The 288,358-nt window shown below is 39.3% G+C and overlaps 3 protein-coding genes, 1 non-coding gene and 1 pseudogene across 12 annotated transcripts; 2 read left to right on the forward strand and 3 right to left on the reverse strand.

Annotated features, from left to right (window-relative positions):
* Nucleotides 1–47,609: 47,609 nt before the first annotated feature.
* On the reverse strand, nucleotides 47,610–180,057 carry IL12RB2 (interleukin 12 receptor subunit beta 2). 5 transcript variants are annotated; one of them, XR_007454767.1, is made up of 18 exons: nucleotides 179,890–180,057; nucleotides 177,875–178,162; nucleotides 170,313–170,427; nucleotides 169,095–169,279; nucleotides 167,531–167,673; nucleotides 166,454–166,604; nucleotides 157,150–157,229; nucleotides 145,884–146,103; nucleotides 135,399–135,599; nucleotides 131,307–131,405; nucleotides 131,058–131,216; nucleotides 126,275–126,412; nucleotides 123,427–123,517; nucleotides 120,871–120,970; nucleotides 73,196–73,279; nucleotides 52,467–52,556; nucleotides 50,555–50,737; nucleotides 47,610–47,673 (listed from the first exon to the last, which is right to left on the reverse strand). XR_007454767.1 is itself a non-coding variant. In XM_049617036.1 (15 exons), exons 1-15 carry the CDS (start codon nucleotides 179,963–179,965, stop codon nucleotides 115,130–115,132), a joined length of 2,583 nt encoding a protein of 860 aa, XP_049472993.1. In that variant the 5' UTR covers nucleotides 179,966–180,057; the 3' UTR covers nucleotides 113,008–115,129. The 5 variants fall into 5 exon arrangements, 1 of the variants encoding a protein (XP_049472993.1); XR_007454768.1 differs by having other exon boundaries at nucleotides 73,161–73,279; XR_007454769.1 differs by lacking the exon at nucleotides 47,610–47,673 and adding an exon at nucleotides 49,557–49,852.
* Nucleotides 89,516–103,733, forward strand: SERBP1 (SERPINE1 mRNA binding protein 1). Of its 5 annotated transcripts, none has more exons than XM_049617037.1 (8): nucleotides 89,516–89,954; nucleotides 93,592–93,742; nucleotides 94,385–94,525; nucleotides 94,638–94,727; nucleotides 95,310–95,429; nucleotides 98,121–98,298; nucleotides 101,262–101,435; nucleotides 102,812–103,733. In XM_049617037.1, the coding sequence occupies exons 1-8, from the start codon at nucleotides 89,642–89,644 to the stop codon at nucleotides 102,866–102,868; spliced, it is 1,224 nt and encodes a 407-aa protein (XP_049472994.1). In that variant the 5' UTR covers nucleotides 89,516–89,641; the 3' UTR covers nucleotides 102,869–103,733. The 5 variants fall into 5 exon arrangements, with proteins under 5 accessions (XP_049472994.1, XP_049472995.1, XP_049472998.1 ...); XM_049617038.1 differs by having other exon boundaries at nucleotides 94,656–94,727; XM_049617041.1 differs by having other exon boundaries at nucleotides 94,656–94,727; nucleotides 95,355–95,429.
* Nucleotides 180,058–227,133: 47,076 nt separating the features above from the next.
* Nucleotides 227,134–285,995, reverse strand: IL23R (interleukin 23 receptor). Its single transcript, XM_049617043.1, has 10 exons — nucleotides 285,827–285,995; nucleotides 282,949–283,245; nucleotides 275,978–276,101; nucleotides 262,320–262,480; nucleotides 257,618–257,763; nucleotides 251,674–251,830; nucleotides 238,181–238,270; nucleotides 235,426–235,531; nucleotides 234,398–234,488; nucleotides 227,134–230,846 (listed from the first exon to the last, which is right to left on the reverse strand). The coding sequence occupies exons 1-10, from the start codon at nucleotides 285,894–285,896 to the stop codon at nucleotides 230,193–230,195; spliced, it is 1,896 nt and encodes a 631-aa protein (XP_049473000.1). The 5' UTR covers nucleotides 285,897–285,995; the 3' UTR covers nucleotides 227,134–230,192.
* Nucleotides 253,956–254,305, forward strand: LOC125913319 (60S ribosomal protein L36a-like; annotated as a pseudogene).
* On the reverse strand, nucleotides 266,229–266,335 carry LOC125913798 (U6 spliceosomal RNA). Its single transcript, XR_007455095.1, has one exon. It is a non-coding gene; the product is annotated as a U6 spliceosomal RNA (small nuclear RNA).
* Nucleotides 285,996–288,358: the final 2,363 nt, after the last annotated feature.

The raw sequence follows: 288,358 nt of genomic DNA on the forward strand, positions 1-288,358 counted from the left end.
GCACTAATTAATAATAAGAAAGCATGTAAAAATAAAATCTTACTGGAAAAGGTAAAAAATAATAAAGGTAGTGGATCAACCACTTATAAAGCAAGTATGAAGAGTAAAAGACAAAGTAGTAGAATTCATTAAAACTTTGTAATTAGTTAAGGGATACATAAAATAAGGGATACATCAAAAATATAAAATGTGTGTGTAAGGATACAAATATAAAGTTTTGGCACGTGTTCAAAGTTAAGTTACTGGTTAACTTAAAAAACACTATTATATATAAAAGATGTTGTATGTGAATCTCACAGTAATCACAAAGAAAAAATTTATAATAAATACACAAAAGAAAGGAATCTAAGTGTAACACTAAAGGCAACAAACTACAAGAGTGAAAAAAAAAAAGGAACTGAGAGGAACTACAAACACAGCCAGAAAATAGTTAAGAAAATAGAAATAAGTACACACTTATTGATAATTACTTTTAAATGTAAATGGACTACATGCTCCAATCAAAAGACATAGGGTAGCTGAATGGATTAAAACACTAAGACCCATCTATGTGCTGCTGATAGGAGTCACTTCAAACCTAAAGGTGTCTGCAGAATGAAAGTAAGAGTATGGAAAAAATGTATGCCATACAAAGGAAATAAAGATAAAGATGGAAGAGCAATGCTATATCAGACAAAATTGACTTTAAAACAGATGGCAACAAAAGACAAAGAAAAGCATCATATAACAGTAAAGGACTCAATCCAACAAGCAGACATAACATTTTCAAACATTTATTCACCCAACATAGAAGCACCTATATATAAAGCAAATATTAACAGGAATAAAGGGAGAAATAAACAGCAATACAACAATAGGGGACTTTATTGCCCCCTTACATCAATGAATAGATTATCCAGACATAAAATCAATAAGAAAACATTGGCTTTAAACAGCACATTAGCCCAAATGCGCTTAATAGATATGTACAGAACACTTCATCCAAAAACAGCAGAATATACCTTATTTTCAAGTGTGCATAAACATTATCCAGGATAGATTGCATGTTAGGACACAAAACTAACCTCAATGAGTTTAAAAAGATTGAAATCATATCAAGCATCTTTTCTGACCATAACAGTATAAAACTAGAAATCAATTATAAGAAGAAAACTGAGAAAAAACACAAATACATAGAGACTAAACAACATGCTATTAAACAACCAATAGGTCAATAAAGAAATCAAAGAGAAAAACAAAACTAGCTTGAGAAAAATTAAAATGGAAACAAAATCTTTGAGAAACAGTAAAAGCAGTTCTAAAGGGAAGTTAATAGAAATACAGGTCTATCTCCAGAAACAAGAAAAATCTCAAATAATATAACTTTACCTTTAAAGAAATTTGAAAAAGGAGAACAAAGATTTTGTTAGTAGATGGAAGAAAATAGAGATCAGAGCATAAATGAAATAGAGACCAAATAAATAAGCTCAATGGAACAGAGATCTGGTTCTTGGAAAAGATAAACAAAAATTGACAAATCTTTAGTTAGACCCATCCAGAACAAAAGAAAGAGCCCAAATAAAGTCAAAGAGGAGAAATTAGGATGGATACCACAGAAATACAAAGGATCATAAGAGAATACTATGAATAATTATACACCAACAAATTAGGTGACTTAGAAGAAATGGATAAATTCCCAGAAACTTGTAGTCTTTCAAGACTAAATCATGAAAAATAAAAAATGTGAAGAGACCCATTACTAATAATGAAAGTGAATAAGTAATCAAAAACTCCCAACAAACAAAAGTCTAGGTTCAGATGAGTTTACAGAAAAATTCTACCAAACATTTAAAGAGTTAATACCTGTACTTCTCAAATTATTCCAATAAATTGAAGAGGAAGTAACAATTCCAACTTCATTTTACACAGTCAGCATCATCCTGATACCAAAACCAGACAAAGACACTATAAGAAACCAGACACTATAAGAAAAGAAAATTGCAGGCCAATAGCCCTGATGAATGTAGGTGGAAAAATCCTCAGCGAAAGATTGGCAAACCGAATTCAATGATACACTGAAAGGATCATACACTATAACCAAATGGGATTCATTCCAGAGATGCAAGAATAGTTTAACATCTGTAAGTCAATCAACATTATAGACCACATTAATGAAATAAAGGATAAATATCATATGACAATCTCAATAAATACGGAAAAAGCATTTGACAAAACTTAACATCCATTTATAATCAAAAGTCTCAATAAGGTGGTGGTATAGAAGAAACATGTCTCAACCTATTAAAGGCCGTATGTGACAAACCACAATTGAGTATGATGTTAGCTGTGTGGAAGAACTGAAAGCTTTTCCTCTAAGACCAAGAACAAGACAAGAATACTCACTCTCCACTTTCATTCAACATAGTACTAAATGTTCTAACCACAGCAATCAGACAAGGAAAAAGAAATAAAAGTCATCCAAATTGGTAAGGAAAAAGTGAAACTGCCACTATTTGCTGATGACATGATACTATATATAGAAAACCTTAAAGACTCCACCAAAAAAACTATTAGAATAAATAAGTTCAGTAAAGTTGCAGGATATAACATTAACATACAGAAATTTGTTGCATTTCAATACATTAATGAACTATTAGAGAAATTAAAAATGTAGCTAGAGGGGTGCCTGGGTGGCTCAGTCAGTTAAGTGTCCAACTTCATTCAACTCAGTTCATGATCTTACAGTTTGAGCTCTGGGTCAGGCTCTGTGCTGACAGCTCAGAGCCTGGAGCCTGTTCAGATTCTGTGTCTACCTCTCTCTCTGCCCCTCCCCTTCTCTCTCTCTCTCTCTCTTTCAAAAATAAATGAACATTAAAAAAATGTTTAAAAAGGACGTAGCTAGAATGTATTATGCTAAGTGAAATAAATCAATCAGAGAAAGACAAATACCATATGATTTCACTCATATGTGGACGTTAAGAAACAAAACAGAGGAACATATGGGAAGAGGGGGAAAGAGAAGACAGGGAAACAAACCACAAGAGAATCTTAATGACAGAGAAGAAACTGAGGGTTGATGGAGGGAGGTGTAGGAGATAGGCTAGATGGGTGATGGGTATTAAGGAGGGCACTTGTGATGAGCACTGAGTGTTGTATGTAAGTGACGAATCACTGAATTCTACTCCTGAAACCAATATTGCACCGTATGTTAAATAAAATTTAAATTAAAAAAAGAAAACAGAAATTAACGATCCCATTTACAATTCCATCAAAAAGAATAAAATACCAGGGCACCTGGTTGGTTCAGTTGGTTAAGCATCTGACTCTTGATTTGGCCTCAGGTCATGATCTCATTGTTCATGGGTTTGAGCCCCCTGTCGGGGGGCATACTGCTGACAGTATGACACCTGCTTGGGATTCTTTCTCCCACTCTCTCTGCTCCTCCTTGACTAGTGAGCATGCTCTCTCTCCCTCATTCTCTTGCTCTCAAAATAAATAAATAAACTTAAAAGAAAAGAATAAAATACCTAAGAATTTAACCAAGGAGGTGAAAATCCTATACTTTGAAAATTTGAGACTTAATGAAAGAAACTGAAAATGACACAGATAACTGGAAAAATATTGTGTGATCATGGACTGGAAGAATTAATATTGTTAAAATGTCCATAATATCCAAAGCAAAACAAACTCAATGCAATCTCTATCAAAATACCAATAATATTTTTCATAGAACTAGAACAAATAATCCCAAAATTTTTATGGAACCACAAAAGACCCCAAATAGCCAAAGCAGTCTTGAGAAAGAAGAACAAAAGTGGGCATATCACACTCCTAGATTTCAAACTATACTACAAAGCTGTAGTGACCACAAAAATAGTATGGTACTGGCACAAAAATAGGCATAGAGATCAATGGAACATAATAGAGAACGCAAAAATAAACCTTTGCTTATGTGGTCAATTAATCTATGACAAAGGAGGCAAGGATATACAATAGGGAAAAGACAAAAGACAGCTCTTCGATACACAGTGTTGGGAAAACTGGATAGCTACATACAAAAGAATGAACTGGACCACCTCCTTACATCATATACAAAAATAAAGTGATTGAAGACCTTAATGTTACACCTAAAACAAAAAACATAAAAATCCTAAAAAAAGAACAACAACAACAACAACAACAACAAAACCCATAGGTAGTAAACTCTTGGACATTGGTCTTAGCAATATTTTTATGGATCTGTCTCCTCAGTCAAGGGCAACAAAAGCAAAAAATAAATAATTGGGACTATGTCAAACTAAAAAGCCTTGGACAGTGAAGGAAACCATCAACAAAATTAAAAGGCAACTTACTGAATGGGATAAAATATTTTCAAAGAATATATTTGATAAGAAGGTAATATGAAAAATATATTTAAAAACTTATACAACTCAACACCAAATAAAGCAATCTAATTAACAAATGGGCAGGTAACCTGGATATTTTTCCAAAGCAGACACACAGATGGCCAACAGGCACATGAAAAAATGCTCAATGTCACTAATCCTCAGGGAGGTATATATCAAAACCAAAATGAGAGATCAACTGACACCTGTCAGAATGGCTAAAATCAAAAAGACAAAAAAATAAGTGTTAGCAAGGATATGGAGAAGAGGGAACACTTGTGCACTGTTGGTGGGAATGCAACTTGGTGCAGCCACTGGAGAAAACAGTACAAAGTTTCCTCAAAAATTAAAAATAAAAATATCATACAATTCAGCAATTCCACTTCTGGATATTTATCTGAGGGAAAAAAACACTAAGTTGAAAATATGTATTGCACCCTTATATTCATTGAAACATTATTTACTATAGCTAAGATATGGAAACCACCTAAGTGTCTGTCAATGGATGGATGGATAAAGATAACCATAAAAAAATAATGGAATCTGGATATTTGCAACAAGGATAGACCTAGAGAGCAATATGCTAAGTGAAATAAGTCCTACATGAAAAAACAAATACCTTGTGACTTCACATATATGTAGAATTTTGGTAAAGAAAACAAATGAACAAAACAAACCAGGAACAGACTCATAAATACAGAGAACAGACCAGTGGTTGCAGGAGGGCAGGGGAGTGGGCAAAATGATTGAAGGGGATTAAGAGGTACAAACTTGCAGTTAATAGATAAACAAGTCCCAGAGATGTAAAGTACAACATAGGGAATATAGTCGTTAATATTGTAGTACTATGTATAGTGACAGATGGTAACTAGACTTACCATGGTGATCGTTTTGTGATGTATACAAATATTGAATTACTATGTTGTATACCTGAAACTAATATTGTATGTCAGCTATAACTCAATAAAAAATAATGAGTAGCAACCATAGAGAGGTACTTCCCATACATTGTTTTATCTGCCCAATGAGTGATGGATATAAAACTGTCTCACTTACTACTGAAACTCATCATTGAGTTTCAGAAAATTGATGAAACTTGCTTAGAATCATGGAGCTCCAGCAGTGCCAGATGCAAATCCAGCTCTGCCTGAATGTGGGCTTATTGCTCAACCTTTTGCCTGAAGACCTTGGCTCAGCCCTTGCTGAGAAGTTATAAACCTGGACACTGCAACTGCAAAGGGGCCTTGTGGTGGCCAGGGAGATGCTGCCAGGGCCAGCCAGGTATTTGACAAAGTGAATCTGAGCACCCATAGTTCTCTGCGGCTGTACCCTTGTGGGTGAACCTCAACCTCCTAACCTTACCTGGCCTGACTCCGGATTGCTCTCTTTGCAGAATGAGTCAACTCAACACTCCTGACCTTGGGCTGTACTCTGACTGTAATTAACCTGGCCACAGCCATAGTGGCTCAGCCAAGAGAACCTATAACCCTTTCTCTGGCGCCCTGCCTGTTCTTAGATGAATGATTTCACTGAATATAACAGGTGTAGGTGTTCTTGCTTCTGTGAAAATCCCCAAACCATTCATTGTGTCCTCCCATGGAAAATATAAACTTGAACTATCCCCTGCTAATTGGTAAACTCCTTCTGGGCAGGATCAAAGTCTAATTCAATTTTGATTCTGGGTACCCGGTGCATTATCTGGATACAGCAACTACTTAGGGTTCATTCAACGAAAGGTAAAACCAACCCACACACAAACAATGATTAAAGCTAGTTATTCAAAACTAGAAGGACACTAACAAAAATTACTAATGTGTTCCACTATATCAGAAAGATCTAGACTTAGAACATTTTTTATTCATTTACTAAATACTTAATTGAACACTTGCTAAATATCAAGCATTGTGGTAGGTGTTAGAAAGACATTTACTTGGGAAAAAAGAAGATACAATTCCGAACTTCATGAAGCTTACATACTAAAAAATTGACATTAAACAAATCATTGTTCAGATAACAGCCATTATGATCAGAAGCACAGAGAGGCGTTGTGCAAAGAAGCATAATCAGGAATTAATCTGGTCCCAGGGGCTATAGAAGATATTTAAACTGGAACCTAAAAGATGAATGGGAATTAGCCAAAGAGGAAAGAATAGAAGGATCTCTGTCCATCCATGACATCTAAGGACTTAGAGTAGGCTTGTGTGGCAAGAGCACCAAGAGGATAGAAAAAAGGAGATAGGGATAGTGAGTGACATTGATAAGGAGGGCGTGGCCAGGTCATGCATGGCACTGTGAGCTGTGGCAAAGGATTTGAATTTTTCAATAAAATAAATGGGAAACCACTGACAGTATTTAAATAGGGGAGTAATATAATTGGATTTTTTATTTTTTAGTTAAATTTTTTTTTAAGTTTTTAAACTTTATTTTGAGAGAGAGACAGTAAGAGTGGAAGAGGGGCAGGAGAGGGAGAAGAAGACTCCTAAGCAGGCTCCATGCTGCCAGCTCAGAGTTGGACACGGGGCTCAAACTCAGAAAACCAGGAGATCATGACCTGAGCTGAAATCAAGGGTCCAATGCTTAACCGACTGAGCCACCTAGGCATCCCGGTTAGGTTGTTGTTGTTGTTCTTGTTTTTTCTAAGTCTCCCTGGCTCCTATGTGGGAGCTAGATTAGACAATGCAAGGATGGATGTGGGGGAACTGGTTAGAAGTCTTTTGTAGTAGTCCAGGTAAGACACTCTGGTACCTGGGAGCAGGGAGCTGGCAGGAGAAATGCAGAGCCACGGAGAGAGTTGGGAACTCCTCAGGAGATTACAGGATTGTCAGGGCTTGATGATTATCCAATCATATAGTTGGGTGCAGGGAAAGTGAAGGGAGAGGTGGTGTCAATGAGGACACATCCCAGATTTCATCCTTGGGTATCTAGATGGGAGGTGGTGTCATCCTCTGGATAGGAAACCAAAGAGGAGGAATGAGTTTAGGGAACAGCTGGCAAATTCACTTTAAACCTGTATCGAGTCTGTGGCGCCAGGCAGATATGCAGATAGTGATGACAAATAGGTGGCTGGACACGTGGGACAGAGCTCAGAAGACAGATCTGAAAGGGCAAGTATAAATGTGGGAGTGGTCACTATACAGGTGGCATTAAAGACCATAGGAATGGATGAGATCACTCAGGGAGAGGCCAGAGTGAAAAGAGAAAGTTAAAACAGACAGGAGTCAGTCTGGAATAAAGTCCTCATGATACTTGCATCATCAACAGTAAAGACTTGGGCCAGAAGATGATAACGTGTGGCCAACACTGATTCTTTCGTGTAGGGCTTGGAGTTTATGGGATCAGCAATGAATGAAGGTCAGCCAAGCAATTCGGCAAGGCAGCCTTGGCTGGGAGGTGGGAGGGAAGGAAGTACACTCTTACAACCTGATAACCCTGAAAGAAGTCAGCCCCCGAGAGGGGTACTACTGAAACTCTAAACTTCTCTTGGTAAAGTCTCCATGTCAACCTCCTTCCTGTGCTCCTCCTTACTATTTCTACAGTATTGAAATGCTGGACTCCTACAGGGTTAATTCTAAAAGCTAAGGAAATTCAATTTCTCAGGGAGGCTGGCCCCTGAATGTCATTGCTTGCACAGAACAGGTAACTCAGGGAAGCTAGTTGGTGAAATATGAATTTACCCATAATCAGCATACCATCCTGCTGTCAAGTCTCACAGTGCCCAAACTGGGTTATGTAAGCTCAGTGGATTTATTAAGAGCTATTTGTCAATTTAATAGCATAAAACCAAGGAGGAGCCAGATTCTCAAATGAGGTGGTCAGGTTTATGCAGTGTATGACTCAGGTGTCTTTTCCCTGCAAGCTCCCTAATACAATGCCATGGTTGACTGAAACCTATAAATGCTGTAAGAAGATTAGCTTTTACCTTAGAAGTAGCAGCTTCCAAAAAATAAATTGCAAGAATCTTGATATGCACTGCATATATATATATATATATATATATAGGCACATACATGCCTACATATGAGTACATAATGCACACATGCATATCTGTTCTATGGACATACCTACGTGGATATGTAGTTGTATGCAAATACTTTATGGAAATGAGAAAAGCATTCGTGGGAGTGAAGTCCTAAGTCTGTCCTGTAACTAACCCTCTTTACCATCATGTATGTGTGTTTGTGTGTGCACACACATGCACATTCAAAGCAGCAAAGTATGCTTTCACAGTGACAAGGTGTGGTAAATGATATTTTTCCCCACAATGAGAAAAGCAGTTGGCTTAGTGCCGAGGACAATTGTTGGAGAGGAACAAGGCTTTCTGAAGGAGGTTAGCACCTGAGCTAGACCTAGAAGTTGACCTGAGGTTCCAGTAGCTGGGGGGTTTGTGTGGATGGTGTTCTAAGTGGAAGGGAACAGTTTGAGCAGGGATGGGAAAAGACAGGACCTTGGGAAACACCAAGCTAAAAGCTGAGGAAATTCAATTTCTCAGGGAATCTGGTCCCTGAATGCCATTGCTTGCACAGAACAGGTAACCCAGAAAAGCTGTGAACTCCAGCGTTCACTAGAGCATTAGGTCCATTTAGGAAAGAAATGGAAAATAAAAATGGGCAAGTAGCTTGGGGGTAGGGTCATGTCATGGAGGGTCTCCAATTTGGGGTGAAATAATTTAGATTGCATCTGTAGGAAATGAGGAGTGGGAAGCATTTGAAAGGGTTTCAACAGGAAAGTGACAGGACTAGGATGATGCTTCAGGAGGAATAATCTGCCCCCAGGGTGAGGGGAAGTCAGAAATGGAAAATTAGGGAGTTTGTAACACCAGGCCAGGCCAAAATTTAAAATAGTGATGTTGATGAATATCTACTGACACAGAAAGATGTTGAATATAAATTTCTAAGCTTAAGTCAGTTGCAAATTGATATTATGTAAAATCTCACTTTTTGGTAAATATAAATACACACACATATACCAGGTATATCTGCAGAGAAAAAAGTCTCTGCAAGAAATATGCCCAAATACAACACTGGTTATTTTCAGTAGGTGGGATTATGGAAGACTTTTATTTTTCATTTGACTTTGTGTATGTTATTTCTTACAATGAACAATATCACGTGTTTAAAAAAAGGGGCATCTATCAACCAAAAAGTCCATCAAAGTATTTTTCTAAACAATAGACTCATCTACCTTGGAGCTAGATTGTACCTCTCCCTTTATGTAATAGCCCCAAGTAAAGGTCTTTTTTTTTTTTTTTTCAACTTTTTTTTTTGTTTTTTTTTTTTTATTTTTGGGACAGAGAGAGACAGAGCATGAACGGGGGAGGGGCAGAGAGAGAGGGAGACACAGAATCGGAAACAGGCTCCAGGCTCCGAGCCATCAGCCCAGAGCCTGACGCGGGGCTCGAACTCACGGACCGCGAGATCGTGACCTGGCTGAAGTCGGACGCTTAACCGACTGCGCCATCCAGGCGCCCCCCAAGTAAAGGTCTTAATGACCTGAGCAAGGGAGGAAGCCACCAGAATGGGAAGGACAGAGATTTTCCTTCTGAGGTTTCTAAGCACTGGAGAGCCATACAATCTGGTTTAGGTGAGGAATGCCAACAGTCATGAATCTAGATTTGAAACTGGACAGGTCACAGTGCCACTCACTCGCTGAGAACACCTTATTACCACAAGAGCTCTTAAGATCACCAAGACCAACCCATACCACTGAATAGCAGTGAAAAATCGGGCTGCAAACGTTACAGCTCAAGAGCATTCTTGCAAACGCTAAAGCACTTTTTAGTGCAGGGCTCATTCACCCAGGTTGTGCTAGAATCACCACACGCAACCAACTCCACCCTCCTCACTGATGCCAATTCATCCACAGCAAATAATGTAGTAAACTCTTACCATGAGTCAGGCACTGGATATGTGGGGGAAGTGTAGCAATGATCAAAACAGATTCGGTGAGTCAGACCTTTTACATTTCATGTCCTTGAAGACGCCCACCATGCTTTTTCCTTCCTTGGTACTTTTTCCTCGGCTCGTTCTGGCTTCTTAAATGTGAGCGTTTCAATAGCTGGGGTTTTTATCGGTTTCCTGCCACATACCCAGGACCTAGAACACCAGCCTGGCCCATAGCAAAGTCTCAACGAACAATTGATGAGTGAATGGGCTTCATATGTGTTATGCGCTCCACAGGGATCATGCTTCCCCTAAATTTTTGCCTAGCTTATTCCTGTAATTCCCTCTTTGCTCAGCTCAAACACCACTCTCTTTGAGAAGCTTTCTGGAATTAGCCAGAGTCCTCTGTTAATTATTCTCTTGGTATCCTGTGTTTCTCCTTTTAGCACTTACCTTCATAGTAACTACATAATTACTTAATCTGTCTCTCCTGCTAGTATAGAAACTCCATGAAACCTGGGACCCAGCTGGTCTTGTTTACCACCATATCCCCAGTTCCTACCACAGAACCCAGTCTGTGGGAGTCACTCAGTGAATGGTTGTCCAGTGACTGACTGCCTGAAAGCATACACAATTTGATGACCACTGAAACCTAGTTGAAAATGGGATTATTGTTGTTGCTGTGGTTATTGATGATGACTGTGGACAGCTGGTGGCCAAGCAGATCACAGCAACCAGGCTAAGCCCCAGGGCATTTTCTGCCACCTGGTGCTGTTTCTGAAAGCCGATTCAGAAAAGTGGTGGATGCACTACAATCACTAATTCATTCAATAAATGTTTAGGTGAAGCTAAGTGGGGTACAAAGGTGACTAAAGAAGTCTCTGTTTTTAAGGGGCTTATAGCTTAATGGGGGTAATAAGTCCTAGAAAGATAAAGGCAGTGATATGTTGGATGGGTTTTGTAGGGGTATTCTAACAAAGTACCACAAACTGGCTTAGACATTTATTGTTTCACAGTTCTAGAGGCTAGAAGTCCAGGATCAAGGTGTCAACAGGGCCCTGCTCCCTCTAGAGGCACTAGAGGAGGATGTGTCCCAGGCCTCTCTCCTAGCGTCTGATGGTTTCTTCGCTCATGGCGGTGGAACTCCAGTCTTCACATGGTATTCTCTCTGTGTGCCCGTTTCTGTTTCCAAATTTCATTTTTTTTAAAGAATATCACTCATACTGGACTAGGCCCCACCATAATGACTTCATTTTAACTTGATTACCTCTGTAAAGACCCTATTTCCAAATAAGGTCACATTCTGAGGTACTGAGGGTTAGGACTTCAATATAACTTTTTTTGGGGGGGACACAATTTAGCCCAGATCAGAGGTGCTCTGAGAGAAGTCTGCACAGGATTCAGTAGGGCAGTGAAAGAAATAATCTACTCCAGTGGAGGTGGGGGTGGGGAAAGGGTACAGAAAAGGGTTCTCAGAGCAGGTAAACCTTGGACTGAGTCTTGACAGGTGAATGGGCATTTTTCCGAGGAATATGGGGTGCATGTGGGATGGGGTGGGGTATAGGATGCAGAGAGGGAATGATAAGATAGGCAGGAACCAGACCGTGAAAGACTTAGTGTAACCAAAGTGTTGGTCCTGAGTGACCCCCACGTCCACCAGCCTTCTAGAAACATCCTTTTGTTCAATATTCAAATAGAAATAGCCGAAGCAGCAATGCCATGAACAGTGGGAAGCCTGATATCTCCAAGTCTTCATGGGGTTCTGGTGAAGGTGAGACTTTCCTGGGCCACTTGGCACCTTGGCTGCCCACTCCCCTGTCACTGGGTACTCATCATGGCTCTAAGTCTCCACTGCCATAGTCCATCTTGTGCGTCCCCTTGATCCTTTCTGGGCACCAACTCATTTTCCACAACTGCAGGCATGGCAAACTTCTGCTACAGGCATGAGAGAGCAAAAGGAAACAGCTTCTTATTAAACACTAGCCACGGTGGCCCCGACTTGCCTTGACCACCTCCAGCAAAGGAATGTTCTTACCAGCCAACTTTACCTTCATAGGCTCCTGTGACCACCCCTTCTCTGTCCCAACACTTAGAAGTTTTTAAAAAGACCAATGCCCCAGGGGTGCCTGGGTGGCTCAGTCAGTTAAGTGTCTGACTCTTGATTTGGGCTCAGGTCATGATCTATCGGTTCATGAGTTGGAGCCCCACATAGAGGGCCCTGACAGTGTGGAGCCTGCTTGGGATTCTCTCTCTCCCTCTCTCATTCTCTCTCTCTCTCTCTCTCTCTCCCTCTCTTTGTCTCTGCCCCTCCCCCACTAACGCTCTGTGTGCTCTCTCTCTCTCAAAATAAATAAATAAGCATTAAAAAAAAAATACCAATGACCTGGACCACCTCAAACCATTTACATCAGAATCTTTGGGAGTGGGACTGGGCAGGTATATACCTTAAAGCTTACAGGTGAGTCTAGGGGGCCTCCAGTGCTGGGGATACTGCTCTGTATCTAGACCTTGCTCAGATCCTCCCTTCCCCCATTGTCCTAGTTAACTAAAGAAAGCTCTGGTTTCCATTACCTCATTATACAGAGCAATTCCTCTTGCTGTCTGTTTCTCCCTCTCTCTGACTCGCTCTCACTTATCCAGGCCTAGACCATCAGGGCAGCTCTTCTCAAAATAAACAAACAAATAAATGATGCTCCTACACAACAGAATCCTTTTCCTCTAAAATGAATTCTGTCTCTCCCTTTAGAGGGAAAAACAACTCCCAGATTTTGTTTTAAATACCATATTTCAGTGAAATGTTTTCCATATTTCAACCTCTCTGAAATTGGATGTGTCTTATCCCCAGTGAGGTATCACAGCTTATTTGGCGATTTTTTTTAGTACTTCAAATAATAATACACCTTACAATTATAAGAGGATTTCATTTGGTGAAATAGGGTGGTAATAACCTTTTTATTTCTTCTTCCACGAGGGCTAGTTTTGCCAAGGAGTTTGTACTTTATGCTGTAAGTGGTAGGGAAGGTTTTGACCGAAGGGGTAATACTGCAAAGTTTTGCTTCCCTGAACCACTTTGTCTCATGTCCATGAGAGTAAAGGCAGGGACACTCCTCAACTGAACTGGCATTACCAGGCCTACTTAGGGGTAAGGGGATCCAAACTCAGTTCCTTGAGGGCAGGAAGGAGTTCCCTGTATTAAGGCCCAGGTGTCACTGTGGTCCAGAAGCTATCCTCGGGAAAGGGCAGCTAGCTCTCTCCCATGAGACCCCAGGACATTGCATTCACTGCCTTGATGGATTCTCCCCCTAAAGAGTCTGCTCTCTTGCCAGCCTGGAGACCCGACTTTGTTGGCACTGCCCAGCCGGGGCCTTTTTACCCAGGCATCCAGTCACTAACCAAACACACTCAAGAAACTGATATCTAAACTACAGAATTCCCATTCGTTATTTTACAAAGAGAAATACAGCTGGCAGGCAGACAGCACACGCTAGTAGGGAGATCTGACCATTCCCTCCCCGAAGGCAAATTGCTGCAAAAGCTAAGTTACAATGAGAAAGCCAATGTATTTGCTTATAATGAGAAAATCAACTTTCAAGAGTACTGGAAGTTCACACTGGCCAGAATGGCTTGTTCTTTCCTGGTTGAAAAATGAATCCTGTAGATGCCAAATTATCCAGAAGACTGTGAGCAAGGAATCGGGGGCAGGGTGATGGTTGAGCATTAGACTTATATCTCTTAGATGAACTGCCTGTGGCACTCTCACCAACCTACAGGGGTGGCTGTGCCCAGTCAACCTCATTGCTCAGGTTGGCTTGCCAACCTTGCTTGGATGCAGAATGGACGGACACTGCCACCATTTGCCCTTGAGACTTGCCATTAAGCTTCCACGACTGGCTGGTCCCCATCTCTTACTATGTGGTCGTCCTGCCCCCTAAGTAACTGGGGCTTTATTGACTCCCTCTCAGTCACAACCAAATCCAGCCTCATCTGTTCAAAAACACATTTAAACGTAATCTCCTGAATTTTTCCCACAAATGGCTTATCTCAACTCTATATGTCTATTTCAGTGTTTAACCCTTTACAAATTTATTTACAAGTCCTTCAGGACTCCTGGCTGTCACTTCCTGGGGACTAGCACCAGGAGGAAATGGCCTTCTTTTTGATAAGGAACTTAATTCCCCCTTTTTCATCCTGGGCATGGAAGCCCTTCCTCCTCCTATGGTTGGAGTAGCCTGTAGGGTTTGTTTCTAGGACCTGTGAAGTAAGCTGGATTTTACATGAAAAGGAAAGGAAAATAAGAGCCAGTAGCCTAGGAAATTCTCATTAGTAGCCTCAGACCAGGGATGGGTTTTGTTGGGTCTTCATTGCAGGTGTCATCCTGTCATAGGATTACCAACACAGCCCCTGGAGCCACATAGAGCCAGCTTCCAATCCCAGCTTTGCCTTAGATATAGCGCTCTATCTCTTTCAGTCTTATCCTCAAATGGGATAATAACACTTATACCTCCTGGGTGCCTTGGTGGCTCAGTTGGTTAAGCATCTGACTCTTGATTTCAGCTCAAGTCATGATCTCACAGTTCATGGGCTTGAGCCCCACACTGGGCTCTGCGCTAACAGCGCAGAACCTGCTTGGGATTCTCTCTTTCCCTCTTTCTCTGCCCCTCCGCTGCTTGCACACATTCTCTCTCAAAAACAATTAAACATTTAATTTTAAAAAGCACAACTGTATCTCCTAGGGGGATGAATAAAATTATAATGCACAGTGCTTGGCACACAGTAAGCACTATGCCTTCCTCTTTCCCTTTCCAATTGTTTTCATTGTTGGAAATTGTCCCACAAAAGCCTTAGACTTTCACAAAATCTTCTCCTTCCTGCTGCCTACCCCTGCCCATCCAGGCATTTCTAAGACAGTGAGAGAGACCTAGAAGTTACATTTTTCTTGTTTCTTTACTTACAATGACTTATAGACACCCAAATATCCACCTCTATGTATTTATGTCTAAGATTTACTTTAATCTAATGAGATGAGAAAGTAGCCAAATGGAGAATATAGAGAACAGATTTTTGGCCATGAGTTGATAGTTGCTGAAGCTGGATAATGGGTACACGGGAAGTCATTCTACTGTTCTCCGTATTTCTGTATGTATTTAAAATTTTTAATGTTAAAAATATTTTAAAAGACAAAAAATCTTACTGATAAGTTTCTACATGCTAGACACTGGTCAAGGAGAAAGAGCTTAAAAGAAGAATAAGTTTAGTCCCTGTCCCTGAGGAATTCACAAGTTAGTGGAAGAGACAGATGTGTTAGTAGTCATTTTAAGCAGAGTGATGTGAGTACACAGTCCAAGTAAGGGCCCAGTGGGGCACCCTGCCCAGCCTGGGAGAAGGGGAGTGATTCCACAGCTTCTGTTATCCTCCAAGACCACATCACTGGCTTGTACAAATCCACGTGACAGACAGCAGGCTATGCAGAGAAGGACACGCCCAAATGTAAATCATTTCCATCACTGTAGGATTCAGGACTATGTATCATCTCCTTTGAGAGCCACTTCACTCTCTCTACCTTCCAAGCTGAGCTAGGTGACTTCCTCTGAGCTCTGTCTGTCTCCATTAGCCTTCATCACGCTGAATCGAGTGGTTCTATATTTGGTGGGCTGGAGGAGGAGGCAGAAGAGGTCCTTGACAACCTTGTATAATGCAAAACTCCCGTAATTCAGCACCAACCCTGACGGGATGGCACATGTGTCTATCTACCAGTAATGGTGGTGCCCCGTGTGGCAAAAGTGTGGACATCATCTGCAAATAACCAGGTTTGCCTGCATTAAATTTAAGCAACTCAACCAATTTATAATTTGAGAAGCTTCTCATTTCCTCAATATTGGCACATAAATTGGACTCAATTACTGTATTTCTACCACACTGCTTCAAATCTGCAGTGTAATTAAAAACTGCACACAACTTGACTTCTGAACTGTAATGATCTGTTTACTTCTCTCACAGGGTCCTCCTCTTCCTCGCCTCTTCTTTCCCAGAAGAGTAGGAGGAAGGAGGGAGAAAGGAAGGGAGGGTAAGATTAGACAGGAAGACTGTCTCCTCTTCCTTTTCTCCCTCTCCTACCCCCTCAATTCACAAGGTATGTTATATGAGAATTTGATGTTAACGGTCATCTTTTCTGTGTTGAGCAGTAACTGACACGTAAGTGATTTTAAACTCTGCTGTTAACTAGCTTCCCCACCTTGGGCTTGTCTTTTCACTTTCCAAAACGTTCATTCCGCGCCCACCTTCCCCCCCACCCCCATCTACACTACAGGAATAGGAATGTTAACCTGACCTCCCAAGGGTCATGAAAGGGTCATACTAGATAATGCAGGAGAAAGCCCTTTGAACACTATAAAACCCTAGACTCACGTTATGTGAGTAACACTAGGGGTGTTATGACCGGCTGACACAGGGCATCTACAGCCTGGCACTTCTGAGTGACTCACGGGCCTCTTATTATAAGTCCATCTAACTAGGAGGCCCTGTGGGTCACTGAGCTACTGTTAGCAAACCACTTAGAAGAGGAGAAGGGCTTTAAAACTAGATCACTTCCGGTTAGATGACCTACAAGGGTACAAAGAGCACGTATGAACTTTTCTCTTCCTTTTAATTTTCTTTTAAAAAAGGAGAGAACTCACTCCATCATTAATGCACATCACAGTGTTTGAATTAGCCAAGTGCAGAAGAGTTTTCTGGGGACAGGGTTATTAAAAACATTATTATTGTTCTTTATTAAAATGGGAAAATCAATGAGTGCTTGTTAAAAAAACATAAATGGTATGAAAGTATAGAAAATAAAAGGGAAAGCCCCATTTTCCCAAATACCACCTCCACCCATTCCCAGAGGTAGCCACTATTCAGATACTTGTATGGAGCTTTCTGTGAAGACTGTCCTGTAATTTTCTGTTTTCGCTTAAGCATAAACAGTTGTTTTTTTTTTAATGTGGAAAGTTGTATTATTTATTTATTTATTTTTAAATATTTTAATTTAGTTTTGAAAGAGTGCAAGTGGGGGAGGGGCAGAAAGAGAAGGAGGGGTACAGAAGATCCAAAGCAGGCTCTGTGCTGACAGGCTGACAGCAGCAAGCCCGATGTGGGGCTTGAACTCATGAACTACAAGATCATGACCTGAGCTGAAGTTGGATGCTCAACCCACTGAGCCACCAGGTGACCCAAAGGGTGGAACTTTTTAAAGCAATTAAGAAGGAAATATAAATATTCGATAGTCTGTTCATTCAAATGTGTTCTTAAGCCAAAATACAGAGTTGGGATGTTATCCTGGCATCTAGGAGAAAATCATGTCCTGTGCATGCCTTTGTCACATGTTTGTCCTCCCAAACTAGAATGTGAGCTTATCGCAGTGGCGTTTCCAGGCCGTAACACAATGCCTGGCACAAATAAATGTTTGCCAAGTGAGTAACTGAATGAGCAGATCGACCATGACCTGTGATTCCCGCAGAATTAATCCCTGCTGGGCCCCTGCTGGGCTGTGTAGCATGCTGCTTTCCCAGCACTTACACACATTAGGTCATTTTGTCCTCATAGCACCCTCTAATGTATATTGCCCTTTGTATTTCACTTTATTGTTATTTTTACAGATGCAGAAACTGAGTCCTGTTGAGGTCACAGAGCTGAACCTATAACCCCAATTTTTTTTGTTGCCCCCAATGCCAGTCTTGCTTACAATGTCAAAGACAAACAGAATCAGTTTAATCTCAACACAACCGAAAGCTCATTTTGAGGCAGTGAGGGTTAATTCCCTTTCAGCTTGTGACCACTTTAGGTCAGCCAGGCTTTGCTAGGGAGTAAACCTTATCCAAGTCCTCTCCTTTGCAAATCCATCTTCTGCCATCTGCTGGGTGAAAGCAGCATTTCCTCATGGCCACTCATCAGCCATTATTATAATTTCTATCGATTACAGTGCTATGCAATTTATATGCATCATTCCTTTTCCTCCCCCAAGCAACCCTATAAAGTAGGTCTGAGTCTTATCCCCATTTTCAGATGAGGTAACTGAGGTTAGGTAACTCACCTTATGTGAACTAGTTCCCTACGGTCACTGTGCCAAATGATCACAAACCTGGTGGCTTAAAACAATAGGAATTTATTCTTCCACAGTTATAAAGGACACAAATCCTAAATCAAGGTGTTGGCTGGACTGTATTCCTTCCAAAAGCTCTTGGGAAGAATTCTTCCTTGCCTCTTCCAGCTTCTGGTGGCTCCAGACATCCCCGGGTTCACAGCCACATCCCTCTAGTCTCTGACTCTGCCTTCATACAGCTTCATCCTTCTCCCTGTGGGTCCTCTGTGCTTCTTTTATAAGGATAGTATCATTGAATCTAGGGTCCACCAGGATAATCTAGGGCCATCTCACCCCAAGATCGTTAACTTAATTACATCTACAAAGACCCTTTTTCCAAATAAGCTCACACTCACAGGTTTCTGGGATTAGAAGGTAGACTTCTCTTTTTCAGGGGGAAAGGAGAAGGCACCATTCAACTCAATGTCCTATGTTCCACAGTTGATCAATTATAGAGCTTATGCTCTAAATCATTGCTGGGGTGTCAAGTTTGTTGTTAGTGACCCTCACCTCTGTGTTTCTTCTATCCCTCAATCCTTACCATTTTAGGCACAACAGGCACACACATACACACACACAAAAGCTTTGCACCCTGAGACTCCCAGTGATGCTCATTGCATAAGGTGACCACATGATTTATTACCCAAATGAGGATACATTTGAGAATAAAAGAGTAAAAGTGGGAGTTAACAATTACCCTGTGATAACAGGCAAACCAGAACTGTGCTGGGCACACCTAGATATAGGAGCCCCTGCCACTGCTTCCCCAGGGCTGGCCTCTCCTGCTGGCGCTCCCAGAAGTGCGCACCTTGTCTCCTCTGACACCTGACGTCAGCTCCCTCCCGCAGTACACCTTTGCCAGAAAGAGAGGTGATCTGGAGACCATGAGGCCCAGCAGATGCCCACTAAATGAGTGCTGAACTCATTTTTTAAATGTTTACATTTTAATTCTTTAAATGTTGCTCATGGACTTTGTGCTGTGAATCACTAACACTGAACCCCTACCCTCAAGGGGTCTACAGACTAGCAAGCAAGTGGGCAAATAGCCAGAAGTGCCAGAAGTGCAGTAAACCTGACCAGCCAGCCTCTGAGCTGCTACCTGAAGGAGGAAGTTGCACCTGACTGAGAGAAAGGGGAATGGAAACAGCATGACCTAGGGTGTTCGAGGTGTTCTACATATATTGTTTCATGCGGTCTTCACAATCCTATGATGAAGACATGGGTCCACAGTCCATTATCAAAACTCCCTGGGGCCAATGTGTTTTGGAATTCAGACATTTCTGGAATTTAGAGAAATAATGTGTTGCAAGAATTTATTATTTCTTCTGTTAAAATATATTTATTTGAGCCAATTGATAATACCATTTATCAACTCAGGAAATTATTTATTGGGCTCTACTCCAATGGTATTTATTGAAATTTAGTATATTTTTATCATCATAATAGACAGCATCAAGGTTTTTTTGGCTTTTTAAGTTTCTATTTTAATTCCAGTTGATTAACATTTAGTGTTATACTAGTTTCAGGTGTACAATACAGTGATTCAACAATTCCATACAATACCTGGTGCTCATCATGAGAAGTGCACCAAACATTTAATGTTATGTACCCAATGGTCTGGGGCTATACCCCATAACTAATACATTCATTATTCTGTAGCAAAACATGTATAGTCACATTAAGTAAAATAAACAGACTATAAAAAGGCTTATGTGAGTTCAGGGAAGGGTTTTATGGCCAAATTAATTCAGATCAATTAGATTTCACTGCCAAATGAGTTAAGAAAAGGATGCCAGTTGTTACAGCGCTTGGACTTGGGGATTGTAGATAAGACATTGTGGGGCTATATTATTTGCTGTGGTTTGCAGACAAAGAAACTGAGGCTCAGAAAACTTGCCCATGGGGTGCCTGGGTGGCTCAGTAAGTTAAGTGTCTGACTTCGGCTCACGTCATGATCTCACAGTTTGTGGGTTTGAGCCCCACATCGGGATCTGTGCTGACAGCTTGGAGCCTGGAGCCTGCTTTGGATTCTGCATCTCCCTTTCTCTCTCTGCCCCTCCCAAGATCAACCTCTGTCTGTCAAAAATAAATGAAAATGTTTTAAAAATAAAAGAAAGAAAGAAAGAAAGAAAGAAAGAAAGAAAAAGAAAGAAAGAGAAAGAAAGAAAGAAAACTTGCCCAGGACACACAGTAAGTGGTGCGGGTAGAATTGGAATGTTTGTCAATCTGCCTGACTCACCCTTAGCATCATTCTGTTTCAGTTTTGACTTCAGGTAAGCAACCTGAGTCCTACTAAGCCCCAAGCTATATCATGATTTCCAAAATAATATTGATGGCTCCAGTCCATTCATCTCTGTAGAGACACTTGAACCAAAGCTTTAAGTCATATGAACATGCATAATCTTTCTGTCTACTCATGTTTGTGACATGCCATTCTTGGGACATCTGGTAGTATGAATAATTCTGTGGTTTCAGGCAGGGGGTGAAGTTCTAACTTGTGAACTTGGAAGGGGCTTTAATTAAAAAGTCATGCTGATGACAATACAGGCAGAGTTGCTTAGACAGCAAAACCAGACAACTCCTTTTTGTTGACCTACTTCAAACACATATGATTACTTCAGTTTATAAAAATAAAGTAAGGTCCCCAGAAGAGCAATAATTATTACTAACAGCACCTTTAAAGAAATGGCCCAACTAACAGAAAAAATCCAGTCCAAGAATAATTTAAAATGCTTGCCTCCTCATTGATAAAGCAAGATCAGGTTCCCTGCCTTCTACTCCCAATGCACATGGACATACACACACACAGTCCACATGCATCATACCACACACTCACCACACACACATTCACCCCCACACCCATCTACACACAAACACCCCCCACACCCACATATCACACATACCACACATCTACACTCACATCCAAACCACATAACTCCCACACAACATACATGTACTAGACACATGCACACACGCATACACACACCACATATCAGGCACACATACCACACACCACACCCCCGCACGTACCACACTTGCATTACACAACTCACACACGCGCAACACACAATCTGCATCCTGTGGACGGTGAAACTTGGTCGAAATTGGTTCTTCCTTTCACCTCCTCCAGGCGGTGCAGGGCTGAAGTCCACCGCACAGGCCAGCCCCAGTTAGACTCAGCAGGCCAACAATTCAGTCTTTTCAGTTTAACTACATGGCTTAGCACCACTTTTTGGCTGTCTGGAGAGAGAATTCACCACAAGCCAACAAAGATGTCATGTTTCCTTCTACTGTTAAGTCTTGCAACTTCTCCTCCCAACTAGGTTTTCACCATTGTTTTGTCACTTGACATAACAGATGTCATGCTCAGAAAACCCCCCGAACAAATCAGTTTTATGTTCCTCACACTTAGCAACGAGTAATGAAATACCAGCTTACCTGAAATAATCCGGATTTTTCCACTCAAATCACACCAGGGACAATCACGATGATTGCTAACTTTATTCATTGAGAGGTTGCTGTGTGCCAGGCAACTCTTAGCATGTTGTGGGATGTATCTTGGGAGAATAAAAGGGATCAAATCACAGCTTTCAGAAGTATACTGTAGTGTATGCAAATAACAATAAATGCTTACATAGTATTTTCATGTGCCAGGCACTGTTCTCCGTGCAGAATATATAATCTTGTTTTTAACTCACACAACAACCCCAGAAGGTAGATACCTATGTTACACCATTTTACAGATGGGGAGTCTAAGATCTGGAAAGGCTAAGTTACTTGTCAAGGTCACACAGCTGGTAAGGAGTGTAGCTAGAATTATAACTGTGACAACCTTCAGGCTCTAAAGTCCACATTCTTTCCTGCCGCTGTGGAAATAGTCTCTCCAGGGATGAGGTCTATGTCTTATTCATCCCTGCATCTGAGCTCCCAGCACTGTACCTGGCAGAGATAGATGCTTCCTAGAAGTTCAAAGAGGAAAGAAGAGAGACATAAGAGAGAAAGGAGAGACACCAGTTTCAGGGACATATCTCCTGGAAATGAAGACCGGGGCCCATTTAGTCACCAGTTACATTTCTGAGGGAGAAAAGCTGATGGATGGATCTGTGGTGTTTGCTTTTGTGAGCTGTCAGACCTCCTGCTGTAATCCCACAAAGGGAGAACCCCTTACGACTTCACCAGCAGCCCAAGAACAGATCCTGTCAGAATCTACTCATGATTCCAATAGCAGGATAAAAAGGCCCTGCGCTGATCAGGGGTGCGATCTGGGGGCACAGGAGCGTAGTCATTGTGCTGGGTCCATTCTCCAATTGTACAGTATTTCCTAATATTTGTAAGGAAATAGTTAGACTTAAAGATTGTGAAGACGGTGCTGATGTGGTGCACAAGCCAGACCGTGAGGTGTGGAGAGGCGCTAAGGGAAACAACAGGGGGCCCACTACTTCCTCGGGGCTGCAGAAAATGTCAGACTTCATTAATGTAGGAATCATGTTTTCTAGGAGTTACTTGTTTGTGTCTAGATCTTCGGCCAGCCCAGGTGCTCCTGAGGTGCAAGGACCTCGTTACTCATCCTTAGGGTGGTATAAATGGTTAAACACATGGCCTGGGGAGTCAGATTATCTAAGATAGGATGAAGGCTTCATTGCTGTGTGATGTTTGGCTAGTTACTTCAACTCTCTGAGCCTCTGAGTCTCAGTGGAAATAATGATAATGTTTTCCCTAAGGGAGCTTCCCCAGCCATTGAGCAAAGACCTCTAGCTGCTGCCTCAAGGGGGAAGTTGTACTTGAGGAGAGGCTAACTCAGGAAAAGGAAAGGGAATGGCCTTGAAGTGGGGCTCTGCATGTACTGTTTCATAAACACCTGACGACTGAGAGGTTTATGTAAATTGTTTAGCACAGTCCCTGTCTCTCATTGCCTGTGACAAAGACTGCTGTTTCCTAGTGCCTACACTCCGCTTCTTTTCCTAGCAATAATGGCAACCAAAGTTTTAGTGGGGTGAATGCCTGGTTTTAGAAAGAAGGCTCTGGAGAACTGTTGAGAAATGGTGGGGTGCACGTGGCCAGGGGTAAGTGCCCACTTAGGCCGCTGTCGAGGTCATGATGAAGGAAATACTGAACATTCTGTGGGTGGTGCAGAGAATGGGGAGCACTAGGGTGTTTCTGGGGCGGAGTCAGCCAGATTTTACGAATGACAGGGTGACAGAAGGAGGCAGGTGGGAGGGAGGGGAAGAGGCTAGAGGATGCCCGGAGCCTCAGTATGGTGACTCAATAATGGTGACTTAGTAATTAACATTCACTGAAGGAGAGAACAGAGGAGAAGAAACAGCTTTGGGAGGCAGGAGATGAGTGTAGTTGAGGACCCACTGGGGCGGAGGGGCCTGGGGACGCCCCATACAGATGCCCAGCCGAGTTCTTTTTGTTCACTGCCTCTGTGGAATGGTTTCATCATCAATATGAGTCCTGAAAAAGGGTTTTTCAAAGAGCACGAGAATGTTCTGTGCCTGGAAGATCAAAACAACCCGCAGAGGCAGCAACTTTCACACATGCACAGCCCGCTGCCAGCCCTCGGGCGGCTCTCCCTGCCCTTCCGGTTTGCTTTCCAAGCCCACAGCTCAGCCTGGCCTCGCCCCACGCCAGGCTTCCTGGGCGGGAGACAAAAGGTGTGTATCCACAGCACAGAATGACCACATCCACCCTGTCAGCAGTGGTTTCTATGGAACGTTTGGTCACAGTGTGCAAGGCTTCTTTCTACTGAAAATCATTCAGTGAAAATAGCTAACGTGGTTATGTTGCATACACAGTTAATGATGGATTATTTCTTCACTGCAATTCTGCTCTCTGCAGACATTTCCCTATAATTCTGTTTTGCACCAACTCCGTGGGGGCTCTTCCAAGCCTTGTAAAGCTGAAAAGTGCCTAAAGCAAGTGTTCTATCCAACTCAAACTGCAAAAATGGGTGGTTTTCTATCTCTGCCGGGAGCTCACAACCCCTGGTGACCTAGCCCAGCACTTAATGCTTGCTAGTGCCTATTATTACACCAAATCCTTTCTGTGTATTATTTCATTTAATCCTTTGAAGTAAACAATAAGGCAGGTTAAATGAGGCTCAGAGAGGGTGAGGAACTTGCCTAATGTCACACAGCTAATGAAAAGTACCGATAGGATTCCAGTCAAACCTGTCTCACTGCAGTTCCCAATGCTTAACCAGTAGGCTGCACTGTGCCTCCACCATCAGTGCAGGATGTCACCTCCCTGCTGATCGGACCACAGTTAACATCACTGTCATCTATTTCCAGGTTCTCTAGCCTATTTTCCACCTGCTGGAAAAACAGCAAGAGCTATTTTACCAAAAGGGATCAGGCTCTCTGTTTTACCAAAAGGGATCAGGCTCTCTGTTTTACCAAAAGGGACGTGTGTGGTTTCATACCATCCACCCAGTATTAGAAAAGGAAAAGTCTTGGCCATGAAGAAACTCAGAAGTGGTGTCTCTGGCTCTACTTGCTCTCCTTAGCATGATCAGTGGGGTAGTCAGTAGCAACCAGTGTCAGGATGGCTCTCAGAAACTGGCCGCTTGGTGGAGTGGTTTGCGCAGGTGACCTTCACACCCGGCTGGTGGCACAATGGTCTTAAAAATGGAAAAGCTACCTATTTGGTTCTACATCAATGTATTATTTATAAAGCAAACCTCGGATATGAGTATACTGAGTTGCAAAGTGAAACAAAGGGAAAGGATGGGAATGTGTAGAAGAGATTTTGATAGTTCTGTTCTGTTTGTTTTTTTGTTTTTTTTTTTTTAATTTTTTTTAACGTTTATTTATTTTTGAGACAGAGAGAGACAGAGCATGAACGGGGGAGGGTCAGAGAGAGGGAGACACAGAATCTGAAACAGGCCCCAGGCTCTGAGCTGTCAGCACAGAGTCCGACGCGGGGCTTGAACTCACAGACCGCGAGATCATGACCTGAGCCGAAGTCGGCCGCTTAACCGACTGAGCCACCCAGGCGCCCCTGTTCTCAGTTTTAAGAGTCTCTTATGCTTTGGCTCTCTCCCTCTCTAACCTTTTTTTTCCTTCCCCTCCCTCATGGTCTTCTGTTAAGTTTCTCAGGATCCACATAAGAGTAAAAACATGGTATCTGTGTTTCTCTGTATGACTTATTTCACTTAGCATCGCACTCTCCAGTTCCATCCACGTTGCTACAAAGAGCCATATTTCATTCCTTCTCATTGCCACGTAGTACTCCACTGTGTATATAAACCACAATTTCTTTATCCATTCATCAGTTGATGGACATTTAGGCTCTTTCCATCATTTGGCTATTGTTGAGAGTGCTGCTATAAACATTGGGGTACAAGTGCCCCTATGCATCAGCACTCCTGTAGCCCTTGGGTCAATTCCTAGCAGTGCTATTGCTGGGTCATAGGGTAGATCTATTTTTAATTTTTTGAGGAACCTCCACACTGTTTTCCAGAGCGGCTACACCAGTTTGCATTCCCACCAACAGTGCAAGAGGGTTCCCGTTTCTCCACATCCTCGCCAGCATCTATAGTCTCCTGATTTGTTCATTTTGGCCACTCTCACTGGCGTGAGGTGATATCTGAGTGTGGTTTTGATTTGTATTTCCCTGATGAGGAGCAACATTGAGTGTCTTTTCATGTGCCTGTTGGCCATCCGGATGTCTTCTTTAGAGAAGTGTCTATTCACGTTTTCTGCCCATTTCTTCACTGGGTTATTTGTTTTTCGGGTGTGGAGTTTGGTGAGCTCTTTATAGATTTTGGATACTAACCCTTTGTCCGATATGTCATTTGCAAATATCTTTTCCCATTTCGTTGGTTGCCTTTTAGTTTTGTCGATTGTTTCCTTTGCTGTGCAGAAGCTTTTTGTCTTCATGAGGTCCCAATAGTTCATTTTTGCTATTAATTCCCTTGCCTTTGGGGATGTGTCAAGTAAGAAATTGCTGCAGCTGAGGTTGAGAGGTTTTCTCCTGCTTTCTCCTCTAGGGTTTTGATAGTTTCCTGTCTCACATTCAGGTCCTTTATCCATTTTGAGTTTGTTTTTGTGAATAGTGTAAGAAAGTGGTCTAGTTTCATCCTTCTGCATGTTGCTGTCCAGTTCTCCCAGCACCATTTGTTAAAGAGACTGTCTTTTTTCCATTGGATGTTCTTTCCTGTTTTGTCAAAGATTAGTTGGCCATACTTTTGTGGGTCTAGTTCTGGGGTTTCTATTCTATTCCATTGGTCTATGGGTCTGTTTTGTGCTGTCTTGATGATTACAGCTTTGTAGTAGAGGCTAAAGTCTGGGATTGTGATGCTGATTCCAATTTTAAACTGATCTTTGAATATGTAGGCAGTGAGCACACTGCTGTGAACAGGACAAAAACTTGGGAAGCAGTACCTCTTGGAGTCTTTTCTGAGGAATCAGAAGAAACTTCTGGCAACTGAGTGGCTGAAGAGACAGCTATGCTGAAGTAATTTGGCTAACAAAGAAAGATGAATGAGGGGATTAAAAAATATTATCATTTTGCAACCCCTAATGAATTAATAGATCTATTCAATGACCATCCCTGGCTGCTAACATCATAAAAAGAGAGACAAAGATAAATTGCATGCCCCACCATGGAAGTACCCAATTCAATTTATAAAGTAGCCTTGAAAAAGAGTGAAACTAATCATGGCTCTAGATCTAGCTACCATGTTGCAGGCAATACAGGGAAATGTTACAATCACAAAGACACAATCAGCAAAGTCCAATGTAAAGAAAACCCTATAGGGCAACACAATTTCTTATATTTTTTTCAGTCAAATAATAAATGGGAGAATTTAGGGATTAGAGAATAATCAGGACACATACGAATCAAGTTGTAAACTGACTTTGATCCCAGTTCATGCTAATTGTAGGGGGAAAAAGTTATAGAAAAATCAAGGAAACATGAACATTGAATACTTGATGATAAGGAATTACTTTTTCAGGTTGATACTGATATTGTGGTTATATTTTAAATGAGCAGTCTGTGTCTTTCAGAGATTCATAATGAAATAATTACAGACAGAATGATATGAGGGCTGGGATTTAGCTCAGCTGATATGGGGTCAGGGTTGGGAGAGCTGATGAGGGCCAAGAGGAAGCAAGCTTGGCTAGGAGTTGATCATTGTTGAGGCTGGGCAATGAGTATGTGTACATTCATTACGTTAGTCTCTCTACTCTGTTTATGTTTAAAATATTCCATAATAAGGTGTTTTTGAAGAGAGAAAGTGCATACGTGATTGACAGAGAGAAATTAAGGGAATAAAAATTGAATTATAACTTTGGGGTGTGGCTATTTTTGACTTTGAGCTTCACCATAAAGTGATCTGCCTCAGCCATTTGATAGGAACTCTGAATGTCCATATCTTTAGGTCTTTTAGCTGGGGCTCGTCATATTTCCCAGAATAGATGCTACCCATAACCTGACATAGATGGTAAAAGCCTGGTGGCCGGCTTTCAGGGAGCTGGGTGAAAAATGGCAGGTAAGGGCTTTGAAATTCCCTTCGATCCTCACCTGTGCCTCTCCCCTGCCAGAGACCCTGTGTTTTGCCTTCTCTAGAATAAAAACCTCTAACCTTCTATGTGGAGAAGGAAGTTGCAGTCATCCAGCAGTCCTGGGCACCAGAGGGAATCTAGGGGCCTAATTACGTCTTAAATAGCTGCCAAAAAATCCTCTTTATTTTAACACTTATTTAACAATATTTCTGGAGATTCCAGGTACCACAAGTTCCTGAAACTTTTCAAGATTTTGCAGTGAAAATAAAGTTGGTTCTTAGCTTTTTTCAAGACCAGTTTAGGCTTTTGTTTCACAGAGTCTGTTGAGCCATTCTTTACTCATTCATTTGTTTTCTCCTCTCCTGCTTTCCTGGCCTCAAGAGTCTACACAACACACACACACACACACACACACACACACACACACACACACCATTTTTAGCTGGGCTCTGGGAGAGAGCAAAAAATAAAATGGGTATGCTCTATATATCATCTTTACTGATCTAACCCCACTCCATCCTTTACACTTTAATTCTTTACACACATAACATAAATGCAGAAAAGTACATAAAATATATGTATGGGTTAATGAATAATTGTAAAACAAAGGTCCATGTGATTATTACCCAGGTCAAAAAAGAGAACACTGCCAGTACTCAAGGAACCTCAGTGAGCCCCACTAAAATCCTAATTCTGTAGAAATCCAGGGTAACTACCATCCTGGCTTTTGTGAAAATCCTTCACTTACCTCCCATTTATTTTTCACTTTTCTCTATAGCAGTCATCCCTTATACCATAGACTTTAGCTTTGCCTGTTTTTAAACATTTTGATTATTATATTCCCATGTATCTTGCCTTTTGCCTTCAACATTACATTTGTGAGATGTACCCATACTGTGTGTAACTGTGATGTCTTCATTTTCTTTGCTGTCTGGTCTTCCATTATGAATGCACAGCAATTTATTTTATTTTATTTTTGACATTGGATTGTTTACACTCCAACTGTTTGGGTCTATTATATGCACATTCCAATATTCACACATTGTTGGATTTTATCCTGGTGTACACATAAACAAATCTCTCTAGCCATATACTTAATAGTGAAACTGCTGTGTGATAAGGTATGTGAACCTTCAGTGTTGCTAAAAATTTCCTAGTAGTTCTCCAAAGGATGGCTTCTCATTGCAGAATTGGAGGGAGCATCATGACCCCTTGTGTTCTATACAAATGGTACCATCTCAAATGTAAGGTAAATTGGCAATCTGTGTCTCTGCCAATTTATTCTCCCAACAGCAGTTTTGAGAATTAATTCTATTTTTCCACATTTTGCCAACCCTTAGAACTTTCGGACTTTTTAATTTTTGTGAATCTGGTGGATATATAATTATGTTTGGTTGTGTTTTTCAACTGAATTTCCATGGTTACCACTGACATTGAGCACATCTTCACGTTTATTGGCCTTCTGGATTCTTGCTCCCCATCCCACCGTTTTAAACATTGTTTTGATAATATGCATAGGTTTCTATTACCTAAACTATGCAGGCAAGACCTTAAATGTGTTACCCTGTAAGGACTGGAGAAAAATTTACTGTTTCTATGTCAATATATGTTAAATTCTGAATAATGCCAACTCAACACAGTGAAGGTGGACTCTTTCCCCAAAGGTGACAACACATTAACACTAAATACTTTTATGTTTACCCATAAAAATGCAACCAAATCCATCCTTTAACCTGTAGAAATATTATTTCTTCACCAACGTACCCTTCAAAGTGCTTTCTATAATCAAATGGTCTCTGACCCTGCTCATCCTTCTTGACTGTACTATGATTTTTGACCCTTTATGCCTTACTCCTTCTTTAAATAAACTCTCTTCCCTCTCTTGATTTTCTTCTAACTTCCTGAAGACTTTCTCCTTCCCCATCTCCTCTCTCTGACATCCAATCAACGTTGGTGTCTTCCAGTGCTTTACGTTTAGACACTCATGTCTTTAGCAGATACCATCTGGGGTATCTTCCTAGCCCCACAAGCCATCTCTAGTCCCTCTTCCTGGGAATATTCCCCATTCACATCCTGCATCCACGAGGATAAGCCTTTAACAGATGTGTTTGCCCCACCTTTCTAGTCTTAGCTGATTGGCCCAGGGGCAGACAACAGACCAAAGACTGGCCAATCAGGTCTTGTCTCCCCCCCAATATCAGGAACTGAGATCCAAAGTCTTGATAAGCTCTTTGGCTAAAGCTGTGACATGAGAACTTGGGATCCAGAGGCAGCCTCATTTTAAAAAGTGGGCTAAGAAGTGAGGACAGCTGTCAGGGAAAGGACAGAAGAAAGCACAGAAGTGTAGAGAAGCAGAGACAGGTGGCAGTGAGAATTCCTGGCATGATGTTTTGGCTCCCAGGTTTCAGGCCCATTCTTATCCTTGGGTTCCATGAGACAATCACAGCTCTGTTCTTATTTCAAGTTCCTGTTGCATTCAGGCTCACTCACCATGGTCACTGCTCTTCACACTTTAAGTCCCAACTGACCTCTTCCACCTCTGTTCACTCACCCTGGATCAATCCATTTCCACTGGAACTTATCCTGGAACCCTACCCTACCCAGTTGAAAGGCACCATTGCTTTGTATTTCTGGAGGAGAGAATGTCATAGCTCAGGAGAAATCCTCACCAGTGGATCTGGCTTGTTCTTGCTTCATACCATCCTGGGGCTTGAGGCTTTTCTGCATGGCTTTTGAACAAGAAATCATCTGTTCCCTGTCTTTCCTTTGGACCCTGCCATCCTTCCCCAGCTTGGCAACCTCACTTTCGTGCCCCAGGCTGATTCCTCTTATCCAGAATTTCCTTTTCTCTAAGCCTGGCCAGTTTGCCTTAGCACCTGCCTTCTCTACCCAGGAATTGCTGTGCTCTTAGCCGTGGCCCCCACTGACCAGGGTATTCATATTGGCTTGGTGCCTATCAGCACCTGTTCTCAGGACCCAGTTCCTTCATTCTTCCTTAGCACCGAGCCCACTTCAGAAATAGCAAATACATGGCGCATGGGGTCAGTTCCCACTATTCCCACTACAGAGCTGTTTTCATTGATCATATTGCTCTTTCTTGCTCATGCTGGAGACAAAGCAACACCTCAGAATCTTTCTTGATACAGTTCTCTAACACCAACAAATTATCCATCAGAGCTTGGTTTTGGTGGTGTGAGGGAATGATGATAACATTGGCAAGGAAGGGACATGCAGAGAAGGAAATGTATTGAGTTGTATTGAATTTGCTTTTGGGGAAATGTACTGAATTCTGCTTTTAGCCCTTACATTTGGGAAAAAGGCACAATTTCTAAGTGTAGCAGTCTGATAAACAGATGGAAAGCCAGGGCCAGAGGAACACGGCCCAGGGAGGGATGTCTCCTTTCCCTCCTCGGGATCTCTGCAGGGCTGGGCTTGGCCCCCTTGGCTGTCTTCAACCCTGGTCAGTGGCCTCTGCATCTCTGTAGGAACTATTTTTTCTTTGGATAATGTAGTGGCTAAAAACTTTGGTACTAAAGCCAAGCTTCCTGGGTTTGGGTCCCAACTCTACCACTACCAAATGTGGGAGGCACTTTGGGCAATTTATTTAACCCCTCTGTCTCCATGCTTTTATTTCCTCGTCTGTAAAATGGGATACTAATCAGATCTATCTTACTGGATTGTTGTGAGGATTGAAGTTATATGTGTAAAGGCTTAGAACGGTGCTCAGTAAATGTCTGCAACTGTTACTACCTCACAAAGAGACTATAATAGAAGCTCCCCATAGACTCAGTCAGTCTTCCTCATCTTTCTCTGGCACATAAATAATTCTGAATAACAACAAAGAGCTCAGGCTTTGCAGTCTCAGAGATGAAATTCAGCTCTGGCCCTGGGCCACCTGAGAATAAGCACCCTCCTTGTAAAACTGAGATAACAAAAGCTACTTTACAGAATTGCTGTATTGGGGCACCTGGGTGGCTCAGTCAGTTGAGCATCTAACCCTTGATCTTTGCTCAGGTCTTGATCCCAGGGTCATGGGATCAAGCCCTGTATCAGGTTCTGTACTGACAGTGTGGAGCCTGCTTGGGATTCTCTCTCTCTCTCTCTCTCTCTCTCTCTCTCTCTCTCCCCCCCTCACCCTCTCCCACACTCTCTCTCTCCCTCTCAAAATAAATAAATAAACTTTAAAAAAACATAATTGCTGTATTAAATGAGATAACATACATAAAACTCCAAGGACATAACAAACCCTCAAAAAGATGCAAACTCTTATTATCAAGACTAGGTATAGTGTTGTGGCTGTGCCAGACTGCTTGGGTTTGAATTTTAGTTTTGCCCCACAGTTGTTTCATGATCTTGGCTAGTTACTTAAGCTCCCTGGGCCTCAGTTTTCCCCTCTGTAAAGTGGGAATAATGCTAGCACCTAGCTTATAGAGTTGTGGCATGAATCAAATGAGAAAATATACATATGGTCCTTGACCCACTGCCTGACACAATCAAGCAGCTTATTCTTCTTTGCCTAATAAATGGATCAACTGTAGGAAAGTTCTTAAAAAATAAGCTTGCTAAAGGAGAGAATGTGTGATCTCCACAATTACAAAGACTCATCCTAAAGTCCGATTCGGGTTGAGCTAAATCCATAAATGCAAGCAGAGCCCTGAGAGACTACAGCCCAGGACTCCAAGCCTTCTCCTTGATGTCTCTTCTCACAGCACGGACCATGGGGACAATTAGCACTTAGGATGTAGGCTGGTGGAGCTGGAAGTATCTTTATGGCTAGATGTGCAGACTACTTCCTCCTGAGTAATTGAAACCCAAAGAGGTCAAGTGCACCCCCCCCCCAACTTTGTGAACTCAGTCACTGCAACACACTACTTCTCGACTCCGCAGCCTCCTCACGTGAAAATGGAGTTCTGCTTGCTCCCCACCGCCTGTTCCAAGGCATCAGGGAGCCAGGAACTTCAAACTCCTTCTAGGGCCGAAGTTTGGCTGCCACAGTAGGAAGACAAAGCAAGAAGGGTGTAGATTCAACTTTCAGCCTCTAGAGGGAGCGCTGGGCACGGCTGGAAAGCATGAGCCTGGAGCGCACCCAGGCGCTTTGGGGGCTGGCTGCAGCTTGAGGGCGAGTCCTCCCCAGGCTTCCTCCCAGAAGGCCAACCCTTTCTCCAGCACGCGGAATAATGGGAAAAGCCCACTATCTGGGCTCAAATACATGGCGTTCAGTCCTTACTCCACTTATGCAAGTTGTGTGTGTTTGTGCGCATACCTTAATCCCGCGGAGCCTCCTCTAGCATTTGGGGAGAGCCACATCTGCCTTGCCTATTCCAGAATTTAACAGGCTGGGATCCCTCATCTAAGTCTAGAAATATATCCCAAATAAACAGAAACAAGCCCAAATATTTGTGTACAATAGCAGATTTCACACTTGGTCTCACGACCTTTTTATACTCCTAAAAATTTATTGAAGACCCCAAAGAACTATTGTTTACATGGCTTATGTCTATCAATATTTACCATATTATAAATTAATACTAAGGTGTCTAAATATATACTCATTTGGAAGTAACGAGTCATTAAAGATGCTGGCGAGGATGTGGAGAAACGGGAACCCTCTTGCACTGTTGGTGGGAATGCAAACTGGTGCAGCCACTCTGGAAAACAGTGTGGAGGTTCCTCAAAAAATTAAAAATAGATCTACCCTATGACCCAGCAATAGCACTGCTAGGAATTGACCCAAGGGATACAGGAGTACTGATGCATAGGGGCATTTGTACCTCAATGTTTATAGCAGCACTTTCAACAATAGCCAAATTATGGAAAGAGCCTAAATGTCCATCAACTGAGGAATGGATAAAGAAATTGTGGTTTATATACACAATGGAGTAATACGTGGCAATGAGAAAGAATGAAATGTGGCCTTTTGTAGCAACGTGGATGGAACTGGAGAGTGTTATGCTAAGTGAGATAAGTCATACAGAGAAAGATAAATACCATATGTTTTCACTCTTATGTGGATCCTGAGAAACTTAACAGAAGACCATGGGTGAGGGGAAGTGGGGAAAAGAAAGTTACAGAGAGGGAAGGAGGCAAACCATAAGAGACTCTTAAAAACGGAGAATAAACTGAGGGTTGATGGGGGGTGGGAGGGAGGGGAAAGTGGGTGATGGGCATTGAGGAGGGCATCTGTTGGGATGAGCACTGGGTGTTGTATGGAAACCAATCTGACAATAAATTTCATATTAAAAAATAAAATAAAATAAAATCTGTATACGGAATATCATGTTTATGGAGCATCACATATTTAGAATAAGCCATGGTAGCAAAAACTTTTATAAAGCTGAATTTATAACTTTAAAAATTTGTAGTGAGTTTATAATAAGTTAAAAATCCATTCCATTATAATTTGGATATCTGTTGATTGATATGTAAAAACTTTACTATAATTCCTACAATTATATGAAATTATACCAAATAGATAAAATACTAAAAAAAAAAAAAAAAAAAAGTAACCAGTCATTATTTGTTAGCTTAAAGGACATTTTTTTGAAATATTTTCTAAAACAAATAAAACATTTTTCAAGTCTTTTTCGTGTCTGGCTTAATAAAATAGGGATTAATTCTCTTTTTGCACTGAGTCTACAGTGATATTTCACAGCGTGACCTCTGAAAAACTCCACTATGCACTGTGAGAAAATGAGAGTGAAAAAGGAAATGAAGAAAACTTTAACCTTGAAATGAAAAAAAAAATTTTTAACCTTGAGGACTCCCTGAGAGGGTCTCAAGGGCACTGCAAAGGTCCTGGGGCCACACCTTGAGACATGCTGGTGTATAAGACCATGTTCTTTATGGCAGGGAGACTCCTCTCCCTCTTCTCCCTGCCAGCAGCCTGGTTCAGACTAGTATTATACAAGGCAGGTAACAGCAAGGCCTCAGGACTGGTTTCCTGCCCCTCTCCTTCACCATTCCCAGCAATGGAGGGAATTCTTCATAAAATGCGGCATGATTACCTCACGGCCCACTCAAAGTTCTCCCATGTGAGCTTCCTAGTCACGGCTCACACCAGGGTCTGGCTCCATGGTCCGACTGCAGCCAAAATTCCAACCTTAGGTCGCTCTCTGGCCCTCTGATATGCCTGGTGGTGTTGGCCAAACCCTCCCCCACACATGCCTTCTATGTCCCACCCTTGCCCTTATGCTTTTGTTTCTGCTGGTCCCTGCACTTAAAACACCCTCTTTCCCACTTCTTTCCATCCTCCTTTTGCTTTCAGACTCACTCCCCCAACTGCAGATTTTCTACAAGTTCCTAAAACACTCAGTTTGCCCTCTTTTGAGGGCTTTTGATTCAGCCATGTGAAGTAAGTACCCTCCGAAGCTGTTTTATTGGTTTCTTATTGCCACTGTAACAAATAACCACAAATTTGTTGCCTTAAAATGACACAAATTAATTACCTTATGGTTCCGGAGGTAAGAAGAGGAAAATGGTTCTCAGGGGCTAAAATCAATGTGTTAGCAGAGCTTTGTTCCTTTTGGAAGCTCTAAGGGAGAATCCATTTCCTTGCCTTTCCAGCTTCTAGAGCCCTTCCTTAGCTAGTGGTCCCTTCTTGCGTCTACAAAGCACATCACCTCAGCCTCTGCTTTCTCTCTCTGCTCCTCCCTCTCTCTGACTTTCCTGCCTCCCTCTTATGAGGCCCCTGTGATTACACTGAAGTCACCTGGATAGTCTGGGACACTCTCCCCATCACAAGCTTTTTAATGCAATCACATCTGCAAAGTCCCTTTTGCAATGTAAAGTAACATATTCACAGGTTCCAAGGATTAGGGCATGGGCATTTTTGGCTGGCCATTACCCAGTCTGATATAGTTGCTATTAGCAAAAGATGAAGTCCAAACCCAGCCTCAATGAGTTGCACAAATCTTGGAGTCAGACATATGTCCCTATGTGGAGGTAAAACTCATTCATCTGATTGCTTTGAAGATTAAATGAGATGATCTGCATGAAGCATGATGACAGCTGCATAATGATCACTTACCAAATGTCTGTGACTATTATTATTAGCCATTATTTGGCATTTTACCACCAGCTGACTTGGAGTCCCCTCACAGCACTAGTCTTATTTAATAACTTTATATGTATGTTGGGTGACTGTGTGGCATATGATGATTTTAACTGAGTTTTAATTATGTAAACACGACCTTAATACATTATCCTTGTAAAAAAAAAAGTTGGTCTCTCTCACATTAGATCATAAAAAAGCCCATATGGACAAGAATGATTTTACACATCATCAAATTCCCAGAATCTAGTCCAGTAGCAAATACGTATATAGTTAACACTCAATAAATAGGTATAGAATTAATGGATTCAATCTACCTTTTAAAATACCTGTCTGGTTTCCCATTGCCTTCAGAATGAAGATCAGGTTCTTAGCATGACAAACAAGTTTTAGCAAGATCCAGTCTGAACTTGCTTGAAAATTCACTTCCTATCCACACCTCTCAGCCTTGTCTCCTACCCTACGGCAATATTGAACTCACCCTGTCCTCTCAGGGGACAGGGCTCCATGCCCTTTCTTGTACTAACTGCAGCTTTCTTTGCCTGAAATGGCCTCTCCTCACCCTCAGCAACATAAACACACACATGACCCCCTCCTCGTCACCTGGATAATTCCTGCTCATACCTGGATAATTCACCCATACCAGCCTGAAGCACACCAGATTGCAACTTCCTATCCACCTGACATTTCCTTCCCACCATCCCACCCCAATAGCCTATAGCATCTTTAAGGGCAGGGAGCAGATCTTACTGTTACATCCCCAGAGGCTGGTAGGTGCAGGCACATCTGCCTCAGTCCATTGAATGTCAGTTTCTTGGGTTCAGGGACTGTTTCATTTATCTTTGGATCCTCAGACTCTAGAAAGGATCCTGACAGGAATATAGTGGGCAGTGAGCATTCCACAAATGTTTGTTGAATGGCCAAATCTTTCCACAAGATGCCCTGCCTACATTAACAATAAATAACAGGTTGTGTGCTAATCACCACTGCTACACTTTGGAAGGGAATAATAATAACAATAACAACAACAACAAAACACTGTTCTTCCCTCCAATGTTTATTGGAGCATATGGTGGGCAGTGGCCAACATAAGAGTCTATTGATGGCTTCTACAAATACATTTCAGTGCATCCCATTGGTTACACTTCTTGCCAAAAAGTATATCTCACAGCAATAAAGGCTAACAAATAATCGTATATTCCTACAATAGCCACTATGTCCCCTACTCTATCAGCAAGTCTCTAGCTTTGACTCTCCTCAATATGCCTACTCCACACCTGACCACACCCTTCCACGGAGAACACCAGGCTCCTACCACTCTTGACAAACCAACAGACCTACTATGTGTCCAGCATCATCCCTTCCTCCTCTTACTTTATTGGCACTTTGCCAAGCATCTCAGAGGGCTTCCCTTCCCTAACCCTCTCTTATCTCACTTGGCAGGTCCCCAGATGCCCAGCACACAACTCCTATCTCCTGAAGCAGAGCTGAGCCATGGCTCTGGTAGCAGAAGAAAGGACAGTTGGTGGCAGGAAAGAGGTGTGAGCAGAATAGTCTCCAGAGCACCCAGACACACACACAGAAATGGTAGATACTGCTTTATTTCCTGTATTATGGAGGGAACAAAAATTGTCAGCCTCCTAATAGAGAGCAAATGGCTGGTTGTGTAATTGCATCCTTTACAACCATTTTCCTCATTAGTTTCTTTCCAACCATTCTCATTATCATCAAGGATATTAAATATTACTATGAATTGAAAGGAATAGGAGGTAAAGAAGGAGACCACCATCTGGGAAGGGACGACTAAGTGCCAGGCAAGCACTGTGCTGGGCATCTTTGTATATGCAAGCTCTTTAAAATTCACCAAAAACAGCACACAAACAAAAAGGCCATGCTATAGTAGGTATTTTATCATCCACACTGCCCAGGGCTTCAGAAAGGTTTTTGTGGTCACACAGCTGGTAAGAAGTATTATCACAATTTGAACCCAGTTTCCAAAAGCCCATGCTTTTTATGCTACACAAAGTTCTCTGTTACTGAGCAGCTGTTGTGCGACAGGCACTTTGCAAATGACATTTCACGGAATCCTTCCCACTACATGATGAGAAGTGGCTTCACACAACCATTTCATAGGTGAGGAAGCCAGGGTCAGAAAGGTCATCTGCTTTGTCCTCATTTATAAATCAGGAGATTTCACACTGAAATTTTAAAGCACACATACATACACACACACACGACAAGAAAAAAATGTTCTAGCTATGTTAAGCAGGAAAACACTACAGGGTATAGGGTGCTTACAAAATTGATGGAGGAGCGGGCTGTAGTCCGGGTCCCCCGGAACAACACCCAGAACAACACCCAGATGGTATCTCAACTGCCCACTCCAGGCTCCTATCACCTTAGCCACAACTCAGGATGGGGGAACTGCCATTATTGGTATTGGCTCTGCATTGGCCAGACCTGCACCAGCGACACAGTGTAGTAACAAGGTGCCCTCACCTTCATCCCCATTTAATTCAGTCTGAGCCTCCTGTGAGCAAATCTAAATAGCAGATTCTAATCATACCCAGGACCTGTAGGGGAGGCTGAGAAAGGTGGATTTTATGTCTCCAGCCTCTGCAATTCAGGGAGGCATGAGGAGGAAGGAGGGACAGATGCAGAGCGAGTCATTCTGTTTATCTGTCATAGGCTTCGTTCCCACAGGGCAGCCATCTGCTGCGGCTGAGAAGCCCTCTTCAGAAGGAGCCAATGATCAAGTCCTCCTCCTGGCATTAGCACTACGTATGTTGCTAATCTACCGCTTCTATCTGCTACATGGTGCCCACTGTGTGAACCCACCACTTTTCACCTATCCCCTCTGCCAGTGATGGAAACCCAAGCTGCCTTTGGGGCCTCCTTGGGAATTCGCCCAAGACTTACGCTTGGACCCTTTTAATCTTCTATCACCTAATTTCAGTTTTATCCAGAGAGAGAGACAGAGAGACAGAGAGACAGAGAGAGACAGAGAGAGAGACAGAGACAGAGAGAGAAAGAGAAAAGAATATAGAATAAAAATAGGTATCACTTATGGAGCATTTACCATGAGTCAGACACTCTTCTAAATGCTGCAATGTACTGATTCATTTAAAAACAGTCCTCATAGTATCATCATGAGAATAAATTAAGCAACATGAGTATCTGGCACTTTATACCAGGGACATAGCGGTGCTCAATAAGTGACAGGTATTATCACCAAGTAGTTGGTCAGGGGCTGGACACCAAGGCCCAGGCTTGTCCAACACAGTCTTATATGCATTCCCAGACAAGGTGCCTCAGTTTGCCTCTGTGCCTCTGTGCACCCATAGGGCTTGTGCCACTTTGATTCTAGGCTCTTAACCACAAATGGCATGCCTTCACTTACCTCTCCAACTCCCCATGAGATAGGATGCCTTTGAGGCAGGGGATGGGTATTATTCTTTTCAATACTACAATCCTGACATCTAGCACAGTGACCGCCACACATAAGCATTCAATCCATGACTTTTGGATGAAGATACTCATGTGTAAGGGAGTTTATGACTAAGCCTGAACCTTGTAAGAGAAAGACACTGGTGGGCATCATTCCATTGGACTTACGAGGGGCATGGGCACATTGGCCTCCAGAGGTCAGAAAAGGATATTTTGTACTAGGCTATGGAATGTCATTCCCTTGAGGATGAACTATAGGGAGACACCAAAACCCATGGCTGTTCCCTTCACACCATGAGAAACCTAGTTAGGGATGGAGTAGCAAGAGGAGGACAGCACTTTCCACAATGCTAAGGCAGGCCTGCTGTTCTCAAAAATGAACATTTCTTCAAGGGCTTCTTCACAGATCAATTGGCCACTCTATACACAGCAAATCAGCATTCCCAGTGTCTTCCATCATGTTCCCAGAGACTGATGGATTCAAGGTCAATAACATAGTTCTGCCCAACTCGGATTTATTGTGCCTACCAAGTGGAAGAATCAAATGATCCTTCTGAGCTTCTGCTGCTTGCCAGGCACTGGTAGCCATCTCCATCTACAGCATTAACTTTAATCTCTTTAGCCATCCTGTGGGTGGGTACTGTCACTACCCACATTTTTAGATGAGGCAACCAAGGCTTCAAGAGTGTGAGAAACTTGCTCTCACCTGAGCAGCGAAGAACCAGGGTTTGAAACTAGGTCTGGCTGGCTGGAATTAATACCTTGTCTTTGTCCTTGTCCTTTAATAGGACATCTCACAGTTGTAAATCATCCATTGTGTCATTATTGGTTTATCATATGCCTGCCTGGCCAGACAATACACTCCAGGAGGGCTAGGCCAGACCTGTGTTCACTGCTGTGTCCTCAGCACCAGCACATAATGGGCCATAATGGAAATCCATTTATGGGCATTGAGGGGATATTTCATTGAATGAATGAAACTTACAAATGCAAATGACATAGGTTCTGCTTTCCAGCATGCGGCAATGGTCACATAGTCAGCTCCTTATTGGCTCTTGCCTGGACTATTACAATAATTCCCTTATTGTCTTCAGATTTTTGCACACTCCCTCATCTTTCATATGGGGATTGGCTTGATCTTCCTTATACACCAGAACACATCATGGTCCTGCTGAAAGTCATCACTGGTGCTCCATTTCCTGCAAGATAGAGTCCAAGCTCCTGGGAGTGGCCTACAAGATCATTATATCACTCCTATATTCCTCGGTAGCCTTAGTTGTTGCTGTGAGACCTAAGCCTTGCCCGTATCAGCCCCAAGTGCACTATAACAGCAGCCATTCTGAATCAGCTCACTGCTTTCCAAACTGTCATTCTTCACCTGAAATCTCCCCATCTCCAGTGCTTGCCACCCCATGCCCTGCTCAGTGTACCTGATAGATATCAACTCATCTTTTTTTTTTTCTTTTTGAGATGAAAATCACATAACATAAAATTTACCTTTTTAACCATTTTAAACTGTACAATTCAGTCACTCCCACTATATTCATGGTCTTCTGCCATCACTACAACCTAATTCCAGAATATTCTCATCATCGTCAGAAGAAATCCTGTGCCCATTAAACAGTCACACCCCAGTCCCCTCTTCCCCCAGCCCCTGGAAATCTGCTTTTTTGTCTCTGTGGATTTGCCTATTCTGAATATTTCATATAAATGGAATAATATGCAGCTTTTTGTGTAACTCACCTTTTAAGATGCCTCCACAAAGTCTCCCCTGACCTTTTCCAATGGCTATGATCCCCTTTGTGCCCAATTTCCAAATTCTCATGGATACCTCCGTGTTGCCCCCATTCTCCTTCTCTACTTCTGTCAAGGCACCTGTGACACTCATTCCTCCCACTGGACCATGTCCATCTCCTTCCATCAGCTTGTGAGTTCTTTGGGGGCAGAGAGCTTGCTGCTCTTCATCTTTACCTTTGCAACACCTCCTACAGTGCCTGGCACAGAGCAGTTTCTTTACAATGTATTCTGAGTACATATCTAAGGTGGTAATAATGTACCCAGGCTCTGGATCCTGACTACCTGGCATCCAGCTCTACTGCTTGCCAGCCATATGAAACTGGGCAAATGACTCAAACTTTTTGTGTCTCAGATTTCTCTGTGCATGATGGTAATGAGAGTAGGATGTGTCAAAAAAACGGTTGTGAAGGCAAGACACTCAGAAAAGTGCCTGGCACATAGTAGCGTTCCATAAGTATTAACTTGATTGATTGATGATAAAGAGTATTTTGTATTATGAATGTCATTCACAATAGGTGCTCGAAAGTAATGTACTGGTGGTATATGGAGCAGGAACACATAATGTTGGTGGAGGGGATTTAACAAGGCTTCTTGGAGGAGGTGCGAATTGACCTTGTCATTCAAAGTTGTATGAGCACTCAAAAAGCAGATGTGAGGAGGCACAGAGAGAACCAAGAAAGGACATTAGGGGCCCAGAGAATAAGAACTGAGCAAACACAAGTGGGAGAGGGAATGCGGGGCATATTCCAGAAGGGTATGGCAGAAACAAGTGTGTGGAGGCTTGTTCAACAGGACATTGGCCTAAAAAAAGAGCTTGGGACCAATTTGTAGCGGGCCCGTAGGCAGTGTGGAACTGTTAAATGTCTCTGAATATGAAAGTGAGATAATCAGATCATGGTTTAGGAAGATAAACCTAATGGTCATAGGAGGGTGGGTAAAAATGGGGAGAAACTAGGCACTAGGCTTGCAAACTCAGATGCTCACGGAGGGTAGGTGAGGAACTTACATGAGTGAGGAGGCCTGGAGGAAAGAAGCAACAGGGACTTGGCCAACTGAAACACAGACACCTAATCATCAGCAGACAGTGCTGCTCATTGTTGCCATGAGGCTGGTCCAGTGTTAGCAAGTTTTTCCATTTTTCGAAGAATGCCATGCAATATAGATTTTTATGTGATTCTAACATTTAAATATTAACTCGTAAGTTAAAATGGCCCTCAGACTTCACATGTGTGTTCTCTGAGAATAAGCTATTCCAATTATCCCGAGAGAAGAGATCAGTAGCAATGGGAAGTGGCATTAGGAACAGAAGATGGAAGCAGATAGCTCAGATAAGATGACTACCAGATGTAGATGATAAAGAGAAGATGTTGAAAAAGACACTGCTGCTTCCAGCCTAAATGACCTAGAGGAAGCTGATGCCATAGACAACTTCATGGAAATGGAAGAAGGATAGCTCTTGAATCAGAATGGGTTCAAACTCAGCCCCATTACTTACTAGCTGTGTGACCTTGAGCACATTACTTATCCTGTCTGACCCTCAGTTTCTTCATCTGTTATATGGAGGTAATAATAATACATATCTTACAGAGTTGTTTATAAAGATTAAATGAGATTTGTGTGTGTGGAGTGCTTTGCGTAGAGTCTGGCACATAATAAGAGCTCAAATGTTGTCTAATTCATTGGCAACATTCCTTTGTCCTATCTGCAGTAAGAGCCTCCAGTTTTTTGTTTGGTGGTCTGTACTCTCCCCAATCCCTTCCATCCAGGAGTGTCATGTGACCCAAGACTGGCCAATGAGAACACTGTAGCCCTCTGGTGATAGTGACTGGCTCAGGGAGCAATTAGTCTGAAATTGGAGTCAATAACAGAGTAAGCTGAATGTTGAGATGAAAGAGAGACCAAGTCCTTCTGGAGCATTTGATTTGCTACATCGCACCATACCTGAAATCAACACTACCTCTCGACTTTTCAATTAATTACCTTTCAGGTTATGCCATTTCAGATTGGATTTTCTGACACATGTCACTAAAAGAGTCCTAACAGATTCTATTACTATAATCGCTATTACTATAACTTTTGAACTTAGATTCCTAATGATGACATATCCTTCATAGAGTTTAAAGCTGACAGTCCTTGGAAAGGCTTTCTCCAGCCATAGTCCCCTGGGCAGGAGGTTTTGTTCTCCAATGGCTCTTAGGTGAGAATGTGAACATGAGGTGTATCTCAGATACCCTGAGAAGGCGTTTCAAAGTGGAAACCAAGCTTGTCACACCTCAGCAGCACCCACCTAGCTTGAAGTTCAGAATCCCACTTTGAGGGTGAGGCAACAGGCAGTGGGGTCATTGCTTCTCAACTTCTGGGGTTCTTCTATGGTTCCCAGAAGAGAATCTTAGGTTGGACACTAGCTAGGGAAGCAGAAGGCTGGTGAGATCTTCAGACTAGAGAGACCTCTGGATGGGTGGACAGAAGACCTTTCACCTTCATCCTCCAGGGATATGGTTTTTAGACCTTGCCAGCTCTGCTCTCACATCCCAGAGGATCATAAGAGGGGGTGTTGTGTGTATAGAGTTCTGGCTGACACTTAAGAGACATGGGTTTTAACCCTGTCTCTAAAACACACTAGCTGTCTGATCCAGGACATTCTACTCACCTTTCTGATTCTTATTTTCCTCATTGTAAAGCTGGGAAAATTTAATAGAATAATATGTCTAAGGCACTTAGCAGTGTCTGAAACATAGCATGCATGTTTTTAGCATTTTTTTTTCCTTTAAGAATCTCAAGTTACTCATCTATGGAGTGAAGGAGATGAGGGCAGACTCTAGTTACTGGATAATCCGTGAAGTTCCTTGAGGCTTGAAAATATTCCAAAACATTCTAGGTTTCCTCAGCTTATTTACTTACAGTGGTAAAAACCATAGTGCAAGCTTATCATGATACTACAGAAACATAACCCTTTATCCAAAACTCTCGGTGCCAGATGAAGTTCATAATTATTTAGTAATCTTTGCTGAATTCTTTTGTAGGATACTACTGGTCCATATCTTGCATATAACAGAACACCTCCAGGAAGATATGGGTAACACTTCTGTGGTGGTTTTAAAATAAGTCCACAAAAACTTTTACATTCTTTTCTTAACGAATAGTGTCATCGAAATCTCCTTTTATTGTGTGTGGGCTAAACTTGGTAACTTTTTTTTAAGAAACACAAAGCATGGGACACCTCGGTGGCTCAAACACAAAGCATGGGAAACCTGGGTGGCTCAGTCGGTTAAGCATCCGACTTTGGCTCAGGTCATGATCTCACGGTTCACAAGTTCAAGCCCCACATTGGGCTCTCTGCTGTCAGCACAGAGTCTGCTTCAGATCCTCTGTCCCCTTCTCCCTCTGCCCCTCCTCAGCTTGTGTGAGCCCCGCCCCAAATAAATAAATAAACTTAATAATAATAAAAAGCATTGTACTTTACCCTGCTAACAGCCATATGAGTGAGCCATCTTGCCAGGGACTCCCCCCTACCCCCAGCCCTGGGCAAGCCTTCAGATGATTGCAGCCATAGCAACATCTTGACTGTAACTGTATGAGAAACCCTGAGTCAAAACTACCCAGTTAAGCCTCTTCTGAATTTCTGACCCACAGAAACTGTGAGAAAATAAATGTTTGTTGTTGCAAGCCATTAAGTTTTGGGGTAATTTGTTATGCAACAATAGATCATTAATACAACCCCATAATCAAGCACGCTGATAACTTTGCAGTGCAATGTTTAAGTATTCACAGCAAGTGGTTTAAATAATATCTGCTGGGGCACCTGGGTGGCTCAGTCAGTTAAGCGTCTGACTTCGGCTCAGGTCATGATCTTGCAGTTTGTGAGTTCAAGCCCCACATCGGGCCCTGTGCTGACAGCCCGGAGCCTGGAGCCTGCTTCAGATTCTGTGTCTCCCTCTCTCTCTGCCCTTCCCCCACTCATGCTTTCTGTCTCTCTCAAAAATAAATAAACACTAAAAAAAAAAAATTAAATAATATCTGCAAATAAACTTACTTCAGTTCAGTCACATTTGACTCCAAAATGAGTTTCCCAAACTTAAGACTTTGGGTTTTCAGAACATTTTAATTTTATCTTCACTTGGAACTGTAGATGAGAAATTATGAACTGAGATTACATAATGCAAAAACACTCTGGGGACATTTTTCAGTCCCAGTGTGACTGTTGGACAGTAACCATAGCAGGCAACCAGTGCCATGAACTGAGTTAATTCTGTTACGATGAACATCAACAGCAGTAAACGGCCTTCCTCACTAAACTACATACTCAGCATGTATGGACTTACTCATCTTCACAGACTTTGCAGCCAAAGGTAGCCTTAAAGATCATCTAGAGGCACCTGGGTGGCTCAGTTAGTGTCTGAATTTGGCTCAGGTCATGATCTCGCCATCCATGCATTCAAACCCCACAGGGGGCTCTGTGCTGACAGCTCAGAGCCTGGAGCCTGCTTCAGATTCTGCTTCAGATTCTGTGTCTCCCTCTCTCTCTGCCCCTCCCTGACTCGCATTCTGTCTCTCTCTCAAAAATAAATGAATATTGGGGCGCCTGGGCAGCTCAGTCGATTAAGCATCTGACTTTGGCTCAGGTCATGATCTCGCAGTTTGTGAGTTTGAGCCCTGCCTCGGGCTCTGTGCTGACAGCTCAGAGCCCGGAGCCTGCTTCAGATTCTGTGTCTCCCTCTCTCTCTCTCTGCCCCTCCCCCACTCATGCTCTGTCTCTGTCTCTCTCGTAAACATTTTAAAAAACGTTTTATAAAAAAAATTTTTTTAATGAACATCAAAAAAATTTTGTTTTAAAAAGATCATCTACACCATGGTTTTCCAAAGTACAGTAAAGAGGTCACCCGCATCAGAACTGGGAAGGTTGGGGTAGGTATTTGTAATGCAGATCTCAATGATTTACCCAGGCCTACTGAGTCAGATCGCAGCAGTGGACCTAGGAACCACAGTAGCAGCTTTGTGGTGTTGGGTAAGTCGGGTAACCTCTTTAAACCTGAGTTCCTGCAACTGTAAAATAAGGGTAATACCTGCTTCTTACGACTGTTGGAAGGATCAAGGAAATGATGTAGCAAAGTGTCCAGTACAGTGCCTGGTATAAAAATGATCTGGATTGAATTATAGGAGAAGGCTACATACAGCTTGATTCCCGGGAGCCCAGCCTCTGGGGAATGCATCACACACCTTCACTGCCATTCCAGGTGGCAGAGGGGTACAAGAGCTGAAGTATGATAATGATAATAACATGATTGTCGAATGTTGATAAGCCAGGTACTGACCTAAGCACTTAGCCGGCCTGAACTAATTAAATCTACTAACCATTCTATGAGACAGATACATTTTTAAGACCTAGTTTACAGATAAGGGGGCTGAGGCACAGAGCAGTTAAGTAATACGTTATACTTAAAGCTTCCAAGTGGCAGAGCCAGGATTTGAGTCCAGAGGACCTAAGTAATTTGTAACACTAAGTTTTAGTAAGGTCTGTTTATCCTAAAATAGAGAGAAGGGAGCCCATGTCCCTAAGTGTCCCCCTTTTCTTGATGAAGCTGCTCTGGCTCAGAGCTATAGCTGAAGGCTGAGACCCCAGATGAATTGTAGATCCTGCAGAGGGGGTTCTCAGGCTATCACAGGAGCATGACTGGATGGAGCAAAGGGAAGCACTGAAGGCACTGGGCCTGGGGCAGGGGGAACTCCTAGAGAAAGCAGTGCAGGCTGGAAGTCTGGGGGCCCCCACCAAGAGCAGCTTAGCCATTTCAGTTTGCCTGAGCTGACCTCAGCTTCAAGACATTCGCACGCTCCGTTCCCTCTGCCTGGAATTCTCCCTTGGCTTCCTTATCCTTCATGTTCATTATCTTTCCCAAAGAAGCCTTCTCTGATTATTCCATTCAAAATAAATGGTCCTGTCCCATCCCCCCTCCCGATTATTCTCTGTAATAGCCCACTCTTCATTCCTACCATCACTTACCATAATTTGCAATTACTTTATTTAAGTGTTAGCTTCTTTCTGATCTTCCCCACTACTTCGGAAGGGCTGGAACCATATCTGTCTCATCTGCCACTGTAAATTCCAGGACCTGATTGTAAACAAGGTCTGGCACGTAGTCAATTCCATCAAGACTTGTGGAATGAGGGTGAATAGGCTGAAAACCGTGAGTGCACATACTGGCCTTTCCCTCTCCCACCTACTTTGACACCACTCCTCATCACTTCACTCTGCACACTTACCCTTGGAAGGGAATCGCTGAACTAAGGCTCTTGAGCAAGGGACATACCTGCTTTCAGCACCTGTCACTGTCCTGCGTTAAGCTTTCCCCCACTTCACCACCTCCAGTCTTTACCACAAAGCCCTCACATCTTTGTGCAGGAAGGTGGAACCAGGCACAAATGAGTGATCTGAACAGAGTAGACAAATGGCTCAGAATACCTATTTATGTATTTTTAAAGGGGACCAGCTCTGGAGTTTCAGTCTTCATTCCTAGAAAGGAAAACAGAATGCAGTTAAGTGATTCATACTACACGGGGAAATGGTTTTCTTTAAGCTAGAGCCCGCACCAGTAGCCACTGCATGCAGGATCTCTGAACCAGTTCGCTGAATGACACCCAAGGTTTGAACCAATTAATCCACAACTGAGATCACAGCTGGAGATAAGTGATGGCAGAGAGAAGGAACTGAAGCCCCATCTCACATCCCAGCTGTAGGCAATCCATAGTCCTACTGACTTTAGCAAGGAAAGAACTTGCTAGAGTTGGGCACTGTTGAATGCGTTCTTCCCCCACAGGGTCCTAGGAAAGTCAAACTAACAACTAGGGAGGACTTCAAAGTGGCAAATGGTGCAATTCAGTGAGGAAACCAGGCTTGCACAATCATTAAAACAGCAGAATCTCCCAGAAGGCAATTCCTAGAAATAAAATGCCAAGCATAGTGTAAGTCATCAGAAAGCCTCTGGAGCTGGAAATTCCAGCTTGACAGAAACCATCCACTTAGTGTTCTAAGAGGGAAGGACAGCATTATCCCAATTTCTCCAACTTAAGTTGTTTTTGAGATTTAGAATTGATTATTCAGCTAAATAATTGCTCCAAAATTCAGTTGACATTTTTTTTTAGCTCTGTGACCCTGGATAAGTTACTTGACCTCTCTTATTCTCTATATCCTGTACAAGGGAACATTGTAGTACTTGCTTCATGTTGTATAAAGATTAAGTAAATTGTAATGTATTTAAGTATTTAGTATGGTGTCCGACTATGGTGAAATGCTAGGGAAGGGTTGAAAAACAATTTCTTTTTGCAGATGTTTATATGGCTACAACAAATATGCTCACAATGAAGTTTGCACACACCTTTACCACATCATAGCCTAATGCCAGTTTGCTTTCCCACTCCCATCCTAGAGCAACCTGAGAGCAAGAACTCAGTCTTTTTCTCTGTGAATCCCGTGTAAGCAAATTATCTGACAAATAGTAAGCATCTGATAAGTATTTGTGATGAATAAATAAGTAAAGGTATATTTCTCTGAGGTTATAAAATGAATAATGCACAATCCTTGTCCTTGAAGAGCTTATAGTCCAGTGGGGGAGAAAGACACTAAACAATTCCTCATCATGTGATTGATTAGAGTTCTAAAAGAGATATGGAAACACTGCTGTTAGAATTCATTTGGCTTGGGGGAACAAGGGAAGGAGGTGATACATAAGCCAACCTCAAAGGAGAGGGATTTCACAAGTAAAGGTTGGATTCAAGAAGGTGGCATCTAAACTGAGCTTTGAAGGATAAGTAGGAGTTAGTCAGATGAAGAAAGTACAGAGGGCTTACCAGGCAGATGAAATAACATGTGTGTACTTCAGGATCTTGTTTGGAGTGGGTGTGTATATCTGTACGTGTGTGCGAAAGACATTTCACCATCATACTGCAAGTTCCTATAGAATAGGAGTTGGCAAGTTTTTTCTATAAAGGGCTAAATAGTAAATATTTTCAGCATTGTGAGCCATCCAGTGTATCACAACTACTCACTTCGGTCACTGTAGCAAAAAACCAGCCATAGACAATATGGAGACAAGCTATGTGGGCAGATTTGGCCTTTGGATGGCTGGATTTGACCCATGGGCCCTAGTTTGCCAATCCTCTGGCTTCCCAAGGACATGATGCATGAAGGTGCTCAACCAACAGGGCTTATGCTAGAGGGCCCTTCACATAATCAGACTTGCTCTTTGCATGGGTTATGAATTGATGTGTTATTAATTACCTTGAAATCATCAATATATATCACAGTTTCTTTCTTTTTTTTTTTTAAGTAGGCTCCATGCTGGAGCCCAACATGGAACTTGAACTCACAACCGTGAGATCAAGACTTGACCTGAGATCAAGAGCTGGACACTTAACCAACTGAGCCACCGAGGTCCCCCTCTCACAGTTTCTATAGGTAAGGAAGAGTTCGGGCAGTCTGGCTCAGGATCTCTTATGAGGTTGCGGTCAAGATATTAACTGGGGCTGCAGTTAGCCAAGGGCTCTACTGGGACTGGAAAATATGCTTTCAAGGTGGTTCACTCACTTGGCTGACAAGTGGGTGCTGGCTTTGGCAGAAGGCCTCAGTTCCTCCCCCTATAGGCTCTTCCACATGGCTGCTTCAGCGTCCTTCATAACATGGTGGCTGGCTTCTCCTAGAGCCGAGGTGGAAGCCATGACCTGGTCTAGAAAGCCACACACTGTCATTTTTGCCATATTTTATTGGTCATACAGACAAAAATGGATTCAATGCAGGGAGAGACACTATGCAAGATAAAAACACTAGAAGGCAAGGATTACTGGAGGCCATTTTGAGAATGGTTACCACACCCTTTCTTCATATCCACAGTGAGATGTATTTTACTCTTGTCCCTATCTTCTCTCCCCTATTTCAGCCAAATATTCTCATGGAAACTTCAAAGAATCTAAATGTCCCATATCCCTCACATTGACCATAAAGAACAATGAGAAGACCTGAAGAACATGGGAAACCTGAAAAACATGAGAGAAACTGGGTACAAACAGAGGAAGCTCATCTCTGAAACTTTTCTTCAAGGAAAAGGCTTATCAGAGCCATTAATTGCTCCCCATCAGTAAATTGACCCTAGCCTTCCACATCCCAGCTTTCTCTCTTGCCTAAAGATGAGCTACACTAGACAGTCAGTTCTTTCACCCTGTACCTTCCATAAATGAAGCAGAATCCAGAAACTGGTAAAAACTTTACTTAGAAACACAGCCTACTCTTTCCTAAACAAACCCAGTGGGGGCTATTTGAGGAAACAAGCTGAAGCAACTCCATTTCTAACAAACTATTTGGGACTTAGGATTCTAACATTTTTGAACTGATGAGACCTTACCATTCTTTCCAGCCTCCAGCTTCATCCAGCACACCCATTCCCCAGCACACCTGAGAATAGTCTTCCTGCTTCTGCTTTCAGATATCCCATGTCCTTTTTGACTGAGCAAGCACTGGGGAGAAACGAGGTGACATCTCTTCAGAGTTCTCTTCACCTACTACGTGGAGGCTCTGTGTTTTGTGGCTGGGGGGAAAGAGAGTTTTCGTTATTTTGGTTGTCCAAGTGATAGGAGACAGTCGAGAAAGAAGTAAAGGAGACAGAGAGGGACATGAGTTGTAGGACCCACCTCCAATCATTGGACTGTCTCTGAAACTCTATACCCAAGGAGATGAGGACCAGTATCTGAGAGGGACATATTGTTGTGAGAGACAGAGGACTCCAGCCAAAAGTATTGTTTCTTGGGGACTCAGATGACAAACTGCAGCACAGACGTGGGACCATTCTCCATACCTCTCAGAACCTAGCAACACACAAGCCTTGAGCCCTATGGACTAGGGTGCATTGTGGGGAAGCCCCCTTGAAACAGACATTAGTGGTCTCACAGTTAGTATAGTTGGTGACGCTGCATGAATAGTGTTGACAAGAGGGAAGCCATGGTGTATGACAGGTGCATGTACCTTATCCACTAAGTTGTTGGTATAGGTAGGCACTCTGCGGGGACTTCTGGAAACAATCTGAGCACCTCTGGATGAGAGAGACTAATCCTATATTTTGACATGTAGGAGCCTACGGTCATATCTTGGGGGTATTAATATAAATGTGACCTTAATATAGGAGTTAATGAATGGAGTACGGATGTTGGAACCATTCTACCTGAGTTTGAGTCACAGTGTGGCCCTGGGCAAGTTATTGAACCTCTTTCTGAGTCTTATTTTTCTTCACTTACAATTGGAGATAATAAAACACTTATTTTAGAAGGATGTTGTAAGTATTCCTAGAATTATGTGTATATATATATATATATATATATATATATATATATATATATATAAAGTATTTATATATATAAAGTATTATATATATAAAGTGCCTGGTACATAATAAGCACCACCACATAATTGTTGGAAAAACGTTTTACACTCTTAAGTTGATGGTGCCCAAAAGAAAGTTGTTGTATAGACTTCCTCCAATGAAAATCACCTCCTCAACTATGGAGCCTATTACATGTTGGAAAATTCTCATTATTAAAAACGTTCTTTCTGATATTAAGGCAATTTGCCTCATTGCAACTTCTCCACATTGGTTCCAATTTTTCTCTGAGATATTATTCCAAAATAAACTTTTAATAAGCTCATTGAGACAATTCTCAAGATCTCCCTGAGTTTTCTCTTTTCCAAGCTAAGCGGCCCCAGGTCCTTCAACCATTCCTCAGAGAACTGGTCCCCAGACCCCTCTGCAACCCAGGTGCATGCCCCTGAATGCACTGCAGATTGGCAGGGTTGGGGAGGTATATGGATTCCAAGTAGAGAGCCTGGAGACTGTCTCCAGGAGACCCTCCCCCCTCATATGAACACATGTTCCTCAGAGGAAAAATGTCAGATTAACCCAACCGTTTCAAATTAATTTTGTTTGGGAGAGCAAGGGGAAGGGGATTTCTAAACAGGGCCAAGGACTTTGTCAAAGCTGTTCCTCCAAGATAGAGATGGACAACTGGCTGGCCTGGAGAGGGGCCAGCTGGGAAGTGTAACTCTGTCCAGGGATGTGAGCCAGGACTGGCTCCTCCTCTTGGGAGGTAAGAAGGAAAAGCTGGTTTCCTCAGTAGAGATAAGCATACAGTGTGCGCTCAAGTCAAAAATAAAATTTCTCTTTGTACCTGGCACAGGCCCTAACTCATGCCCCCAGCTGGAGCACATGCCTCCCTCATTCCACTTTCACTGTGAGAAGCCCTGGATGGTGGCTGTCCGCTCCTCACCTCCAGGGCATGAGGCTGCCAGACACAAGTGTAGCACGTTTCCGGGTTTCACTTGCTCGGGACTTTCTGAATCATTTTTCTTTTATGGGCCTGTGGGGTAGAAGAACAGGAGGGAGGAGGGAACATGGAAAATGTCACTTTTGGTCTCAGTCAGACTTTGTTTTCTATAGAATAACGGCTGAAACACTTTTCAGATGCTTTCTGTTTAGCAGGGGGTAAGGATGAACAAGGATTGTGCCCAAGGACTGCTTGGGAAAAAAGGCCTCCTTATTTTTTTTATTAACAGAAGTTTTCCCTATTATCAGGGTAAGGCCTGATGATCAAAGGGGGAAAAACATCAACCATGGTTCACCATCCAAAGACAGCCTTCATTAACATGGTAGTAGATCTCTTGTCAGAATTTAGGTCAGAGGGTTTTTGTTTGTTTGGTGTTGGTTTTTGTTTTAATTTAAATTCAAGTTAGCTAACATACAGTGCAGTATTGATTTCAGTAGAACCCAGTGATTCATCACTTACATACAATATTCAGTGCTCATCCCAACAAGTGCCCTCCTTAATGCTCATTACCATTTAGCCCATCCCCCCACCAAACATCCTCCAGCAGCCCTCGGTTTGTTCTCTGTATTTAAGAGTCTCTTACGGTTTGCCTCCCTCTCTGTTTTGATCTTACTTTTTCTTCCCTTTCCCTATGTTCACATGTTTTGTTTCTTAGATTCCACATATGAGTGAAATCATACTATATTTGTATGTCAAAGCTTTGAATCTCCTTTCCAAATAATTATAACCATAATTTACAATACATGATTCTAAATCATTCACAAATATTATGAACATTTCTTCTTTTAGTATATACTTTACACAAATGTATTTTTAATAGCTTTATAAAGATACGATTCACATACCATATAATTTGCCCATTTAAAGTGTACAATGTAATGGGTTTTGGTATACACGTGTTGTTCAACTATCACTGTAATTGCTTTGAGAACATTTTCATTACCCCAGAAAGAAAGCTTGTGCCCATTAGTGATCACTCCCCATTCCCATCCCCGCTCTAGCCTCAGCCCAGGTAACCACTAATTTATTCTCTTGTCTCTATAGATTTACCATTTCTAGACATTTCATATAAATGACGTTATACAATACAGGTCTTTTGTGACTGCTTCTCTCATTTAGCATAATTTTTTCAAGGCTCACCCATGTTACAGCGTGTATCAATACTTCATTCTTTTTTTACTGCCAAATAATATTCTACTACATAGATATACCACATTTGACTTATCAGTTTATCAGTTGATGGACATTTGTGTTGGTTCTACTTTTTAACTATTATGAATAATGCCACCTTAAATATTTCTGCATAAGTATATATTTCTATTTCTGAGTGGAATTCTGAGTGGAATTGCTGGGTAACCTTTGTGTGGAACTGCTATACTGTCTTCCAAAATGGCTGCTCCATTTTACATTCCCACCAGCAGTGTATGATGGTTCTAATTTCTCTGCATTTTTTTCCAGCACTTGTTATTATCTGTCTTTTTTAGTACAACGGTCCTAGCAGGTATAAAATGACATCTCATCATGTTTTGATTTTCATTTCCCTAGTGGCTAATGATGTTAAGCATGTTTTCATATGCTTGTGGGCCATTCTTACACCTGCTTTGGTGAAGTGTCTATTCAGAACCTTTGCCTATGTTTTAATTAGGTTATTTGTCTTTTTTTTTTCTAGTTGTGATTTTTGGATATATATTCTGGATACAAGTCCCTAATCAGATAAATGGTTTGCAAATACTTTCTCTCATTCTTTCAGGTTGTTTTTTCACTGTTTTGATAGTGTTCTTGGAAGCACAAAAGTTTTTCATTTTGATAAAGTTCAGTTTGTCTATTTTTCTTTCTTTTGATGCTTGTGTTTTTGGTGTAATATCTAAGAAGGCTTTGCCTAACCCAAGGTCTATTACTCCTATATTTTCTTCTAAGAGGTTAATAGTTTTAGCTCTTAAACATTTCAGTCTATAATCCATTTTGAGTTAATTTCTGTGTATGGTGTTAGGAAGGAGTCCAACTTCATTCTTTTTCATGGGGATATAAATGTCTTTTTTAATGGTTGCAAAATATGCCATTTATTTGAAGATATTTTAATCTTTCTAATTTGGGCCTGCTATAATAAATTCTATGAAGACTCTATATCTAAAATTAATTTTTTTCAGGGGTGCCTAGCTGGCTCAGTCAGTTGAGCGTCCAACTTCTGCTCAGGTCATGATCTTGTCGTTCGTAAATTTGAGCCCTACTTCAGGAGCTGTGCTGACAGCTCAGAGCTTGGAGCCCGCTTTGGATTCTTTGTCTCCCTCTCTCTCTGCCCCTACCCCACTCATACTCTGTCTTTCTCTCTCTCAAAAATAAATAAACATTAAAAAATACTAAAATTAATTTTTTCAAATAAATCAATAAAACCTAGAAAAATCTACAAATGGGTAATAACAATCTAGAAATAGAATTATTGAGTCAAAGAGAATAATCATTTTAAAGGCACTTGATCTATGTCATCACATTGATTTCTCAAATGGTTTTATTGATTTATATTCCTTTCAGCAACATATAATCCTTTCAGCAATAAATCCTTTCAGCAATTTTTATTGCCTTAACTGCAAGGGGATTTGTATTATTTTTTTTAATCCTTGCTAATTTGATTGGCAAACATTTTTCTCACTAATTTGTTTTCTAGTTGCATTTCTTACTCTATGAATTTTCTGATTTCTTTACCACATTTATCTGTTTTTCTTACTTTTTTTTAAACTCCTTATAAGGCCTGTCTCTTTCTTTGGCTCCCCATCATCTATCACCCTGCAGCATACTGATCAAAACTTCTCACTGGATCACTTGAATCTTCTGTCTCTACAGTGAGAACTTGCAAAGACTTAAGTTAGATTTTTTAAAACATGTTTTAGTATCTTTTTACCAGCTGTTCCCACTCCTAGAAGTAAGTGTTCATCCTACAGAACTTCTCATGGTAGCACCATAACATTTTTGGCCCTCTGCTTTCCCCTAAAACCTTACCAGTGCTGTGTTCCACCCCTCAAAGCTCTTCTGATTGGCTCATTAATGAACTTAACTGTGAAAATAATATAGTTATGTCAGATAAAGCATTTTTTGCATGCAGTACCTCTCTTTAGCGCACATAAACACTGAAAGATAATTATCACTATCATCCCTGAGATGGGAAACCTGAGGCACAGATAGATTAAGTACCTTGCCCAAAGTCACACAGCTTATAAGCTGTTGAGCTGGACTTTGACCATAGGCATTCAGACTCCAGAGCCATTGGGGTGGCTAGCTAGTTCATCTGATCCATGAAATCACATTAAGGTAACAGGGGGTCAATAGGACCTAATGTTGCCACCCCAGGTTAAAATGTACACTTTAAAAGTCACCTCAGCCCAGAGTTATGAATAGTTCTGAGCATCATGACAAGACTGATACAAAAAAGCGTGCTGCTTTGCTCTATTGTACCAGAGCTAAATATGTTCAGGCCTGGCACAGAGTAAGTACTCAAGAAATGATGGTTTTCTCTCCCTATTTCCTTGGACCTCAGACAGATGCCCTATCATCATCGGTGCAGAACCTTGGTGATGGTCTATCAACTTGACTAATAGCATAATAATCAGAGCTACTTCTTGAGTGCAATCTACTGCAAACACTATGCAATTCACATACACTGCCTAATGAGCTCATGCCAATCATAACACATGCTTGAGAAGTCAATCTTTAGACACATAGTCAAATCACATGTTAAAACATCTGGAAAGCTGGTCCTTTTCCACATGGATCAGATCATGTTTTTACTTTTCTTCTCAACCCTCCCAGCAGCTTCCCGATGCATTTAGAGTAAAATCTAAAGGCTTTACATGTTCCAGTCATCTTGACCTTCTTATTCTGCCCCAAACATTCACTGAAAGCACACTTTCCTTATGATTGTCACATCTGATGTTCTCCCCACCTGGAATCTTCTTCTCTACACTTAGTTCACATTTCAGCTCAGATGTCACCTTTTCAGAGGAGCCTTCCTTGACTACCTCTTCTAAGTAGCTTCCCTCCATCCCTAATATCTGTTACTATGCTTTGCTCATTGTACTTGCCACCAGGCATTCATATTTATTTATTATCTGTTTCACTGAACTAAATTCTTACATACATGAAAAAGGGAACTCTGTCCTTGTTCGCTGCTATATTTATTCCCAGAGGCTTGAGTCACACACTGCAGGTGCTCAAAAAAGTATTTATTGAAGGAAAGATGGAAGGAAGGGAGGGAGAGAAGGAAGGAAGGAAGGACAAAGGAAGAAAGGAAGGAAGGAAGAAAGAAAGAATCCTTAATATCCCCATTTCATAGATGGGAAGTCAGAGAGGTTAAATAACTTGCTTAAGGTTGTACAGCTAATTAAGTGACAAAACACAGATCAAAGACTTTTAAAAAAAAAATTGTAAGTTTGTTTATTTATTTATTTATTTATTTAGAGACACTCGGGGAGTGGCAGAAAGAGAGGGAGAGAGAGAATCCCAAATAGGCTCCACGCTGTCATCACAGAGCACGATGCAGGGCCCGAACCCACAAACCATGAAATTATGACCTGAGCTGAAATCAAAAGTCGAACGTTTAACTGTCTGAGCAACCCAGACGCTCCCAGAGACTGAAGACTTTTGCTCTTAACCACTACATGTTTCTGTCACTAAATATCACCTCACATATACTTGAGCATTGGAGGGTTTATCTGCAATATTGCATGACTTTAAAAATAAAAGAGGCCTAAGTAATTATTTATAGATTATTTGTTTTTATTTTATGTTTTAATGTTTGTTTACTTTGAAGGGGGGAGGGGCAGAGAGAGAAGGAGAGAGAGAATCCCAAGCAGGCTCCAGGCTGTCAGCACAGAGCCCAACACGGGGCTTAGTCTCACGAACCTTGAGATCATGACCTGAGCCAAAATCAAGAGTCAGATGCTCAACTGACTGGGCCACCCAGGTGCTCCTAGATTACTTGTTTTTTTAAAAAAGGAGAAAGAAACACAAAAAGAACCAAAAAATGATGCACATATTCTGGATGAAAATACAAAGTTAGGAGTACTTGAATAACCATAGTGGGTTTTGGTTTAGTACCTTATTTTAATTCCCTCTCATGTATACTCTCAAAAGGCATGGAAAAATCCTTTTGTTTGTGACACAGGGAAGTCGTTGCAAATGCCTAGGCATGGGACTTATCTAGAAGGCCACAATCTAAGCATCTTCTCAGAATGCTAACCTATTCTTTTTATTTAGTTCAAAGTAACATAATCCTTTAGACATCCAATTTGTAGATCAGTTATAGCATGGTTGGGAAACTCGAGGCTGGATATTATCCTTTTTTACTCTTTTCAGTTTATAATAAACAAAAAGTGAAATACAATGTCCAAAAATACATAAACCAGAGAGCACAAGTGCTAGAAAGCCCTTTAGGGAGCATCTGGTTTACTCCCTCATTTTCCAGATGAGGAATGTAGATCCCTGGGAGGTGAATTTGTACATATATAATAATTATGCTTGACATTTGCTTTCAAATTTAGCATAGCAATATGCCAAATGAACCAAAAAACTGAGAATGTGTGGCCAAAAAATTCTATGTGTTTCCTCAGGAACTCATTGAATCATGACATCAGGGTTTTTTTCTCAAGTCTCTAAAATCTCTAACTAAAAATGACCTCACATCTCGTTAGGGGAATAAATCTATGGGCCTGTTAACCTCAAACCAGCCAATATTGGCACTATGTGTATCATGGGCCACATCTGATTCAACTCACCAATCTTCGTTCAACTCTGCTCAAGGGTATTGACCATGCACTACAGATATGAGGTGTGGTCTTTAGCCAGGTGAGGACTCAAGTCTAAGGATGGTCTATGTGAGATCCTCTGCACAGGGAACTTATCAGCATGGATGGTCAGAAACAAGTCTGAACAATTTTTTTCCCTTTCTTTTTCCCTGTTCTGTTGTTGTTTTATTTCCCACTATTCATCCCTTTTTCCCATCCTGATAGTAAAATAAATACATGCTTGATGCAAAAAAAAAAATTCTCCAGGGGCACCTGGGTTTCTCGGTCGGTTAGGCATCCGACTTCGGCTCAGATCATAATCTCATGGCTGGTGGGTTCGAGCCCCGCATCCTGCTCTGTGCTGACAGCTCAGAGCCTGGAGCCTGCTTCGGATTCTGTGTCTTCCTCTCTCTCTCTGCCCTTTCCCCACTCACACTCTGTCTCTCTGTCTCTTAAAAAATAAATAAATATTAAAAAAAATTTTTTTAATTCTCCAAAGAACAATTAAGTACCTACAACATTACATCTAAATTTACAAACATTGGTAACACTTTCATGTGTGGTGTTTAAAAATCATTAAGAAAATGAGGCTGTCTGGGAGAAATTTGGTACCTTATATTTGACATCATCAGTCAGAACCTTCTCCACATCTTCCCAGGGCCCATATTGAAAAAAGATATTAGAGTGGATAGTTAGTCCATGGTGAGAAATGTTTATTATTGAGGACATGAAAGTAAATTGTACCAAATGAGCACTTTCAGATTGAAATCATGGTGAGGGACAAACAAATGTTAAGGTTGTTGTAGGCATGTCATGGCTAAGCCCCTGGATGCTTTGGAGCTTGTTAGAATCCCATTTTGGCGGGCTGGTTGCTCAACCTCTCAGAGCCTTTTCCATAAAAATGGAGATCAAGATCCCTTCTATGTAAGAAGATTATGAGGATCTTGTGAGATGGGCCTATACAGATCTTAGCGCAGAGCCAGGCACATACTATGTCCTCCCTCAGCATGAGCCACTCTTGTAAAGTGACCTTCAGTGCAGTGTCCTAGCAACCAGAACTAAAGAAAGAGTCAGAAAAGGTGAGTTTCCTGCACTGAATTCATCCACCATTTCACAGGGGCTCTGCCAGCAACCTCATGGTAGGTGATCTATGGAATCCAGGCTGGGAGCAGGCACAGCCTGCCCACTGCTGCAGGCTTGGGAAGCCAGAGCAGCAGCCTCCAGGGGTGCAAAGACAATCTGGGGGCTTCCCTCACCCGGGTCACTCCCTCCTTCATCCCAGCATGTTGTCCAAGTGAAATCTGGTATAAATGAGGAGTCTGGACCACCAAAGCAGCAGGAGGAATGGAGGGCCCAGAGGGAGGATCTGAAGCCTGAGGAGGGGCAGTGTGGAGTCAGGAAAGTGACGCCCAGCTCCACTGCCCTAGTGACAGGAGCAGGAGAGGAAAACGAAGTCAGTCAGCTGGTTCCTATGACAGGAAAGGGAACTCTGCAAGCCAGAGCCCTCGGGAAATCAGTTTAGGAAATTAAGCAGGGTTTAACATGTTAAACCATTGGAAGGATAAAGATACAGGGAAAGGGATTCCGGGTACCTCGGGAGAGGGGACAGTGGGTGGCACATCCTCTGCAGGGAGAGATTCAAACAAATACATTTCTTCTTCTGTTGTCTGCTTTTCAGTGGAATGGAAAAACACACACTCTCCTCCATAATAAGTGGTTTGGTCTGTGCCTCTCTTGACTTCCTCACAAACAACCCCAGGGAGCAGACAGACTTCTCAGATTACTCTTGACCTTGGGAGTTGACCCTTAGAAATGCATTCGACTTCAAGAACTAAGAAAACAAAACCAAACCCAAAACAACAACCTCCTGTAAAGGATGGTTTATTTCTGCTGGGGATCCTGTTTCCCTTCTCTACTTCATTGTTGCTCCACAGTTAAGATAACTTTAACACACACACACACATACACACATACACACATACACACACACACACACACACACACACACACACATCAGATCATCCCTCTTCTAATCAAAACTCTTCACAGTTTCCCACTGTCCTTAGGTTAAAATCCAAATAGCAAACTGTGGACAATAAGGTCTCATGTGATCCAGCACTTGCCCGCCTCTTGGACCTCATTCCACACCACTCTCTGGCTGTTCGTCATGACCCAGCTACCCTGGCCTTGTTCTTCTTCTTCCAGGCTTATTCCCACTTAGCGCCTTTGTGCCAGCCGTTCTCCATGTTTGAAATGCTCTCCTCCCTGGATATTGCATGCCTTTCTTGCCTTTCACATCCCACTCAAATGTCACCTTTACAGGGAGACCTTCCTGAATCACCCAGTGCAAACCCAGATCTGTACCCACACCACAACTTTCCAGCACTTAGTCACTTTCTGGCATTGTGTGTGTGTGTGTGTGTGTGTGTGTGTGTGTACTTACTCCTTGATTATGTTGTTTGTCGCTCCTACAGGGACATGAGCTCCATGACATAAGGCCCTAGCTGTCCTGTTCATGATTGTATCCACAGAGTCTAAGCCTTGCCTGACACACAGCACAGCTCAGCTCAGTATCTATTTGTAAATGGGAAGAATGAAGCTCCTACCTTTCTACTCTCTCCCCCACTGCCATCTTTGGTGACTTTATCATCTACTTGGATTATACCTGATTCCTTCTCATCGCCCCTCACTACCACTCAGAAACCAGCAGAACCATATTCTGGCCTTCATCATCATGCCCAAGCATCTCCTACTTGGAACCACTCTGTACTCTTCAAAGCCTATATATACATCTTCCAAACCTCTTTTACCCACTTCCACTAAAGCAAATTCCCAAATCCCCAACCCCATGAGCTTCTCCATTTGACTGTCTGCATTTTGTGGCTAGGAAGATAGGGTTGTAGTTACACCAGTGACCTGAATTTGAGCATTTTTGTGAGGATGAAGTGAGCACAAAGCCTGGCACATTAAAAGTGCTCAATGGTAGCCTGTCTCATTTCTATCACTATTACAAAAAAAGTTTCTTCTTGGTCTCTGCCTCCCTCCTTTCTTCTCCTCCTCCCCTTTCACTCCTATTTGGTTAGTTTTACTCTCCTTGGTTCATTTATATGAGGTGAAGTTAGGACCTTGCCAGGTCTTCTTGGTGGTGATACAGAATTCTGACTGGACAGAACCAGCCTGGTGTGGGCTGAAGAAAAGCTGAGCACTTTCCAGGCTCCAAGGGAACCTTGCACACCAACCCATGGGCTTCAGGCTGTGACTGTCTGGGGTCCACAGGTGGGCCTCTAAAGCTGTTAGAGGCAGGGGATGAGGCCCCCAGGGCAGCATGGGCTGGAGTGATGTTCACCTGTGTTTTCACTTACACGATGCTTAAGAAACCAGTTTCTATCCTTTGGGATCATCAGTTCATGGTTTACTATAACCCTTTCAATTTTTTAGCCTTTCTTGTTCAAGTTCTCAGGAATCCAGAGAGGCAATCCTTGGAAACAATCATGAGTAATTCCTGGCCTGTTTCCCTGTATGGAAGAGGGATAGAGTGAGCACAGAGGAAGTTGCCTATGTCTCCCGGCTGTGGTTCTGTGACCTAGGCAATCTGAAATCGTGAGACTCTTTCCTAGCCTCTCCGCAGATAGGTCTCAGGCCCCAGATTGGGGAATTTTTCGTTTGCAGAAGTCCAATGTATTTCAGGATGACTAATGCCAATCACATACCAGATTGTCAAATATTTGCTAGAAGAATTTATAAGTGACTAAATAAAGGAACTCAGAAATGGATATGGCTGTTGACCCTCCTGCTATGAGGGATGGGCAAGTCTGTAATAAGTGGGGTGACTTTATAAAATGAACTAATTATTTCCACAAATGCTCTGGGCACATAGTATGTGCCAGATACTGTGCCAGATGCTGGGGATACAGGGTGAGAAAAAGCAGGTCCAGTCTCCACTCTCAGAGAGCTCAAAGTTGGAGTGTTCCAGTGAGAATGATACAGTGTGACAGGTGCTACTGCCAGAGGGAACGTACAGGGTGATCTATCTGGAAGCACATGGAAGACAACATGTCACTCAAAGCACCAGGCTTGGAGAGGGCTTCTTGGAGGACATCGCGATGCCCCAGGTGAGGCTTGAAGGATGAATGAGTCAGCCAGGTGGCAGGAAGGGAAGCAAGGTTGAAGGAAAGTTTCCACACAAAGCCAAGAGCACGTGCAAAGGATGAAGGATGAGCGAGGGCATGATGCTCTGCGGGAATGAGGTGCAGCCGAGTAGGGCTCCACTGCCAGAGGTTCTGACTTAATTGGTCTTGGATAGAGCCCAGCCTTGGGGATGATTTACAAGCTTGAGTATGTTTTAAAGAAGGTAGCTTTAATGTGCAGCCCGGGTTAAGAGCCACTGGAACAGAACATGGGATGAAAGGGAGGGTGTGGTAAGAGGTTAAGGCTGGAGATGTGAAGTGGGCCAGATCACACAGGGCCTGGAAGACTGTGTCAAGGAGCTTGAGTTTTCTTCTCTGAGCACTGGGAAGCTCTTTATACATTTAAGCAAGGGAACAGGTGGCATGATCAGACTTGCAGTCTTCAGAGCATCCCTGTTGTGGAATATGGATCAGAGCGGGGACAGGAATGGAAGTAAGAAAAACCAGTTGGGAGGCTCTTGCAATACATGACGCAAAAGATAATCACAGCCTGAATTAGGCGAGTGGCAGCAGGGATGAAGAGAAGGAGATGAATTCCAGAGATATTTAGGAAGTAGGACTGCTAAGGCTGATCAGAGATTGACTGTGAAAGGGAGAAGTCAGGGCCATCCTTTTGTTTGGACAGTTGGGTGGGCAAAGGGTCATTCCCTAGGATGGGGCTCATTGGAGGGGAAGCACCAGGACAGGAGAAGCTGGTTTGTGGATTCGTGGGTGAGGACATCAACCTGCAGCCTGTTGAGTGTGAGGTACAAGTGGGACATCCAAGTGACACGACCAGCCAATAGACGGTAGCTTAGTCCTCAGGTAAAATATCTCAGTTGAAGACAGAAGAAGTCATTGGAAAAGGATGAGAATTGGGTGAGATCACCCAGGGAAGAGACTGGAGTGGGAAGAGAAAAACATGTCCACAGAACCTTGCAAGTTACTCCCTTCCTCCAGGTAGACAGCTCTAAACCCATTAAGGGTAATTAGGCTAAGTGGTGACGTGACTTGTCCTAGCTAGTCCTCCTCACATCTGTGAGCAGGCTTACCCTAGCCAATGTGAGCCCCTGCTGCTGGCCTATATTCGGCCCATCACTGTCAGTGCAATTGGATCAGGTTGATCTGCAATGAGAAGCGGCTGACAGTTGTGTCTTGCACCTATGGAGCTTAGCTGCGGGAAGCAGTTCCAAATTCCACGGCTCTGCTTAGAGCTTTCTAAACCACAGTGGTGGTTATGTGTTAGACATCAGAGACATTTTAAAGAAAGTGAGCCTGAATCATCTGAGAATGAGAACATTTGACAACTAACTCAACACAAAGGTCCTGGGAAGAATTTGCTGTGGAGAAGGGAAGGATGGGTAGGCAGCTAGTAATGCTTTATTCTAGGCTCTGTGCAATTGTGATGCTATTTTTGGTTTACAGTCTGCCTGGATCTAAGTGCCCTGTTATGCCCTCAGATTCCAGAATCAACCTCTGTTGTATTGTAAACAATAACGACAAAGTGTTTTGACGTTAAGCAGTTTCTTTTATTCCTAACAATAGGCCTGTCAATAAGGCAGTAAATACGTAATTAAGGCAAGTAAATAAGGGGTTAGCCCCATTTTAAAGATGAAGAAACTGAGACCAGAGTTAATTCACTTGCCTAAACTGCAGAAAATATAATGGGGGCTGAGGAACTGATCCGGTTTCTCACTCTATATCCACTCCAACCTCCCATTCTGGCTTCTATCTCTTTAAAAAGGGCTTTTTGACCCACTCCAGAGATGAGCCGTAAGAGGGGATGGGAAGAAGATTTGAAAAGAAGCTTGGCAAGTAGTTCCTGTGATAGCTCTGTTTGAGAATTTTTCCTTTGCTCTTAATCTCACTCCGGCATAAATCACATATGCCCAATACCAAAAAGTTTGAAGACAGTTGTCTGGAGCGGGTGAAGGAGTCAGAGAACCCAATGAATTAGGTCTATAATTCAGGACTGGAAAGGATCAATGGGTCATCTACTTTAACACCTGAATGTTCAGATGGTAGAAAGTGAGGGGAAAACAACCTGTGTGTGCTCACTAGCCAACTATGGCAATCAGAAGACCCAAAGCCTAGCTTGCTGATGTGCCCCCAAAAAGCAGTGTGAAAATAACTTCAGACTTGGAGCACTGAAACAAAGAAACGGAACTAAAATCTCTGGGGGATTAGAGAGGTTACCTAAAAGAAACAGTACACACTCTGAGATGCATTCCCTTTTTCTTTTGGATATGTTTTTATAGGGCTCTGATTGAGAAAGTTAATTAGGGGAATTATTATGGTACTCTCTTTCTCTTGTCTTTGACTAAAGTCATGGGAGGAGGTAGGTAGGTGGAAATGCCTAGCAGGTAGAGTGGGTGGAATTGGGAAATTGCTCTGTAAGATTCAAGTTGGTGACAATGGGATTGTTGGTTCCACCACTTTATTATTTACTAGTCACTAGAATTAAATGTAATAATAGCTTACGTTTGTATAGTATATTTTAATTTACAAAGGGCTTTTATGACATTATCTCATTTGATCCCACTGACAACCCTGTAAGGTAGACAAGGCAGGTATAATTATCCCACTTTATGGATGACAGAACTGAGGCCCGGAGAAGTGAAATGACTTGACCCAGCACATTCAGTTATTAAACAGAGTCTGGACTAGAAACTAGGCATTCTTCCCCAAAGAGCTTCAACTCTGCAAAGGTCACACAGCTAAGTAAGTGGGACTTGAATCTCAGGGAGTCCGCCTCAGAGCCTGTGCTTTTGACTACCATGTTTTTCTAGTCATTCACCAGACATTTGTTGACTGTGTCTTGTTTTCTTAGTTTCCTGCTCACTGTACCTATAATTCATGTATTCTTACTGAGACAGGTGCTCATTAGTGAAGGCATGCTTGGTAAAGGCTTCCAGAACCCTCTCCATACCTCAGCAAACACAAGCCTGTGGCCTAATTCCAGAGTCCCCATAAGAACTAATTGCAGGGAAGATGAACCAAGAGAAGACTAACACACAGGCCCCCACCCCACCCCACCCCCCCACAGCCTTTAGGCTTTGGGCTCATGAGAAGCTGATGCACTACATGTCCAGCCTGGATCCAACCAGAAGTGAGGAAGCCAGAAGACCATTTTACCCAGGAGTCTCTCGTGTTGTCTTCTCCCTTGCTATGTTAGCCTTTCTTAGTAAAAATTAGTAGCAGCTGTTGGCTAGTCTTGGAAATTGTGTACCCTCAGGAGAACGTGTCACAGAGTACACAGGGCCTGCTTGGGGCTGGACCCCTGGGACAGGCAGCTCACTCCCGGGACAGGGAGCTCTATAAATAGCACCCATGATAGTGAAAGGGGAGGTAGGTCAGAAGAGCAAGCTGGCTCTCCTCAGGAATCATAAACCAGTGAGTCTAAGCAATAGTTCTCAGAAAACAAAACAAAACAAAACAAAAAACCCATTCCTATTACATGGGTCTAACACTGAGGAGTCCCTTTAAGAACTAATTTATATTATAAGCTGTTTAGGACTTTCTTTTCCTCATTCCTTCCCTCCCCTCTCTTTCTCTCAGTTCCTGACTAACATGCCTTTTCCATCTTGTCTGTCAGATGATATTGTATAAGAATCCAGACTGAGTGTTTCTGACTATTTATAGAAGATGGTTGCACTGCTTTAGCTACTACAGGAACTGGAGTTTGGTTCCGGGTTATGTTACATGAGAAAAACTTATAGAAATGTGTTTGTTCTCAAATGTTCCTATCCCACTCCTGTAACATCACATCTAAGAGGCCTCTCTGAGTACCATGTCACTTCCCTACATCCTTTTTTAATGAAAAAAAATTTTTTAGGATTGCAAAAGCAGTTTGTGCCAGTCAAGAGTGTCAAAAACTATATAAATGTATAACTAAGAACGTAAAAGTGCCTCTTGATCTCTAGCCCAGAGATAACAACTGTTAACAGTCGATGTCTCCTTTAGTTTGGAGGCTCTTGCAAGGATTCACAGGAAAGGTAAAGCATGCTAGGAGAAGGTATGAAGAGGCCGGGACAGATACAAAATGGCTCCAAAGCAAAATCAACAGGAGGGCAGGAAAAGACGAAGCTGAGGAAAATTAGCCCCTGTCTTTGAGCCAGGGTGAATAAAGTGAAGGTGTCTCATGGAATAACAGGGGAAGAGAACTGGGGAAGATGCTTAGTCTGTCAAGCCTTGGTGGTCATCTTGTGACAGTTATTATTCTAGGAGCTGCAGTTACAAATGCTCAAAGGCCTACACTTAGTCTCGCAGATGTGCTGTTGAGTATTCCAAATTCAGACTATCTCAGCATCTCAACAGGAATTAAAAGTTGGGGGGGGGGGAGAAAATTCAAATGTAGAAAACACTCGTCTATTTAAGGGACCTGAAGTTTTCAATCATCACCTCGAAGCAGCTGTTTGGAACATATTAGCTCCGGAATCCACATTTTCTATAAACTTACCCACAACCTTCTCAAGGTATAAACACTCTGCAATTAGTGCAAAATGAGCTTCGGCAAAATGTAACTTGAGCCAAATACACATCTTAAAGCTAAGGTGAGATGTAGACTGTTTCTAAGTTAGAAATGTGAACCCTGTTAGCCTACTTTGGGGATACGTTGTCTAATAATTACAGCAGACCAAGACTCAAGCTTTTGACTTCATCACTCGTGCCACTATTAATGTTGCTCATATTCATTGTTGTGTGTATAACCAGGAAAATTCCCATTTTAGGACCTTGACAAACAAGTCCCACCGGTCTTACCCTTCTTAGTTCAGTATCCTGACAGACTGCACATACTATTAAAAACCAGTCTTATGCACCTTGAATGAGGCCTTCGAGGACACAGACAGTCAGCCCTCAGCCCCGCTGGCTTTACAGTTGGAGGGTAACTGCTGCTGACTTACAGCTATACATCCTTGGAGGCTCCTAGGGATTTCCTGGGATTGCCCCTCTGGTGAGGTTTTCAATGGGGGTGATGACTGCTGTACTTCTCTTTCTTTTTAATTATCACAAGAGAAAAAAGAACATTGTTGGGGCGCCTGGGTGGCTCAGTCAGTTAGACCTCCGACTTCCGCTCAGGTCAAGATCTCATGGTTCGTGGGTTCAAGCCCCACGTTGGACTCTGGGCTAACAGCTCAGAGCCTGGAGCGTGCTTCGGATTCTGTGTCTCCCTCTCTCTCTGCCCCTCCCCCGCTCATGCTCTGTCTCTCTCTCCTTCAAAAAAAAAAAAAAACATTAAAAAAAGAAAAAGAAAAAGAAAAAAGAACATTGTTGCTACTATCTGGTTATTTTGTCTGATTTTACTTTGCCATTTTAGGTTTTTAACATTGGCTTAACTAAACCAACTTGAAGTTTCTCATCATAGCCCCAAGGGATACAACAAAGATCAAGGAGAAGAAAAGGAAAAGAAGACAAGTTCCAGCATTTCTAAAGGCACCAAGTAAAGTCCAAGAAAGCAACACATAAATACTGAGTCCCTTCTCTCTAGCAGAAGTCAAGTATAGGCAGTGTGATCTTTTGTTAGGGCCTTGTCATCTGAAAGGAAAGGCCTGGAGTAAAGTCAGATGTGACTTGGCCAAGCAAGCTAGTTGACCATCTAGAGAGTTTACTAGAATGGTGGCATTAATTAGTTAGAGTCACTAGATTTCCAGGAAGGATTCTCCCCTTTAAAGGCTCATAAATTGAATTACAAGTTCACCATGGTAAGATCAAATGCTGAGACTAGCTTACCAAACTCACAAGAGACATATATAAAAACTAGAATGCCATTTACTCTTTCCCATTGAGAAGTGTAACTACACAGCATATAGGATATGTCAACTAATTCACATTATCAATTGGGGGGGGGGATAAGATTTAAACACATCTACAGAATCCTGGAAATATATCATCAAGCCTGTGTATAATTAGGGATTTTATCATACTTTTAGTTCCTTAGGAATAGAACCAGCCTCATAACATGTAAGACCATTGAGTGATTTTAGCATACTCAAACTTTTGGAACATTTTCCCATCTTTTGACTTTAACTAGTTTTCCAGAATAAGTCTGCCTTTATGTGTTTAGTAGAAACACTTGTTTTGAAAGGGGAAGGTTCACAGACTCTCTCTTAGGTCATTTCCTCAATTACTGAGTTTACGCCTTACATTTGGATTCTCACTGATGTTCTTTTCAGAGAGTTGAGTTGAGTCAATTGTGAGAAAAACTGGCAGCTCACCCCTGTACTGACTACAGGATATTCAGTTATTGAAAGGAAAGCTGGACTAGATGACCTTTATGGTCCTTCTATTCACAGAGGCATGAAGGAAAAGGCAAGAAAAGTTGGATAGTTGAGGTAGAATGATAAGGAGAAGGCCAAATCTGATTTAATTAACTAAAGAAATTACTTCTACTGAGGGCAGAGATATGGAATTGGGTATGCTGAATTTTCTCTACTTTTGTTGTTCATAGGCAAATGCCACTTTTGGCAACTATAAATCCAAGGAGGCTCTCCTGGTAGACAAACTAGGCAGCTGCTCAGAACCGTGTCTGTGCAGCAGCTCCCACTGTGTAAGGCCCCACCTACCATGCATATACACTTTCTGATTGATCCCATGCAGAAATTGGTTTGGCCTCAATTCCATTCTGCTAAATAGCTTATTCTATCCAGTCATTCATTTGCTCAAGCAACTTTTACTGAGCACTAAGCCAGATTTTGGCATAAAAAATAAGATATTGTCCACTCAAATCTAAAGAAAAAGATATAGGAGGAATTTTTTTTTTGTTAAGCTTATTTATTTTGAGAGAGACAGAGAGAGTGCCAGCAGGGGAGGGGCTAAGAAAGAGGGAGACTCTCAAGCAGGCTCCATGCTGTCAGCACAGAGCCCATGCAGGGCTTGAACTCATGAAACTGTAAGAAACCTGAACTGAAACCAAGAGTCAAGACACCTAACTGACTGAGCCATCCAGGCACCCCTAGAAGGAATGGTTTTAAAACAGAAAGTTTTGTGTTTTGCTAAAGGAACATTCAGAGCATTCAAAGAACTGCTTTAGCTATGTCCCACAAATTCTGATATATTGCATTTTCATTTAGTTCAGTGCAATTTTTCATTTCTCTTGAGACTTCCTTTTTAACCTAGGGATAATCTGATAGGTTTTGTTTCCCCAGTGCTTGGAGATTTTTCTGTAGTCTTTCTGTTATTCTAAGTTGATTTCATTGTGGCTGGAGAACACACTCTGTATGATTTCAATTCTTTTAATTTTGTGGAGGTTTGTTTTATGGCAAGCATCATAGGATATAGTCTATTTTGGTAGGTGATCCACTGGCACTTAAGAAGCGTCTGTATTCTGCTGTCATGGTGTGGAATATTCTATACATGTTGATGAAATCCTATTTGCTGATGTTGCTGTGTTACTGAGTTTTTTGTCTAGGTATCCTATCAATTACCGAGAGAAGTATATTGAATCCTCCAACCTTAATTGTGAGTTTATTTCTCCTTTCAGTTTTTCAGGTTTGCTTCACATATTTTGTAGCTCTGTTGTTTGGTGCATACGTATTTAAAATTACTATGTCTTAAAAAATAAAATAAAATAAAATAGTTACGTCTTTTGGCTATAGTGTTCCTTTTATCATTATATATTGTCCCTCTCTGTCTTTGCTAGTTTTCTTCTTACTGGAGTCTACTTTTTCTGATATTAATATGACCAATCATGCTTTCCTTTGATTAATGTTTATATGACATATCTTTTCAACCCTTTTACTTTCAGCCTGCCTATATCATATCTGAAGTGAGTTTCTTACAGACAACATATTTGGATTACCTTTAAAAAAATTTTTTTTTTAACGTTTATTTATTTTTGAGAGACAGAGAGAGATAGAGCATGAGTGGCGGAGGGGCAGAGAGAGAGGGAGACAGAATCCAAAGTAGGCTCCAGGCCCTGAGCTGTCAGCACAGAGCCCGATGTGGGGCTCAACCTCAAGAACTGCGAGATAATGACCTGAGTGAAAGTTGTACGCCCAACCAACTGAGCCACCGAGGCGTCCCTGGATTACGTTTTTTAATCCACTCTGCCAATTTCTGTCATTTAAGTAATGTACTTAGACCATTTACGTTTAATTATTGATATGAAGGCTTAAGTTTGCCATTTTATTTTTATATCCTTTTTATTCTGTCTCATTTCTGTTTTCTTTTTAATGCCTTCGTATGAGTTACCTGAATGTTTTGAAGAATTTCACTTTTATTTATCTGTAGTGTTTTTGAGTATACTTCTTTGTATATCTTTTTTGATGGTTGCATAAGAGATTACATATACATAATTTATCTGCTTATGTCATCACTTTACCAGTATGAATGATTCAGATGATTAAATTATAAGTGAAATTCTTTCCCAAGTCAATAGCATATATCTACAAGATCTTGCCTCTGGCACCTGAGAAGGTCTTGATGTCACTGAAACCAAGATTTCATTCCTTCCTCATATCTCCAGAGGTGCTTGCCTGTGAACCAGACTATCTTTGACACAGGAAAAAGAAGTGCACTGAAATGTTTAGAAAACTACCAGTTGGTCTTGCTGATGAGCAAAGGAATGGACTAGATAATTAACATCCAGACAGAACTTTCAAAATTCCAAATTTAAGCTGCATATACCAACCTGCTAAACTTTTAAGAGGAATTTTTAAAAACAGCAAAATTGTACTGTTCAAATTTTACCTGCTGATTTTATTCTTTTGCTAGTATTTCATGTAAAGGGAGAAATGGGTCATAAATGACTCACACTGGATCATCAGACTGCAGGTAATTTGAGTGAGGCATTATGAATTGGCAGTCTGGCCTTATAGAAGATATCAAGACTTAGATGTCAGAGAGATGTGGGTTTGATCCCAGCTTTGTCATATATAAGCTATGTGACACTAGATAAATTATTTAACTTTTGGGATACTTTGTTTCCTAATTTGTAAATACGGTCAATTATTTTTCCTGCAAAATTTTGTTGTGAGGATTACATAACACATAACATATGTAAAAGGCCTACCCCAGAGAAGATGATCAACAAAAAATGAGAGCCCTTGTTATGTTCCTGTTGACTTTCACAGAGGAAAGCCAAATGTCAGTATTTACGTATATGGGTATTTCTAAACTAGGGCTTTCTCCATCAACCAAACTTTGAGAGGTATGCTAGATAGTTAATATTTTGGTAGCACTAAAGAAGCCCCTTCTTAAAGAGTTTAAAAAAAAAAACAAAACAACATTTACTGATCACTAACTATGTGATGAGCAAAGGGTGGGCACTTTGACATCCTGACATCATGGCTTCCTTCCATTGCACCCACCTTATGGTCTCTGACATCTAGAAAGATGAAGAGTCAAACAAAAAGGGACCTAACCTGAAAATTAAGTCTGGGATCTAGATCAGAGTTGTCTGGGTAATTATTTGACCTTGAAGAGGTGACTTAGCTTCTTTATAGTTCAGTTTCCTCATCTATTAAATGGGACTAGACCTGTCTTTGGGGAAGCTGTGAGGGTGAATTAGGTCACGTACATAAAACACTTGAGGTCTTTGAAAGAAGAGCTTTTGCAAACCTATAAATGGCATAATTAATGTCATCATTGCCATTATTGTTGTTGATGAGGTGAAATATGTGTGCACACCTGCAAACTTCAGAGTTGGGAATATTTGTTACAGAGAATATGAATCTGAAGACTACCCTATAGAGTGTCTCTTACCCCACTCTCTTTTCTGCTAGCTTAAAATATCCCACTCCTACAGAAATACTTTTGTTCACACAATTGGCATTTTATTGCCAGCAATAAAATGTGTGTGTATGAAGTCCTCTGAGCCATCACTCCTGTCTTTCATAATGGTTAAGGGTCCCTCAGGAGTGTGTTAGGGTGAACTAGAAAGGTTTTCAGCTACCTGTAGCCTTCACTGTAATGAAATACCTTCTTTAATAACATAAGCAACTAATATTGATATAGTGCCCAGTGTATTCCAGATAATATGCTAAGTTTATCAGCATTATCTCATTAAATCTCACAATGGCCTAGAACACACTTCATTTTCTCACTTTCTTTAGATTTTATTCAAAGGGTACTTTCTTACAGAGGCTTTTCAGACCACTCTATATAAAAGGGTAACCTGCTCCCTTACCTCCAGTCCTTTTATCTGGCTTTTTTTTTTCTTCATAGCCACCATCTGACTAGTCACCATCTGACGTATTTACGTTCTTGGTATATCCTCTGTGTCTCCCCTTAGAATCCAAAGTCTGTAAGAATGGGATTATTTTGTTAACTGTCTATCCTCAATATCTAATACAGTACCTAGCACATGATGAGTGCTCAGAAAAAAATACTTACAAGCAAATTAATGAACCTTTGAGTTAGGTAAGCTTATACCATTTTGCTGCTGATGAAATGGAGACTGAGATTTCCCCACGCCACACCAAAAAATGGCAAAGCTGAGACTGTAAAGAAGTCTATCTGATTCTAACCTGGTCACTAACCATTGACCTCATTCTCCCCACTGCTTTCAGGAAACACCACACAGATGATACTTTATTGCTATGGCATGTTTCTGTCAGAAGAGTCATGAAGAGAATAGCAATGAGACAGAGGCAAAGGATATGACTAAAGTATCAGATAAACTGGGGAAAATAATTAGATTCTAGTAAATTGTCCCTTTCTCCCCTTCCAACACGGTTCATATCTAAAAAAACATGTACCAGTCAACTTTCTCTTCAGCTCTTGCTAAGCAGACCTGAAATTCCAGGAGCCCATATCAACTTCCATCCTTTGTCTATCTTCTCTAACGTCTCCGTCAGTTTGCTGGGGCCACAAGTTCCTATAAGGAGAAAAAGGGAAATTGTATTTATTAAGCATTTAGTACACATCACCACTACATTAGGCGTGCTACATTCTTTACCTCTACCACATACCAATTTGCAGGCAGTAGGTATTTAAAGTCCACACTTTAAACAGGAAATACACTGAGGATCAAGGAGGCTAAATATCTACTCCAAGGTGTCTTAGTCTGACTTCAAAGCTCATGCTCTTTTTCCATGTAAATGGAAACACCAGAGTAAATTACAACACCAGAGTAAAATGACAAGATGGGTATCTCTGCACTTGGTTGAGGTATGTCCTCACTGTCCTATATGCTCTTCCATGTGGGAAGGATGCTCTGCCATGTGGGAAGGACCAAGGTCCAGGAGTAGGCATTCTCTACACTTCAGACTTTCCTCTCTCCAGGTAGCATGCTTATCCCTAGGGGGAAAAATCCCATTTAAAATAAATTATCCTAGAAGTGTGGTAGAGTCAGGCTGTGAGAAAATGGAGCTGATTCTAGAAGATAAAAGGGAAGAAGTATTGAGGGAAAGGCAGAACTAAGGAAAGGAAGGTGGTTAGGCTCCAGGGCAAGGACAGGAATTGGACTTGACACCTTCCTGCATCTTTCCCCATCACATCTCCTAATCCCCTTTTCTTCCATTCCCTGACCACCAAGCTATACACTTTCTGTACAACCTCCTCCACCCACCACCCACCCTCCCTTTCCCCACCCAGCATTCTAAAAGGACCCCCTCAGACAAAAACAGACTCTGCAGGGGAAGGGGGGAGTACAAAGGTCTAACAAACATAAGAAAACTGCCAACTTGTCAGGAAATCTGAGAAATAGAAATGGAAATTTACAACAAAGCTAACAAACCTTGGAAGACTTTTTAAACAGGGAGGGATAGGATCAAAACATTTTGTAAACATGTACCTTTGTCTGAATTGAGATTTTAATGCAGTGTATAATTCTTTAGATACATCTCAAAAAGCAAATGCTTCAATTTCAGATTTAAATATATATATACCAAGAAATTACTGATGTTTTGATATTTAAAAATAACGTGTTATCCGTATAAATGAAAAACTAGTTTTGTAATTGCAGTTACCTTCCTTCTTCCTTTTTTGAAGGATTTCTTTTACCCTGGGACTTTGTAAGGGAAAAAAAAAGATCAGTGATAAAAAAGCAAAGACAAGGCACATTCTACATGAACAATGTACAGTTTGGTAAATATTATTGAAACATACTTAGATATGCATAAATTCCATTTGCTATGAAGATATACCTTTAGGGTGGTACTGACTGCATAACTCAGAAATCTTTTGAAAAGTTCTAAAAGCTGAAAGTTGGTGTTTTGTTTTGTTTTGTTTTGTTTTGTTTTGTTTTGTTTGTTTTGTAACTCATTCCTGGCAGGACCTAACCTGACCTGAATTCATTTAGTGGCAAACCTGAACTGAGCTCACATGTTATATAGCTATTTATAGCCTTTATTTCCCACTTACTATGAATATTCATACATTTTACTGCAGAACTAATGTTTGATTATGATTACAGTTCTGCTGTATAACCCACTAGACTAACAATATACTTTCCATGCACATACTATCTTTCTTAAAACTGAAAAATTCTGAATTCTGAAAACTTCTGGCTCCAAATGTTTTGGATAGGATCACTTCTCGACTCAGATATTAATAGCTGCATTGAAATGTTAAATAAGGAAAATATATTAGAGATCATGAAGTTCAACATCTTTCTCTTTTTAAAGAGTAAAAACTAGTATTCACAGACAAAGCACCTTCAACAATACAAATGGTTACTCATAAAGCTAAGGCCAACATTGCAAGACAAATCTCTGATTCTACAGAAATTCAGCCAGGGAGTGGTGTCCATGCTATCCTGCCTGAATCATCTAGTTTCACACTCATGATTCTGAACCTGGTTTTCCTCTACCTTCTTGCAGAGACTGAAAGAAGCACAGGCCATGTATGGATTTTGAGAATCCTAGTATGTTTTTTAAAAAATGCTAAAATAAGGTTGTTAAAATTGTGATCACACTTACTTACATTACGTGGTTTTTAGTAACGCTTTTGTTAACATGATAAAAGCAATCTATTTTTGTCATGCACAAAATAATGATGAGATTGTCTTACTAAATTTATTGATATTATTAAAAGTATCAATTGACAACACATCATAGGGGGTGTGGTTTAGTAAGTTTAAAGTTGCATCATGAACATGACCTTCTTTCTATTCTGTAAGTGTATCTCCAGGACAACCAAATATATAACTGTATTTGGAGATAACATAAAAAGTCTGCACTGGAGAGCTTTGGACGTGAGGCCCAGTCCTTTTGTCAGGCCTCCTAGACTATCCCTGGATTGTTTGCTTTTCTCTTTTAATGCTGATCTGCACAGAGCCCTCACTCTGTCTCCGATACTGCTCTAAGTTGGGTCTTTCAAGCATGGTGTTTCCCTGAATTATGTATTTCTGTTGCTGATTTTATATTATCCTTATGTTTTGTTTCTGTACCTAATAGTTATAGAACAGACACACAAATACCAGGTGCCCTTCCCCCCACGTCAAAATCCTTGCAAAGGCTCTAGACTGTCAGTGACTCTTCTCAGACCTATGGTGAAGGACAGGCTGTTAGGGATCTCTGTATCTACAGTCTGTTGAAATAAAAGGGCAGTCTTCTGAGCCAAGTACTGCCCAGAAGACTTTCCTCTTACTCAAAAATCTTTTCCTCTTTGGTTGTTTCCCGCCTCACACTGTAATTGTCTCCTTGGCAGAGGAACCACCTGCCCTGGTTCTCTGGGGGTGGAACATAGCCAACTGACCCGAGTTTTCTGTTTAACTGCTTCATGCCTATCCCACATGGGTTATGACTCAGGCGAGGAGAGGGAGAATAAGAGAGGTTATGTAATTTGCCCAAGGTCTTACCACAAGCAAATGGCAGAGCAATGACATCAAAATCCATGCTTTAATTCCCCTACACTACACACGCCAGGTGGTCTATTTCTTCTGACTTTTATAAAGCATTTGTTATTGATTGTTGAGTCAGTTGTAATCTCCTAATGCCACTATCCTTTGGCCCACATTTCTCTTTTTTTCCATCAATGAATTCATGAAATGCGTTGCTACGTGTCTTGAATTCTTTACAAAATGTGTGATAACTTCATCAAAAAAGAAAGAAAATTAGTTCATAGAACAAGTATTTCTTGACTACCTACCGTGTGTCAAGCCCTGTGTCTACCATGATTTGTTCCTAATGAATTGGTATGGGATTTTAGTGATCAATTCTTCGTCTTTTAGTAATTCACAAAGTATTCCTTTAACATGTTATTCCAGAATCTAGCCCAGAATGAGGGAACTAAGCTATAGTTTGCAGAATCCAGCTTTTTAACTTTTTAAGAAAATAAAGTTAGTTATGCATCTCCAGGAAAACTTCTCATTCTCCCTGATACCTTAGAGATAACCAAAATGTTTTGGCTTCCTCGCTTTTAATTTTCTTCCATTTTTCCAATAAATCTAATAGCAGAGTATAATTTCATTCATATTTTGTGTGACTTTTATTTTTAATGGTAATGCCTCTTCTTTTAAGCTATTTGCCTGCCTTCTCCCAGGATCTGCCCAATGAGAAAAGTCTCTCTGACCCCAGAGAAGCCTTACTCCTGGATCTGAGATTTTTTTGTGTTTTAGTATGTAAAATCATCCTCCTGTATGTATTTGAGCAGAGGGTGCTTTGGTAGCCTTGCTGCCTTTAGCATTTTTTCTGGTAGGGCTACCTACAGGTGTTTTGTGGGAATGTTCTAATTTTCTTTTGCAGCATAACAAACCACCCAAGACACAGTGAATTAGAATAACAATGTCCCATTGTGTTTCAAAGCTATACGGGTTGACTAAGCTCAGTTGGGAAGTTCTCACTTGGGGCCTCTTAACTGGATGCAATCAGTGTCTACTACATGGCCAGGGCAGGCTTCATACAGCACGTGACCTGTGCAGTCACACAGGGCCCCATGTTTATTTTTTTTTAATTTTTTTTTTATTTTATTTTATTTTTTTTTTCCAACGTTTTTAATTTATTTTTGGGACAGAGAGAGACAGAGCATGAACGGGGGAGGGGCAGAGAGAGAGGGAGACACAGAATCGGAAACAGGCTCCAGGCTCCGAGCCATCAGCCCAGAGCCTGACGCGGGGCTCGAACTCACGGACCGCGAGATCGTGACCTGGCTGAAGTCGGACGCTTAACCGACTGCGCCACCCAGGCGCCCCATGGGCCCCATGTTTAGAAGGGCCTCACACTTGGTTCAATGCTGTTGCTGTCTTGAATCTCTTAATATTTTTTGAACAGGAAGCTCAGGATTGTCATTTTGCACTGAGTCCTACAAATTATGGAGCTGGTTCTGGCTGAGGCTGCAGTAATCTGTAGAGTTGACTAGGTGGGATATTCAAGACGCCTGACTCACAAGGCTGACAGCTGATGCTGGCTGTTAACTGGGAGCTCTGCTGGGGCTGTCACCTGGAGTCCCCACACAGGACTTACCTATATGGCCTGGGCTTCTCAGAGAGAGTATTTCAAGGGTGAGTGGTTCAAGAGACCCAAGCCAAAGCTGAGATGCTTCTAATGACACAACCTTGGAAGACCCAATATGTCTTGTCACTTGCAACACATTTGATCAGTCAAGCAAATCATTAAGACCAGCCCAGACTCAAGGGTAAGTGTGTTGAACTCCACCTCATATTGGGGTGTTGCAAGATAACATTGCAGAAGATCACGTGGGACGAGACATTGTTGTGTTCATCTTAAAAAAAATACATTCTGCCACAGGGCTATTCTATTTGAGGCACACCATTTCTACACTTGGGTGCTCTGTCTCTCAGCCTTCCCTGCAAGCTCTGTCCTGTTGGTAGGCATTCATTACCAAATGTAGATAGACAAACAGCTTCAGGGTATTGGCCCTGTCTTTTGGTATCTTTCTAAAATGATTAAAATGGGTCTTGCTCAGAATTTCTTCTAATCAAGCATGTGTCTATAAGAAGCATACCATTAAGGAAGATTCTGATCTTGAGGTGGGTAAGGGACTGCAGAGAGGAACTACTTTTTGATTTTTTGTCACACTTCAGTTGAGTAAAAATATTGAGCTTTTCTAGAATACATTGCTAAGTCTTGAAGCTTTCAGCTCCAAGACTTTATAGCAGAGATGAAAGAGAAGGTTTGGTATTTGATAATTCTGGGATAAATCCCAATTCTTCCACTGACTAGGTAGGTAAACCTCTGAGAGCTTCTGTGTCTTTATTTATGAATTCTAGTGATTCTCCCATAGAGGCTATTGTGATGATTAGGTAAAATAATGTATTAGGTGTTCAAATAGGTCCTGTTATTAAGAAGTCTATCACTTGTCTTTGATTCAAGTTACTCCCTTTTAGGTTTCCTTTGCCCTAGAAACTCAAGGTTGAGTTATTAGAACCACTCAAATCCTCGGGGATTACTTACTGGTGCAGACATAATGAAAACAACCTAAGAGTGGCATGGTCCTAGAAGCTATAGTATGAGGTATTGGTTTCCACCTGTCAATGTTGAGGGCTAGCAAAACTAGTAGTCGTGGTAATTAACATTTGCTGAGCAGGGTACTTAAAAGTGTTAGGACTTTTAATTTAATCCTCACTACAACCCTCTGAGGTGGATCTTGTATTATTCTTAATATTAAAAATTAAGACATACTAGTTGGGTGAGAATAAGCCATTTGTGCAAAATCACCAAGGTGACAAGTGGTGGGCCAGAATCCAAACCAAGGTCTTTCTGGCACCAGGGCCTGTGCTTCCCCAATGTGTTATACGGCTTCCCAGACAGATTAAAATATTCATATATCTAAACCCTTTGCATGTAACCTGAGATCCCAGGCTCTTGTTTAGTGATTTGAGAGCTTAAGCTTAATATTTTACTATCAGGTCCAGTTGTAGGACCTTATTAGGAGAAAGTTCCCAAGGCCGTCCAATTTTTAGGCTGTGGTATAAATTCCCCTGGAGGATAATCTTGTGGTGGGCCAATCCCTCGTGCTTGTGGCTGGGTCGCTTTCATCAAGGCCTCTGACATTTGGCATTTTTCCTGGCAGGCAGCCAAGGGGACTGAGTATTCCTCTGTTTTCTTCTACTTTCATTTTTAACCATTTCCTTTCAAAATAAACAAAAAAGAACTCAGGGAGCTCGCTAGTGGAAATGTATCTGAAAAAGCAGTTTGTGAGGGAAATTTGTAGCTGCAGAGGAAAGGAAGTAAAAAGGTGATTGAGGAAAAGGAGGAAACATAGCCATAAAAGGATTAACAGAATTCAGTATCCCCTTGAGCTAGAAAATTTCTGTCTAATTTTAATTTTTTTCATTAAAAAATTTTTTTTAACGTTGATTTTTTGCGAGACAGAGCACTAGCTGGGAAGGGGCGGGGGGGGGAGTGGGGGGAGAGAGAGAGAGGGAGAGAGAGACGGGCGGGGGGTGGGGGGAGTCACAGATTCCAAAGCAGGCTCCAGGTTCCAAGCTATCAGCATAGAGCCGAACATGGGGATCAAACTCATGAACTGCAAGATCATGACCTGAGCTGAAGTCAGACGCTTAACCAATTGAGCCACTCAAGAGCCCCCAAGCTCTGTCTAATTTTAAAAGCCACTTAAATTCCTCAAAAGAGAGGTATCTCTAAGTATAAAAAAAAAACGGTCAGGCATTTCTTGATGAGCTATGGAGAATCCCTAAGGTGATTATTTACTTGTGTTTTGTCCCCAACCTTTCCCTTTAAGCAAAAGTTTACAGTGGCCTTCTCTTTCCTAACATTTAATTCCCAAACTTGATGTAAAGTAGCAAAGAATTGGCTTAAGTCTGGATCCTTTCTCTCCCTCTTTCACTCATTTAGAAAAGGTGCTGGCAGCTATTCACAAACCACTGACGTGACCACTTGGCGTTACTGACCCTCCGTAAGCGTAAGCGGAAACACTTTTTCCTCCTCCTTTTTCTTTCTTCAAGTACTTAATTGCATGCTCTGCTCTAAGTGATTTACATATCTTAACTCACTGAGTCCCCACAATCCTAAAAGATCCTAACCATGATATCTCTGTTTAATAGATAAACCGAGGATAAAGAGCTTAAGAACTGAGCCACACACACGAGGCTATGAAGTGGGGTGATGGTTTGATAAGAGGGCCTTTAATCTCACAGCAGTCCACCATGGGAGTCAACTTTACAAAGCCTTAGGCACAAGGCTCTGCCAACAACTGGCATGATGGCTCTAACTCACTGTTTCTTATACTACCTCTAACATACCTGAAGTTCTCACAGTTATTTTGACCATTCGCAATGAAATCTATGAGAAATTAAGAACCTCTTTGTATAGGCTCCTTTATCCCTCCTTAAATAGGCTCAGGACTCTTGGGCTTTTGTTCCTGTAGAAACTGGAAAGGATTCTATTTATTCATCCCTCACTGGGCAGACACATATAGGCAACATGGCATAGCGTCAGAGTGCAGATATTGGAAACAGACTACAGTTGATCCTTGAACTCAGGGGTCAGAGGGACCAATCCCCACATAGTCAAAAATCTGCATATAATTTTTGACTCCCCCCAAACTTAACTATTGGTAGCCTGCTGTTGACAGGAAGTCTTACCAATAATATAACAATCCATTAACACATATTTTGCATACGTCTTTTATACTTCATTCTTACAATAATGTAAGCTAGAGAAAAGAAAAATGTTATTAAAATAATAAAGAAGAGAAAATACATTTATAATACTATACTGCACTTAATGAAGGGGCACTTGGGTGGCTCAGTCAGTTGAGTGTCAGACTTCGGCTCAGGTCACGATCTCACAGTTTGTGGGTTCGAGCCCCGCGTCAGACTCTGTGCTGACAGCTCAGAGCCTGGAGCCTGCTTCAGATTCTGTGTCTCCCTCTCTCCCTCTCTCCCTCTCCCCTGCTCTCTCTCTCTCTGTCTGTCTTTCAAAAATAAAATAAATGTTAAAAAATTTTTTTTAAAAAAGAAATCTTATACTGCATTTAATGAAAAAAAAAAAAAAAGCCCACATGCAAGTAGACCTGCACAGTTCAAATCTGTGTTGTTCAAGGATCAACTGTACTCTGTTTGAATGGTGGTTTTGCCATTTACTTGCTCAAGGTCACACTGCTTGTTATTGAACCTTTCTGTGTCTCAGGTTCCTTATGTAAAATGGGTTAATGATAACATTGACTTCACACAGTTATTAAGAGTTTTAAATGAGTTAATCCACATTAAATATTATTTAGATTATGCCAGGCACATAGTAAATGCTCAATAAGCATGAAGTATCATTGAACAGATATTTAGGAACTAGAAGTATGCTAGGCACTAGAAATAAAAGTTTATAATCTAGTGGGGGGAAAACGGGGCACATTCCTTCAATAGAGAGATTTATGTGCTAAGCACAGCACTGGGGGCATAACAGCTAAACAAAACAACCCCACAGCAGATATTTACAAACTTCTGGAAGAGGTAAATTGGACGATGATAATGCAGCATGGTGAGTAGTGCAAATGGGGGTAGAAATGGCTAATATTAGAGCACATGGTAGGACAAGGGAACATGATGTTTAAGGGTCAGGAGGCTTCTCACAGGAAGTGAACTCAAGGGGAGACCTGGTAGATAAGAGGGAATTTGCCACAAGAATTCTTGGAACAGGATGTGAAAGGATATGGAGTATGTGCATGTGCATGGGGTAGAGTGAGTTAGTCTTATAGGGTTTGAGGGTTAGGGTGCATGGGATGGGAGGCTGGAAAGAAGGTAGTACCAGATTATTAAGGGCCTTCAGTGCTTTGCTGAGGGTTTTGGACTTTATCTTGTATGTAATAGGGGAAGAACTGTCAAGTCTAGGAATGATATGATCTGTAATCCAGACCAGGATGAAATATGAAGTCAGGGTCATCCATTACAGTGATACTCGTAGATAGTCTGCACTGGAGTGCTGGCCATGGAGATGGAGAAGAGGAGATGTTTGCCGGATATAGGAAGAACTGCTGGAATGTAATGACTGATAAGAGGAGAATGGAAGAATGAGGACAATTCTACATTGCCCTCAAAAATGGTATCCTTCTAGGTATTATGGGTACTTAGTTGGAAAAATTTGAGAAGTACTGGTAGCATAATGGAAAGAACATGAGTTTTTGGAGCTGAGTGGAATTGAATTCAAATCCAGTTTTATCATTTGTTGGTCTCATATTTAGTATAGATAATAATCCTACCTCAAAGTTGATTATATGATAACAAAGTACATTTAAAGCACCTAGTACAGTGCTCTGTAGAGTTTTTACAAAGTTGGCACTAGAGGAAGGAAGAAACTCCCAGTGGTGGTGGTAGGCAGTAAGGGCTCATAGCCCTCACACCTGTATCTCTGCCTAACCTGTGATCTCTGCATATGCAAAATTTGCTCCAAAGTGTCTACACAAAATCTCCACCTGTGAACATTAACTGTGGAGGACAGAGGCTTCATCTCCCCATACCCTTATCACTTGTTTGCTTTGGGAGCAACAGAAACCTAAGAGACTCTGGCCAGCAATCAAGAGTAGTATCACTGAAGATCAGCCAAAGCTATTGAGATAATAGCTACCATTTATTAAGTGCTTATTATGGTTGAGCATTGTGCTTATAATTAATTATCTCTTCTGATTTTTCAGTTTTAGGGATAACACCTGGACATGTTCTGTCTCAGCCCTTCGGTAACTCCTGATAAATAATCTGATGTCACTATTGAAGAAAGCTTCTGCAACAATCTTTGGTGTCGTTTCCTCCAATCCACTTCACAGAAGCCAACAATAGTTGGAGTATGGGGAGGGGGGCTGGCTTTCTCTTAGTAAAAGAATAAAATGATGTTTGAGTTCCCACTGGATCAAGTAGGAATGCCTCCCAATGCCTCAGGTAGTGGGTCAGAATTTCAAGAATGTGTTGATTTGGCCTCTTTAGAATAAGAAATGCTAATTTTGATTACAGAATATTTTCCTCATCTAAATTTTAAATTTTATTACCATGTTAGCTGAGGATTCTTCTTTAAAAAGGAAACTGGGTGGGGGCGCGGTTGGTGCAGCTGGGTGGCTCAATCAGTTGAGCATCTGACTTCAGCTCAGGTCATGATCTCACGGTTTGTGAGTTCAAGCCCCACATCAGGCTCATTACTGTCATCCTGTCAGTGCAGAACCTGCTTCAGATCCTCTGTCCCCCTCTCTCTGCCCCTCGCCTGCCTGCACTCTCTCAAAAATAAAGAAATATTAAAATTAAAAAAAAAAGGAAACTGGAAGCATACACAGTCTTAATTATCCTTGTATTCACTTCAAGATCTGTCTTCCAGTCTGCCATCCCAATCTTGTGCTCTTTTGCCTACAGACACTCAGAGATATTTGGTTTTGCTCTTGTTTTTTTGTCTTGGAACCTACAAGCTCTTTCCTAACTCTTGGTCTCTTGCTTTCAGTCCCCTCTTCCTCCCTCCTCCCTCCTCCTCCTCCTCCTCCTCCTCCTCCTCCTCCTTTTTTTTACTAAATCATTGCAATGCTGGTGTCTTCTCATGATTCAGACCTCAGCACAGAAGGCTTTCTGACCATGCAATCCAAAAAAGTTGTCCCTCCCTCACATTACACTCTCACGTTACTTATCACTTTGCAAATAACCTTAGTGATGTATCTGTTTACATGTTTTCTCTTTGCTTCTTTCCTCCAGTGTGTAAACTCCATGAAAATGAAAGCCTTGCCTATTTTGTTCACCACATAATCCTCAGGGCTCAGAACAGTGCTTGACACACTAGTGGGTGTTTAATAAATAATTGTTGAATTAAATGTTTGTTATCAGAATGAATAGGTAGTATTAAGTGTGAACTATATTTTCAATTTCCAAAGGGGTTTTCACAGATGCATTTGGAGCTTCATTGGATGTATTAAACCTAAAAACTTGCTATTTATTATTTATTTTTTTTTTCAACGTTTTTTATTTATTTTTGGGACAGAGAGAGACAGAGCATGAACGGGGGAGGGGCAGAGAGAGAGAGGGAGACACAGAATCGGAAACAGGCTCCAGGCTCCGAGCCATCAGCCCAGAGCCTGACGCGGGGCTCGAACTCACGGACCGCGAGATCGTGACCTGGCTGAAGTCGGACGCTTAACCGACTGCGCCACCCAGGCGCCCCAAAACTTGCTATTTATTATAACGCCCAAAATAAAATGTTTTTTAAAAAAATAAGATGGGGTAACTGGGTGACTCAGTTGGTTAAGCATCTGACTTCGGCTCAGGTCATGATCTTGCGGTCGGTGGGTTTGACCCCTGTGTCTGGCTCTGTGCTGACAGCTCAGAGCCTACAGCCTGCTTTGGATTCTGTGTAGCCCTCTCTCCCTGCCCCTCCCCCACTCATTCTCTGTTTCTCTCTCTGTCTCTCTCAAAAGTAAATAAACATTAAAAATTTTTTAAAAAATAAGATGAATAATAACAGTATCTTTTTTTTCTCCTAAAGTTCTTCTTTTTGGTTTGACATATTCAAAATTAAATTAAAAGGAAAGGGTATATGTGAAACAAAAAATTATTTTAAAATGGATTATAGGCCTAAATGTAAAGCTAAAACTGTAAAAAATATCTAAAACTTTTAGAAGAAGGCATAGATGAAATCTTTGTGATCTTGAGTTAGACTAACCCATGTTAGATATGACAACAAAAGTATAAGTGACAAAAGAAAAACAGATACATTGAACTTCACAAAAGACCACATCAAATAAAAAGCTTTTATGCTGTAGAGGTTACCACCAGGAAAGTGAAAAGTCAGCCTACAAAATGGGGTAAAATATTTACAAATCATATAACTGATAAGGCACTCGAAATCTAGACTATATGAAGAATTCTTTCAATTCAATAATAAAAAGATAAATACACCAGTTAAGATGTAGATAGACATTCTCCAAAGAAGATACAAAAATGGCCAATCAGCATGTGAAAAGCACATCATTAGCCATTAGGGAAATATAAATCAAAGCTACAATGAGATATAGCTTCACTCTCACTCACTAGGATGGCCATTCTCAAAAAGACGAAACAAGCATTAGTGAGGATGTGGAGAAATTAGAACCTTCATAAGTGTTGGTGTGATTGTAACATGGTGTAGCCTCTTTGGAAAACAGCTTAACTCTTCAAAATATGAAACATAGAGTTACCATATAACCCAACAATTCCATTCATATATATATATATGTGTATGTATATATATATATGTATATATACACACATATATATACATATATATATATACATATATATATATATATATGGGAAATGGAAACATGTCCACACAAGCCCTGTAAACAAATATTCACAACAGCAAAACAGAGGAAAAAAACAGAAGTAGCTCAAATGTCCATCAGCTGGTAAATGGATAATTAAAATGTCATCTATCTATATAATAGAATATTATTCAGCCATAAAAGGAAATAAAATACTGACACATACTACAATATGAATGAACGTAGAAAACATTATGCTAAGTGAAAGATGCCAGTCGCAAAAGACCATCTCATTTATATGAGATATCCAGAATAGGTAAATCAATGAGACAGAAAGTAGATAAGTGGTTGCCTAGGACTGGGGGTGGAGGGAATGGGAAGTGAATGTTAATTGGTATTGGTTTCTTTTTGGAACGATAAAAATGTTCTAAAATTAGGTAGCAGCAATGGTTGCACAACTCTGTGGGGATACCAAAAAACTCTGAATAGTACCCTTTAGACAGGTGAATTATGTATGACCTGTGAATTATATCTCAATAAATCTTTTTGTTTTTAAGAGTACAATGCAGGGAAATAAAAGGAAGGGATGTTTAAAATTAAGAGGATCAAACTTCAAAGTGAGTTTGAGGTGGCAAAATAGAGAGTATAATATTTCTATTTTTAGCTTAGATATTCTAACTTTAGCAAGAGCGTAGACTTGCAATTTTATGCTTAGCATTGCATCCTCAGACACAGATTTGCCCTTTTCTTCACAAGTACCACCTTTACTGCTTTTGTTTTAAAAATGCATAATGTATTTAGAGTACACTAAAAATTAGTCTTTTATTTACATTTATGTGGTGCCTGTATCTAGTGTCCCCGAAGTGTTATAATAATAGTTTTATTATTAGATGATAGCACTATAAAGATGAAACACTTTGTTCCCTCTGCCATGGCCCTCACAAGTATAATAGTTGGGTGCCCAGGCTGTGCGATCAGACTGCCTGGACTGTTTCAGGCAATGTGAACTTGGGAGAGACACTTAACTTCAGTGTCCCTATCTGTAAAAGGGAGGCAGAGGTAGTGAAACTAATTACTACATAATGTTGTTCTGAGAATTAAAGGAAATAATGCATGTAGGGAATTTAGCACAAGATGTCAAGAGCATAGTCAATGCTCAAATTGTAGTAGTTGTTAGCAATTATTATTTTAATTTAGCAACAGTTAGTGATAGAGGATTGAGATTATTAAGAAATGAGTAAAAACAAGTTGCAATGTGGTTGAGAATTGAGTATTAGAATCCTAAAAGTGAGGACTGGAAGGATGTATAATATTCTTATTCTCAGTTTCATTAACATTAGGTAACTATATACGACATTTAATCAAGATATTTGGATAGTTTTCAGAATTTACTGCTAGAAAACTCTTTACAGAACTTGCTAAAGATAAAGCTGTGAAGTTGTATGAATATTTTTCAGAGAACAATATGTGACTCAAGCATTGCTACAGAGACCTGATATTTTAGGCTACATTTCTAATCAGTGGTATCTTACCACTTTTCACTTTACAACTTATGCCTGTAATTTGAGTAACAAATCTGCCAAGAAGTCTCCTTTCCTCCTCCTTTGCGGTTTATTCAGCCAATATTTTTTCTATGGAAAGTAGCAAGAACTTCTGACTATTTTTTAGGACTATTTTAACTTTTTAGGAGAAGGGAAACATTAGTGAAAATAACCACTTATAAAATAGTAACTGATTGTGGTAAAAGAATAGCCATTTTGAGCTTTATTTGTGTGCTTTAAAAATGGGCCTTAAAATTTTACCATATTAACCAAAAAATTCCAGGAAAGAAGAAAGGGAGAGAAGGAACTTAAAAGTACTTACAAGTTTCTCCCTTTTCCCCCCAAAGGTTTTTATTTTTGTTATATTAATAGGTAAAATTCTCTGAGGAGCATTAAGTGAACTTTAAAAACTCATAGCTACACAGTTCCCCTATGTGTAGCTTATCTATAAATATTCTTAATGTAATAATACTTGGTGGTCATAAGGATCTGTTTGAGGAAACCGGGGATCTGTACATAGGAAAAAATTACTAAGGATAGGCCTGCCCCACTTCCCAGACTGTGGTAAGAGTAGGTAAGTTAGTCTCTTTGTACTTCATTTTCCTCACCTTAAAGAGGGAATACATGAACTTACTCATAGAGTTGATGTGAGGATTAAATGAAATACCACATGTAAAGTGCACCAAGCACACAGTAAAATGCCAAGTTTTCGCTCTTATTGTTGTTGTAGTGGCCAGAAAGAGGTAAAAAGGAGCTGTAGCAGATGCCTCAAAGATGCAAATATTAACAGTCCTTGGTAGAGAAAGGGTGTGTTAAAAGCATGGAGATCTTCCAAACTGCACTTGAGCTATTTTCAAAGGGGCACAAAGCGTACAGTCAAAAGCTCCTTGCCTTTTGTCTTGGTAGGAACCACAAGAGCTTGTGGAAGCGGGTGGGGTGCAAGTGGCAGGAGCTGAGACGACAGAAAAATAAGTGACTTTGAGGAGTGAGGCTGGATTTAGAAACATGAAAATCACCAGGCTTGCTGCCACATGCTTGAAATACGACTCTTGTTTTCCCTGTTAAGGAATTGATTTAAAATTTGCTCAGAAATTGATAAGATTACATTCAGCCATGTTTACATACCCTGCCTGACATGCAACAGTATTTAAATCTTATTAAAGATTGGAAATTAACTAATAATGGACTGACCTCTATCAGAAGGCAGAGTTTGGATTTAAAAGTTGATGTCAACAGTCTCAGAGTGGAGTTACAAGACTAGGTTACCTCCTGGCATTAGCACTTAAAGAGGTGTGAATTTGGTAACTCATTTCACCTCTGAAATGGTTTCATCAGCTGTGAAAAGGGGAAACTACCTAACAAGCTGTTGTTGAGATTAAGGTTATTTGTAACACCTTGAACATAAGAGACACATTTTCTATTTTGTGTAAATGGGAAAAGGTTGAAAAGTTATGGTGATATATTTAAACACTCTTTAAGTGTTACCAAATATGCTTGAATATGCACTGACATCTATTGCCTTAATGGACCTTACTATTCTCAACTAATATCAACGCTTTTAATAACAGCAATTAATTTGCTGACACATTTCCCTCTCCTCGCTGCATTTCTCAGCACCCCACACACTCAGATGCTTTACATTATTATTTCTTGAACACATTTTACCAACCTTACCTTGCTGGACACTAATGGACAATTGGATCGAGTTCAGAAAGTGTTCCTACAAACAGTGCCTTTTTGAGGTTTGCCCCGTATCTAGCTAGTGCTGCACTGTTAAGAGTTAACAGCAATTAAAGCACCCATCGCAACATTCAGGAAAGGCGTGCAATGCTCCTGTGCGATAGTTCAAGTGGTCTTTTTCATTCTGCTAACCGAGTTCACGTCCCCGCGAGAGAAAGCGTATTCCTCCTTCATTTAAACACAAGAGTCTCGATTCATTATTGGCGGTGCAACAGGGCGACTCCAACACCTGAGCAGCTAAGAACTTGGAACAGATCGGGACATGCCTGCGCGAGGCAGCAACCTTCCAGCCCTGGAAGTTTGTGAGTCTCTAATTGTAAAATCTGGAGTCACCTTGACCCTCCCCGGGGAGGTGGGGAAAGTTAGCCCTGGGCCGGAGGCGGGTAAGTAAAACCAAAGACAGAGAACTTTCGCGAGCAAAATACGCCGTCTCGTTTTCCTGTTTTCAGAGTAGCCCGAGACCCAGAGAGTTTAAGGGTGGCAAGAGCAGGTGGCAGGACTCCGCCCACCACAACGCTTCCCCGCCCTCAGCTCGCACGCTCCACTCCCTTCGTGAGGTCCCTCCTCTTAGGCGCGCGCGAAGAGTTGCAGCGCCGTGCATTCTGGGATTTGTAGTCTTGGAGCCGAGAGCCGCCTCAGGAAAAGCGACTCTGGCCTACATACCCCGTGGTGCCGTGCGGCGCTGGCCGCTCCCGGATGTGTGCCTGGCGCCGGAAGAGAAGACGGCCCCCCTCTCTCGGCCCGGCCATCTTGTGGGAAGAGCTGAAGCAGGCGCTCTTGGCTCGGCGCGGCCCGCTGCAATCCGTGGAGGAACGCGCCGCCGAGCCACCATCATGCCTGGGCACTTACAGGAAGGCTTCGGCTGCGTGGTCACCAACCGATTCGACCAGTTATTTGACGACGAATCGGACCCCTTTGAGGTGTTGAAGGCAGCAGAGAACAAGAAAAAAGAAGCCGGCGGGGGCGGCGTTGGGGGCCCCGGGGCCAAGAGCGCAGCTCAGGCCGCAGCCCAGACCAACTCCAACGCGGCAGGCAAACAGCTGCGTAAAGAGTCCCAGAAAGACCGCAAGAACCCACTGCCCCCCAACGTCGGCGTGGTTGACAAGAAAGAGGAGACGCAGCCGCCCGTGGCGCTTAAGAAAGAAGGTAAAGCTGTGGTAGAAGGTGGGGGAGACCCGGGATGGAGGGAAGGAGCGAGGGGACTTTACGGCTACCACCTACTTCTGGAGTTCTGAGGGTCCGCGGGAGACTTTGCCGCCGATTTCCTCACGTTTCCTCCACACGACAAAAGCCAGGTCCCGCTAAGGTGCTGGGAGCGTGGTAGCCCCAAGTTCAAACCACCTGCAAGGATCCTGGAGCCATCCCCTTCCCGCTTCAGTTTCTGAGCGGAGGAGCGTGCTCTGGAGATAAGCTGCTCCTCGAGCGTGTTCGCGATCCTGGGAGGCTGTTGCCTTCCCGCCGGATTCCTTGGCGGGCGAGCGCGTGGACCGAGGTTCGGGGAAGCTAGCCGCTTGCTGAAGCTTTTGTAGTTACGGGGAAGTGTGGGGTCCACAGCTTCTTGCAGCACGGAGCTCTCCCGAGGCTGCTTTGAGGTGCGGTTGGCTTCTCTCCTGCCATCTTGTCCCACGATGGCGCGGAGTACCCCACTGAAAAGCTGGGGGGGGGGGTCGGAGTTTGCACCTGAGCTAGTTCTGTGTCCTACGCTATCATACTGTGGAGCAAGCTGCTGTTCCAGGTGCCACAGGTACTTTATTGCCCCCCCCCATCCCCTTAACTGTTAAAAACTATAAACTTGGAGTGAAGGAAGCTTTTGGGAAGAGACATTTTGTTACACTGTAGCAAGCAGAAGCGGGAATTCTGAACGAAGACCTGTTATTGCAGGAAATCCTGAGGTTCGTCCTCTGTCCCGTCACCCCTCCTCTCAGTATTTCAGTGGCCCCGCCTGGGCCTCGTGGTGAAACGAGTGCAGAGGCTGTCACAATGTTAGCCATGGCAGAGCTCCTTTGAGTCTGTAGCTTTTTCTCCACATGTGCATGAAGCATGGTCAGGACTCACTGGCCGGTCACAGTTGTCTTGGGGTTGATTTTTGCGTTCTCTTATTGCTGGTTTGTCTTCTGTGATGGATGAAAAAGCAAAAACAGTTGAGGATAAGAAAAAAGCATACTCGATCGGTAGCAGGTAGGTGTAGTACTTAAGTTCTGAATCTTTGGAGTTGCCTTTTTATGTTGAAAGTTGAAATTATTCTTCACTGCCACGTGCTCGTGAAAGTAGTAGTTTCTCATTTTAGTTGAATTGCATTCAACTAATTTTAAAAATCACAATTATGATTTATTATGATATTAGGTTTTGCTTTGGGATTTTTTTTTTTAATGCAGAACTTCTGTGATGCTTGGGATGAAGAACCTATGTGATGACTAAAACAAAACAATTCTTGTATTAAAATTACAGGGTGGGGAGAAGCACAATTTGGAGTGTTGGAAAGCATGTGTGCACATTGATTAGACCAAGTATCTATTTAATCTAAGTTTTAAAGCAACCTGTAGCACAGTGGAATAATTATTTAATTTCTGTGTTGAGTAACAGAGACCTGTGTATTTACTATTTTTTGCTCAAGTTCACCCCCCTTGATCACTAATCCAAAAAAAGTGAAAAAATTGAGTCAAATGTATAAATCAAAGTGTACCAGGTAAATGTGTTCACCCATTTTGAATGTTCAAAGTATGAAGATTGATTTAAACCCCTCAGTTGTTTTGATCATAAAGCCCACTTTTGAGGTAAGCTCTTAACCTCAAACCTAGTATTTTAGGTTACAAAGTTATGGAATTACTTCATAAATTTATAACCAGGACTGAGTTCACACTCTGTACACTTTCCTTAGGAAAACTTCCATATTAGCTGTCAACATTTTCTTCAGATCAGCAATACATTGCACTCACTTGTTAACCTTAAATTGCATAAAACACAAGCATATAAATATAGGAAAAGTGTTGAATGAAAAAGATTTCAGATCCCTCCTACCTGTCAGTTGATGTTGTGGGCATTGGAGAAGGATAGACCTGTAAACTGTCTCCCTGCCTCTTGCAGTGGGAAGAATTGCTACCTAATCATGTGTTCTTTGCCTTTGGATGATAAGTCCTGGCAAATGCTGGAAGTATCTTAGATATGTATTTCGTATTTTATGAGTTTCATAGCTTGTCCATTTGAAGAATTTGAGAGCTGACACAGAACATCGCTAAGAGTGTAGACTAAGGTGTTTTTTAGTTTAGTTTTTTTTTTTTTTTAATTGAAAGCCTGGAATCTACTGCAGATCAAATGAGTTTGCAAGTGCAGATAAGAGGGTAAGAAAAGTTTGAATTTTTAAAAATATCTGTCATTGGGTGAATTTATTTAGTAAATTTTTTAGGTTCTGTAAGCATAGTAATGAATATTGGGTGGGGAAGGAAGCCATTGTTCATTTGGGTGTGTTTGGCTTGTTGAATATCATTATTAAAGGACTGGTTCCATAGCTCCACCCCAATACACTATACCTGTGACAGCATTTGTTTAAGATGCCTTACAATCTAACATTTGTGGTTTACCCTGAGAGTTTATGTGGATTGGACCTTAAAATTTTATTTAAGAGTTTGATATTTACCATTTGAATTTAGTTACAAGCAACTGAATGATTGGGTGCATTCTGGTGGTGGTCACTTTCTTAGAAAGAATCAGTGAATCAACTTAAGATCCTGTTACAAAACCAATTCCTCAGCTGCTTTTTGACTCGGGCAGAAATTATGGTTTAGGAGTTTAGGCATACCTGAAATTTTACAGTCATGAATTTAATCTACTTGAGGCCACTGATAATGCATATTGGTTGCCTTTGTGGGCCACTGACACAGGAAAAAACTAATGGGGAAATCAGTAAATGTTTTAGCCATCACCTAGTGATGGTTTTTATTTCTTAAATACTGTTTTTAAAGGGATCTATGTGTGTGTGGTTTTTAAAGATTCTTCGGAAACAAAGATACTTGTAAGGGCAAACAAAGAAAGCTCTCCATTTATAATAATGAAATGATTGGACTATTTCCTGGTGGTTGCATAGCAGTATTTTTTTTTTCTCAGTGTGTGTCCCTGTGAATGGATATGGATGGATACATATGTGAATACATACAAAAATTAATAGAGGAAAATGATACTTTTTTTTCCTGGTTAATTAGGTGTTTGAAACAATGAAGATGTAGTCCTCTGTGCCATTTGTTTTCCTATCAGTTTTGTAATTTCATAGAAATTAGTTTTATTTCCTCCAGATTATGTAAAATAAAGTAGGTGGCCTTCACTGTTTTCTGAGGGTCCTTATCTGGTGTGTTGATTTGCTTCAGTGTTAACTAATGAGTGGCTACTGGTGTTAATCTTTGGTATCTTGAAAGCCACTATGTATCATATGCCTAAAATTTCTAAAAGTGGGAATTTTAAATTAAGGGATTGTGGCATCTTGAAAAGTGAGAGGAATAATGGCTACCCTGATGACTTAACAAGTCAGTTACAGGAATGCTTGGGGAGGGAGTGGGATATGATTTGGCAAACTAAATAGAAGTTTGAAACAAATTTATTGTCTTTAAATAGGAATTTCTCTGAAGTACTTTTATACTTTATAGAGATGCCCACTTGCCAGTTTCAGCAGCAAGTGCTGGATAGTGGATTGAAAGAATAGCAACTTTTTTTTTCTTTTTTTGTTTTTCGGTAGTCTGCCTAATTTTTTGTGTTGCAAAAACACTGTGCTTATGCAGGTTATTTATCATTTTAGGAATAAGACGTGTTGGAAGAAGACCTGATCAACAGCTGCAGGGTGAAGGGAAAATAATTGATAGGAGACCAGAAAGGCGACCACCTCGTGAACGGCGATTTGAAAAGCCACTTGAAGAAAAGGGTGAAGGAGGAGAATTTTCAGTTGATAGGCAAGATTTTTTAATTATATTTGTCAGTTTATAGAGTCATATATTAACACAAAGCTATAAATTGGGCATAATTTGCCAGGTGGCAGTGTGGCTGGTTACATTGATCAGTTTTTTAGAGAAATGTCTGAGTGTATGCATTGTTTTACTATGAACATTTTGGTGACAGTTTTTAGTGTTCAGTCTTGGACTTCTTGTAATGAAATACTTCTATCAAATCAGTGGATAATTTCTTTTCCTTACTGTCCCCAGATGTTGTTAGCAGGAAAGTCCTGTTGGGTAATTGTTTATAGGAAAACAGATGACTTGTGCACATTAGATGCATTTATTTTTATTTTGAAGTGTATTGGTGAGGTGTAGTGGTTTTACTGGATTATAATGCAAAATGAATAACCATGAAAAAGTATAGGCACTGGCAGTAGAGTTTTAGAGAAAGCAAAAATTTCTCGTCTGCGGGGAGCTTCCTAGTTCTGATTTCTGTGTTTGGAAGTAGATTGTTTTGAATTTTCTGAAACGTGTTTAACCACTGCATTATTAGCCAGTAAATATGTTTTTGCATTTGAGTCTTTGGATGAATTTTCCTTATTTTTTTTTTTTTTCTGGAAACCTTGGAGGAGGTATATAATATTTTTTTATTTGTTGTAGACCGATTATTGATCGGCCTATCCGAGGCCGTGGTGGTCTTGGAAGAGGTCGAGGAGGCCGTGGACGTGGAATGGGCCGAGGAGATGGATTTGATTCTCGTGGCAAACGTGAATTTGATAGGCATAGTGGAAGTGATAGATCGTAAGTCTTATATAGGTTTTGATTATATTTTTACATGTGAATTTGCTTCCTTAATTAGACAAAATTTGAATTTCTAGAATTAAAGAGTACTATGTTAACTCAGTTTTGTTAGTTCTTTTTCACATTACAGTGGCCTGAAGCACGAAGACAAACGTGGAGGTAGCGGCTCTCACAACTGGGGAACTGTCAAAGATGAATTAACGTTGGTATTCTGAATTTTTAAAATAATGCTTAAATAAGATTCTATACTTTATTAGAGTTTTATCTATACCTATTAAGTTTTACTTGTCCTAGGACAAGAACAGATGCTCTCATCTGAGAGCTACTTCCTTATACTATCTTGTTGGATGTATTTGAATACAATATGTCAAATGACCAATTTTTCTATATTTTAATATATGTGATGTTAATTTTTCTTTTCATATGGCAGTGTAGCTTTTCAAACCCTACATTTAAGTTATTTGGGTATGCTGATTTCCTGTATGTTTTTAATAGTTCCTTTTCTAGCTGTTGACCCGTGTGGTCATTAGAAAAGTTTGATAGGCTGTTGAAACTTTGTTTTTGAGCAAGCTACTCTGTCCTGCTACTTTTTGAATAAAGTACTTGAACTATAACTTGGAATTAGTATGCATTTTTAAGTTATTTTCTGTTAGGTCTACTGGGAAGTTTATTTAGTAAGAAAAGATTGTTAGGGAATGTGAAGACTTTAAAACATTTTTGTATAAAGAATTCTTCAGCTACATGTAAATGGACCTAGATGCTTTTCTTTTTCTTTTTTCCTTAGAGAGTCCCCAAAATACATTCAGAAACCAATATCTTATAATTGCAGTGACTTGGATCAATCAAATGTGACTGAGGAAACACCTGAAGGTGAAGAACATCCAGTTGCAGACACTGAAAATAAGTAAGTGGTTTTATGTGTACTGGTAATGCCCCAGCATTGCAATCAGTTTGGGTTTTTACCAAGAAAAGAGCATGCAGGTTTAATGCTACTATTTGATGGTTTTTAACCGGAGACTTTAGTGGTGCCCCAATCCCTCAAATAGTATCTATTTAGAGGACTGCTTTACACATTTTTATATTGGACTATAATGGTTTGAAAAATAGAAATGGATATTTCTATTTGAAATTACCATTGTTGTCTTTTAAAAGATAAGGAAAATGCATATTTTACAGTATGAACAGTAATACTTGTTCACCTTGAGAACAAAAATTAACTGTTTAACCTGAGAATGGAGAATAGGAAAAAGATGCCCTGCATTTTATTTAGCTATACTTTATGTGGTAGACAAGTTATAATGAATAATCCTAGTGATGATAGCTGTCTAGAGACATTGAATAGGTGGAAGCTAAAACTGGGGGTTTCTGAAAATTAGACCAAATGGTTGACATAAGAGAATTGTAGTATTTAGAATGCATAGGTGGTAGTACTTTGGAGTCTATATAAATTTTATTCCAAAATAGTTTAAAACTAGAAAATGTGACCATTTTAAAATTGGTTTCTCTGTCTCTGAAGGCTTCCCCCACTCCCCCCTATAGAATTTGGAACATAGCGTTATTGTCTTGTTTTTAAATGTATGAGGAGAGCAAGAGCCAGAATATGTTACTAATTTACTGGCTTTCTTAATCCTTTTCATTTTCTGAGTTTTTTAGATATAAGACTTGGTTTTGAAGTCTTCATTCAAGGGTGAAAGAATTGTAAAGGTTCAAGTTATGCTGGTGGAAATAATTTACTGCCTTCCTCTAGTTTCCATCAACCCAAGCAGAAGTTACATGCCAGTCATTTATTATATATAGTAATATGGCTTAAAGTCTGGAATTGCCAGTTATTTAGGGTTTTTGTTTATGTAGAGAGGGCTAGCCCACGAGTGGGGGAGGGGCAGAGGGTGAGGGAGAGCCAGAATCCCAAGCAGGCTCCACAGTCGGCAGAGCCTGACATGCGACCGTGAGATCATGACCTGAGCCAAAATCAAGAGTTGGATGCTTAACCCATTGAGCCACCCAGGCACCCTGGGTTTGTGTAATCTTAATCAGAGTATATTTAAATCAGTCAGGGGATGCTTTTCTTCTTTTTCTCCAAAAGTTGCGCCTACAGTGAACCATTATTGGTAATAGTATCATATTCCATGGGTTTGTTTGAAGAAAGAATAATAATTTACTATTAGAGTAGATAAACATACATGGTATTAAGTGATCTGTTACACTTGGGGTAATATAAATTTCACTTATATGAAATTATGAAATCATAATTTTGAGTGGTAAAACTGTTTATCGGAAGAAATTAATGTATTGATAGTGTATTGCAAGCAAATCTTTCGCTCAGGACCCAGGAATACAATTGAGGGTATTTGGGCTAAAGAAGATCAAGATTATGATATTAGAGCAGGGGAGAATCTGAGTATAGTATTCCATCTTATATGTGGAAGTATAAATTTAGGAAGCATAGCTTTGATTAAGAGTCACAGGCTGACTTTGATTAACTCCCTTATATTTAGTTCCCAGAGCCTTTATTTTATTTCATTTGATCGTTACAACAACCCTTGAAGGTAGAGGTCATGATCTCATGACGTGGTAAAGGTATGCTGAGTTCTATTCTTGGCTGTGTCATGACTTGGGAGTAACTAGGATCTTTTTTTGATCCTTAGTTTTCTCATTTGCAAAGTGACAAGAGTTGGATTTGATATTGCTAGCCAAGGTACCATTTATTAAGTGTAAACTTGGTACAGGAAGTTTTAAGATAGGATATGTCGAACAGTGAAAAGTAGCATGGAAGGGAGATATTTGAGCTCTCAGGCTAACTGAGTCACCTGCTATCTTTGGAAGGAAGCAAGGCTCCCAAAATAGCAAACAACTTGTTTGGTGACAATTACAAGTTGAGATTAGACTAAAATAATGGATTCCTAGGCCCATGCTTTGTTTTTGAAAAAAAGGGAAAGGATAGTATATAATAGTTCTAACTAATTTAGTATGAAGTTTTGAAATTGGTGTGTTTTGTGGAAGGTTCCAGTATTGGTGAAGCTGCAGTTTCCTGTCCATGTCAGGTTGATTTGAAAGTTTGGAGTATACAGGATTTTGGATTTATAGGTGTACTTGGCTTTTAAAATTGTTTTGCTATGAGCGTTAGTTGATAAAGGATAGAGGAATAGTTCTTTTATATTCTAGAATATGAGTCCTGGTTGTTCAGTCATCCTAGATGATTGCCTTTATTTTTGTTATAAGTTCTATATTGTGGGAAATTAGGAAAATTAAAAAGTGTTTTAGGAGAAGCTAAGCCTAATATTTTAATCACATAAGGGTATGTATGGTTTTAAAGAAGTTATGTTTTTAAGAAATGTGTATTTTAGGTAAAGATAATTCAAAATTGTATATTCCTCAGTTATCCATGCTTTCACTAATTCAACAAGTACTGAATTCTAGCCTCCACCAAGTTACATGTTAACCTTTGGATTACAAAGAGGACTGGGGTCTTCTTGTCCTTGAGTAGTCTCTTAAAGATTACCAACTAGTCAAGATTAGCTGCTTCCTTATAATTGTAAATTAGGATTTTACCAGCTTTAAAAGAACTACCAGCTATAAAACAAATATGTTTTCACAGGGAGAATGAAGTTGAAGAAGTAAAGGAAGAGGGTCCAAAAGAAATGACTTTGGATGAGTGGAAAGCTATTCAAAATAAGGACCGGGCAAAAGTAGAATTTAATATCCGAAAACCAAATGAAGGTGCTGATGGGCAGTGGAAGAAGGGATTTGTTCTTCATAAGTCAAAGAGTGAAGAGGTAAAATTAAGTTTTGTGGTGTTTGGGAATGTTCAGATGTGTATTGAATTGTATTTATACTTTTTAAAAATATGACATGGGTAATCTGTTTTTAGAAAACCTTTACCTAGGATCATTTGGGGTAGATAAACTTTCAAAAAGGAAATAAATTGCATTACCATATGTTTCAAGAAAAGTAGTCCTTCAATCAGTCCACAATGTATCTAATGTGGTTTTGTTTTTTTCCTAAAAAGCAGTTAGTTGTGTATCATAAAATTAGTGTCTTAGAAATAAGGTAGGTCTTTTCAGAGTTGTGCTAATATTTAAAACGTCTTGCCTAACTGGGAATCAGATGAAAGATTTGCATATTCATGTGGTTTAATCTAAAATAAATTAGTGGCTTCATTATTATTAAATTTTTCAAATTCTGCCTGTGCCATTTATAATGATCAAGACTCTTCAAAAAACGTTTTCCTTTACTGAGGATTGATGTCTTACAGGAACCAGCAAATTGGTTTACTAACAAAAATATTTGAGAAAGGCATGTTGGTGGTTTTTGATTTGGTAACAATCATAGGAGCGGGTTCTTAGAGGAATGGTCCATTGCCACATGATTTAGGGCTTGTACAAGTGTGACATTTTGATTATAAAGTTAAGTTGAAATGTTTTTGTTACTAAGGCAACTTGCAATAAAAAGATTCGGTAAGATACTGCATCTTAATTTTCTAAACAAATAGCTGTGAGACAAACTTGGAAACATTTTGAAATAAAGGTTGAAGAGACTTAAATATTCTGGGTTTAGAGATGATTTTCTTAGCATTGACTCCATAAAAATAAAATGGGGACTTAAGTGCCAAGTCCTGTAGGGAAAAAAAAAAAAACTTTTTGCTTCATTTGAATGCCTTTGGTTATTTTTTTTGTAATTTTTGCAGATAAAGTTGTGTATTAGGGTTAAGCAAATAGGATTCCTGATTTAAAAAACCATGAAAGTTCATCTTGGAGAGTTTGTTAATTTGTACTAATTATTAAACTGCTTACGTTAAAATGGGAAAGATTTACTTAGGCAACTTGACAAAATGATTTGTAACTTTTTTGGGGTCCCGATAGAACTTTTCTCTAGAACAAGACACACATACACAAAATACTGATCTATTTTACATGATTCATGAATACCCTGAAATCTCTCATGCATTTTACAGACCTTGGGTTAGGTATGGTAGTTTTAAGTACTATTTTACATTGAACTTTTCAAAAATAATTACACAAACTGATGTATATGATTAGAAATTTTTGAAAATTAAGTTGTGAAATTTGTTATGAATAACTTTGAAACCAGGACATGTTTGTTATCAAACTACTTTTATGTGTTTGGATCCTTTTTGTTCATGTTGCTTTTGTGATGTGGGAACCTGTTTAGATCTGGCCTTATTGACATATATGGTCTTGCAGTTTATGTATAGGTCTTCAAGATTGTTGTAGTACATTTTAAGTGCTCTTTCTCTTTTACATATCCTAATCCTCACAACAAACTAGTAGTTAGGAAAAACAAGAAACTTTAGAAATGGAAAACTGAATTAGGTTGTTAATTGACAGCTGAAGTCAGAGCTCTTAGTTCCTGATTATCCTTCATGGTTCTAGGAAAAAAACTGCAGATTTGTTCTAGCTGCTTTAAAGGGATGTACCCTGAACATCCAGACTTTGTCTTTATTAGTGTAGTACAACCTTTGAGGTGCTTCAGTAGGATATCAGTTAGGCTTTTTTGCTTCTGTGCTCTAGAAACTTATAAAACACTTCTAATTAATGAATTGATACTGTTGCTTTGCAGTAGCAAATGTTTAAAAATTAAGCAATTCGTATATATAATTGACTTTAATTTGCCAGTTGTTTTGTGGATTTACATTTAAACATTAACTTAAATGGATATTCTAAAAAGAACCTTCTACTGCCTTTTAGATTAGGTTGGCCTAGCACTGAGGAATGACAATTTGGATATTAGACAATTAGAGGGGTGAAAACATAGATATAACTACAAAATTTACTTCTACTTTAAAGGGTAGTTAACAGTTGTAGTGTTACAACATTTAGAAAGAACAAAATGTTCATTGTTCCTTCAGAAAAGGATTGTACCTGTATTTAGAAATACTAAAACATACTTTTCAAGTAGTATAAGAAAAGTTTCCAACTAGAAGATTAAAACCCATTCATCCCGGGGCGCCTGTGTGGCTCAGTCAGTTAAGCATCCAACTTCGGCTCTGGTCATGATCCCACGGCTTGTGAGTTCAAGCCCCGCATCCGGCTCTGTGTTGACAGCTCAGAGCCTGGAACCTGCTTCGGATTCTGTGTCTCCCTCTCTATCTCCCCCTCCCCTGCTTGCGCGCGCTCTCTCTCGCTCTCTCTCAAAAGTAAACATTAAAAAAATTAAAACACATTCATCCCAAACATATAAGAAGAAATTAAGAATTAAACAGTGTAAAATTCTCTGGCTTTTGTTTTGTTTTGCAGAGTGGGTGGTATACCTTATACATAAATACAGAGGAGGATCTGGATTCCACAAACATGTTGACTTTAAGGTTACCTGGCTATATTTAAGGCTTGGATTTATTTGTGCTTAGCTTTCAAGGTTCCCTGATGTAAAGTTGTGTTTCATTTGAATCTGTAGTTCTCCAGTTTATAGGGAAGAACATATAGTTGTACATGAACAGAAAAGCATTCTGAGAAGTTTATATGTGACTTCTTTTCCCAAGTCATACTTGGAAGAGTACAGAGCCAGAGTTCTCTTCATAACTTAAAAAGGGATTCAGTTATCACCAGTAGAAACCTTACATCTATCCAGAAGTCTTCATCTGAAGGACACATATCATTTTTGATATATTCACACAAAGTGCAGATTGGATTTTGGTCTTTTTAAAAGAAAGTTAATTATTTAGAAATTAGTGGTGTTGCTTTCCTATTAATCATCCCATGGCCCACTCTTAATTTTTTAGGCTCATGCTGAAGATTCGGTTATGGACCATCATTTCCGGAAGCCAGCAAATGATATAACGTCTCAGCTGGAGATCAATTTTGGAGACCTTGGCCGCCCAGGACGTGGTGGCAGGGGAGGGCGAGGTGGCCGTGGGCGTGGTGGACGTCCAAACCGTGGCAGCAGAACTGACAAGGTAATTTTAAGACTTCTTTAAGTAATTTGAAGACCTCTCTTTGGTAAATCAGTGCCCTATGTCCATTTTGGGGATATGAATAGAAGAAGAAAAAAGAAGTAGACAGACATACCTTCAAGAAACTACATTTTAGGCTATATTTTTGTTTAAAGTATTTAAAGTGATTGAATTGTGCTGCTAGTAAAATTATCACTTTGTTCAGTACTTATTAGGTGCTGGTCATGGTGCTGTGCTAGGCATTTTAGGTACTTAATTCTTGTTACCACACTGACATCCCTGTTTTACAGAAGGAGAAATTTAGATACAGGGAACCAGGTTAACTCTTGGCCTTTGCTAAGGTCTACTTGAAATGCCAGCCTCTTCCTTTGCCTTGACTCTTTGCTGCTTTTTTTAGGTCTCAGCTAAATGTTAACATTAATAACATTTGTGTCCATAATTGTGTGACACAAGATGATATTGTCACTTTTTTTTACTATAGTGTGAAAGCTGGAATTCATTTATGTCCTAGTTTTATAATCTAATGCCTTGCACAGTGTGTGTGACATGAAACAAGTTCTTAAGAAATATTTTGATAGAAGCCCTACTAACTGATGAATTTGAACTCTGATTTGTTTGATGCCAAAGTATCATGACTAGATATTATTAAACTAAAGTATTAGAGGTAATACTTGGGTTAAGTTAGTTCTTTGTCTCTAATGGTGTGGCTAGGAAACAACAATGATGCCTTCCTGAATTCTCAACACCTGATGTGCAAATTGGGGACCCATTTACTTGATTTAGTCTGTCAGTGTTTGATTATAGTGGTAGATTAGTATAATAGATTTTATGCTTGTCCATAATGAATGATAATTTCTTGTTTCTTCCTCTGACATCAGGTTTTTTTAAAAAGATCACTGTTGTGTATATGGGCTCTTTCAACACATTTCTGTTGTTATTTGTACTTTATAAATAGCAGTTGGGTCCCTTTCTAACACTGATGAATGTGCTGCTTAAATCATTTTATGTAACAAGTTTCTTAGCCTGCTTTCAAATTGATGCCATTCATATTGAGCAAGGGAGGAAAAAATTACTAAACAACAGAGTAAGAATTCCACACACATATTCCATGTGAGTCTACTTGTGTGATTTATTAGAAAACTAAACCCATGGTATTATTAAGCAAGTTTTATAGGTTTTGATAAAAACTTAGGACAAGGCTCATTGTAAATATTTATAGTTTTATTCTGATCCATAACTTTGACTTTTAAGTAAAGCTTTTGCCACATTTTACTTAGTATTTTATTTAACCTCATGATTTTTTAGAGTTGTGTGTCTGAATGTAGACACTGGCAATCCAAGATTCTAGAATTGTTCATTTTGGTTTCTTTCTTTTTCAGTCAAGTGCTTCTGCTCCTGATGTAGATGACCCTGAGGCATTCCCAGCTCTGGCTTAACTGGATGCCATAAGACAACCCTGGTTCCTTTGTGGACCCTCCCATCTGAGGTTTTGCATGCTTAAGGATCCCAAACGACTTAAGAATTTAAAAAAAAAAAAAAAAAAGACTGTCATTCATACCATTCACACCTAAAGACTGAATTTTATCTGTTTTGAAAATGAACTTCTCTCGCTACACAGAAGTAACAATATGGTAGTCAGTTTTGTATTTAGAAATGTATTGGTAGCAGGGATGTTTTCATAATTTTCAGAGATTATGCATTCTTCATGAATACTTTTGTATTGCTGCTTGCAAATATGCATTTCCAAACTTGAAATATAGGTGTGAACAGTGTGTACCAGTTTAAAGCTTTCACTTCATTTGTGTTTTTTAATTAAGGATTTAGATGTTCTCTCAATTACAAACTGGTTTTAAATATTGGACATAATATCAGTTTTAATACCTGCTTTGCATTTTCACACATGGTCAACTGGGTCATGTAAACTTTGATTTGTCAAATTTTATGCTGTGTGGAATACTAATACTACTTTATGTATTTTAACTTAGTTTTAATATTTTCATTTCTGGGGAAAATCTTTTTTCACTTCTCATGATAGCTGTTATATATGCTAAATCTTTATATACAGAACTATCAGTACTTGAACAAATTCAAAGCACATTGGTTTATTAACCCTTGCTCCTGCATGGTTCATTAGGTTCAAATTTATAATTGATTGACAATTTCACCTATATTTGCTTTTAAAATGTGTGACTGTCCCCCATTTTAAAAACCAAACTAGACACCTTGTTGGTGAAGGTTTAAGCTACTTGTTGGTACACATCCTATCAAGTGAAGTAGTTTTATGGGTGTTGGGTTTTTTCCTCTCCAAAGGGTGGGTGGAACAAGTTGATTTGGCTACTGCGTACTATTTAAACTGTTCTGTAAAATAAGTGTCTGGCCACTCAGTATGATTTGTGTGTGGAAGGTCCCAAATCAAAATTGTTCTTCCATAATCAACAGCCTTTTAACCCCTGCTTTTTTCTTAAGAAACCAAAGGGCACTGGTTTGTATGGTAAGATTGGGGGGGGGCGGGGTATGTTAATTTTTGGAATTTGGAGAGCAGACAGCTTTACTTTATAAGGTTGGAACAGCAGCACCGTCCTTGAAATATAAACCAAAAATCTTACTGTTTCTGAATTTCCTATATTGCTATTAATTTTGGTCTTAAGTTGATAGATGACTGTTCCACAGAAAGTGACAAGTAAGTATCTTTTACCTCTTCCTCAGAAAATTAGGTTAATGGGTTCCTTGAATGGGAGCATCACCACATACATGGAGAGAATTCTCAACAAACAGATCAGATATTCTAGGATTTTTTTTTTTTTTTTTGTGGTCACATTTATTGGTAAACAGGAAAGGAACTTAATGTACAGTTTTAAAGATCTTTTGTCACTCAGTATTTTCTACCTGTGTATGGTAATGTCCAATTTTAAAAATACTGAAGATCTTAAATCAGAATGTCTGCTATTTAGCTGATTAATTCTCCCATATACTTCTAAAAGAGAAATTGTACAGTACAAGAGTTATTCATTTGGATTAGATTTATAATCTAGTTACCTGTTAGTTTGACATCTTAGGAAGGAGGTAATTGGTTTTTAATGATGCATAAACTTTTGTGCTGGTGTTTTGGATCTTATGCTGAGCGTGTTCTGCACTGGTGCTAATGTCTAATATAATTTTATATTTACAAACATACCTGCTACCCAGAGGCAAGTATTAATTTAGTCCATATGGACTATTGACCCCTCTTGAGATTGCAACATACACGCTCCTAAATCATTGTGGTTAGACTTCCAAGTTCCTTAAACTTGTTTCTGGACGTGTAATGTTTGTAAACCTTGATTTTTAGCAACATATAGAAAACACCTCCTATTAAAAACACTTCACAAGTTCTACTTAGTGTCAGCCATTGCTGGCATTCTGTCACTGTAGAATACAGCAATATCTGGTATGTTGCAAGCTTTCAAGATAGCCTGAACTTTAAAAAGTTGGTCCATTAGTTGTATCTGATGGATGTAAATTTGCCTCCTAGTTCACTTTGTGTCAAGAGCTAAAACTGTGAACCTAACTTTCTCTTATTGGTGGGTAATAACTGAAAATAAAGATTTTATTTTCATGCTCACTTCTTAAAAGTCATGAAAACAAATAGGAGCCCATTTATCGTTATGTGTTTTCTGACCTGTGTGTGCACCCCCAAAATAATCATTCCCCCCCCCTTATATTTAGATTTTGTTTATGTGGGGTTTTTGTTAAACCAGGCTGTTGGATCACATTTGGAAGGGATACCTATTTCAATTAGAAAGTTGAGTTCTTAACTTGTAAAATGAATTTCAAGGATTAACAGGACAATTGGCATTTCTTTTAGCAAATCACATTTTGAGTGTGAAAGTTTATCATACTGAATACCACTTTTTTTTTTTTAAACAAATGATACAATACTAAAAATCCCTTAATACAGGTCTCTAAATAATAGTGGTCCCTGACTGAATGTTGTAGTAAACTTTTATCTTGGTGCTTTTACATGGGAATAATGCCAGAGTTGATATTTATTACTAAGACATTTTCAGCTTGCATTCACATAATTGGGATTTAGTTTATTTTTTAGTTTAATAGTCTTTTGAGACTTGTGTGGAATTAGGAAAGATTTTAAAATGTAGTAGGTACTACACATTCAGTTATTTAGTTTTATTTTAAACATGGAAGCAGGACACATCTCTAGGGTTGTAAATATATTTGGGGCTTATTTCTTGGTATAGGTTTGAAGGGAGACTATGAAGTACTCATTCTAATTGTATTATTTTTCCAATTGCTAGAGATCATTGCACTGAAATAGGAAAATTTTATTGTGCCATTAGGAAGTTTCATACAAAATCTAAATAATGTGTATTGGATATTTAAAACACATCTTTAAGAGCACTAGCATTACGTGGAAGGAACCAAAAATATTAAAAGGTTAAAACACAAGTGTGAAGCTCCTGGAACCTGAATGATTGTGACTTTAAGGTAAGATTATATCAGGTATATTAATGGATAGCTGTCCCAACTTTGAAGGAACTGGTATAGCAAATTCTAGGGCTTTCCAATACACATAAATTCTACTTTCTAAAGAAAGTAAATTAATACCTAAAAAGTAGATTATAACCCATATTTTTCTAATTCTGAAATTAACCTGTGTTTAGCAAGTCTAAACATAAGTCCCATTTCCAAATTAGCCGGAGAAGGCCCAAAATGTGATTACTAGTATGCTTTACAGAGTAATAACAACTTGTAAAATGATCTCTTACCAAAGTTTCAGACCTAGAAATTAGTGAAATAATTCATTAACATGATTTACAAAACTGTCAAAGTTTATCATTAAGATGTTTATTAAGTGGCAGATTTTAGAAATTTGGGTTCAGTTCCTTTTTGCTCAGCCTAGGTTTACCTTGGACATGTCCTCAGCTTAAATCCTATGTGATTTTTAAGTGAGGTAAATATGAAGGTTGTAGGAGGAGTGATTGAAGTAAGCCTGTTTCAGGCTGAGAGGAATTCACTAGATCAAAGAATATAGAGAAAAATTGTAACTAAAGGATGAGAAGTTTAATTTCATAAAATGGTTACGATATAAAGATACATTATTACTATCAAGATTTTGGCTTCAGGGAGATAGTTAACATTGGAAATGAGTGTTTAAGTTCTGTATCTAAGCTAGGAGTCCACAGACTTCAGCCTGTGGCCTGCTTTTGTACAGTTGAGCAAAGAATGACTTCTACATTTTTTAAGGGTTAAAAACTAATCCTATATGAAGATGTAGCCCACAAAGCTTGAAAGATATGTCCCTTCATGGAAAATCTTTGCTGACCCCTGATCTAAGCTATCACTCCCAGGTCAACATGTGAGAGTTCTAGGTACAAATTAAATCCTAACCCACTGGAAGTTGTGAAGTTACAAGTATTTTAAAGCAAGTTAACTTTTAACTTCTACAATCAGAATAAGGGCAAGGTATCTGGTAGCCTGTTTAAGTAAAGATGGTCTTGTTCACAAAAGATTATGTAGCTTGTAACTCAAATGTATTCTCCTGAAAGTTGTTTAGGAAAGTGTAAATTTGCTATAAGATTATGCTTAATGCCATGATTATAGTTTAATGTTTTATGTTTCAGCAGTTTTTGTCAATGCTCTTTCTGATGTGTAGTGATTTTTCAGTGAGCTGAGAGTTGTGAACATTTTATATAGGTGAGGAAACAAAAGTCTGTTTTAATTAACTTCATAGGTTGAGCTGGGGTATCAATTACTGGATTCTTGAGGACTGCATTTCTCAGAGCTTAGAATATTCATTTGGGCAGAATTTCGATTTTGTGCCATTGATTACCTTATAAATAACTAGGAGTCAATTGTTTACTTCTGAATGGAAGGAAAGAAAAGATGAAAAATGACTCATGCAAGTTAGGAAATAATTTACCTAATTATGTTTTTGTTTGATATGTTAGTTATGTAGGTACTTAAAGTGTTTTAAATCAGTAACTTTGTCCCTTTTCCTCTCCATTTGGCTGGGTGTGGCAGTTCCTAGTGTGCTTATGTATGCTAGGCTTTGTGCTTGGAAGACCTATGAAAGATACCTGGTTATACCTGACAATTCTAATTAATAACAGGTTTTTTAAAACCTGTTTGGATAACATACCGGGTGTTGAGAGAGAAGCTCTGAACTGATCTTGATACGGTTTTATTTCTTAAACAGCTGTATTCAGTGTTACTGGTATGGAAATGTGGAGAGCAAAGGGCTAGTTAATATTCAGGATTTTGATATTTGGTGAACTGAGTAGGGAAAATGGATGGTACTGATTACACTCTATTACCCTCAGTTACAGTTGTAGCTGATCATTTCTCTTAAAGAATTTAGGACTTAAAGAGCTCTCTTAGTTTGAAGAAATGGCACTGGTTTCCATCTACCTAGCATGAAGAGTTGTATGAAGTGGTCCAGCTCAATGTGGTTCTTGTTTGCCTGGTTTTGTTACATTGGACTAAAATTTTTTATTAGCTGATGAATAATGTCAGAAACTTTGTTTTGGGAACTTACTGAATTCCTTGTCTCACACCTAGGGTGTAATAATCCATAGCGAAATGTTGCTTTGTTTGGCAGCCACACTCTCAAAGTGCTCAGACTGCCAGAGGTAGTTGTGGAAATTGATGACTAAACACATTAAAGAAGATGCTGATTGTCACTACCACCTCATCAACTCTCAGTTTCATGGCTGAAAATGTATAAGCTTTCATAATTGGTGAATTGAACTAAACACAGTTACCGTTCTATTTATAGATAGATAGATGGTTTGTCTTTTCCCTGGAAATTCTGAATTTCCAGTGAAGCTTCCACACTTTTTTTTTTTTTCCAGTAGAGGAAGAACTTTTCCAAAAACTACAGATAATTTTGTTTCAACTTGATTCATGTACATAGTTACCAAGGTTTCATTTAAGTGTTAAAGTCTAAAGAGCTTCTGAAGGATGCATGAGAAGACTGGATTGGATAAAGCTACTTTTAAGATGTAAGTTTTACTGGTCACCGGGAAGGAAGTCAGCATCCATAGCAGGTATATTTTGTTAATGTATCCCTTGAAGATTGAGTGGCATTTAGTCACTGTGTTAACAAAATCTGGTAAATCAATGTTTTTAATAATTAGACTGACGCCCCCAAGCCCCAACACACTTCTTGAGTCTTGGTAGAGCTCTGGAAGTCATGTTGACAGAAGAAGAAGAGAAGGGCTTCGGATGCTGAATAATGCTAAGTGAAATAATCTGAGAAGATTTCCTCTTCAGGAGAAAACGAACAAAATTTATTAAGAGAAAATTGCCTATATATTGATTAAAGAATTGAAATTTAACAAGCATCCTCCAGTTACGGGAGGGTATGGATGTTCCTCTTATTTTCAGGATCATCAGTCTTGCTCCTTAGAGTTACTAGATTTTTAAAATAACTACAGATTTTTTGAGGAAAAATTTGAATTGATTTAAGATTGCATCTATAGCTGGAGAAATGGCTTACTGACTTAATTATCCTTGCAAGTTATTTTAGTCTATTGCAAGCAGGTCAAAGTGGGTGTTTTCTAAAAATTGTCTTTGCAGCTGCTCTGAAAATCTACCCTGCCATAGACCAGGAGGGGTAAACTAAAGGGAATGTATAGGAATGCAAAGGAATCTAGTCAAAGTTGTAATACAAGTATGAGGAGAAGAAACTTAGGAAAAGTATTTTCTACAGAGGGACAAATGATCTTTTACTCTCTATGTGGTGGAATAAAGTAAGATTTCTGTTTCTAAATGAAATCTATGATCCTCTATTTTCACCTTGAGAGAGGTTTTTTGGTTGGGGAGAGGTAGGGATGTGTGTCTCCAGGCTCCTTGGTTTTCGATGGCACAAGAAATGTGCCCTCAGCTTAACATAGGCATATCGTCCGCTAATGTTGGAAGATGTATATAATTGCCATTTTAGCAGCTGACTTGAGATTTTCTTTCATAAAGAACAAATGTCTTATGTTACTGGTTTTCACCCGGTTTATAAGGAATATTTTCAGTTTTTTGAACTAGTAAAAGTATCCTGCTATGGGGTGTTAGGGCCTTTTCAGTGACAATTCAGGGCTTTGAGAACAGTTTCTTCTCTGAGAAACTCCCTAATAGTTACTGTAGTATTCCCTTGGGGTCCTAGTAACCTCTAGGTAGGTAGTAAGATATCTAAAGTTGACAAGATATGTAACATTCTTTTACCTACATAAGGCCACGGTCTCGCAAGGAAGAATTCTTTAAACTTGTGGAAATTAAAAAAGGTATGAATTGACTTAAAGGTAAACTATGACAGCACATAAATATGTTTGTGTGTCTCAGAGATGTGATTGAAATCTCAGCAGAACCAACTTAAGAATGGTTTTGCTGCTGAAATAAATGACCCCTTGCAAAATGAGTCAGTTACTACAGAATGGAGGAGGACATTAATGTTTCAACAATTTACATAAGCAAAAATATTAAGTCAAATGCAGCCCTAAGAGAGCCTTTTACTTGGAAAAAATCAATAGGTAAGTTAAGTAGAGTAATTGCTATTTTAATTAAAGACAACATTGCTCTGGTTATTTTTCTATTGAAAAGGCATAATGTTTTTATATGTAGCTTTAAATACCCCATTTATCAATTTCCTTTAAATAATGGAGTTGACTGGGAGTGTTAGTTACTTCCTTTCTGTGGCCTACCTGTGTCTTATAGGACTTAGATTAGCTGGAGAGATAAATTAGCAAGTTCAGGAGTGCCAGGTTTTTTCTGGTCATTTAAGATTTACCAAGGTTTTATGTAGATTTCTCAAGAAAAATAACGATGTAGAACTTTAAAAGTATGGAAATGCCAGTTTTTTGTTACCTAGTAAAAATAGCATCAAAGATTCTTATGGAATTATAGTCAACTATAGTCAAAACCCCAGATGACATAAATTTGTAGAGCAGTCTTTTGCATAGGAAAGAATTATAAAGGTTATTCTCTGAAACAAGACTCTCCAGTATCAGGTATTAGTTATATGACTTAGAAGTTACTTAATTTGTATGTTTCCCCACCTGAGTAGTGGGTATTAATACCTTAACCAGTCAGAGTGAGCACTGCATTAATAACACCCTTCAAAAATGCATGTACTAAGGACTGTGTTTGATGTTACTGGTCATTATTCCGTTAGAATGGGGATTTGGGGGAAATTGGCTTATGATAAAAACTTTGTATTTCCAAGATCCACTGCTTTTAAGTTATTACCCTAAAATTTCTAACCCCCACCCTTACCAAGCATGTCACCTACTTTGCCTTTTTTACTTTTCTGCTATGCCCTCTGACAGGAGTACTAATGGTCAGTGAAAGTGCCAAACACGGTGGAGGATGAAAGCAGCATGGGCTTAAAGTGCTCAATAGGGTCTGTCTCTAGATCCACTGTTTCAAGTCTTCGGAAGGAAATTGGTAATAACTTCATATTTTATTGACTTTATCCTATTACAAGAGTAATGAGTTTTTGGTGAAAAGAATGTAATTTAAAAACCTATGACTAGAGATAGCTACTACAGCATCTTGGTGTATATTCTTCCAGGGTTTGTTTGTTTTGCATTGATTTATAAAAGTGAGATGATTCAGTTCAGCCTTTTGAAACTGACCATTTCCATGTCCAATATTATACTTGTAAAAAGCATGTATAGTATGCTTTTCATCAGTTCAAAGATCCATTCCAATTTCAGGCATGTTAAAATGGTGGGGCAGGGGGAACATCCATCATGGAAATTGATGGCATATTAGAGTTTAGCACTTTTTCCTACTCAGAGCATAAAGTAATGGTGTGTCCTAAAACTAGTGGAATCTTAGATTCCATAAAACTGTTGTATAGATTATAGTTTAACCAGGTACCTACTGAAGGGCATTTAGGCCCCCTCTCCATTTTAATGTATGGTGTGATCAGTCCTTTATCCTATTTGATGTTTATAGTGTTCTTTAGTCTGCATTGCTAGGTGTGGAGTTGGCTTATTCAAATTTTATTGAATATTATTGTCCAACTGCTTCCAGAAAGCCAACTACATTCCTGGTTGTGCGCACCAGTTTATTCTAATTTGATACGTGAAAAATGGCATTATCTTTCATTCCTTTGATTATAGGTGATTGTTTTATGCTTACCAGGCAGTTACATGTGTTGTGAGTTGGCTCTACTCAGTCCATTTTACTTTAAAGTGTTGGCTTTTTTCATATTGATCTGTAAGAGCACCTAATTTAGTTATTTGGGGGCATATATTGCAACTATTTTTTATCTAACTTGGTGTGTGTGTTTTGCAAAGTTTTAGTTTATTGGAGCTTTAGTATAGGCTGCGATGTAAAGATCTCACTTCTTTCCATTGACAGGCAATTGATTAAATTGCTTATCTTTTATTAGTGGAAAGGAAGAAATCTTTCTGATCTCTTAATTCTAGAGAAGTGATTTACTTGAGAGTTCACCTATCAGCCTTTCATAGGGTGGATACTATGAATGTCCAGGAGTCCTGCAGGTTAGGAAGAGAAAAACTGGGCTCCTTTGGAGGACTTGAGCTGAGATATTAGAACAGATCACAACTGTATCATGAAGGAAAAAGACAGCCTAATGGAGAAAAACCAAGAATCGAACATAGGGGATTGACAGGAATAGAATGTGCCTAGCTGGCATGTTTTTCACTGGCCTCAGGGCATTGGTGAGTTGCAGCTGTGGGCTATTAATGGAAGCTGAGAAATTAGGACAGAAGTGAAAAGTCAGTAAAGGGAAAGAACTAGATAACACTAGTTTGACTTTCTTACTGCCTAAAAGGAAGACAGAGACCCAGGAAGTAGAATCTCTAGCTTCTGGGAAAGAGGGTCCTTTCAAGGGGCAATGTCAGATAAGAATCTCTGCACAAGAATTAGTGGTGGAGATTCCCATGAATCCATTAAGAGTAAACTTGGACTCTATTTGTAGTATTTAGGTCTCAGAGAATTAAGGAGTTTGATGTGTTTCAGTAGAGCAGAGATTTCCGTGTTGGCTTTGGGATGTATGGAAGGCGTGAGGATTAAAATCATAGCTAATTTTCCTGTGTAATGAAAGTTGGGTGTATGAATATGTATGAATATTTATGAGTTCCACCTAGTCCTGGTTAAAGGAGGCAGCCCAATTTGGTATTTTGACTGCATCTGCAGGATGAGGGGATTGTAATCAAAAACTACTTGGCAAAGGCAGAACAGGGTTACCCATCCTCTGTCATTCATGGAAAGAGGATATTGTCATTCATGGAAAGAGGATATTTTATCTGGCAGAGTGAGCAGCCAAAGGCATGCTCAAATAGGTCTTTAAAATAAGAACCACTGCTACATGTATTATATAGCAATGCTGTCAGTGAACAGTAGGGTAGAATGTTGGGAATGAAGAACAAATACAAACTCAAGTGTCCCAATAAAAGGAAGCAGGCACAGCTAGATTGGCTTCTGGAACAGAAGGAACAAGGTGAAAACAGTGGTAGGTGATGGCTCCTTAATTTTACTGATAGCCTATTGTGAACCCAGGTATGGTGTGAGGGAAGCAGATCGTTCCTGCTTTCAAGTTATTTACAGTCCAGTAAATTCTTTATTTTTACTTTCTAGGAACACAAATAACTGCAGTATCACTTGGGAAAGGGAAAGGGTCTAGAGGGGTAATAGGGAGACTGGGAGTTGGGTGTTGGGCCGAGTGGGGAGGGGAAGAATGACTAAGATGGGTATCAGGCCAGCAAAAGAAAAATCAGAGCTAGGTAAAGCAGGTATTGCCACAAGAGAAGTTGGCTCCCATTGTCAAGAGGTGACAGGTTAGCCTGCTTCTGAGGAGGTGGCTTTGTCTGTTACGACACACTGTAAACAGTCAAACAAGGGGCACTGCATCTTGGGTATAGACAAACGCTGAAGCTGCTGAGATTCAAGAAACCATGTGTGGCGGTGCTGAGCAGCACCTAAATAGAGTAGAATAGGGATGTAAGGAAGGAACTTACTAAGCTTCTCAAAGAAAGCCTGAAAGAACTGTATTAAATCTGGAATGGCAGGAAGCATAAAGAATTAAACATGAACAAGCAGAGCAAATGTTCATCACTTGAGTTCCTAGAGCTCTGAGGGACATTTGGTAAACCAAAGCTGTCTCAGTGCCAGTGTTTGGTTTGGGATCAGGCTGGGGTGTAGGCCCTGAGCTTGACAGGGATTTAAGAAGGTTTCTTGGACTTTTCATCCTGTTACTTTGGAAAGGGTACTATTAGCATTTTGAAAAGACTTCCCTTACCAGCTTAGCAGAAGGGCTTACAGTGAAGGGATAGAAGCAGTGATGGGGTGGGGAAGGTGACAAGCCAGCGGCCACAGCTTTAAGTGAATACAACATGTATCATGTTCCAAGTTCATGCTGGGAAAAAGAATTACCTCCTAGGCTCAGTTCAGCATCAGTTCTGTCTTCCTGAGGAAGGAAAAGCAGGATGCCTTGGGGAGAAAGGGTTGACATAAGTGCAACCATTAGACCCTGAGATAGCCCTGATCCTGAAGGCAACAGCTGCTACAGCAGAAAGAAGAGGAAACAAGGTGTCAGAAAGCCTTTGGCCCACTCCTTTCCAAAACATTGGATTTCAGAGGGGGGAAGCTGTTTTCCCAAGGTCATATTGTGGGTTTACAGGAACTTTCCACCAGTAAGTTGTTCTTGATTCACTGAAAGAGGGTGAAGACAGAATAAAACAATAGGAAAACTAGGAAAAAGGTGTATTTGTACAGGCTTTCACAAATAAGAACAGTCATGACCATTTGGGAGCTCTTGTAATACTGATGTTCACCACGATCTTTTACATCCTCCTCTGTAAAACTGGGTTGATCTGTTTTGAAGACTCATTGTAATTCTTACTGGTGGATCCGTAATTTAGACCTGTACCCTCCTATATGTGACTAATTACAATCAAAATTCACTTCTCAGTCATACTAGACATTCCAAAGTGGTCAAGAGCCAATGTGGTTCATATCGACTGCAGCGAACAGTAAAGAAATGTAGAGAACATTTCTGCCTTAGGCCTATTGGATGCTTCTGATCTAGGTGTATGACTTGGTATGGAGTAGCAGCTTTATAAAGCTTGGATTCTTAGCCCTTGCTAGTAAGAGCCTTGGTTTCCATTCTCTCCTTTCCCTTTACTGGCCAACCTGGCAAAGAAAGTTGTGGGAACCCAGATTGGAGTCTCTAGGTACACACGGTGTACCATTGAATCTTGGATAACACAAGTTTGAACTGTGTGGGTCTACTTAGGTGGATTTTCTTCAATAAATACAGTACTATAAATCTTTTTCCTTACGATTTTCTTAACATTTTTTTTTCTCTAGCTTCAAGAATACAGTATATAAAATACATCTACAAAATAAGTGTTTATGTTACCAGTAAGAGTGGTCAAAAAGCGAACAATGGTTAACTTTCTGAGGAGTCACAAGTTTATGCAGATTTAAGCCTGTGCCCCTAACCCTCACACTGTTCAAGGGTTAACTATAGTCCTAAGGCTCTGGAGAAGGCAAGACAGGCATCTGGGTTACAGCCAATTCTCAGTTCCCAAGACAAACCCTGGGCTTTTTGTTTGCCCTCTATTTGGAAACAGACCTGATAGCAGCACCCCAGAGGTGATGACCACTGGAGCAGTGTGGGCTGGGGATGAGAGACACATTGGGGGCTGGGAGCACATGGACTTTCCAAGCTTCACCACTCACAGCATGAGGGAGCTGCACCCCATCTTTAACCGATCCAGAGTCAGTTTCTTATCACAGGAGAAGGTGAGTGGGTGAAGAGAACTTGAGGGGAAAATGGAAAGAGAGATGTGCTGAGGCTTTAGTTCTTCCAGAGGATCAGTTATAGGAGCTTCATGTGAAGGAAGATACTCTATGTTGGAGGGTAAGTATCCCTCATGGGTGGGAAGGTAGTCCACTGGGAGTACTGTCACAGGGCCAGCTAGGTGTCCTGGCTTTGAGTCAGGGCTCCTGCTCCCCAACATCTTGTACAGATCCACTAGTCCTGTCTCTGCTATGAGAGCTTTGGGAGGTGGTAGGCTTGAGGCACTATATCCTGTGTCTTCCTCAGAGGTATAGTGACCTTGGATTTCTTGTCCCTTGTCTGGCCAGTTGGGGTGATGAGGATGTCTGAAGACTGGGGTCACTTGATGCAGGACTTCACTGATGACCAGAGGCTCAGGTTCTTCAGGAGTGGGCCAGTCTGTCAGGAGCCTGTCCAAGGGTAGCTGCATCTTCTGAGAAAGGGGAGGAACAGGCTAATAATACAGCTCTGTTACAGAAGTATCCTTTGACAACTGACTTCAGGGTTCTGAAAGGCCTTGCAGCCTGCATCGCCTGATTGGTTCTAGGTGGGACATCGTGGGACCTTGACTTTGTGGCAGGAGTGAAACAGTTAACATCGTCGGGGAGCAGACAGGAGCCATGGACTTCTCAACCCCCTGCCAATGAGTGATTACCTACCAAACTTAACCTTCAACCAGACTACTTCTGAGAAGTCCAACTGTACTAGCTATTTCTTAGGATAGAGAGCATGGTGGGTGCGAAGGGAAGGCTGAGCTTGCCTCCGTCTGGGGGAGGAGGCAGGGAGGACTTTAAAAGTCACACTAGAGCTGAATCTTGAGAGAGACTTTCCAGGTAGGAAGGTGATGGGCAAGGAGGACTGGTCTATTCTGGAACATGCTAGTTCTCTCTTTTGACAGGTAAACAGAAGCTTTGGAAATACAAGGTCATATGATGAAGAGAATTTTAAGGGATGCTAATGAGTTTGAGCTTTGATACAACTAAATGGTCCAGGGTAATAATCTCCGTTCTCTTAAGAAAGACCTTCTGGAGTAACTTTTGGAAAAAATTTTCATCTTTTTTTCCCCTATAGCTAATTTTTTCTACTCTTATCTTGGTCAGCATCACTTCAGTTACCAGTTCTTCAATGTCCAGTCTCTCCTTTCTAAACTTACTACAGATTCCTGAGTCCTCCAGGTCCAACCACTCTGTTAACATTTCTCTTTCTGGGCTTCATTGGACTCTACTTATCCCCTCAAAACTATCTTTCACACTGCTTGATCTTTTTAAAGCAGAGTTCCAAAGCCTTTAACAGCTCAGACTTACATAGTGAAGCTTCCCAGCCTGTAGTTTGGCAGTCAGGTTCCTGCACCTTCCTCTACCTCCCCATATTTCCATTCAAAAACTTTCAGGCACACCGTCCTGGTCTTACTAAGCACATTACTAAGCCACCAACACACTTGGGCTTCCACTGCTAGCCTCCCACCCTCCTGTTTTCTGCACCTTTTCCTGCTTGATGCCTTCCTCTTTCATGAAGGCCTTCTTTGTACATGATGTTTTATACGGTCAAATTTTTTTTTGTTTTTTACATGTCCGTAAGCCATCTGCAAATAGAGATCTTTCATGCCTGAAGGGAAGAGTAGGATGACAGGGAAAACCCTGAGGATTACTCCCAACTCTGATATTCAATAGCCTGGGAAATCTCCATCAACCTCTCTGGCTTTTTGTTCCCTCATCTGTCAAATGCCAAGTTGTGCAAGAGTGGTTTTTGGTCTGGACTTGCTTCTGATGTCCCCTTCCTTTCCTTGAGCATGACAATCATCCAAAAGTGAATGATGGTGAGGTCTCAGGACAGACTTCCACAAAGGACACTGACAAGCTAGAGGGTAAGTGCGTGTGTGGGGTTTTTTGGGGGGTGGGCGTGGGGGGAAGTATTCTTTTCTGATGGTTACTCAAACTGGCCCTGGCACAACAGTCTGGCTTGGAAGATGGCCTTTAGCTCTGGGAAGCACAGCTGCCATTTTCTCTGCTTTGGCTGCCAAAGCACGGTTACCCCAGATGTGGGAGGGACTATACGGGGTCAGAAATGGCTTATTTTTTCCATAAGTGGGGCATTTGCTCTGCCTTCTTGAAGACTTTGGCCATATTGGTAGAGCCTGCTCCTCAGAGTGTGTACAAAGCAGGCTCTCTGGGTAACATGTCCTAGGGCAAGTCCTCAGGTATCTCAAGGGCATTGTTTAGCTTCTACAGGCTTAAAATGGAGAACATCCTAGTGGTTGCCTTTATGATTTGGCCTTTTCCTCCAGAGCTTAAAGACCTGTTTTTTAGCCACATCTTAAGAAGTAGTACAGGGATCTAAGGCCTGAGAATTTTGTTGGAGGTGAAAGACAGACTGTTGTGCTTCTGATGTCTGCCTCAGCCTCTAACGGGAGAGAAGGGTCTTTAGAAGCAGTCTGCCCACTTCAAGGGTCAAGTGACATGGGGTTCTGAGGCTGCCTCAAGGCCATCACCACAGATACCATGTTTAAGCTAAATTTTATTTTCTAATTTAGTGGGTTTTTTTTTTTGTTTTTTTGTTCTGCAAAAGACCTATATATGCACATCATTTTGTAATGAAAGACTCTGTAATGCAAATTAAGTGGCCCTCTTATCTCCAAGTCACTATCCAAAGCCAACCAACATTATCAGTTTCCTATGTAGGCTTCCGAGAAATATCCTATACATTGCTGGAGTTGAGTGTATATAAAATTTCTCTCTTTATACAAATGAAACCCACTTTAGACAGCTGTTACAAACTTTTTTTTTTTTTTACCTTTAGGTGTCTTAGGGACTTTTAGACACATTATAGATCTTTTTTTTTTTTTTTTTCAGTAGTTGCATAATATCCTGTTGTATGGATGTACCCACATGTTTAACCTGCTCCCCTGGTGGCAGGTTCCATTATGCCCAATTTTTTGGCTTCTATTTATAATGCTACAATGAACTTCGGGCCTATGTATGGCAATTTCTTCTATCTTTTTCCTTGTTACTGTCTCTAACCCTTTGTATGTCTTTCTCAGCATTTCTTCTAGGTTTTTATGGGCCCTTCATAGGCCTTGTCTGCCTCTGTATCCCCTCATGCTCAAACAGGCAAACAGAGACCATGACGCCAAAGCTACAAGTTTGGGAGCCAGGTGTCCGGGACTGACCCAGAGCTGCTTCCCACTGTGCTATTTCAGGCTCTTAGGACTTGGGACTGTGGAATGTCAGCATTGGAAGACAGGGATCTTAAAGCTCAGCTGACTCAGCTCCTGGTACTTGAATCCCCTCTGACACTAGCATTGGTGTCCTTATTGAGTGCATGACCGTAGATCATTGCAAGATTGCCACCAAGTGAGGGCCCAGTGTGTGAATACCTCTTCAGTTAGTCTGTTCAGCTCAGAGGTGTTGACTACTAGAAATACTCCGCTCACCCTATGCTTAAAGATCTTTTAGAGCCTATAATACAAAGGCAGATGGCACATTCTACTTGTATGTGAATCCAGGATCCACCATTTTAGCTGGCTAGCGTTAGGCAAGTTACTTAGTCCTCAGTGCCTCAGTTTTCTCATCTGAAAAATGGGCATAACAATAGTACAGCCTCATAAAGCTGTTGTATGGATTAGATTTTAATGCTTGAGAAAGGTTTTTTTGAGTGGCTGGCATATAAAAGATATATATATATATATATATGTATATGTATATATATATAATATATATTATAGATATAACTCATTGTGCTTGGCTTTATTGCACTTTGGATACTGTGTTTTGTTTTGTTTTTTTACAAAATGAAGTTTTGTGGCAATCCTGCTTCAAAAGTCTACTGGCATAATATTTCCAACAGCATTTGCTCACTTTGTGTTTCTGTCATATTTTGGTAATTCTTGCAACATTTCAAACTTCTTCATTATTTGTTTTGGTGATTTGTGTTGAGTGATTATGACTTGCTGAAAGCTCAGATGAGGATTAGCATTTTTTAGTAATAAAGTGTTTTTAAATTAAGGTATATACGTTATGTTTTTAGACAGTGCATTGCACACTTAATAGACCTACAGTATAGTAAAAACATAACTTTACTAGGAAACCCAAAAAGTCATTTACCTTTATTGCAGTATTTGCTTTATTGTGGTTTGAAACCAAATCTGCAATAAATCTGGCATGTGCCTGTATATATAAACATGAATATATTATTTTTTTGAGAGACAGAGTGCATGTGTGCAAGTGGGGGAAGGGCAGAGGGAGAGAGAGAATCTCAGGGAGGCTCCATGGCCAGTGTGAGTCTGATACAGGGCTCGATCTCATGAATTCGAGTCATGACCTGAGCTGAAATCAAGAGTCAGTTACTTAACTGACTGAGCCACCCAGGCGCCCCAGAATATATTATTTAATAATATAGTTATATACTATATTATATGTAATTATCCTGTATATAATATATATAAAATAAATACATAATCATATGTGCACATATATAAAAGCTACTATTATTATTATTGTTCTTGTTAATGTAACTTAACAGAGACAAAATCCCTCAACAGTGAAAGGAGATGTCAAGTGTGAGTCTTTCCGGAAATAAAGTGAAGGATCTTTGCCTTGTATGATGCATGTGCTTTACATGGCATCTTACTCAATCCTCACAAACAGTATACATGGGAGATATTATCAATTCCTGTTTTACAGAGGATGAAACTTGGGCTCAGATCATCAGGCAGGTTGCCCAAGGGCCATCCACATGGTGAGTGGCGAGGTGGGTCTGCACCCAAACTTTATTTCAAAGGCACTAATTGCAGTGACCTCAATTCCCACTGAGACAGACACGGCTGAAACCTGCTCTTTCCCTGAGCAGCGGCTGGTACCACTACCTTCTTGCCTGAGGAAGGGTGTGGATGAGAGAATTTACTGCATAACTGAGGAGAAGAATCCTGGAGGAGAATGTCTAGCAAGTGTGAGAAATAGAGTGTGGGGCTGCAAGGTCCTGGGCAACGGGAAGAATATTGGCATCCTGCCTTTGTCCCATTGGCTCCCCTTAAATGCACAGTGTTGCTCCATGTCCAGATGCCTCCAACTCCCAGACCCCTCACCCAAGATGACCAGCTTGCCCCCCGTGAGCTGTTCTCACCACCTCGGGCTGTGCGGCAATGCCCTTCCCATCCTTTACTCTCCATTCTCCCATCTGCCAGCAGAGCAACCTCTCCTTTAAAACCTTCTCCTTGCACAATGGAATGACTGGCTTCCTGCCAATGCCAAAATAGTCTGAGCTCTATTTATCTGTTCAATGCCCAGGACAGGAAATGTCACAGTAAAGCTTCAGTTCTCTTAAATTTGGATGAGTCAGGCTAGTGCTCAGCAAATGGCAAAAATACTTGCTTTTTTATGTCTTTTGAAGAATTGAGGTGAGGAGGTGAGGAGGGAACCTATGGCATAGAGAGGAATGAAAAGCTATGGGTCTTTTAGTCTTTTGGGCATAAGCTTCAGAAAATTCCTGTGTATGGGAGTGTTGACTCAGTTGGTAACCTAGCACTAGGGGCTTCAGCTTATCCATAGGGACTAATGAGCACCTAGGTCTCCTGATAACTCTAATGGGAAACTTAGATCACTGGAATTCTATCAATTCACCACTAAGGCATTATAACCTTACCTCTACAGTGGGGTATTTCTTGGCCCAAGTACTATTGGCTGGGTCTGGAATTTCTTTACTACACCACTGAGGTCTGAGGGCTGAAAGGAGAACAAATACCCTACAGATAAAGAAAACAATGACATCTGGTTAAGCATGCACACACACAATGTCATGGAAGCATCGGTTCTTAGTGTGGTGATTTCACGGTAGGAGTGTGCAAATGAATAAAATAAAAAACACTGAAGGAGAAAGATGATGCATCATCCAAGGCTAGACTAGTTTTCTCTGAAGTTCAGATAGATGATAGTCATAATGCAACCATTTGGGTTTGCTAAATAAATTATGGAACTTTTACTCAACAAATGTTTAGCTGTCACTGTCCAGCCATGCATTCATTCAACAAGCACCGACTGAACCCCTAATGTATGATGAGCACATGCCATATCCTGGGGATGAAAAAACAAACAAGAAGACATGGTTCCCACCTGTGGAGAACTTACTATTTAGTTTAAAATGTTTATAAAGAGTTTGTTATATGCTAACTAACTTGGATGTAAATCTAAAAAAAATTTTTTAAAGTTTGTAATAACAGGTAAAGTATTATGCTAAAAGGAAAAAAGGGAAAAAAAAACAAAAACAAAAACCACCACAACAAAGAACAAAACAGGAACAATAACAATGTTAAAAAATGCCTAGGAAAAAAATACCATATGGAAATATCCAAACTGTTAACAGTAGTTGTACTTGATCAGAAGAACTATGGGTCTTTTTTTCTTTATCCTCTGGTTTTTAAAAAATACCTTAAAATGTGTTTATATTACTTTTATGACATGAAAGGAAAAAAGTCCTAAAAATGTTTCTAATAAATGCATGTGAGTTAAATGTTTTATTTTTTAAAAATTCAAAGCGAATATGAAACATTTTTGAAGAATTGGCTTTAATAAGCTTTGATATTTAATAAGAATGGAAAGCTTTCGGGATGTTTAGCCCTTTGAAGCAAGTGATGTGTCTGTGTGACTGGTTTCTCTCCAAACAACTGTGAGCAGAGGTACCTGTGACCCAGTACAGATCATACAGATGAGGACAATGTCCAAGGGATGCTCAGCCACTAAAGCAGAAGACAACGGGGTCCCTAATGACTGTGTGGAGCATGGCTGCCAACCGACCTGGATGACTTACTTCAGGACTATTATGTGGGAGAGAAATAAACTATTTTTAAAGCCATATATCTGGGGGTGTTTGTTTTCTTTTAACAAAAAAAGCTTTCACCCTAACTGGTAATATTTCCCTGGAGAGGATGAATGTGATCCTACTTGATTCTATTTGAATTCAACTTTTTCAAAGTCTACCTAAAGAGAGCTCTGCTTTGAAGTATCTATCACATATGAGAGCTTCAATAAATGTAAAGCCTTTCAGATAAGTTCAATGGCTAGTAGAATGACTTTGAGCTAGTTTCATTTTGACCTCTTCTCTTACTTTACACAACATTTGAAGAAAACTCTTTATCGAATAACTCTAAAAAATTCTCTTTACAAAATAATGCCTAAAGAAATTGTAGAAAATAAATAGAACTAAAATCCCATTATTCTATATCCTGGTAAACTACCATTCATTAATATTTTGGTGCATATCCTTGGGGTAGAGAGCGTTAATCACTACCCAATACTCCCTCATCCTCTTCCTTAGGAAAAGGACCCTGATTTACTGGGGTGACAACAAGCCCAGCTGTAGGACCGCAATTTTAAATCTCCCTTGCTCCAGTTCTGGCCAATGTGTAACCAGAAGTATCATGTCTGACTTCTTCATGTAAAAGCTCCTGAAAAGGGAAATAATGGGTACCTTGCTTCTTTCTCCCTATAGTTGTAGAATGCAGGCATGATGGCTATAGTTCCTGCAGTCATTGGACCATGGAGTGAGCTTGTGGAAGCCAAGTCCAGATAATGGCACAAAAAGATCAAAAGAGCCTAGATGCCTGGTGACTATAGAGCTACCACACCAGCCCTTAACCTGAATTTACTTCCTTAACCTGGGCGAGAAAGTCCAGGGCTAGCTAGTTTAAGTCCTATTATTTGGCATATAGAACCAAATTTAATGCTAAATGGTCTGTCTTAGATATAGGTATGCACGTGTACATGTACTTTTTAAAGTACATACTGCTTTGCAACCTTTTTAAAATGTAATATTGCAGATATACCATTTTATTTTCTGTCTTTAATGGATATAATATGCTATACAGCATGAGATATATTGTGATGTAGTAAAACAACCCCATATCACTGGACATTTAGGTTATTTCATATTTTCCTTCAACGAACAATACTTCAGTGAACGTATTTGCCATTAAATATCTGTATATACTTAGACTAAATTTCCAGTTAGGAATTGATAGGTCATAGGTCTATTTTAAAACTTAAAAAAAAATTTTAACATAATACTGTTGTCCAAGAAAGTTGAATAAATTTAGTCTGCTACCAGCAATGTATGAGAACGTCCATTTCTTTGACGCATAATGGCTACAGCTAATGTCATTTTAAAACATCACATTGCTGAAATTGGAAAATATAATCAACTCACTTTTGCCGGAAGTAACGCGTTGAGAAAATGCCCACTATGACGACAGCAACGCAAATGCTTGGTGCCACAAACACACTCCAATTGGCTTTACCTGAAAAGTTAGCAAATCCTGTGACTGAGTTATCTTCAATGAACATCTTAAAATACTTGCATGAACCCTCTGGCACCTACCCACAGCTACTGGCTAGCTAGATGGGCTCAGGAAAAAGGCCAACTTGTTTTTGTTCTTTCAGCTAGGGAGAAGGGCCCTAAGGGATCCAGTTCTATGGTTCTAAGGAAGGGGCTCCTTCCTCTAACAGGGGCAGAAGGAAAGGGAGTGTGGTGTTCCAAGCACTGGCTGTGAACTGGGAGCCCTGAATTCTAATCCTGACTTTCCACTGACTGATATGTGATCAATGGACTTCAGATTCCTGATCTACAAAAGGTGAATGATGACATCTGCCCTGCAGGTGGTTGTGAAGATTAGAGATGGTGTATATAAAGCACATGGCAATGCATCTGAACATAGGAAGCCCTTGAGAAATGGTATTACTGATTTTAACAAACCACTGGATAAGCCTTCTAACTAGGGTCTTTGAAATTGTTTGGATTCCTTGCTATGAAGATGTATTTTGCTATGTGTTGGGATTCTTCATTAATTCATCCATTTATTATTAGTAGTATATTCTTTATTATTATAATTATAATTATTATTCATTCATTATTATTAACCATGTATCAGGACCTTTTAGGTGCTGGGATACAAAGATGAGGAGGACATGGGCTCTGTTGTCTTAAATCATTAATCTAGTCCAGGAGACAGATGCGTAAACATGTAAATAAATCATGATGCCATGGGATATGAATTTTTACAAAAGGCATGTACAAGGCAGTGTAGCAGGGAACAGCATGGGAAATAATCCCAAGGGCAGCCCAGGATGTTGTCCAAAAAGGCATGATGTCAAAAGTTCAGGTTTGGAGGGTGGAGCCAGCAAAGCAGTCAAGTTAGGGAAGCAGACTAGACAGAACTATACAAAGGCATGAAACCTTCAGGCAACTCCAGGTAGTCTCGTCACACTTTCAAGTACGAAAGATGAGCGTGTGGTAGAGGGCGAAGCTAGATGGGTGAATAGGAGCAGATCATGTGGGGCTTGGTGACGAAGCAGTTTGAATTCTAGCTTGAAGGTCCCTGGGGACCCACTGATGGGCTGCGATGGAGGTGGGATGTCAACATGGAGCAAGGTATCTTGCATAATGATTCTTCTGGTAGAGGGCAGGACAGGTTCAGGAGGAGCGTGAGCAGGGAGGGACTAGAGAGGCGTGTCACCAGGGCTGAACGGGGTGTTGATGCAGTTTTGTTACCACCCCACGCAATCAGCACAATCTGACATTTCTTTAGCATCTGTCTTCCTTCCTGGGCAGATGGGGCAAGTATGGAGTACCACAGGTAGAAAGATGCTGAGTTGTTAATTGATTAATTGCTCACAAGTTAACTTTGGTGCTAGCGTGCTAGAAGATGAGAAGAGGGTTTGTCAACTTTCCCAGTGGAGAAGTACCGGGCATAGAACAACAAAGTCCTAAATGATCAACCTGATACTCCATGTTGCAAAGCAAGAACAGCTTGTTTCATGCTTGGAGCAAGATGCAGGCACGTGCTGCCAGAGAGAACAGCACAATTTAGCCAGTGGAGAGAAGCCCATGTTCGCTAGGTCACTCAAATTTAACTCAAGTAACTAAATCTGAGTTTGATTTGTAGTTCTGCCACTTGACACTTCCATGACTTTAGGTAATCTTTCTGTACATTCTGGACCTTGTAAAAAGGCATCCTAATCCCTTGTTCCTTTATTCATTTTGAATTGAGTGCCTGATACTATGTGACCACGTACAACAGTGTAAAGCAGGCACCTTGCGTGGTTGAGGTCAGGATTCAATGAGTAAAAGTACGTGTTATGAAGGGTGAAATGTGTCCTTTTACCCCAAAAATCCATACACCGAAGTCCTAACCTCCAGGACCTCAGAAAGTGACCATATTATGAAACAGGATCATTGCAGATGTAATTAGTTAAGATGAGGTCAAACTGGTGTAAGTAGCCCTAATCCACCATGATCAGTGTCCTTAAAAATGAGGAAATTTGAACAAAGAGACACACACAAGGAAAACTCCATGTGAAGATGAAAGCAGAGATCTATAAGCCAAAGAACACCAAAGATTGCCACCAGACGAGAGAAGCAGGGAACTGATTCTCTTATAGTCCTCAGAAGAAAACAAGCCCGCTGATACCTTGAACTCAAGACTTCCAGCTTCCAGAACTGTGAGAAAATAAACTTCTGTTGTTAAAGCCACACAGTTTGTGGCACTTTGTTACAAGAGCCCCAGCAAACCAATACAGTGTGCAAAGCACTGAACACAACGACTGGTGCATAGTAACTACCTGATAGGCAATAGCTGCCATTGTTATTGTTGAGATTATTCTCATTGGTCACTGAACAGATATTTAGTGAACAAGTACTATGTCCCCGGCACCGAACCAGACCTTGAAGATAAACAGATCCCAGTTCCTGCCTACTGGATTCAGTGTTTTGAAGAGGGGTCAAATGTAGTGCATTATGGAGGAATTACGGAGGTGCACTTGGGAAGGCTTCCTGGAGGAGGAAACATTTTGGCTGAGTTTTGAAAAATAAGTAGATACTTTCTCTAAGCAGTGGTAGGGCAGTCCAGCTAAAGGAAACAGCGAGTGCAAAGATGGAGCAGCAAGAAAGTAATTAATGAATTAAAGAAAATCTGATAATCTCCATGCCAAACATAGTGGGAGTATACACCTAGGTAGGAATCCAGGGTGGCTGTGCCATCTTTAAAGTTGTTTCCTACCTTGCAGATGAAATTCCCTCTTGTTTCCTGGGGGGCTTTCACCAGCAGCTGTCAAAGCTGTTATCCACAGGACATATGTTACTCCGGGCTGCAGGCTGTCTATTGAATGTGAATTTGGGGATACCCTATAGGGAATTTCTGAAGGGAGGATAAAGATAAAAGAAGAAAGGCACATGTTACAGGAACTATTTGAATGTGGGCTTTTACTTATTTTTGTTGTTGTTAATGTTTTAATTTGAAAGAGAAAAGCACACTGCTGTTTTAAAACTAATTTTTTAAAACTACTAATTCATTAGTACTTAATATTTTACTAGGCCCTAGACACTGTCATTTACGGAGGTCTCACTCTACAACATACCAAAATAATTTTCTGTGGCAAAATCTTTTGAAAGAACTTTCATCATTCTGCTTTGAAATTACTCAGCTGTAGTAATTCCTTTTATTTCCTATGACTATACTGTTTACAACATTTATTAGATATATTTGAGAACTCTTGGGGAGGAAATTAAATACACCAATTGTTTTCAGTGGAATTTTTAAGAAAGCTAAGTTAGGCAATTAATGAAATAGACATTTAACATTAATTTTGATTTTCTGTTTTTTGGGGTAGGTTCTAGATACTGGTCTTAATGAGTTTAACACGATGATCTGCTTCAATCTGACATAAAATCTAAAATTGAGATCAGTGGCACGTACATTGGATTTATTTGGCAGTTTAACTAGGTTATCAGTCCCTTACACTCTCAACACCCCTGCAGAGTCTCAGCAGGGAAGATTTTGGGTTTTTTGAGCAACACGCTGATGTTTTTTCCCTCCTGTAGTACATAGGCAATCTTCTTTTCCAGTGATCTGCTGGGTGTAAGGTTTGGACTGACTTCTCAAAAGCTAGGGCTGCGAGGCAGGAAGACTAGAAGATCAAGGGCAGAACTTTGGCAGGAGTAACCTGCTGGCTCCCTCAGCTGACATGCACCTGTGTGGGTGATCAAAGTGGAAACTTGAACCCAGCACTTTTGAGCCTCAACTTCAGTTACCAGCTCAAAAACCCCAGGGCAGGTCAGACAATGCTCCTGTTTGCTAAATTTATTTCCACAGTCACAAATATTTATTGAGCTTGCGCTCTGGATAAGTCACCAAGTATACAAAGGCACAGAATCTGCCTCAAAGAGTTCACCAGCTAGTGGAGAAAACAGAGAGAGCCCTTATACTCCCCCCACCCCTGATTACTATGGGTGACCAGCAAGGAGTCCTGTAATATCCATCCAAAGGGGCCTAAGCATATCACTTAACAGCTGTGACTATCAGAGCAATTTCTATATTCAACATCCTTTTTTTTAATTTAATTTTTTAAATGTTTATTTATTGAGAGACAGCATGCGGGGGGCGGGGGGGGGTGGCAAAGAGAGGGAGACACAGAATCCAAAGCAGGCTCCAGGCTCTGAGCTATCAGCAGAGAGCCTGATGTGGGGCTCAAACCCACAAACTGTGAGATCATGACCTGAGTGGAAGTCAGACACTTCACTGAACCACCTAGGTACCCCTATATTCAACATCCTGTTGAGAAAAAGTACCATGTGGAAAATTTCCAAGCCTACTCTAACCTAATGAATTCGCACAGACTTAAACTATGTGATTAAACTAAAAAAACTCTGTCTTTATTCCTACGGCAGAGGATTAAAAAATTAATTTTGGAGAGACCTTCTCTCATCTTGTTGCAGCAAAGCATCAGTGAGCATCAGAGTCAACCATCCGACCGTGTGAAGGCACCCTTAACTCAGAGTGAAATGAGACCTCAGAACAGAAGGGAAGGGTCTTGAACGGTTTGCTGGGCCAAAAAAGTTTATACACAAACACACACACATATGTATACTTGGAGAATAAAAACAGAAACTCTATGGAGGGAGCAGTGAGGAGGGTGATGGCTCCCTCAGTTTGGCTAGCAAAACAGACCTGGTTGAGTAATGGGAGAAAGAAGTCATGCAGGAAATTCCGGTTCTGCTGCCTGGTCTGGGCTGTGATCACCAGCAGAGATAAAGGTGGGCATTCAATCCTTGGGGGGCTGAAACTTGAGGCTCAGGGTGGTTAAATGAGGTGGCACCAGTTGAGGAAGATGGGATAGTTGCCAATCATTTGAAAGGCTGCAGGTAAGAAAGTCAAGTGGTACCAGACAAAACAGCCGCATTGTTACTGGAAACTAGTTATTACCTAACAATCTACATTGGTGTAACAAAGAGTAGGGCAGTATTCACTCCTGTATGCCTGGTACGCGGAGACAATGGTGAGCAAATTGCCCTGGCCTCTGCCTTCATGATGCTCAGAGTCTGTTGACAAAAACAGCCAAGTAGTAACAAAACCCAACATGTGTGCCAGTAGAGAAATGTGCTATTGGTGCACATGGCAGCATCAACACATTTCCAGAGTGGCTGTGAACCGAAACCACCTGAGAGAGGCACTAAAATGTGGATGCTCCGCTCCAGGTGTAGCCCTCCCCTCTGCTCAGGAAGGGCAGAGTGCTCCAACTGCATTCTGCGTGTGGCCACAGTGCTGCTGCCCAGTGGACAGCTCCCAGACACATAGGACAGGGCCCCCTTCCTCGTTGGCTCTCCATCCTCCTCTTCGGTTTGTAATGCCTCTCTCTCTGGTGTCTTTCTCCCTCCTCCTCAACCTACTGCCCTCTACCACTCTCTGGAGACTGCACCTGTGGCTTTGCCAATGATTTCTAGTTGCCAAATACAATAGGTAGTTGTCAGTCCTTGATTACAACGGTTACATCACTCTGTGTGCTTTTCCACCTCCCTTGGTAGATTGAGCTCTCTGAAGACAGACAGGTCTAATTCATCAATGAATGCTTACTGAATAAAAGGAAAACTTAATTTAAACTGGTGTGAAATAGGACTTTGAATCTGCACCTCCTCTCCTTAAGAAAATTTTTTTTTTAATTTTTATTTATTTTGAGAGAGAGAGAGAGAGAGAGAGCACGAGTGCAAGTGGGGGTAGGGCAGAGAGAGAGAATCCAAATCAGGCTCCAGGCTGTCAATGCACCTCCTCTCCTTTTAATTTATTTTAAAATGCCCTTATATAAACTTCAGATTCATCAGATTTGTGGTAAAATAAGATACATAGTTTCTTCAACATGTACAAAAGCAGCTCTAAGAACCAACTGACCATGTTGATTGTAAACAGACATCTTGGTGTCAATTCTGCTAAAATGCAAAGTGGGGGGTGTCCAAATGGCCCAGGAAGCGGTCAATCAATTCGTCATGTTCTGGGGTGCATTTCAGAAATAACTGACCCTGACGGGCCCAAAGTGGTTCTGTTCAAAGATATGTGCTGTTCATCAGTGGTGGATTAACTGACAGATTGTGAGGCCTTATAATGGAATTCTATAGGGCTGTTAAAAAAGAATGAGGCAAATCCATATGGACTGATGCAGAAAGAGGTCCAGCCTGTATTATTGAGAGGTAAAAGCAAAGTGTAGATCAGAATGCAGATGATTACCCTAAATATATGCATTAATTTTTCTGTTTTGTTTTTTTTGTGGAAGAGCATGTAAAGAACTGCTAACAGCCTAAGTATGGAGGAAGGGATAATTTACATTTTTATATCTTTCTGAACTATTTAAGTGCTTTTACTATGTGCAAGTTGTATTTACATAATAAAAATTAACTAGCATTAAAAGTCATAACTTTCAGAAAAGCAATACTGAAGATTTTCTAAGGTCAAGAGAAAGGACCAACTTCTAAAGTTTTCTAGGTAAAAATCAATCTTGCAGGCAGCTCTCTGGCATCCACATCTCAGGTTACATTCTTCCTGGACCTAACAGCTCTCATGAAGGAATAAAAATATTGGTTCCTTATTTCTCTTTATTCTCAAGTTAGTTAAAAAATGTTGCTTCTTTATGATAAATGCTCCTGAAAGAAAGCCAGTTGCTTATGAAATAAAAAGAAGGTCAAGCCAGGAAAAAAACCCGTAACAACTCTGAATAAATCAAAGATTAGAACATCATATCTGGCAAGTGACTTGGAGCTGCTACATAATGAGAGATGAAATCATTTGAGATAATGTTCTAGCCAGAATTTAATTGCTTTAGATTTTTATAGTTATAGAATAATTATGGGTCATAAGAAGCTACCTAACTGTATTGTATTTTACCCATTTTAAGGAGAAAATAATATGCTATGATAGTGTTTGCAAATGTGGGGGATTCAGAAGTTCTAACTCATCCCTTACACACCTCAAGGGTCTATATAATAGTACTGATGGGCTGTTACTGCTTTTTCTTTTTAAAATTTTTTAACACTGATTCATTTTTGAGAGAGACAGAGCACGAGTGGGGGAGGAGCAGAGAGAGAGGGAGACACAGAATCTGAAGCTGGGTCCAGGCTCTGAGCTGTCAGCATAGAGCCCGACGTGGGGCTTGAACCCACAAACCATGAGATCATGACCTGAGCTGAAGTTGGACACTTAACAAACTGAGCCACCCAGACACCCCAGCTGTTACTGCTTTTTGAAATATCTCCCCATGTGAGTAGCTCCTTGAGAGCCTAGTCCATTACCTTCATTTCTTCAATTTGCTTGGCACATAACATATAGTAACTCTGTGTACGTGTGTGTTTAGATATCTTCCATTTTTTTTCACTCAATTAATTTCACAAATATTTACTGAGCACCTACTATGTGCCAGTCACAGTGTTAGCACCTGTGTGTATGTATGCACATGCACATACTTGTGTTTTCCCAACATCTAAATAAGGAAGGCCCCACTGCATTTGTGCCTCACACATACCACAAAGTTGAGGCTGGGAATTAGAGTCCTGTTCCTTCCAGTATATCCTGTAATGGAGGATGCAACCCATTTGCTCCTGGGCTGGAATTTCGTTCCATGAAATTACAATGTTCCCCTTTTCCTCTGAGATGGCATTAATGTGGGGGCCACTCAGTGGTGCTGCAAAGTAGAACACAGAAAGCTTTTGTCACCCTTTAACTCCAAACTATTGAACTAAAGTAAAATTCGGCAAAAGGTTCCAAGGCTCACCTTTGTGCTTAGAGTTACTCCGGATGGAGCTGCATCCTCTCTGGTCCCCCGACAGTGCACACACGCAGATTTCATAACAGCTGTAGGGTTTTATGTTCCCTGCAAGGAAAAGGGAGTTCTTACAACAGGTTTGGCATCACATGTGAGTCACTAAAGGGAGACATTTAAAAATTTCTGGACTGAGGGTGAAGGGATGACCTAAGTCACAAAATCTCAGCATCCTGTTTGCCAAGTTGCTGGCTTCTGGAAGCAACTGCTCCTACCTCTCAAGTTCACCTCAAGGTGAGCCAACAGGCAGACCTGAAGCTTCTTTCCGGGGTCAACATGATTAAGGAAACAAAAGCTATTCCATTTCCAACAAAGATTTGAATATAACCACAGAGACTGCTTTTGAAACAAAACTCACAAGGAAAAAACCAGAAAACAAAAAAATCCCCGCAAAACCCACTGACTTCTACAAGCAAATCATTTGCTATTTGCAGAGAAGTGCGACTGTTGTTTTGAACCTGAACCCTCTTCTAACTCCACAGACGCTTTTGGGGATCTGACAGGGCAGAGGGATGGCACATTCTAACCAGGGCACGCTCAGTGTAATCCAACCCCTTGTTCCTTCCCCTCCTCCCCCCGCCTCCCCCTCTATGCTCCAGTCACATTTCACTTGCTCGACAGCCTGGAGATGAGGAGGATACCTAGGAACTGCCCCTTCCTAGCTTTTAAAATGCCACACTTTGCAATTTTCTGTGAGTCATGAAGTTTGCTGGCGAGTTGCTCTTTCCCATCAAAATTCCTTATTTCCATGAATTTTAGATTCTACTTCCTGTAAAGAAAAGGCCCTTCTCATAGACACTGCCCAGGACATATCTTTAAATTCCCAATGGAAATTTAAAGGGAAAAGAGAGCGAATCCCTACTAGGCAATGATAGGATTATGTGGTCAGAGTAAGGGCTGTCTCCCATATTGTTTAATGCAGATCTGATCCCCTACACTGACAATTTTAACATTTTATTTTGGGGGAAGAGGAATTTTGTATCGCAGAATAATTTACTAAATAAGGTGTGTTTTATATGAAAATCCATTGTTCCTTAAACATTCCAGCAAGTGCCCTACAGAAACCTCAGATGTGTAACCAATACTGTTGGAAGAGACCACAAGGAGATCCGAACTCATGCCATGGTGAGTTCCCATTCATATTCATGAACCAGGTGATACAGAGAAAAGGCCACAGTGAGCTTAGTCCAGTCATCCAAAGCTTCTTCACAGTGGCATGCAGACCCAGGAGCCAAAAGGGCAACAAGGAATAAGGAATCATATTTCATCTGGGAGGGGCTAGGGCCTGGCTGCTGTCGCTGGTCCTGGAAGCATCCGGCCAACCACTGTGCCTGTGTATAGCTGTGGGAATTCTAGAAGAGCTCATTAGGCAAACAGTATCACTGCATTTTGCCGTGCAAAATGTGAGTTCAGGGCAGAGGCTTTGGGACTGCTGCATCAGAAGCTGTGGCTTGTTTTTGTGAATAGCCCACCCTTAGTGGAGGAGGGAAGAAAATGTGGATCCATAACTTAGTTGACTTTTCCCTTTGCATGCAGAGGAGAGCCCTAATAAGCTTGTTCCCTGGTTCTGACCTTAAGGACCCCTGTTTTATTGGCTAATTCTTACACAAACACACCCTAATCATTAGCTCCAAATTCCTTAGTTTTGCTGTCCAGTGCACAAAGTCCACATTCCTAAGTTTTTTTATTTCTTTCTATAGTCTGGCCCCAACTTCCAGGCCTATTTCCCACTACTCCCGTGCATACATATATACCTGGCACCCTTGGACAAAGGCTCCGTACCATGTTTTTAAACTATAGCTATGGTGGATTTTTTGCAGAAAGCTAATTTCACCTATTAAATTTGGGAGAAGACAAACATTAAATGATCAGTAATGAAGAATGATCATAGAGGAAGTCCAGTGGGAGCATGCAGAAGAGGGACCCAAATAGCCTAGGCCTCAGGGAAGGTATTTCTAGACATCTACAGATAGATATCTACATATTTATATAAGGAGTGGATCTATATGGTCAGAACCATTTCTACCCACACAAGACAGGGCTGATGGTCTCTAGCCTGGGCCCATAAACCTATAATCTAGGAGCCGGATGGTATTCTGACCTTCAGGATATATTCCAAAACACCCAACTCTGCCCTAGCCAGATGATGAGAAAAGGCTGGTAAGGATCCGAAGGCAATGAGTCACCTTACTGACTGGAGAGCGCCATATTGAATTCATAAGTATGAATTACTTAATTTGTTAAGTGTTTATTTCCAGAATGTAACATCAACACTACTAGCTAACCAAATATTTTCAAGCAGGGGAACAACTTTAATTAGTAAAATTATTTCACCCAATATCATACTGATTTCATTCAAATGAGTATTTATAAAGTGCTTAAAAATAATTTAATATCTTAAATATGAAAAACATTCTCTCCTGTCATCTCTTTTATGGTATTTGGGTAATATTATAGAATTTCTAAAAGGAAGAAACTGTAGGGACCACAGGGCTCAAAGTATCCCACAGAGGTAAATCCTAATATAGTTTATAGTAAGCGTTTACAATTTTGTAGCAGTTTAGAGTTACACTGTTACATTTGATTTGATGGGCATAACAGCCCTAAAGGGAAGTTGGTCCTATTTCAACAATTCTAGTGACAGGTAATGCACCACTCTGAGGGCCAATCAATTGTCTTATTAGAGACCATCATGTGTAAGGAAATTTCTTTCTCAAAATTGAGCTGACATCTGCCTTATAATTTCCACATAGAGGATTTAGTTGTGTTCTCCAGAGCAACAAAGGACACATACTCTTTCTCACGTATACATCAAAGCCAGCAACAGCCATCAAACCTCCCACCCCCATCTAGAATTCTCTTCTACAGGCTAAATGGTTCCCACATTAAAAGTTCCAGACCTCCAATGACTTGTTTTCATCTTCCTTTGATGTTCACTGGGTTATCTAGACAACATTGTCTTTAAGTGTAGTGATTAAAACTGAATGCAACCCACTAGAAATCTGAGCAGCTACAGTATAAAAGAGGCACACAGTTAATGACTAGCTCACGTGTTGTCACATGTTCTGCTCTGCTTATTTCATCTGTCTTGTCTCCGTAAGCAGGGCATGTACATCCTCCTGGACAGGTGTAATGATTGCCATGGTGTAACAAAAATATTATAGAATTTAGAGCTTGCAAGCCTGTAAGAATGTTAGCCCTGTCACATATAATAACACCAATGACAGCTAAATTATCAGGTACTTAAAATGTGTTAGGCACTATTCAAAATGTTTTCTCTACATCAATTCAGTTAGTCCTCACAATAGCCCAACGGGGTAGGTAATATTATTTTGCCCATTTTGCAGATAAGGAAACTGAGATAAAGAGAAGTTAAATAATTTGCCCTAGGTCACACAGCCTAGTGACAGAGCCAGGACTTAAACCCACAGAACCTGGACTTTCAGCTACTCTGCTGAACTTATTCCTAAAAGTGACATTGACTAAGTTCTGTCCAATCATTTTAATATATTTTTCAGATGCCTTCTATCACTTGATTGTAACTACTGACGGATTTGGATTTGGGGTCTAGAGATGCTAATTATCACATAGATAATTCTGGATTTATTATCACACAAATACTATGCAGCAGAATTGGTAATGAAAGATCTCCTGGTTTCCTCATCTGTACAATGACTACAGTAGTTGCTACATAAGATTGTTCTGAGAATTACCTAAACCCCTAAGTGAAAGGTGCCCATCACACTGACCGATTACTACTTAGCTCTCAGCCATGTTTGTTTGGTTCAATGATGCATTTGGCATATACGGCTCTGTGCGAGGCACGTGAATTTTCCATAAACACTAGAGATTTTAGTCAATCAGTTGGTATTCTATGCCTGCAGTGGTATACTCTGAGGTGCTGTCCTGAAGGACCCTAGGTCATTACTATTCCTCTTATGCAGCTGCCTGTAAACTGAAGAAGGTTCTGGGTTCCCACCTGTGACTTCCTCCAAAAAATGTGAGCTTAGTAACTCTCCAAAAGGAAGGTGAACAATTAAATACCTGAAATCAAAGCGGACACATTGTAGGGGGGACTCCGCAGCCAGTTTAGAGGGGGCTGCGTGTCACTCCCGGAATGGGGCTCCCTCCATTCCACCACATACTCCTGGACAGCAGGGGCGGCTTTCCCAGGGGGCTCCCAGGTCACCATCATGTTGTCCACGCCCTCTGAGTTTGCAGAGACCTGACGAGGAGCCAACAACTCTTAATGGGGAAAAGGGGGAAGGACAAAAACAAATTCACAGGTGGATAAAGATATAAAAAACAACTCATCCCAGCAAAGTTTTCCAAAAAAACAATTTCTTTTTAAGAACTTCAGATTTGGCGGCGGGGGGGTGCCTGGGTGGCTCAGTTGGGTAAGCATCCAACTCTTGATTTGGACTCATAATTACACAGTTCGTGGGTTTGAGCCCTGTGTCGGGCTCTGCACTGACAGTGAGGAGTCTGGTTGGGATTCTCTCCCCCTCTCTCTGCCTTCCCCCATTTCCCTTGCCTCAGAATAAATAAACAAAATGAACTTTATTTAAAAAAAAGGACTTCATATTTGTTTTCAACAAATCTGAATTGGCATCAGTGCAAGGACCCTGTGTAATTATTATTTTCCTCTTCATCTTCCATTCCCCAAAGGTACCTGCTGTAATGAATATAATATGCATCCTTCTAATCTACCTCCCATATGTTTATTTAGATATCTACGTATCCTTGAAAATTAGTGTTGCTTTGTGTTTGTGCTTTGTATTTTCATAAAATGTGCTGGGAGTAAATATAATGCTTTTTCTTACTTTTTCTTTCCCATTTAATATTATATTTCTGGGATATGTCCATCCTGCTGCTACATGTAAATCCAGCTTATTCCTTCTGACAGCTACCTCAAATCTTTTTCTGTCCAAGCGACAATCAGGCGGTTCCTTCCAGCTGTTTGCTAACACAAACAAGGATGCAATGAACATTTCTTCCATATTCTCATGTGTCCCTGTCCCAAGAGTGTCTCTGGATATATCTGCACAGAGCTGCTCAAGTATAAATACATGTATTATTTCATTAAACACAGCCAGAGTGATCTCTAAAATAGCCAATCAGTTGACACTCCAACAAGAAAAGCATAAGGAGGGGCGCCTGGGTGGCTCAGTCAGTTGAGCTTTGACTTGGGCTCAGGTCATGATCTTGCAGATTGTGGGTTCGAGCCCTGCGTCGGGCTCTGTGCTGACAGCTCAGAGCCTGGAGCCTGATTCAGATTCTGTGTCTCCCTTTCTCTCTCTGGGCGCCCACCCCCACCTCCGCCAATCATACTCTGTCTCTCTCTCCTTCAAAAATAAACATTAAAAAAATTTTTTTAAAAGAAAAGCAAAGCGTAAGGATTCTTATTTCCCCACCAATACTTGGTATCTCTGACTTTCTAATTTTTGCCAATCTGGTAGATGCAAAGCAGTTTTTAACTACGGTTTTGTTTTTGCTTTCTGATTTCTTATGATGCTGAGCTTTTCTTCATATGTTACTAGCATTCTGACTTCCCCCTCTGTGAACTCCCTGCTCATATACTTAACTCATTTTTTCCGTTGAGTTTCCTGTCTTTTCTCTGATTTACAGAAATAGGTTTTATATTCTAGATATCAATCATTTGTGAGCTTTCAACACTAGAAATATATTTCAGCTTTTTAAGTCTCTGATAACTTTATGATATGTTTGCACATAAATATTTACTTTGATTTAGGTAAATTTATCTATGGCTTGTGCAGTTTTTAAAAAAAGTGTTTATTTGTGAGAGAGAAAGAAAGAGGGAGAGAGTGTGCTCACGAATGGGGAAGGGGCAGAGAGATAGGGAGGGAGAATCCTGACATGGGGAGATCATGACCTGAGCCAAAATCAAGAGTTAGATGCTTAATCTATTGAGCAACCCAGGTGCCCCTGGCTTGTGCATTTTGAGTCTTGTTTATGAAATCCTTCCATCTTGGGATCATGAAGATACTCAATTACATTTTCTCCTCTTGGCTTCTGGTTTTTACCTGCCACATTTAAGTTTTTAATCCAAATATAGCTAAGGGAATACAATTATTAAGGGGAATAGATTTTATTATATTTTCCACACTTTGAGTCAATTTTTCCAAATGTGATACTATCCCTAAGTTCCATATATTTAATGGATACTATCCCTAAGTTCCATACACCAAGTTCCATATATTTAATGGGTCTATGTCTGGGGTCAGCTTCTTTGTGAGAACACAGTGCTCACACTACTAGGCTTTGTGATGTCTATTTGGTTGGTAAATTCTCCTCCTCATTTTGCCCTTCATTTTCCAAAGTGGTCCAGGATATTTATGACACTTTATTCTTCCATATAGCTTTTGAATCAGTTTATCAGAGTCCCCAGAAATTCCAGCTGTTATTTTTTATTGGAATTAAGTTAAATTTATAGTTTAATTCAAGGTGAAATGATGGTGTTCCAATGTTAATTTGTTCCATTCATAAATATGCTGTTTAATTGAAATTTTTCAGATCCTCTTTTATATCTTTGTAAAAAATTTTTTTTTAAGTTTATTTCTGATAGAGAGAGAGAGAGAGAGAGAGAGCGAGCATGAGTGGGGGAGGAGCAGAGAGAGGGAGACACAGAATCCAAAGCAGGTTCCAGGCTCTGAGCTGTCAGCACAGAGCCTGACATGGAGCTTGAACTCGCAAACTGCAAGATCATGACCTGAGCCGAAGTCAGACGCTTAACTGACTGAGCCACCTAAGTGCCCCAGATCCTCTTTTATATCTTTCAATGGAGTTTTAAAAATAGCTTCTTAAGGTTTTTATGCATTCCTTGTTACAGGCTAATTCCTAGACACTTTATACATGTGTTCTGCTATTTAAATAACATCTTATTTTCTAATGCTTTTTCTACCATTTGTGTGTGTCATTGTTATTTCTGGTAAACTGCTAAAGTTTCTAATTAGTTCTAATAATTTGTCTGCTGCCTTTGTTGAACTCTGCACTTAGTAATCTTATTAGCTGCACACTTAAGCATCCCCTCCTTCCGGGGCACCTGGATGGCTCATTTGGTTGAGCATCCGACTTTGGCTCAGGTCATGACCTCACGGTTCATGAGTTTGAGTCCTACACTGGGCTCTGCTCTGACAGCTCGGAGCCCGGAGCCTGCTTCAGATTCTGTCTCTCTCTCTTTCTCTCTCTCTACTCCTCACCCACTTGCACTCTATCAGAAATAAGCATAAAATTTTTTTTCCAAAAAAAAAAATCACCTCCTTTCAATCTTTAAATCTCTTATTTCCTTTTATGTTTTCATTGTTGCAAATTTTAAGGAGACTGTGCCTATATATCTTTATTAAGATGATATCTGCTGAAGGTTTTTGGTAGCAAGTCTTTAAAAACCTAAAACATTTTAGTTTCTTCATAGTTTCCAATTAGGTTTATTTTTGTAAAATATTATTTATTAAAAAATATTTTTCACCAAATACTTTTCTGTATCTGTTAAAAACATACCCCTTTCTCTCTCTTTTTTATTGTTGTGATGAATTACATTAATACATTTTTCTGATATTTATCCATCTTTACATTCTTGGGATCAATCTGTTGATCATTCTGCACTATTTTCTTTTTCTTTTTTTTTTTTTTTTTTGACCTCTCTATCCTCCACCTTCTACTAATTTTTTTTTCAGAGACTTTTGTAACACAGATTTGATTTTTTAGAGAAGCTTTAAGTTCACAGCAGCATAAGTGGAAGGTGCAGAGCTTTTCTGTGTACCCTGACCCCACATATGCATAGCCTGCCCCACTACTGACGTCCTGTACTAGAGCAGTACACACAGTAAGATTTTTTAATAAATATTTTCAAGTATTTTTTTTCCCTTCATTTAGTTTTTTCTCTGCCTGGGACTCCTTTTAAGTAGTTGTCATAATTTCTCTTCCTATTCTTTCCGTCTTTTAAGTTTTCTCATTTTTCAACTTCTTTCCTGGCTTTTGATGCCTTTTGGAAGTCTCTCACCCAAACTTCCACTCACTCGGTCTTGAGTCCTTTCTGCGATTCAACGCATTGGCTGTGTTATTTCAACAATTAAACTTTCCATACTGACTCTCTTCATTTGGGGCTTCTTCATAACCACCTGACTTGACTGATTCATGTTTCTACCAGCCTCTCTAATCTTTCTAAGGATATTTGTTATGCTTATTCTCAACTCTTGTTCTTTCTGTGGCATTAGTGAGATTTTCTATGGTACATGTTGTTGCCTTTCTTTCCCGGAATTTGTGCCCCTCAGATTTCTCCTAACTTTCTCCTTTGCGATGTCTTATTTTCTTGGGTTGCTGTTGCAGCCTTGGCCTTTATCTTTCTGTGGGGAGACAGTGAAAGCTTCACTGTAGTTTGTGCTTCTCCAAGTAAGTTCAGGTGGGGAGGAGGAGCTTTTCAGGGTGGAAAGTTCCAGGCCAGAGAGTCTACAGTGATTTAGCTTGTGTTCTACCTGTCCTCAGGTTCCCCTGAGGTATACTTAGTACCTCCAGAACCCAGTACTCATGTCTTAATGGCTGGCACTGCTCTGCATGGGGGATTGGGACTGTTACTCTCTTTTGTAGTTGCCAGGCCCATGGGGTAGATGGCAGGAGAAATCTCAAGGACCAGCCAGCTCAGAGGCAGTCTTTGCTCTAAGCTCCCTTCCACAGCCAGGTGCTGGGGCTTCTCTGAAGTTACCCTGTTCTGCTCTCTGGACTTCCCTGCTCCATAGTAGAAATGTCTAAGCAATGATCATATCAGGGCAACATGAGTGATAAGAAGGAGTGAAACCAGAAAGTGCTACTTCAGCACTCCCTTTCAACACTATTCCCCACTGCACTCAGCCATCTATCCTGTCCCTCAAATGGCATCCTCAGTACTGTGCTTGGTGGTGAAGGCCTATACCCTGAGTATTGGCCATCTTGTCAGGGACTGGAACTCCCCAGTAGGGGTTCCCTTATATTCATTTGCCTTGTTATCAATGTCCTGGCTATGCCACATGATTTTTTTTTTTTTTTTGAGAATGAAATGCATTCATTTGGTAAATATTTATTGAGCACCTATAGGTTCCAGTACCTTTGCCAGGTGATGGACTAAAATAGCCAGAGACCCTTTCTGACCACTGCTTTCTCTGGAATTTGCTAGGCAAATCAACTTGGCATTGCTCTGCCTGACTCATCATATTTACCAGGAACCAGCCTGAATTTCCTTCCCATGATGTTTGTCAGGGCATGTTCTCTCCTTTAGAACTCTGATAACAACTCACCTTCTTTCTATCACCTTTCAGAATTATTCCTTTAGCCTCAATCATTCAACTTCCCATCTCCTTTTTCCCTGAGAACTTCTGAACAGAGTTATAAGGTTCATAAGGTATTTGCAATAAGTACCCATCTAAGAGACAGGTGGCCTTGTTTTCCAGTCCAGTTCTGCCACTAATTGGATCTGTTGATCTTGGCTAGGTTATTTCACCTCCTGGGGCCTCAGTCTCTGACATCTGTATGGGTCTCTGTTTATGACTGTACTGGCTTCTGTCAAAAACTTTTTATTTATTTGTCTATTTATTTATTTAGAGAGCATATAAGAGCAGGGGAGGGGCAGAGGGAGTGGGAGAGAAAGAATTTTAGGCAGGCTCCACTTTCAGAACAGAATTCAATGTGGGACTCAAACTCACGAACTGTGAGATCATGACCTGAGCTGAAATCAAGAGTCAGACACTCAACTGACTGAGCCACTCAGGCGCCCCTGTACTGGCTTCTGACTTTTCCCATAGTTTTGAGAATACTTGAGTACAGGGACTGGTCTGAAATATTAAATATGTTTTCACTTGCTGACTTATGGGTTTAGCACACATTCGATTTTCATCGTAAACCAACAAAATCACTCTTGTGCTTCTTTATGGGCAATGCTGTGGCAGGTGTTTTTTTTTTTTTGTTTTTTTTTTTGTTTTTTTTTTTTTACAACAAAGCTCTCCCTACTTTCTCAAAATCAACATAATTCTGCCTGTGGGGGGTATTATTTTTCTTTTCCTAAAAGGAAAGCTCTGTATGTGAGGAGTATACATTAACATACACTGAAAGAAAGGGAGACAAAATCATAGTACGTTATCCCTACAGATCATTCAGAATATGTGTGAGACAAGAGCGCTCAAGGGTGGGACCATGTAATTTGCCAGTGTGTCCTCTATGTCACCTGGGACGTGCAGGGTATTGGGTGGTTCAGGTGTGGTCTTAGGAGAAGCATAGATCCTTGATACTCCAAGATTTCCAGGACCAGAACTCTCTTCGCTATTGCTCAGTTCAAGTACTGTCCTATCTTACCTCCCCTGCATGTTCATCTGTATGGAGCCTCATCCTTTTTTTAACACCTATCCAGTCTGAGAGGAGAGAAACAGGTGTTTTGTTTGTCACTGCTTTCCACCATCTTTCACCTCCCCAGGGACTTCATTCCATTAATTAGTCCCTCTCTCCCCTTAATCCTCACACTCTTCCCTACCCAAGTCTTTTTCTCAGCTTACAAGCTTTCTGAGATCTCACTTTAAAATAAACCCACACACCCACACACCTCCACTCCCACACCTGGCTCACAGAGCTCTCCATGCTCGGGTCACATGTTACCTCCTTCCCTGGCATTCTCTTCAAGCCCATGCTTCAGCTTTTCTCTGTTCCTAGAGCTCCCTGTGCATCCATCTAATCTCACATTTGTTACACTGTACCAGAGTTTATTTGTTTTTGTTTGCCCCCCCACCATGACTGAATATAACTGGAGGACCTCAACAGTATATTTTACCTATTGCTGGATTCTAGCTGCCTTATGTAGTATACACTCAATAAATGACTGCTGAATGAATAAAGTAGAGGCCAACTCTAACATAATGACTGTGTCATTTAGAGAAGTTGTTACCAAATGTAAATAAAGCATCTGTAGGAGTGCCTGGGTGACCCAGTCAGTTAAGCATCAGACTCTTGATTTTTTTGGCTCAGGTCATGATCTCAGCTTTGTGGTATCAAGCCCCACGTTGGGCTCTGCACTGACAGCACGGACAGCATGGAGCCTGTTTGGTATTCTCTCTCTTCCTCTCTCTCTCTCTCTGTCCCTCCTCTGAGTGTGTGCCCTCTCTCCCTCTCTCCCTCTCTTTAAATACACATTAAAAAAATAAATAAATAAAACACTTGGAACAGGCCCAGAAAATTCACCAGGATTGTATCCTCAAGACCCAACTGCAGTGGCATTTGAAGAAGGTATTCTGACATATTACATTTTAACAACAGCAGGATACTAAATAGTGGTATGAGTTCAATTACCCCCACAGGGTATATTAAAAATTATATATGCAGTATTTACTGAAGAAAAATTTTTTAAAAAATATAGAAAGCAAAAGTGGGGAGTCCCTGGGTGGCTCAGATGGTTAAGCATTCAACTTTTGGTTTCAGCTTAGTTCATGAATCGAGCCCCAGGTTGAGCTCTCTGTGCTGATAGCTCAGAGCCTGCTTGGGATTCTCCTCTCTCTCTCTGTCCTTCCCTGCTCACTCTCTCTCTTTCTTTCTTTCAAAATAAATAAACACACTTATAAAAAAAAGCAAAAGAGAAGGAAAATCACCTGTAATCCTATGATGCAGTCATGACCTCTGTTAACATTTTCATATACATTCTACTAGATTTTTTTTAAGATGCAAAAAATGTGTAGTCATGTAAATACATTTTTTTTCTTTCTTTTTTTTTTTTTTTTTTGAGAAAGGGTGGGGAAAGTGGGGGAGATGGAAAGAGAGAATTTGAAGCAGGCTCCATGCCCAGCAAGGAACCCAACTTGGGGCTCGATCTCACAATTGTGAGATCATGACCTGAGCCGAAACCAAGAGTTGGATGCTTAACCAACTGAGTCACCTAGGCACCCCGTTAATACATATTTTATTATTTTATTTTATTTTATTTCATTTCATTTATTTATTTAGAGAGACCGAGTGTGAGTGGGGCCTGGGAAGAGAGACAGGGAGAGACAATCTTAAGCAGGCTCCACATTGTTAGTAAAGGGCCTGATGTGGGAATCGAACTCATGAACCATGAGATCATGACCTGAGCTGAAATCAAGAGTCAGATGCTTAACTGACTGAGCCACCCAGGCACCCCAATACATATTTTAAATAGCATCATCCCATACTTACTACAAAAAGTCTACCTTTTTACTTATTACATGCATTTTTGCTTGTCAATAAAAGCACAATTAGAATATCACTTTAATGCTAGTGTGGGATTAGGCAGGTGAGAGTCATGATACATTAAGCCAGTCCATTCTCTATTATTTAACAGGTTGTTTGTGGTGTTTCACTATTTCAAAAATTTTTCCACAAACATCTTTGTGCCTACACTTCTAAGCACTTACCATTTGCTGAGGATTCATTTCTAATGGTAAAATTTTTTGGTCAAAGATATGTTAGTATTTGAAGTTTGTTACATACGGCCAAATGTTTTCAGAAAGTTGTACAAATTTACATACCCACCAGCAGGCTACAAGCGTATCTCTTCCCCACACACTCCCCACATGGGTTATACTAACTCTACTTACTCTTTCTCAGTGTGATTTGGTTTCTCATGTTTTTTCAAAATTTGCATGTCATTGATTGCTAGTTAGGTTGAACATATTTTCACATCTTTATTGCTACTTTTCTATTTAGAGTTGCCAGTTCATATCCCCTGGTCACTTATTTATTTGAAAAAATAGATAGATAGATAGATAATCTCCTTTTGCTGAAAATGTGATATAAACACTTCTTAAATTGCTATTTACATTTTTAAGACATTTCATTTATTTAAAAAAATTTTTAATGTTTATTTATTTATGAGAGAGAGAGAGAGCATGAGAAGGGGAGGGGCAGAGAAAGAGGGAGACACAGAATCTGAAGCAGGCTCCAGGCTCTGAGCTGTCAGCACAGAGCCCGACTCAGGGCTCAAACTCAGGAGCAGTGAGATCATGACCTGAGCCTAAATCAGACGTCTAACTGACTGAGCCACCCAGGTGCCCCAAATTGCTATCTACGTTTTTAAAGCTTTGTTTGTGGTGTTTAAAAAATTTTTATTTTACTATGCATACAGTTTGAGCTTTTTCTCCATACAGTTAATTCATCTTTTCCTTCAGGTTTCTGCCTTAGATACCTACCCACATTTGTCAGAGGTTATCAGTTACCAGTTATCATTCTCCCAAACACTCTCTCCTCATCATCTTTAGCAAGGGAACACTGCTGCCTGGAGTATATTTCTAAGTCTCCTTTGCACCTGTGACCAGATGACCAGGCAGAGTCAATGACTCCAAGTGTGTTGTGTGACCTGGAACAAAGCTCCTCAGGGTGAGGGCCCTCCTCTCTTCCTTCTTTTCCTAGAAGAAAGTAGCTAGAGCTCTGGCAGCCATCTTGGACCACTTCCATCTTGAGGATGGAAGCCAACTTGGCAGAGGGAACAGAAAGAAGGAGCCTGGAATAACCAAGCTGTCACATCAGCCCTGAGCTGTCTACCTCTGAACTTCTTATATGTGAGAGAATTAATAAAAGACACTCTAGTCAGACCTCTGGTAAGAGCAACCCCTTACTGCTAAGAGCAATTCCCAACTCATATACCAACCCAAAGTTACATCAATATTTATTTGTATTTTCTTCTAGTTATTTTTAGCTACTCTATTATCTCTATGTTTATGGCTGTATGACTGAAAAGATATATAACTAAGATTTAACAGTGTATATAAAATAATCATGTTTGAGAAGAAACTTCTTTCAAATGATGATTGCTAGACTCACATGTAGATAAGATTGTTCCACTGGATTTTAAGAAAGGATTTAATTATAGTTTTATTAGGCATTTTTGGAAAAGTTAGGCCAGTGATCTTGACATGGAATCTATTTATAATACAGATTTGAGAAACAGCATTTATATCCATTTTATTGACTAATCATAGGCTTTTATCTTGAGAAATTAGTTTTCAGAGCATGCAACTGTAAAATGTGTATAGCTAGTCGGGAGATTTTCAATATAGATAATTGGTACATATCTAAATTTGTGTAATAAAGAGCTATAGTACAGAAACATTTTACTATGATTTCATTACAGCCAGAATTTCAACACTATTGGTTTTAAAATATGCTTACGTGTAGAATATTGTTTTCTAGAACTTGACAACACATGCTATTCTTGCTCCTAGAAAAATTAGCCAAATATTAGTGTTCAATTTAATGTAACTAATATTTCCTAACATTTGTTAAGCACCTACTATATATTAGTCTTTATTTAATCTGACAATGAGCTGCAAGACAGATAATATAATCCCTACTTTGGAGAGGGGGGAAACTGAAGTTCAGACATGTTAATTCACTTGTCCAAGGCCGGGTGAAAAAGAGCCTCTGAAGGCTGTTAGCTCCAAACTCCTGTGTTACTCATGCCAGGCCCTGGGCTGAGCCGGTGGGAGATATGAGGTAAGTAAGATACAGTTTCCCACAGGCACTAATTGAAGGAAACTTGGTACTTACCTGCCTCACACAGGTCCGTTATGTTAATACGAGTAGGCAGGGAACTGCCTTTTGAGTTGGCTGCAGACACAGTTGCAGCCCACTTTCCAGTTCTGGGAATGATCCAGGTCCAGGAGGTGTGTTCTGTGATGTTCTGCATTGTGACTTTCCCCCCTGCCACCTCCTGCAAGGTCACTAGATAGTGGAGGATTTTCCCTCTTGCCTCAGATACACTCATATTCTGTAAAGAAACACATCCATTTACTGTGTAGTCTCAAACAAGGTTGCTGGATCTTTGTGCCTGGACCTTATGGCTCCTGTAGCAGCAGGTTACATCCGAATGACTTATTTATATCTTCTCATCTGCTGCACTGCATATTTTTGTGCCTCCACAAAAACCCACCATTTAGGGGAAAAATCAGTTAATATTTTTTAAAGCTAATTCTTTTTTTTTTTTTTTTTAATTTTTTTTTTCCAACGTTTTTTATTTATTTTTGGGACAGAGAGAGACAGAGCATGAACGGGGGAGGGGCAGAGAGAGAGGGAGACACAGAGTCGGAAACAGGCTCCAGGCTCCGAGCCATCAGCCCAGAGCCTGACGCGGGGCTCGAACTCACGGACCGCGAGATCGTGACCTGGCTGAAGTCGGACGCTTAACCGACTGCGCCACCCAGGCGCCCCTAAAGCTAATTCTTAAAGACACATTGATTTTCCTTTCTTGTTTCAAAATGAAACTTCCAGCAGTAGAAAACTCAATTACATCCAATGGAACAAGAGTGGAATCTGAACTCAGATGATCTAGGTTTCAGTTCCAGCCCCACCAATTACTAGCTGTGTGAGCCAGCGCAAGGCATTCAGCACCTCTGAATCTCCATTTTTAAATCTGTGAAGTACACACACACACACACACACACACACACACAAACTTTTTATGTAGAAAGTGTAATGCTGCTCATTAAATCAAAAGTGAGATTTTCAAGAGCTAAACTAGTAAAATCCACACTTCATGAACTGGATTAGCCATCTGTCCTAGGAAAGTAAGACACTGTTTATAAATGTGTGACTAATGAGTTTTGGAATTGCAAGAATTCCAATTGAGATCATTTGGGAGGGATCCCAGAAAGTAAGCAGAAAACTAATTATTTGTATTGTAACCCTGTTTGGATAAGGACCATGGGAAACAGAAGCAATGAAAATGGAGAGCTGCCAAGGCCAGCAATGGCAGTACCCGTCCATGCCTAGTACAGGGAGAAAAAGGTTTAACCCGTGAGACTTAAGCATTACCATTTTCTTGGCAAGGCTATTCCTTCATGGGTGCAGCTGCTAAAAGACACATTTTAGGACTGCCAAATGCCCCTTTCTCTGATTCCCTGCCCCTCAAGCCATCTTCTAATAATTTTGTTTCCTGTGAAGTTTATCTTTCAGGAGAGACTGGGATAACAGGAACATCTGGTTTACTTAAAATTTATGTTTTTCACTTTAAGTGAATAAATTGGCCTTCTGATTATAATTTGGCTTCTGAAATAATTAGCATGCTGAGAGAGAATGTTCCTATCTGCTGACTCAAGCCTCCTAGTTAGCCCAACAGCTGCATTCCTCACTATAAATTAATCCATGAACATCTAGCTTTTTATATTTCAGTCTCTGGGAACTTGATTAATGCAGGTCCTATCCTAGGTGCCCTTCTGGATCCACAAGGTCCAGGACTGGATCTTAAACCATGGTCAATGCACCAGATGAATGCCATGTTGCTGAGGGCTCTTTTGGGTGCACATTCAGTCTTTCCCTAGAAGACATTTTTGTGTTCTGGCAAGAACCAAGAAAGTTAATATTTTAATTGTATACCACAATCTTATATGCCTGTTGTTTGCATTAAAGTGAGTGCTTTTGAAATTGCGATATTCTGAACTGTTATTAATAAATATGCCCTTTGTACCCCAATGTTTATAGCAGCACTATCAACAATAGCCAAAGTATGGAAAGAGCCCAAATGTCCATCGATGGATGAATGGATAAAGAAGATGTGGTATATATATACAACGGAGTATTACTCAGCAATCAAAAAGAATGAAATCTTGCAATTTGCAGCTACATGGATGGAACTAGAGGGTATTATGCTAAGTGAAATTAGTCAGGGAAAGACAAATATCATATGACTCCACCCATATGAGGACTTTAAGAGACAAAACAGATGAACATAAGGGAAGGGAAGCAAAAATAATATACAATCAGGAAGGGTGACAAAACATAAGAGACTCTTAAATATGGAGAACAACAGGGGTTACTGGAAGGGTTGTAGGAGAGGGGATGGGCTAAATGGGTAAGGGGCATTAAGGAATCTACTCCTGAAATCATTGTTGCACTATATGCTAACTAACTTGGATGTAAATTAAAATAAAATAAAAAATCAAAAATAAAAAATAAACATGCCTTTTGTCACAGGAGAAAAAAAGGATAAGTTAAAGCAAAAGCTGACTGGAGAAGATAATTCCCTTAGCTATCACTCTATCCTTCCCTATCTCCTCTGTAGGTCCAGAGATAGGACTATTATTCCACCCTCACACCATATACCCCTTAGGGCACTCCTCAAGAGTTAACTGTGCTCACAAAGCTCCCCATTCTTGACAGGAACACAAGGGGCTTCAGTCTTACTCTGACAACTGAGAAAATAGAGCCCTAATTGAAAAAAACACCTTGCAACTCAACCCTCACTACCTTCCTCTCACTGTCCTTCATAGACACATCAGCCATCTCCTTCAATCCTATGGGAGAGTGCTGGAAGAAGGAGGAAATGCCAAATCATCTTGGATCCAATGAACTTCCTAGGGACTGCTGTGGAAATCTAGCTCATTTCCACACACCACACACTGCAGTGATCTAGTGAACAGAGATGTGGATCTGAAAGATGAGTGAAGGTTCCTAGAGGGTAGTGAAGGGCCTGGACCCAAACCCTTGCATTTTCCCCTCCACAACCCATATTTTGGAGTTGAAAATATCATTGAGAAGGTGAAGGTGGAGTTAAGGTAGTTAGAGAAATAAATATGGTATCCCATATTTATACATATGTGTATATGTATATATAAATATGTGTGTATATATATGTATATGTATACATATGTATACACATACACATATGCTTATACACATACACATACAAGTTATGCTTATATAAAATATTAAGCTCAAGTTTTAGGATAAAGGTTAACATCACTCAGGCAATTGGTCTCCTTCACCAATCTGAAAATGGGCACAATTTGTCCAACACGGTCCATAGAACAAAAAACTCAATGAGCCAAAAGGAAAACAGGTGTTTATCCAGCTGGGCACATAGTCTCCTGAAGCAACTGAAAACAGTGCAATTTGGCTTTTTAAAAAAATAATAACATAAAGTTTGCAAATAATGCATGTAATACATCACCTCCAGATTATACTTGGTCTTGATCTAATGGAATATCATCACAGAACTTCAGAACCAGGCAGGATTCTACAGTTTAACAGTTCATTCAACATTTCATTTTACCAATAGGGAAATTGAGTCTGGGACATGAAGTGACTTGCTTAAGGGCTCTCAAGGGATAGATGGAGGAGCTGAGGTTGGAATCCAAGGCTCTTGACTAGTGATCCCTCTACTCCTGCTCCTTCTGTTGGCAAGCCTGAGACAACTGGTCACCAGGGGGCACCATGTTTCATAGTTGGAATCCCCAGTCACTCTCTGGCCCAATGTTGGAAAGCAGCTTGTCTAATTGCAAGGTTGTGGTATATTCTGATGTGGAACATCAACAGCAGACATCAGGTCAACAATTTTGGGAGGGTGGAGATCCAGAATTCTTTTTTTCCAGAGCCAACAGGCCTTGCGTCACAAGGAGACAAGCTGTGAATCCCAAAGAACTGCCATCTGAGGAGCCAGCTGGGTCTTTCTAGATGAACTTCTTTTATTCTAATGTGTATGTATATATATATACAATATACATATATACACACACATATATATATACACTATATACACATGTATATATACAATATATACACACACACACACACATATATATACACTAATGTATTTATTTTTAATATTTATTCTAATATTTTATTCTAATGTATATTTGGGTGAGTGATAGGGAGAAACTATCATTTATTGGGCCATACCATGAGTCAGAAACTTTACATCTATTGTCACATTTAGTCCTCACATCTCCCCATCCTGAGGGAGCTGAAGCTTGGAGAGGTTAAGAGACTGATGCAAGTAGTCCCCACAGAAAAGTAAGTTTTTAGTGCGCCCCCTAGTGGGTGTAAGAGGGTGTACGGTGGGTGTAAGGCAATGTCCAAAATGTGTCCAATGTCTCTGGTACTTCTTGTACCTTTGTGGGCAGTGCTGAAAGCAGGTCTCAAGCCAGTGTTCCTACTGTCATTGTCAGCCTCTCCTATTGGTAAGAGTGTGCTAAGCAGGAAAAGCTGTCCCACGGTCTCCTTCAGTTTTCTTTCTGCTCCGTAAGAAATGATCTAAACTTAGTATGAGTTAGCTTTTCTGACAGGTTTGTCTACGAAGCAAAGAGTGAACAGCTCTCTCACAAACTATTGTGAGAGTTCTGTTGGGTGAAAAGGCTTTCACCATCAAAAATACCTTGGTAAATGTTATCTGTGATAGGACAAAATCTGGTACATGTCAGAATGCAAGACCTCTGTTGTTTTTTGTTTGCTTTGTTTTTAAAGATTTTATTTAAGTACTCTGTACACCCAACATGGGGCTCGAACTCACAACCCTGAGATCAAGAGTCACATGCTCCACCAACTGAGCCCTCCAAATGTCCCTATTTTGTTTTGAAGTATATAGGAAGAAGGGTGTTTCTGTGAATTGATAAATCATGTCTTCTTAGGACTTTAAAAAACCTACTGTACTTGTCATAAAATAATATTTTATTCTAACTTTCCCTGATGCAAACAAACAAAAATATGTCAAAGCTGCCAATATGTCAAAGAAGAGAGTCTGTAGTCAAGACATATTAGAAAGGTGGGGAACTTGAATATGTCACAGTTTTGTCTATGAAGACTTTTGGGGTGGCAAGGTTGGTTTTGGAAAGCTACTTAGTTTTTCCTACTCCACCACATAGCAGCTGTGTGACCTTGGCCAAATTATTTTACCTTTCTGAGGCTCAATTTACTTATCTGTAAAATGAGGTAATTCTGTGTATAGCATAGGCTTACTGGAGGATTCAATGGGCTGAAGGAGGCAAACAGTTTCAAAGAGTGCTGGATGCATGGCAAATGTTAAGACACTTTGTGAGGTAGTCAGTTATCCTAATATAAAAATCACCGTACCTGGCACTTTTCCATTATATTCATATTACTCTTCTACCAATCTATGGAAGGTCAAGCCATCTTGACTTGGATCCCACCACAGCTCTGTATGAAAATCTCACCAATGTCATACAGTTGATTACAAAGCATGTATAATTTAAGCCTGGGTATTGATTTCAGAACTCATGATGGCTTTCAGCAACCCAGCCCAAAGTGAAGGAGCACCTCAAAATATAACCCTCATCGGAAGGTTTAAAAATCACTGTATTGAAATGATCCATCTATGGATCTGTCCTCCCATGAGCCTGTCAGCTCACCTTTGTGTCCTCAGAGTCCTGCACAACGTTTGCTTCCTAATAATCTAGCAAATGCTTTTCGTGATTCTCTCATTAATCTTCTCAACAGCCTCATGTAGTACATACTATTACCATATGCATGTGTGAGGAAAGGAAGGCACAGAGAGGTTAAGCACCTTGCTTAAGAACACACAGCCAGTAGGTGGTGAGGCTGCACCCTGAACCCAGGCAGCTCAGTTCTGCCTAGAGGGTAAGCTCTTAACTGCTGTCGTGTTAGCACTTTCTAGATTCTCCCAGGTGTTTTGCTACCCTGAATTTATTTAATGGATACTAATAACTCATGACATCATGATTTCTAACTTGTTTTGTAGCAGAAAATCAGCAAAATAATGGAAACTTTGTTAGAGCAAAACTTGAACTTCCTTTCTGTCTCTGTTTTCTATCTTCTGTTAATTCTCTGCTACCCACTTTCTTATCTTTGTCATTGACCACCTTCTGTTATCCAACTAAGATTCTCTACATTACAGATACTATAATATGTGTGACTAGTAAGCAAGGGAAAACAACCCTTTCTTTCTGAAAATACCTTCAGAAATGCTGTGCCAGCCTGTGATAGGACCAGGGTTGGGAAAGGAAAGGAGACAGAGTTGAATATTGCAACAAAACTATCAAAATCTTCCCATCTGTTGCTTTTGTATTTAAATATTGATTCTGAGATTGGGATGCCTCCTCTAATTATATAAAGGCCTCAGGCTCCTGACAGCCAATCTTCCCTGTGGATTTATGACAGACCTTTGTTCTACATCAATATAAATCAGATTACAAGTAATATTTTCCTACATTTACTGGATTTCTTTCATATGAGGAGGCCAAAGGACACATCTCATCAGTGCAACGTGATATGGATTGTAATATTCTTCATAGGACACAGAGAAATACAGAGAGAAAGAGACGAAGAGAATGTACTAACTAAGCTCCCTCTGGTCACAGACCTTTCTGAGGCTCTGCTGTGAACTGGTGTATGGGGCTTGTTCTTTTCTCTTTCTTCTCGTCTTCTGTGATTTGAGGGTAGCTGTTTATCCGAATGAGTTACGTCATTTAACAAATGAACAAAACCCACCAAATCTTCCCCACTTTTGGAACTGAGTTTCTCTAACTCTCTTCTGTATTGCTTGTGAGGGCCCTAGAGGGGCGCTGTTTGCTACATGAGGGAGCCACTAGCTGCAGGCAGCCATAAAAATCTTGATGTGTGACTGACGTGTCTGCCCTCTGGAGGCAAGCTCTTAGCCGCTGGACCCGCTGGCACTTAGTAGACACACCAGTTTTCAAAGACTTAGTAGGGTAAGAAGAATGTAAAATAGCTGATCAATAATTTTAAAATATTGATTTACATGTTGAAAGGATAATATTCCATACATACTTGGGCTTAAATAAAATATATTATTAAAATTGATCCCACCTGTCTCTTTTTATTTTTTAAATGTGGCTACAAGAAAATTTTAAATTATACATATGACTCTCCTTTGTGGCTTGCTTTATATTTCTATGGGATGGGGCTTCACTACAGTGATCCTTTACATGCTGAATGCATAGTCCTTGGTTTCCTGCCAAATGTTCCCCCACCCTTGTCCCAGCTAACCTGTTCTTCTGGGGTCAGCTCTAGTATTACCTTGCAAGAGATCCTCTGTGACTCCTCACCCATTCCCTTGGTCTACTAGCTAACCTCGATAATCATCTCCCTAGCTGGATCTTGAACTCCTCCTTAACATCTGAGTGCTGTCATCATCCCCATGTCTGTCCTTCTCCTGGACTGTGCGTTCAAGCACCTGAGGACTGCATTTGTCTTGTTCACTTCCATATCTCTGGAATGCAGCACAGTGTCCAGTACTAATGAGAGCCTTCAATATATTTGCTAGTTTGAATGAATGAATGGAGTGAAGTTGGCTTCATTTATACACACTACTTCCAGATCCATGGCCTCAAACATAATTCCAGAAAGTTTATGACCTGCCATGATTAAGAAATTAACAGAGGAAATTGGAAAGGTTAATGAGGTTTGTCATATCTTTCCATACATTGTCTGTCTGTCTGTCTATCTATCTATCTATCTATCTGTAAGGTGATTTTCTTCCTAAAGGATACATGCTATGTTAAGTGAAAGAAATCTGTACTGGAATCATGGATTGAAATGCTTAATCAAAACAAAGGAAACACTATGAATCTTTGCGGAGAAGGAAGATACAGGGAATGTGAGGGAGTGGATGCTAGAAAGCCCCCTGTGAAGAGCTCTAACATGACACTGGCACTGTTTGTGACAGAGCAACATTTTCTACTTGTTATTGCATTTATTGTTTGAACAATACTGAGGTGTTTTATTTCACAGATTAAGTTGTACTTTTTTGGCTTCAACAAAGAAAGTATTTTTTCTCTTAAAAATAGCTATGGCAAAACATACTACCAGATATTTTTGAGGAAAGAGAACTTTAGAAGAAAGCTTTCAGGAGAAACCCAGAGTAAGTAGGTAAGAGCCAGAACAATAAAGCAAAAGTCTCCTTCCCCCTCAACACACCCCCACACTCACATTGATCCATACACACATTCACGAACACTCATACCCACACACACCCCGGCCACCATAATTGTGAGAAATTGATTTCTGTTTATAATCCGCCCAGTCTATGGTATTTTGTTATAGTACCCAAAGGGACTAAGACACTCACCTACATGCACCCACACTGACACACAGACTCATAGATACATACCCACACTCCCACTCACATCCCACACACATATAAAAAACTCATACCCAGTCACACACACATTCACGTTTACTCTCTGCACTCACACACATGCACACATCACTCACATAAATGCACAATCACACATACATACTCACACTCACCTATATTCACACTTCACTCCCTCACACACCCAGGCTGTACCCATTCAGCAACAAGTTGTTCTCTTCTGATGTAAACATCCTACAATAATGAAAGGTCATCTCACATTCCCCCAGCTGTCAGAGAAACATGCTCTCACTTTGTTCATAGACTAATGGGGTTTTACCTGGGGCTTCCTTTGGTGCCAAGACCTGAAATCCCCCTCTTTGCAGTGGCAGGGTGTCCCTCTCACTGGGGTTCCCAGTATTGATCAAAGTGAAAAAAAAAAAAAGCCAAAATCAACACACATACATCTTTGCTTCCTTTCCTTGGTGAGGTCTGATTTGGGCCCCACCACAAACCACCTGATCTGGCTGCAGTGTTTCTTCTAGTCTGACATTTAAACAGGTCCCTTATGTCATGGCACCACCCCATCAATTCCCAAGCCTGCCTGAGAGTGGCATAGGGAATCCCCAGGAGGACAAGTGGGACTGGAGTGGTTCCAGACAGGAGCAGTGACTTCTGCCTAGGAAGGCTCCCAGCTGCAAGCACCATAGTACCTGAAATCCTCTCTTTGGAATCACGTCATTTCCCTAGACCTGTTTCTGTTTGTGAAATGGGTGGTGGGCCTGCATGCTGCTTACATTCCCTCCGGCTCTGTGGCTCTGTGGTCAAAGCAGGCTGCTCATCTCAGTAACTCTTGTCAGTCTTTTACTGCCACTGCCAGGTGAGTGGCCTATTTGGGGCCACTGAAGAAGCCCAGGGTTTGGCAGAAAAGGACTTAGTCTTGTGATAGTCCTGAAAAACTGAGGACTAGATCCAACATTCCTTAAGGAGCCTCTCTCAAACAGGACAGTCACAGAAGGTCTTGAAGTTGCCCTGTCTTGATCACCATCTGGTGCCAGGAAGTTTCTAGTATTTACATTTTTGGTTTCTTAGTGACGCCAGTTCCAGTCCAATGCACCCACAACTCTGGCTCCACAAAAGGGAAAATTTTCTAACAGTAAGAGATGCCCACCAGAGCATGGACTGCTTACAAAGTGGAATTCTCCCTGTCCGAGATAGTCCAAGCAGGGGCATGTGTCAGTCCTGGCTGGAGTGGGAGCAGTGCTAATGATAGGAGAGTAGACTAGAAGAGAATTCAAGTTCTTTTAAATTCCAAGATCTCACTTTAGAGTTTAGGCTTTTCCGGGCTTAGGGGCAAGATTAAAATGAAAAGCAGAGAAGAATTTGCATATGCATGTTGGCTGAGCATTACCTGTGGCTAAAAAATGTTTATTGGAACTAAAACAGTCTATCTCTTCAGATCACTGCTGAGGACACTCAGGGGGAAGGATTCTCTATGGAAGGAGGAATTTTGGTTTTAACCAGTTGCTTACTTGTGAAAATGAAAACCAACACTCAAGAACTGAGCTGTGTTCTTCTATAATATTCACAAATTATGGCCACTCTAAATGTCTTGCTTTGAGAATTGTCTTGCTCTTAAACATGGCTTCATTTTAAAATAAATTTTAAGCTGTAGTTTTAGTTTCAAAGTGAAGAGCTTGATTATGACTCACCAAGCTATTTATAGTAGTCTCATACCAGACATTTTGTGCGTGTGTGAGACAGAAAGGAAAAGAGGGAGAAAGAGCTCAATTCTTGCCTGGCTCATTTCTTAAAACTGAAGAAAACTGCAGTTATCAACATCTATCATGCTAACCCCATCAGAGGACTTGATATTCATTTCTCTGACTCTTCTGCTTTCGTGCTCATCAGCTTCATGATTCCAAAACTGTTGATTTACCCTTAAATGGAAGAGGTGCAGTGAGAGGGACGCAGGAGTAGGGAAGTAAAGAGGAGTAGGGAAGTAAAGAGGAGTACAGCTCACCTGAAAACCTCTTATTAGCAGCATGCCAATCAGGAGCTCAATTCAAATAGTATTTTCTTTTCACAAAGATGAGTCATGACAGAGCAGAAAGAGCTCTGGATGGGGTTTCAGTCTCAATTCTGCACTTAGTAGCTGGGTAACTGTGGGAAGAACATCCTCTCTCTTACCCTCAGGTTTTCCATTTAAGTGGGGATACCTACGACCTACCTTACAGGGTTTTTAAAGGATTAAGTGAAGCAACCACACCAGAATCAGCACTGTGTGAAACTCTCACATCCTGTAATAACATTAGGTCTTACTGTTTTCTGGAAGGTTGTTTGAATCACTACTGTTTTACTACTATTCCTGAGGAGGAGTTGCTTTCCATTCCTCTTCACACGATTGTCTACAATTACTTGAGTTCCTGAGGTAGAACAGCCTTCTTTCCACCCTCTCCCTTTTCAGTGACTATAGCAAATATATTCCTAGATATCCACATCCACAGACTTCCCATCTTTAATTTCCCAAAAAGTGAATAAGGTGGTGTGGTCACTGGTGGGCATGTTATACGCAGGGGAGATTAAGAGTGGCTGGGAGGGTCAAGAGGCAGAAGAAACGGTGTAGTGGGACAGAGTGTGGACATGCCTGGAGATAGGAACGGATGCAAGCAGATGAGGAAAAGATGCAGTTGTGTGCAGGAGGGAACTCAGTGGGAACCTCACTCTTATCTGACAAAAGGAAATGACATTGGGTCAAGTGTCTTGAGGATATCGCTGAGGAAACGAGCTTCAACCAAGTCTCTGAAGCCTTGTATAAAGCCACTATGGAAATAAAACTTTTTTTTTTTTTTGGCCTTAAACATTGTTCAAATATATAATTCTTTCTATATGTTAATTATATCTCAATAAAAACAAAACAAAACAAAATATATACTTCTCTTGAATTTTACACTGACAATGAAAACTTACCTTCCAGAAAAGAGAAATCTGTTGTCTATTGTAGTCAATGGGTTGTTTCATGTACCAAACATCTAATGTCCCAGTAGGCTCTGTTTTGAAGGGAAAAAAACCCATATTTTCATGTATACACACATACATGTATACATCCATACATGCACAATATAAAACCTCTTAAAGTCAATTGCTTATTTAATAAACAATTCCAGGAGAGTAGGATTGTCAGGTAATTTCAATTTTCTTTGTGCCCCCATATTTCTTTCCTTTTGTTAAACAATGAACATATGTGTCGGCCATAGAAAACACAAATTTTACCTTAAAAACAAATTTAAAAAAATGATGATGAGGAAATTGGATTCCTAACTTACTCTTAAAATATGTAGTAATAAAATAACTCAAAGAAAGTATGTGTGATTATTTCTTTTTTATTGGAATACAGAAAGAATTAATTCTCAGCAGAAAAACCAAAATATGAATCATAAGGAACACAGTTTTGATCCTGTAAAAATAAAAAATACAAATGATTAACTCTGTGTTCACGTCCATTCCTGAACTTACCATGTTGTGGCATAATTATTTGGTTTTATGATCATTAGATCATTAGATCATGAGATCATGATCTACTTGAAAGGAAAGCCCATCTCATTCATCTTAATATCTCTCATACCTACATAGTGCTTAGAATGTAACAGACTCCTGACAACTCTTTGTCAGGTGACAAATGTACAAATGAACAATTCAGACAATGTTAGCTACTTGATGCTAAAACAGAGAATGAACTGATTGAAGGAAAAACCACCATCTTTAAGACAATGGTCAAATATGACCTAATTTAATTTGAGAAAGTCAATCAAACAGACTTGATAAGAAACTGAATAATCAACTCCTGTGTGCTACAGAGAAAGAGAGTGTGTGTGCACATGTGCATGTGTGAGTGGGTGAATAGTTTTATTTCTCCCATTATCAGATTTATTTTGATTTACAGCCAGGGGTGGAACTCACAGAAACAGCCCCTGAAAACAAGCTTCAACTGCACCAATGAAACTTGTTCATTGTGACACTTAGAATGTATTTGAGATGAGGCTTACATTGGGGTTCCTTCTGGGGTGACAAGTCCCATTTAACCAGACGAAGTTTCTGGAACATTAACTCCCACCAGGAAAAGAGAAGACAAGCAGCCAGGGAGAGGAGAAGAGAAAAATGGAAGGAGCACATGCACCCACACATACTATGGGCGGTCCTGTGGCCCACTTACACTTGCATCCCATATCCTCTTTACCCCATGACATATGCAGCTTTAGTACAGTGGTTAAAGTGTGAACTCCAGAGCTAGACCGTCTATGGGCAAATCCCAGCTCTGTGATCTTGAACAAATGTTAACCACATCCTGAATACATACTTTACATCCTGAAGCCAGTTTCCTCATCTGTTCAATGAGGATTGTAGTTCTATACGTCACATGGGGCTGTTGTGAGAATTGAATGAACAGAGCAGCCCTGACCTAAGGTAAGCACTCAGGAAATTTAGCTGTTGTTTCTTCATTTGGAAATGAGCTTGTTCAAGGTCCCAGAACTAGTAATCGGAGAAGCCAGGTTTTGAACATTGGTCTGTTTTATCACATAGCCAGCACTCTTCTCTCTGCACCCTGCAGTTACCTGGCTCTGAGGCTTGTGATTTCTCAACAGTACTTCCACGCCCAACAGGTGCTCTTCTGTGTTCTACCCTTTTCCTTTTTTATTTCCGTTTCCTGCCTCTCTCACCCTCTTCCTTTTGTTTTTTTCTAAACATTCACTTATTTTCTTCCCCTCTTTTCCCACCAGTGGTAGCTTCTACCCTTGCAGTGAGGACCTAAAGGTAAGAAATGCTTACCCAAGACATTGTGAAAATGCTCTCCATCCTTCAGGATTATGAAGAGTGACCCAGAAAACAAGCCTAGCACTTTTATCTGCTAGTCCAGATGCAAAAAGGAAAAAAGCACAGGCAACAGAAGGAAAGGGGACCTGACCATTATTAACCACCTACAACGTGTCAGGAAATATTTGGACATTTTATGTGCTGCACGTTATCTCATTTAATCCTCACACAATGCAGGGTGTGTGTGTGTGTGTGTGATTACATCTGTTTTAGAGCTGAGGCCAAGGAGGCTGACAAAGGTTAAATGATTTCCAGAACACATGGAGTTGGTAAATGGCAAAGCCAGCTGAGCCCAGGTTTCACTATTTCCAAAGACCCTGCTCTTCCATTACAGTTCACTACATTGAGCAGAGATCTGAGCAAACTAGATAACCCAGACATTGACTACATAATCAGGATGTGGAAACTTGGATGTGCTCCATGTTGAAGCCAGATGACTTATTAGTGCTAAATGTCTCCAGTTAATTACATATTAGTAACAAATAAAGGGAATACTCATTGTCTCATTAAAGATCTACAACTACCAGATTACTACAGAGCTAAGAATTGAATTCTAGAATCACAGTCTCTTCAAAGGAAAAATTGCAAGTGAAACTGAAATTTTAATGGTGCCCACCTGCAGTGTTAGCCTCTGTGGGAGAGAAATCATTAGCTGAATCTGTATGAGTTTCAAAGTGTAAACTTTCATGACCAGGGGTGTCAAACCACTGCTGCTTAAAGCAGCATAAGAGCTGATATTAAAGAGAATCTTTGACATTCAACTGACACAAAATCACTTGAAATTCTAACCTCAGTGTTATCTAACAAAGGCAGATAAAACTATTATAGGCAGGCCAGAAAAGGAAAGTCAAAGACCAAATGTCCAAGTGATTACAAAACAAATGGGTATAAATGACTAAAAATACAAATATTGGAAATGGAAGTCAGGTCACCTGAGATGAAACTGCCTCCTATATGATAAAGGAGAAAACTGTAGAGTTGAATAGAGTCACCAATATGAAAAAAAGTGAAGATCCTAAATTAAGCAGGAGATTGACCTAAATGACCCTGAAGGTGCTTTCAACTCTAAAATCCCAAGATTCTAGGATTCTATGAAACAATAGGTGTGGCAAACAAATCTGAGCCAATCCATGTGCTTCTGAGATGAGCATCCATATCTGAAGCCAAGGCTAACACAGGAACGTGGACAAGAGCAACTTAATTGCAGGTGGAAAGCAATCCCTCAACAGAGGTTTCCTCAAGGAGCATACAGATTTCCAAAAAGAGTGAAAATGGAGAATTTAACACAAAGCAAATGTGGAAAAGGCATATCTTGGGAGGTTTCAGGTAGTGGGCTCAATGAAACACACGAGGATTTTTTGGTCCAAGTCATGTTCCAAGCAGGGCAAGACAGAGATAAGTCACTCACTGCCTCGGTTCCTTGAAGTTCACTTTTTGGGGTTGACCCATTTATCTAAAATCTAGTTTTAAACAACTCAATTCAAACAGATATTACAAGTATCTACTTGATTAAACAAGTTTTATTTTCAGACGTTATCACCTGCTATGCCTCCACGGGAAGTCCTATATAGACTACCCCATTCCACTTCCTTCTTGATAAATGAAGTTTAACACTTGGTTCACTCTCTCTTTTCACCTCTTTCTGTCACCTCTTTTATTACTTGTGAAGGGCCACCATCCATAAGGTGTTCCTTCCCAGTAGCTGGTACTGTCAGTCCCTCCACCTGCCCACTTCTAAGGATCTGTTTCTGTCAACTGATGCTTTTGCTTCATACTTCACTGAGCAAAAGGAAGTAACAAGGCAGGATTCCCTCATCTTTCTACCATGAAAAGTTCACCATCAATTCTCTAACATAGTATCCCTACTTCCATCAAAGTTCAACCCAACCTGAGTTCTGGATCCCATCCTCCCTTGTTTTATCAAGGACTTCTCCCCTACTTCTCTTGCATTACTAATTTCTCCCTCTCTGCTGGAAGCTTACCATTACCTTGAAAATACACTACAATTTTTCACCAATCCTAAAAACAAAACCAGACAAAGCATTTCCTGATACCACATTCTGCTCCAACTACTGCCCCACATCTCTGCTCTCCTTCACAGAACTTCATGAAGAGTTGTGAATTGTTAGTCTTTATTCCCTCACTTCACACTCACTCTCAGCCCGTTGCACCTGAGATTTTCTCCTATCATTCTACAGATATTGCAACCATGGCAACAAGCAAAACTAGTAACTGTTTAGAGATACATACATTTCTGAAAGTTATGTGAAAAGTACTGATAAACATATAATTCATGATAGTGTCAATAGTATATTGGTAATTTCACAGCATTTAAGTTGAATGGTGGGTTCATAACTGTTCACTTTGCTGTTATCCTTTGTACGGAGAAAGTAGCTTAACCTAGCATAATCATAGTGGCAACAGAAGAAATGAACAGATTCTGAATATGTTTAGGAGAGTCAAGTGCTGGTATTGGGGAATAAGGAAAAAGAATTTCTTTTTATTTGGAAAAGGAGAATTTAAAGATAACTTCTTGATTTTTGACTTCAGTAACTAGGAAGATGGTGGTATCATTTACTAAAATAGAAAATATTGAAACAGAAGTATTTTGGAAACATTCTGTCTTGGAGAAAAACAAAGAGATATCTATCTATCTATCTATCTATCTATCTATCATCTGTCTGTCTAGTTTTCGAACTGTGGAACTGGATAAAGTCACCTGGGAAAAGAAGGGAGCCCAGGGAAAAGCCATAGGGATTGGTATTGAGAAGAGAAAACTGACCAGCAAGAAACCAAGAAGACCTGGTCAATGAAGAAGAATAAAATCCAGGAACATGAGATTTCACAGAATTCAAAAGAATCAAGTACTTCAGGGAGGAAATAGCTCCCTTCTCCTACTGCAATGACTTTGGAGGCCATATGTTCCAGATAAGGGAAGTCCATAAGTTGCATTGGAACTTTACATTTCTTCGTGGTGTTGTATCCTCCAGGAATCTTTACCTAATGTTCCAAAACAGATTAGAAGTCCTTGAGTCTGAGGATCTGACAAGTTATCACTGTGTCCCAGCACCTGGCATAGTTCCTGATACACACACACTTTTCTCACAGATCCATCTTGAGAAGCATTTTTCCCCCATTTGTTTCTGTTTGGAAGGCTTCACGGAAAGCATTTCTTCCTATTGGGGTGATCACCATCTTGTCAAATAATTGAGCTCAGACATTGATTTCTTCCAGGATAGATGTTGGGCTTAGAGGGGACCCAAAAAGAAAGGAAGGCAGGGACTGTCATTGGCTCTCAAACATAACATTTTCCTTCTAATAAAAACATTTGCATGTAAATCTCTTTAGAAGGCTAAGAACCTTTGATTCCCATATCCTCAAGCCTTAGGCACTCAGATAAATGAGCTAATTTAGGAGTCAGCAAACTATTGCCAGTGGGTCAAATCTGCTCCTTGTTTTAGTACAGCCTGTGGACTAACAATGGTTTTTACATTTTTAAATGGTTGAAAACAAACAGAAGAGTAATTTTCAGTGACATGTGAAAATTACATAAAATTAAAATTTCAGTATCCATAAATGAGGTTCAGTTGGAACATAGCTTTGTCTATGTATTTATACACTGTAAATAGCTGCTTGCACACTACAATAGCGAATTTTAGTACTGGTGACAGAGATATGGTCTGCAAAGCTGAAAATATTTACTGCCTGGGCCTTTACAGAAAATGTTTGCTGACTCCTAAGCTAGATCATTATTAAGAACTTGTTAACCAAAATGATAAAATAACCTCTAGTATTTAATTGGCCTTCTCAGAGTCAGGTAACTGTGGGGTGCAGAGCCAAGAGCTTGGGCTATGTGATAAAACAGACCAGTGTTCAAAACCTGGCTTCTCCAATTCTTAGTTCTGAGACTTTGAACAAGTTCTATTAGCTCTAACACTTAATTTTCCAAATGAAGAAAACAACAGCTAAATTTATTGAGTGCTGACCATGGGTCAGAGCTCTTCTATTCATTAAAATTAACCCATCTTAGCAATATTTCAGAATTACAAATGAATGAATGAATTGCCTAGCTTCTCAGTGTGAGAAGGGGTGGCTGCAACTGGTGACCCTGCATTTTCTCCCCTTTGGGAGTCTCTCACCAACCACCCATGCCACCACCTCTTATGGTGGTGGGGGGAGGAGGGCTACTCCTTCATTGCTCTGGTGTTAAGGTTGAGTATGTAGCACTTGCTTTATTTATTAATTGCCTATACAGAGTTTAACAAGACCAAAACATGTAAATTAGACTTTAAAAAGTGGTGAATGAGCAAACAGAAATACCTAATTTATACTATAGCTCTAAGGAATGGCTTGTTCATCTTTTTTATGGAGTCTCCTCCTGGGTGTTCTAGGTGGTGAGGGAATCACCTCCCCAACACCTTTCTTCTCCAGATGTGTCTGGAGAGCCTGCAGCTCAAACTCAAGAATATTCTCCCACTACAGGCCAAATGTGGTTGCTCAGTTCCCAGTATCAGACCTGCTTTTGATGGATAAAGATTGAGGGACTGTTCTCCTAAACAGAGGAAAGCAGTTTCTTTCCTTCTACTCCTTACTTAAAGGTCATTTAAAAAGTGTTTTCCATGGAGGACCATAACAGGAGTTGAATTTAATGACACAGGAAAGGGCCATATGGAGTAAATAAAGACCTCATTCTCTGCTGACATGATCTAAATAACTGTGCTCAATCCACCAGAAGATAACATTGCTCTCAGTTTTGGGCAGCAAAGGCTCCAAAGAACTCTATTATAAGGTCATTCAGAGTTTTAAAGAGTAACTAAAAAAAAAAAAAGCTTACTAGCAATTTTTTTTAATGCCAAGTTACATATGAGTACACATTCGAAGGCTGAAAAGGAAGAAGTGTTAAAAAAATTCACACCTTTTAAGTTTACATCAATTGGTGTTTCATAAAGAAACTGATGACAGAAATAGCGGTAAGGGGAGAAAACCAAGCTGCTCAGAGTAAGAGGGAAGAGGTCCTACATCAACCCACAGAAAGATGAAACATAGAAAAGGGAAATGCAGACACTGAAAGGAAGCCAACAGCTTCGTAAATGTGGTGCATCTCAGAGTATGGGTTTCCTCTCTTCATGAATGCCTGCAATTACTCTGAACAAGTCAGTTCCTTGATTTGATTCATAACTGTCCATGAGTTCACAACCATAACAAGTTGCTGCACTCACTCATTGTTATGATAGTGGTTTATTTAAGGGCTATGAGAAAGTTACTGTTGTTACTGTCCCACCTTGAACTGTTTTTAATTTAACAGATAAACCCTTTCAGAAAAAAAAAAAAAAACAAAAAAAAAACCCCAAACCTTTCCACACACCTCCAAACAGGTCATTATTAAATGTCAGTAAGAATGACGAGAATTCACAAGCCCAGAATACCCCTGGTTTATAGTTAAGCCGAATGTGACATAACTTAAAAACTACTCAGCCTATTTAGTACCTTGGCCGTGCACAGAAAATATGGCCCATTTTCAAGAATTTTATCTGTAGGACATATAAACAAAGTCTCATAGATAAGGCATTAAAAAATACATTACTTTGACTATGTTTAATAAAAGAATAAAAAACTCTGGATTATAAAAATGACAAATATTTAAACAGAGAGCAAGTGGCTCAACATCAATTTTAAGAGATTTTTATCATAAAATGAGAGGGAATAAATTACAATTTGTTAGATGGAGTTATTTTAAAATACAGAAATGCAATTAATATAAGAAGAAAGGAAAAATATACATTATTCTACAATTTATATATTAGGTGTTATATTTTAGTATATTTAAATATTTAACATTAAATATTTTATAATATTTATTAAATATTAAATATTTAAATATTTTATATTTTAGGCTCTTTGGGTCCTTGAAAGTCACTTGGGTATTGATAAGTGTCATCAGCTATCAAAGGCCATTAGCAGCTCACAGAAAAATGAATATAACATATCATGAAACTAATTTACAGTCACACATATCCATAAGTTTTACAAATAAGCGTTTAGATTTTCTCACGTTAATACTTCACAATCTCCAAATAAAGCAATGGATTATATGCCAATAATTTTTCTTCTGAGCCAAAGTTACACAGACTATGAAAAGTTGTATAGTAGGTCACTAAATGAGTGCTCTTAAAAACTAATTATTCAGATGGTTATTTCTTGTGTATCCAAAGATTTGTTAATATTGACATCAAGTTCATATAGCTATTATTTATTCATATGATCAATGTTTGATTGCACCTTAGTTTGATTATACTTAACACCTCAGTAAATTGTCATCCCTATAACTGCCAAAAAGAAAAGCCCATCAGACTAAGAAATATATTTGATATCCTTTCCATAGCTATGGGCAGGCTGGCAGCCCTCATTTGAGCAGTGTATATCAGAGGCATGATGAAGTGCAGTGCTGTAATATTTGGAGGAGAGAGGGCTGGTGGATGTTAAACTGTATTTTAAAATGTATGTCTCCAGAGTCTACCTTCTTTTTTTTTTTTTTTTTAATGTTTATTTATTTTTGAGACAGAGAGAGAGAGAGCATGAACAGGGAAGGAGCAGAGAGAGAGAGAGGGAGACACAGAATCCGAAGCAGGGTCCAGGCTCTGAGCTGTCAGCACAGAGCCCGACGCGGGGCTCGAATTCACGGACCGCGAGATCATGACCTGAGCCGAAGTCGGACGCTTAACCGACTGAGCCACCCAGGCGCCCCGAGTCTACCTTCTTTTAAGCTTTTAATTTTCATAGAATCCAAAAGGTAGAATGATCAAGTTTTACTCTAAAGGAATGAAATTACTGGTTATGGTTTTGTGGAATGAGAGAGTTACTGAGCTAGTAACATAAACAAGAAATAGAAATAAGGGGTGCCTGGGTGTCTCAGTCAGTTAGGCCTCCAACTTTTGATTTTTGCTCAGGTCATGATCTCATGGTCAGTGGGACTGAGCCCAGCGTTGGGCTTGCGCTGATAGCGTGGAGTCTGCTTTGGACTCTCTCTCCTCTCTTTCTACCCCTCCCCGCTGCTTGCACACACGTGCTCTCTCTCAAAATACACAAATAAACTTAAAAAAAAAAAATAGAAATAAGAGTTATAACCAAACATTACTGAAGCGTAAGCTTGTAACCAACATGAAAACATGGGGCAAACAGGGGTAGGACTTACTTAATGTTAAAATTTCCCTAACAATATAAACACATCTCCCTGGACAATTACAGTACTTAAGCTAAAGTCAAAATTAACTTGTTAATTAGTGTACTCATTTACTTGTTAATTAATGTGTTAAATTAACTTGTTGATTCAGTACCAGTACTTTACAGATCCCTCTCCCGTCTCTCCTCCTTCTCTTCCCACCCTCCTTTTTAGAACACATACCTTCTTCTGGTGTTTGTGTCCTGAATGGTTCACTCCAATCACTCCAACTACCTTTATATAGATGTAACTTAGAAGAAATCTGAAATTCATACTCTGTAAATGGTTTCAGATCCAGCAGATCCTGTCTTCCTTTGGCATTTGTAGCACTGACCTTGAATCAGACAAGATTTTTAAAGGTGTCAATTAAAATTAAAGAATTTTGACACACATAGGTAAGAAACTTGAGTAGATAACCCTTTCTCTTTTTTCAGATCTGTCATTCATTGAGAAAAAATACCAATGACAGGGCTACTGAATATACATGATGTTAATATGAAATAGCTTCTCATTAAAAACAAACTCTGGGGACTAAGAACCCACCTATAAGGGTCCCAAGGGGGATCCTGAAACAAGCTGAAAAGTAAGTAAAGGCTGAAAAATACCAATTTTCAGAAAAAACTTGGAGAATTTTCTAGAGATTATTTTTTATTTGGTCATAATTAGAATGTGATAAATGTTTTATCACAGACATAGAACAGACTTCAAAAAGAAAATTTTAATTATATTAAAAAAAGCAATTTCTCCTGAGTTTCAGTTATATGTGCAACTTATCCTTTGTTATTATTATAAGCCATTCTATTTTACAAATATACTAGGAGGAATTATAATCCTAAAATTTAATTTAAAAACATTAATGTCTAATATATCAAAGTGTGGGGCTTTATCTTTGCAATATTCAATTCCATATAAGCCTCTATGGACATTTCCTAATATTTCTCTTTCTAATATGTAAAAAGATTACTAAAAAATAAAACAGGGGTAGCATAACAAAGTACAATGAATCCTTTACTAATTGTGCAAAATTAATATTAGTTTACAGAAGCCTGCGGTTTAAAAAATTTCAGAATCAATAATCAAAATTCAAGATATTTCTTAATAAATAGAGGTGCATATGACTTTCTGATCTATCTCAAGTGTGTACTTTAGGGCTAAATATATGATTAAACCCCATATTTTGCTGGCATGAAAAGACAGAGATTTGTGCAGTGATATTAGGAGCCCCTCCCTGTTTTTCCCCTTTACTCTTAAAACCATTACCATAGTCCAGGACCTGCTGCTGTTGGGCCGATATCTGAGTCGATTAAGCAACACCAGCCCCTCATCTCTCCACTGAAGGATACATCTGCTCACAGAAGCATTTACACATTTGATTCTGATGTTCCATGGAGGAAGAGGCCTCACTAGTAATCAGGACAAACAAAAACGTGTGATTCAGGCTCCAAAATCAGAAATAACCTTTGTTTTGACATAAGCCAGAAAGAGGTGAACACAGCTCATTTCTAAGATGCATGACTACCAAAGCTGGTGAGATATATAAGAAAGAAATCCATGGCTTTTACAGAGAGAGAAAAAAAAAGTTTGATCCACTGCTAAATAATTAAAATAATTCTCCTTAATCTACCCTCATTTTTTACCAAATAAACTACCTTCAACATTAGTGATAGTATCGACTGCATTTAATCCAATGCATAAAGAAAACCAATGTACCAAACCCCAGAGTACCAATGGCTGACAAGCCAGAGATGGCTAGTGGTGATCACTTCTCAGAAGAAGAAATGGTGGTAGGGAAAGATCATACAGAATGGTCACAGGAACCAGAGAACAGAGGGAAAGAATAAGAGGAAAAGAAGCTGCCTTACAGAGAAATAGTCAATGTAAAGAAATGGAAGGTAGTAAGACGGGGAGAAGTATGATAGGTAATGTATAATAAATGCCTGTGTTGATACCCATAGCAATATATGCTGTGCAAAGAGGTGCTGTGGGAAGAGAGAAGAGAGACACATAATGTAAGGCTGGAAGTTAAGGCAGACCAGAAGCACAGTCCTACCTGGGGGATATTTGACACTGGCCTCTAACTCAACTGGGCCAATTTTATTTGCTCAGAAATGTGCTACAACTGGCTCACTCCAGGTCCCAAGGTGATGAGAATGGTAGTAGGTATTCTCAGAACAAGATACATTTGTGCCTTGATACACTTAAAAAAATGTTTATTTATTTTGAGAGACAGAGTGAGCAGGGGAGCTGCAGAGAGAGAGAGAATCCCAAGCAGGCTCTGCACTGTCAGCACAGAGCCCCATGCAAGGCTCAAACTCATGAACCATGAGATCATGGCCTGAGCTGAAACTGAGTTGGACGCCTCACTGACTGAGCCACCCAGGCACCCCTGTACCTTGGTACACTTTATTGATAGTTTGCACCTCTGCACTGGCCCAGCAAACCCACAGGTAGCCTATCTCAGAACAGTGGAGTAACCATGGGGGTAAAAAGATATCTCTGACAAGAAATGCCTACACTGAGTTTCATGAATAATCAATCTTGCAGAACCCTCTCCTCAGTCAAATGGTTATCACTGGCAGCTAGTGCCTCTGTGGGACTAAGTTCTTTTTTCTCCAACAGAGAGAATAATGTTGAACATTCCATTCTGTATGGCCATCTCCATAAGGCTCTGAGATCATGCACTCTTTTCCTTGCATCAAAGTAATATCTATTCTTTGTGCCATTGTCCCTTTTGAAACAATCACGTACAGAACATTCAAGTGATTTTAAGAATAATGTTCATTTACCAATGAATGATACCTACAAAACATGAAATAAAATGTACCTATGTCCAAGAATGTAAATGTGGATGGAATTGAAGAAGCATTTCCAAGACTATTTGTAGCAGTAACCTTGGCTGTGTAACTGGATTCAGGCAATTCAGGGGTTAGGTTAATTCCAAGGTCCAAATGGTCACAATAATGATCATTACATTGCCTCTGCCAAGTGAAATTTTTTGGTCCAGTTAGCCTGTAAATAAAAGACAATTGTGTTTAGCAAGATACTTTATGAGTACTTGTTCCTTTTAGTACAAAAGGGATATAATATTTGAATATTCAAAATTCTAGACATTTTGTTAAGGTCAGTTGGATACATTAAGGGAATATTTATATTCTATGGTAATAAATAGGACCATATTTTCTCCCCTTTTTTAGTAGGATTGAGACATTTTTTTTTTTTAAGTAGACTCCACACCCAGCATAGAGCCCAATGCAGGCCTTGAATTCCCAGTCCTGAGATCAAGACCTGAGCTGAGATCAAGAGTCAGAGGCTTAACCAACTGAGCCACCCAAGCACCCCAGATTGAGACTTTTTGATGTGCATATAGATAAGTAAGAAACCCTGGCTGACATCCTGGCTCCTCAGGGCAGACCCAACTGTTACCCAAAGATCCATGGCCCTAGGCATTTACTGTACAAAAAGAAGTGCCAGCTTCTAGTACAGCCTGGAACCCTGGGCTCCACTTTCTTTCCCCCATTTCCTGCTCAGTTAGGCATGTGCAAACTATCCTATCCTTTGGATGGATTATGGAATCAACTCCAGGGAACAGAATCTCCCAGACTCTTCTTTGTGTGGACTTCCAGGTCACACAAAGATGCTTTAAAAAGAAACTCCTCTGAAGCTAATGGAAAGCTACCACAAGGAGGAGTCTATTTATATATTATGACCCTAAGAGTCTACAACCACAAAAGAAGGGATACAATGTGGCCAGTTTAACCCTATTAGAGCAGGGAGGAACATCCATAACATAAACCTTGGATGCTCTGAAGAGAACTCTGAGTTAGATCGCAGACCCAAGACATCAGTTCTCACACTTTGGATGAATGAACCAGTTTTAACTGATGAACACTAGAATTTTTGTTAAAGTACCTATCTAGAGGTGTCTATTGCTTCTCTCTGGTAAATATAAAACTGTTATTTCTAAATGCATATCTAACTCAATTTCTAAGTGTAGTCTAAGACAATACCTACAAAGCAGCTGCAAAAATAGTCTTTCACTCACTGTAAAGTATATGCAGTATATAGGTGGGTGTCTCGTCCTCTGTCCCAGATGCAGGTTACGGTCCCATGTTCTCCCTTCTGTATACAAGATAAGTTTTGAGGCTGTTCCGGAACAACTTTAAAAAGAAAGTGCAAAGCCTCATATTTTAAACACCACACAGTTGATATCTCCGTCACATTGTTATTTGACAATAAGACAATGATACTTCCCCTATGTCTAGTTCCATCAAGTTCATATTTGCTTCCAAGGCATGAATGTCTTTTAATAACAATAGTGAAAATGGATCAAACACTACATGCTGAGTCTTATGCATTGTGCATGGTTTTTCTCAATTAGATATCATAGCAGCTACATCAAGTATTTATTGTTATCATCCTCATTGTACTGAAGAGGAAAACTAAAACTTAGAGGTTAAATATCTGGCCCCAAATTACAAAACTGTGTTGTGGCAGAATCAGGGCTCCAGCCCAGGTGTAGCTGACTGGAGTCTAAGCCTTTTACCACCATATTCAACCATTTCCCCTGACAGCTGAACATCCAGTGCTAGCTTCATTACCAATGGTGATGATGAGTTTACTGATTCAGAGTGAGGTCCATTCAAATATTAGAAACCTTTAAACTTAATTTTTTTAAACTTCATATTTTTAATGTTTATTATTTATTTAAAATATTTTTTAACATTTATTCATTTTTGAGAGACAGAGAGAGACAGAGCGTGAATAGGGCAAGGGCAGACAGAGAGGGAGACACAGAATCCGAAGCAGGATCCAGGCTCCGAGCTGTCAGCACAGAGTCCTACGTGGGGCTTGAACTCATGAACCGTGAAACCATGACCTGAGCTGAAGTCGGGCGCCCAACTGACCGAGCCACCCAGGCACTTCAATGTTTACTTATTTTTAAGAGAGAGAGAGATAGAGAGAGCATGAGCAGGGGAGGTACAGAGACAGAGGGGGACAGAGGAACCAAGCTGGCTCTGACCTGACAGCAGAGACAGCTCTGACCCAGACACAGGGCTCAAACTCATGAACCACAAGATCATGACCTGAGCCAAAGTTGGATGCTCAACCAACTGAGCCACCCAGGTGTCCCCCAATATTAGAAACCCTTAAAAACTAGGGGGTCTTTCTCTTCCTAGACCTGATATTTGCTGCCAAGACACTTCTACCCATTAGCCCTAGTCATGTCCTTCTGAGTTGTATCATCTAAATCTAATTCCTGCAGAATCACTTGAAACACTTTATAAACATTTATAAGCTAATTCTTTTTTTGAATACTTTTTTTCTTTTTTAATATATTTTTTTAATTTTATTTTTTTAAATTTACATCCAAATTAGTTATCATATATTTACGCTAATTCTTTATGTACGTGGACACTGAGTACCTTCCATGAGTTGGGCACAGTGCTAGCTATGGACATACAAAGGTGTACAAGGCAAGATACCTTCTACCATAAGGTGTGTATTTGTAAATTAAGCCATGTTATAGTCAAAGGCAAAACCCAAGCTAGGAGTTTCTCAGATTTAGTGGAAGTAAGAAAAGACACTGTTAATCATTCATCTCATTGTACTCTAATACTGAGACCCACATGTAATAGATGTTTCCCTTGGGTGAGATAAAACAAGTATACCACTAAATCCCTAGATATTCTCTGCACCAAAAAAAAAAAGCTGTAATTGATGGAATAAATCCCCCCCCCCAACTTTTTGTTTTGTTCTTAGCAAACACCACAGACATGATAATTGCCCACTATGTGATGGTGGACAAGTTAACTTCTCAGAGGTTCAATTTCTTCATCTATAAAATGGGTATAATAGTATGGAGCTCATATAGTTTTGTTTGATGGAATAATAAATTTTCTTTTTTCCTAAAAGAACAGACTCTTTCATATATATATGAAATACGTATACATTACATTGAAATATATATCATGTATGAAACACACGCATGCGCGCGCACACACACACTGTATATACTGTATACACTGTTACAGTTCCCTGAGAAAGGGCTCAGGGAAGGAAATATTGTGAACATGGTTAAATGTATAAATACACTCTATATATCTGTATACATAACTACTTATGACTAATCCACTTAGAACACTACATTAACTTCTCATTTTATGTACTACTTTTTATTGATCTTGGAGCCAGCAATAAATTGCCTTGTTTTTCCATTTGTTTATTTTTCTTATTATTAATTCCAAACTCTCAAGCCAATTATCTGAATCACTGCTTACCATATTAAAATGCTGTTTCATTTGCCTGAAGACCTCTTTCTTGGGTCCTTGCGAACTTTCCAATAAGATAGGTTTCCTTTGTGCCTGGTACAATAGCAGCTGTTATTCTGATATTACCAGTACTTAGTATCATGGAAATTCCTTCTTTTTCTGGTGTTTGATATCCTATTTCTTAAATCTAATTCTTTCCTCTCCTTTAATTATTTGTGTTGGTGGGGTACATCCTCCAGTAATTCCCTGGAAAAGGGCACAGGGAGGAACTACTTTGACCATGACTAAAAATGTATTTATTCTACCCTCACACTTGACTGATACTTTGGCTGAGTATTAAATTCTAAATTGAGAAGAATTTTCATCTAGGATTCTGGAGACAATACTCTACTGTCTTCCATATTCTAGGGTGCTGTTGAGAAGCTTGAAGCCATCTGATTCTTTAAAAAAATTGTTTTTTAATGTTTATTTATTTTTAAGAGACAGAGACAGAGCACGAGTGGGGGAGGAGCAGAGAGAGAGGGAGACACAGAATCTGAAGCTGGGTCCAGGCTCCAAGCTGTCAGCATAGAGCCCGATGTGGGGCTTGAACTCGTGAACCACAATATCATGACCCAAGCTGAAGTTGGACACTTAACCAACTGAGCCACCCAGGCGCCCCAGTCATTCTGATTCTTGAACCACTGTTTTTCATCTTCAGAAGATTGTAAAATCGTTTCTTTGTCCCCACTATTCTGATTTTTCACAAAGATGTGCTTAATGAGGGTCTACTTTCTTTTGGATTCTTGGAGTGTATACATTCTGGGAACTTTTGTCCTTCAGTTTGGGAAACAGTCTTGAATTATTTTTCTGTTGATTCTCTCTTCTCTATTTTTATCTTTCTAAAAATCTCTAGTTTTCATCGGTTGGATCTTCCTCTAATTTTATATATTACCCTCTATAGTTTTAAGCTCTTCATCTTTCTGCTCTACCATCAAGGAAAAACCTCCTCAGTGTATATATCTAGTCTCTTGTTAAGTTTTTCATTTGTTTATCATTGGGGGCCATGTTTTCTATTCTCTGAATATTTTCTTTCCACACAGCATCCTATCTTTGTTCTGTATGCAATAGTTTCTCTCAATTCTCTGAGGGTATCAAGGATAGTTTTTGTTTTTTAATATTTCCTCCCTGAATACATTCTACTTCTTCCACTTTGCTTATATGCTTTGTTCCCTATGTTTGTTCTGGTTTCTATCTTTCATAGCAGACATTTTCCCCAGATCCTTATATTTTTACTCATGTATAGAAGTGAGGCACTATTTAAATTATAGATTGGAATTCTGCATGTGTGTCAGCTGAGGTGCATTTGCTGATTCTGGGTTTCACCCAGGGTAATCTGGCCAGGTTTTCTGTATTGTCAATTATTTTATTAAAAATTTTTTAAAATATTTATTTATTTTTGAGAGAGACAGAGCATGAGTGGGGGAGGGGCAGAGAGAGAGGGAGACACAGAATAATCAGAAGCAGGCTCCAGGCTCCGGGCTGTCATCACAGAGCCCGACGTAGCGCTCAAACCCACTAATGGGGAGATCATGACCTGAGCTAAAGTCGTATGCTCAACCGAGTCACCCAGGTGCCACAGTATCGTCAATAATTTTAGATATTTCCTCTTGGCCTTGTCAGATTTCTTAGAAAAGGATATTCTAACTTTAGTGGGGGAGAGTACAGGGTTGAAGGGAGCTATTTGTAGGTGTTCCTTTAATCCCTCTGTTTTTCAGCATGGTATTACCAATCTCAACTGAAGTGGTCAGAGCTAGTTTAGTGACCCTCTGATGCCAAGCCTCCAGTCTTATGCCAGAGTAGTGGAGCAGTGAATGTCTAGCTACATGGAATTTGGAAAGAGATCTGAGAATCTGTTTTTCAAATATATTTTCAATGGAATCTCTCATTTCTTAGTCCTATTTTACCCTTCCTCCCAGAAAGACATGATATCACCAATTTCTGAGTCTTTCTGGGGTGGAATCTTCTGCATTCAATCATGTTGCATCATGACATTTCTCATCGCTAGCTGCTGGCTAAGCCAATTATTACTGGTCTACCTGCTTTCTAGCTTCCAGAAGTTTGTTGATATGTCTCCCCTCCCATCCTAACCCTTCATAGGGTCTTTTGATGACCAAATGACATATAAAGCACGTGGTACTTTTAAGTAATTAAAAAGTTAGTTCTCACTCGTATCTTTACTCCTAAAAGTTTTCAGAGACTCTTATTTTAAAGAGCACAGCTTTTACTCACAAATCAAGTCAACTTCCCTAGCATGAGGTCCCCACACCCCAGGACTTGGTTTTGACAGAGACTATCTGTTCCAGGGGAAACCAGGCCTCATTCTCTTCAATACAAGTGTATAATAGCTGACACCAAAAAAAGGACAGAAATCAAAGCCTCTGAAAATTAAGATAGCTTGCAATATAATAAATTGTTATGAGTACTACAGTTGTTATTGTTTTTAAAAGCCCTACTTACTATGGGAAATTAATAGTCTTGGAAAAATAGCTTTCAGAAATATCAACAGTCAAGTATATGCTGAAAACACCCAAGGGGCACCTGGGTGGCTCAGTCGGTTGAGTATCTGACTTTGGCTAAGTCATGATCTCTCAGTTCATGGGTCTGAATCCCAGGTCGGGTTCTCTGTGATGAGTACAGAGGCCATTTTGGACCCTCTGTTCCCCTCTATCTCTGCCCCTCCCTCTCCCTCTCTCTCTCTCTCCCTCATAAACAAACAAACAAACATTAAAAGGCCCACCCAAGCAAGAATCCATTGTCTTTCATTTATTGCCTTGATTTTCTAAATAGCTTGTGGATCGATCCTATGAGGTTAAGCTAGAGCACTGATTGCTTAGTTACTGCACAATTGGAATGAGGTCTTGGCAGCAGAGCAGCCTAAGCCCTGGAAGGGGCTGGGAAGAAAAGGCTAAATTACCCATTCCCAGTTCTTAGAAAACAGCCAACTTTATGACAGCATCCTCAGGATATACAAAGGTACTGTGGACACCACTTATCACAGAAAAAGGGCTCTTTACTCCCTCACTAGATAGGATTAAGCTTGCTATACTAGGCAAAACCAAAATTCATTGTGTCTTTTCTTGGAATGACTAGCTGTACTCAGAAAAAGGTGCTACTTTCAGTCAGTCCTTCCCCTCAAAGGTGCTAACCTTGCTTGAAGAGCAGCCATTTGGTGGTGCGGTTACAACTAGAGCACACCGTGCAAGCAACATTCCAGCAGCACCACCCAACTTTGCTACACCACGACAGATCCTTTTGACCATCTCCCTGGGTTTTCTGATGCTGCAACTGTCACAAATGCATCTGCATATTCTGGATGGAAAGTTTTGAAAATGAAAAGGGGTTGTAGCACTCTAACATACCTAAGAAAAGGTAGGAAATGGAATGGGATGGCTAAAGACATGTGCAAGGACACTGACTTTCAAGGCTACTGTTAGCCTAGTAAATATGAAGAAAACAGCAGCAGCACTGTGAACACCCACAACTGACATCTATGCCTGGGAATATCTAATACACATATGTAATGTTGGTCTACTAACAAGTTACCCCAGGGTAAAACATTCATGTGTTCTGAGGACAAGGAAGGTGAGGACCAATGGTGATTTTTAGAAAAGTTTTGATTTTGTCTATCACTTTTTTATACTGTTCTTTTAAGGGAAATGGGGTCGCCTACCCAACACACTGTGCACAGGAATAAAAGAGTCAAGCCACATAAAACTTCAACCCTAATGCTTATCACCTAGGTGCATTCCATGGGCCTGGTACTAGATTAAGCACTTTGCATACTGAGTGTCATCTATTCACTACAACCATTTTCTGAAGTACGTGTTAGTATCTTCATAACAGACAGAGAAACTGGGGCTCAGAGAATTGAAACTGCCTACTGCTAGTGACAGGGTTGGGCTTCAAAGCCCATGTTCCTTTTAGGACACCACAGGCAGTCAGAGCCAAGAGTACATGACCCATAAATGGTATGAATAGGAGGCCCTGAACTGGAAGAGGAGGACTGGCCTGGTTTATATCTTCTCAGCCTCCAGTGATTTGTTCAGCTGTTTGCTTGGTATTCTACTCACTGCTTCTGGTGACTCTCCAGCAAGATTGCTTGGCACCAACCATATCCTTGCAGGTCAAAGAATAGTGGTTTCCATCTTTAGGAAAGAGTCTCATTGAGCTCTGTAACACTGTCTTCATGTCAGGGGCCCTGTCCTTGCATCTTTGTCAGTCAGACTAATATACCAATTCCTCCTACTCTCCCATGCCTCTCACTGGCCACTCCAGAGCTTATCTGCAACCACGGAGGCACAGAATGAGATGGGATGACTCAGAGCCCATGCAATCTCACTGGATTGCCCGGCTGGACCTTCAAGGCTACAGGTTGTAGGCTGTAGGCTACAAGCTTTTGGCAGGTGTGCTGCCAGCTCACCCTAGGCATAGCAGCTGCCTGGAGGGACCAGCAGTGCAAGCTAAGTGGGGGAGTTGATACCCTGTGGGTGAACTTTGACCAATGACAGATAGTTAAATTCTCCTCGTTCTCTGTCATTGTATTTCCATACTTTTTTTTTTGGGAATGTCCCTAGTGACCAAGCAACCAGCTGTATTTTCTTTCGATGCTGTGGCCAGCTCAGTAACTTGACCTCCTTGTGTTTGCTTTGGTCCCTTCCTGGCTCACCCCCTCACTCTTGCTTCCCTGAGACTACTGAATTCCCCTCTCCCAATGAAGCATAAGCATGTCAGTTCTGCCTCAGGGAGCTTTCTAGAAAACCCAGGTAAAGATAGTGTGACAATAGTTTTCTTTTAACCTCTGATAAGTATAACCTGTGGTCAGGAGTAAGTGTGGATGTAAGGACCATTAAGTTAGGGAAAGGAGAACTGCTCAGCTTTGGGTGGTCAACCTGGACTTCATAAGTCAAAAAAGGTACCTCTTTCGTCTTTTTAGGAGGTTGTAGCTTTGAATTAAATTCTCATAAATCAAGAAGCCATGAAGAGTCAGCTGCAGAGATTCTCTTTCCTGCCACTGGAGTCCAAGGACAACAGGTAAATGGTCTTAATGGGTAAAACACTAGTGGGCAGGGGAGGGGATAGGGGGAGGGAGAAAAAGAGAGATAACACTACTAAATGAAACCCCAATTCTATTGATTTCTGGATTTCTGACATTGAGATGCTCATATTGCTATCAAGATGAAATATATCCATGTGGCATGAAAAGAAAGAACAGTCCTATATTTGGATTTCTGTATAACACATGACAAATATCGAAAGATGACTAGTTTTTAAGAATTCAGAATGGAATGCTCACCACCAACTGAGATCTCTGCCCCACATATTCGAAACTCCTTGTTTTTGCTACATGCCAATTTGCAGAGAAACAGGGTTGTACCCAGAGGAAGACCAGTGACTTGGGAACTGAGGGAGTAACCATGCAGAAAATGGATTTGTCTGTCAAACTTGTAGAGGATTAACCTGTTAACACTGGGGTATTGTGAGCAGCCTTGTTCAGGCTTCAAAGAGCATGAAATATTGACAGCTGATCCAAGTGAAATTACACGGGAAGGCTTCACGGTCACATCTCCTCTCTTGCATACATCTGCAATAAGACACAAGTCAGCACATAAGAAATCCATCTCAAAATGGTAGGTTTGTGTAATCCTCAAGAGCAAGGTAAAATTAATCCCATCAAATCATGGAAATATAAATAACCTACACTGCTCTGGCTGAATTGGTGATGCACAATGAGAACAGAAGGTAACCACATTAAAGTCTAATTGTATTTGAATTAAAATACGCATCCTTCTCAAAACAGTTATACTATAAGCAGAACCAAAAGTGCTGAGAAAATAGGGTTGGGAGAACATTCAGGAACATGGGACCAGGAAAAATCAACCTCTCTTATATGCAGATTATTCCTCAGGCTACTGAAAAGTACTTCCCAGAATAAATCACACTTGTTTCCATTCTCATTTATGATTTATAAGGCTTACTTCATTACTCAGACCAAAAAGAAAAATAATGGTGTAAGGGGCTATTAGAAACTCCAAGGGATAGATTTAGGAATAACACTTTCTCTTGCTGTATTAATGGTATAAAGTTTGTATAATCTAGAACATTATTTTATAACAAAAGAAAATATTCAGTGGCTCTGTTATGTTTGTGGTTGGCATCAAGGATGAAAATTAGGTCTTACCATGCCATATTTTGGTATTCCTTCAAGATGCAAGACCCTGGGCTAGATGAACCATAACCCAATACAGCTAATGTGACACTACATGAAAAGAGTTTGTTTATTGACAGATACTACATTAAACTCATTAAAAGAGAGGTCATTCTTACTCTCCAGAAGCTTTTGTGTAAATAAATATGACAACTATTCAGAAATGAACAGTTTTTGGTGGTACTGCCAGTGAAAGAACATCAGAATTATAGATTTGCCCTGAATTCTCAAATGTGATAGAAAGCCTCTACTGAAAGTCTCTTCTTTTTTTTTTTTTTTTTTTTTGTAATTGTAAGACTCCTTTGATTAACTATCCTAAACAGGAATTGGTAGAAAAAGTTATTTTTTTCAATGTTTATTTATTTTTGACAGAGAGAGAGAGAGAGAGAGACAGAGCATGAGTGGGTGAGGGGCAGAGAGCGAGGGAGACACAGAATTTGAAACAGGCTCCAGGCTCCGAGCTGTCAGCACAGAGCCCAATGCGGGGCTTGAACCCATGGACAGCGAGATCATGACCTGAGCCAAAGTCGGGCAGTCAACCAACTGAGCCACCCAGGTGCCCCAGAAGAAGTTATTTATATCAAATAAATGAAATACTAAAAATTCCCTATAAATGAAAAATTCTTTTTTATTTTTAGAACTGAAAAAGTCTCTCCCTTTCTCTTTCCTCACCCTATCCTACTTGTATATTTGTTCTCTGCATCTTTAATTTTCATTGATCTTAAGTAAAAAAGTAAGCTCCCAAAAAAGAAAAGGCAGGGAAAGCATCAGCCATTATTTTTTTAGCATAGTTGAATTTGCTCACAAACACCCTCTGTTAAAATGCACTACCGTTTTAGTAAAACATTCATTCATGAAGTCAGCTTTGTGGTTACCTACTCACTTAATGAGAAATGATATGATTGGACTCATGTTAATCAGTATAAATTAAATAAAATGCATATTAGTTACAGATATGGAACCAGATATACCCACTTAAAATGATAGAAGATTGACTACAAAAGACCAACTACCAGAACAATTGCCATGAATATATATTTCATCTGTAACTGAAAATTTAACCCATAAATCCTTCTACTGATTCAATTATAAAAATATCTTACCTATATTTGCTTTAGCCAACAACAACACAATGATAAAAATAAGTGCCAGTGAACACCCTCCATTTGTTTGTGCCATGAACAGTCAACTCTGGAACACACCTCTGTAATTTTCCTTGTAAAAGAAGACAAATTCATTCATGTTAAATACATTCAGAAAATACCAGGACCAACACCATTCAGAAAGGCTTAAAATGCCCCTTTAATTTCTCTGTATCATTAAGATTTGGGTGTTTTTCTTTTTAAATGAAGTATACCTTAAAACTTGTAAACTGAAAATCTTAACCACCTCTAACCCCATTCACTTATGCTTCTTGGAGTTGGCAAAGGGTGGGAGAAGAGGTATGGCCTGTGGAGTCCTTTAGAACTGGGTTTAAGAACTCTGAGACTGGGAGCAAGTTACTTAACCTTCCGAGCCTCAGGTGCACACAAAAATTGTTTTCTTCCAAACAGGGTTGCACCATCATAGTCAAACATAATGGTGTTAAATCCCAAGACTAATGAGAATTTCTGATCTATTCATGTGCTTCCAGAACAGAAGATTAAAAAGTGGCTTATAACCCTCTCCTAGAACTTAGTGAAAAATTGATCTCTTTGGTCATAAGAAAGGGAGTTGTTTGAGTCTTCTACAGAAGTTCAATTTTACTTGTTTGTTTGCTTGTTTATTTATTACTCATTTATTTTACTAAGTATTCCTATCTCGAATGGTTCAGAAAATGCAAGCTGGTGATTTCTGATTGTTTCCAAATTTAAACCTAAGGAATGGTTCTACTAATCATTAGGGAATTCTCTAAATTCTATTTTAAGGTGGGCCAAAAATCCATAACATATGCTGGAAAGTTCTGCGATGTTAGGCTATTGGGAACCAGCCAATGCAAATGTTCACGTCTTACTCCCATGCCTAGAGATGTGCCAGAACATACTAGACATTCTCAGAAAAATTCACTTATTCCTTTAACGGGCTACCTTTCATGTGCCAGGCACAATGTTAAGTGCTAGAGATATAACAGTACTGCGCTAGTGTTTTTCGTTTGTTTGTTTAGTTTTGTTTTGTTTTTTAGTTTTGAGAGAGAGAGAGAGAGAGAGAGAGAGAGCGAGCAGGCAAGCATATGTGAGTAAGTAGGAGAGAGGAGCAGAGCACCAGGGAGGGGGGTGGGGGGAGAGGAAGGGAGACAGAGAGAATCTTAGGCAGGAGCCCTACACAGGACTTGATCCCACAACCCTAGGATCCTGACCTGAACCTAAATCAAGAGTTGGACACTCAACCAACATAGCCACCCAGGTGCCCCGGCTCTAGTGGGTTTATAGAAATGTGCCCACTTGCCCCTTTAACTTTTCTACCTCTAGCCTAGTCATCACTCGTCTTTTCAATAGTCTTTGCTGGTTGCTCTTCCTTCTCCTCCTGACTTTCAACTCTTGGAGGACCTCAGCTCACTCAAGACATTATTTTCTATTTCTACTCCTGCCCCAGGATATCTCATCTAGTCACCCAGCTCCACATCTGGTCACCCGGTTCTAGAAATCATTTGTATGCTAATGCCTCTCAGATGCACATCTTCATCTCAGACTCCAGTGTTCCAGTCTGTCTCTTTGCATCACCTCTTGATCTCTAATAGTACTCAATATTAACACATTCAGTTGGTCTCCCTTCTCCAAATTGGTTCTTTCCCTAGCCCTTTTTATTTCAGTAAATAACATTCTTGCCCCCTAAGTTGCTCAAAAACCTAGAAGTGGACCTTGAGTCCACTCTCTTTCTCATTCCCTACAACCAGGTCATCACTAAGTCTCGTTAATTTTACCTCCAAAATATATTACAGATCAATCCACTTCTCTCCGTTTCTACTGTCCTCACCCTAGTCCAAAAGCCAGTCATCTCTCCCCTAGATGACTATAGTAGCTCCTTAATGTGTCTTTCCAATCCATCCTTACCCCTTTCTAGGTCATTTTCACATACTGACTACCTTTTAGAAATATAAATAAGATTACATTACATGTTTCATACTACCACCATTCACAGCCCTTCAATATGTCTATTGTTGTTAGAATAAAATCCAAAATCCTCACCGCAGATGCTCTCTTGGGCAATGTATGGCCTCACTTCTCCTGTGTTGCCACCATCATTTGCCATACTTTTCTGCCTTGCTCACTCTGCTCCATTCATACTGGCTTTCAGACTGTGCCCCTAAATAAGGCATGTCTTTTGCTGCCCAGAGATTCTGCACTTTCCATTTCGTCTGCTAGAATCCTCTTCCTCTGTTTCTTAGTGGCTGGCTGACTTATATCCTTCAGATCTTAGATCATGTGTTACTTCCTCAGAGAGCCCCTCCCTGATCCCCTAGCCAAAGTGGTCTTGCCCAGCTACTTTCTACTCATCACCCTATTTATTGCTTCATGGTACAATCTGTAACTACTGTGTTTATTTACTTGACTACTTGTTTGTCATCTATTTTTGTGTGAGAATTTAAGCTACCATAAGAGCAGGAACACTGGCTCGCTGCTCAATGCCAGCACCTAGCACTAGGAAAGAGTATTCAACAAATATTTATTAAAAGAAAGAAAAAGGGAGGAAGGGGAAAGAAATATGAGCTATTAAAAAACTCCTTATAAACATGCCTGTGGTAGGCAGAATAATGGCCCGCAAAAGATGTCCATGCCTTAATCCCTAGAACATGTGTATATATTACAATTCATGATAGAGGGACTTTGGAGGTGTGATTACTGCTAAGGATCTGAGATGGGGAGAATATCCTGTGTTATTCAAATGAGCCCAATCTAATCAGGTGAGTCTTTAAAAGTAGATGAGAGAGGCGAAAATGTCAGTCAGGGAGCTATAATATGACAAGGACTGATATGAGAATCTACAGTGGCAGATTCAGGAGGGTGCCATGAGCCAAAGATTGTGGTGGCCTCTAGAATCTGAGGGTGAGTCTCAGTTTACAGAAAATATGAAATGTGTTTCTTATCGCTCTTGGTTTAAAATGTTTGAAAAACATTGATCTAAATTAAAAGCTGATAGTTTCCCTTTCTCTAAACCATACAGTCCAAGGTCACAGCCTACAATGGCCTCTGTGAGCTAATTTCTGTCTATATTACCAACCACATCCATCTCTACTCTCTAGCTGCTTAGTTTTCCTGCAACATCCTGTTGATGTTATTCTCTTACTTTTCCACTGTTCTTAGAATGGCTAAATCTTTTTTTTTAATTAAAAAAATTTTTTTAAGTTTATTTACTTTGAGGGAGAGAGAGCGTACACACAAGTGGGGGAGGGGCAGAGAGAAGGAGAGACAGAATCCCAAGCCATCAGCGCAGAGCCCAATTCAAGGCTTGAACTCACAAACTGTGAGATCATGACCTGAGCTGAGATCGAGAGTCAGACGCTTAACCGATTGTACCACCCAGGTATCCCTAGAATGGCTAAGTCTTATGCATCCATTCCAACTCAGCTCAGACACTTTTTAGTCAGCCATTCAATCAACAAATATGTATCAAGCAGTTGTTGTGTGGCAGGGTCTAGGGATAGAGTGAAGAACAAGATAGTGAGGGTTTCTGCTCTCATGGAACCAACGTTCTGGAATAAGGAGACAGAAAACAAATAAATAACAAATTCAGACAATGATAAAAGAAAACCACAAAAGAAGCTAAGGGGAGAGAAAGACTGGGGAGGAGAGAAGCTGGTCAATGCAAGAGGTGAAGTTGGAGCCGAGACTGGCACAAGCCAAGTGAAGACTCAGGATGAAGCCCAGAGGCAGAGGAACAAGCTGGCTATGGGTGAGTCACAGGAAAAAAAAGGGCAGGGTGGCAGGGGAAGTGACTGTGGGGAGAATGGTAGGACATGAAATGGAGAAGAAGCCAGGAACCAGATCTACCATGGGTTTGTTTACCATGGAAGGGAGCCTGGATTTTACTCTCAAATCTATAGGAAACCAAATTCAACGTTTTTAAAAAAATTTATTTAACTGAGTTTTAATTGGGGATAAGTCAAGGTGTTACAAGATATGAATTACATTAAACAAACACATGCAAAGGCAAAAAGCAAACAAAAAAGTTAGTCTTGGCCTCGTGTATGGGGACCAGAGTAAAGCCAGCAGACCAGTAGTGTCTATTCATGTAGTGTCTATTTTATTTCTATTTTAATGTAACTACATTAAATCTGATTCTGCCACATCATGGCTGACATCATTAATAGTAAGTTTTTCTTTATTACCACTATCTTACTTACTTCATTAAAATTTGTAATATTCTAGCATAAAGAAAATTACAAACTGAATGAGAAGACAACTAGAAGATGATTGGATTATGAACAAACAGTTACATAGGGGATTAAATAAATTTCTGCTTCTTGACTATAAGGGGTATCTACAGGGTATCTTTCAATATGCTTTGCAATTTATGGAGCTATGACATTATCCAAATAAATAAAATAGTAATAGCAAAATATTTAATTAGTTATAAGAATGTTTTAAATGTATAAATATGAAATATGCATATATAAAACACATATTAAATATGTACATAAGAAATATATATGAAATATACATATATGAAATACACACACACACACCCCTATATATGAAATAGGCAAATTAGAGGATAGAGTTGAGTTTATATAGTACATTGAGTTTGCTCAAAACACGAGTTTGCTCATTTTCTTTGAATACCCAGTAAAATAGTTTCTCCTCTTATAAGAAACTCAGAACCCCAAAGACCTTCAAGTAAATGAGGTATCTTCTAATAAAATGAAACTTCCTATCAACTGTAAACATCTTTCAGACAGCCTGCCTGGAGGGTTGATATTAAAACTACAACTCTATCTTGAATCAGAAAATCAAAGAGAATGCTGCCTCACTGACTCGTCACTGACCCATCACTCAAGTTGTGACAGTTTCCACACAGTGAAAATACTATCTCAGTGAGGGGGACAAGGATGAGCCAGAAATGCTACAACTGGCAGGAAGGCAGAAGCAAGGATAACTCCCCGGTAAGTATCTTCCTCTGTTGCTCCAGGAAGAAGCACAAAATACACATTACTGCAAAACTGTGTTTTAGTAGGCTAGGAAAAACCCTTACCACAGGTGATAACTGCATGTAGGCAGGAGCACTTCCTACTTCCACATTACTTTACTTAACGTGGTAGCACTATGTTAAGTTCAAGGGGGCAGTGTAGTATTGTGGAAAAGAAAAAAGCTAGTGAACCTTAGTTCCACTGTGCGCTATTAAGTGTAAGAGTGCCATTTCCTCATTCTTACAGTGCATACAGTAATAGGAACCTGGACAAAGTTACTGGGAAGATTAATATGATAGTGTCATGGACCTATGAGATTACCTAGAACAAAGTAGGCACTCCACTGAGGCTAGCTCCCATTTTCCCTTCTGGGTCCTGCTTTTGCATCTCTCTCTCTCTCTCTCTCTCTCTCTCTCTCTCTCTCTCACACACACACACACACACACACACACACACACACACACACAAGCAGGGGAGGGGCAGAGAGAGGGACAGAATCCCAAGCAGGCTCCCCACCGTCAGCACAGAGCTCAACATGGAGCTTGAACTCATGAACTGTCATGAGATCATGACCTGAGCCCAAACCAAGAGTCAGACGCTTACCGACTGAGCCACCCAGGCACCCCAATGGATGTCTTTTCTAAATCACTTATGACTTTTACCACACTGGAACTATACGTTTTGTAAAACTAGGTTTAAAAAAAATCATATGCTAGGCTATCTTTCTTTTTTTTTAATGTTTATTTCTGAGAGAGAGAGAGAGAAAGAGAGAGAGAGAGAGCAGGGGAGGTGCAGAGAGAGAGAGGGAGACACAGAATCCAAAGCAGATTCAAGGCTCTGAGCTGTCAGCACAGAGCCCCACACGGCTCTAACTCACAGACTTCAAGATGATGACCTGAGCCAAAGTCAATGCTTAATTGACTGAGTCACCTGGGTGCCCTGAGGCTATCTTTATTCTTAACCTTAGTATCAAATACTTGAATAAGTCAGAGGAGGAAGGCACTTCAAAGGTTAGCTAGTCACTGCCATGATCCTGCTGCTCTTACCCTCCAACAGCTGACATTTCAGTCTGGGACACTGCAGAACAACCAAATGACGTTCTAGATGTCTATCAAGGTTGACTCTCTTACAAATGCATACTATTAATTACCCAGTTGACTCAATGAGGTGGAGTACAAAATCCTTCCCTTCTGCTGGCAAAGCTACTTATAGACATGTCTTAGTGGTGGCATCTCAGTACAAAGACCACACTTTGGAGGTTATCTATTTCACCTTCCCCATTTTACAGATAGATAAGTCAAGGTTTAGAGAAAAGAGGGGGACTTGCCAAATGTCATTAATAGCAGAATCGAGATCTGAACATAGATTTTCTGATTTCTAATCTAACATTACTTCAAGCATGTGAGACTGCTTCTGATTAGTAGCAACAATAGCAGCATAATAGTAAAAATAGTGCTAATGTTAATTCTACCATCAAAACTAATGCTTAGTTTATTGATTTCTTACTATATTCCAGGCACAATGCACATTACATGCATTCTTTATCATACCCACTAGTAAAGCAGTTATAATGCCTTATGCTTTAATCTTCACAAGTTTGAATCATTCTGATGCCCTTCCTCAAAAGAGAATGAGACAAACAAATACAAAAACAGTATAGAGACAATATGTAACCACCTCTAATGATCTATTCCACTAGGATGATGGAAAAGGAAAATCAAATCCACCAAGTAGCAAGCTTGCAACTTAGCCATTGGAGTCAACCTTCTTCTCCATGACTTTTCATGAGCTAAGTCATGAAAAAGAACAGTCTCCTGACTGAAGCATTATCTCCTTTTTCCTTCTGAGTCTGCCATTTGGTGAAAAAAATCTCACAAGCTCTAACATGGACAAATGCTGTGCTGTCTGACCCTGATCATCAAATCAGTCTCCTTATGATGTCATGTTAGGTGATGTGACTGGCAAGGAAAGTAACATCACCTTAAACCTCTCTGCTTTTTCTTCTTTCTACCCAATAGTCCCAACACACTTTACATCAACAAACTAGACAGACACTGTTTTCCTTTCTCGAGAGCAGCTGAGGCTCTCTAGAATTTCCTCCAGTCTCACTGGTAAGCATTTGTACTCCTAACTTTACCTATACGTAGGCACATTCTTTTCTTGCTTGAAAGCAGGAGACTTCTGAAGTGTTTCTGAAGTGTTGGTCCTTTTTTTTTTTTTTTTAATTCTGTTGGAGGGTTTTCTCCTTTCCCTCTTTATGACCTCTTCATCATTTTTCTTAACAAAAGTTCCTTTACACATTTCCCCCTTCTTTTATATTTTTCTGAAATGTTCTTCTGTTAATTCTATTTGCCTTTATTTCCATTTCAGATATATCACACTGGACATAATAAACAGACTCTTGAAATACTGCATATAAATAAATTAATTTAAAGGGCATAAGGGAATCTTATCTCAACCCTGGAATCATTTGTACTGTGAACTGTCTTATAAATTGAACAAGCACTTCATTTTGTAGAGATTTCATTTTGTAGAGAACTACAAAAAAGAAATAAAAGAAACAAGACATGGATGGAGTCCTGAAGAAATAAGGTACTCTCAAGTCAATTGGTGTTATTTGGTTTGTTTCCTGTTTTCTTTCTTTGATTAGCTCCACAAGCCAACAATTTTCATAGCACTTAAGTTTTTATTTTTTTTTTTGAGTTTTTAAATTTATTTTGAGAGAGACGGAGATGGCATGAGCAGGGGAGGGGGAGAGAGAGAGAAGGAAAGAGAGAATCCCAAGCAGGCTCCGTGCTGCCAGTGAGGAGCCCGATACAGGGCTTGAACTCACAAACTGTGAGGTTATGACCTGAGCCAAAACCAAGAATTGGTTGCATAACCGACTGAGCCACCCAGATGCCCTGCACTTGTTAAGTTTTAACAATCCAACCTTCTTGGGGCACCTGGGTGGCTCAGTTGGTCAAGTGTCTGACTTTTGATCTCGGGTTAGGTCATGAACTCATGGTTCATGAGTTCGAGCCCTGCATCAGGCTCTGTGGTGACAGCATGGGCCTGCTTGGGGTTCTCTCTCTCCCCTCTCTCTCTGTCCCTACCCCACTTGTGCTCTCTCTCCCTCTCTCAAAATAAATAAATAAACTTAAAAAAAAATCCAACCTTCTCTATTTTCACCCTCCGTATCCATCTAGAGCTATAAATAAAATAAGTCGTTGTCTTTCGGGAAGGATGATGTACTGGGAAGAGCATGGTGCCTGGGGCTTGAGGCCTGGGTGCCTGGTTCTTCCATTTCTACCTGTGTCACCATCCCAAGTAACTTCACATTTCAAAGCCTCTTTTCCTTGTTTGAAAAATGGCAACTGACATTTATTGAGAAAATTAAATCTCTTTTACTAACTTTTTTTCCTTAGTTTATTGGAAGGGTTTCTCCTTGGTCTTCCTCAATCTTGAAGTCTCTATTTATGGACAGTGGCAGAGGGTGGGGGGTTCATCTTAACATCTTGGGTATTATTATCTTTGGATTCTGGCAAGCTTTGCTTCACCTTGTAACCTCAACCATGGAGTCTTTTCATAAAGTGCTACGAGGCATCAAAAATATTAAAGCACATTGCAATTAGTCTGTTTAAAGAATTTTCTAGGAATTTCACAATTAAAGATAATTGGAGGCACACTGCCAGGGGGTGGGGTGAGCTGAGACTGGTGATCATCATTCCACAATGTTCCTAAAGGTTTCTTATATAAATGAAAAATTCAGTTGAAGTCTCTACACAAACAACTCCATGTCTCAACATCTCTGCCTGATGTTTTACTCAGTGTTTACCTTTTCCTCCGCATATCACTGTAAAAGAGATGTAAATTAAGATTCTAATCTTCATCATCTTTTACAGGCATTTACTTAGCAATTTATCACAATGCAGAGCATATATTTGAGTTGTTAATATTAGGTCATCTGCTATATAAACTATTGGTATCTCTATGCTACAGGTGGGAAATCCTCAAGTTGACCAAGTTAACACAGAAAAGCCAGAAGTGGGGCGCCTGAGTGGCTCAGTCAGTTAAGCATTTGACTCTTGATTTTAGCTCAGGTCATGATCTCGCGGTTCGGGAGTTGGAGCCTTGCATAGGTCTCTGTGCTGACAGCTCAGAGCCTGCTTGGGATTCTCTCTCTCCCTCACTTTCTGCCCCACCCCCACTTTCTCTCTCTGTCTCAAAACAAACTTAAAAAAAAAGGAAAACCCAGAAGTAAATTCAAAATTAGATAAATTAGAACTGCCTTCCATACTTGAGTTTCCTCATTTGTAAAATGAGAATAAAAATAGTACCGACGTCACAAGATTATTGTGGAGATTAAATGAGCAGCTCTTATTACAGTGCCTGGTATATAGCAAGAGTTCCATAAATATTATCTGCTTTTATTATTATAAGAAAAAAGGATAATATCACCTACTTTTCAAGGATATTATCAGAATTGTTGGACAGGCTTGCTTTTTGACCTTTCTCTTTGCCTATTCATCTGACTCATCACTGAAAGATTAATTTGATTAAAGCTAGATCCCATACCTTCCTTGTAATAGGTGACTTTATGCCACCTATCACCCATGACATACTAAGTGTTCTCCTAATTATTGTCTTCTCAAACAGTTTTCCTTTCTTGAGGACAGGAACTGGGTCTTACACTTCTTTATATTTAGTACAGTGACCAGCACAATGTCTTGAACATAATAGCTGTTCAATACATATTTGTATTAAAAAAAAATCATTGTTTCCATTAGCAAAGAGCACCACAAGATTCCAAGAACAAAAGGCATTGGACAAACCTTCTTTGGGATTTGGCTTTCTTTTTACATGGGTCTGCACAAATTTACATGTAGAAGTTGAGAGCAGTGCTGTGAGTGTAATTACAAAGATGACAGATAACTGGCCAGAGGACAAAGCAGGTATACTAATACAAAAATAAGTCCACACTTGAGAAATAATGTGCAAAATCTACTATACTGAGAGGATTCTTCTCCCATAAAAATCTTACATATGCTTTAGAATTTTTTTCACCCTGGAACTCATTCTAACACATGATTCAGAGCTTGCCAAAATTTGGAAACTGACCATCCTATGTAATCATCATGACATTCAAGAAACAAGACACATCAAAGAATGTTGCAGACTCTTATAGAGCGTTTCATGCCTAACAAAGTACTACTGGTAATGATTGAGGATTTTACTTTACAATGCGGAACAAGTGTCAGCTCTTAGCCACTAAGGTTATATGTTGGACAGAGAAACAGGGCACTGTACCATTTCCAGTTAATGGGCAATAAGAATATAATGTTTGTCCAAGTGGAAGTGGATATAATGTTATGAGCCGGCAAGAAGCACGAAGTTTGGAGCCAGGAACTTGAAACTCACCATCTCTGTGAAAGCAGGGAAGTTTCCGTATCTGTAAAGTGAGAACACTAATAGCCACTTCATCTACTTTTAAAAGAATTATAAAGGATCACAAAATACACTCAAAGGCCAGGTACATAGTATAGGCTCAGCAAAGACTTTTATCTACAGAGGATATACACATAAGGGATTATAACAATTATCCAGAGGTAAGGGATAAAGATTAATTTTGTCCTGTTCTCTGGACATACCTGGGTAAAGTCTTTTGTATGTTTCTGGGTTATGAAGTTTAAGATGTCCATCTAATCATGCAGATACTTAATCTCTTATAATGCTTATACTTGTGCCCCCTAACCAGCTGAGAAGAGCCTTCCCAAAGACATTCCTCAAATGAGGAAATTGAGTCTGGCCGGTGGCTAGCCAGTGGGCTGGGCTTGCCCTTCCACGAGCAGCTAATGCGCCAGGTAGGGACTCCAGGTGTGTTTATGGGAAAGTGCTGCCGATGATGGGACAGTACACCCACCACGCGAGACTTAAGACTGCAATGCCTTAGAAAAGGCCCATTTTCTAGCCCGAGTCACGCCAACACTGGACCCCGAGTCGTGCCTTCGGCCCTTTCCCCAGATGCCAGCCCTCCCTGCCCCACACACCCACCATTCTGCGTCCCGGGAGGCTCACTCAGTCTGAGCGCCCTCTCCCCTCTTCCTAGCCGAACCCCAACCTGGCACCCTCAAGTGCACATCAGCACCCAGAGAGCGAGGACCTTGACGAGGAGAACTCCCAGCCGCACCCAATGCCCCGGGAGAGGCGAGGCACGAAGTCCGGGCATTCAGACACCCAGCTAAGTCCGTGTCCCGGGGTCCCCGGCGCCCCCACCCCATTCGAGCCCCTGGTCACTCACCGCGCGTCGCCGGTATGAGGGCGGGGGCTGGGGCTGGCGAGGCCCCCGCGGCCCCGGCGCTCGCGCTCGTGGCGCACGTGTGGCTCTAGCCCTGGGCGTCCGGGCGCCAGCGCGCGCCCTACTGCCGCCGCCCCCGCCACGTGCGCCTGGTCGACCCCGGGGCGGGGGGCGCGCGCGCGCGCGCGCGACGGTGGAGGAGGGCGGGGCACGTGCAGCTGCCGGACCCTTGGCCCAGCGGGCGCCTGCGGTTTCCCCGCCGCGCTCCACGACCAGCCAGGACCTGGTCCTGCCCCCCGCCCCCGTGGGCTCCCAGTGTCGCCCGGAGCAAGGGGATTATCGCTGGGCACCTGCCTTCCCGACACAAAATGCGGACGCAAAGCCTTCGCTTCTAAGGTTGAGCGAGCCTTGACGGAGTTGGTGCGGTGAATTACGTGCGAGGTAGGACCAGCCCGACAAAACCATGTCCTCAGCTTGCACAGCCACAAGGAGTCACTTTGTTGACTCATGTTAGAGTGAGAACTTTCCTCAGAGATGTCCTTCCTCTACGCGCTCTGCGCTGCCCGCCTCTCTCCGCACGCTCGCGCAGGCTCTCCACGGTGGGCAGTGGGATGACAGATAACTAGCACTCTTAGATGGCATGACACCGACCCTAAGTGGTCCCGTGTTCGATATGTTGTAAGTGGGGTTCTGAGGGAAGGGGGAAAACTGCACACAAATGCAGAGGGGATGACAGCAGGACCCTTAACTTATGACAGTATTTCACTGGATCTAGGAATTCATTGACGATACTACTTACCGTGTTTTAGGTACCAGTAAGAAATAAGACTTGTCACATAAGCTATGACACATGCTTTCTTGTCACCTAATGTCTTTTGATTAAATTTTTATTTATTGAAATATCCCTTTTAGATTTATTTAGAAATATGTTTGTATTATCTAACACTCTTCTTCATTCACAAAAGGAGAAGGGAAATACAAGCAAAATCAATTGGTTAAGATATTCTTCAGATACATTCACATTGGGTCCAACGCTCCCCATCACCTTTTTTTTCACCCAGTATCATCCTCAGTGACAGAAGAGTTGTAATAAGGCAGCAGGTCTTAACAGTGTCCCACTGTTGTCTCTAGGGTATTCTTCCAGGCCACCAAAACCAACCTAAGTTAGCTGGGCATGCTCAGAACCAGCCCCCTCATCAAACTGGGCAGTAGGCCTAAAACTCCCCATTGTTGGAGACATTAAATATGAAAAATGAACATCTTAGAATCAACAACGTACCCTGGATTGTTTTTATGAGACAGTGACATATGGTGGTATTTACACACTTCAGCAATTTGTCTCCATAATTAATGGATAAAAACAAACATTTTAAATTGTAGAATCTTAACATTACTGTGTAATGAGATGGTGAATGGTTGTGGAAATCATTTGCAACAAAGTCAAAAGAGTTATTTTAAAACTGAGGGTTTTTTTATTTATTTTTTTCACCAAAAAAGGTAAATGTTCTAAATTTGCTGATATGTTCTGTAATGTTATGCATCTATCAGTAGCATGTTACCAAATAGGTTTTTCTTAAAAAAAAAAAATCACAGGCGTTTTTTTGTCCTTTCAAGGTAAAGATAATATTTTAACACTGAGTGAGAAAGTGCTATTAAGGGAACATTTGAAAACAAGAACAGTATTTCAAAATGTTGCCATAACTGTGTGGGGGTGGGGGTGGATTGGTAAAATTATGTTTGTCACCTACAAAAAAAGTACTTAAGAAGCCTTGGAAACAATTTGCTGTCTTGTTTCAATGTTTCAGTTGAGTAGTTCAGTAAATTTTAAACCATTTTTTTTTTTTAAAAATTGGAAAATGCAGCTTCTGCTTAGTTTGAAAGGACAACTAATCAATATAGAGATCATAAAAATACGGTAACCAAATGTTAATGAGCTTGTACAATTCATGGATTAGCTTATTTTTTCAGTGGTTTTTTTTTTTTTTCATGAAAAGAAAGGCTTTTATTTTGTTAATAAACTATTTCAAATTTTACTTTACTCTTTGTTTCATTTTAAAGTTTAATTTATATTTTTGTGTACATCTTAATATAGTAAATATATATTTGCAATGCGTATTTATGTGTATACAAAATTTGTAAGTAAGTGAAAAAACAACTAAACATATATTGACAATGTGTTTTCTAATCTCCTTTTTCCTTAAGGAGTGCACAATCTAAAATGTTCTAATCGCAGCGTGTTACAAAATTGCTAAATCAGATATGAGATGGTGTTCCAAATTCACCTGAGCCGTCTTCTTTAGGAGAATGGATGAAGGTATTGGAGAAAGGACTTGAATCCGATTGTTAAGCAAACAAAACAAATTATGAGAATACAAATAAGATGCAGGCAACAATAGCCTTCCTTTTTCTCTTCTTTTTCCTAGATGCAAATAAACAAGATGACCATTCTTACATAAATATTATTAGAGAAGGTATCATCTAAGTCCATCTCTGTCATTCAATTAGGGTTAAACATTGAGGGAAGACTTGTGCTAATAGTTTTTCATAACAGCAGTTCCCTCATCCTTCATGAATCCTCCCTGCATTGTAAACTCCATGAATGCAAGGACCACATGTGTCTTGCTTCTTCATTTATCGCCAGCACCTGGCACAATGAGTGGCACATGAGAGGTACTCACCAAATGTTTATTGCGCTGAATTGACTTGTTCTGGAAAGACCTCACTCTCTTTGGTCAACAAAATTTATAGGTGTTCAATCTTCAAAATTTTCAAGTTAAAAGAAAAGTAGTTGGAAAATTATATGTAGTTTTTCTTGGCAAGCCAGTGACTCTTCCATATGGAATCTGCTCCTCTATAGAGGCCTTTGTTTTTCTGTTTTAACTTATTTATTTGATAGACTGTAGAGGTTTTTGTATTTTCTTTCTTCCTTTCTTTTCCTCCTTCTTCTTTTAGTATCTTGGAGTTTCCCTAGTAGGTGCATGTCTGTTAGTAGCTGCCTGTCTAGTTAGAGGGAAAAAAGAATCTTGCTTCTTTGTTTCTGAGAATAAGCCCTAGATGGTGGAGAATGCCTAATGAAGCAAGAGCCTAACATAGAAACCAAAATATCAACCTATGACTGTTAATATGATTAAGTCTATGGGTGTGAAATGGCCTTCTGTAAGGCTGTAGCTAGATGAATGTACTTGCAAATCAAAAGCTCAATTAAGTGAATAACCACAGTGACAGTGACAAAGACTTTTCTAGGAAATACTAGTTTGGTTTCCATTTCTGGTACTTTTCCACTCATTTACATGTCTATCTTGTTTCATTGTTGATACCAAAAGTCCTAAAAATATTTAACACACACTGTGCTATGCTAACTGTGTGTCATTTGTCAAAGTATTAAGACAGTGATTTAGTGCATCAGATAGACGCTGGCACCAGTTAAGCTTGGTAAGAAAGTTTTGACAATATATTTTAATCTTTTACTTTAATAAGATCAGAATCTAAGATTAACTATTCATCCTTGCTGCTTCAACTTCACAAAAATTTCATTTCTAAAAGTTTTCATTTGTTAATTTCATTCATCTGTACGAAGTAGTACACTTATAGGACACCGATATAACTCCTACCTATACCTGTAGTGTCATATGTTTTTTATTTTTAATGTCTATTCATTTTTGAGAGAGAGAGAGAGAGAGAGAGAGAGAGAGAGAGAGATGGACTCTGAGTGGGGGAGGTGCAGAAAGAGTGGGAGACACAGAATCTGAAGCAGGCTCCAGACTCTGAGCTGTCAGAACAGAGCCCAACGTGGGACTCGAACTCATGAACCATGAGGTCATGACCTGAGCCAAAGTTGGACGTTTAACTGACTGAGCCACCCAGGTGCCCCTGTAATGTCATATGTTGAAAGGCTTATATAAAATACCATAGTATAAGATTCTTAGATTATTAGTAATCCCTAAAGATTCTTGAAATGCAGAGTTGTAACTTTTCCACAACTGACATTTAGCAAGCACAGATGTTGTTTACAGATGAATAAACCACATGGAAAATGCCATGTCTTGGATAAGAGCAGTGCAATTTCAAGAGGTTTCTAGGTTGCCCATAGGCCCTATTAAATGAAAGGAAAGGTTAAAGAGTACATGAGACAGGAGGCAAATTTAAAACACTAACAGCTACAGGGTCCCACACAATATAAATTTGATTCATATTCTGGCTCTGCTATTCTCAACAGCTAAATCTAAGAGACATATGAGTTATAGGATTCACAGATTCCATAATATAATGGCTCGTAACCATGTCATCAGGGGCAGAACTTTGGTGGCCCAAAAGAAAGTGTTTTCTAGATTCTTATAAAGAGAAGAATGGTTCACATAAAAGGCAAATTTCTCACAACTATTTCTACATAAAACCACACATATGTTCCTTTAGTTAGTTAGTTATAGAATTCTTCAATAAAAGCCTAATGAAGAACACTCTGGAACATGGATAATTGGTGAGCATTAGCAGTCTGTTCTGTATTTCATTATTTGAGGCTCCAAATATACCTTTGCTCCATGCTTCCCATATATAGAAGATAATCTCTGATTTCTCAAGCGAGACAGCCCAAATCTTGTCCTGTCACTGCATCCAGCTCAGAGCCAAGCCCTCTGGGTAGTGAGCAGCAGTGGCTACCTAGTGGGTTATAACTCCTCTGCCTGTAATCCCAAAACACGTGTTACCTGTACCCCACACCCCACCCACAATGTAAACTTGTGTAACAGGAACAGAGAATGCTCCCCTTTGGCAAGGAGAAACATGTGAGATGCCAGAAGACACCAGTCTGAAGCGCTGGTGTCTACTGGGTGATGTGTTAGAATTTTTGATTTTGGCCTATAGGCTCTCTGCTAAAATGGGGACAGAAAGAATCCCAATTAAGTGTCCTTTCCTGCAAGTCAAACACAACTGAGTAATATCAGATTTTAATAATTTGTCCTCTTCCCTCCAATCTCTTTCCCCAGTAATAGTTTTGTGAGAATCTTTCCACATTTTTCTTCATGCTTTCACAGATGTGTAAAAACATGACAGACTTTTTTCCCCTCTATGTGGAAATTAAAATTGAGTCATGCTATTCATCCATCTATCCATCTATCTTTGGTTTGTTCTTCTTTACCATATGGCATAAACATTCCATAACACATCATTGATCTAATTATGTTTTCAATAGCTACAATTTTCCATACTGTGTATGTACTAAGATTTGGTTAATGATTCTCTTATTTACAGATCTTCATGGTTTATTTTTTCACTTTCCCCCCAAACAAAAATATAAGATATTCACCAAAATAAGTGAATATATGCAAATATTTTTGCATATGTACAGATATACAGAAATTTTACTTGTGTGTAATAGAATCTCACATGTGGTTTGTTGAATCAGAGTATGAGCTTTTCCACTTTAATGGATTATGCCAGATTTTTATCCTAACTGTAGTAATTCACACTCCTACAGCATTCGACATTATCAGTAACAGTGAATGCTGTCTATATTCTGTAATGTTTATCAATCAATAGATGAGAAATGGAATCTCATTTTAAGCTGTACATACTTCACTACAAACATCTTTTCATATGTCTGATAGTTTTTACAAATATGTATAATTAATTTATCTCAGTGTATCTTCAAATAGCATATGATGTAAGAAATTTACAATATACTTCTGTCTTCACATCTTCTGTGCTCTTTCACTGTCCATTTTACTTTCAGATATAATATAAACCCACAATACGTTGTTACTACTTCTGTTTTAACTATTTATCTTTTAAAAAGAAATTTAAAAATAGAAAACAAAAGTTTTCTACATTTTCCCACATAGCTGTGTTTACCAGAACCCTTCATTCCTTTGTATAGATCAAAGTTTCCACAAGGTATCTTTTCATTTTTGTCTAAAGAAATTCCTTTAACATTTCCTGTAGTACAGATATGTTAGTGACAAATTTTCTCAGCTTTTGTTTGTCTAAAAATGTTTTTATTTCACCTTCATTTATGAAGAAATTTTTTTACTGTGTATGAAATGACAGCTTTCTTTTCCCTACACATTAATGATATTATTCCGCAGTCCTCTGGCTTGCATTGTTTCTGATGAGAAGTCAGTGGAACTCTCACCTTATTCTCTTGTATGTAATGTCTTTCTTTCTCTCAACACCTTCAAAATCTTATCACTGATTTTCAGTATTATATTTTGATGTGCTGTCATGTGGTTTCCTTGGTATTTATTCTGCTTACTGTTTGTTAAATTTGTCAGATCCATGGTGTTTTTCTTTTCTTTCTTTCTTTTTTAGTTTTTGCTGACTTTGGAAAACTTTTCAGGTATTATTTCTTCAAATGTTTCTAATGTCCCCACTTGTAGATTCCAATTACACAATTTTATAGTGCTTTATATTGTTCACTGAGGCTCTGCTCCTTCCCCCCCCTCCCCCCAGCTTTTTTCCTCTCTTTGCTTTAGTTTGGATAGTTTCTATTGCTGTGTCTTCAAGTTTATTGTTCTTAAAAAATATTTTTTTTTGAGAGAGAGAAAGAGAGAGAGCACGAGCAGGGAGAGGGGCAGAGAGAGAGGAGAGAGAGAATCCCAAGTAGGCTCTGTGCTGACACAGGGCTTGCTCTCACAAGCCGTGAGATTATGACCTGAGCTGAAATCAAGAGTCAGATGCTTAACTGACTAAGCCATCCAGGTTCCCCAAGTTTATTTATTGCTCTTGTATCTTCAGTGTCAAATCTGTTAAATGCATTCAGTTAGTTTCATACAAGATGTTAAAATATTTATCAGTTCTACAAGTTCCATTTGGTTATTTTTTATGTTTCCAAATCTCTTATCAGTTTTTCCTTTAAATCCTTGATTACATTTGTAATAGTAGTAAAGTCTTTGTCTTCTATTTCTATTATCTCTGCTGTTTCTAGGTTTATCTCTATTGTCCAATTTTTCTCCTTATGAGTCACATTAAGTGTGACCCTTTGCCCATTTAGTGGGCTTATTTGCTCATTTAGTAATTTCTTTTACTGAACCCTAGAAATGGTAAATGTTATGTGACCTACAAAGGCTAAAATATTTTCTATCTAGTCCTTTACAGAAAATGTTTGCTGACTCTGCCCTAGATGCATAGAATTGTGTTGAGTATAATTGTTAGTACATGGAATACATAGCATACAATTGTCTTTTAAAGTCCTGTCCCTTCCCTTTTTTATAATTAATACATCACTATAACTTTTTATTTTTATTAGTTGAGAGTCAAGAATACAAAAGTGTGGAAAACAATACGAACAATCTCTCTTCCCCAGCTCTATCACAAACTCAACAATTGTCAACATTTGGCTTAGGGAGATTTAGATTCTCTCATAATCTCCATCAGTTCTTCTACACCATACTTTGAGAGTGACACTTTCTATTTTTTCAATTTATGCAAAGTTTTAAGCAAACACAACTTTGACCTGGGTCTACTGTTAAACAATTTCTAATCTCTACACCCACTTTCTATTCATTGTATTAACAAACATACACCTTGATTTGTGTGAGTGTATTTGGGACTATAGGATGTGCATTCATTGTTCCTTTATTTGAATTATTATGCATCTTGGAGTTTTTTCCACGTTAGAGTGTATAAGTCTACCTCATACTTTTCTTAAACAACTTCATCACATATATAGTACAAATAGGCCACAGTTCATGAACTATTTCCATTTTAATGGATATTTTATTTGTAATTTTCTATTATTCCACATGATATTGCAAGAAACATTGTTTACATAGTTTATATATTTAAGAACATGTGTGACTATTTCATGGGATACACTTTTGGAAATACACTTTCAGCATAAAGGAAAGTTCATGTTTGTAATTTTTTATTGAGATATAATTGACACATTACATATTAGTTTTGGATGTGCAAGATAATGCTTAAATATATGTAAATATTGCAAAATGATCCCAATAAGTCTAGTTAATATCCATCACTACATATAGTTACAAATTTGTTTCTCTTGTGATGAGAAATTTTAAGATTTACTAAGCAACTTACAAATATACAATAAGTATTATTAACTATAGTCACCATGCTGTATATTATATCCCCAGCATGTATTTATTTTATAACTGGAAGTTTGTACTTTAGACCCCCCTTCACCCATTTCCCCACCACCTGCTCCCTGCCCCTGGCAACCATTAATCTGTTCTCTGTATCTATGAGTTCAGCGTTGGTTTGTTTTTTAGATTTCACGTGTATGTGAGATCATATAATATGTCTTTCTGTCTGACTTATTTCACTTAGCATAATGCCCTCAAGGTCCATTCATGTTGTTGCAAGTGACTTAATAATTTCCTGGGATGTGTGTGTGTACCCAAACTTCTTTATCCATTTATCCATCAATAGACATTTAGGTGCTTCCATATCTTGGCCATTGTAAATAATCCTGCAGTGAACATGGGGTGCAGATATCTTCTTGAGTTAGTGTCTTTGTTTCCTTCAGATAAATACTCAGAAATAAAACTACTGGATCATATGTTAGTTCTACTTTTAATTTTTTGAAGAAATCCACACTATTTTCCATAGTATGGGAATTTATATCCCTACCAATAATGCGCATGTGTTCCCTTTTCTCCAGTCCTCACCAACACTTGTTATTTCTTTTTTTTTTTTTTTTACAATAGCCATTATAACATATGTGAAGTGATATCTCACCATGCTTTTGATTTGAATGTCCTTGATAATTAGTGATGTTGAATACATTTTCATGTGCCTGTTGGACATCTCTGTCTTCTTTGGAAAAATGTCTATTCAGCAACTCTGCCAATTTTTTTTTTTTTTTATCAGACTTTGGGTTTTGTTGTTGTTGATGTTGTGTTTTGTTTGTTTTTTGCTACTGAGTTGTATAAGTTCTTTATATATTTTGATATTAACCCCTTTTAAGATATGTGACTTGCAAATATTTTCTCCTATTCAGTAGGTTGCCTTTTCATTATTTTGATGGTTTCCTTTGCTGTGCAGGAACTTTTTAGTTTGATATGGTCCCACTTATTTATTTTTGCTTTTATTGCCTTTGTTTTGGGTATCAAATACAAAAAATCATTGCCAAGATCAATATAAGGAACTTACTGCCTATGTTTTCTTCTAGGAATTTTATGGTCTCAGGTCTTATATTTTTCTTTAATCCATTTTGAGTTAATTTTTGTTTATGGTATAAGATAGTGGTCTTGTTTTATTCTTTTGGATGTGGCTGTCCATTTATGTTTGATTACTATAACTTTGTAATATAGTTTGAAATCAGGAAGTGTGATATCTCCAGCTTTGTTCTTCTTTCTCAAGATTGCTTTGCTATTTGGAGTCTTTTGTGGTTCCATATAAATTTAAAATTTTTAAGATTATTTGTTCCATTTCTATGAAAAATGCCATTGGAACTTTGATAGAGATTGCATTGAATCCGTAGATTACTTTGGTTAGGACGGACATTTTAATAATATTAATTCTTCCAATCCATGTGCACAGAATATCTTTCCACTTATTTGTGTCTTTTTGAATTTTTTTCACCAATGTTATAATTTTCAATGTATAGGTCTTGGTTAAATTTATTCGTAGGTATTTTATTCTTTTAGATGCAGTTGTAAATGGGACTGTTTTCTTTCTGATAGTGTATAGAGACCTAACTGAATTTTGTATATTGATTTTGTATCTTGCAAATTTACTAAATTAATTAATTAGTTCTAACAGCTTTGTGGTGGAGACTTTAGGGTGTTATATATAATATTAGGTCATCTGCGAGTAGAGACAATTTTACTTCTTCCTTTCCAATTTGTATGTCTTTTGTGTCTTTTTCTTGTGTAATTGCTCTGGCTAGGACTTCCAGTACTGTGTTGAATAAAAGTGGTGATAGTGGGCATTCTTGTGTTTTTTATCTTAAAAGATAGCTTCCAGCTTTACACCACTGAGTATGATGTTAGCTGTGGGCTTGTCATTTATGACCTTTATTTTGCTGAGGTTTGCTCCTTTTATACCCACTTTGTTGAGAGTTTTTTTTTTTTTTAATCATGAATGGGTCTTGAATTTTGTCAAATGTTTTTCCTGAATCTATTAAGATATGATCATATGATTTTTATCCTTCATTTTGTTAATGTGGTGTATCATATTCATTGATTTGTAGATGTTGAACCCTCCATGTATCCCTGAAATAAATCTAACTTGATTATGCCTGCGATCCTTTTAATGTATTGTTGAATTTGGTTTCCTAGTATTTTGAGAAGTTTTTACATCTATATTCATCAGGGATATTGGCCTATAATTTTCTTTTAGTAGCCTTGTCCCATTTTGGTATCAGGGTAAGGCTAGCCTCATAAAATGAATTTGACTGTGTTCCTTCCTCTTCTATTTTTCAGAAGAATTTTAAGATTGGCATTCTTTAAGTATTTGTTACAATTCACCAGTGAAGCCATCTGGTCCTGGACTTTTCTTTATTGGGAGGGTTTTGATTACTGATTCAATCTCCTTACTAGTAATTAGTCATTCAGATTTTCTATTTGTTCATGATTGAGTGTTGGTAGGTTGTATGTTTCTAAGGAATTTATCCATTTCTTTTAAGTTGTCTAATTTTTGGCATATAATTATTCATAGTAGTCTCTTATGATCCTTTGTATTTCTTTGTTATCAGTTATAACATCTACCCTTTTATTTCTGATTTTAGGCTCTTTCTTTTTTTGGTGAGACTAGTCAATATGCCCTGTTAACTTCTGTTTTGTCTCCCCCCTCATTGTGCCCCCCGCACCTGTCCTCCATGTCCTGTTCTATTTTCCTTCCCATTCCATTGATGCTCTCATTTACATGTTTTTCCAATCCATATTCCTTGTGTTTATTTATATACATAAGAATCTGTGATAAGTATCTAATATTTCCGTGTTTTAAAATGTTATTTTATAAATTTGTACTGTTTTAAATTTTCTCCTAAAACACCTTTAAAGAGAATTTTAATCCTCTTTAAACATGTTTTAAAGAGGTGTGTCTGTGTGGCTCAGTTGCTAAGCATCCAACTCTTGCTATCTGCTTAGTCATGATCTCATGGTTTGGGAGTTTGAGGCCTGCATCGGGCTCCATGTTGACAGTGTGGAGCCTGGGATTCTCTCTCTGCCCCTCCCTGCTTGCGCTCTCTCTCTCTCTCTCTCTCTCTCTCTCAAAATAAATAAATAAACTTAAATTTTTTTTAAATAAAAAATAAACAAACATGTTTTAAAGAGAAATAAAATTATGATCAATCCATATTGTTACAAGTAGCTTTGGTTCATTGTTTCAGCTTGCTGCATGGTATTCCATCAAACGTATAACCCACATTTCCACATCTGTACTTGTATTGATGGTCTTCTAGGTTGCCTCCAACTCCTTGCTACCAAAAATAATAACACCCTGATGAATGAACATCCTTGTATATTTTTCGTGTGCATGTATGTGGATGTTTCTGTGTGTACCCAGAAATAGAAGTGTTGGGTCATAGTGATGTACACGCTTCAACAGCACTTAGTACAAGATTGCTCTCCAAAATTGGCTGTACCAGTTGCCACTCACATGAGGGACACTTGAGGATATCTGTTTCTCCTCATTCTTTTCAGGATTTATATTATTCAATTGTATTGCTTTCCTGTTGCTTTGCAACAAATTACTACAAACTTGGTGACTTAAACAACACACATTTTTATAGCTCTGGAGATCAAAAGTCCAAAATGGGTTTTATTGAGCTAAAACCAATATGTTGACAGGGCTGCATTCTTCTCTGGAGACTCCAAGGGAGAATCCATTTTCTTGCCTTTCCCAGCTTCTATAGTCTACTTGTTTTTCTTGGCTCATGGCTCCCTTCCCTCTTTAAATATGGCAATGCCAGTGAAGTGTTTTTCACATTATATCACTCTGAAACTCCCTCTTCTGCCTGTCTCTTTCACATTTAAAGATGCTTGTGATTACATTGGGCCTGCCTAGATAACCTCCCTCTCTCGAGGTCAACTCATTAACAACTTTAATTCCACCTGCCGCCTTAATTCTCTTTTTCCACGTAACCTAATCTATTCACAGGTTCTGAGGATTAGAATGTAGATGGAGGGAGGGTAGCATTTTTCTGCCTACCATACCGACTTTCTAATTTTTGCTAATTTGTAAAGCATCTCCATGTAGCTAAAGTGTACAAAGAACTATAAATTGGTAAGGAAAAAAAAAATAGAAAACTAGTAATGGATATAAAAGACAATTCACCGAAGAAAATATCTGAAAAGCAAATAAATAAATTCACACTTAGTAATAGCAATGCAAAGTAAAACGACACTGAGACCATTTTTTATAACAACATGAGATATATTGAGATACAGTTCATGTACCATATAATTTAGTCATTTAAAGTGTATAATTCTGTGGTTTTAGTATATTTACAGAGTTGTGCAACCATCATCACAATCAACTTTAGACTGTTTTCTTTACCCCCCACAAAGAAACACTGTAACCTTTGGCCATCCCCTCCAACCTCTCTATCCCTCCTGACCCTGGGCAACTATCTTCTGTCTGTATCCATAGATTTGCCAATTCTAGACATTTTATATAAATAGAATCAAATGTGGTCTTTTGTGATTGGCCTCTTTCACTTAGCACAATGTCTTCAAAGTTTATCTGTGTTGTAGCATGTGTTATTACTTTACTCCTTTTTATGGCTAATACTATTCTATTGTATTGATATACTTACTGCATTTTGTTTATCCATTCATCAGCTGGTGGACATTCTGGTGGTTTTTATCTTTTGGTGGAATGATGCAGCTGTCAGCATTTGTGTACCAATTTTTGTGTGGATATGTTTTCACTTCTCTTGGGTATATTCCTAGGGGTAAAATTGCTGGGTCAAATAGTAACTATGTTTAAATTTGTGAGAAACTGCCAAACCATTTTCTAAGGTGACTGCATCATTTAAAATGTCTTCCATTAGCACCGTATGAGGGTTCTTCGTCAAAACTTATCTGTCCGCTTGATTATAGCCACCCTAGTGTGTGTGTGAAGCAGTATCCCTTTGTGGTTGCCATTTGCATGAGACCCATTTTTATCTGTTATACTGGCAAACATAAAAATTTTTTTTTTAACACTGAGGTAAAGAATATATTGGGAGAAAATAGGCACTGGCCTACGTTGCTGGTGGGAATGTGAATTAGTGCAACTTTTATGGAGGACTGTTTGGCTTATCGATCAAAATTTTAAATGCGCATACCCTTTGATTTAACAATTCCCCTTCTAGCAGTTTTAACTTGAGATATTCTTGCACATGAAACTATGGGAAATGATTTAGGTACAGAGATTTTTCACAACAGCATTGTTTGTACCAATTTCCATTTATGTAGGATTGATTATGTAAATGGAATACAATGCTCCACTTCAAAAGAGTGAGGCAATTTCATATGTCTGGATGTGAAGTTTTCCCCAGATGTATTGATAAGTGAAGAAAGGTGGGGTGCCAAGTATTCTATGCTGTTATTTTGTAAAAATGAGGAAAAAAATATATTTGCCTGTGTATGCCTAGGATACCTCTGGAGAAGGGAATTGAATGGTTGGGGAAAGGTAGGAGGGAATTTTTAAATAATATTTCATTCTCTCTGTATTTTAAAATTTCAAATTCTATGCTATATTTATTTTATAGATAATTTTTACTTAAAATCTTCTACAGAAAGGTCTAGTGTTACTTATATTGATTCCAACTTACTTTATTGTTTCTTGCTATTATAAATGAAGTCTTTTGCCTATATTTTCTAATTAGGTATTGCTGGGACTAAGGGACATTAATGGCTTCACAGTACTGATTTTGTTTTGATAAATTATTATAATAACTTTTTATCATAGTTTTATTATAATAACTTACTGGCTATCATAGTTTATCTTTTTTTTTTATAGTTTATCGCCAAAAAATAATGAAACCTTTGTCTCTTCATTTCTAAGTCTTCTATTTCTCACTTGTTTTTATTGTCTTAATCTATTGGTTTCGTAGAGTTTTCCTTGCCCCATTTTCACTAACAGGACAGCCTTATGTCATTCATAGGATTATTCAAGCTTTCCATTAAGCATGAGTATTAGGCTATCTGCTTATTCTCCTGAGAGATAGTAAATCTCTAATCCTAAAGGGTGTAAGTATCTTCTTTAACCTATGAGCTGTTAAGTTTTACCTCTTACCCTGATGATGCTTTTACTTTTGGCCTAACTTCATTTCTGGCCAGTGGGATTGTGCTTTCCTGCTTTGGGCTTGGCTCTGTATTTTAAACAATTAAAAAAATATATTCAGAATTTCTGTATTTTTGGAGTTAGAGATAGCTTCCTGTGCCAGCTGCTATATTATTATCTGGAAGTCTCCACTTGCTATGAACAGAATGTTTGTGTTTTTCTACCCCAGATTCATATGTTGAAGCTTTAATCCCCAATGTGATGGTATTTGGAGATGGAGCCTTTGGGAAGTAATTAGGTTTGCATGAGGTCATGGAGTGGAGTCCCCAGGATGGGATTGGTATCCTTATAAAGGGTTGAAGAGACCAAACTTTCTCACATTATGTTGAAACCAAGAAGAGGACTCTTACCAGCATCTGACCATGCTGGAATCCTAATATCAAACTTATGGCCTCCAAAATAGTGAGAAATAAGTATTGTTTAAGCCACCCAGTCTTCAATATTCTTGTTATAGCAGCCCGAACTAAGATACCACCTGGCAGCCACCCCCTTTTAATACCGATTATTGTTTCATTTCTTTTCCCTGTCACTTTTTGGTTCTCTCTGTAGTCTTCTTCCCTTGGTGTATTAGTATTCTACCATTGTATCACAAATTGCCACTAGTGTAACAGTTTAAAACAATAGATGTTACTGCCTCACAGTTTTGGTGAGTTAGTAGTCTAGGTACAATTCAACTGGGTTCTCTGTGCAAGGGCTCACAGGCTGCAGTCAAGGTGTTGACCAGGGCTGTGATGTAATCTGAGTCTTGGGGTCCTCTTCCGAGCTTACAGAGTTGTTGGCTGAATTCATTTCCATGCAGCTATAGAACTCAGGATGGCTAGCAGGAGAGAATCTCTTTGAACTCAGGGAGGGCCTCAGTCCCTCTTTGATTAGATTTAGTCCCTCTTTAATTAGATCAGGTCAATCCAAGATAATTTTCCTTGTTTAAAAAAAAAAATTAATTATTTTTGAGAGAGAGAGGGGCGGGGGACAGAAAGGGAGACAGAGAATCCCAAGCAGGGTCTGCGCTAATAGTGCAGAAATCAAGAGTTGGGTGTTGAACCAACTGAGCCACCCAGACACCCCCAAGGTAATCTCCCTTTTAGTTAACTCAAAGTTACCTGATGAGGGACCTTAACTGCAAAATACTTTCACATTTGCCATATAAGGTAACATAATTATAGGAGTGATAACCTCTTATCTCTACCATGTTCTATTGGTTGTAAATAGGTCACAGTCTCCACCCACACTCAAGGGAAGATGAGTACACAAAGGTGTGACTACAAGGGAGCAGGAACCAGGGGCCATTGTCGAATTCCACCTGCCACCTACCACACTTGGTAATCTCATACTTCGTATGTGAAATTCATTCCTCAGCAGGAATGACTCTCAAATCAGTATCTAAATTTCAGGGTTTTTTTCCCAGTAATTACTTCAACCATCTAATGAGCATCCTTGGCTCTGTGGCTCATTAGCATTTCAAACACAACACAGTAAACCTTGATATACAAGATGAAGGAATGTATCTACTAATTCTCTCCTTAGAAAATGCTTGTTTAGATTCATAATTTAAATTTAGCCTTTGGGGCACCTGGGTTGCTCAGTTGGTTAAGCGTCTGACTCTTGATTACAGCTCAGACCATGAGATCAAGCCCCACGTTAGGCTCTGTGCTGACAGTGCAGAACCAGCTTGAGATTCTCTCTCTTCCCCTCTCTGTGCCTCCCCACTTGTGCTCTCTCTCTTTCTCTCTCTCAAAATAAATAAATACACATTAAGGAATTTAATTTGGCCTTTAAATTAGTCATGATTTTCTTTTGAATGTATCCATTCCACAAGCTGATCTTTTTCATTTTGTTAGGGAAGGTGTATAAAGAAGTTGTATTTGCTAGGTGCTCAGCGGGGCTAACTTCTGAGAGATTTGCTATTATATAGAAGCACCTCGGGATTCAAATATGCTTCAGCATTCTTAGAAATTATGCATGTTATGCCCCCCAAGGGTCTCCCCAAGGATGTCAAAACCATGCATACTCTAAGGTTTTCTGTATTCTCAAAACCCAAATTCCTTCCACTCCTTTAAAGCAGCTATCTCTCATTATTTATAGGTTGGTTAATTGTGTTACCATCCTCCAAACCATCCAATCTTACAACCTTAAAGTAGTAGTGTGTGAACTTGAGGTGGGGATGTTTAGTAAGGGAATCTCCTGATTTAATGTGCAAAAAGGTTTGTGACTGAGCACATGTACATTTTTTTAAAGAATGAATGCCCTTAGCTTTCTTCAGATTTTCAAAAGGTGTATAACTGAATAAAATTGACTTACAATTAACTTTTTTTCTTTCTCTTTCTTAACTTTTGCTTGGTTGTCAAATCCTTTCAACCTTGCCACCATGATATTCTTAGTATTTCTATCAGTACTACCAGTGTCCTAGTTCACTGTCTAGTCTTCATTGTAGCCTAGGTCTTCATTGTCTTTGTATTACATTCCTAATTACTCTTTTGCCAATTTAATCTTATTCAATCCTAAAGTCCATATTTGAGCATTTGTTTAGCCATTCAACCGTTCATTTGGTTTATAGTGTCAGTTGCTGGAAACACCAAGATATGAAGATATTTCATGTCCTCCATCTTTTCTCATTTTGGTGAAGAAAACAAATATAAAATATTTATTTATATATATATATATATATACACACACACACATATATATGTATATATTTTAATAAAACCCACAGCGTATGTGCAAGAGTAAACTTTAGAATATATGCATTGTTATGGGAATCAGAAGAATAACTCATTCCGAAGGGATAAAAAAAGAGTTGCACATGATGTAACACCTGAGCTGGGTCTGGAAGGATGAATAGGAACTTGGCAGTTTCAAAGAGTGTGGAGAGACCATCTATGGAGATGGAATAGTGTGGTTAGAATAAGGAGTCAAAGTACAGGTTGAGCTTGGGAAGTTTCGAGTAATTTCTGTGAAACAAGATTCATGGGGTAGAGTGCTGGGACATGAGCTGAAATGTAGGGTGAATCAGATTGAGAAGATACTCATTTGTATTTTATGAGGACCCATGAAAGATTCAGCCATCCGTTCCACTAATAACAATTTGTTAAATCTCTGGTATAGGTTGGAACATTATGGTAAACCCCACAGGAAAGAGATAAGAGACATGTATTGAAATTTGCTTGAAGAGTAAACTTAAATGTCCTCACATACACACAAAGGTAAATATGTGAGGTGATATATGCATTAATTAACTTGATGGTGGGAGGGATTCTTTCACAATGTATACTTAAATCAGCATGTTGAACACTTTAAATATCTCACAATTTTATTTTTCAATTATACTTCAGTAAAGCTGAGGAAAAAATGAGACATACAAGTAAGTAATCACAATAGAGACTGATAAATTCTATGAAAGTAGCTATCTTGTGAAATGGGAAGACAGATCAGGGAAGCTTTTTGAAGGAGGATACAAGAGCCCAGTGTTTTGCACATGGAAAGTACTCATCAAAGTTAATTGAATGATTACATGGACAGGAGACTGGCAGCCTGATAAAATGGGAAGGGTCTTCCAGGGAGAGTATAAAGGAAGGGCATGTTATGTTTAGGGAAGGGTAATTATCCTGAAGTATATAGAGGGATATTGAGGGACTAAAAACATTGACCTAATCCTCTTTTTAAGTGACTAAGTTTTAAGATAAATAGAGAGGAGAGTGACTTGGAGGAAGGAGAGAATGAGTACATTACAAGTGGAGCAGAGAGATGCAGAGGAGAAGAAATAACTAGGAACACACTCTAAACCTTGACCAGGAGATTGCAGAATGTCACAGAGAAGAATGAGTCTAGGATGGCTTGGGAGATTAAGAAAACTAAGGGGCCAGGTACCTGGGTGGCTCACTTGGTTAAGCATCTGTCTCTTTATCAGCTCAGGTTTTGATCTCAGGGTCATGAGTTCAAGCCCTACATTGGGTTCCATGCCAGGCATGAATCCTACTTAAAAAAAAAAAAGGAAGGAAGGAAGAAAGAGAGAGAGAGAGAAAGGAAGGAAGAAAGAAAGAAACTTGAGGAGCACAAGGTCTGGAAAGAAGATAATGAGTTCAGCCTTGGATATGATGAGTTTGAGACAGTTTTGGGGGTGTGATGGGGGATGCCTAGTAGGCAGCTTGCTATTATAGGAATGAAACTTTGAAGCGAGATCTAGCCAAGGCTTAAGATATTAAAGTCATCAACATGAAGGTGGTAATTGAAAACATGAAAGTATATGAAATTATCCGGGGAGATTTTATAAAGTTCTTGGGACCCTTAGGAATACTAGTCTTTAAAGGATGTGAAAATATGAGTTAGACAAGAAGCAGTAAGAGGTAGGGGCAGAAAATGAGGCTATGGAAACTAAGGGGTAGGGGGGCACTAGCTTAAGAAGGGAAGGAACAGTCCAAAATGCTAAGTTCTGCTCTGAAGGAATACCTTTAGTCATTTAACTCATTTGTAAAAGGTTAATTGGAAACTTAGTGTGTGTTAGGTTCTAAACATTAAGAATGGAAGCAGTTCTAAAAATTGGGTAGAAACTCAGAGTTTGGAAGCTTACATTCTAATAGAGGGAGTATATACATAAGCAAATATGTGTGATGAAATATTTCACGTGCCTGATAAAAATTTCTGTAAGGTACAGAAAGAGCACCAATGAAAAACCAATTCTACCTGTGGAAGGCAGGGGGAAAGGAAAGGATTCACACAGAAGGTGATATAAATGAGATTATTAATTGAATTTGGCATTAAGGAAGTCCACATAAGAGGAAGTTTTTAGATTTTAGGTAAGGGAAAAGTCAAATTATAGTTGGTGAGGAAATGAGAAATAAACAAAAAATGTAAGTTATTCTTTCAATGAATTTGGTTGTGAAAAAAAAAGAAATGTCAGATTCTGTCTCCTTTTCTCTCAACTTCTCTATACTGCTTCTGCTTTTGGGGACTTTGTCTGTATTAATCATGCTTTTCATTTTCTGTATTTTATGATGCTTTGACATTTGGGGCCTTGAGGACCCAGGGAGAGACTGCCCTTCTCAGAGTAACTGATTCCTGAGGTAGTAAACAACTTGCCTAAAAACACTCCTTTCACTTAGAAACCAACTGTCTTAGTCTGCTCAGGCTGCTATAACAAAATACCACAGGGCTAGATGGCTTAAAAAACAGACATTTAGTTCTCAGAGTTCTGGAGGTTTGGAAATTTAATATCAAGGTGCCAGCAGATTTGGGTCCTGGTGAGAGCTCTCTTCGTGGCTTGTTTATGGCTGTCATCTCTGTGTGCTGACATGGCCTTTCCTCAGTACATGTGTGTGGAGAGAAATCTCTCTTCCTCTTCTGGTGAGAGCACTCATTCCATCATGAAAGTCCCACCTTAATCTAAATCTAATTACTTTCCAAAGCCCCCACCTGCAGACACCATCACACTGAGGATTAGGGCTTCAACATATGGATTGGGGTGGGAGGTGGCAGAGACAAACATTTAGTCCATAACACCAATTAATCCAAAGCCCGTATCTCCAAACATACACTTTTATCTCATTCCCACTCATCAAGTCAGAATTTCTCTTGCCTTAAACCATCCCATATCCAGGTATCAGACAACTAAAGACTACCCCTGTAGCCCAGAGCCCCCTGAAATTATTCCAGCTATCCCAGTTCTAAACTTGTTTCTATGTGCATACACACACACACACACACACACACACACACACACACCACAAAAATGTCTCTAGGCCATGCTATACCCTTATTCCTTCTGCCTCCTGACCAGTCCTGAATCTTTCCTATGTGGTCCCAAGTGGGCTGATAGGCCCCTTCTCTTGGGAACTGTGAGTTATAAAGCTTCTCTCAATGGCATTAACCTCTTCATGTCATCACTCAATCGCCTCTATAAATTAAATCCTGAGCACACCATCAAAACAATGTCTCAGATTTAATACTAATGAGAGAACTTATGATTAAATTTGTTAGTCGCTGTGCCAGTTCCTTAGGGCTGCTGTCACAAATTGCCGCAAACTCAGTGATTTAAACAACGGAAATTTATCCTCTCACAGTTCTGGAGGCTGGAAGTCTGAAATCAAGGTGGGCCTCTAAAGACCGCAGCCTGTAGGAAAGAACTGTTCTTTGCTCTTCCCCAGCTTTTGGTGGCTCCCAGCGGTCCTCAGCACTCCATGGCTGTGGCAGCATCCAATCTCTGTCTCTGTCTTCATGTGACCTTTTTGACACCAGTTATTAGATTTAGGGCCCACCCTAACCCATTATGACTTTATCTTAACTAATTACATCTGTAAAGACCCTTTTCCCCAGTAAGGTCATATTCTGAGATTCTGGGCTGATGTGAATTTTGGGGACACTATTCAACCTAGTACAGTCACTCTCCAAACTGCTATTAGGCAGAGTTGTCACATTGGGCTGCTCACACAGAGTGCTCATGTTGCTGGCTATGCTTACATCCAAAACCTAGCTTCAAGATGAAGTTTATTATGTACTTTAAAACATATACAGGGGTGTCTGGGTGACTCAGTTAAATGTCCAGTTCTTGATTTCGGCTCAGGTCATGATCTCACAGTTCGTGGAATCAAGCCCCATGTTGGGCTATGTGCTGACAGTGCAGAGCCTTCTTGGGATTCCCTCCCTCTCTCTCTGCCCCTCCCCTGCTTGCTCTCTCTCTCTCAAATAAACTTAAAAACATATATAGATTTGGCTGAGGTGTCATGGAAAATGAATGTCTTCAAAGCAGTAATTCTATAGGGAACATTTTTTTAAGTTTATTTATTTTGAGAGAGAGACAGAGCATGAGCAGGAAAGGGGCAGAGAGAGAGAGAGAGAGAGAGAGAGAGAGAGAATCCCAAGCAGGCTCCACACTGTTAGTGAAGAGACTGGCGTGGAGCTTGAACCCATGACCTGAGCCAAAATCAAGAGTTGGACACTTAACCAACTGAGCCACCCAGGAACCCCTGGAGAACATATTTTTTAAGGCTTACTTGTCCCTAGGTGTGTGTACTCCAGCCAGCTAGAGAAAGCCAAAATTGGGGCTCCTTGTTCTTAAGGCAATAGCAGTGGTTCCATGAGACACCTGAGTACAGCTCAGCAGACCAGTCAGTATGTCCTGACAGTGGAACATGTTGAGAAAGTCAGCTTCCAAAAAGCTGATTCTGTTTACTTCTTTTCCCATCCAAACCCATCCGGCAAGAGACCAGGGAAGACAGTGAGAAGGTGCAGGACCAAGACTAGGAAGAAAAAGAACTCAGTAGAAATGGGAGTTTGGCATTTCAACTCTCTTTCCTATTTTAGAGATGTCTGACAAAAGTGGTGACTGAGAAGCTCCATGAGGAGTGGGACAAAGAAGGGGGGGACAGAAAGATTGAGCTCAGCAGAGGTTACCTGGCAAATACTCCATACATTCACTTGAGATTCTGAAGGGCTTCATCCTAGGAGTAAATGTGAATGGGAACTAGGCTCCATAAGAACCACAGCCTGGCTTTGCATTATTTTAATCTCAGATTGCATTAAGATGAGCCACCTTTGGTCAAACTTCTTACCAGAAGTAAAAGTCAACCCAGAGCCTCAAATTGCCTTTGTAATTCTTCATGTACAATGTCTAAAACTCAATAAAAAATAATGAAGCCTATGAAAATAATAATTGACCCAAACCAGAAAGACAATAGAAACACAGCCACAGGAGATACAAATATTGGAGTTTTTACTTTTTTAAAATTAATTAATTAATTAATTATATTTATTTTTCAGAGAGAGAGGGTGCAAGTGAGTGAGGGTCAGAGAGAGAGAGAGAGAGAGAGAATACTACGAGGGGCAGAGAGTGAGGGAGAGAGAGAGAGAGGCAGGGTTTACCTGGGGCTTGTGTTTTACTTGAAGCAAGGCTCATGCTCACCTGATGTGGGACTCAAACTCTTGAACTGTGAGATCATGACCTGAGCTGAATTCATGACCCAGGTGCCCCCAAATATTGAAGTTCTTAGACATGATTTTAAAATAACTAGGAGAATATGTTTAAGTAATTAAATGACAAGATGGAGAATTTTGGCTGAGAACTGAGAGCTATAAAAATCAAACGAAAGTTCTAGAACTGAAAAATACAAAGTAAGAACTGAATGGGTTGATTTAATATTAGACTAGATGCAGCTACAGAGAAAATTTGTAAATTGGAATGCAAGTCAGAATAAAATATCCAGACTAAAGCAGGGAGAGACAAAAGATATAAAGGACATATAGAACAGAATAAAAGGGTCTAACATACATCTAGCTGGAATCCATAGAGAGAAAAGAGGTTTAATAGGACAGAATTCAGGATAGGAAAATAGCTCCCAGCAGCAGACGACTCAAAAGAAAAATGGGCAAAAGACTTGAAAGACATTTCTACAAAAGAGGATGTTATGGGGTGAATTGTGCTCTACCATTGATATCTAGAATTCTTAACCTCTGTTACCACAGAATATGGTTGTATTTGGAGATAAAGTCTTTAATGAACTAATCAAGTTAAAATGAAGCCATTAGGATGGGCCCATAATCCATTATGACTGGTGTCCTAATAAGAAGAGGAGATTAGAACATAGACACACAGTGGGAAGACTGTGTAAAAACAGGGGGAACCAGACATCTACAAATCAAAGAGAGAGGCCTCAGAAGAAAACAACCCTATTGACATCTTGATCTTGAACTTCTAGCCTCCAAAATTGTGGGAAAATAAATTTCCATTGTTTAAGCCACCCAGTATGTGGTACTTTGTAATGGCAGCCCCAGGCGACTAATACAGAAGGTATTCATAAGGCCAAGAAATATATGAAAAGTTGTTCTACCTCATTAGACATCAGATAAAAGGAAATTAAAACCACAAAGGGATACCACCACTCACCCATCTAATAGTGCTAAACATCTAATAGTGTTAAAGTATTGACCCAGTTAAGATATTTATAAAACATTATCCCAGGCACTGTACTAGAGAAAGGAGTCACAAAGATAAAGAAGAAAAACACTAAACCTACCCTCCTTGAACTTATAGTTCAAGAGGGAAGATAGATAACTAAACTAGTTGACAGAAATAATATGTGCTAAGTGCTGTGATTATGAAAGTGTAAGATGCGTTCGGGACACACAGCAAGAATACTAGCCTAACATGGGAGTAAGCTCAGTGGCAACTGAGGAGGTGTGTAAACATTTCAGGGCTCTTCTAATGAGAGGTGGACTGAGATATGTGGGTTTGACAAGCAGGCTAATATGGTTTCAGGAACATGGTTTTCAGGGTAATTTCAGTTATCTGAAATTTGTGCTGAGATGAAGCTGCATCTGTTTGGGAGAAGAGCAGAGAAGATCACAAGGTCTGCCTCAGCCTTTCCCCTACTATTCACAGCAATCTTGCTCTAGCCTCAAACTCATGGAAAAAGAAGTCTGCAATTTAAGGCTGGCTTCATGGATGTGTGACCCGTGCAGTTACACAGGCTCCACACTGAGAAAATCCCTGTGCTAATTTAATGCTCTGCTGTTGTCTTCTTGAAATTCTTTTCTTTTCTCATTTTTTTAATGCTTATTTACTTTTGAGAGAGAGAGAGAGAGAGAGAGAGAGAGTGCAAGGGAGGGGCAGAGAAAGAGAGGGAGACCGAGGATCAGAAGCAGGCTCTGCACTGACAGCAGAGAGCCTGATACAGGCCTCAAACTCAAAAACCGTGAGATCATGGCCTGAGCTGAAGTCAAATGCTTAACCAACTGAGCCATCCAGGCACCCCTGTCTTCTTGAAATTCTTAATAATTTTTGAATAAGGAGCCCTACATTTTCATTTTGCACAGACCCCTTAGTTTATGTAGCTGGTCCAGCCTGCAACTAACTATAGTTACAATCCTAAAATAGCCATTTAGCATGCTCTTTGGGAGTTTCCTGTGGCTGGGATTGTTATAGATGCAGACTCTCTGGGGCTTCTCTAGACCTACTGAATTGAAATCTGTATTTTAAAAGTTCCCCTGGCAACTTAATGCACATTAAGGTATGAGAAGCGTTCCCTGAGAACACCTCATCCCCTATATGTGCTGAGAGTGAAGCTAATCTTCCCCCCCTATCCTGCAACTTCTCTGGTGGACATGTGACTTAGCCTGGTCAGCAAGAACATTGCATTCCAGGGCAACAGTGGTTGATTTGTTTAGAGATAAGCATGTGATGCATGTTATGCCCAGCACACTATTGGAATTTATGTAGGAACCACTCAGCTGAGACCATCTCTTTTTCCCTGGGACTGCTAGCAGTAGAGTGACCTGAGTTTGGAGTTCTTGTGGCCACCACATGAAGCCTGAAAACAAAACTAACATTGTAGAAAGGCAAGCTAAGAGATAGGGAGAGTCTTGATGTCGTTGCCTTAGCACTTGGGTCAAAGTGTACTTGAAGTTAAATCTATCCCTGAACTTTTTAGTTACTTGATCCAATGAATTCCCATTTTCATGTAAGTTCATTTGAGTCAGGTTTTCTGCTCTTTAGTACCAAAAGAGACTGATGGATAACTCCTGTTCATGTCTACATAAGGTCACGAAAGTTGACTTTCAGAGGTGGAGAGATATGTTTTGCTGTAATTGTGTGTACACACCAATAGATGTACTTTTTTTGCATGAACTATCCTATTTGGTGTATCAAGTTGCAGAGATTCAGTGGATAGTTACCAAATTTCCCCTTCATTTTACTTTAAGTGATATCAGTCCTGGATCAGAAATATTTTTTCTTTGCTTATGTTTTCTGCTATTTCAGAACATTGTAGCTATTAATGAAAGACCAATTTCAATGTGTAATAACATGTTTTCCTTCTGGGCTGTAACTTCCTTGGGCAGTTCACTGAGCCAACAATGCTGAGAATGAAAAGCTCCTGTTTTTACATCAGGAATACGTGGCTAAAAGCATTTTTCCAACCAAACCTGCCCTACCCCTGCACCCCCACCCCCATTCATTTTCTCCTTTAGTTATAGCTTATGTTCCATTATCTCAAGGAAATGATTAACCAACATTTCATACAATGTCAGAGTCCTTTTTCCTTCAAAGAATTCCAAACCAAGTTTTATTTATCTCTCACTACCTGGTAGGTAGCTTAATGCCTTGAATGAAGTATTTTCTCAATATGTGCCCATTGAATTATGTTAAGTCTGCATACACTCATAAGGAGACTAAAGTTTATAATGTTTGTTAAGGTAACAAATCTAACTTGAATATAGATCATTAGAGTTGGAAGGGACTGAGAAGTTCTTTAGCTGAATCCTTTTATTACACTCTGTCTCCCTCTATCTCTCTCTTTCTCTTTGTCCCTCCTTCCTTTCCTCTCCCCCCTCTCTCCCTCTCTCTCCTCTTTCTCTCTCTGTCTCTGAGAAATAAAATATTATAGACACAACTAAATCCCCATTACTTTCACTTCCTTTGTCCTCCCCTCTAGGTAAGCTGTCTGAAGTTGGCATATATCAACCCAGTGTATGTTTGTATATTTTTATGATATATTTTAAAGTCTGAACATTTTTATAAATGCAATCATATTAATGGATCCTTTTGCAGTGTGCTTTTTTTTTCACTCAGTCTTATACTCTTGAGTTTATCCCAGTTGATACATGTGGATTAACTCTAGGATAAGCTTGTACCTGAGCCCAAAGAACCATGTATATGCAGCTGCAGCACTGTTAGTAATAGTGAAAAAGTCAGAACTACCCAGTGTAAGGGAGTGGCTAAGCTGTTTCCTATAATGGGATGACAATTCACATTTAAAACAGAACTTTTGTGTTTTACATGGTCCAGAGAGGTGTTGTGAAAGGACAGATGTCACTCACACGGGTAATGGGAAACCTGAGCCTGTGCCCAGAACTCTAGGTCTAAAGCTAGTGTTCCTTTTTAATTAACCTTATTATTTTGATATAATTTCAAACTTACAGAAAAATCATGAAAGCAATACATATGAAGAATTCCTATATAACTTTTACCAGATTATTTTAAAACATTTTGTCACTTTTTCTCCCTTTCTCCTTCCCCTCTGCTTTTTCTCTTGATACAATTTCTCTCTTCCAAAAAAAAAATTATCTGAATATAGTTGACCCAGAATGTTACATTAGTTTCAGGAATACAATATAATAATTCAACTTCTCTGTACATTGTGCTGTGCTCACCACAAGTGTAGCTACATGTATCACCATACAACGCTATCACAACATCATTGACTACTATGCTGTACCTTTTATTCCCACGATTTGTTCATTCCATAACCAGAAGCTTGTTGGATATAATTATTTTACTAAGCCATCTAAGAGAGGTTGCTTACATATATTATGGACCTTTTAGTTATACTCCAAAGTGCTTTTTGTATAGATAAAGATACATTTTTAAGTATTCACATTACAGGTATCAAATGCAGGAAATTTAACATTGATACAGCAATCTAAAAATAATCTACACTCATATTAAGATTTTGTTGAATGTTCTAATAATAATCTTGATATCAGATCTCTCCTCTTACTTGCCCTTGGTGTAAGATTCAATTCAGGATCATGTGATACATTTGGTGGTCCGACCTAGATTTCATTTTTTAATTAATTAATTTGGGTTTTATTTTTAAGTAATCTCTATATCCAACATGAAGCTTGAACTTGGAACCCCAAGATCAAGAGTCATATGCTTCACCAACTGAGACAGTTTCGTGCCCCAAGTCTAGATTTTAAATAATTATTATGACTTAGATCTGAAAATATTTTACAGGTGTGCATTTTGTAATTTTTCTATTACACATACCTGCTGCTTTAATATATTCTTGGTATAACTGCTGTATTTTTGGTGCTTTACACATTATTATTACCAAGAAGAAGATTCCAGCCTTGCATGGGAAATATTAAAGAAGCAATTTAAACAGCAACTCCCTTACCTTGAATTCAGAGTAGGGCACACAGTGCTAAATGAGGCACCTGGTGGGAATGAAGTGACCCATGTTCAGAAGCTAGGTAAGAGATGCAGCATCTCTGTGACTCAGTCTCCTCAGCTGTAAAGTTATTGGGAAGTGAAATAATATATGGGAAGAGCCCGGTATGAATTTGTGGAACTCATTCATAGCAGATGCTTTTTTTTTTTTTTTTTTTTTCAATTTGTGCACTGAGATTTAGTTTGTCAAGTTTATGTGTTTAATGGTTATGGCAGCTAATAGCCCTTAAGTCTGTTCACACCAGGAGATGTGGGAGGTGACACTTAAGTCATTTCTCCCCCAGTTTATGACAAAGTTACCTGATTCCCGTGCAAACACAGATAAAGTGCTTTCTCTTTTACATGTTATACCACATAAAACATGGTTCCGTGCAAAAGATTTTTGTTTATGTAGGCACAGAAAAGGAAACTTGCATCTGTTCACTTGAACATTTTGGTTAGCCACACTTTACTCACATTCTGAAACTCAGTCATGTAATTTAAAGCGATTTTCTTCTTCTCAGAGAATGTGCAATATCTTTATCCAAGCATAATTGTTGAGGTGGAAAGAATACAATTATAAACATTTATAAAAATAAAAACATTAGAACTTGATTTCAACTTTAGTCTTTCAAATAGAATCTGCAATGAGTTGGTAATGCAGTCAGTAGACCTTCATAGGCTTTTTAAGTCTATATTTTCTTTAAGTTGAATTACATTTATCACCAATTCTTCTGTCTGTGATTGCAAAGAAATTGATTTAGGGAGACACAGTGAGGATGGCTTGAGATTTAACTCCAGGAACAATTTACTGGAAATAACATTAATTATATCTTTGTGAGGTAGTTTCTATTCAATATCAGGTAAATTAGTATACAGGATAAAACAAACACCATCATTACTAATCATTATTGAAAGAAAATGATATAGATTCTAGGAGCAAAATACAAAGCTTTTTTATTTTTCTTTTTAATTCTAGAGGATCATAATAGGATTCTCAATCGTAAATAATGGGAATACAACTCTAAAAAGCTTAAGCAAAAAAAAGACTATGATAAAAGTTTCTCATATACTGTATAAGTCATGAAGGTGATTGAACCTTACTAACAATTTAAACCAGGGAATCATGGGACACCTGGGTGGCTCAGTTGGTTAGGTGTCTGACTCTTGATTTCAGCTCAGGTCATAATCTCAAGGTTCGTGAGATCAAGCCCTTCTTTGGGCTCTGCGCTGACAGTGTGGAGCCTACTTGGGATTCTCTCTCTGCCTTTCTCTCTCCCTCTCTCGCAAAATAAATAAATAGACATTAAAAAAAAAAACAGGGATTCAGATGCATTTAGGTTCTCATTCCATCTCTCCTCTTTGCCCTTTTCTGTTCATTGGTTTATTCTTCTTGCTCTATGTCTGTGGACCATACTTCTTTTATTCTGGCCACATGGTGGAGAACATGACTGACAACAGCTTCTGAACTTTGCATCTAAAATTCTGTCACTGGAGAGTCTCTGTTTTTCCAAAACTCCTAAGGAGAGCCTTTAATGGGTCCAGCTTAGGTCAGGTGTGCACCTCCATCCCAATTGTTATGACCAGAGACAAGTCCTGGAACAGACCTTTGGCCCACCTTGGATGAGGATACCTCACACCCATCAACTGCAGCCAGCTGAGCAGGATGACACTGAAGGAACACGTGGAGGGGTGTTCCCAGAAAAGGGGAACTTGGGAGACAATATGATCACCATAGAGGCGTACTCCACCCATTCTTTGAAAAAATAACTTGTGATTGCCTATTTCATCCATTATGATTAATTCAGATGCAGATGGCAGGATCACCAATAATAATGATTTAAAAGCATTAGTCTCATCGAAAAGTAGAGATAAGTGCTCTAGGATAGCTCCTCAAGATCATCCGGGACACGGCCTTCTTCCATCTTTCTGCTCCACTATCCTCAGCACATGGCTTTCATCTCCAGGAAACCTTATGGTTCTAGATGGCTGCTAGAGCTCTAGCTATCATGTCTGTTTTCCAGTCAGGAAGGAAAAAGAAGGAGGGTGAGGGGAAAAGATTTGTTTATTTGTCTGCCTCTCCTTTTAAAAAGCTTCCTGGAAACCCTTCTAACAGCTTCTATTTGTATTTTGTTGAACAGAACTGAGTCACATGGCCACACCTAGTAGCAAAGGAGACTAGAAAATGTGTCTTTTAGTGGGATGCATTGTTGCTTCACCAATAGAGAGGTTCTGTTAGTAAGAATGTGAGAATGGATAATGAATAGACTTTTAGAAGTCTCTACCACGTTTACTATGACACAGAAACTGGTAAATGGGAACAAGATGAATATGATATATAAACAGATAACTACAGCCAGTCCCTAAAGAGGCACAAGATGAGGGGAAGAGTCCAGTGCCAGGTAGAGAGATTAGCCTGATAGAGAAAGGTGTACCTCTTTTGTTTTATGGAACTAAGGAGAGGATGGGGAAAGCACTTTCGTAGATGCGGTGTAGTGAGGTGCACATCTATTGTCTCTGAGAAGAAGAGGTGGAGGGAGAATTGCTGCTATATGGTAATGGACAAAGGCAAAAAGTTTCTTTGTATACGGAGGAACAATTAGGTGGATAGTTCTCAACCCTGGAAGTGCATAAAATACCCCTGATGAACCTTTTAAAAAAAGTATCAATGTGGCTGGCAGTGGTGATCAGGCTTTGGCAGTTTGGGTTTTTTTTTTTTTTTAAGTTCTCCAGATGATTCTAATATTTAGGTAAGTGAGAACCACTGGTCCATTTCTAAACAGCCAATTTGGTGTAGGTTGTGAAAGGACCCTGGACTAGGAGTCAGGAGAGTATGAATTGCCCCTGCCCAAATCACCAAGCCAAACCACAGCTTAATTTAGAAGATGAAGGTTTTCTAGATTGAAGCAAAATTAGATGGCATTTGCAACAACAAATAATGAATAAGTACATACTATGCATTATTTCTACTCGACTATTTCAGGTAGAATTTAGTGATATTTCCTTAAGCCAAAGTTCCTACCAACTAGGAGAATGCCCAGTCTTTCAGAATTTAGCTGTTTTTTTTTTTTTATTAGTAAGCTATTTAATTAATGTTTTGTAAGGTGAATACTCCTGTTTGTTCATTTTCTTCAATACATCACACAATTTATCTGGCCTAGATTATCAGCCAGAGAGCTATCTAATTAGTGTGGTGGCGAGAAATATTTCCTCCTGAAGAAATGAAAGATCTTGTTTGCACACTGAGGTGTTGTTAACTCTGCCCCATGCATCTCTTTGAAATAAAAGTTTTGGTCAAAAGTAAAAAAGGTGGTTGAAAAAACTGTCATGTTGAAATGATCTAAAGAATAAAAGAAAACTGCACAGTCAAAAAGAAAAATGCTTATGTTACCTTGTGTTATTGCCTTCTCATCAATGACACAGTGGCAGTTTAGAGAGAAGCAACAATGATGGTGATAATATAGTAGAATTATGGAAGAGCCTCAGAAAACACATTGAGGTCTGAGAGTTCTTGGATGCCTTCACATAGTTTTGATTTCCTTCTCATGTGAAGCAGATGAAATTAATAGATTGGGCTATTGTTTATTATTCATTCTTTCTTTTAACAAACATTTGTTGAGCACCTACTATGTGGCAGGCACTGTTCTAAGCATTACAGATTTATGGGGAAAGGGGAGCTTTGGTGGATCAGTTCGTTGAGTGTTCCACTCTTGATTTCAGCTCAAGTCATGATCCCAGAGTCATGGGATTGAGCCCCACATCAAGCTCCATGGTAAGCATGGAGGCTGCTTAAGATTTTCTGTCTTTCTGTCTCTGTCTCTCTCTCTCTACCCACCCCCCCCACCCTTCTCCCCTGCTCAAACTCATGCTCTCTCTCTAAAACAAACAAACAAACAAACAAACAAACAACACCCCACAAGATTTATGGGGAAAGAAAACAGATGAAATTCCTGCCCTCCTGGATCTTACATTGTAGGAAGTGACAGTGAAGAGATTAATGTATGAAATATGTGGCATACTTGATTTTAGATGGTGGTGAGTGCTATAATGAAGGAAAAGTAGATGAGGAGAGTAGGAATTATGAGGGAGGAGAGAGGGGTTGCCATTTTAGATGGAGTGACCAGGGAAGGCTTAAAGGTAGTGTGTTAGTAAGCAATGCACTAGCCTTGGGGACGAGCATTCCAGGAAGAAGGAATAGCAACAGCAAAGGCCCTGAAGTACTTACTAGGTGGTCAGTGGGACAGACAGAGATAAACCAGATAGGGCCTCATAGGTCACCATAGTGACTTAGACTCCTGTTGTTTGTGGGATGGAAAGCTGTTGGCAGGTTTTGAACAGACGAGTGTTGTTTTTGCAGGAACATCTAGTTACATAAAGTTGTGCTTTCGAAGATGGGCCTTAGGAGACTTTTATAATAACCCAGGCAAGGGATAATGGTGGTTTGAACTAGGGTGATCAAGTTGAGTTGGTAAGAAGTGATTTAATTTCTGGATACATTTTGAAGGTAGGGTGAATAGGATTTCCTGATTAAGTGCACATGAAGTGTGAGAACAAAAACAAAGTCAAGAATAACACCTAGACTTGTGAGCATTGGAAAAATGGCAATGCTGTTTACTGAGATGGGGATGTCTGTGAGAACAGAAGACTTGGGAGGTCATCTCTTACGAGAATAACAGGCCATGAGGACATGCAAATGGGTGTATCAGATAGACATTTGAATGAGTCTGGAGTTTCATGTTTTCATGGAGTTTCATGGAGTCCGTGTTTTCATGACCTGTAGATAGTAATTAAAGCTGCAAGAATTGATGAGATCACAAAAGGAGAAACTAAGGCCTGAGCTGTCCAACATTTATGTGACAGAGACATTAGGGGAAACCAGGAGAGGAGGCTGACAGTGAATGGTCAGAGAAAGAGGTCGTGGGCTTGTGGTGTTCTTGGAGGAAAGAAAGTGTTGCAGGAAGCAGAGAGGGTCAACTCATCAAGTCTTTTTTAGCAAGGTACACCAAGGTCAGTATCTCTGTCCTAGAAAATAGGAGGGGAGAGAACACCTAAAACTCCAGTGATTGCCCAAGGTCACACAGTTGGCATGTGATAGATTTGAAATTCAAAAACCCTGATTGTTTGACCTTAACCCGAGCTCTTAAAGGGAAGATAAGAGAGCTCAGTCCACCTATTTGCAACAGCAGTTATATTTGTTGTTCTCTGTGCTTTTTTTGCAATTTTTTTGCTAACTGAAGATTTCCACTACTTAGTAAAACAAAACAAAACAAAACAAAAACCAGCATGGAAAAAAAAACCCGCAAGAGTTTTAAAGAGGGCTTTAAAAAACGAACATTTCATTGAAGTGATGAAGATAGGTTGAATCTATCATATAATGTGTTTCCAAAGCACTTCTTGGTTTGTCTTTTTTTTTTTTTTGGATTACAATTGCTTCTGTGCATTGCTGTGGGCTTTACCCTCCTGTCCCTCACAGGGTTTTGCATAGGCTGCCTCTATTCAATCAAATGCAATCTCCAAAGTAGCACATTGAATGGAATGTGCAATGAATACTAAAATAGGAAAAATGAACCTGCAAATACATGGCAGCTGGCAGCTTCTTAAAATCCTAATCTCCTCATTTAATGAAATACAAGTGATTTTCAGTTTCGGCAACCAAGACAAAATAAACCTTCTACATTGAATACCAAAGTAAAATGAGTGCCGAACTTCATTTAAGAAGACGTTTAGGATAAATATCACATCATTCAGTATCCAGTGAATATCAAATTTTGCATGTTTACTAGGAAGTCCTGAACATTGAAACAAAAGTAGAAGCAGGATAGGAATTCAGGGTCGGTGCTGCTTGCTAGGTGGACAAGACTGGTCCTGCACTACCTAGCAATGCACGCTTTGCAGCTTCTCTAGTGTTGTTTCCTTACCACCTTGTTACTCCACACACCTACCGACATTCCCTGCTCTTTCTCCTCTGGTGTATCTCAAATTCCCATTCTTGCTGCGTCCATTTAGGTGTCTGTATATCTATCCCTCCCCACAAATTCTCATGTGTGTGTAAAGATCTACACAAAAAGATGTATTACATGAATGGGTTTAATAGTAAAAACAAAACAAAACAAAAAACTGGAAACAATATAAATCTCCATTAGCAGAATAGGAAAATATATTAAAACACACTTATTCTATGGAATACTATTCAACTGCTGAAAAGAATAAGATAAAGCTATATATAACACCCCATGAAGATTTCCAACATACATTACTGAGTGAAAATAGCAAGTCAAAGAGCAATACCATATGTTAACCATTTAGGTTAAAAAAAATGGGAAAGAAAAACATTAACTTATTGAGAGTTACTACTTTAGATGAAGGGGTTGGGTCACGGGAAGCAGGGGTGTGAAGAGATACTGTCACTTTTCATTGCGTTTACATTGGTATTAGATTTTTTAACGTGTATTTTCATGAGTTACTGTGTAGCTTAAAAATTAACTTTAAAAATGTCACTGTTGTATTCTTTCTCTCTCACTTGTAATAATGTTCTCAAGCAGGATATGAACAGAAAGAAAGCAGTCAGGTTCATTGACTTCCGTATCTCACACTTGGGCTCCAGTGTTTGACTATGATTTCCTTCCTGTCCTCTGACAGAGTCACTAATTTTAGGTATGCCTTTATAGTTAGAAACAGCATTTTATTTTGCTTGAATTTTTAACCAATGATCACAGGAAAGAACTATGTTTCTAATATTTGTGTAGTATAGTTTTTTTTTTTCTTTTCATGAAGCTAGGCTAGAATCCTTTTATCACCCCAAACAAAAATAGACCACTTAAGAATAAGTTCTTAATTTGTTGCTAAATGCTACTTATGAGAATTTGATAATAAGTTGTTTTCCTGCACATAAGCATAAGGGAAATGTGTCTTTACAAAATTGATGGAAATTCTGGATATAATGTAGAGAATTTATCCTAAATTAAGTTGAAAAGTGAAATTAGCAAAATGCCTAAGGAGTTTTAACATGAAACATTAATTGGGATTTAGTGGTGCTAATTTTAGCAGTGGGAAAGAGACATAATACCATTCTATCAAACCTTTGTTGGAGTTTCTTGTAATATTGCTTTATCTGTATCTTCTAAGAACGTGGTACACAATCAGAATCCAATTATTTTATATTGGTTTCATGCTTTTACCCAAGAGAAATTCATAAATTGTTTTTAATCACTTCTTTTATTTTAAATCAATAGTGTCTACCAAGTGGATAACATTACACATTAAAACATCACCTCCTGTCGTTGGTGTAATTACTTTGTAAAGAGGTAAACCACAACACAATTTGACAATCTTTGGGTTTATAAAATCTCATTATGTCACAACACAATATTTTATTCTTAGTGATCACAAAAAAAAGCATACACTTGAACAAAACCCAAACATTTATGATGAAGTAATTGGAAAGAACCAAGTTAATATTACATATGGTACTGCCTCTATTAGAATCTCTGAGAGAGAGCTCCTTTTTACTGCAGCTGTTGAGGAAGTAGGGAGGTTTGAGGGAGTTCTGGTTCCCTTCACCAGGGTTGGCAGTCATGTGGCCGGAGTTGGAGGGTTTGGCACAACCCCAAGATACAAGCTTCTCAAGGAGGGCTAGGACCCGGTCGCCAGGTCTGGAAGAGACAATGTCGCCTCAGATTTTCATCCCACATGCATAGGCAGCTGCAGAAGAGAGTCGGGGGCAGGGGGTGCAGGAATGATCTTCATCTTCTGTTTTAGCAGATTTGCTTTCACCTATTTTATATTTTGGGCTTCTGTAACAGATTTCATCTGGAGAAAGGGGATCAGTTGCTAAAATGTATTTTTGAAAACCTCTGCTCTATGCCAAAGTCATGTGCTGCCTCTGTGTCAAAGGGAGGATGGCTTGAAATATAAGAAAAGAAAAAAAGGTGGGAAAACCCTCTGATGGAACCAGGAGGGCAAACAGCAACCCACACTATATGAGAATCACATGCTAAAACTCATAAGCCTTTTTATATCATCAATTTTATATCTAACTCTGGTAAAGACAAATTCCTAATTTAAAAAAAATGATAAAACACACATAAACCAAGAAAACACCCCCAAATTGTACTTCATCTGTACCCCCTCCCCCCCGCCTTTATTGTTTCTGTATAAGAAAAGGGAGGTAGGTAGGACACCTGGGTGGTTCAATCAGTTAAGTGTCCAGTTTCACCTCAGGTCATGCTCTTACAGCTCGTGGATTTGAGCCCCGAGTTAGGCTCTGTGCTGACAGCTTGGAGCCTGGAGCCTGCTTTAGATTCAGTGTCTCCCTCTCTTGCTCTGCCTCTCCCCTGGTCATTCTCATTCTCTCTCTCTCTCTCTCTCTCTCTCTCTCTCTCTCTCCCTCTCTCTCAAATATAAATAAATATTAAAAGAAATAGAAAAGAAAAGGGAGGTAGGGTGTGAGGAGGATACTAGAGCAGGGGAAATTGGATGTCCCTTAATCAGCTTTAGTATTGACTGGAACTGGTGTTCCATCTTGCTTCAGCATCACTGAGGATTAATCTGCTTTATTTTGTATTTCTCTCCCCTTCTTCCCTTCCAATGGTATCTTGAGGGACTTTTTTCTGCCTCTTTCTCTCTTCTTCCTCCTCCTTCACCCATACTAATAAGCATGGCGTCTCCATTTAGGAAGCAACAAATTAACAAACATTGTAGACTCAGAGAAAGAAAGTTGATAATAAGCCCAAGGGCTAGATGGAAAGATAAAAAGATACACTTGCCCCCAAAAATCTACAGAAGATTCTGGCTAAGAAAGGGGAGGTGGTGGGGCTTTGGGTTAGGGGCAACTTGTACAAGAGACCAAGACTCCAGCCCTACTGTTATCCTCTTCCCAAAAAATGTAAGATCCTCAAAGGGCATATATTGTCTGGTTTTTTCCCCCTAGACTATAAGTCCCAAGGATGCAGGGACTTGGCTTGTTTTGTTAACGTCTGTATTGGTCAAAGTGCCCTGCACATTGTAGGGGCATTCGATACTTTAGTAAACACTTGTTGAATAAAAGCACCATTGGAAGAAAACCCTTGCTCACTTACCAAGGTTGCATTATGATAAAACCATTAAAATTTTCCTTGAGTTGGGGCAGTGGCAGGCACATTGCCTCCATCATAGGTATAGCCTCAGTTTTTAGTCTGTTGGGACCAACAATGACTAAAGGCAAAGATGGAACAAGAAGTATCTTCTCTGTGCTGAATAGTGATGTGGGTGTGGAAAAGATACCCTGGAAAGAGAAAACAGCCTCCTTCACACTCCAGGGGACAAGAAGTTCTAAAGGAGACACTCACTGAAATGGAAGCATACACAGATCAAATAGTGCTGCAATCCTTTCAGCTTGACAAAAGATTTTTTGATGTGTGACCAATTACAATTATACTGAAATACACTATGAAAATACTCATCATATGTTAATAGATGTCTTTATCATATCGATAAACATCAGGGATTTGTCTCAGTCTTTTGTTATCTCTATCCCAAATACTACCTGCCTTTTTTCTTCATTATATTCTCCCTTCAAAGAAGAATAAAGGAAAGGCATATGGTCAGTTACAAGTCAAGAAATTTAATATTAGCATTTCATTAGTGGTTTAAAACACGCTCCTTTCAGAATATGTAAAGTACAACAAATATATACATACTTTAGGATAAACAGAAAAATTCATAGCAAGGGATAGGTTTTTTACAGTGTGAATAGTAATGTTCCATTTTGGAGCAAAATGGCTTTAATAAATGATACTAAATAAAATAAGAAAGATTGTCAATACAAAAAAAGAAGTGAATCGTGACAAATTGCTTATATGCTGGATATTAAATAGTTTTCATAGATAGAATGGCCATATGATTTATCATCCAAATGGGATGCTTCTAAGAGTGAAAGGGTACACTGGTCATAATTAGCACTGGGGCAGCAGACCATAAATCAGAATAAACCAGGGTATGTGGTCATCTTCCTCATGGGGACGCATAACAACAATAAAACTGCTTTTAGGTTTGTTTGTTTGTTTTTTATTTTGAAAAGAAAAAAAGCTAAAAGAAAATGAAATAGGTTGTCCATGTGCTAAACACACAGTAGGTCCTTTTTTCATTAACTGCTCAATTTGTTGTAATAAACTAATCTGAATAATAAATTATTACTGTTGAAACTGATTAGAAAAGAGAAATTCAGTGGGTAATCTACCCTATTTTCAAAGTATTCTGCTCATTAGAAAATTTTTTCCCTGGACCATAAAAATTAATCAGAATAGAGAAGTCTGCTGAGTACCATCTCTCAGCTAAAACACACATCTCATATTTTAAGATCACCTGTCTTTCAGTATTGACCTGGTTGTCAGATAAAGTTCATCTCTAGTCCCATACCTTATTGAGTGTAGCCATCAGAAGCACTGTGTTGAGAGGATTCTGAGGTCACCTTAGGGCTTAGCAGAAAGGTGTGTGGTGCTCAGTTAGGATGTCTACAGGAGATATGGATATGGGACGATGGCATGTTTGGCAAATATTGCCATCCCAGATTTGGACAAATATCTGTTTTAACAATATTTTTCTGACATATATCTAATTATGTGGGGAACAAAGGCAAAGAAAATAGTTAAGTTTTCTTAAAACTTACAGCCCATTGACAAGTCCTTGAGATAGGCAGAGTGACCTTCCTCTAGGAACTCAACAGCCTAGATGTTAATATTTTGCTAAGGCCAAAAGGCAATCTTAGCTTAACATTATCCCGACTTCCAGGATCCTATGAGTTTACTTCAAACATACAGAAATTCCTTTGGAAACTTCCTTTATGTCCACCCCCCCTAGATATACGTTAGCAGTCATCCTCCAGGCATATGGCCCACTAATATACATCTGAAGGGTCTCATGACCGAGATTTTACTAGACAGTAATAAATGACCTTTTCCCAACAAGAGCTAGCTCCCTCAAGGTCCTGGAAACCTTGCTTCCAAAATTCCTTAGAGGCTTACCCTATCCCTAACCCCCTCCCAACTTGAAGGTATACAATCAGTCATCCGTCACAACTGCAGTGCAGCTCTTTCTGCCCATGGGTCCTGTCCCTGTGCTTTAATAAAACCACATTTTTGCACCAAAGATGTTTCAGAATTCTTTCTTGACCGTTTTCTCTGAATCCCCAAATTTCAACATCATCTAATGCATAGTTGATCAGAAAAGAAATAATTACACCTTGCTGATATTGCATCTGCTATTTCAGTTGTATCAGAGTGTAATTAATATACCAACTACACCACAGGACAATAATGCATCACTCTTAACTTGAATGAAGACAGCAGTTTCATGATGTCCTCACTTCATTGTTTTATAACCTGATTAGTCCAAAATCAAAATAAGGAAAGATCAAATCCCTACTACCTGAATGGAAAGTAGTAGAAACAATACAACAAACATGCTAATTAATTTCTTCTCTGTTTCTATTCTTGTTTCTATCTTGTTGTTGGGGACTATGTTTTTGTCTACTCAAGAAAATTTTAAGCCATAAAATGAAAATTAAACTTTCTTCTCCCTTGCAAACAAACATTGACATCTCAATTTTTAAGAAGTATTTTCAACATTTATTTCACTGCCACATATCTTCTACTATTTAACTTTCTTGTAATGGAGAGATCCGTTCTGTGCCTTGCAATGAGGAAAATAAAAAGGATTTAGTTGATACTTTTTGAAGGTGTACCTAATATTGGTGCTCCTTTTGTGAGTATGAAGTATGTTCCATCTTTGGATCTTAATTCTCTAACTTTGAAAAATAGGGCAGAATTAAATTTATATTGAGGAGGAGATCCAACTTTAGATTGCAAGACAGCTTTCCCATATTAACTTTGACTATGCAGCTCTACTTTTCCAAGAGTGAAATTGTATTGAAGTGGTTTTCCAAAATATTTTGTGGAAAATAAGAGTTAATGGATGGCAACTCCTCATTCATGATCCCCAAACAGGAGACGAATTCATCAGGCAACAGAGTCTGTTCTGGAAGAGTTTCATTGGGTGAAACATTTTCCAAAAGCATGGTAGTTTCTCCCTCTACTGAGTTTTGCGTGTCCAGAGGACTGCATTCTCCTTGATTCAGAATAAGGCTTAATTCTTCAAGAAATAGTGTGTTGCTTAGCGAATTCATACTTGAGACAGGGAAAGCAAAATCAGGATATTTTTTAAACATGGCATTTTTCCCCAGGTCTATGGAATCAGCTGGTGGTTTGAGAGTTGAGGAAGCTGTTTCATCATTTTTGCTGAGATGGTTTCCCCCAGTGAGAAAAGTTGAAATCTGGGGTTTATACCCAGGGCTGAGGCCAGGAATATATACAACTGTAGTGTTGGTGAGTAGTGACTTTTGCAGGCCGTCTCTGGTCTCTAGGGATTCTGTATTCTTTTCCATCTTATAGTCTGTGGGTTTGTGTTCTTCTGGGAGAAAGATTTCTATCTCTGTAACCACTGGATCAACATATAGGACCTGTTCGCTGGAATTATTATCTGTAAATTCACTTTTTTCCTAGGAAGAAAGATTTTTTTGTTTAATTTTACAAAAGACATTTAAAGGGGCTAACTGGGTAATTAAAGAAGAACTGGAATTCTGCTTTCCCTTGGCTTTGCTTTTCCCCTCCCTCTTCTGATATTGTTTCTCTTCCCATACAATTTCCTCCTTTTGTTATCCTGCTCAATTCCAGATCTTTATTAAATTCTCCGATGAGGAGACTGAAGGAAAGGAATAATAGAGATAAGCTGTTTTAAGCACATGTCTTGGCTTAAAATTTTTAAAGAGAATGATGTGTCTTGCATATTAACTTGCATATTATTTCAGTGCCTTTTAAAGTTTGGAAGTTTAATGTGTTGGAATATTTCTTAATATCATGGAGCCTTACTACAAGAAAATATCTCATTGCTTAAATAAAAGGAAGGTAGAAGAATCCTGTTTTGTTTCTGATTTTTGAATAAAGTAGTAATAAATATTTTGTGCTGGGGTTATAAAGGGGTATAATTGTATAAAGCTATACAATTCAGACATGAACAGGTGGATCAGTGAAGAAGGTTTTTATTGATATAAAAGCCTAATGACTCTTCTGGGTAAGAAAATGACTTGAGGCCTTGCAGCTGATGGCTGACTTCCCAAGGCAAATAACTCCCATCCAACAAATTATAGCCAGTTATAAAATTATAAAATTATAGCCAGTTGCTATGGGCTGAAATGTTTGTGTCCCTCCAAAATTCATATGTTGAAGCCCTAATCTCCAGTGTGATGATATTAAGAGGTGAGACCTTTGGCGGGTAATTAGGTCATGAGGGTGGAACTCTTGTGAATATAATTAGTGCCCTTATAAGAAGATACATGAGACTGTGATCTCTCCTTCTGCCATGAGAGGATACAGCAAGATGCTGGCCATCTGTAAGGGAGATCTCACCAGGAATTCAACCTGCTAGTATCCTAATCTTGGACTTAACCAGCCTCCAGGACTGCAAGAAATAAATGTTTGTTGTTTAAGTCACCCAGTCTATTCTGTTATAGTAGTTATTCTGTTATAGTAGTCTGAGCTGACCAAAATACCACCTTTTAGTCTGTTGGCAGAAAACAAAACTTCATCTGAAGGTTTGCTTCTAATACCAGGAGCCCAGAATGGGCAGGAAGTTTAGCAAAAAGGAAGACCTTGAACAAAGCAGCATGAAGTGTCATTCAAATTTCCTTCAGGCTCAACCTCCTTAGGGAGCTTACCAGTTTTGGGTTGGAAAGGGCAAACACGTAGTCAAAAGTCAGATGAAGTCAAAGAAACTAGACATGCTGTAAGAAATGAAGAATACAAGGTAGCTGTGTTCCAAAGAAGGAGGCATTTTCTGCACTTCAGGCTGGCAACTGAGTGAAATGGGTGGGAGTCAGACCACAGTAAAGGACACAGAGGAGCAACAATGTGGAAGACCATTCCAGAGTGAGGACGATAAAGGAAGAAGAGGATCTGACCACAACAAGGTCAAGGACAGTTCTCTGGGTCACAGAAAATCCCTAATTCCCTAGGATAATAATTAGTGGGGGAACAAGATAGAACTACCAGGTGGAAAGAATATTAAGATTATAGTGTTTATTGTCTGTAGTTTGGTGGATATATGCTTGTCCTTCAGTGACTTGTTACCTATGTACTTCATTATATGTGTGGGTTTAGTCGTTCTAGATCACCCCTTCACTATTAGCAGGTAACACTATAGTCTTCAAACTCAGCCACATGCAAACCCTTTCTCTCCTTCAAGTATACAGAGACAGGAATCCCTCCTTCAGCCCAAAGTGAACCTTTTCACCTCATCCCTTTAGAACATCCCCTCCCCTCTTCTTTATAGTCTTGTTGGATCAATATTCCCTCTTTCTCTGTAGTAGTCCCTCTTAAGCCTAACTAATTTAGTATAAACACACTTCTGATTCATGCCCCTCTGAAGCTACTGTTGTTCATTCATTGTACTAGATGTGAGAGCTGACCTTATGTCAGCATAGCCCCTTTCTCTACTTCCCTTTAGAAGAATGTCTTCATTCTCAGCCTCCACTTCCTCACTTACTAATCACTTCTCAACTCACCAGTGACTTCCCTCTCATCAAATTCCATGGACTCATTTCACTTTTTATGTTATATATCCTCTAAAAAGTAGTCAGCCCCATGGTTCCTTGCTTCTTGACACTTTGCTCACACCACATGATGCTTTTTCTCTGACCCTCCTCTGCCTCTCTCCTAGGACCTTGTCTATTCCAATGGAAAAGCTCTTAGTGACTCCTCATTGTCTTTAGCAGTTTTCAATCCCTAACAGTGTTCTCAACCTCAGATGCATAGTGGAATCACTGTGGAAGCTTTCAACAATACTGATGCCTGGGTCTCCCCATGCCCTCCCACCCCAAGAGATCTTGGAATGTGGCCCAGACATCAAGATTCCAATATGCCACCAAGGCTGAGAACTACTATCTTAGGGACATCTCTGGGGTTGGCTAAGGAGTTGATTAATGGGCTCATCAGAGCTCCAAACAAAGCCACTTTTATTTGTTTTATAAATTCTTGTTTTCCTCACATCTTTTGAACAAAAGGTTTCTAAGCTAAAATTAAATTTTTTAAACAAGTTTGAACATCCTTGTCAACAGAATGAAGTCTGAGTTCTATGATCTGATCCTACTCACCATTCCTGCAGTACACCACCCACTCCTCACATCAAGCCTTTCAATAAAGCAACACTTCATTGAAACATGTGCTTCTCACCTCTGTGCTTTTGCTCATGCTGCCCTCTCTATTTTGAATGTTTTCTGTTTCTCCTAAGTGACTCCTTCTCATCTTTCGTATGCTTCCTCTATACCCCTGTCATGTTTAGTTTCATTTCTGTCACTGTACTATATCACTGCAAGGCCGTGCTTGGATGATGTGTCTGTCCCATTTACTGGGTTTGGAGCCCCTTAATGATGAAACTGGGATGCCAAAAAATAGAAGGAGCACATATAGCAGAACCTTTCCCCTTCTCCAGAATCAGCAGTTCCTCCATAATTAGCATAGTCCCCTATTACCTCAGGGTCTTCCCAGCACACCCTTCTATTCTTTTTGAGATAGAAACTTGGCCTCACCCCTGGGAGACCATCATATTTATTTTCCTCTCACATTTATTTTCTCAAATCCATTGAGCTTCAGCAGTAAAGCAGATCTCACCTGCTTCTCCAGGCTCATGTAAAACAGAAGCCCCTTTGTGTCTTTAAGCCTCATTTTATTGAGATTTTCTGCACTCCTCCTGTCGCTGAAGTCAGCCATCAGCTTTTGGCCATCACGTGACTGACACTTGGCCCACAAGCTTCCTCTTTACTTTTCTCTTTTGAATAGCATTGTTTCTTTCTTCCTTCTCTCTTTCCTTCCCTTAACTTTATTCCCTTATCTCTTAAGTATAATTTGAAATATGTATAATTCTGTTTTGACATGTGTTTATACAATTATGCTAAAATGTACACACATTTATTTATTTGAACAGAAATTCTACTCTAATTGTTGGATTGCTCTTTTGGTCTTAGCTGCCACTTTTTATTTGATGGTGTTTGGTTACCTGTAGCATTTTTACGATACTACTGTTTTCTATATTAGGAATATCTTCATGAAGCCACTTTGGTATTAGCAATAAGATTCTTCTTTTAATTCTAGGAAACAAATATCACACATTAGAAGAAGCATTTTACTTTAGGATTGATTCAGGCAATCACATAGGAGATGAGGAAATCAACTGGAATGGGAGGGAAATGCATAATAAAGATTAAACTTCCTGATGCAGATTTCCATCTCTTACTTTAGAAAGTTAAGTGGGAAGTTGCTTCAATGTCTTTTCAGATTTTCCTCCTCTCTCTATTGCTCTGCTTTTCTCTAATGAGGCAGAACATTTTGAAACACTCACACTAGATTCAAGGTAAGTGGGAGAGGCACCATGGAAGTAAAACTGTACGCACGTTAAATATGGCAAAGCAGGGGTGCCTAGGTGGCTCAGCCAGTTGAGTGTCTGACTCTTGGTTAAGTCTCAGGTCATGGTCTCACGGTGCCTGGGATTGAACCCTGTGTTGGGCTCTGCACTGGCAGGGCAGGGCGTGCTGGGGACTCTCTCTCTCCCTCTCTCTCTGCTCCTCCCCCACTCATGCTCTCCCTCTCTCTCTCTCCTTCTCTCTCTCTCCCTCTCTCTCTTTCTCTCAAAATAAACATTTGAAAAAAAAAAAAAAAAGAAAGAAAGAAAGAATCCAGGCACTGTAGATAAACTTGGGGGCACTGTGAGCAGGCTGTGTAGTGAAGGAGAAAACATGACTTGTGATATCAGCCGGTTCTGGGCTCCTGGGTTAGTGCTCAGTGACCTTGGGCTGACCACGTAACCTCTGGAAGCCTAAAGGAAATGATCTGGTTTCCAGCAGGGTCATTGTGAGGATTAAACCAATGACATGTGTAAAGAGTTTGGCATGGGTCGGTAATCATCAAACACTGCTCATTTTATTTTTGTCTTTCTCTGATTAAAAATGTTGATGGGTTTTCCTAGTAAATAACTGAATTGACTAGGTTTGGTATAAATTAGAAAACAGAAATTCTACGAAAACATACCCAGTTCGGAGAGATCTGTTAAATATCCCAATCAAAGAAAGAATCGACAACATGACAGCAAAGAAGATCATTCCCAATAAAAATCCAATGTCTTGTTGCCTGTTGTCTGAAAGGAGAGAAAAATAATTTTAGCTAAGCATTAGTGTCCATGGGATGTCTGAATCATTGTTCTCTCTGTGCCAAGCAAAAGTCATTGATCTCAAAGGAAAAAAAGGAAGGGGAGAACAAAATTAACCTTTCCCTTAGGCTGTGTGTACAGTGACAGCCCTTCCAAACTGCACAATATCTTTTATTTGAGAAAATTGGGCTGCATGTATCTGGTACCAGTGGGTTTCTAGAAGTGCATCTCTGGCAATTGTGGTCAGCATTAGACACTTTTCTGAGCTTGTGCATGCATATTTTATATAAAAGGGTTTAATGATGAATCTCATTTGTTTTGTCTGACACAAGTAAGAATTCCCAGTTGCTGGTAACAGAGTCTAAAGGTAGCCACAATCACAGCTGAGGTTTTTTGGGTTTTCTTTTTAAAATTTTGAGCAAGAAAGAAGTTAATGTACAACTTGTCACCATTCTTCAAAATTTATTGTTCATGAGTTTTTTCTGCTGAGAAACAGAAACAACCTAAAACAATATATAAGAAATGCAAATTGATATATATCTTGCACTCATATTTTATTTTAAAAGCAATGCTTTCCTTACATTTTGAAGCTTAATTAATCACCCCAAATCCTTAAATAATTATGATATATTCAACACATGTTACCTACTAGGCTCGTCACATTTTCTCCCTAGTACATGAAAAAAAATCCTATTTTCAATTTTCAAATACAGACTATAATTGAGGCTTGTCTGCCACAGTGGAGTTTGTTCTGAGTGATGATGGGTTTTTGGCCTCCTTTCCACTCTCCTTCCCCACTTCCTCACTCCATTTGGCAAATATTTATCAGATACTTACCATGTGGCAGACACTTCACTGGCCCTGCCCTCGTTATTTTCCAGCTGCACCTGCCATACACTTAGGGGTCTCCAGGCTATCTGGCCCCTGTCCTTAAACCAACTGGTGTTCAGGGGTTGGGCCAGTGTAGCTTAGCTTGCTCCAAAGTTCTAGGGGGATACGGAATTAATGTTTTCCTAGGACTAGAATTCTATTGCTGAAGATTTCACACAACTAATGGGAGGTAGTGGGTGCCACATACCCTTGGGGGTTAGTGCCTGGGAAAGACTAGAGAATCCCCTAATAACATGGGGCCAGGCAGCCAGGCATAGGGGTCTAAGGATAGAGCAGAGTGATCAAGAGACAACTGGAGATACCTGGGTTCAAATTGGGCTCTGCCCTTACCAGCCCTGTAACCTCAGGGCATAATTATGAGCCTGCTGAAACTCAAATTTCTTCTTCTGGAAAATAGAGACTATAACACCTATCTTAATAGGGCTGCCATGAGCTCCTGACCTCCCCAGTTCCCACAGAAATATCAAGGGGCAGGCCTGGGGAGGCATCTGTAATTAAGGATATGTACTGAGCCAAAACACTTGGCTCATTGATTTGCATGTTTAAATTCAGAGTGGCCTCACCTTGCTTCATGTTTCTTTATAATACTTAACTGCCACCTGACTCTTTTCTTGTTGTTTTCCTCTTTGTTTTTCTCCTCAACTGTCTAAAATGGAAGCTCCATGAAGACAGGGGCTTTGTTCATTTTTTTCACTGCTGATTTCCCATCCAGTACAGTGCCTGGCACACAGTAGTTACTTAATGAATATTTGTGAAACAAATGAATGGAAGTCCAAAGACTGTCAATGTAACCTGCAAAAATTCTGGTACTATACCTGCCAGATTTCGTTTTTTTTTAATTTTTAAAAAATATTTATTCATTTGTTGAGAGACAGAGTGAGCAGGGGAGGGGCAGAAAGGAAGGGAGACACAGAATCCAAAACAGGCTCCAGGGTCTGAGCTGTCAGCACAGAGTCCGACACAGGGCTCAAACTCACAAACTATGAGATCATGACCTGAGCCAAAGTCAGAGGCTTAACTGACTGAGCCACCCAGGTGCCCTTATTCCTGCCAGATTTCTATGCAGGGAGATAAGTGGTCTACCAGTGGTCAGTGATGAAATAGTTATGCCTAAAGTTTTTTAATTTGAAATTTCTATTTAGAGTTATATTTGTCCATTACACATACCTGATGTCATAATTTTTTAACGCCTAAAACATTTAGGTAAGCTCATCAATGGAAAATATTGAATCACACTAACAAAACAGGAGCTAGTTTGTACAAAAGAAAGAGTACAGGCTTCAGGATTTGAAAAACAGGATTTGAATTTTGATCTGTCACTTAGTGTGAACCTGGACAAGTTCCTCAGCCTCTCTGAGCTCCAGTTTTCCCATCTATAAAATAGATACATAACACTTATCTTACCTGGTTGTTTTGAAAACTGAACAAATGTATACAACCAACTACCACATGGTAGACATTCAAATTACGTTGTTGTTGTTTTTTTTTTAGGAGTTTTGGGGTCTTGAGCCGCAGCACCTATTGAAATGAAAATGTATCCAACCCATAGCAGAAGCTGGCAAATTCCACCTAAACCGTTGCTTAAATTCAGTTTTACCTGGATCTTTATTGATAATTTCCATACAGAAAGCTCATGGCATATCTTATTCTCAAGAAATTTATGCCTGGCACATGATTTTTCAGTTGAAGGGTTCAAATGAATGATTGGTAAAGACTACTCAAAAAACCTAAGTAGTATTTTCTTACCAGTGGTAATGTGTCCTTTAAAGATGGAAGCAATTAGAAGCCCAGAATTCTGAGTATCATGTTGGAATGATTTCAGTGTGACCTGGGGGACTTAAACAAAAAGAAAACAGAGTGAACTTCTTACATTTGCATTCAGGTTATTCAGTTCCTGAATTACCCATTTTCACTTGTTTGGAGATGATTAAAGTAAACTTTAATAGGCTTGTAAGTGGAATAAAAACAAAGGCTTTTCAGTATGTGTGTCTTTTTCCCTCCTTTTAATTTAATTGGTCAAATCCTAAACACTGAAAGGACAATGAAAACTAACTTGAGTTTATAAAACCTCAAGGTATATCCTCTAATTTTGTGAGGCTTCTAGGCAAAAAATACCAAGGAGCTTTATTTAATTCACTGACAAAAACAAAAAACAAAAAACACAATAACTGGTCTCTCCTTGATTCCTTCCAAAGATGATGCAATAAATTTTAAGTTTCCTTAAGAGCCTCCAAGATGTGTCACTCTTGCCTTTGCACAATCTTTGAGATGCTGTTGGTGAACACTATCTTGGCTCCATATAAGAAGCTCATTTTTGATTAGCAGACACTTTGAGGTTATAACACAGGGGTGGAATGCTATTAATGACTTCCCTCTGCTCCTTTCCCACTGGCAAAGATCCTGGCCAGCCCTGTCTAGTCATAAAGACTGTCAGGTCACGGCTAATGAGAGTTTCTGACCAGGGTGTGGTGAACAGCCTTGGCAGCTAACCTGCTTTCAGTCTGGACTCAAAGCAGTCCTGGAGCTTTCTTACCCGGCTCCTTTCTCCTGACAATTAAAAGCTGCCAGAGGTGACTTCAAGGACACTATTCTGCTAACTGACAGAAGACATTCCTGAAAATGGTTCTAAGCCCTGGATTCCCAAGGGTGCCTCAAGCCCTATGTATTCAATTATTCTGACTTCAGTGTTCAAATTCTTCCTTTTGAGGAATTACTTGTGGGGCCTGGGAGAAATCACAACTTGAGGCAGGCTTAACTGCCACCGTGATATCACAGGCTTGTATAACAAGCTATGTGGCCCAGACAACTCTCTTTGAGAAAAAATATCATGGAGTTTCAATAAAAAGGTTCCTATGGTCTTTGGAAATTTTTGAAAAAGGTCAATCTGGGTGCAGGTACAGGCTCAGTAGTTTTCTAAGAACAATGGGTAGTGAATTCTAGAAGGTGAAAACATCAGAAGAGCCAAAAGTACTTTTCTGTGTTTTTATTCTGTCTTCTCTATAGCAAGAGGAAAATGTTGCAACAGTGAATTGTAACAAATCAGAAATTCTTTCTGGTTTCTCAGTGCTTCACTAAGTCTCTTTTGTTCCCAAGTATGTGGTTCCATCAGACTCCGAGGGAGAAAGGTTATGCCCCAGTGGTCACCAGCCAGATTTATTCATCAAAATTAGTATTTTGTAGGCTATGTTCATTCCCAGGGAGCCCAAGTAGGACTCTGCATCTACATTATTTTGAAATTTTAAGACTAAAAATATTACATTAAAATGTAACACAATTTTCAATTTGGCAAGATCACGGGTTTGTAGCATATGTTGCTAGATTATTTTTGTTTTCACTTACGTTATTTTAAAAGTAGCATTTTTATTTAAAAGTAATATGTGCTGCTGTTGGTTTTTAATGCAGGTTAATTTAATTCTGCTGTATAAACTACAGGTAGTTATTTAGCAATGAAACTTCAGTTATTAATTTGTATCACATAAAAATAATGTTTATATCTAACTAGGGCTTTATTAGCCCTAATAAAATAAACACAATCATCCTTTAGGGCCTTTTTGTTATCAGAGTTGCAAATCAACCAGATGCATTCATTTAAATTAGATTAAAGTCATTTAAAATGACATTTAAAATAATTATCAGAGGGTAATTTCACAAGGAATCAAATATCTGAAGTGAGACAATTTATAAATAAGATTGTCAGAGAAGAAATCAAGCCAATGACAAAATGTTTAAGCACAGGACTGAAATGAAGCCATCCATACTGGACTATATTCTTCATGGTATACTGACACCAAGTGGCTGGGTCATTTCTTTTTAAATTGTACTTAATATTAATCAGTATGAGAGCAGTAACCTTAATAGAGAAAAAAAAATTAAGAGGAAGAATAAAAGAGAGAGAAAAATAACCATCCCTAATCCTATCCCCTTGATCCTTTTGCCAGCAGTATTTCAAGTATTTCAAATAATTTCCAAGTATTTAACACAGAAAAGGGTTCACAAACAGAATGATGTACACACACACAGAACCTTTATAACTGAAAAACATTGTTTCTATCAGCTCTAATCATCAGAGCATTACCAAATGTGCTAGAAAAATCTCATGATATTTTCATTATTAATTTAATATCTGTGGTGCTAGGTCCATAATGAGACAATTCTGTCTCTGCTTGTTTTTCTCACCACACATACCTGGGTATACTCAGAAACTCACTTTATCTCTAATTTGGTAAGAGTTTTTATATAACTTATACACACTGGTATTGGACTTTAGAATTAGTCTTGCTGAAGACAGTGTGTTTAAATGAAAATTAGAAGGAGTTTAGAGTAGTTTTAAACAAAAAAAATGTAGTTTCCTATTCTTGGAAAAGAACTTGAAGCACATAACATAACTACATTCTGTGGCCCATCAGATGCTAGACTATTTGTATCAAATCTCAAAAGTGCTTGGTTTTAGTAATAATGTATTTTATCTGTTTCTGAGGGATGATACCAAATCTGACTCCTCAGTCTTTTCCCTCTATGTCTGCCTAGTGTGTTTTATTATTCTTTTTAAGTGACCACTCATTGAGTACTGATTATGCTCAAGGTAATGTACTAGATTTTACATGTTTTCTGTCATTTAATCCTTACAACAACCAAAACAGTTAGAAAATACTGTTGTCCTCGTTTCATGGATGAGGACACAGAGGCGTAGTAAAAAGGATAGATGACTTGCCCAAAGTCACCTAGGTAGAGGTCAAAGAGTGAAAATTCCCATCCAGTCCTGACATGTGGTCTGTGCTGGTCACTGGCTCTGTTAATTAAGAACCTCACTTCTGCAGCAGGATGGCTCTGGGTGGGGCAGGTGAGTTGGTCCTGCAAACAGCTTCTCCCATGCTGAGACCTAGCCACTGCTCCTCCAGGGGCTGGCCACAGTGTATGAGAACTGCCTGGCCTTGTAGGACTCCATCCCATACCACAATGGGCTGTGGTTGGCCTGACCCACTTAGCACTGACCCTAGAATCTTCCATCCTATGGTAACTTCCATGTGAAAGCCAGCTATTTTCTTTGATTATACAAGCAAGGCACGCTAATTGTAGGGTGCTTGAAAAGTATAAAAGAGTATGGAGAAGAAAGTGCAATTTTATACTTGTTCACAAACTAGAAGCAATCACTTTTTTAATGTATTTGTTAACAGTCTTTTGTGTATATCTGTACCCTAGTGGATATCATTCTCTTTATGATCTAAATATCGTGTCTTGTTTTTTCTTTTCTTTCAATATTGTGTCATGAACATTTCCTCTTTTTATTAAAAATTGTTCAAAACTGTCATAGCAATTTAATATTTCATCATGTTTGTACGGTATTCAATCGTCCCCCTATTGAGAAACTGTATAGCTTGGTGGTTTCAAACACCGTCTTTGGATTCAGACAAAATTCAAATCCTGGCTCCAGGAGTTGCATGGCTCTGGGTAAGTTGCTGAACCCCTCTCTGACCAGTTTCTTCATTTGTAAAACTGGATAATAACATAGTACTTCACCCCTGAGGTCTAATGGGATAGTTCATATCAAGTACTTGGTACTATGCTTTACACTAATTAAAACCTTAATAAGCATTAGCTATTGCTGTTATTGGGCTTTGAGATTGTCTCAAAATTCTTACTATTATAATTAGTTTTTGGATAAATATCATTATACATAAATCTTTTTTCCATATCTCTGCTTATTTACTAAGTCTAGATTTCTATTAGTGGAATTACTAATAGATTAATAGTAATCAATTAATAAGTATGGACATTTATAAGTGTTCTTTATTTACTTTTGCCTTTGCCAATCATGGTGTCAAAGCCACACTACCCAACGCCTACATCTTAAAGGTTTTGACCAGAGCTGACACAGGGACGTTTATAGACTTTTTTTTTTTTTTCAGTAGGCTCTAGATACAAGAGGAGACCTATTAAAAGAGACCAAGGGTATGTTTTTCAAATGGTTTTTCTTAACATAAACATCTCCTTTTGTGTTCTTTCTAATCTCCTTCTTCTAACAATCTTAGCTGTTCAATGGTGTTTATGTGCTGTCTTCCCAGGCCAGTTTAGTTCTAGGGTTGGAATTCAACATTATTGGGCTAAAAGTAAAGATTTGACACTATTCCCAGTCAGTCGTCAAAGCAGAAGATGATGGCCAGACCTATTGAATAGGCACCAGAAGCCCAGGGCAGGGAAAGTGATATGTCAGAACAAACTCATTACCACATCTGGAAAAACAAGTCAAATGATGAATCATTTTATGAGTTACAATGTCATCCTTGTGTAGTAAGAATAGGAAGGTGTGCCTAGACGTATCCACAGGATTATCTTCATGCTTATATTCCTAAACTCTAAGTACTTGGTATGTAGAGGGAGGAGAAAGTGAGAAATATATGTATGGTGATCATATGGTTAAAGAAAAAGATGAAGAAGAGGAAAAAGTGAAAAGCAGCAGCCAACTCAGGGAATTTTCCTAAGTCACATAGAATACACAGAGCCGTGGATCTGATGTCAAAGTGTAACAAAACCTTATGTGTAGGAATGGGCAGCTTCTGAGTCTTACTCAGTAGTTTAAGATTTTTCAAAAGTACCACTTTGCTCCCAAGCATAGCATGTGCCTATTCCTGAGTCTAAATAGTCTAGTAGACATTTGCTACTTTTTATTTGCTCAGCACCAGGACATATTTCCTTGTGGGCATCCTAGAACAGGTAAGAAGCAGGAAAGGCTTCCCACTGTGGAAGCCTCAATGGAACAAAGATTCCCTCTCCCCATTGCCAGCAAGTAGCTATAAGCAGATAACCTAAACCTACCTGAACAGATGATTTTCTCTCTCCACTGGCACACTACTCAGTTCCAGGAAATTATTTATAGCAGCAGCTATATGCAAGGTCTGGTAACAGTAGCACCACGGGGAGTCCAGGCAGGGCAAAAGACAGGCAGTGTTAGTGACCACAGTGCCAGCTATGGGGTCCTCACCAGAGTCTTCCAGACTACAATTTTGGCTGTGGTTCTGGCTTCTGCTCTCCTTTGTATCCTACTTGTGACTGTTTGCCTACTGATTTCTAGCTATCTTTCTAATATTTCTGCTTGAGAGGATTTATTTGATTGCTTTTTCTGGCACCAAATCACAATGACTAGTAAAAATTGCAATAATAGGTGGTGGGGTAGCTAGGTGAGGAAATGTGGTAGGACAAATAGTGACCTCCCTACCCCCCAAAAGTGTACATGTCCCAATCCCTGGAAACTTTGAATAGATTAATTTATATAGCAAAAGGGATTTGAGATGGGGAAATTATCCTAGATTATAGCAATGGGTACAATGAAATCACAGGAGTCCTTACAAAAAGGCAGTAGGGTCAGAGTCAAAGAGAAAGAGATTGGAAGATGCTATGCTTCTGGCTTTGAAGATGAAAGGTGGGGCCACAAGCCAACAAACGTAGGTGGCCTCTAAAGTCTGGAAAAGGCAATGAAACTAATTCTCTCCTAGAGCCTCCAGAAAGAATATAGCCTTGCTGATATCTTGACATTAGCCCCAGTGATACTGATTTTGGATTTCTCACCTCCAGAATTAAAAAATAATAAATGTGTATTGTTTTAAGCCACATAGTATTTGGCTAAAGTTTGTAATAACTTGTTTAAAGAGCAATAGGAAACTAATACTGGAGGTTATTACTTTCTCATAGAAAAGCATAATCTGTATTCTTTATTAGTGGATATTGTGAACCTCAGAGATTATAAAGCTCTTATACATTTTTTTTATTCTACAGAACTCTGGTTCTTTATTAGGGATAGGACATGAAGAAGATTAAATAAATCCATATTAAGAGTCTAAACTGATTAGTATTTCAGGGAACACTGTCTGTTTAAACCCGTTTAGTAACCATGAATGTACACATTTATAATCCATCTCAGTATGAATGAATCAGAAACCCCTAAATACAAATAATGGAATTTTTGAAAAGTACAATTCTGTGTAGTAGGCTTCTAATCTGTGTTCTATTTAATATCACTTATATTTAGTTCCACTGATGTAACATTTGTTTTCTTTTTTTCTCTTGTGGTCCCTAAAAATTCTGAAAAGTTAACGAGAATTTTTAAGGAGTCATTGGTAATGGAACAACCAATGCTGTTTTGTGAGAACAAAACACAATGTGATTTAATATCTTGCTCATACTTGCCTTCCTCTGGAGAATTGTCAAAAAAAAAGAATATGATTTCTCTGGGAAACCTTCCTACTTCAGGTAGCAATTCAAGCAAGTTAATTAATCATTATGAAATGTGACTGCCCTTCCCTCAGGCCTCTGACTTGTCATTAAAGGGATTATAGAGCCTATGCCTTTCCTTCATTGCAAAGAGATAGGTTTGCAGCAGAGTGGAACAACACTCTGGCTTAGCAGTCATCTTTTCACCTTTTTGTATATCAGTAGTATGGAATTTAGGGAACTGACTTTCACATTTTTGGTGTTGGTTTTCTACACTCACAAATTATCTTTTCTCCTTTGGGGCTCTTTCTGTACTGCTTAAAAACCCCAGGAATTTTTACAGTGACTTTGCAGGTTGGTGGTCTAGAAGCTTCAACTTCAGCAGCCCTCAGTGGTTCTCAGAGCCTCAGCTGAAGCCTCATATCCAGAGGCAGGGCAGGGGCTAGGCAGAGGCACAACGATTCTACATCCTGTGCTTCTGGGGATCCTAGGCTGCCAAGGTGGGGCTAGGGTGCTAAGCAACTCATGAAGCAAAGCGGTGGTCAGGAAGAAGAAGCAGAGATGTCCAGATAGTACTGTAGATAATGTCCTGAAATTCTCATGTACCCACCCTTTTCTGACCCCCTCAAACCCCTATTACTAAGGCAATGGCTTGGGCAATTTGGTCTCCCCCTTCCTGTCCACATTTCCTGCCCACACCCTATGCCATTTTTCATGACACTTCTCCCTCTTAAAGGGTGTGTCTAACCTCTAGAGCAGTGGTTCTTACACTTTACTGCAGAAGTTTCACTTGGCTAGAGGCTCAGCAATTTGCATTTTAAACTAGTACCCAAGCATTTCTAATGCAGATGGTCCACAGACTCCACTCAAGAAGCACTGTTTTCCAGACACTTTACTGGACCAGGCAGGACCAGCTGGAAAAACACATTATGAACTGCCCTGTAGTGGTCCTGTCTTTAACAGAGATACCTTTTCACCTATACTTTGTCTTCATCTCAGACTGCCCCATCCTATTCTTTATTCTCTTGGTTCCTGGAGTCTTATAGTTACATTTTCATTACCGTAACCCAAACCTGCTTCCACATCTTGTATTCAGGCCAGTATACAATTAGCTGATAGCATCCGTGGGTCCCTCCTTTCTCATGTATTTGCATTTTCATAACAAACATTACATTAAAAGTGAACTTTTGCTGGCATCCTTTTATTATTAGCTAATGTGTAGAGGAGGGTTTGGTTAGGTGGCTGAGGGGAGGCTGACACAAGGCCCTCTTAGGTGTCTTAGGAAGGAGACCGGTAGAGTTACAGTGCTAGAAACTTACAGTATGTGTTCTGCCCTGGCTTTACTGTTCCCAGCTTTATAACATTTAACAAAACTGCTTAATCTCCCTGGGCCTCATTTCCTTCTTCTGTACGATTGGAATAATAATTTTATAGGGCTTTAGTGATAAGTAAAGGACAATTCATATGTAAAATGCTTACTACATACCCAACACATCCAATAAATGTTAGCTATTATTTATTCATATTATTTATATTTATATATTTTATATATAACTTATGTATAACATATTTTATAATGTATAATATAAATTATACTATATTATATATAATTTATATTATATATTAGTATTTCATATTATTTGTATACATTATGTATACCAGGTAGAAAAATATGAGTTTCTAATCTAGAGAAACTTCTCCTGTGTGTTTGGTAAAGTCTAATATTATATTCTGAGGTTGATTTTTTTTTTTTTTTTTTAGTATAAGACTTTTTTTCTATTAAAGTCCAAATACTCTAAGGAAGGAGAAGAGAATAAGTCTAATAAATAATTTAACTCTTACATTAAATGGGTATGTTTGGGGTTTTTTGGACTAGGTTTTTAAAGACCAAGAAAAGTGATACAGGAGGATGCTGGGGTCTGAAGGATAAGCCATATCCACTGCATGATCTGCAGTACTATCTAGGCATAATTTTGAAAACACATTGCTTTGAGATAAATCAATTCAGTGATATACACATGAGGAATTTAGAGAGTAAAACAGCAAATTTCTGCATGGAGGGATCATTATTGGCTGGGCTGTCTTTCTTCATAAATAAGTAAACCTTTAATTACTGGGAAAAATTGGCTGGCCAAAAAGCCTCATTATCAAACAAGTTGGTTAACTAAAGTATTATAGAAACTGTATCTTTTAATATTTTCGATTGTGAAGCAATTCAAACTTCAGTTGTGAGGTTTGATTCTTACAAGCAGATAAGATATTTATAGTGCTATGTAATTTATATTTTTATCATTGTTTTTATTGACTGTCTTTTCTAAAATTCAGAGATCTTTGTCTCCTTTCTTTACTGAGATTCTACTAGTACATAGCAAGTGCCTGGTGCACGGTAGAGGCTAATTGAATATTTCATGAATCACTAAGTGAATGTCCTTTCTTAGATATCTTTTTAAAAAACAATTAATATTAAAGATTTATTGAAAAGCAATTTGGCAACTTGCATCATGCATCTTAAAATGTACTTAAGCTTAGATCCAATAAAATGTAAATACATAAGGAGAGTTTATATAAAAAGCTATTCTAAGGGGGCGCCTGGGTGGCGCAGTCGGTTAAGCGTCCGACTTCAGCCAGGTCACGATCTCGCGGTCCGTGAGTGCGAGCCCCGCGTCGGGCTCTGGGCTGATGGCTCGGAGCCTGGAGCCTGTTTCCGATTCTGTGTCTCCCTCTCTCTCTGCCCCTCCCCCGTTCATGCTCTGTCTCTCTCTCTGTCCCAAAAATAAATAAAAAACGTTGAAAAAAATTAAAAAAAAAAAAAAGCTATTCTAAGAAGTTTATTGACAATGGAAAAAATAAATAACCTAGAGATTGTTGCAATAGGGAAATGATTAAATGTATTATAGTGCATCCATACATTGTGTGGCCATTAAATAGTTTCTTTTAACTCAACAAGGTAAACTAAGAAAATCACGATATGAAACAATATACCACAACACCAATTATTAAGAAAAATGACATAGAAGGACAGATATCATATGCTTTCACTTATATAGAATATAAAAAAGAAAACAAATAAACAAACAAACAAAGCCTCTTAAATACAAAGAACTGGTGATTGCCAGAGGGGAGGTGGGTGGATGAAAGAGATAAAGGAATTAAGAGGTACAAACTTCCAGTTATAAAATAAATAAGTCATGGAGATGAAAAGTATAGCATAGGAATATAGTATATAATATTGTAATAACATTGTGTGATGACAGATGGTAACTATACTTATTGTGGTGAACACTGAATCCTGTACAGAATTATTGAATCAATGCTGCACTCCTAAAACTAATATATCATTGTATGTTAATTATACTTCAGTAATAAAACATATGTGCATAAGAAAAAACTGGTGTTAAATTCATTAAAATATAAACAGCAGTTATTCCTAGGTTGTATATTGCAATAAATTTGCATTGCTTTTACAAACAAAAAAAAAAAAGATAAATTTTCCAAAACATTTAATATTAGCACTTTCCTAACTCATATTCACTGTTTGTCATTTAATGTGTCTTGGAAGAAATTTGTACTAGAAGAAAAATTTATGGTTCCTCTGCTAACATATTAAATTGGATAGATGCAAGTTTTCAAGGATATTTAATTCTAAAAAGCAGTTTTGCCTTTTAAGTGCCCCCCCCCCCCCCACTGCCCACTTAGGAAACCAAGACTTTACATTTATACTTATTGTAGGGTTGCTGTGGTTTCTATTTTCTTCCATCTGATGTTTAAGACCCTTGCCTTTAAAGGAGAACATTTGTGGTCCTATACTTGTAGAATACTTTAGTAAGCTGCTCCTCCACTTTGATATAACTGGTTAAAGGAAGAAATCGATGAACTTCTGTTCTAGTTTAGGTGCTACCAGCCACTAGCAATGTGCTATTTAGCAAGTCATGCCTCAGTATTCTCATTTGTAAAATGGTGCCAATAGACTACTAAATATGGCTGATGTAAAGATCAAACAAGCTTATACATAGTAGTACTTTGCAAATGGTAAGTAAATGTTAGTTATCAGTTTGAATAATCTTGCTAGACATTTCTAAATTTCATTAAAAAAATTGAGCTATCAACTAAATTCTGACTATTATAAGATGCCACCTAAAGTACTAAGAACTTTTAACAATATAAACGTAAGAAAGAAAATATTAAATTAATAGCCAACTTTTTAAAAAGAACGGATACTCAAATTATCCCCTTGCATTGCAAATTATTCCCTTGGTAATGCATTTCTAAGATTTGGGCATTAGGGGGCGCCAAAAGAACTGTTTAGCTAGTCTGCCATTTCTCTCCCTCTGCTTATTTGGCAGCAATCAACATTTATAATGTCTGCCAAAGTGCTTTGAAAACATAAAACTCAGTTCCAACTCCTCTATTATAATAAAGATGGTATTAACAATCCTGTGATTATAATTAAGTGCTCTGAAAAGAAAAAATTCAGTCTGGGTATAAGCTACCTACAATAGGGAGACATCTTGAGGTTAATGGTGGTCATTATGGAGTATTAAGATAATTGTAATAGATTCACTTTGCTTACTATTGAAGCCTATTTGGCCAAGATTTTATTGAATGACATGTAATGGATAGAAAATTAAACTAATAATATTAAGAGCAGGAATATATCTAAAGATAAACAATAGGTCAGCTAGATCATGCTGAGAATTAAATAATCCCATGTTTAAGTATTTTAACTTTATGATTGCTTTGCGTACAGTAGGTAATCAATATTTATTGATATGATTTGATTTGTGTCTCTCTTTCATCAGAGTGGCCTAAAGAGTTTAATGTAACTCTTTTTTTTTTTTTTAAGTGTAGTTACCTTTTTTTTTTTTCTAAATGTTTATTTATTTTGGAGACAGAGCAAGAGACAGAGTGCAAGCCGGGGAGGGGCACACAGAGGGTGACAGAATCTAAAGCAGGCTCCAGGCTCCGAGCTGTCAGCACAGAGCAAGACCTGGGGCTGGAACCCACGAACCGTGAGATCACAACCTGAGCCCAAGTTGGACCCGTAACCAACTGAGCCACTCAGGTGCCCCAAGTGCAGTTGCCTTTTTAATTGGAAGTTTGTGTCTCTTAATTTCCTTTACATATTTCACCGGCCCCTCTGGCAACCACCGATTTGCTTTTTGTATTTATGAGTATGTCTCTTTTTTTGTTGTTGATTTATTAGGTTCCACATATAGGTAAAATCATATGGTATTTCTTTTTCTCTGACTTACTTAATACTCCCTAAGTACATTCATGTTGTAGTAAATGGTAAGATTTTGTGCTTTTTTTATAGCTAATATTCTATTTTTCCTGAATAGGCAGATCCAAAAAAATATAGTGAAAGCTGATGTCCAAGAGCTTTCTGCCAAAGTTTTCTTTTAGGACTTTAATGGTTTCCTGTCTTACATTTAGGTCTTTAATCCATTTTTTCTTTTCAAATTTTTATTTAAATTCTAGTTAGTTAAAATATAGTGTAACATTTGTTTCAAGAGTAGAATTTAGTGACTCATCACTTACATATAATACCTAATTCTCCTTATAACAATTGTCCTCCTTAATATCGATCACCCATTTAGCCTATCCCCCACCCACCTCCCTCTGTCCACCCTTGGTTTGTCCTCTATTGTTAAGAGTCTCTTATAGTTTTTTTCCTTGTCTCTCTATTTTTTCCCCTTCCCGTACGTTCATCTGTTTTGTTTCTTAAATTCCACATATGACTGAAATCATATAGTATTTGTCTTTCTCTGACTTATTTCACTTAGCATAATACACTCTAGCTCCATTCATTTTGTTGCAAATGGCAAGATTTCGTTTTTTTTGATGGCTGAGTAATATCTCACTGTGTGTATATGTATGTAGGGTGTGTATACACCAGATCTTTTTTTTTAATTTACTTGTTTATTTTTTAATTTACATCCAAGTTAGTTAGCATATAGTGCTATAACAATTTCAGGAGTAGATTCCAGTGATTCATCCCCTATGTATAATACCCAGTGCTCATCCCAACAAGTGTCCTCCCTAATGCCCTTACCCATTTAGCCCATCCCCCCTCCACAACCCCTCCAGCAACCCTCAGTTTGTTTTCTGTATTTAAGAGTCTCCTATGTTTTGTCTCCCTCCTTGTTTTTATATTATTTTTGCTTCCCTTCCCTTATGTTTATCTGTTTTGTATCTTAAATTCCTCATATGGGTAAAGTCATATGATATTTGTCTTTCTCTGATTGGCTGATTTAGCTTAGCATAATACCCTCTAGACCCATCCATGTTGTTGCACATGGAAGACTTCATTCTTTTTGATCACTGAGTAATACTCCATTGTATATATATAACACATCTTCTTTATCCATTTATCCCTCAATGGACATTTGGGCTCTTTCCATACTTGGGCTATTGTTGATAGTGCTGCTATAAACATGGGGGTGCATGTGTCCCTTCGAAACAGCACACCTGTATCCTTGGATAAATACCTAGTAGTGCAATTGCTGGGCCATAGGGTAGTTCTATTTTTAACTTTTTGAGGAACTTCCATACCGTTTTCCAAAGTGGTTGCACCAGTTTGCATTCCCACCAACAGCGTAAGAAGTTTGTTTTTGTTGTTGTTGTTGTTTGAGTTTAACATAATTATTAATAATGTGTTTCAAAAAATGATCTTAGATCATTATATGCCTCAGGATGTCCCAGGCTGCTTATAAGAAATGCTGACTCTTGAGCACCCCCCCCCCCACCCCTAGTACCTTAGACCTGTGAACACAGAGCCTCTGGGAGCAGGGACAGTGAACATGCATACTAGGTGGTTTTAATTGGCTTTTATGTCCAAGAATGTTTGAGAACCATTACCTAAATTACAGTCAGCCTTAACAAAATCAAAGCAAAATGACAATTTCAATGTCACCACCTGCCATACAATAGTTTTGTCAATTTGATACAAGTCAAGAAGAAAAAGTATAAATATATTTAAAAGAGACAGAGGTCAAAAGAAAAGCCTAAGAGATTAAATATATAAACACACTCACCTGTTTCAGTTGTTTTATGAAAAAAGGGTGAACTCCAGGACTGCCAGTACCTTTTACCTGTTTCTTGGCATCTCACTTGAAATATATACTTAGTGTTTGGTTCCAAGTAGAATTCTGACTGTTGCTCATATGTAAAATTGGTGTCAAATTCTTTAACCTAAAATGAATGAATAACAACAATGAAACAATACAGTGTGCTTTTAAAACAAATAATTATTCCATTTAGGCAGACATGTATGGAACACCTATTATGTTTCAGGCACGCTTCTAGGCCCTGGGAAAACAAAGAAGAATAGGGCACTTTATATAAAACATGACCATAAATAATCAAAGACATGAGGTCTAAACTTACAAATCATTTTCTGGGACACTATGACCTGCTATAAAACATAATGAAAAATGACCCCCCTAACAACCTGGTTCAGCTGGGAGAGAGAAACCAAGGCATTTACATACCTTCAGTATGTTCTGATAAGTGGATTGACTGGAAAAAGTGAAGCATGATTGAAAGGTAACCATAAAATGTGTCTAGAAATGCATTTAGGCAATAACTAGGAGGAAAGAGTTACCAAACACTCATGAAAGAGGAAGTTGAAAATGTCAAGGTTTAAAAAAGAAAGAAAGAAAGAGAGAAAGAAAGAGAGAAAGCCAGCAAGCTACCAACCTTCCTGAGAGATTCTTCTATGAAAACCCAATCTTAACATAAATCTTTAAAACCTTTAATGTACTGAAAATGTAAAATTCATGAAAATATCTGCTTGGGATCTGTCATGCTTCATATAAAGTATCATTCAGAGTTTCTATAAGCTGTGTCTCTACTCTTGGCCCTTGGAATTTACTGCTGTGTGAATATGATTGGCGGAACATTTGGGGGTCTCCTGGGATCCAGGAAAGATTTTACTTGTAGCAAAAGTTTCACTTTCAAATGCACTCTGCTTCTATTTGTTTCTCTTGGAAGGGAGTTGTTATTCTCTAGTATGTCTCTTGCCATTACATTTATAGATAAGTCCCTGTAAAGTAGAGACATACACTAAAACACAGCCAGAATTCTGAAATGGAAGAATTTTACAGAACTGTTAAGAGACTTGTTTCTGCCATGAGGCAGAGGCAAGCCAGGTGACTGCTTCGAGTCTTGTAAGCACAAGATGATGCCTCAAGATATTTTCATAGGCTAAAACAAACACTGAGAGAGGTAGACCTAATTGAGTGCCTATGTAGAGGGTTTGATCTCAAGTGCAAGAAATAGGACTTTATTTCTTATAACAGTTCATTTCTATTTAGGGCCTCAATTCTGAAAGTGGGGAGCATGCAAACTTGACCTCTATCAATGTAAGGTACCTCTTAGGGTTACATTAAATTTCTGGGATCATTATTGGGTGGAGGGAAGGAGAGTCTCCAACCTATTCAGTTCTCTAATACCCACTCCCTCCAACTCCCTACCTGGGACAAGGCCGTGGGTGAAGGGGCCCTTTTTGGTGACCGACTACTGTCTAAACTCTTTTGATTCCTCTTCCTAACTCCCTCCTCCCTCCAACTTCCTTGTTTTGCTGCCCAGTAAATCTTTACCTAGTGTTTGGTGGGAGAGGGAGTGGGGTGATGATTGAGAAACTTAGTTCTGACTAATCACATGTTCTTCTAAGTCTTCTGCCTTATAGCGGCATTTACACTTTTTTTTTAAGAAATTGTTTGTTTGTTTGTTTAGTGCATACGCTGGCACACACGAGTGCATGTGAGCAAGGGAGGGGCAGAGAGAGAGGAAGAGAGAATCCCAGGCAGGCTACACACTGTCAGTGCAGAGTTCGATACAGGGCTCGAACTCACAACTGTGAGATCATGACCTGAGCTGAAATCAAAAGAGTCCCACACTCAACCCACTGAGCCATCCAGGTGCCCCACATTTACACTTTTGAAACTCAAGGTCAAGGGTTTGACCCTTTGCTATCTGTCTACTGTTCTATTAGCCTTCCCTGGAAAAGAATGAATGCTTGGTTTTATGGGCTCCATGAGCTAAGAATGGTTTTTACATTTTTAAATGGTTATAAGAAAATCCAAAGAATATTTTGTTATGCATGGAAATTACATGAAATTCAAATTTCAGTGTCCAAAATTAAAGTTTTATCATGTCCATTCATTTGTATATTGTGTATGGCTGCTTTCACACTACAAATGCAAAGCTGAGTAGTTGGGTCAGAGACCTTATGGCCTGCAAAGCCCGAAATGTTTACTGTCTGGCCCTTGAATAAAAGTTTGCCACTTTCCATGCTGATAGTGCTCTTAAAAACATGGTGAATGTTTCTGACACTCACTGAATTTTTTGTAAGAAGCTTAGCAAGCACCAACCCCACAAAGTGGCACAGTACAAGAAGGGCAAGAATTCTCTGATGCCCAGGGGAAGCAGTGTTATGACAGGAAGTAAAGTGGCTATGCTATGGTGGGCAGATAGAGCCGATTTTGGGGGAAAAGGCTAAAAACTACAAAGAAGGTTGTGCTGAGACTTGAATGTGTTGATCCCAACAGCAGATCTAAGACAGTTCTGGCTATCAAGAGATGCAAGCATTTTGAACGAGGAGGGGATAATAAGAGAAAGGGACAAGTAATCCCGTCCTTTGTTTCACATTTTGTCTTATTATGAAGACAGTAAAATCTTGAGGTTATGTTAAAAAAAATAACAATACCCTAGTCTAGCTTAATTAGAGAAATGAGTCACTATTAATCCATTTACTTGAACTTATAGCAAAGACCTCCCTGCCTTTCTGTCACTATTGTTGGGCACCTACTAAAGGCAAACAATATTAATAGGTAATGTTTCAAAATGTTATCTACATGAATTACACATTGTAAAAATCAATGGAGGTACAAGAAATTATTATGGAACATCCTGCCTTCCAGGGGCTTGTAGTTAAAGGACAGGGAAATAGAGGTGTAAACAGGTAAATAGATATACAACATGGTAATGCTCCTGAGATAGAGTACACAGAAGTGGGCAAGGATTGCTGACGAAGGTTGTGAGCTCAATTTATAACACAAGTTTGAGGTGCCAAAGAGATAGTCCATGAAGATAACCAATAAATAGATAAATATTCTCCACATGGTGTTAGCCTTGTAGGATCACCTGAAGGATTGGCTAGTTCCCTTTGATACTTCATAGTCTAAATAACTTAGCTAAAAGGGGATGAAAAGCAACCTCAGTTCTCTAATTTTGATTCTTCAGGGGGTCTTCTTTTGCTCTACCAAACTTGTTGCATGGTTTTCCTGGAAGTTAAGATGAAAAGTAGCAACAGCCAGCATTTACTGAACTTGAACTCTATTCCAGGATCTAGGCTAGCTTCTTACACTGATCATCCCCACAACCATATGAGGTAGGGGCTTGTCTTATTCCTACTTTAGGTATGGGAATAATGAGGCACAGAGAAGATAAGGAACTTGCCCAAGGTTGCATAACTAGAGAGTGGCAGAACCAGGCTTTGAATTCTAGAGCCTGTGCTCTTAGTCACATGGCTTTCCTGCATAGCTACCTGTCACTTTGAAATAAAGAACCTCCTGGGGCACCTGGGTGGCTCAGTTGGTTGAGTGTCCGACTTCAGCTCAGGTCATGATCTCACAGTCCATGAGTTTGAGCCCCGCATTGGGCTCTGTGCTGACAGCTCAGACCCTGGAGCCTGCTTTGGATTCTGTGTCTCCCTCTCTCTCTGCCCCTCCCCTGCTCATGTTCTGTCTCTCTCTGTCTCAAAAATAAATAAAAACATTAAAAAAAGTTTTTTAAAGAAATAAAGAACCTCCTTCAAGTAATATCTCCTGGAGGCAGAGGTGAGGTGGAAGATCAAATCTGTATTCCTTTGTATCTCCTCCTCTTCTTGCCTCTGACTTCCTATCACCCTACAAAGAGGCAAAGACACACTTTATGCATGATCCAGATAAATTGATGATATAGCAAAAGTTGAGAATAAAAGCCTTATTCTGGCTTTTTCTGACTGGACTTGGGTCATCTGGATAGAAATGGTAATTCACCTTTTTCTGTGTGAGTGGTTATATTCAGAGGGAGCATGATAGAAGGGATAGGATACAGGCTTTGGATAGAAAGCTGTTCTTTCATTTTTCAAATATTTTTTGGGTGCCCAAAGTGATACAGAGTCTAAAAGAGTCCTAGCAGTTTAAGTTTGAAAAACCTGGCTTGACGTCTTTCGAGTTCTACATCCTTATTTCTATAACGGAGCAGATATTTACCTAACCCAAAGGATGGTTATGAAGGTTATATAAGATAACAAATATTCTTTCAGCTCCTTCATTTCCGCCTGCTTCTGAGTTACCAAGTCTCACAATGGTAGAGTAGCACCAGCAGGGGGAGCAGAGAACAAGAATTTCAACCAGAAAACACTTGGTTTCTGAAAATCTATTCAGAGATATTGATGGTAGAATTACTTTCTATTTTCTAAACCTTCTTCTAGCCTATAATCTCTCCTAATTATGCCAAATAAAGGAGTTTTGTATTATCAGCATCATCCTATGACCAGGACACTAAACAAAGGGCACCAGGTGTCCTATTGGAATAAAATCCTATTGACTCAAAATCTAAGACTAATCTAAGGATTTCATTTGGGTTTTCAAATTTACCTAAATTCCACATTTGCAAAAGGATTGACTGTGGAGTTGTGTTTTGTTTGTATCCTGCTTGTCCCAGGCTTTAAGCATAGGGTTGCTATGTACACAAATGTCACAGTTATTTAGTCAACAAGTCCAGCAGGATCTTCACTTGGTAATTGACCAAATGATGCACAGATTCACATGTAAGTGTAATCTAAACAATTGTAAAGTTCAGATCACATTTCTGACTTAAATGAACAGGGGTAAATAAACAAGTTGTGTCATGAATTTATTTTAGAGAACAGTCTTTAAAGTATGTCATAAAATCAGTATAGTTTTACCCTCATCTTCTTGACACTCTTTAAACACATTGCTCTACAGCAAAGCTGATATTCAGGATAATGAAACAATAGGAGGCTTTGGAGTCATGCTAATCACCAAATACATATCATTTACTCCCTGACAGCAGATAAATTCATGCATGGTACATAACTCTTAATTATGCAAAGCCAGAGACTCTATGCCTTAATTATTTTGACTAAATGAAGTTTGTTGTACTTGAAAATATGAAATGGCATTTCTTTTCAAATACACCAAAATTGGAACTTTTCCCTCAGTCATACTAGTGTTCTCTCATTGTTCAAATTACTGAGTTTTTATTATAATGTTCACAGGTGCTATCATGTCATGTGATTTCATTAACAAACCTTGTACCTATGCCTCTCCTAAGTCAGTTGGTAACTTACCATTGGTATTTAAGGATGGTTAGTTTGTTTAGATATTCACTTTTTACCTTAGGCTCACATAAGACTGAGGCCTATTGTAGTAACAAATCTTCCATTTAGAGTTGCATTTTTTCATTTAAAAGGAGACACCCATAAATCTGAAGTTTTTCTTTTTCCACAGTTGTTTTTCCACCCTAGATGCTTATTAAATTTCAGCATGGAAAACTTACATTTTATATTCATCATCACTGATGTAAATTTTACTCTAGGAGGCACTGAATTACAAGGAGCCAAACAGATGCATCTCTCTTAGTTGGACATTTGTCTATTTAGCAACTTATAAAAGGTAAGAGGACATTTTCAGGAAACATCTCTCCATTCTGAAACCATATGGTAACAAATATTAAAACTAGAGTGGTTTGAGGGGTGTCAGTGGGTAGAACACATGACTGTTAATCTTGGGGCCATGAGTTCAAGCCCATATTGGGCATAGGGATTACTTTTAAAAAACCCAACAAACTATAGTGGTTTGAATATCAAACAGATAAAAACATGTAAAGTAGATCATCATAAGTCCATTGTGGGTTAGCTTTTCTTTCATTTACTTACATGCTAAAGTACAGTGAAAGTTAGCTTACCTTCCAAGTTTGGTTTGTTTTAGACTTATATCTCATTTCACAGGAAACCTTTTCTATTGTTGTTTGACTATTCCAGTGAATCACGGTCTTGGGTACTGTCGTATTTATGTCCTCAGCCCTGGAAATGATGGATGCAGAAGGTATCACTAGAAAAAATAATAATAAATAAAAACCCAGCAGTTTAAAACTTGCCTAGGGAGAAATCATAATCTTTATATCCATATATAGACATGTTAAAACTCAAAGTACTAAAAAAACAATGTCATGATCTAATTAATAAGTAATGATATTTTTCTTTTTTAACCTATTATGTAAGAGAAAACTGCTGCTGTTAAGTGAAATTCTATTTAACCTGTTTTCCATTTCTTTTAAATGGGACTTTTGTAGTCCACCTTTCCTCCACCCCCTATTCCCTTATAATCCTAAACTAGTGAAATTCCAAAGCCTGGCCTTATTAACAAAAAGAGTAAAAAAGAGATAAAGAAGGTATCTCTTTCTTCCTGCATGTATTTAGGGGAAAATGAAGTTTTGCATTCTAAATTTAGATCAGGGGAATCTGATTTGATAAGACATTAAATCGATACCTTTCACAATAATATTTTTATTATCTTAATTAAATCTATTGCTAATTTATTTTGTTCTCTATTAAAATAAATCCATACTTGAAACTATGATTTGAACAAAGCAAGTCTCACAAGACTCTAAGACTTTACCAATTATTGTCATGTATTATCTTACTAGTTGTTTTGTTGTACTAAGAGTAGTGGTGTAACTGGAATCTCTGTATTTCTAAACTGTATTAATTCTTATATGCTTGCAGTGTCTGAACAGAATAAAATCATTGGTACTTCTCATTTCTCCTATATGCACAACAGAACAATGAAAACCTATGACTTTGTTAGACGAATTATTTAACAAAGAACTGAATAGCCTTGTATGTGTGTTTTTAAGGACCATTACTGTAGCTTAATACTCTCTATGATTAGTTTCCTTTTCATTTATCCTAGGCGTATAAAGTATTCTTTGGGAATATCACTGTTTTATTATTAATGACTTATTATCTAAAATTATATACCCAGATGTATGATTTATAGAGAAATATAAAAATTAAATATTTGATGTTTAGTAGGACAGTCTTATAATCCTTGGGCTAAAGCTAGCATAGGAAAGAAGTAGTAGCAAAATGAGTCTAATTAAAGATTTTATCATCTGAATTTCACAGTTGATTTCCTTTCGCTAGTGTAAGTTTCTTGTAATAAGTATCAGTATTCACAGGTTCTGTAGTCAGGGAAATGATTCCCAGGGCTCTGAGACCACTTGGGACCATTTAAAGCACTCTCAGGCTAAATTACCCGCCCACTCTTATCTCCCATCTCTGAGTCTGGCCTGTCATTAGTTTAGTAGCACAAGCATTCGGAGACCCTTCTGCAGAAAGAAATACTCTGGGGAGGAAGAAAAAGTCTTTAGTCCTATGAGAAATGTAAATAGAACAGCAAGTCAGATTTAAGATAGTCTTAGTGATTATAATGATAATAAAATATCATTATATTTTAATGATAATGCTTTGGTAGAGGGAAAAATAACCCTAGCTTGACAGTAGCTAGGCCTCCAGTCATCTGAGTCCTTAGCGCTTGGAAATCCCTTTTAGAAACTTCCTCGTGACTTTATCTCCCCCAACTCCACAGTATATAAGCAGTCACTCTTTACCACCCCAGTGCAGCTCTTTGTGCCCACAGGTCTCATCCCTGTGCTTTAATAAAGATCAACTTTTTGCACCAAAGACGTCTTCAAGAATCTTTTCTTGGCCATCAGCTGCGAATCTCCACACTCCAAAACCCCATCATTAGCACAGAGCAGGTCAATGCGATAGAGGGCTAAACCTTTAGGTTTGAATGATCTCATATTTTTTCAAATAAACCTGTTATATAATAAGTACTTGAATATGTACTTTGGTACACCACTCAAAGTTGAATGTTTGCTCTCATTGCTTAGGTTTCAAACATTCCCATCAGATCTTACATTTTTAAAAACTGTCAAATCCATCTACATGCCATGTGTTTAGTTTCAACTTATATTGAAATAACCAGATTTGTAGTTGTTTAGTATCTTTCCAACAACATATATTTACCTATACAAGAATTAATTTTCAGAATGGTTATTTTATTTTCAAAAAGGTAAAAAATTTACCTATGTGAGAATTAATGTTAAAATGGCAGCCAGGGAGTGCCTGGGTGGCTCAGTTGGTTAAGTGTCCGACTCTTGATTTCGGGGATCAAGCCCTGTGTCGGTCTCTGTGCTGACAGTGCAGAACCTGCTTGGGATTCTCTCTCCACCCCCCCTCTGCCCCTCCCCTGCTCATACACATTCTCTAAAAATAAATAAATAAATTTTAAAAAATGGCAGCCAGAAGGCACTGCACTTTCTGTACTGGCATTTATTTCTCTACAGGAGAAGCTGAAGTATCCCTCTCACATGTCACTTTGGCACAGTGTTACTGCACTATTAACTCTGCCTTTCAGCACAGCCTCCCTAACTTAATTAAAGCCCAACCCCATAGCTGTTATGTGAAAATTGTTCTCAGGAGAGCCCTCTGTCCTCAGTTGCATAGAAAGTTTCATTTATCTAACTTGCAGTGCCTTATTCTTAAAGTGTCACAAGTGAGTATAGCTCATCCATTAATTATCTGGTGACTTTGTTGGGTGGAGCCTCCTACACAGTCAACCTGTATTTTCTACCTGATTTTTAAGAGTCTGTTTTGAGATTTTTTTTTTTTAAAGGGGGCAGAATAACAATCCCAAACAAGAGGCTCCCTGGTTCACAGTGTGGGAATTCGATTTGGAGGTGGCTGCCAGATGCGATTTTCCCTTTATGGGAGGTGAGGCGGTGATTAACTACTGCAAGTCAGCGAGATGAAATCTGGCTCTCCTCCTTACTAGTTATGTAAACTTGAGAAAATTGTTTTATCTCTTTCTTCATCTGTAAAATGGGCACAGTTGTACCATGTATGATTGTTTCCAGAATTAAGTGTGATTTGCATGTTAATTGTCTGGAACATTGTAGGCATTTAATAAATGAATGTGAAGATAATAAGATCATCAGCTCACAGTGATAATAATAACTGTAATACTACTGATAATAATTTAGTTCTAAAAAATGATATTGCCAAAATGATACAATACATGATAGCCTTTAAACATCATTAATCCACTGAGGGGAACCTGTTTTAAGAAAAGAGCATATTACAAAAAAAAGGGGGGGAGCATATTATGTCAGCCTACCTCAAACTATAAATTTACAAAAATGTGTACATCGTGGTCAAGAGAACTATAACTCCACGAATATGTAATACAGTGGAATACATCACCATCATCAGCAGTGTTTGTTTTCAAATCCAATATTCAGAGCATTAAGGACAGACTTTTAGACCAATCCTGTTAGTTGGGATAGTTAAGTTTAGTTGAGACAGGAGTTGAGAAGTTGATATATTAGTTCCAGTAAAAGACCCCAGTGATCCCCAAAGAATATCCATGTTGTACCCCAAGAGAAGATGTCACATCCCCCAGATCATTAATCAGCAGGAAAGTTGTCTGACACATAACAATGTGCATTTAAATGAAGACTGAAGATAGAAGTTGAGGATATTGGAATTAGAGCTCCCTAGCTCCATAGTCTCAAATTTTGATGCCGCCTAGCGTTGGTTCCCTCAAATAGAAACCATAATCTCTTCTACAAAATAGGGTTGTTATGAGGGTTAAATAAGGTAATTTATGTAAAAGTAGTTAGCACTGAAAAAAAGTGCTCCATAAATGTTAGCTTACTGAAAGCATCCTTAATAAAAACAGAAATAACTGGCATTAGGATGTCCAAATAGAGGGTGATTCACTTGGTGCTCTTTGGCTAAATTTTGACTTCAGGACTGGGATGTAGCTGTAAAAAGCTCAGGGGCAATTACCTTTTGGACTTTATCTTAAGGAAATGCAAAAAACTACTTTGAAAATATTTATCCAAAAGGTTGTTCATGGCAGTAAAGTTTATAATGGTGAAAATTTGAAAACAACCTAAATCTCTAACAATAAGGGACTAAAGACATACATTAAAAATAATATCTTAGATTAAATCAAGAGAATGTTTATTTTATAAGTTTTAAAAAGCAAGGCCTAAAATATCTGAAGCAAAAAATGCTAACATTTGTAAAATCTGGCTGGTAAATATAGAGATGTTTACATAATTCACCAATTTTTATGTTTTTTTTTAACTTAAAAACCTATAACTTCCAAATAGTGTATACAGCAGAATTCTTTAGTATGTTGTACTCACAACATAAGACTCATCACAGTTTATTATAATCCTTGTTTGTTTCCATCTTCCCTGATAGATTGTAAGATACTTAAGGCAGTGGATACCTTGCTTATCTTATTCTCCCTAGCTCTTAAAACAATGCTTGAATATAAGAAGTTTTCAATAAATATGTGTAAAACCACATGCACCAATGTAGAAATGAGACTGGAAGGATATACAACAAAATGGTAGCAGTACTTATCTTTGTGTTGTGTTGGGTTGGTTCATTATGAGTAATTCTTGTTTTCCATATCATGATCTGCAGGAACTTCAGGGGAACACCTTTCACATCTCGACTTCATTTGACTACGTCAACACAAATTAGCTGTTTATTCATAAAGACATACTACTTCTCATTCTTTACCTATATCATCCAGATTAATTTGCAGTTGTTTTGACTTCTCTGTGCCCAATGCATTTGCAGCTTGGACCCAAACCAAATATTTCCTGCCACCTTGCAATGAATCAGTGGAGATGTTAATATAACTTGACGAAAGATATTGTTGCTCTTCTTCTGTCTCTAAACTTAAAAAAAAAAAAAAAGATTATGATAACTGGTTATGTTGGTTTGAATTAGTTACTCCTCAATTTTTTGATGCTACTTTTTTAGCCTGCTTTCAGAATACATTTACTTAAAAATCAATTAAAATTGATTTCATTTTGAAAAATTTTAAAAAATAGATTCAAGGCTACCCAGGGCCACACTGTGACTCTCATGGATATTAAGCCCTTTTGCCTTCATGGACCCATTCTTCCATCAAGAAAAAAAAAAAAAGCATATATATGTGTGGATATATATATATATATATATATATATGTTCATGTAGATTATGGTTTACAACTGTCAATATAAAAGCAAATATATTAACGTTACATATTAAAACATTTTCTTTGACCTAAGGTTTATTTTTTTTCTTCTGATATTAAATGAAATTAAACATTTACATGGACTCCTGAAAGTATCATGAGCCCTGGGCACTGTGCCTACTGTGCCTTCTGCACAAGTCGACTCTGGACAGAGCTTGAAATAAATGAACACCCTCTAGGAGGGAGCATTGCGTAGGAGATCAGTAATGGGGCTTTGAGTCAGACATTTCTACCAGATCTAGAGTAAGGGGTAAGAATGGCATGAAGGGTCAAGATAGGATTAAGATCTGGATGGGGTAGGGAAAGACCAGACTTCCAGGCAGGAAAAACCCCAGCATGTTCCAAAACAAATAAATGAAATGGTGTGTCATTTTCCAGAAAGTTCAGCAAGTTCATACTCTGGAGCATGAATTTGCAAGCAGTAACTTGAAGTAGAGCAGACCAGATCAGAAAGACTTCCTGTGGATTTTGAAAACAGAACTGACTGGATCTGGTGGCCCATCACTTAACTATAAAGGAGGTCATTTGCTGCTAAAAGGGATGGAGAAGATAGAGGGTAGAACCGAATTTGGAGAGATAGAGGTTTTTTTGTTTTTTGTTTTTTTCAATTTTTATATGAGAGAAAGAGAGCAAGTGCAAGCAGGGGAGAGGGCAGAGGAGGGGAGAGAGAGAATCTTAAGCAGGCTCTACGCTCAGCATGGAGTCCAATGTGGGACTTAACCCCACAACCCTGGAATCATGACCTGAGCCAAAATCAAGAGTTGGACGCTTAACCAAACTGAGCCACTCAGGTGCCCCAAGAGATAGAGCTATTGAATCATCACTTCAAATTATGTTTATCTAAGTTTTTATAATTGAATGTGTGACAGTCTCTAATCAGCCAATTTAATAAAAAAGTTAAATTTCACTAAGGTGAAATTTCAAATATTATTTGTTAAGGCTAAAATTCTTTTTTTTTTTTTTAATTTTTTTTTTAACGTTTATTTATTTTTGAGACAGAGAGAGACAGAGCATGAACGGGGGAGGGTCAGAGAGAGGGAGACACAGAATCTGAAATAGGCTCCGGGCTCTGAGCTGTCAGCACAGAACCCGACGCGGGGCTTGAACTCACTGACTGCGAGATCATGACCTGAGCCGAAGTCGGACGCTTAACCGACTGAGCCACCCAGGCACCCCTGTTAAGGCTAAAATTCTAAATTTTATTAATCTTCACTGGCTTTTGTCAGCAAGTTTGAGCCTCTTTTTTATATCTGTTAAAACTTTCCGGGGCTCCTAGCTGGTGCAGGCAGTAGAGCATGCCACTCTTAATCTGGGGGTCATGAGTTGGAGCTCCGTGTTGGGCAGACAGATTACTTAATCAGTTAAAAATTTCTACTCCACTATATTTTTAGGGGGTAAGGGTTGGGGGTAGTGGTGGGGGGAGTACTGAGAAATGTTTATTCCTTTCTTCTCTTGTTTCTGTGAGGAGAGACTGTCCTTAAACCTCCCTGGTTCTATCTCGTCCCTCCCTTGCTCACTCATCCCTCTTGAAGGTGAGCATGATTCTACTCATGAAGAACTGGCCACATGCATCTCAGTCCCTTCCTCTCTCTTGTTTTCCCTTGGGAGTCATAAGACCACAGAAATGACCTTTATTGGTCTTCTCTGATAAGCTGTAAGATTTAGAGGAGTTGGTCTCCAAGTGGGGATGTGCAGCTGTCTAATACCAGCTGTGATTGAGGGCAAGAGCAGTAAGTCTGGGAAGACCAATGTTAGAAAGTTTACTATTGCTACATACCAAAACCATGCTCTCCATTAACAAGCTTCATTTGTAATAAATATTATAAAATATTTTAAACATTTAAAGTTATTTAAATATTTAAATATATATTTTAAAATATTTAAACATAACTATTATTATATTTCTATTTCACCTGCTGGCTTTTTGGTTTCTCTCAGTTGGTTTAGAACTCATGAGGAAAATCTGCAGAGATAAACATTGAGCCACCTGAGACACTTACACACCATTATCTATAGCTGGATCTATTCATAACATGAAAGTGTTTTCACTAGACTTCACTAAGTTTACATTTTTTGAACCCTGAACTACCAATTCCTTTTATGTCCTTTTCTTAAGCTTCTCAGTTGTATTTTCTACATCTCTGGCAGCTACATCCAAGTTACCATTTCCACTTGTTCTTTAAGCCTTTTCTTATGCCTTTAGTTTTCCCATGAAACTACCCTTCTTTTTTTTTTCTTTTCTCTTTTTTAAAGAGAGAGAGAGAAAGAGAGTGCAAGTGGGAGAGGGGTAGAGAGAGAGGGAGAAAGAATTCCAAGCAGTCTCCATGCCTAGCGCAGAGCCCATCCTGGGGCTCAATCTTACTACCAGTAGATCATAACCTAAGCCAAAATCAAGAGTTGGAGGCTCAACTGACTGATCCACCCAGGCGCCCTGAAACTACTCTTCTAAAATGGCATCCTTTCCAAGGTGAAGTCCTGAATCCTCTTTGTAGCCTCTGTCCCTCTTGATTACTTATAATTCTTAACTTCCCTTGGCTACCTGGACTCTGTCTTCTGGGTGAGAGAGCCTACCTACATCTTTTTCTTACACCTGCTTAGTGACATCTTTTCTCCTCCAACCCTCCACTTGGATTGCTCTCCATACTCCTCTAACCCCACCACAGGGAGGGTCAACTCTTGACCCTCTTGGTGCTTGCCTTTTCCCTCAGCTCACTCACCTTGGTTTCTATTACTATTTCATGTGCACAGCTACTGAATATCTGCAGTCTCACTGGGAGATGCATTTGGATATCTGCCTAAGACAGAACTATAGCATATGTATAACTGAATTATCTTTCCATGCACATCAGCACTTTTTGCTGGTATCTTCATTGTTGTCAACAGCAGGTTGCCTTTCTGATGTCCTCAGTTTGCCGTTTTTAACAACTTTTTCTCTGTTACCCTTCAACCAAAGAAGGTGAAGCATTTATTTAACTATTCCTTTCTTATTTAAAATGTTTATTTATTTTTGAGGGAGAAAGAGTGCACAAGCAGGAGAGGGGTGGTGGGGTGGGGGTGGGGGGGCTGACAGAGGATCCAAAGCAGACTCCTCGCTGACAGCAGAGAGCCCGATGTGGGGATCGAACTTACAAACTGAGAGATCATGACTTGAGGTGAAATCGGATGCTTAACCTACTGAGCCACCCAAGTGCCCCAGTTTTCTTATTTTATCTTTTGTTCCTGTTTTGATAGCTGTGGCCATGGTTTAGGCTTTATCTCTATTATCTGTTTGGTATTACTTGTAGATTCCTACATTAATTTTATTGCATTGTGGAACCTAACTTAATATAGATCTACTACTTTGGAGGGAAATAACCTTGGAATTTGAATACAGGTGAAAAGACAAGTATCCTATATTCTTAGATTTAACAAATAGAAATGCTTCACAAATTTGTATGTCATCCTTGATTAGGGGTCATGTTCATCTTCTGTGCACTATTCCAATTATAGTATTTGTGTTGCTGAGGCAAGCACTGCTTGGTTTCTTTAATACCATCAACTTTTTTCCATCCAGGGAGGCTGACTTGATAGGATTTGTGGGGAAGGAAGAGTTTAAAACTCACAATCATTTCATCCCTATAGGCTGCACTTAATGTCCTATTACCATTGTGTGTCTATTCAACATCTCCCGAATTTCTCCCAGCCAAGATTATAACTTGCCAGCCACTATGATCTGTTAGAATCCAGAGTGGATTCTGAGACACAGAACTCATGCTTGCTGAGACACAGAACTCCAGGGAGGAAAAGAGGAACCAGCCTCACACTACCAAGCAATAAATAAATTTATGAATCAAAATAATACAAAAATTATAGAATATCTATATTTTAAACCTATCCCTACCAGAGCAGGATAATCTCAGCAGGCAGTCAAAGAATCTCTCTAAGGCTGACAGGGAAACGTGGGTAGGGGTGACCGGTCTCCATAGCATGCAGGTGGCACCAACTACCCTAGTTCAGCCCAGGTTTTTAACCCTCAGTGCATGTTTTCCGGTGCTGCCTCTTTCCTCTCAGCAGCAGGAAAACTACTATGAATGCCACGAGAGGACAAGGACATGTCATAGTGATGAAAAGCAGAGGGCTTGGGTTTTTAAAAAAAAAAATCTATAGGTTCAAATCCTGGCTCTGCCCCTTGATAAAATGTGGGAATCGAGCCAGTTACTTAACCTCTATGTACTTCAGTTTACTCATCTGTGCAATAGGAAGAATAACATCGTTATCATGAGTAAAATCAGATAAGTGAGTTGGTGAGATAAGGAAGCATGGAGCAGGTGGTTTCATGCATAATAAAGGGTTTATGAAACAGATAATTATTATTAATTAAAAGGTATTTGTGACATGACTTACACATTCTAAAGAATACAAATGAAACCTTAAAAGTTGTTATATTTCAACAAGTGAAATTTCTTTTATATTACTTATAGCTGAAATCAAATCATTCCATTAAATTCAGAGGTGTTTACATAGTTCCCTTATATTGCTTCTGAAATAAGGCAGAATATAAATAAATTACAGAGAATTGCTTTTAAGGTATGCCAACCTCATGCTCAGTAAGAATTCAAATGTACAAATAAGAAAATGGCAACTATGGGTAAGTAGCAAGTAGGGCATCTTTGAATATTTTCCAGTCAGAGAAAACCACATGCATGTCCTTAATTGGTTTGCGGCTAATTCTTTTACCACAAAAATTGAGACCACAGTCAAAATGCAAATACATTCTTAAACCAACATGAACCATAGTTATTAGGTAATTTAATTCTACTTAAAGTCTACCTTCCTATTAGCACCTAGACCATGAACACTGTTTTAGATGAGGAATCTAGTAATAATGAGTGACTGACTATACTTTGGGACTATTTTTACATAAAACTTATATTACAAAGTTTCTTTTTAATTTCTTATTTCTATTTCTGTTTTTGGTGTGTTTTTATTACATAACAGATTATTTGTTGAAGGGAGTCAGCATGATTTATGTTTCTCTGAAGTTTACTATGCACCTAGCCCTAGTTGTATTTCATAGATTTTCAATAAAAAACATTGCAAATTTATGGTGATAACGGTTAATAGCATTTTCCATTTAGTTAACCACTCATTCAACAAATATTTAATTAATATCCACTATGTTCCAAGTATTACCTTGGACATTGGGACTACAACAATGAATAAAACAGATAAAGTCCTGACCTTCATGGAGCACACATTCTGGGGGAAACAAATGAATATATAATATGTCCTATGGTGATAAATGTTCAGAAGAAAAATAAAGCAAAAAAGGGTTAGGAAGTGCTAGATGCAGGAGTGGGGATTTTTTATTTTAAAAGAAGATGCGGAAGGCCTGTCTGAGAAGGTGATTTTCCTCCTCTCTGGAGGAAAAACTTTCTAGGGATATACAAAGGCCGTAAGGCAGGATCATACTTGTCCAGTTCAAAAACAGCAAGGAGGTCAGTGAGGCTTGGTGTACGTAAAGGAGATAGAAAGGGATTAAAGATGAGATCCGAGAGTTCTGGAGGAGGGAGAGATATAGAAGGTACTGTAAGGTCACAAAGAGCCTCTGGAGGACTCTGGCTTTGAAATGGGAAGTTTTGAGCAGAGGAGTGACATGATCTGAGGTGCATGTGAAAAGGCTACTTGTGAATGACTCTAGGAGGGCAAAGGTGGAGGCTAGGGCACCAGTTAGGAAGTTCTTATACTAAGTCAGATGAGGGATGATATGGCTTGGCCTGGGGTTGCAAACTGGGTAGTAAGAAGAAGTCAAATCCTATAGGTTTGGCTGATTAATTTTGTTAAGGGCATGGTAGGGAGTAATCTAGGACAACTCCAGTGATTTGGGCCCAAATAAAATGAAGAGGGAGTTGCCATTTACTGAGAAGGGGAATGCAAGTACGGAGAAAGGAAACTGGCAGTGTTTGGGTTTTGAAAATATTAGCTTTGAGATACCTTTTGGATGTCTAAGAGGAAGTGCTGAATAAGATATTAGATATATGGTAACTGCAGACAGGGGAGATATCTGGACTCAAACTAGATAAATTAGGGAGTTTTACACTATAAATTTGTGTTATATCTTTTAGGTAATGAGTGTAGATACAAATAATAGATGCTAGGAATAAAACTCTGGGGGCTTGTTACTTCACTGGAAATGAAGACACATCAGCAAGAGACTGAGAGAAAGCATCCAGGAAGGTAGGAGGAAAATCAAAAAGGAGTAGTATCCTCCAAGCTAAAAGAAGGAAGTGAAAAGCTATTAAATGCTCCTCATAAGGAAGATAAGGACTGAGAATAAACCATTTGATTTGGCAATGGGGAAGTCATTAGTGACACTGTTAAGACCTGTCTCAATGGAAAGTGAAAACTTGACTAAACTAGCTTAAAGAAAGGATGAGAGAGAAAGAGACAGAAAGTGCATACAACTCTTGGGGTGCTTGGGTGGCTCAGTTGGTTAAGTGGTCAACTCTTGGTTTTTGCTCAGGTCATGATCTTGTCATTCCATAGGTTCAAGCCTCGCATCAGGCTCTGTGCTGACAGTGGGGAACCTGCTTTGGATTCTCTCTCTGCCCCTCCTGCACTTTCTGTCTCAAAATAATAAATAAACTTAAAAAAGAGTACAGACAACTCTTGAGAAGTTTGGCCATAAAGAGGAGCAGAAAAATAGAGTAGTGGAGGGGAAAGACCAAGGGAAAGTTATATTTTTCAAGAGGGCAGACGCTGCAAGCCGATGGAATGATCCAGTAAAGATAGAAAAGGTAAGATGCAGAAGAAAGAGAGGAACATTGTGGGAGCAATGTCCTTCAGGAGGCAGGAGGGGTAAGATCTAGCCCAAGAGGTGGAGAGTTGGCCTCAGGGAAATAGTAGTTCATGCACAGTAGTAAAAAGGAAGACCAAGTATATGGATAGGGAGGTCAATGCGTCAGTAGATGGGGGAACTTATCATATTTCTCATTGCTTCTATTTTCTCAATGAAGTAGAAAGCAGGTCATCGACAGAGCACAAGGAGAGAGAAAGCATTCTGGAGGCCAGAAATGAGACAAAAAGTAATGAAATAATTACCTGGCTTAGTGGAGCAGTGACTGGGCCAGTGAAATGTGGTAGGATACTGGGTAGCTGTCAGGGCCCAGTTGAGATTAGTGGTCATGAATATACAGTCATATCAGTCAGTAAGTTTGCATTTGTCCCCAGCCACAATTAGCTTTGCTAGTACAGATACAGAATTGGTGAGGAAATGGATTTAAAAATATGACTGCTTATTGAGTCCTAAAAGAATGACAGAAATGTAATATCACAGCCTTAAAAATATTTGGAATCGTACCTAAGACCTCTTTCTGGTTATTAAGAATATGCATATGGAGAAGAAGAGGTGGCAAAAACAGGCAGGCCTTATGAATTGACAGAATAAGCAATTGATCTTAGGGGGTCTACAATGATATCTTATCTAAAAATAATTGCCCTACTGGTCTTTCATAGTGCCTGAAAATTCCATCATTTGTGTTATTCTAGTGAGATCATGAGCTTGTCATGCACAGAGATAGTGCCTATCTACAAAAACTCTCTAGAGTTTAACATAGTAACAAGAAGAAGCAAAATGCTAAATAAATCTTTGCTAGATTGACTTGAATGGAATAAAATGAGGGGCCATGATGAATTCTTTTTCATTCAACAAGTATTTATTGAGTAGAAGACATTGCAAGGACACTGCAAGAGTTTCCAAGATAAAGAACATATTTATATGAAGCTGTTGAGGGCAATAGACAATAGTAGGTAGACGTTTATTACCAGAGTTTCTTCTTTTTTGGTTTTTCCTACCACCACTTATTGATAAACAGCAAACCACAGCACAGGAGGGTATGTGAATGGAAGCCCGATGGCCCCTAGGCTGCCATACAGGGAATGTCACCTTTCTGCCACTAGTGGAACAAGTCCGTGGGCTGAAGTGAAATGCCTCTTCTGTAAATGTGGTCTTACTGGAATACAGAACCACATGAGTTGGAAGTGAAACCTTGCAAATGCTGATCTCTACCTACCTGCCAAGATGGAAAATACCCTAAGAACCCAGGATCTAGAATAACCTTTTTAAACTACCTCAATCACAAACTGATTATAAGTCAACTTTTTCCTGGGGGCTAGGGGGAAGGCAGTTTTGATAGAAAAATTAACTTTCTCTTCTGTATTTTTTTTTTAACTCATTGGTATGTTTTTAATTGTGAGATAGGATAAATGTTTATTTCCTTTTCCTGTTTGTGCTTATAGGAGCTCATTCTTTGATTTTGCTAGAGGAGAACATTCATTTTTATGCTAATCCTTCACATTTTTATGTTCTTTTTAAACTATGAAACAATTCTATTAATCTAGACTCAGCCAATTCAGAATTTGGGTTAGGTTTGTCTGCGTTTGGCTGTAATTTATTGTTGGATTTCAGAAAAGGCGAAAAAAGTTTTTCTAAAATGTAAGACTTTGTATTAGTATTATTTAACTTGACTGTGATGGGAGAATGCAGGAAATGTCTATGTCTACGTATCAGAATAACCACTCAGTGACTATCACCTGAGCAGTTACAATGCGCCAGGCCCCATTCTAGACTCAAGTGATATAGCAGTGAACAAAATAAGCAAAAATTCTTGCCCATTTTGAGATTACATTTCTAGTTTGAATGAATGAGTGAGTTTCCTACTGACACATGCACAAGAGCTAAAAAATTAGTCTTTCAGAGCACATTTAACAGCTTTTTTCTAGATATTCATCTGTCTAAAATGACTGTTACCTGAAAATGAGTAAAATTATTGTTTATAATACCTTGTAAATGATCATTTTTTAAGTTTATTTATTTTGAGAGAGAGAGAGAGAGAGAAAGCCCATGAGTGTGTGCAAGTGCAAGTAGGGTAGAGGCAGAGAGGGAGAAAGAGAGAATCCCAAGCAGGCTCCACATTGTCAGCGCAGAGCCCGGCTCAATCTCACAAACCATGAAATCATGACCTGAGCTGGAATCAAGTCAGACACTTAACTGACTGAGACACCCAGGCACCCCAATGATCTTTTTTTTTAAGTTTATTTATTTACTTTGAGAGAAAGAGAGAGCAAGCAGGGGAGGGGCAGAGAGAGAATCTCAAGCAGACTCCATGCTGACAACATGGAGCCTAATGTGGGGCTCAAACTCACAAACCGTGAGATCATGACCTGAGACAGATGCTTAACTGACTGAGCCAACCAGTGCCCAGCCCCTACCCCACCAATGACCATTTCTTAATGGACTTATATTAATTAGTCTCCTCACCCAAATAAGTCAGGTTTTAATTTTAAAACAAATCAAACAAGACTAGTATGTCAGCCTTGAGTGTCACCTTAATACTCTGCCTTTTTGTTGTTTCTAAGTGCTTCCTTTTTGCAAGTCTTTTTTTATAGTTTGTGTTCTTATAAATTTTGTAACACCCAGTATAGTATTGCTTATCCTCATTTCACAGGAAAGTAAGGCTCAGCCAAGCTAAATAACTTTTCTAAGATCACACAGCTAGCAATTATGGCAGATATTGTTAGATGACAGTACTAAATTCTATCAACAATGTCTTTCTCCTAGGTTCCCATCCAGATAGAGTAGACATGTAACTCAGTCCTGGCCAATGAGATCCAAGTGGAAGTCTATAGGTGGAGACGTTCTTTTTCCTTCACCACTTTTCCTGCCTGGGATTTGGATGTGAAGCCTAGGGGTGCAGCTTCTGAGAGTAAAGCCTACACATTAAAACTTATAGAGGAAAAAGTTGGAAAAAGCCTTTGGGATATCATTGAAGTAATCATGCCAACTCTGTCATACCTACCACTATGGCTTGATATAAATAAAGCCCCATATGTTTAAGTCACTGCAGTTAGATTTTCTGATATTTGCATCATAAAAGACACCTAACTGATAAATCTTAGAACTGGAAATCAAAAGTAAAACTCGAAAGCCCCTGTTCTTTCCAGTGGATAGCTCTAAAAGCATGATCTTTAATAAATCTATTTTTAATATTTTCATGGCGACTTGAGTATTGAGAACAATCTCAATACTCATAATTACTAGGTATTTCTCACTTTGTAAGGTAGATGTGTTTCTCAGAAAAAGCCATGTGTAAATAATTTCAATATATATCACTGAATGTATTAATAGATTTTAAAAGAAATCTATAATAATCAAAATATTTGGAGAACATTTTTATGAGACTAACTAGGAAATTAGGTGGTGGTTGGCAAGTTTTTTTCAACAAATATATCTTCTCAAATTGTGGTATGCCTGTTCCAAATTTACAATGCAATTTTATTGTCAAGAACCTGAGAGGGCAAGTAAGTGGGACTTAAATGAATTAAGCCATATCCACTAGGTTGGCAATAAGCAATACAAAAATAATAAGTGTTGACAAGAATGTGGAGAAATTGGAACCCTCATACACTCCCAGAGTGAATGTAAAATAGTGCAGTTGTTTTAGAAAATAGTATGCAGTTCCTCAAAAGGTTAAACAGAGTTAACATATGACCTCTCAATTCTATTCCTAAGTGTATGCTCAAGAGAAATGAAAACTTAGGTCTACACACAATCTTGTACATGAATATCATGGAAGCATTACTCATAATAACCAAAAAGCAGGAATAACCCAAATGTCCATCAACCAATGAATGGATAAAGTCAATGTGATATATTCATATACGGAACATTATTTGGTCCTAAAAAGGAATGAAGTGCTTATACATGCTACACCACGGATGAATGTTGAAAGGTTTATGCTAAGTGGAAGAGCCAGTCATGGAAGGACCATGTATTGTATGACTCCTTTTATATGAAGTGTCCAAAGTAGGCAAATCCCCAGAGGACCCCTCGGGATGGGAAAGTTGAGGGAAATAGAGTGAGTGCTAATGGATACGCGGTTTCCTTTTGGCATAAGAAAATGTTCTGAAATTGTGGTGATGGTCGCATAACTCTGTGAATATACTAAAATCATAGAATGCTTATGCTTAAATAAGGTGGCTCAGTGTTTCCATCATCCTTTTGATACATTGCCTCTGTCTAACCCCTGCTCAGAATGACAGGTGTGAGTGTCTTGCCTGTGGCATGGAGCCCATTACTCCAGACTTAGCAATGTATTCGTAAAATCTGCCTGGTTTTTACACAGAATTTCTTGAATGAAGAAATGCTGCTTTTTATGTTTTACTTAATTAAAATTATTCTGAGTATGTTACACGTGGAGAGAGAGAAGATTGGAAGATTATTCTGTTCTATTGTAATGAGACCTGGTTATCATCTCTCAAATATGCCCTGTGATCTGGTTCCGACACCACTTCAGCAGTGGTAGTCAAGGCAGCCCAAGTTCAAATCCCACCTCTCCCTCTCTGGAGCTGTGTGGCTCTGGACGCATTGCCTAACCCCACTGAGGCTCAGTTACTTTGTCTACAAAAACTGGAAAAATAATCATATTTACCTCACAAGGTTGTGTAAGATACTAAATGAAGTAGCACATGTAAAGTTTTGGCCCAGTACTTAGCAAATAGTAAAGGTCCCATAAATGCTTTTTATTTTATTTTTTAAAAAAAATTTTAATGTTTGTTCTTTTTTTTTTTTTTTTTTAAACGTTTATTTATTTTTGAGACAGAGAGAGACAGAGCATGAACGGGGGAGGGGCAGAGAGAGAGGGAGACACAGAATCGGAAACAGGCTCCAGGCTCTGAGCCATCAGCCCAGAGCCTGACGCGGGGCTCGAACTCACGGACCGCGAGATCGTGACCTGGCTGAAGTCGGACGCTTAACCGACTGCGCCACCCAGGCGCCCCTAATGTTTGTTCTTAAGAGAGAGAGAGAGAGAGCACAAGCAGGGGAGGGGCAGAGAGAGAGAGAGAGACAGAATCTGAAGAAGGCTCTAGGCTCTGAGTTGTCAGCACAGAGCCTGATGCGGGGCTCAAACTTGTGAACCATGAGATCATGACCTGAGCTGAAGTTGGACGCTTAACTGACTGAGCCACCCAGGCGCTCCCCCAATAAATGCTTTTTAAAAAATAAGTAGTTTTTTTGAGAGTTACAAACAGACAAAAAAAAAAGTTTACTTCAAATACACCACTGAAGGCATTCTTTAAAAAAAAGAATAAAATGGGAAACATGATGGGTGACTAACTTAACCCTGTTTGCCCATACCTTTTTAAAAATTAATTTCATTTTCATCTTTAACAATCACAGAGTATTCAAAAACAGACTAGCATACATGGATATAGTTTAAATGTAACAAAGAAAGATTTCAGCTGTGTACATTGGGGAGGGGAAAGGGATTTTTTCATATCAACCTTTTCCTATTTTGCAATTTCTAAATAAGCATTCAAATTTAATTTAGTACGAAGTAGTACAACTTTTATGATCAACAATTTATCTTTAAGCATAAAAACTTAAGAGGTTTGGCTGCATGGTCACCTTGGCTCCCGAAATCTGGCTATTGTTAAGCATGTAACAAGAGCATTTCCTCAAAGCCCTCCTGGACTGCAGATAGAAAATTAGCACTTTCACTCAGTTATTACTTCAGTTTTAAAACTCAAAGTCCCATGTCCTGGAGACTCCCTTAGTCTCGGGCAAACCAGAAAAGAGGGTTGGCCTGTACAGGCACCAAATTTAAGATTTGGGGATCATTATTAATAACTAGTAGCGTCCATGAATTTAGTGCTAAAGGTGGACCTGGCTCTGTGCTGCACGCTTTAAGAGCCAAATTCCACTTAAATAATTAGAATAAACCTGTGCATTAGGCTCTATTTTTTAGATCCATTTTAAAGATAAAGAAAGGCAATTTGGAGAGGTTGAGCAAGTTGCCTAAACCCTAGAATGAGGATAGAGCTGGGGTTGAAGCAAAGATCCTTTTAAAACTATTCTGTGCTATATCAGCATCAGGTCCCTGACCCCAGGTACGTACCAATGAATTAAAGGGCAGAAAGATTATAGAACGCATTGTCCCACAGAGTGAAAATATTAATGGCCCAAAAAGGGTTCAGGTAGCTTCACTGATGATAATTAGGGAATTGGGGATAATCAGCATACATTTAATGCTTAAGGCTCATTTTTTGGATCCCTGCTGGAGGCAGAACATTGGAATGGAATGGAATTGCTCATGTTAAACTGTTGAAGGAACCTACCTCTTCACATACACCACATACATTGTGTCTATGTAGGTGGGCTTCCCAGAATTCCAGGTACAAGTCATGTTGCCTGAATATTCATAAATGACACAGGTTACCTTGTCAGGAACATCTGGTGGATCTGCAACAAAATGTATCACTTAGGAACAACCATACAAACATAAAGTTCTTTATAAAGTAGCTAGCTGATAAACTTCCCATTTTATTTAAGAAACCAGCCCAACTGGCATTCAATACTTCCCTCATTCCATCCCTACCACCTCACCTAACATCCTACTTTGCCATCAAACATTGCTACTCTCCTTTGTGTACTATATTCTCCACTCTTCTGGGGATACTAATATGATCAAGTTTCTCCTATCAAAAAAAAATAATAATAACTCCTCAAATTCTCTCTCCTCAGCTACCACTATCTCCTTTTTTTAACAGCTAAACTAAGGGTCCTATATTATACTGGTCTTTTACTTCATCTCCCATTTGCTCTCAAACCCCAGACAATCAAGATTCAGACCCACAATTCCACCAAAACCACTGTTGTGAAGGTCATTAATGACTTTCTAATTAACAAATTCCGAAATATCTGTGCAATCACCATTGAACTTGACTTCTGCAGCATTTGCTGTTTTGGTCCCTTTCCCCTTGAAACCTTTGCCTTTGGCTCTTGTGAAAGGATCCCAAAAAAGTGTTTTTTCTTTCACCCCATCAGACTGTTTCCTCTTCTGGCACCTATTCCACTACTCACTTTAAAAGTTTAGTGTTTATACATACAATGGACTATTACTCAGCCTCAAAAAGGAAGGGAACTCTGATACATGCTACAACATGGATGGAAGTAGAATGATGGTTGCCAGGGTGGGGGATGGGGAAAATGAGAGTTGCTTAATGGGCACAGAGTTTCAGTTTTGCAAGATGAAAATAGTTCTGGAAATGAATGGTAGTGACGGAAAATGATGGTGATTGCAGAACAGTGTGAATGTACTTCATGCCTCAGAACTATACACTTAAGAATAGTTAAAAAAATATATTTCATATTATGTATATTTTACCACAATAAAAAATGACTAAACGTTTTTTGGGGGGCTCCTGTGTGGCTCAGTCCATTGAGTGTCTGTCTATTGATTTCGGTTCGGGTCATGATCCCAGGGTTGTGGAATCAAGTACTACGTCAGGCTCTGTGCTGAGTGCTGAATCTGGAGGCTGCTTAAGTTTCTGTCTCTCTCCTGGAATGCCTGGGTGGCTCAGTGGGTTAAGCATCTGACTTTGGCTCAGGTCATGATCTTGCGGTTCATGTATTTAAGACCCATATCAGGCTCTGTGCTGACAGTTCAGAGCCTGGAGCCTGCTTCCAAATCTGTGTCTCCCTCTCTCTCTGCCCCTCCCCCACTCACACTCTGTATCTCTCTCTATCAAAAATAAATAAACACTTAAAAAAAAAGATTCTGTCTCCCTCTGCCCATCTCACCCACTCATGTGCTCTTTCTCTAAAATAATTAAAAATTTTTTGGTATTCACAGAATTCTATTTCAACATTCTCTTTCTCCCTCCCTGCATCCCCTTTAGCTCTTTTTCTAAGTGACCATAATATGGAGAACATTGTTTAGTTTTTATCTGTCAGCTTCTTTACCTTTTGAGAACTGAAATCTTGCTCACTCCCAACTTCATCCCCACTCCACTCCTGCCTCAAGGGCTGTTACTCACTAGGCTTTACCTACAAGTGTATCCTTGACCTAGGCTGACTAAAGAGTATTTCCCTTTGGAATGAACACATGATTTAAGATGAACCAATCAGCATTCTCCAAGGGGCTTTTTGGAGAGCCATTGTAAGAGGTATTTTCTTACCCCTAGAAATTGCTGTCTCTGAGTAACATGTGAGCCATGAGCTGCTGGTGGCCATCTTGGATTTAAGAATGAAGACAACATAGGGGTGTCTGGGAGGCTCAGTCAGTTAAGTGACAGGCTCTTGATCTCACAGTTTGTGAATTCAAACCCCTGCATCAGGCTCTGCACTCACAGCACAGGGCCTGCTTAGGATTCTCTCTCTCTCTCTCTCTCTCTCTCTCTCTCTCTCTTTCTCTCTCTCCCTGCCTCCCTCCCTCGCAAAAATAAATAAAAATTAGGAGAAAAACAATCTTAAAAAAAAAAAAAAGAATTAAGACAACACGGGGGAAAAAAACCCATGAAGAGATAGGAAAAGATGAGAATTCCAATGACATTATTGGAGCCCTAATGGTCTCTGAAGTCTATGAAACCCCAACAACTATAGAATGACATCTGCAATTTTCAGTTACATCATCCAATAAATGACCAAGGTCAAGATCAAAAAAAGAAGTATGGAAATATGGAGTGTTTATCATGTAGTCACTTTTCAGGTGTGGCTCTCTCGGCTTGTCTCTACACTCACTGCTTGCAAAACTTGACTACTCAGCAAATGACGACAAGAAAAATGGAAGAATGGGGGCTCAGGAAGAATAAAAATATGGACATCTATGCACCTGAAGTTATAGCCAAATATTTATCTTACATACAAATACATACTTACACTTCACCTGCACATCATCTACTAAGAATATTACTTGTAAAATCAAAAAATAAATATATGAAAAAGTTTTCCTCATTACAAATTGAAACAATAATAGATATCATTTAGACCTATAAAATTGGCAAGGATTTTGAAAAAATGGTAATCCACAGTGTTGGAATGGACTTCAGGGAAATCCTCTAACACTCCTGTTGGTGGGAGTACAAACTGGTACAACCTTTATGGAGAGCACTTTACATATTACTATCTTTAAAAGCAAGAGCAATATCTTGCAACCCAGCAATTTTACATCTAGGCATGCATCCTTAATGAAATGTTCAAAGATACACAAAAATATTTGGCCAAAAGTGTGTGCCTCTTAAAGTATTGTTTATAATAATGAATAAGTTGGAGACAACCTAATACCCCAAAATAGGGTTAAATAAACTATAATAAACTCCTAAAATACATCCAAAAACAAAGTTGTAGAAGATAGTTTAAATATCTGGCCTCCGGAAAGCACTAGAAATATGTTTAAGTAAATTCTGGCCATATGATAAAGTGAAAAATGCAGGCTATGAAACACTGTAGTGAGAGAGACATAAAGGCATAGACAGAGAGAGAGAGGGGTTGGGAGAAGGAGACAGAGGAGGAGAGAGAGGGGGAGAGATGGAAAGAGACAAACTGAAGCTTGAAAGATCTATTTCAAATTATTAAAGAGGGATTGCTAGTAGTGAAATTATGGGATTATAGAGATGATGGGTATTTCCTTTGTGCTGGTCTAAATTTTTAAAAACTTTCTACATTGTATGCAATTTGATTTTACAATTAAAAAACTATTTCAAGCAGTAAGAACATACTAAAGTTCTTTAGAACATTTTGGTGAGTTGTAGCATTGAATTACAATGGGGACAAACTGGACTCCAAGTAGGGGAAAATAAATTTTTTTATTTGAGTCATAAAGGGGGTAAATTTAAGTCATTTTGGACATGGATTGAGTTGTGGTCCTGCACTGATTACAGTGATTTATGCTGAAGTTATTTTTCCCCCTGAGACATGAGCCAGAGAGTATCATTGATTTGGCCATCATAAAAAACAACGGTCAATCTTTTGGGTTGTTATTCCACAGCATTCTATATGAAGTGAGTGCTCAGGTTTGTAAATGTCTAGTGGTTAATTAACTTTGCAAAATATCAACTAGATTATATACACATATGCAAATAAACAGAATATTTGTTAATATGAAGCTATGTAAAGATGGGAGTATGATTATGGTTATGAGAAGAAGATGGGGTTATTATTAATCTCATTGCCCCTTTATCCAATGTCAAGGGTAAAAACCCCCTCATGTAAGTATGAGGCTTATGTTTTTGCTTTTTCCTAGTAATCCCATCCCTCCCCTATTATTGGAGCACTTATTAATCACAGGCCGGATTTCTCATGAATTCAGAGTCTAGCCAACGATCATTTTCTACTGAGAGTTTCTTAAAGGCAGAGTCCCTTTTCTTTGAATTTCTACCATTTAACACATTTTTGGCGCAGAGCAACCACTCAGTAAAGCTATCTCATAATTTGATTGGCTTGATTAATAAAATGATAATGAGAAGAATTTACAGTGAACAGAGGCACAATGCTTCTGGCAAAGATCACTCTGTAATTCCTTACCCAAGGAGAGCACAGGTCAGCCTAATTGTGCCTGTAATAATGATACTAGATAGCAACGTTAAAGACAAATATTTAGGAACTTTTGTTGGATAAGAACTCTGCTTTCATCTCAATAAGTAGAGATCAAAGATGGTTAAAATTTGGGGCGCTCTTGATTTTGGCTCAGGTCATGACCTTATGGTTTGTGAGATCAAACCCCGAGTCGGGCTCCACTCTGATAGGGCTCTGTGCTGACAGCACAGAGCTTGCTTGGGATTCTCTCTATCCCTCTCTCTCTCTCTTCCTATCTACCCCTTCCCTGTTTGTTCTCTCTCTCAATATATAAATAATCTAAAAAAAAAAAGATGGTTAAAATTGAAGGAAGTCAAAGACATTTAAACTTTTAAATAAATGATTAAGTAGAAACAGACTGTTCCATGTATGTTTTTTTAATGTGGTATTTTTAAATGAATAAGGACATCTTACAGTATTTTATCTCATGATTGGTGTGAATCTGATAAACTTCCCGTGATATGTGTGCATTTAATCATAGATGAATTCTAGAAAGTGTTTAAAATTATGGCTAAAAATAGAAATTGTGATAATATTTGTATTTCACAAATTACATATTAAAGTACAGAAGCTTTTAAATATATTTGGATTTCTTTCCAGGAAAAGCACTGACTCATTTATTTTCTCTCTCTTTTATGACTTGTTTCTAGTCTAAAAAATACATGTAATCATTTTGTTCAAAATAGTGATGGTAAGTTAACATAGTAAAGCTCACAGGACAAATACTCTGTGATCAAAGTAACCCAGTGAAAGCAATATAATTTCTAGAGTACCACAGAAACCCTCAGAAACCTTTTTTGACCTACTTAAATAGGAAGTTTTGTTTGCTAAGAATGCAGAGCTCAAGAATCCAGGGGTTCTTGGGTCTAAGAGTTAGAGTAAATTCTTACCTGGCAGTTACAATTTCACACTCATAACCAGAGGTCTGTGTAAGAAGTTACAACTCACAAAGTAAATAAATGGAAAGAGTGATGTTCTTTTTAAGCAGCCAGCAGCAGAGAATCTAAATTCTTCTATGATGTTGTCCTAGAAGGGGGCACAGGCCATTCCCTGGCCCTAAATATGGCCTGGTGGTTGTGTTTGGGGGTAGAGCTGTTGGGGGTAATATGTCACCCAAACTGGAACCCATGGAAGGAAGCCACACTTCTTTTGTCTCCTTTCTTCCTCTGGCTCAAATTAAAAGCTAACCTTTCCCCATCACTGTGAAAATTGCTTATTTGCCCTCCAAAGAAATTGTATCTTCTCTCAACACCCCACCAACACCCCCAAAGGATAAATAGTAAAATATTTAAGCATTAAGTGTTGTTTATGTTTCCTGAGGATGTGGACAAGCTAAGGTGCCCTCATATATCAGATAAGATGTCTGCCTGTGGCTTCAATTCCCATAATTCAGGGCATGTTTAGTGTGTTGTCAGTTTAAGGTGTGAGTTTGCTAGCTTTATTGTTTGACCCCAAAACTTAGTATTTTCCTTCCTCAGTTCACCTCTACTACCTTCCATAGCTCTTCTTTCTTTTGAAAATCGTGCAAGATCAGGTGCCCAGAGTTAAGTAGGACAATGGCCTTATTCAGAACAAGGAAGCCTCTTGTATCCTAGCTGTCCACTCTAGGTGCAAGTCGTGAACACCAGGTGGTCTTGCTCTTGCAAGTTAAAATCTGGAGATGAGGAAAAATAAGAACTCAGATTTGATTCTCAAAAGTGTGGGGAAGGGAGCATGACAAAGACTCCACACTGCACAATGGTGTTGCACTTTAAAATGTATAACATGCTTTTAAGTAGTTTATTAAAATCTGGTGCTTACCACAGCCAGAATAATTAGCCTTATTTTACAGACATGGAATCAAGGCTCAGACTGGTTAACTTGCCCAAGGTCACACAGCTGGAAAGTATAGCAAGCACACAAAGCTAGTTTTGCAACTGCTTTTGTTTTGTAAATCTTAGTCTCAGAATTTTTTTATGGAATCTGCTTCAAGGTTGATGCTATTATTTTGGAAAGCAAATAACAAAAAACATAAGTGTAAAGCAGATGAAAAGAACAATACTTAAAAATCTGAGGATGCTGCCCCTCATGTATGCTGTGTTTGGACAGGCTGGTGTTGAAAATTTGTTTTTTGAATACATCAGCAACATTGAAAGTTGCTGTGGAGTGTAGAAGTGTAGAGTAGAAGTGTAGACGTGCTGTAGAAGTGTAGAGTTCACACTGAAGATTCACATGTCTGTCTTCCCTTAAAGAGTCAAAGATTCAGGGGCACCTGGGTGGTTCAGTCGGGTAAGGGTCCTATTTCAGCTCAGGTCATGATCTCGCCATTTGTGAGTTCGAGCCCCACATCAGGCTCTGTGCTGACAGTTCAGAGCCTGGAGCCTGCCTCAAATTCTGTGTCTCCCTCTCTCTCTGCCCCTTCCCTGATCATGGTCTGTCTCTCTCAAAAATAAATAGACATTAAAAAAAAAAAAAAGATTTAGGAAAACCAGATCCTTATAAATGATGGAGTTGGGCAGTGGCTATTCCCCAGTAGACCTCTATGTGCTTTTCTCTCTGCATGGATCTCACCAGCCTCCCTAACTCCTTTATTTCACTAACCTGGCCCCCGGAAACATTTCAGTTTGCAATTCTTATATTAAACTAGTACAAGAAGTAAACTATATTAATTAGTCTCTATTTTTAGACAAGATTTTAGACTAGTTAATTGCTAGATTAGCTTTCATTTGAATTTTGAATGCACCCCAACACTTACATCCAGAAGAAATGTCTTTTCCACATATCAGTGTCTCTTGAAAATATCCAGGACATTCAGCAGTGCAGTACATAGAGGCATGTGGCTCCAGAAAGTTGTTATACCAAAGCCGAGCTGTTGTTTTATTAATTCTTGTGATTCGAAATCTTTCTTTGATGCCGTTTTTATAAAAATAAAATTTCTTTGGTTGGCAGTTCTTAATTTCTGCTTGGCAATATATAGAGACATTCATACCCATCTTAAAAACTGTGGCTGGTTCTACCCACATGTGGCCAGAGCAGTTTATATTTGTAATTCCTGGAAACAAATAGATAAAATAAAAAATTCCATGTAAAACATTAAAGCAAGAGATTCAGATGAATATGCTGTTGCATTTAAATTTTATTCTTTTCCTATTAATTAAATGATTTCCATTGGAAAAAAGTTTAGGACCAACTGTATCTTTCCATTGATTAGTTTATTGTAATGTACTTTTAGCAGGCTTCTGTGGACGCTCAGTAACAGGATACAAAACTGGAGTCTGCCTTTAAGCAACTCTGTCTAAAGAGCAAATAAAATTAGCTCTCCTTATTTAAAGTAGAGAACTGACGCATTATGAGGCTATGCCATTTTTCAAAGGTAAGATTAGAAATAACACCTGGCATTGCAGAATCCAAACCCCATTCTCTAGGCACTCCATCAATCTGTCATTCTTCTGTAGATAACGGCTACTTTTATCACAAAATTTTGAGTTTAATGAGTAAAACCATACTCTTATAATGACAAAAATCTATTGCTTGATAACCACTTAAAATTCATCATTAATTTAATATATAGGAATAATGTAGGAAAATGTCCAGAATGTATTTTGGTAAAAAGCAACTTGCAAAACAACACACTTAATAATAGGTTTAGTACCAGAAGTAAATAGAGTAAATGAGGAGAAATACACTAAGATTTTAACAATGATAATCTGTGTGTGTTAGTCTACTTTTTTCATTTTTACTTGCATATTTCTGTGTTTTAAAAATTATATAGTGAATGTATTACTTTTATAACCCCAAGCAATAATTAAAAGTCATTTTCATAAACTCAAATGACAGTGCAATGCAGTATCAGTTAAATTAAACTCACATCAAGGAAAATTTATTATTGTCTTTTTGTGGAAATACTTGCATTAAAACATCCTAGAATCTTACCAATCTTATCAAGGTAATTATTTGATTTTAAAAGGTCCTTAGCTATGGACTACAATGCTTAAAGAATTAACTTGCATAATATAAATGTAATTGAATATTTCCATTTACATAATGAACATTTAGGTATAAATTGGAAGTATTTAAATATTAAAAATAGTGATAAAAATAATTCCATCATTATTAATGGGAAATTGAAGCCAAAGATAAGAAAAGGAAGTTTTAAGGAAACATCTGACTACTTTAAATAAGGTCAACAATTCAGGTTTAGACAAACTACATCTCCAGCACCTGAAAAAAATATGTGAATACTATCATGAAATTGCTGTGAGTAGTGTTTGAGAATACACAGAAAATATAAAAAATGTCAGAAGACTTCGGATTTGGACAAATGTTGGTTTTCAAAAACAGAATAAAGAAGAACCCCAGAAACTTTGGACCACCGAGCTTTGCTACATTCAGGAATGAATTAGTAAGTCCATGATTTTTCAGTACCTAAAAAAAAAAAATCTGTAATCAGTGAGAGTCAACATAGATTATGTAAGAATAAGTCATATGTTAATTTCTCTTTTTAATGGGGTTAGTAGATTGGTCAGAGGAATGTTAAACTTTATTATTATTTCAGCAGAGCTATTGAAAAGGGGAACATACCATGTTAATAGAAAATTTGGAAAAAATGTAGTCTGGATGATATTAAAACTATTCATAGATTGAACAAAATATATAAAATAATATCTAATGGACAGCTCTAGGGTCTCTAACGCCATGTCAGAGGAGCCTAACTTATTTCTCTGCACTCTATTAATTACTTGAATGTATCAACAGAAGTCCTACTTATTGTTTGCATATTTCAATATCCTAAATCTTGGATAGTGGTTGGCCTGATTCTGGCAGTGTCTGATATCCTGCTGGAGGGGTTCTAGTTCTGATGACAGGGCTACCTCTATATCAATCTATAGAGGTATATATCAATATATTGGTATAACTACCAATATAGTTGTGTTCCAACCTACAGAAGACATTGTTGCTTTTGTCACTATTCTGAGTAATTTGCATGGTTTGCAAAGCTTCCTTCCAGGTCTAGAACCCTACCTTAGTGTTGCTTGTCTCCCAGTTAATGAATTTCTACCACCTGCCCAGGACACCAAGTCCCCAGTAAAAACTCTCAGATGTCAAGGCTATTATGCCTGAATTTCTGACAATCCCCTTCCTGGATTCCTCAAAGCTGCTTATGCTTATATCTGTAATAATGCCAGGTGTTTGTGTGAATTATAAGATAGGAATAATAATAGCCAATACCATTGCACGAAGTTGTGAGAAATAAAAGGCTTAGTTAGCCCAGTGCCTGACACATAGTGCCTGTCAACAAATAAATTGTGGAGTTGAATTAAATTCAAATGTTTGATGGATTATCATATAACAATTGTAACAGTTCAAAGATAGAACACGCCAACTCAGAATAATATGCTTCTTCATAGAAATGTTCATATATAAGTTAGAGGTTTGTTTATTAGGGAAAGGAATTCTGCCATTAGGGGGGCGGTTGGACTCTTTTATTTCATTCCATATAATATTTATGTGCATATAGTTTTTCCCAATCTAATTTTTGGTTCTTCAGAGACCCTAGAATAGTGCCTTGAAAACAATAACCACTCAACATTTTTTTAAATAAAAGATAGCAATAGGTACTAAAAATACTATACCTCCATGACACCAGTTGAAGAATATGTAAATAGCTATTACCACATCCCATTGAATTGTGACCTGATTCATGCCTGAAAGCAGGAAATAGCTCTTTGTTGCCCTCTAGAAAAAATATGAAAGTTTTAAATTATAATATTTTAATAAAATAACCATAGTAAAGGCATTACATTTTTTCCTAACAGTTATTATTGCCTTTGATGAGAACATTTCAATAGGAAGAAAAGGAGGAGGGAAGGAAGGAAGAAAAGAAGGGAAGGGAGAAAGGAAGGGAGGAGGGAAACAGGGCAAAGAAAAGTCAGTGGTATGTAAGGAGGTATGATACAGATGGAAAAGTAAAGTAAAAGAATGGTCTCTTCAAAAGTCACTATGATTTACCTTACTAGGACATTTTGACCCTTAATAAAATACACTTTCTTCTAATCTAGTCTCTCTCATCAGAAATCTCTGCTCTCACTCCTGGCCAGATTTCTATGCCTTAGAAGTTCCAGAAATATCAGTCTTTGATGAGTTAAACTTAGGAAAAGCCAAAAAAGTTCAGAAGTTCCAGAAAGAGGCATTCAAAATGAAGAAAGATGAAGTGAGAAAAAGGTATATGTGCTATCACCAATTAAATTTATATAAAATTCCTTTCCTCTGTAGACAGCTCAAAAGACACACATTATATAAATTCCAAACAATATTGCCATTAGTTTATGACTAGTTGCATTATTTACTCAGTTACTTACATTTTTATTTAAATGTTACTTTACATTATTACTTAATAACCAACATTATTCAGTTATTTTTATGTTTAATAAAACCTGAGCCTTTCATATAAGACAGCAAAACAAAATCATGACTCATCATATAGCATAAAATATCTGATAACATTCTTAAAACCTGGGGTCCCCATGACCCCCATGAATATAGGAACACCTTTCATAATTTGCCAGCAATATGAGGTCTTCTCTTTATAAATAATAAGCAAAACAAAATCTAAAATGTTCCTGGTTAGAAGTTAACTACTCACCCCAATAGAATATATACAACAATAATTGTTTAAAGTGATATAGTATCAGACAACATTTGAGTATAAACTTTCATCAGTAACCACTCTATAAAATATCGCAAGAACTTACAAGAAAAAACAACCGGAGCCTCTGGGTGGCTCAATCAGTTAAGTATCTACTCTTGCTTTCAGCTCAAGTCATGATCTAGGATTGAGCCCCACATTGGTTCTTTGCTGACAGCAAGGAGCCTGCTTGGGGATTCTCTTTCTCCCTTTCTTTCTGCCTCTCCCCCACTCGTGTTCTCGTGTGTGCTCTCTTTCTCTCAAAAATAAGTAAACATTAAAAAAGAAAGAAAGAGGGTCACCTAAGTGGCTCAGTTGGTTAGCGTCTGACTTCAGCTCAGTTCATGATCTCTCAGTTCGTGGGTTGGAGCCCCACGTAGGGCTCTGGTGCTGATAGCTCAGAGCCTGGAGTCTGCTTCAGATTCTATGTCTCCCTTTCTCTCTGCCCCTCTCCAGCTCGTTCTCTCTCTCTCTCTCTCTCTCTCTCTCTCTCTGTTTTTTTTTTCTCTCTCTCTCTCTCAAAAATAAATAAACATTAAAAATTTTTTTAAAGGAAAGAAAGAGAAAAACAACCTGTGCCATGTATTTCCATAGAAAATATAGCTGTTTTTAAGCATTTGGATGATCATGGTTTGTTTACCTTTCAACTTGTTTGAAGCACATAATTCCACTTCAGAGCCAGGCTGCTACCTTGTTGCCTGCATCATGTCCTCTTTCCCCACTGTCTGTCAATAATCACTTCAGATTTTCAGCAATGAGGCAAATGGAAATGTCAGCAAAGCCCTGACCTACATTTCAGACTCTTGAACTCAAACTGTCCAATTCAAAATGACTGGCTCTAATGTCACTATTTGGGAAAACCCAGATTACTGAAAGTGAACTGCTTTGTCAGTACTTGTTTTTCTCAGCTTAATTTAAAATGATCTGTCTCATCCAAGAAGTAGAACCCCTATACAGGTTCTACCTGTCAGAATCTTTGACACCAAAAATATGATGCTTAGCTTTAATTTGCAATTAACATTGATATTTATTATAAACCAGTTTCTTAAGAGAGTTTAAATGCTACCATTGACCATTCATTTACTTAACAAACATTTTTGGGTATTTAATATGTGTCAGCCATTGTTCTGGGTATTAAGCATATGATGGTGATTAATTACTGAACAGCTCTTTTGTTGTATTGTTTAAAGTGATTAAATGGTAGATCAGTTGTTTTGAACTATCACAGGATTCTACAGGCAAATAAAAAAATTACCAGATATTTGGTGCATTTATAGAAGTCCTCACCAAGGGCTTTTCCTGGCGTGCTTTTTCCTCCCATGTCCTTGGTTGCTTCTACTTGAGTATCTTTTCACTCTGTGTATTCCTTTTTATTGTAAATGACAGTTAAGTTACTTGTTTCAATGAACCTCTTGAAGCCAGAAACTCCATCCTGCCTTTTAAATTTTTATATCTTTGGTACCTAGCATAATATAATACT

Source organism: Panthera uncia (genome assembly GCF_023721935.1).
Source record: "Panthera uncia isolate 11264 chromosome C1 unlocalized genomic scaffold, Puncia_PCG_1.0 HiC_scaffold_4, whole genome shotgun sequence".
NCBI classification, from domain to species: Eukaryota; Metazoa; Chordata; class Mammalia; order Carnivora; family Felidae; genus Panthera; species Panthera uncia.

Excerpts from the sequence above, each read along its gene's own strand:
- SERBP1 (XM_049617037.1), top strand. The coding sequence starts at position 89,642 with ATGCCTGGGCACTTACAGGAAGGCTTCGGCTGCGTGGTCACCAACCGA. Across the intron at positions 89,955-93,591 it reads CGTGGCGCTTAAGAAAGAAG|GAATAAGACGTGTTGGAAGA; the intron begins GTAAAGCTGTGG and ends TTATCATTTTAG. Across the intron at positions 94,526-94,637 it reads CATAGTGGAAGTGATAGATC|TTCTTTTTCACATTACAGTG; the intron begins GTAAGTCTTATA and ends CAGTTTTGTTAG.
- IL12RB2 (XM_049617036.1), bottom strand. The coding sequence starts at position 179,965 with ATGGCACAAACAAATGGAGGGTGTTCACTGGCACTTATTTTTATCATT. Across the intron at positions 135,600-145,883 it reads AACGGACCTGTGTGAGGCAG|AGTTGTTGGCTCCTCGTCAG; the intron begins GTAAGTACCAAG and ends TTCCCCATTAAG. Across the intron at positions 115,667-120,870 it reads AGAAATACCCCACTGTAGAG|AAGATGCAGCTACCCTTGGA; the intron begins GTAAGGTTATAA and ends CCCCTTTCTCAG.
- IL23R (XM_049617043.1), bottom strand. The coding sequence starts at position 285,896 with ATGAATCAGGTCACAATTCAATGGGATGTGGTAATAGCTATTTACATA. Across the intron at positions 257,764-262,319 it reads AATTAATCTGGATGATATAG|TGATACCTTCTGCATCCATC; the intron begins GTAAAGAATGAG and ends TATTTTTTCTAG. Across the intron at positions 230,847-234,397 it reads GTATCGTAAAAATGCTACAG|GAAAAAAGTGAATTTACAGA; the intron begins GTAACCAAACAC and ends CTTTCTTCCTAG.